The sequence below is a fragment of the Corapipo altera genome, unplaced genomic scaffold (assembly GCF_003945725.1).
Source record: "Corapipo altera isolate COAL_440 unplaced genomic scaffold, ASM394572v1 59, whole genome shotgun sequence".
NCBI lineage: Eukaryota > Metazoa > Chordata > Aves > Passeriformes > Pipridae > Corapipo > Corapipo altera.
This window is the reverse complement of record NW_020884917.1, coordinates 3325110-3539751: the sequence shown is the minus strand read 5'-3', so window position 1 is coordinate 3539751 and position 214642 is coordinate 3325110. Positions and strand designations below refer to the sequence as shown.

Below are 214642 nucleotides of genomic sequence, written 5' to 3'. Positions count from 1 at the left end.
AACTCGGCGGCGTGGGCTGAGGTAGGGAGCGCCCCGCGGGCCAGGCCGAGCGCGGCGGGCCGGGGCCGGGACGCACCGCCTGCCCGCCGGCCGGAACTTACCTTCCCATCGGCGCCGAACGGGAGGGACTCCTCCTCCGCCGGGGGTAGCAGCGCCCTGTCCCGGTGGGCGTCCGCCGCGCTCGGGGCTGCCGCGGCTCCGTGGGGCTGGTAGTCGGGGTAGGGGTTGGCAAAAGCCCGCTCCTCCATCTCCGCCTCGCCGCCCAGCTGCAGCTTCAGTCTCTTGGACATGCTCTCTCCCATCTCAGCCGGCCCCCGGCCCGCCTCCCCGCACGGCGAGCCGGCGGGGACACACTCCGCCCCGCAGAGCGGCGGCTTTGCAGCAACGCGAGCGCCGCGGCCGCCCCCGGCTACAGCTGCCCCCGGCTGCGGCCGCCGCCCGGCGGGGGCCGGCGCTGGGTCAGGGAGGGCGGCTGCGGCGGCAGTGCCCGCGGCCGCGGGCCCATTGGGGCCGCCCCGGGGCAGAGGCGCCGCCGGCCCCGGCCCCGAGCCACCGAAGCCCAACTTGGGAAGGCGAAAGGGGGAAGCTGCGACACCGCCGCTCTGCTCGGCGTCCCCGTCAGCCACGGCGGAGGAGCGGCGAGCGCGGCGGCATCACAGCCTGTAGAGGGGCAGAGCGCGGCCGGGGCCGCGGCCGGGCCCCCCTGCAGCGAGAGGCAGCCCGCCCGCCCGCGCAGGCTGGGTGGCACCGCTGCAGAGCTCGCCCCAGCGCCTCATCCTCCCCCGGCGGGGCGTCAGTGCCTCGGGATGCTGCTGCCGCCGGCCGCACGCCGGGCGGCGGAGCAGGGCTGCCGCCGGCTCCTCCCGCCCGTCCCCCCGCGGCGGGGGCGAGCCGCCGCCCGGCGCATCTCAGAGGAGCGGCAGCAGCAGCAGGAGGGGCACGGACAGCCCCAGGAGCAGGCAGTACGCCACCAGCTCCTTCGCCCGGCTCATCCGCAGCCGCCGCCGGGCCCCGCTCATCCGGCCAGCCCCGGCGGGAGGCAGGGAGGCGGCCCTCGGCTGCCGCCTGGCGGGGAGGGGGCAGGCGGCGGCGACCGCCCCTCAGCCGGCGAGAGGCGGCAGCTCCCCGGGGAGAAGGGGGGTGGTCTCCTTCCCTCGGCCCGCCCTCGGGCTGTAATGTTGGCCTGGCTGAGGGCAGCGCTCTGCCGACGGCGAGCCCGCTGGCACAAGCCCAAACATACTGATAAAAAATAAAGATAAAGAAGACGCCAAACAAACTCGCAGCCTTGGAGGGGCCCGGTGGCGGTGGGTGGGGAATGCCCTAAGCGATCGGCGGTAGAGGCTGGACGCGACGAGGGGGATCGTATCGTGCCTGGTGAAGAGCAGCGCCTAGATCCAGTGTGGACCGACCGTTTGTGTCCCGGTCCAGTCCCGGGAGGGGGGGCTGAATGCCAAGGCGGTGTGTCAACATAAATTTAGCCCATCGTTTCATGACACCTCCACCTTAACCTAGGAGAAGAGCTCCGGATGAAGGGGCACTGTACAATCATCGAGGATAAATGTTTCCAATTCACAAACAAATGGTAGATGCTGTCGATATTGTCATAGTCTTTAGGAATTGATATTGCATACTGAAACACATTTGTGTAGAAACAGCCAGCAGAAAGCCTACAATCCAGCTAAACACTGCACACAGTATTGTGTAAAAATATGGATACAGGAGACCTTGTTATCGCATTGAATATTTACTCCCAACTATGCCATTGCTTTTTGCCAGTAATTGTAAGTCAGACCATAAACTATTAATTCAATAACTGGACACTGTGCAGACTTACTGATCTTTGGTTTTATGCACTAATTTTATTGCTATCAAAATGCATATTCAGCGTGTAAGATTAAATAGAGGTGATGCATGTCCTGTCATTTGCTTCAGTTTATGATTGTCCATAGCAATATACATGTGAATAAATAGGACACTTCCACCATCTTGTCACAGTTTATTTTAGTTGATAGTTTCTTCATTTTATTTATTTTTATAAATTGAGCTGATGACAAAGCAGAAATTCCAAACAACTTGTCCGACAAGAAGTACCTTGCTCTGGAAGTGAAAATAACCAGTCGCTTAAAAATTACAGGGTCATCTATAAAATATTCCCTTCTGTTATAATTTTTAAAATCAATTTATACATAATTTATTCTTTAACGGGGTAGTCTTTTGTGCTGTGTTGCAGTGCCTGAAAGGGTAAACACAGAACCTTTTGTAAAACATTTTCATCTTGAATGATTTCTTACCCTGACTGAAGACCCGCTGCATCAGTGCAAGTAACCATATGCCCATAATGAAGATCAAAATTAAGCCTTTAATAAAAACATACATGGCTTCCTTTTTCTTAGACTTTCTACTCACCTTGAATAAAAATAGTGGGAATAATAAGGCAGGATCATACCGACTGATACCTGCACAAGGCTTAGGAATAAGGAGTGAAAGTGCTCTCTGGCACCTTGCAATAGCAGGTTCTTCCCTTCTTCTGGAATGGTGGGATGCAGGGTGGTGGATTGGCATGTCTTCCCTTTTGCATCGTTGCACTGTTTGGTTATCTGCACACTGATGTGTTTAACACCCTGTTAAACATTTCTTTCTGGATCACTTCTCTCCATGTTCACTATTCTTCCAATTTGTTGCAATGTAATATGTTTAGTTTCAAGCATACATGGCCTTCTTTTGTTCTTAGCAGGTGGGATAGAGTTTAAAAGACTTTCAGGTTCTTCTGCAGTGAGTGCTTTTTCCTTTTGCTCTTTTGATGCACATGGAGCTCCCACAAACTGGGGAATCATGGATAAAGGAGGAGGAAAAAAGTTGGGCTGAGGGAGGTGTCAACCTTTAACATAAGTTTTAAGCAATAATAAATTCACATCTCTCATCTGTAGCAGTACAAAGAAGGAGGCTTCGCCTACTGAAATCATGATTTCATTTGTGCTACGAATGTCTAAATGCTACTGAAAGCAGTGAGCCCTCATCCTTTCTTCCCACTCCAGCTATGCACTCCTGTAACCTGCCTTCTGCAGCATTGGCAAACATGCAGCCCTGCAGCAAACTCATCTAGCTGAAAGCTGTCCTTTTCCTTTTTATGATGTAGGTGAAATCCAATTAATGTCTAACCAAGGCCTGGTTCCTACTTAGAGATCAGTTTCTTCATGTAAATCATTGAAGTTTTTGCTTAACAGATCAATGGGCTATTCATTCTTTACACAAGAGGAAATCATAAACCCCTGTCTTTTACTTCTGGCCTTTTCTTTCCTCCAATCCTCTTTACATCCTGCAGTATCTGATACTGTGCTCCTGATGAGACTGGTGCCAATTCTTTTAATAGTAGAATAAAATAACTGTTACGTTTTTGTCCAGAACTAGATAATCAGAATCCAAACGTAAACCATTAATGATGTTGTGCTTTCCCGTGTATTTTGCTGCTTGATTCCCAGCATGCATAGTAAATTATCCCACTAACGAGGTGGGAAAGAGCACTGTAGATCACAGAGTCAGCCCTCCCAGGGCTAGCACACAGCTGCCCTGCACACTATGCTCCATGAGAGCTACATCATGATGAAACATGATGCAGCCTGCAGAATGAGTGTGACCAACCCGAGCTCCGATTGTGACATGTTTGATGGTTCTTTCAGCAATTCTTACAGCCTTTGGACCAAATTCAGTCCTGTGTTCAATTCAGTTTCAGGAGGAGTGTAAATGCAGTGTAAGAACAAACTGATCTGTGTGAGATGTAACTATCGTATTGCTTTTCAGTAGCAACTAATTTCTCTGGCTGCTGTAAATAACTGATGTCTATTATTGCATAATGTTGCTATTTAAGATCTCAGAGATTTCTGTGAATCTAAGAAGATACTTTAAAATCAACCACAAAATATATGTTTTAATAATAATCCCATCTAATATATTCTCTTCATATTTTCTGTTCTTATCTTTGGTCTTGTAGCAGCAAAAGCAGTGTCATCAAGTCTGTTGCACTTCTATTCTGATGACTGCCTGCTAATAAATGATAAGCCAGAACAGTAGTTGTTGCACTTCAGCCTTTTTTTAAAGAATGGATTTTTTTATAATCAAACATTTATGTTCCTTATCCCCTTATTGCCATTGGTTTTTGATTTGCACATCCTAAGAAATACAACTAAAAATGAAGTCATGCAAAGATGCCTGTAAATGTTCTTAGAGGTCTTTACTGTCTATGATGAAAACAGAGACAGCTCACTGTTATTAAAATGTACCCCTTATAATAATTGGCCTACTGTTGGATTCTCAAAGGAGTTATTTCCAACCTTGGCAAGGTTTTTAAGCTGGGAAAAGAAACGTTCAGTTAGTAGAAAACAAATGTAATCCTCCTAAAGCATGAGGAGCAGAGGTGAAAGATGAGTACAGTTGGAATACCTGTGGCTGACCAGTATCTATAAAAATAAGCAACAAAACAAGTGTTGGACAAGGGGCTTCATCTACCCCTGTGAGGTGTACATTTAGCACCATTAGCATTGCTCTTCACATGATTTCTATATTTTAAGGCTAGGAGGAAGGAGAGACAGAAAAAGGAGTAGAACCACTTTTTCCATTAGTCACTGAAATGGTCTGTATTAACCAAAAACCTGTGCTTGAATGATCTTATATTTTGAATTCTTTGTGATCTGCAAGTCCTGACTTACATCTCTTAAAAAAAACCTACTTTGTCAAAAAGTATGAGGAAAAAAGTCAGAGTTACCAAAACTAAGGTGACTAGGATCTTACAAAAGAAACCAACTACTGCTGTAACAAAGGTAAAATCCCTTTAGCAATATAAATAAAAAAGAGCAAAGAAAAAGATGTGAGGTTTTTTTTAACTAAGGTAAGGGGAAGATTAAAAAATATCAAAGAGATTAAGGGTAATCTAAGTCTATTAAAAAGCAAAATTAGTATTTTGTCTCAGTTTTCAGTAACACAGAGGTTACGGAATGTGGCAGTGCAACAGGATAATGGGAACAAGTGAAGGAGAACAAATTATCACATTCTGGGTTTGAGTTAAAACCAATCTTAGATTAGTTATTGCCCGGTTTAACTGGGATCATAAAAGTTGGCAAATCTTAGTGTTGTTTATCTGTGCAGTTAGCAAATTAGCCAGTACTGTGTGGTTGGAGAACAGCACATGTAGGACCTGTTAAACAACAGAGAAATAATGAAGCCATCCACTACCAACTATTAGTATGACCTTGACAGGAAGCAAAGATTTAGTACAAAAGTTGAAGAAAGGATTAATAGGGGAGATAGAGATAAATGGAAAAAAATATTATGTGGATTTGTAAGATATCATTCACAGTGGAGAAACTCACTATGGTTCTTGGATAAGAAAAACAATTCTGCAGCTAAAGGATGTGCAGTAGCTGTCGCTTTTTGTACAGTTGCAAAAGCATAATTAGTAATTTTCCATGTAGCCCAATAGCAGGTTAATACAGTTATTTTACAGTAAGTGAGCACCTAGCAGAAGGGGAGGCAACAATGTACTGTTGTCAAAGAGGATTCACGGGGCTAGAGGAGAGGTAATGGAGTTGATGGCAAAGTAATAAAGGAGTGGATTTTTGACTGCTTCTAATGCACATTGTATTAACCGTGTTTGTACAGAAAATAAGGAAAAAACCCAGTTAATTTTGCAGAGAAGATCAGAATGTTGTAATATAAGACTTCAGTGATAGAAATGGGCAGTTGTGAATGTAGGGTTGGTAGTTTTAATAGGGGTAAGGATGTATTGACCACAGTCCAATGTCATAGCAATCTACAGGCAGTAGAGCTGGTCAGTTGTGCTAAAAAAAAATCCATTGAAATTGAAACATGCAGAAAATAGGAATGGAGTCTGTTTTTATTAGGAAAGCCTAGACCATTCTGGATTTTTTTAGGGGAATGAGGGCTGGAATGGTGTATAATTGCTGTTCATAAGAGAGAGAGATAAATATAGATCTATATCTATACTAGGGAGGTAAAAGAATGATTATAGACTGTACTTGCAACTGAACAAAACTATTATATGTTGCCCATGATCAAAGTCAGGCTAAAAACAAGACAAAAAAGGAGGGGTTAACTATTAAAGGAGGAGGATTTTGGAGCAGCCTAGCAATGAGACTTTTTGGAAATACCTCAATAAACAACTTCAGGAAAAGGTGCTATAATGTGGTTGTTGTGAGCCAGTAAACCAAGATTGTCATATTTCTGTGCCTCAGGGAAGTACAGTGGTCTCAGGGGACATGAAAGAACTTCTCCTTACTCATTGGCAACTTCTAGCAGTCAGTGATTGTGGAGCATAGGTGGTTTTTTCCTTCATCAGTTCCTGCTGAGGGAGGTATATTGGCAAGTGAGATGGTTGTAATATTCACTTCTGTGTGAGATTTCCTACAGCAGGCTTTTAAAGTCTAGTTGTCATTAACAGTTCTGCATGTGTGGTGTTTATATGGGTATGGAGAGCAGGCATCTGAACCTCCTTAAAATTTTGCCAAGGGAATGACAAGCCAAATCACTGGTCTGATGGATAAGAGAAAATTAGAGAAGGATGGATCTAGGCAGCCTTCCATTTTATGGCTTGAAGGGAGATTTCTGTCTGAACTCCCCATTCAGACAGTTTCCTGACATGTGTGTTTATTTCCGCAGCTTTCTCCTGGTGTTTAACTGTACAAATATTTCTGTCATCCAGTACTGAGCTTCTAGGTCTGACAATAATGAGAAGACAGCTGAAATATGAAAGTGGTGCCCTCCCAGAAACCATTTAAAATCTGTCAAACTGACATAAAAGAGGCTACTAATAGTGCTGTGTTTGGATTTTTCCTAACCTGAACAAGTAAGGAATTTATGTGGGATGTGCTCCCCTTTTTTCCCCTCAGATATTCTATCTTTGAAGAGCATTTTGGGTCACAGAATAGAGGAATGACTTGGTTGTTGTTTAGTCCCTCACTGTTGCACTGGATGTAGTTCACCATAAAGCTTGAGTATCCCCCTGTAGTTATGAAAATGCTAAAAAGTTGTTGCAGAATACAGAAGTTTATATGCTTGACTAATTGAGGAGTGACTGCTAACACCACAAAAAATCTAAACTCTGCTGAGGTAATTGCATCGACTGGTTTAGGCTTCCTTAAGTAATGCAATAAATTAACACAATTTTTCCATGTGTGTGTTGCAACTCAGTTGCCACATCACATCAGAATTTACAGATCACCTTTGCACGTTTCTGGAGAAATGTTGAGCCTTATCAAGTAGTACAAGTATTGTTGTATACAGGCTCAAGCAGGCCGTGCTTTATTTTTCCATATCTTTTTTTTTGACCGTAAACTACAGCAGCTTTCCAACACAGGGGCTCCTCAACACAGTGGGCCGACATCTGTAAAAACAATAGATTCCAGGGACTAAGGCAGAGGAAGGTTGCAAAACTGTCGATCATAGTTAACTATTTTAAGAAAAGGACAGCATGAGAGAAGCAAAATAGAGATAAAGGGCTTCAGTAAAGCAGACATTTGTAAAATTTGTGAGAGGATTCTTTTGGGAAGATAATTTAAGGATAAAGATGTGCAGGAGAGATAGCAATTACCAAAAGAAGCTGTATTTAAGACACAGCAGCAGATTATTGTGCTGTGAAGGAGAAAGGATTTAGCATAAGAAGGAATAGCTGCAGCAGAAGCTCTTTAAAGTCTTGAATGTTAAAAAGGAATTTATTTACAAATTAGGAACAAGAACATCTGGCTAAAACTGGGTAGAAAAAAAATAGACCGAAGTGTATGGTTGAGCCCAGAAAGATAAACTAAACCATGACTTAGTACTATTGAGGGTGAAAAAATTAATGTGAAAAGATTGTATGAACACTACAAGAGCAGAAAAGGACAACCCCTTCCTTAATAGACCATGATGAGAAAGCCAAGATATTTAATGACATCTTTGCTTCAGGCATGTCATAAATTGTGAGCAAATGCCTAAAGCATTTAGGTTGTTTACAAGAGCACAGGGTAGGGAAAGAAGAGGTTAGAAAATATTTAACGTGTTATGTATATTAAGGTTAGGATGACCTGGTAAAATTGACCCTGGAATATCTAAGAAGCTGAAGCGTTATCTGAACCATTAACACCTATTGGTAACAAAAGAGGAGAAGATTCTCTAGGAACTAGAAGAAAACCCAGAAACCCTATTCATCAAAAGAGGAAAAGCAAGATTCAGGAAGATAACAAGTCTATCAGTGTTATCCTGGAAGGTACACAAGAATCAATGTATAAAGTACTTAGAGAATAATAAGCTAATAAAATCATAGTAGATTTGTCAAGAATAAATCATGTCAAATTAATGGTTTCCTTCTTTGACAGGATAACTGTTCTCATGGATAAAGGAGAAGCAGTAGGTATGTCTTGACTCTGCTAAAGCTTTTGACATGTTTTAAAGGAAAGAAAAGAAACATGTTCCTACCCAGGGTCACAGTACAGTGAGCACACACTTACATGCTTTTATGTTAAACTGGGAAGCCATTACATGCAGGGCTCTGCAGAAATCATATTTCTACTCAGATTTTCATTAACAACATGAGTAATGAAATACACACGTTTTCAAACAACGTGCAGCTAGGAGGGATTACAAGCTCTTTGAGCCATGGGATCAAAATTCAGAACCATATTGAGAAACAGCATAAAAGGCCTGAAATCAACAAGGAAAAATTCAGTATTTGAATGCAGATGCTTAACCTTGGGAAAGGGAAATTAAAATATAAATTATAAAATATGGAATGAAGATAGATGATTGCTCTAATGGAGCCGTCTAATGGGGCCATGACAAATGATACTGTCAAAATATGATACTGTTACAAAACTAAGCAAATCTCATGCTGAGAGGTGCTGACAAAAGTGTTGTAGGTAACATATGAACATATGCAGAGTAATTATCCTTCCCTGCTTGACCCTTGGATGCTGTCACTGGCATGGAAGAGTTTTGGACACCACACTTTCTCAAGTGTTGCCAAACTGGGAGGAGTCCAGAAGAGAGAAATAAAAAAGGTAGGAGCTAAAGAAAATATGGCCAGAAAACAAGAGCCAAAGTCATGACTTTTGAGAAAAGATTGAAGGAAATGGCTTTGCTTGGTATATGAAAGAGAAGACTAGAAGTAAGATGTAATAATAATCCAGTAGTCAAGGCCTGTGAAAGAGAAAGGTGGTAATTTGTTCTCAAACACACTTGCAAAATACACTGTGATGAACTCAATGAATTGGCAATGCAGATATTTTGGAGTGTGGTATTAGGAATTATCTGTGGTGCAGTGCCTAAATACGCTATGCAGAAGAGTGTTTATGGAATGGTTATAAAATCAAGGTAGACACCTTATTAGACATGTTCTAGGTATAATAACCCAATCCTTCAGAGAGGAAAAAGGACTGTATGATCCCAGGAGGTCCTTGCCAGGCTTGCATTGCCATTGTTCAATTAAATTAAGATCAAGAACACAGCAGGATTGACTGCTTTTATCTTTGCAGATAATTTTCAGTTCCAAACTTCAAATATACAAGGCTATTATAAGTCATCTTTTCTTTTATATGGATGTTAGAGAACCACAAGTAAGAAAGGAATGTGATTAATTTATTTTTTTAAACTGACTTTAATTTGAGGCTGGTTAAGGAGTAATAATACATGGAGAACAAGATGTAATTAAGAAACTTTGGGAGGCCTGTGAAGAATTAAATCTGGTGTGTATAAGGAAATCGCAATAACTTCATCAGGCCGGTCGAGCTGGTAGCCTCGTTGGCAGAAATCAGGCTAATTGCACCTACCCTGAAAGTCCATTCTTAAGGTTATTGTGGAAGAGAAAATGGATGATAAAACAGAACATAACCTTAATGTGAAAGACCAAGCATTTGAGAAATGTAAAGGCAAGAAGAGATGGAGGAAATCCTGAAGATTTCAATAATCAGTAGTGAAATATGTTTAAGCCCAAAATCTTCTCTGTGGTTGTCGTAGAATCATAGAATATCCTAAGTTTGAAGGAACCCACAAGGTTCATCAAGTCCAACTCGTGGCTCTGCACAGGGCAACACCAAAAGTCACACCATGCACCTGAGAGCGTTGTCCACATGCTTCTTGAACTCTAGCAGCCTTGGTGCCATGACCACTTCCCTGAAGCCATGACCACTTGCCTGTAACCTGGGCAAAGACTGTAAAGGTTTCCAAAGCTGTCATTTACTCATTTGTACTCTCCAACCATGTGGTCTAGAATGGTGATTCCTGGAGGACTGTGACCCTAATCCTTTTGGGAAGCTGGGAATATAAAACTTGACTTCATACTGTCACCTCAATGCTGCTCCATCTGTAAGACCTCTCCCAAATAAAGGGTCTGTATGTAAAGACTATACCACTGCTAGTTTTAATCAGGTCTCTAACACAGCAGCAGCCAAGGGCGTTGTTTGCTAGCTGCCACAGATGATGCATTTATCAGAAAAGCTCTGGGGTTTTAAAAGCTGATTGTGGTGCCCCAGATGTGAGATGCAATACAAGAATTACCTGTGAACCTCAAAATGAAGGTAGTGGTCTCCTTGCTTAGCTGCTGGATCATTGTACATCATGCAGTGGCTCTGGAAGCTGCTGACAGCCTTGAAGGGGAGAGGCTTTGTGGGTTGCTATCACTGTTGATGTAAAGCTTTGGCTGCTGTGACCAACACAGCCCTCTGTCAGCCAACTTAGGGGTGCCTTGGGTGCAGTGCAGAGGACAAGTGTCTGTGCAAACACAGCATCCCACCTGGGACTTTCCAGGCACTGCAGTCTCACCCAGACTGAACTGATCCTCAGGGATGAGCTCATGGAGCAACAAAAAGGACAGAGCTCCTCTCACTCCACCTGGGGACACTGCAGCCAGGAGCCTTACAGTGTGATGCTGGAGTTTCCTTCCTCCAAACACTCTCCCAGTTGCAACATCCACATCTTTTTGAACCCCTCTTCTTTGGTGGCACTGCTCCAAGGAAGGACATGGGCCTTGGGATCTCTGCATCAAACATGAGTCGTGGGGATAAGCCTGGGCTCCATACATCCTTTCGTGCAGGGAATGCAGGTGGACAACCTCAGCAAAACAAGGAGTTCTGGGATACAAATGAAGCTGCCCCATTGGTCTGGGGCAGAAATTTTTCCTTTCCCACTCGCTTGACCAACACAGTGTACCCACTGCATCCTGAGTCTGGATAACTGGCAGCAAGAGATCTGTTACAATGAGGTTTCCATTCTTTAGCAGAAAGCCTGGCATCTGCTATGGTATGCTGTTTAGAAAAGGCATGGAGTAGGAGGGAAGGAAGAAGCTGTTCTGAGCAAAGTATGTTTTCCGAGAAAGCTTCAGAAGCAATGGAAATTAGGTTTGAATGAATTCTAGCTTTATTCCACATTAATCTCCTGGCTGTTATTCTGGAGTCATCATCTTTAACCACCAGCGACTGCAAATGCACTTAGCTTTCTGAGCAGAGGCAGTGAAGTACCTGCACATTGGAGGAGTGGCAATAGATAGTGGGCAATAAGAGTTGGGTGAGGGAGGTAACAGTCCTCACCAGCTGGGATTTGTTAAATCTTTGTTCTTAAGCAGACTCCTGCTGTTACTGGTAAAGGGAAAAAAAGTGATTTTTCTGCATGTAACTGAGGCAAGCAGAATGCCTGAAATATCTGATGTATGTCTATTCTGGTTGACAGGAACCCATGAATCCCATGTGGTGTATGCTTGGGGATGAAATAGAGCTAGACCCTGAGGGACAGTGACCTATAGGTCTTAAATGTGTCCACTTAATTTTTGAGAAGAGGCAGAAGCAGCCATGAGGTCAGCACCTTTGCTTTGTAAAGCCTGAGGCTTTTGAAGAGTTATTCATGGCAACCATTTATCTTGTACCTATGTGGAGTTAAACAGCACGGATTTTTGCTTAGAGGAAATAAGAGCAAAACTTTGCTCCTGTCAAGAAAGAAGACATAGTATCTTAATTAGCTAAAGCACAGAGTTAGTTAGCTCTTCTGCTAATGATGCCTCAGATCTCACTGATCATCAACAATAAAACAGGGAAAGGCTTAACATATATAGGATTTATTATTTCTCTACAAAGGGAAGAATTTATGCACAATGCTTACTTTAACTTGGAATATTCTTACTGAATTACAAACAATGAATAAGACTAAAATTTAAGAAAAAGCCTTTTAGTCTGTAGCTTCAAGCACCTCAACAGAGAAAAGTTAATACGCAATGATGTGATCTCTGGTTTTTGTATCCAGTATGCTTATTATTGCACTACCAGACAATGAAGTAGCCTGTGCTACAACTGGTTAAGCTCACATTTACTTGACGACAGGTGGAGATTTAGTCTAAAAAAGCAGCACATTGTCCAGAGTACATGATCTGCTTATCTGTCTCATCTCAGGAGCTACTGAAGAGATGTCTACTCTAAGAATGTGCTCTGAAACAGTGTAAGCATACCTATTTATCTGACAATAAATTGAGCATCTTTTGTAACAGGAGTGCTACAGAGAAGGGAGGAAAGATTTGTAACGAGAACATCAATAATTTGCAAATACTGAAAAACTCAGCGTGGCATGGGAACATGATTCCTCCCCCACCCAGCTTAATCACCATCAGCAGTGATTAAAACTTGCCTATATCATGTAGAATCTTTTAGCTGATATTTAATTAAGCAATTCTCTCAATGAAAAGCAAAGCAAGTTAAAAACTGGTTTGGGCTTTCCAAGCTGTACAGCATTTTTGTAGCTCATGTGACTAAGATTTAAGAGTATTTTTATCCTGAAATCAGCATAAAAGATTCTTAATAGATAACTGTATAAGATCAGCTGAGAAATAAAGAAATACCTTACATAAATGGCTACTTTCCTGATTTTACTGACAGTAAAAGTATTGTGAGAAAGAATTGGGAAGACTCAATTTTAATTTATTTTGATGTAGTGTGAATTTTTTTTTCCTTACTTTTTCTTTGCTTCTAAGTATATCAATTCATCTCTAACTTTCAAATTTCTGTGGTTACAACAGACCACTGTACATCAGTCTTTCTAAGTAATGCAGACCAAAGAGCATCACACAGCAATTTCTGCAGCTAGCAGGGGTCTTAACTTTGAATTATAGCGTGTTTCAAAAAGACATCCTGGCTTGCTTTTCTCTTTGTTACAAGTTCTGTTGGATTCCCTCAGTTTTTAACTGTGAGTATTTTGGCTTTTATTAGAGCTTCAGCATACCAACAATATGCTTTCATTGAAAAGCATGTATGTGGCTCCTCTTCTAAATAAAAGATATATCTTAACTTTATGATAGTTAAGATGTGCATAGTGTTGTGACAGTATTAGTTAACTCTACATGTGGAAGCAACCTCAAGAAGGAGCTAAATGGGCACACAAAAATCCTGGTGATGCTCTCATCTTATCCAGGGTCAAAGCCAAAGGGTATTGGTGCAACAAGAGAAGCATCTTCTATTTTGCTGTGGCCTGACCTCTCATTAGACACATTGATTAAAAAAAAAAAGAAGATGTGCTTGTGACACTTTCAGAATTTTCAGTATTAAGTAAAATATGGAAAAAGATGGAAAATGTCCAAAAGATCTGCCTCTAGTGGAAAAGACTGACCTTAGTTGCAATCTCTCCCTTATCAAAGATATTGCATTGCGTTTGGAGGAATCATTATAACTTAGCAATACCAAAAAGTTATTGGTGGTGACTATAGAGAACTCACTGATTGCTAAAGATGGTTACAGTCTATACCATCTCTAGATTTTACTTTGTGTTCAGTGGCAATTCATTCCTGTGCTATTTTGGGTCCACTAACAATATTAGCGAAGTGATATTTTCTGTCTGCTACCTCCTAGTTTGTCAGTGTTGTGGTTTTTCTTATTCTTGGTGTTTGTGTTGAGTTTGCATTGCTTAAAATGACCTCCCTTTGTTCTTTTTTCTCTGCCTTAAAAAGAAATACTTTCCCATTTTCCAATTGGACAAGGCTTGGAAACCCAATGCCTCAGGTGTTTTCAGTCCCTTTTGAGTTTAACCTTGTTTGTCAGGATTCTTGCCAAGCACCACAGAATGCAAAAGAATCACAGACACATCATCTGGGAACAGATTTTGTGTTCAAACCCAGACTGAATTGACTTACTGGTTATATAGGGTACTAGAGAATACACATTCACTACATCTGTCTTCAAGCCAGGGGTTCAGTTAAGTTCAGGAGAAGCGAAACTTAAGATTTACGTTTTAACAGAATTGTCAGGTATGTCCTGTTTGCCTACTTTTTTATTCTTTTTCATATGCCCAGTATTCAAGTGGATGTTTTCTGATACCTAATGTTTTCTAAGAAATTGAATGGCGGTGTCATGTTCAAGTTAATAAAAGCTGTCTGATCACAGCACATTTTGTCGTCCAGTCTTCTTTTGTTCTGAGCATTTTCTAACTTCAAGATGAGGTTAAAGATGACAAACCTAACCTTTGTAACCTAAAGATGATCTGAGTTTGGATGCAAATTTTACCAAAACTCAGATGTATCATTTAGATATAATCCATAATAGCATTGGTCACAACCCATGCAATTTTACAGGGATCCTTGGGAGCACTTAGTCACAGGGAAGGCAAATGCCCTTTTTTGTGCCATTGCTACCATTTGAGCACATGGTGATGTGTTAATCTTAGCTAAGATATCATGTGCTGGGCATAGACCCACATCTTGTTTTTTGCAAGGTGCTAATATACCCATGCAATAATTCGCATTTTTCCTAAATTCATGTGCTCGTGTCCCTGCACTGCCATTTGCTGTAGCATTTGAGCTTTTCAGCTGTACTAATTTTCTTATGATGAACACTACTGGGAGAATTAGAACATTGAGGGAGTTATTTGGTGTATCTGGAGCCAAGGACAACTAGGAAAGCCATGGATATTTTCTTTGGTGCTTGCAGAGTTGAGGATAAGAAATACTGGGATATTAAGTGTTCCACATACAAGAACTAAGGTTTAGAAAGCTACAGGTCTGCAGATTGGGAAAGCATCAGGAAATGTTTTTTGGAGGCTTACAAATACATGAGATAGGGCTTTACATGAGATAGGGCTTTACAAAATCATTTCAGGCCAGCACTGACATACTTATTAGATCACAAAGGACTGAGGCTACTGTTAGTGTAGCTGCTTCTGCAGGAATGTAGCTGCACTTTCGGGGATAGATATCTCATCCCTGGAAGTCTTCAAAGTCAGTTTGTATGGGTCTCTGAACAACTTGGTCTAGTGAAAGGTGTCCCTTTCCATGTCAGTGAAGCTGGAACTAGATATCTTTAAGGTCCCTTCCAACCCAAGCTATTCTATGATTCCTCTAGGTGCAGTTTGAAAAGCCAAGGAAATGCCCCTTTCTTTCCTTCTTTCCTTCTCTGAAGCATTCATTTGAAGACTAAGTGCAATCCAGGAATATAGAAATCCAGTATAAAAGCCATCTTGAATTCCTCACAGCATTATCTGAATTGAAAGCATTCATTAGCTGTCAGACGTTGCATGTTGACCCACATTGGTACTTTCTACATTAGACATCTACAAAATACTGACCTTGTATAATCTAAATCTTCAAGTATTTGATCATGAACATAACTAGGGCTCTACTTTGTGAAACAACCATATCTGAACAAAAACAGTTTTCTGATTGTCCAATTCATCTCACACTGGATTCAGCCCATCTGAAAGCACCCTGAGGTGTCCAGGCTCTGATGAGCACTTGGTCTGAAGAAGAAGCTTGTGCTCAGAGAGCCCCCTCAGCAGGAATGTGTGATGGAACATCTATTTTAGATTTTGCACAGTGATAGTCATGAGGGACATCTCTGAATCAGCACCTACTTTGATGAAATGCTGGGAGAATCTCTTTACCTTGCAAAGGATGGAGGTTTCCCCACAGCCTTCCATGTCCTCACAGTCCAGTGAGTGTTGCATCCAGTCTGGTGCAGTGGGTGGTTTCTGATGTGCACAGCCTACTAACACAGCAGAAGTATCTGCTCACTTAGAATCAATTTCTCTTGGGATATCTAAAAGCTCAGGTGCTGAGGAAAGCCTAGTTCAGTGGCTAACTGCTTTGTTTTTCAGGACTGCAATGAGCATGAGATTATTTTACTCACAACACGCCTTCCATCCCTCTCTTCACCTTCAACCACAAGATTCCTGTTCCAAACTGCTGAGTTATTTTTGCTGAAAATTCCAGCAAAATTTTGCTGAAAATTTTGCTGAAAATTTCAGCAAAAATAAGCAATTTTGCCAGAATACAGCCAGAAAAAAGAAAAACTGTAGTCCACTGAAGACTGTGGGGAATTCTTACATAATTTGATCTAAAGCAACCCCCTGTGACTCCTGTTCCAATTACTGTTCCTTTTTGACAAATCAAGGATGTAGAATTAAATCAACTGATGTAGAATTAAACCACTTGGGAAGAAGAATAAATCACAGTCATCAGGCTGCAGAGTGCTTCATTAAGTAAGTAAATCTATCAGCTTTACATGGAAAAAAAAAAAAGGAAAAAATAATCTTTCAACAAAAGCAGCTCTGAGGGGAGAAGGCAGCATCAGTGTATCAAATTCAGTGACTGACAGGATGTAGGTAGCAACAGGCTTTGGTTATGAGGACTTCCTCCTCAGTGGGGTGCATGCTTCTTGTAGCTGTGTCACATTTGGCCTCCCAAAGAACATATGGCTCTAGTCAGGGCTATATGATAATGCAAAACAACACAGGACTGAGGTCGGAGAGCAGGAAGGGATGTCAAACCGAAGAGTCAGCAGGTGGTTTGAGAATGTGATGGAAAGGTGGGAAGAGGGTAAAGGATCCCATAAGGTGAACAAGATGATTGGGGCCTAAAAAAAAAAAAAAAAAAGGCAAACCAAAAGCCCAGCCCTTTCCTAGCTTTGGTCAGGAAAAGCTCCTTGATCTTGGCCAGGAGGAGTTCTTTGATCATGTAACTACAAGTAGGTGGTGAGAGGGTGAGAGTGGAGTGAGAGAAAAATGAAAAGAATGGGGCACATCTTGCTTAAGAACTATGATAGTGAAGGCGGAAAGTGGTTTTTAGGGTTGTACCAAGCTGTGTGAGATGTGATGGGGCAGGGGAGGTGTCAAGTGGAACAAGAGGACCAGACATGTTGCTGGTATGAGTGGTACAGATTTAGCAGCCCAAGCTGGTGAGGGTTGCAAGGGATGGGGAAGAGAGGAATGCTTGTCTCACCAGGAGTGTTTCCTTGCACCATTTCAGATATCGCTGAGCCAAATGCTGTTGCAGAATGGGAAAAAAGGAGTTAGTGGTTTGATGCTTCCATTCCCACTCTAGATGTGGGCATAAAGAGTATGTTTTCTTGATTATTTATTGATCTTGATGCTCACAGAGAGTTATATTCTGGTAGCTGTGAAATTTTCATGTTCAGGTGCAATCAGACCTTGTAAGCTTCTATGGTACTGAGGTCTCCTAGGGCTAGTTCTGAGGCTAAACAGGCAGACCTGCTTTAATAATGATTAGATTGTAGTGATGTCCCCTTTTTATTCCACTCATTAAACTAAATCCATCTATCTACATCTTGTAGCTGAAAACAGTCATCAATCAGAAGATGACTAAGCTTTCAGCAAACACTAATCTGAAGTAGCAGCGTACCACTAATTTAGAAATTCATCCTAGTCCCCTACCAATTCCAGTTGTTTTTCCAGATCTATGAATATTTCTCTTTCTTTCCATCTCTGGTTTTAAATATAAACAGATGGGGTATTTAGAAAAAATATAAAGGAAATGCTATGCAGTTTCTAGCTATTGGTAAATACCCAGATAAAGTGTCCTCAATAGATTAAAGAAGTAAGCTCTTAAGAAGCTTATCTAGCCTCATCTCCTGCTATTTGACCTTTATTTTTTTTCAGAATAAGCACTGATTTGATTTTTTCCTGAGATCATTTTCTCCGTGAGTGATCTGTCTTTGCAATGTGTAGCTCTGCCCAGTATGTGCTTTGGTGTGTGCTGCAAATAAATGGGTTGCAGCTCTGAGGACAGCAAGTGTCCAACTATCGCTTCAAATACTGGAAGAGGGGACAAAACAGGGAGAAAAATGATAATGTGAAATTCTGAAAGCTGATGAGGCAGTAGGAAACACACAGTTGTACTAGCATATGTCTGATAGCAAAATACTTAATCACTTAGAGAAAAGAGTGAACACGGAGCTCTGAACTTTGCTCTGCTTTGCTCCTTGTTACACAGGAGGAAGTCAACATAATCTTTGGTATACTACCAAACTTTCTGAAAAAATAACTCTGCAATTTTGAAACAGTGGGTCAAAACTTACTCGAACTCGTTCAAGGCCTGAAAGTTTTAAAAAGTGTTCCTTTGGGGCAGGAACTCAAATATCCTCAGACACCCAACAAGTATACATTATCACTGCTAATTTACAGACCAAGCCTGTAAGTTGGGCAAAAGAGAACCATTGTGAAAAACAACTGTCATGGGGAAAAGTGCTGGTAGCCTAGGAGCTTCTCTAGTCTCACTGAGCTTTGCAGAAGGAAGAGATTGTATGGGTTTATAAGAAGCAAGGAGATGCCCTTCAGCCATACAGTGTGAAATCAAGTTATCTTTGAACTTTCTGGTGCCGAAAGTTTCCCTGAAAGATGAGAAAACCTTTTGTATGATGGAAACAAATATTAGCTATATGCCTCAAAGAAGTAAAAGATGTGAAGGTTGCCTTGTGTGGAGTTGAGACAAAAGCGTCAATGAGAACTTTTCAGAAAGTCAGTAAAATGAACTGTGAGGTCCCTCTGTGCATGCCTGCTTAAAAGCTTTCACCTGTATCAACAGATGTACCCTTTTTCCCATGGGAAGGTTAAAGAGAAAATTCCCATTTTAGTGGGTGTGTGTCTTGCAACCCTTTTTGCACCACAAAACTGAGAAGGTTCTACCCCATTTGGACAACTTTACTTTGCTTCCAACACTGTCAGCAAATCATGCTTGAAGAAAAGTTTCTGATATTTCCAGCTATTCATCAGCAACTTTATGGTTCTAGTCTTTTACTTGCATAATTTTCCTTGACTGACAAATTGCTGAAACTGGTGAAAATTGCAGCTGGACTAGTAAATAGCAAAAATTGCTGCTCTTGTTTAATTGTCAGTGATGCCTGGTTATGATTATTTTGTCACTCTGTCATGGTGGTCACTACAGAAGCCCAAAAAATGAAGAACTGCAGTCTTTATCACAGAGTCCAAGACTGGTATGGACTCTATAATGGCAGAGCCTTTAAAAATTTGCATTTGAAACTAAGTGGTGTGGTGACAGCTGATGTGTCAGCAACCTGGCACTTGTCAATGAAGCAATCGACATTGACCAGAACATGGTATACCCCTGAAAAGCGGATGACACACAGACTGCAGAGGAATGTAAACAACTCTAAGGAAGTATTTACTGCAATGCCGGATGGAACAAATGTAACGCAGCCAGGACCAAAGGTCACCAATGAAAATGGGTACAGTGTCACCAATGAAAGTGTGTACAGCGTCTTCTGCTTGAAACTTTAACCAATTATGTTGTGGCATGATAGCATACGAAGAGTCTAAAAGAAACATTTGAGACCAATAAAGTTAGTTACGTTATGCCTTGACCACAACTGTTGTCTTGACAGTGACAGCAAAACTGTGTGACACTAAGGCAGTCTCAAAGTCTATGAGAAAGTCATAAATTATCTAGAGTGTAGTTCAGAGCAGAAAGAAACACCTCCTAAGAACACATTACTCAGTACTGAATGGAAAACTAAACTTTTCTAAAACAGTCTAAGAAGGTTTATGAGAAAACAGTAAAACAAAGTTTCCATAAATGAATCAAGACCACATTTGAAAAAAAGTGGGTGTCAGACAGTAATCCATCTGCTAGGAGACTGTCTAAATTTATAAGTGTGCGTGTGCTTTGAAGAACCGGGTCATAAGTGATCTTGTTATTCAAAATCTCATAGTAAAAGAAAACCACCTATGTAGAACTCTATTTCTCTGAGCCTTCATACAGTGATTAAGATTATACCATACAGTATTTTTGATGTCCATCAAAGAGGAAATATATACGGAATTGTGTAACTTAAAAATACAGATTTTACTACAGTTTTACCTTTTGGATTACAATCATAAGCTAGTGAGTTGAACTCAGTTTTTATATAATGCACAAATGATTGATGCTCTTATCAGTTGCATGGCAGCAAACTCCACTGTGGTGAGGCTTCTTGGGACACACTCTAGCTTAGGCCTCCAAGTGAGCCACGAAGTTGCCTCTCCAGGATGTAAAGATGCCCAGAAAAAAACCAAATGAGAGTAGGAATTGCAGCAGGGCTGAAGGCTGTGCGTGCCAACAAGAGTTAATGGTCCAAAATTCCAATTTACACTCATTATGGCTTTGCTCACGTAAATGTTGCACGCTTATATTACCCCAGGAACAGTTTCACTGAGCTTCTGTCGAACTGCTTTACAAAGTTAATAATGTATGCAAGTCTTTGCAGACCCATCTAGAGAGATGTTCAGTCCAACAGAGAGGGCCAAAGTGCCATTAGTCATGTTTTAAAGACTTAAGAGGGACATAAATGATGTATAACTTTTTACACAGGTTGTATACACACATATACATTTCAGTAGCCTAGCTAGTGCTATTTAAAGTATTTATAGAAGTGTTTTGCATTTAGCAGTGGGTTAAAAAAAAAAATCTGTGCTTCAACTGACATCTCAAAGGGATATGTAGAGTCTTTATTACCATTTCCCCTGAGGCCCTTCCCATGATAGCTGCAATACTGAGACATAGGTTAAATAGTGAATGTTTTTAAAGGACTTTGAAGATGAAAAGCTTTCTTTCTTTCTTTTTTCTTTTTTTTTTTTTTCTTTTAATGCTAAACACGCTGATGATTATGAAGGTGGGATTTCTGTCAGCTTCTTTGTTTTGCATGCTGCACTGAAGTGGTTTGCTATGAATTCTGTTTGCTGCCAGATTTTCAGTAACTTGTTTTTCTGCTCTGCTGCTGCCTTTTGCCATGCTGCTTTCTCTCCCACAGACCAGCACTGCCCAGGGTGTCAGCTGATGCAGGAAGAGAGTGGGCTCAAGTGCTATGTTGCACTCCACCAGCAAATACCACTGTGGGCCAAGTGGAAGAAACTCCCTGTCTGTAACTCCATCAGTTACCCCTTGACTTCAACAAGCAACAAAAACATAACCTTGCAACCCAGGAAATGAATGAAGCATATTGAACAAGATCTGTGAGGCTCACTCTTCTCATCTACAAAGGCAACCCACAGTGACATTCTGCTTAGTATAATACATCCTACCCTTGCAAGATTGAAAAGATGTGACAGCAGCTTTGCCACTGGCAAGTTTGACAAAACCTTCTTTCCATGAAATCCTGTGCAAAATAACAATGTTTAAAGAGTCAAGTGCTAAACCGTCTGCACTAGTGCATCGTATTCATTTAAACACAAGATCTCAGCAGCAACAACAGGCTTTGAATCTAATTCTCAGAGCTTCCTGCTGTTTCAATAAAAAAACTTCCCTTTCTCTTCATTGAACTCATTAGGTCATTCTTTATCTACTGTATACACTTCCACAGGAACTGAACCATGGAACAATGCAAACAGCAGTCTCCTTCATCACACAAGTTAGTATACGCTCATATTCAGAAAATCAGCTAATGTTATTCTACCGGCAACCTTGATGTGCCTAATTTATTAAGTTTTCATTAACTAGATCACTGTAGTATTGGAAAATTTTATACCTAATAGAAGTAGGTTTATAAAACAGTTTATATTGCTAAAAATATGTTTTGAGTCATTTACACATTTGAATGTGTTTATAGCTGAGACATGAGGATACCTTGAGAAGATGCAAATAGCAACCTTTGGACTTCATTTTAGCCACTGCTAGTTATTTCATTGTGTGTTGCTTTGTTTGCTTGCATTGCTTCTGCATATGGTGAAATGCACCTTCCCTATACAAAAAAGCATCCACAGTACTATGACAGAAACCCACCACTGCAAACCAGCAGTGTTACTGAGAATTTGTACTGAATCAGAGCAATGCACAGAGTGAGAATTTTCTAAAATGAAAAAAAAAAAAATAAAATTTCATTTTACAAAATGAAAAAACAAGGCATTTCTCCAGCAAAGAGCCAAGAATCCTCTTTAGACAAATTTGTGTTAAAATATTTATTGTAGAGCAATATGATGTTGGAGAGAAGGCATTTATACTACAAAAATAATTCTCCCTCTTTTTCTTGAAATTATATTATAAGTTATCACTACTAGTTCCTTGTGCACTAATTTCTCACCATCTATGGGTAAGCAGTCACTTTCTATATATTTATGTTTTCAATATAAAGAGTGTCCCTATTAGATATTTCAAGGCAAAAACATTATAGTCAATATAACAGAGGACAAGCCATAAATTCATAAACTGAAATAAAGCTCCTCTGGCTCAGTGGATGTAAATCAGCAGGGCTCTAATCAGACCCCAATGTGTTATACTCATTGGAGAGCTGAAGCAGACCCAGCAACAGGGACTAACTCTTCTGCTTGGTGAAAGCTGCCAAGTGTTTCAAGAATGGCTGGAGCCAGGGTTTCCCTCTAATTTCCATCAGTATTATTAAAATTATCGCTGGATGTCATCAGACCAAAGGTCCATATAGCAAAATATCTTTCTTCTCCCAGTGGCTAAAAGGAGGTGCTCTATGGAAGTGTGTAAGAAAGCAGGCATCCATAATCTTGAGGTAATTCAGTTTGTATTTATTAATTTCCTGATAGCCTCTGGGTAATTTTTTGGTATTTCTTGGTGTGAGAAAGCATAAGTTTGAGTCGTGGTCATTAAATGAGTTTGAAATAGATACTGATAGAATGGTAGCCTTTCACCTAAGACAGTTTTCTGAGCAAACATTTTGAATGATAACGTCAGTACTCAGTAACCCAGCACTGCAGATGAAATATCATCTCTGAGACCATTAAAAATTGTTTGAGGCAATGCCTTCTTTATGTAAACAGTTGATAGGTTTGCAAAATAGGAAATTGCATCCTGTAAGAGAATATATACATGGCTGTGCCCTGTCCTACCTGCTGAGCAAACCTTTTTGCATGGAAAGGTGAGACCAGAAGACTACATATCCAGCATCTCTTTGCAGAAGGCAGTACAAGAATACTTTTTCCCACACAAAATCTAAGAAGTCAATTTAAAAGGACCTAACTGAGATGAGTACCTACAAAACTTTGTTAAGAAACATGCAGTGCACAAAACAGCCTGCACCCTATATGTAGTTCAGCTACAGAGTTAATGCTTGTGTAACTGCACTGACTCTTTGTTAAAGAAATTGTATAAAAGGCTGCCATCACCTCAGCTAAAGTCTTAAACATGGGCTCAAAAATTGACTTCTATAGGGGACTTCCCTAAAACTACCTTCTGCTACAGCCCACACTTCGCCTTTCCACTTCCAGGCAGGACCTACAGTCACTTTTTTTCCTGTGGCACTGCCCCAAAAGCCGCTTGCTAAATCCTCCTCCACCAAAGAATACAAGTCCAAAAGACCATTCAAGGAGCAAATCTACGTAATCCTCTCCAAAACATCTCCAGAGGGCTCAAACCTTTGTCACAAAACAAACAACAACATCTATAAAGAAAGGGATTCAGTTGATAACTTAGGAAATAAAATGCTGTATGTGTGCACATGTTTTTGGTCACTGAGCCATGACCAAATTCTGGTGCAGATTTTTTTTTTAAGAAAGTGTCAGTTTTTCCAAGCCAGTCAACCACTCTCTGACATGTCTCTTCTTAGCTCAGCCCTCCACCAAGTTTTTTTCCTGTCCTTAAAAAAATGTGTAATTCTTCTATCCTGACAGCTCTTGTGCAGTCATACCAACATCTATTTGCTCTCTCCTCTTAGGCCATCCTACACCAGACCAAGTGGTGTTTCTTTATTTTGTTCTTTTTAAAGTAAAAAAAAAAACAAACCACCAAAACCCCTGTTATTTTTATTACCTGTGTGCAACATGCTTTCCTACCTCCCAGGGTCCTTGTAAGGCTAAATATGAGTCACAAACTGTGAAGCAGCCAGGGTCACCATGAAGGCCTCCAGGATTCCTTTGGATAGTCTGAATGTGCCAGCTATACCCTTTTGTCTCTTTCCTCTGGCTTCTTCCTGTAAACCAGCCTGGTGAAAATTCTCCAAGCTGATCCAGCTACTGGCATTTCAATGGGCTCATCACTGGCTAAATAATGATTTTAAGCTTTCTAGTGAGCATTGTCCCTCTGGGAGAAGTGACCTATTGATCTGCACCAGTTTCTGTTGAAAGGAAGCACTAGAAAGCCAATGCAATTAGCACTCTGACAGGGATGAATTACTAAGATGAATTTGGGATCACTGTTACCTCTAATAACTATTGCCTAATCACATTTGGTTTAATTACATATAGATCACTGATTCTCCTGAGAATTACCTAGTGCCTCCCTACCTGCCTCTATGTGTTGGTTTCAAGTTCCCATTGGAGGCAGCCTGATCATCAAGTAACTATGAAGGTGTACCTTGCTGCTGCCAATCCTGTGATGGGGGAAGGCTCTGTTGGTATACAAAGACTTCCTCAGCAGGGTTATTGGCATGGTTTTGCTTTGATGTGAAACTGGGGAGAAAGCAGCCTGACCTTCAGGAGAGGGGCACTGTGTGCTCTTGTAATGTCACATATTACTTACAGAGATGTGTCTCAGAGGCATGCCTATTGCCCTCTGCTCCCAAAGTTCTTAGTTCACAGACATTTTTTGTTACTTTTCCCCAGCCATACTGGGGAAAACTGATGTCTGATGGAAGCTAGGTTTGTTGGCTTAGCACCCAAACCCTGAGAATAATTCCAAGTCTCACTTGTTTACAAGTCTATTCCAGCATCATTATTCACTTCAGCAAAGCATAAAAGTGGCCAGATTTTTTAGGCAGATCTCCACAGGATTCTAAACCAATAAAAAAAGTACTAAAAATAATCTTGCATTAGCAAGCTCCAGGGGTCAATATATTAATTTTTAAAAATATATGGAGGCATTGTTTACACTAGGCAAGATCATTGCTTTTCTAAAACTGCCATTCACTGAAAATAGCCTTTTTTGTTTCTGCTTTGGGATAAATCCGTGCTGGAGCATTCTCATAAGACACAAAAAGGCTGGATGAAGAATTCTCCCTGCCAGCAGTGCAATGATCACAAACCAAACATGAACCTAAACCTATTTGCCCTGACTCAGCCTATTTGCATTATTTTAAGATTCTTCACAGCATCATCTACACAATATTGCTTTTTTTGCAAGACATGAAGAAACCCTGTAGGTGAGAATTGGGGAAATAGAATGCTTTAGAGTAACATGCACAAGAGCTTCTGAGGACAGGAGGACGTCACACTTGTTACGATGCTGTCACTTGTACACTTGTCACCAAGGGCTATAGTCGTGTCCTTTGCATGTCAGAAGTCAGCTCTATGGTGCCATGTCAGAAGTCAGCTCTATGGTGCAATTGCCTTACAAGTCTTGTGAAACTAAACTGCCAAAGAGAAGGATTAATTATCCATTGGATCAGTGCAGCGACCCTTCCAGCAGCAGCCCATACGTAGGCTGGATTCAATGTACCATGAACCTGTACTCCAAATGGACTGGAAAATAAATCGCCTACACAAGCTCATTTTTTCAGCTCTGTTTGCTGGGAGACCTATTTTAAAGCTATGTGTGCTGTGGACAGAGTTTCTTCCTTCCAAGAGAGGGCACTATTAGCTTTCCTTCTGCTGTTCTTAGGAGCAGGGGTAATAGGAGTAGTCCCGTACAGGCTTTGCAAGCTTGGTTTCCTTTTGGAAACCTCAAATAGCTGCAGATGCATTCTACAAGTGCCCCATAGGATGTCTGGCCGCAGGGGCGAGCACTGTGCCTGAAGGATCCCACCACTGCTGTGCCAGAGCTGCATCCCTGTGACATTTATGCCTAGCCCAGCTTGGTTTGACCTAGAATGGCTTGGTCTCCATGGGCAGTGGTAGAGGTCACATGTTGCTATGTTTCTTACCCATGACCATTAAATTCACACACACAACTTCAGCTTTTGATGATTTAACAGTCTCCAAGAGCTAGAGGGAAATCTATACAACCAACCTTACTAGCTGTACTTTGGCTTGCTAAATCAGTGCCAGTGCAAATTTGGCTAAATAAAAGCTGTCTGTGAGGTAAGGATATACATCTCTTATACCATCATTGCTCTTATCTGAGTGACAGTGTCCAATGTAGTCTAGTACAATCCTTAAGTCTGCATCCTCCCAAAAAACAAAAGGAAAAAAAAGTGTAAACCATTCCATACAATACAGGATAAAGATGACAAACACTTACTGTACTATTTCTGAGTTAGTTCAGTTTCACAGGGCTGTAACTCACTGAAGGCAGCAGTCTCTGGGGTTAACACATGCATTAAATAACATTCCTTCTGCTCACTTTAGAAAGAAAACACATTTTCAAGTAAAAGGCTTTTTGCAACAAGTGGTCTGGTGTTGAACTTCACACAGATGGTGCTTATTAGAGAGATTTCAATTCCCAACAAACAATTTAAAGCACCAGCTGATCTGCAATTTCAACTCCTCTCTCAACTAAATAGCAGCAAGAATTCACATTGTGGGATTGGAGGCTTACTCCCCCGTATATACTTACAGGTGGGTTCCAAGCAAGCCACCTCATCCTGTAGGCAGGAATGTGGGGAGCAAGGTCAGCCACTCTACTGAGCAACCTGAGCAGGACATGTCCCTTTGTGCCTGCTGTGATACCTTCTTGGGGTGCCATGGGTCTAACCCAGGTGGGCACTGGCATAAGAACTAAGTCTGTCTGTCCCAGCAAACATAATGCCACCTTAAGGAGGCCAAGTCACCTTCTCTGCTGTTCCCAGCACCTGCCTTTGGTAACTGCAAGGTCCCTCTTTCTTGCCAGACTCATGCCTGGTACAAATACTCCTTATCAAATGCTGCTGCAGAAGCGTTGCCCTGGTTGGCAGCCTTAGGACAGGAACAAACAAGGCCATTTGTGACCAGTTACTGCTGAAATGTGACTGCCCTGGAGAGTGATGGTGAAGCCCTTCCACGTTCAGTGCCGAAGGAGGTGTGTAGGTCTGTCCCAGGTGCCATGATAGGTGGTCTGGCTATGGCTCTGTGTCTCCTCAGAGCATGTTGGCTCTTATTTCTGATGTGATCTAATGTAATTATTGGGCATTTAGATTAGTTCCTCAGAGGCTGGTTTTGTTGTTTTCCTGGGTCAAGGTCAGGAGTGCCAAAAGGTAAGGCTTGCTTAGTGCTGCTGCTGATAAAGTAGAAGCATGTTGGAGAGTTGTATTCCTATCATTAAATAGTAATTTTCTATCTTATCTTAATCTGCCATATCCTGTGCAGGCAGTTATGAGGGTTAAACTGCATCTGTCTTTCTTTGTCTGTCTTCTCCTCTTGCACCCTCTGTCACTTTTATGTTCATTTGAAGTTGACAGCAGTGAACTCAGTGGCATTTCTGAATGTTCATCCTTCCCAAATACCCATGCTTTTCTACAATTACACCATTCTCAGTTGTACATTCTTCTCTTTTGGTGCTTTGACAATGGGATTTAGCACATCACTATCCTCACCTCTCTGGAGTAAGTATGGAGGCACTGCTCTGCCTCTGACAGAGGCAGAGAACAGCAGTTTCCAGTGTGATAAAGACTTTTAGATCTAGGAGTTATTTTCTGATCTTCACAGAGGAGGTGCATAGATGTACAACATACATTTCAGTTTCCTTCTCGATATTAATACTAATTACTCTTCTTCATAGCAATACTAAACTTATCTAGAATCTTCTCAAGCCAGCTGATCGCTAAAGGGGGGAGGGAGAATTATATGCCAAAAGAGCAAAGATTTATTTAATTACTTTTATTAAAATAAAAATATCATGCATTAATACGCATTAGACATTTCTGAGAACCAGTAATATGAAGATTAAGACTACACAATTTCTGCATAAAGTAGGTTGAGCTGGTAAAACATGCAGCCTACATACTGGAAGGGACTGTATGGAAAAATGAGAATGACAAAGGTGCTGTAGTGGCTTTCTTTTTTTTTCTGTCTACAAAGTTCACCTATTAAGACAAAAATTATTTCATTTACTAACTGTGATACTGGGGACCTATCCGGGCTGAATGCATACTGACAGTTCCAGCTCCTCTCTTCTTTACTGTCTTGCCAATGCACTGTATTTTGCTCTGTTATGTTGAGACCCTGCAATTCCTTTAATCTTTGTCTGCTGCATGTTCAACCAGTTGGATAATTAAACATCAATACTCAGGGGACACCAAGGATTCATTTGACTGCCACTGCTAACAAAGTTTTTCTTTCTGCCTAGTGTAGTACAACAATGTAAGTCACCAGTGACTCTGGTTGAGACTTTATTTTGCCTTAGCTATGCAATTAAGAAATGGCCAGCACTGTGGCTTCACACACGTGTCAGATGGATTTTGAGGGATTGCTTTCACTCTGCTTCTGCTCTTGTCATGAAAGTGAAGTGAGAACCTGCCATGTAATTTAAAAGATCAGCATTTTTAGGGCCCTGAAAAGCAGCACCTGGGCTTTCATATTGCACTTCCAATGGTCATGAGTGTTACCTGTATTATTGCTCACATTATGAAACTCCAGCACTGTGCATACAGACAGCCAAAGAGTCTTGGAGAGAGGAAAGAGTGCTGTTACTAGCTTCACTAAGCTCTGGATAAATCCCCAAGGTGACAAATTTTACCAGAAAAAAAAAAATCGAAGTCCAATAAAGAACCCTTAATGTGAGTTCTTCTCTGGCTACAGGCTACAAGCTAGCCCCTGCTTTCTTGTTCCCCCCAAATACAACAGTATATTACAATAACAGTTTTCCAAAAATTAAAAACAATTAAAAAGAATAATATACACCTCATTTTTTATCGTCATATACAAACAATCTTTGATCAACAGTATAAACCATTAAACCATATAAAAGTCAAGAGTTTCTTATTGTACAAATAGTGCTTTCATAGTTGAGTAACTTTACAATGCTGCAAGGGTACCGTCTGTATCTATGAATATATTGCTTGACAGTTTATAAAAACCAAGACATCATACCTTATATTCGGTTGATTGCATCAATACAAAGCAGCCTAAAACGGGCAATGGATCCATAGGATCTCTGATTATTGTGAGGGATTTTCAAAAATCACTCAACATTAGTCTTGTTTTATACTCTCAGTGTAATGAATTTAAACATCTCATTAATTTCAAGGGGAATATAAGGAATGTAGGATTAAAAAAGCAACCTAGGCATGTGAGCCAAGCCTCCTATCATTGTAGCCAACTACTTTGATTATTCCCTTTCATAAAATATGAGGATAACATTGATGGTGGTAGCAAATGCACATTCTCTAGCTAGCTTGCGAGAGGTAAGGAGAAGAGTCTGGATAAACTCCAGTGTGACTGGAAATGATGTACCGTATTGGCTATGCAGGAACAACACCTTCCACCAGTCCTATTGTTAGCGGCACTTTTGATTTCATGGTTTCACTTTATTAATCGGAAAAATCCATTACTTCAAAGTGAGAGCTACAGAGAGACCACAGGACCTGTGCTGTTGTACATCCAGACAGCTCCATCTGCATCATGTAAGACCATGACAGCAAAGTTGGTGAAGCACCAAACTTGAATCTTGGCTGAACACATTTTGCTTGCTGCCAACTGCCTGTTGCCAGCACTGCAACAACGGGTGCATCTTTTGTCAGGTAGGTCTGCAGTTATCAACTTTTTCCTCTGGGAAAGCCAGTTTTGGATGCTGTTGAGGGTTAGCTTGACCACTAACTGTCGTACAGCCTACTATAACTGCACTTTTATCTCCCTGCATAAAAAGAAGGGGTTGAAGCAACCCACACTTCTCAATCCACATGGCCATGGTAATACAAGTGATCTGCCTGAACACTTGACATCAAATGCAGGCAGGATGTATGGCAAAAAGCAAAGCATATCATGGGAGTGCCATGATTTCAACTCCCCTGCATAATTAAAGTAATACATAAGCAACAGTGTTATCGTTTTAAAATCTCACTGCCTGCCTACACACTTCCTCACAGAAAAAACCATAATTCTCATCTTCATATTACTGTATTTTTTCCTGACATTAAGCCAAAACATCATGTATTTGCTTCTTTTTTTCCTTGACTACGTCCCTGTTTAGATATTGCATTAAGTGCAATATGGAGTACAGGTTGTAGGTTTGGCCCTGAAGTGATACCTTGTCCTGATATTCAGTTTGGTTTTCTATGGACAGGCCTCACCCTCCTGTCAAGCTCTCTTGGCTCAGTGGAGGTCTGACCCAGCCCCAATGAAGAGTGGAAATCTGTACCTCTTCTCTGTAATGAGAGGCAGTGGAAGTAGTGATCAATACCCTATTCCTTTAAAGCAAGAAAACAAGACATAACATCTTTGGTCCTAATGCAGCCCATTTGACAAGCTACTTGAAGGTGCCATGGTTTTCTTTTGTATAAATTTTTTTTCCTGTTACTTTCCTTGTTATTTTAAAAAGGTTCCTTGAAAGTTTTATGTCAGAACAAAGAGGGAGCACTTACAAAAAGAAGGCTAGAAAAAGGGATCCCAATATAAAATTTGAACCACTGGTGATAAAACATTACAAAGCATTCTTGCTAAGTGTTCTACCCAGAGTTTGACATTTCATGAGTATACAGTTTCCATCAAGAAGGAGGACACAGGTACATTTTCATATTTGGTCCTGATTCAGATGTTTTCTCACAGACAAATGCTGGGGGAACAAAAGCCAGCGTACCGTAACTGCTCAATGGAGAGGCAGTGATCATACTAACAGATGTTGAACTCCGAATGTGAAAAATAAGCTCTTGTCTGGAAATGCAAAGTTCCTCCTTGACACATTGGAGCATCCACAGACAGACCAAAAACACCTTAGACACCTTGTGATGGGACCTTTTCAAGCTGTTTGAGGTCCTGTGACATTGTTGTAAACCTAACTACATCTCCCCGGGAAGAGAAGAAATACACCCCATAGTATGAATGCCACGTACATTGCTTTTTGCACAAGCAATCTCTGCAAGGGGGCTTCACATCTAGCTGGTAGCAGGGATAGGAGCTACCTATACCTGCAGGAACAGTCAGTGGCCTCAGTGGCCCCGGGCAAATTCAGCAGCTATCTTAGATATGGATGGGCCAGATGAAGCCCTTCCCTTGCATTACTCTCCCTACACAAGATCCTTCTTTTCAAATAAACCATGGGACCACATTTTCTAATGCCAAGGCTTCATGTGGCCATCTGATGGTGAGGTTGGTGGGATGGGGGCATCATCCCAATGCACTCCAGAAACCATTATCTAGATCCAACTCTCTGTCTAGAAAACTCCCTGCAATGTTGCCTGTCAGCTGGAAACACAAGCAGGCTCTTGGCCTCTCAATGAATTTACTTCACAAAATCAATTGCAACATGAAGAAAATGTTCCAGGCCAACTCCCTTTGCAGCAGAAACAATCCAAGGCCCAAAATGAAGTCAAGTGTACTGTACACAATCACTGGAAAACATCAAAGATGAAGACTCTTGATTTAACTTACATTTTCATATACTAAGCCGTTATTAAAAGTCCTAAATTATTATTGCAAAAGGAGTTCTGTATTAACTGCTGCTTTATGATAGACACTAAGGACTGACTTGTATTTTATTTTACCTTCCATTAAAAATTCCATAAAAAGGGAAATTTAAATTTTCTCTATTAGTAAGACTGTTAGCTTTTAAAAGTGGCTGTGACATGTTACATTTCCCTATTTAGCTGTGTTTTTAAAATCAGCCTTTTCTACCCACACCTCCAGCTGAATTTTCAAGTTATTTTTGGATGTTGATTTATGCTGCCTAACCACGTTTGCCTGTATAAGCACCTATGACCCGCAGGGGCCTCCTTGCTGTTAAATGTGCAATGAGCTGCAGTGGGAAAACCAGGACATTTCAGCTGCTTATTGGTTCCCTTTTTTTTTGTTTTTTTTTTTTTTTAATTCTGCTGGAAATCATTTGGTTTATTGCTATTCTCTGTTACACTACGAGCATCACACTGCACAGCACCTGTGCCTCCAGTGACAGCCATGCAGCTGCACAGTCCCATCCACTCCCAGTGCCACTGTATCTGCCCCTGCAGGCACAATCCAGCTTTTATTTTTTTGCTGGCTTTTGAATAATTACTGACCTGCCAATTTACAAATCATGGCTTACAGGATGCCTATTTACCAGAAATACTTCACAATATAGCTGATCCACCAATCTGGAATTTACGTTCGTACTGAGAGTTTGTGGTTCTACATCTTCTTTCCTACTTTTTTCAACAAAAATATCACATTCAAAATGTGATGCTCTTTTAAACTTACATTGCTTAATTTTTAGATTAATCTCCTTGTTTCTAGCAAGGAATTGCTACTGAATCCCTCCTAAATTGTTTTAATGGGCAAGTGTATTAACCTCTATTAAATAATTTTCATGCTACATAATGCTGGTGGATACATATTGATACTGCTTAGTGGCTTTCTTGTTTTAGCTAACAGATTAAAACAAAACATCAATAAATTCCTTCGTGCAATAGTGTTCAGAAGATTCTGTGGGAGAACATGCATTGTGTGATTTTCTAGTGTTCTGCTTGGAGACATAGCAGCTTTAGCAAATTGAAAAATTATCTGTGAATTCTGTTAAGGTCTTTTTTTAGTTTTATGTACATTTCTCCCAAGGCGGTGGGTGGAGAACAGCAGCAATGCCTGTGCATACATGTTGCACGCTTGTGAGAGCAACACAACAAATCTGCTCTCAGGAATGCAAGGAGAAATCTGCTGCTAATTGGACATGGGAACTGAATTTTGGTTAGTGTTTTAAATACAAGCCACTAATAATCAAAGTCAAACATTGCATCCTCCAGACCGCTATGCCTGGGGCTTGGTCATGGTGAGACACACCTACCAAAGAGGACCATCTTTGGATTCTGTCCAGTATCACAGAATCACAGAATGTGCTGAGTTGGAAGAGACTCACAAGGATCATCCAGTCCAACTCCTCGCCCTGCACAGGACCATCCCCAAGAGTCATACCATGTGCCTGAGAGTATCATCCAAAAGCTTCTTGAACTCTGTCGGGCTTGGTGCTGTGACCACTTCCCTGGGGAGCCTGTTCTAGTGCCTGACCACTCTCTGGGTGAAGAACCTTTTTCTAATATCCAACCTAAACCTCCTGTGACACAAATTCAGGCCATTTCCTTGGGTCCTGTCACTGGTCACCCCAGAGAAGAGATCAGTATGCTGCTTTATGCTAGACTGCAGTGTGGCCCATGAGTCACTGTACACCGGCAAGCTGTTAATGCATTTTACACCATGTTACTTACAAAAAGGGTCATTCCACATGACTGTTCTTCTCCTTCCCTCAATAAATCTGTAAAAAGAGTGTTCTATGGATTTGCTGCTTGATCTTGGACTTCAGATGCAATCCTTAGACTGAAACACAGACTGCTGCATTCAAACCACAGCAGCAGCATAAATTTGACTCTATCTTGCTACTTAATATAGACTACAGATCCTCTGCAAGTCAGCTGCTTATGCTACCCTCAAGCAAGTTGCCAACATTCAACTAGTTAAGGGCCTTTGTCCCAAAATGAGCATTTGCCTTCTGATCTAGTGGTTTGATTAAAATAGCACTGCCAAGTTGCTGGTGGGATGCATCTAAATGACTGACTAAATTCACACTTTAGGCACTTTACTCCTCCTATGCTCATAAGAAATGTTAATGATGGAATAATTTTATGGGTCACTGGAAAGAGTAGTTGCTTTTGCTGCTGTGATTGATTTATACTGTCAAGCTAAAATCTTAGCCTTGCCTCGCCTGCCTATACCACACTGATAACCAGAAGACGATGCTGTGTATTTTAAAGAAGTAGTAGGCAGCCCTATGTTTTAGAAGAGGGAGATAATATATTCCATCGCTCTGGATTATTTTTTCCTTAATTCATTCTCACTGCTCCTCCTGCATTGCCAGGATATGTAACCCCAAAGGGACATGTAACCAGCCCCAGCCTCTGCCCCAGTGTGGAACAGCAATTGGCAGTATTCTGCCTTGAAGTGTAACACTTATATACGCCTTTTCTTTGCCACATGTATAAGGGAAAATGATTTCTGCCCTTTAAGAAGGGAAATAAAACTGCTTGGCTAGAGCTACCTGTGTTTCTTGCCCTAGTCAAGTCTAATTTAGTATAGTTCTTCCAGTCTGTCTCGTGAATGTTCCAATTTGCCACCATTTGCATTTCCTTGACATTTAATTAAGGTCCGTTAAACATTATTTGACACTTCATTTTTCAGTTACGGCAACATCTTTAACAGTTTTGTTGAAGAAGAAAGGCATTTTGACAACTTGACAGCTGCATAAGGGATCAGAAAAAAAAATGTCTTGGGTTTGACCATTAGAAAACAGACTAGTGAGCACTTTAGAATCATGTATGATTCAAAGCTGACTTGAGGTGAGTTCCTTCTGTCAGTTCTTAGCAGTAGTGGTTAGCAGGTGATGCATTGTGCCACTTTGCTCCTTGTGCTAAGTTTCCTCCGGAGCAATCCAATCCATACTGCCCTGGGAAGAATTGCTCTCACCTCCCTTAGGTGCACTTCTCACCTTTGGGCCAAAAGGCAGTATATGGAGCCAATTTGTAAAAATTCAGTGGTTTGGAATAACAGTTTCGGTTCCAGGAGTTTTGGAAAACTATTGGTAATATTTTTTTTCCTGCTGGTGATCTGAGCACCACATAGCAGAACAGCAGTACAAGCATCTGATTTTGTAAAAGATCCAAAAGTTCTGTTAGAAACATTTATAAAAATACAGACTGTAGAAAGGAATTTGACTGTACAATGTGTACAGCTCTCAAGTTCATCCCAGAGTGGCTTTTTACCATGCTACCATTTGAAAATGAAAGAAATGCATCCATATTTCTTCAGTCCAGGAAGATCCTGCTCCATCCCAACAAACGTCCGAGTGCAGGCTATGGGCCTCAGTTATTTCATGGAAATGGGCAAGAAAAGACCCAAACTGCCATCAGATGGGATTTGCAGTTTCAGCCCCCATGCCGAAAAGGAGAAGTGTGCTTATTGGTGCATTGCAGTTGCCATTTGCTCTGAGCCAGAGTCCATTCTTGCAACAGCCAGATAGTTCACTTAAGAGTCTGGCTTGCCTTGCTGCTGCAAGAAGAAATTCTCCATGGTCACGCCGAGGCTTCAATGTAGTCACTTTTTGGTGCTGCTACCCTCAAGTACTCTGGGTTTTCTGCTGCAGGAACTTTCAAGAGACCATTAGGTTTGGTTTCGTTCGGTAAGAAGTCCTGCTGGTAGTCAGGATTGTCCAGGTTTATTTGGTGGTTGCCTGCCTGGATCCAGTAAGGAGAACTTTCAAAGACGGTCTTTGCCAGTGGAGACTGGTTAGTGTTGAGATACTCGGGGTTGTCCACAGCTGTGCTGTGTGAATTCTGGTAGCTGGAGTCTGTGGGGACCTTTGAGTTTGCTGTGAGAGAGAAGTTGTTGTAGATTGGATTCTGGACTGCTGAGGCAGATGCTTTCTTGGGCACCAACTGGTTTACATACTCTAGAATAAAAAGAAAATAAAAATAAGAAAATGAAAACATAAAACTAATGCAGCCATTTGCGTCCCCTGACATGTAGTTTCAACCCAGCCGCCACTTGCTCTTCGCTCACAGCACATCACTGAACTTTCCCAAGTGGAAAAGGGCCAAAGGCAGGAACTGCCATTCCGTGGCACCAAATGCACCAAATGCTCTGCCCTGAGGTTCACCTTCGAGAATGTTGTTTGCAAACCAGCAGAAAGATGGCTTGGACCACGAGACAGTGAGATAGCTACTGCAGATTTTAGTGACGTGTGGGTGGCTATGTCCCAGATAGTGTTCTGAAATGGCAGTCTGGGAGCTTAGCTGCCAGAAGCTGTTTCTCTAGAAAAAATGTTTGGAGATGACAAAAATGACCAGAAAATACAGTGACTCCACATTTCACTTCAATGCCATTCCTCGCAGGACCTTTCACCCTTTTTAGCTATGGCATATTCTTGGAAAGGTTGGTTGGGATTTTTCAAGGACACAAAGCATCATGAATGTGTAACGCATCCTCATCCCCCTCAGTGCTTGCTGGCTCGCTTTCTGATCACCTACGCTGTAAGTCTATGTGAAACCATAAACTGCCTTCTGTGAATCCACTTCTGAAAGCAATGAAACTGCCATAAAGCTGTTTATATTGCTGAAATGATTTAGGGGATGAAACCCATTTTGTAGAGGATATTTTCTCAAGTAGAAAGATTTAAACATATAACCACACATGCAAACTCCCTGGCTAGATGGCACATACAGCAAACATAAGGAACCTGGCTTGTGAGGGAACTGAAATGAGAAATGGGCAGAAGCAGCCAGATAAAGTCTAAGAAAAGGATAGGTGTGCACTTTTCCACCTCTGTTTGCTAAGCAAAGAAAGGTAGCAAGCATTTGAATTGCTTCCTGTAAAAAAGGAAGGGCAATGATTATATTTACAACCAAAAGGCTTGTGAATGAGTGGCCATGAGATGGAAACACAGGGAGAGGTACTCACCTGGGGCTGGCAGGAAGCTGTCATCTATGCTGTCCTCCAAGAAAGCACCTGTTGGGTCTGAGCTATACCTCTGGACAAAACTGTCTTCCCGCACAGGGTGCCCCTGCTAGGTGAAGTAGAGAAAAACAATAGTAAAGGAACTGTTTTGCAGAAGTTGATCCACACAGGAGGAGTTACTCCTTTTTTAAAGGTCATTCCACTTACCCCATTCCTGTCAATGCAGGTTGTAGCAGAGTTGTTGCTAGTAGCACTCTTAAAAGACAGAGAAAGAAAATACAGACATTATGAGAAGCAGTTCACTCTTAAAATTGCTTATCATGTTTCCACAGTGGAAAAGTTTCATACCAATGAACTCAAGAGGGGAGTGCGGGATGTCGAAGGGCTGTTGAAAAAGCCCTGGTGTGGCACAAGATACTCATCCGCATCCACTATATCTTCCATGTCCTCCTCCTCCATTAGGGTGCGATAAAACTTGGAGTCCGTAGGGCTGGGTAGGTGCATCCTATCATCTCCCTGTGGAAAAAAGTCAGCATTGGAGAGGACTTGCAGACTCCTTTCAAGCCCTTGTTATTCCCTTCTCTGTGAGACAAAGTAAGAGGCCCAAGATGCAAAACCTGGATCTATGCATATAACCAAATTTACTCAGAGTTTAGGGGAACTTGGGCCTGCAATCTCTGTCCAAGCTGCTGTAAAATAGATACATTTTGAAGAGGATCAAACTCTTGTTTTCCTCTCACAACTGCAGTATAGACTGTTGCTGGTCCTAGACTGGGACCAATACTAAGAAAATAGTGACCAGTCTTGACATTTTGTTTGTGGTTATAGCTGAATGTGTTAAGACCTGGAAAGCAACAATAAATGTGGCCTTAAGTTATCAGTATTATATGTTTTCATATGCATTACTAATAATTTTGGGCTTCATATTAAATGCTCATCAGACATCTTCCCACCACTGTGGTTAGTACCTGTATGACGAGATAGCGTGGAGGGTCACGAGCCATTTTCGAGAATTCGGCTATCAGTTCACGGAACTTGGGACGGCTGTCTGCATCGATCATCCAACCTGGAGGGAAAGCAATGTGCAAATAAAGTTGTTTTGGTGATCAAACACAGAGTTTAAAACAAAATGTAACAGCAAAAAGAGCAGTGCCATGCGTGGAACAAAGAAAGAAGCTACCCCTAAGGGACCACCATAAAAAGTTCATTCACCAGCCACTGGTGTGAATTTCAGCATTTAAAATGCAGATCTTGGGAGTTTTGGGAACAAGAAAGGAGGTAAGAAAACCCCGTGTTGGAAAAGCTGCAGGCTGAGCCTGTCTTCTCTCCTGCTGGCCTACCTCCATGTGGGCAGCAGGTCCCACCTGAGGGATAATGCAAATTAAGTCTGCTTTAAAAATGCTCTTGAAGGAGAGAAAGCAAAAAAACATCAGTGGGTGCCTGCAGAAGTACCATGATTTGACTGTCTGACAGTCACTGCACTGCTTCATGGAGTCCTGGGAAGCCTACAGCAGAAGCCTCCTTCTGTACCAGATGTCTTCTAAAATTCAAAACATCCTCACTGAGGACATTTTGAAATTAACTATATCTAAGCTGTATTTAATTAGTAAACAGACTCAAACAAAAAGCAGTCCTATAGCTTACTGTGGATCAATGGTAGAAGAGATTTAGAATATAGATACTGGTGGGTTTACATGTGATATTAGTTAGGAAACCCACATTTTCTGTCGTCAACTCACAGATAAGCTGATCTGGAGACTCTTGTGTTTAAAATTAAAACCAACAAAAGTCAAGCTTAGTGTGTCTAGAGGAACTCAGAAGAAACACCTTATCCATAGTAGTGGAGAAATGAAGTGCTAACATGTCATCTGAAATCTGCATTAGACAAAATCTCATAATTTTCAGTGACATTTTACCATGCTAGAAATATATCTCCTGATAATTCAAGAAAAGCTTCTTGCTTTTAGACAGAGTGAAGCATTTGGAAGTTTGCTGTTCTTGCAGGAGTAGCATCTACTGTTTCTCACTTTGAGTTGCCTACATTTAAATGCTGTTTCCTAAATTAAAAACATAGTAATTATTGTGCAATAACTTTGAACATTTCAGCCTATACTTTCTGTTTATAAAACAGGTAACTGGGATTCCTGTATTCCTTTAGACAAAATGGCACAGCTTCAACAGGGTCTGCGCTGTAGCCTGCAAACATGGGGTGATCAGAGCAGTGAAAGATGTGCAACTGAGCCCTGTGCCAGAAGGAAGGCTCAAACCCCAGATCGTAACACTCTTGCATTTAAAATTCACTGCAACAGTATGAAAGCAGATGGGGACACTCTATTGGTTATGTTTTAAAAGCAACAGGTAACTGATTAGGTGCCTGTAAAAATTCCTCCTTTCTACATCTGGACTAACCCTACGGAAAGGCAGTGGGATGAGGTGTCAGCAGGGTTCAGCATCTCTGAGGAGGAGTTTCTAGTACACTGTTTTGGGGTCTGGGCAGCTTCCAGGCTAGGTGCACACACCTGCATCCATTTCTTGCCTGCCCTGTTGAGCATGGGATCAGGGTCACCTTGTGTGGTGCCTGTTCCAACACAGTGACATGTGGATGCTCCAGGGTTCCCAAAAATTGCTGCACCTACGGAGGATTCGTAGTAGCATGGCTCCAATTTCAGAACAGGTATATGTTGCTCCAGTGAGAAGGTCTTAAATGCCACCTAGTAGGCTGCTTATCAGCATCCTCACAGCAGTGGGCAGGGATGCAGCAGTTATGGCCTAGAGATGCGTGGGAAGCCAGGTAATAATCTGACATTTTAGCAGGTGATATAGATGGAAAGGGGGTTAGAGGTCCAGAAGCTCTTTGATGTGCCGTTAAGTGTCCAAAAAGTGCTTCAGAGACTTTCTGCTCTTGAGCTACTTTGCTGCAACAGCTACGTGCCAAAAAGGGGCCATCCAAAAACGAGGAAGAAACTGGAGGAGGAACTCTGGACCCTTATGTGTATCTGCCATTAGGGTGTTGCCTGTGCTTCTGGCATTCCTTTAGTAAACGGACATAATCCACACATGTGGTTGCAGAAGAAGGCATATTACTGAGCTAAGGATGAGCCTGGAGGAGAAGGCAGTGTTCATTTTATTTTCTAGACATACAAAAACAGAGGATCAGGTAAAGTGGTTGGTGTTATGCTAATTTATACTGCCTGACCATATCAGTTTAAAATAATTGACAATATCAGCCAGTGGTGTGAATGGTGAAAAAAACATTAGTTGGTTGAATTAATGACTCATGAAATCATATTCCATGCTCCTAAGCAAAGCTCAAGGTGCGGGAACACACTCTAGTGTCACCACTCTTTTTACATAACCCTACTTCTGTGCCATTACCAAGAACACAGCACACACAAATGCAACCTAACAAAGGCAACTGTGTTACTTATTCAGCTTAGATGAGCACCCACAACCTGAAATGCAAACTCACATTTGACCATGATCATGTACACATCGATGGTACAGATTGGGGGCTGCGGCAAACGCTCGCCCTTCTCCAGGACAGAGGAGATCTCACTGGCAGGGATCCCATCATATGGCTTGGACCCAAATGTCATCAGCTCCCAAACTGTCACACCTGCAGAGCGGGAAGAGAAAACCATGAGAGCAACTTTGCCAGGAGCTAGGCTGCTTGGCATGGGTGCAGAGAGGTGGCAAGAAGAGAGGGCTCTCCTGGAAGCACTGCATTGCCAGAACCCTAACCAGAGAAAACATTTTCTGCCACGATTTTAAAGAGAGACTAATATAACAGGTTGAAATCATTCTGCTTTCCTTTAAGGATTTGCTTTTTCCCCCCCTTTTTTTTTTTCAATCTCAGCTAATATCTTAGCGTTGAACATTCCACAAACTTCCCAGCCCCACAGAAAGGAAATAAAGGTTACTGATTCCAACTGAGCAAGTGGTTTTAAAAATGAAAGTTGTCTTTTTGTTTGAAAACAATCTCTTTGGAGACAAGCAAAAGCAGTTTTTGAAAGATGTGCAAACCAGCTGCCACAGCGTCATTTGCTGACATACCATGGACTCTTGTGATGTAGCTGTTGTGATTGTCTAGTAGCTTAGGATACAAAACAAGATTTTGGATGCCAAGATACATAAATGGATTAAGAGGACCCGAGGCTGTACTTCTTTTAAAAGGACACAGGATCTGACCATCTGCATTAAATATTTTCCAGGAATATAAGAGCTAATGGGGGGAAAATTTTGCAATACACTGCTTTGAAAAGTTTCCTTTCCACTCCTTTTTTTCATGCTAGCTTATGAATTACACCAGATACAAAATAAATTCTCTAAGGAGGTTATCACTTTCCTTCCCTTTTAGCATTGTCCTCTCAATACCAGGACAGCACAACCTTTTTAGCCCACAGAGTTATTAGACGCTGACTGACAGTGTTGCCAATGTTTTTACGTCCTCCTTCTAGTTATGTGGCTTTTATTATCAGGTCCGTTATACTTCACGTGAAGCTGCTGAAGAAAACCATCAGCAGAACTTCAGCAAACGGACCAGAGTCTCTTACCTGCAGCCCTATTCAGGGGAGGGCTCATTACCTGAAAGCATATTCTGCAAAACTTCTTACACCTCACTCACTAACATGCAGTTTCATGGGAATTTTACTTTGTTGGATAGGTAATTTCAGCCCAAAGTTTATGTATCTGATCTCTCGTTCTTCTCACAGTAGAATGCAAAAAGGCCAGTGTAGAGTCACTAGCAAATCCTGCAATTTTCCAACCCATCTGCAAGAACTGTAGCTACTTTTAAACTCACCATAACTCCAGACATCACTTTGATGAGTGTAAATTCGGTGTAAAATTGACTCCAAGGCCATCCATTTAATTGGAACCTAGGAAAATTCACAAAGAATCCTTAAGAGACTGATCCAAAATTTACCAGTGATATTTACCACCAGGTGGTATGTAAATCAAGGAAGGAAAAAAACAACCAACCAATCAACTAACACAGCTATCTGAATGGTAGAGCAGGCAACTTTTGAGTCCCTTTATTATTATTATTTTCATATATTATGATGAACCTGGGAATGTGTGTAGTATTAGACATATGAGAAATATCTCTTACAAAATAGTTTTACAACATTTTTAACAGTCAAATAACTACTTGTTAAATCTTCTGTCATAACAGGACACAAATCCAATCTTAGGCTACATGACAAAGAATGATCTACACCCATATGGTTTCTATTTATGGTTGCTGTAATATTTGCAAGCAGCTTCTCTTTAATTTCTCAGCAGGACACATTCCCTCCATCAGCACGTAGTACAACATGAAGGCGTGTTGAACCAAGTCTGACAGGTCTTTCTTCTGCTATAAATATACAGCATTCCCTTTCTCTTTATAAACTGCACAGTCTTATTGGTCTTGGCTACACTGATGAATTCAGCCTTTTTTTTTTTAAATAATCTTACTTTTTCCCAGACATTCTGAGTGGGAATTTCAAAAGCATTCACTGCTCTGCTACCTCTGCTCCCACTGCAGTCCCACTGGCCTGACGCTGCTTCGGCTGATTTCAGAGGACTTCCACAGGCTTCAAAGGCAGCATGCTGAGATGGCAGCTGAGTGCTATGAAAAACACACTCCCATTTTTTTCCCTTTGTTTAAGGCTTGTGTGGAAGCACAGGCTCTAGCGATTGCACAGCAGTTGATTCTCTGATGTGCTTTACCTTGCCTCCCTCAGCGTGATACTCCTTCTCATCGGCACCAAGCAGCTTTGCCAGCCCGAAGTCCGTGATTTTCACGTGTTGAGGAGTCTTAACAAGGACATTCCTGGCAGCAAGGTCACGGTGCACCAGGCGACGTTCCTCCAAATAGTTCATTCCCTACAATACGACACACTGTTGGTAGGCATCACACACTTTGAGTCTGGACCCACAAATAAGTCACCAAACTTCAGCTGCTCTCTGGTAACTATGCACACCACTGTAAACACATGGTAACCTATCCCACTTCCAGAAAAAGGCTAGCTATTTCAATTTACATAATGTTTATTGCAGGGTGAGGATGAGTGCTTGCACAGTTACATGGAGAAATAACTGTTACCTTCCAGGAATCTTCTTGTGGGTCCATGCACTGGCAGAGAGATGAAGGAAAAATAGACAGTAGTGGGTATAGTATATAATAGCAGGAGATGTGGTTCCTTTGGGATTTAGCTCAAGAAATACAAAATCAGGACGGAACTTAAAAAAAAGGGGATAAATTCTTCTTTCAGCTGCACTTGTGCAACCCCAGTGACTCCAGGAGAGCACAGTACAGAGCTGAACTACCACCTTCCATATATATGCAGCCCAAACCTACAGACAGTGTTTAGACAATCATTCAAAGCTGCTGATACTGAGTCTTATGACAGTGTACTCTGTCTTCTCCCTGCTAACAATGCCCACCGCACAGGTGAAAAATAAAAAATTTAAAAAAAAAATCATCATTTTATGTCTGAACTCAGAGTTACATCCATTTACAAGTCCTCTTTGAAAGAGGCGAGTTCTTCCAGTTTCACTGCCTCCCACGATTAGCCTGGTTTCGCCACAGCATATGTGCTTTTTTGGTACAACTGCCTCTGGAGGAAGAATATGACTAATTGTGCCAGTTTGACTTCAAAAGTGTAAATTTAAGAGCTGTGTTTCTGACTACAGAGATTATTCCCCTTTCCCTCTTGGTACATGGAATAAAAAAATGTTCATGACTTCCAAGTTTCCTGCAATATCTTTTCCAAACCCCACAATTATTCCCAGTCCATAGGTTTCTGCTAGCAGTAGCTTATGCGCTTATGTTTTTACGAAGAGAGTTAATAAAACATTACTTTTAACCTACAAAGCTAACACCAAAATGATCACGTTGATGTGATGGCAGAGGACTGGAGGGAATAACTGCCTTCCAGCCTCCACCCGCTTCTTAAGCCCACTGCTAACCCGGACCACCATCGAATCCTCCATCCAAGTCCCTGAGCAGAACTTCACCCGTGTACTGCTGATGCTGCCAAAACAAACCACCCAAACAAACTGGCCCAGTGCCACTATGTAGCGTGCATTAATTTACACAAATAGATCTTTAGCGAGCAGAGCTCTTCAAATAAAAACTCTTGAGCTGCTGACAGAAAACAGGCCGTCTTAAAAAACCTAATAATCCCGTAATCTAGCCCCAGTAGGACAAAAAATTTCCTGCTAAACATGAGTTGGCGCAGAGACTAATAAGACTCAGAGCTGCTGAAAAGCAGGGTATCGGTTTCACACTAAGCTGTTTAAGACGCTGTTGGCTGAAAGGCTTGTGCACATGCATAACCTTACACGGAAGATGTTGAACTGCTTGTCTAGAAAGTTCAGCAGATCTTTAACTGTGTGCAGGCCTGGGGTTTAAACCATTTTTCCATCATTAGGCATGAGACCTATGTGTTCCAAGAGTTCCTTCAACAGTGTTTCTGCACATGGAGAGTCTATGCTCTGTCATAACATCTTGTCTGAAAGAGAGGACTCCATACCTCAGTGAAAATAATGTTTGTAGAAGATGAAAAGAAAACTTATTTCAAAGCTGTGAAAACAGAAACAAAAATAAACTTCCCAGGGAACTTGCCTCCTGCTGGTTACTTACCAGACATATATTTGTGGCAATTTTTTTCCCCCTCAAAAGTACATTTTTAAAGAGTCAGAGAATGCCCAAAAATCTGGCACGATTTTATCAGAACAGTAACACCAGACACATTGGTGGGAAAAAGCCATATGAATGATTTACGAGTGCTTTGAGGAGAACTTCAGTGTTGAACAGCACAAAGGAGTATTTTGAAGGTCAGGCATCGCTGGCGAGGGTAGAGGTTGCTATGGGCAAATGTTGAACTGACATGAAAAAATCAAATAGAAGCTAACAATTGTGAATGGCAACCTTTTGGGCAAGTGATACCCCAAGGATCCATTTGGGGACTGATTTTGCCACCTTAAAGATTAAAAAGGAGAAGAAGGAGGAGGAAGAGGGAAATGTGGCCTCCAGCTAATCCTCCAAAGGGGCTGAAACCAGGACAGAGCAGTAATTGATTTTAAACAAGAGAGCAAAAGAGTCAAAAAAACGCAGCTCTCACTCTGGGTGGACAAATAAATTAAAAATTCACTTGTTGTAGAATGTGATGTAAAAAAGCACACACACGCTGAGATGAAAAATGTGCTCAGTGGACTTTTGGTGGATACGTTTCTGAGGTCTTCAGCATGTTTCCTCAAAGCAAACCATGGCTGGGCGAGTCTGGGATGTATACAAGGTCTCAAGGGACCGATAAGGTTTTAAGTGTGTGGTTAGCCTGCAGACCAGCATTCCCGAAATAAGCAGCATTAAAGTAGCCAGGCTTTGTGGACACTGGCATCTCATATGATGGATGTTTGACAAACTGCAGTTAGTTTTTTGCTCCATTCTTCCACGCTTGCAAATGGCTAACTACCATTGAAATACAGCATATTGCTGCTAAGAGCTAAAGGCTGTACTTCAGTCTCCTTTGCTGCTCTTTGGCAAACAGTACCAGGTATGACAATAAGTACTTTACGGCCATTGCAGTTAGATTACAGACACCAACTCAGTGCCTATAAATTACAGCTCTGGGATGCCTGAGTGTCTCTCGGTCACAGCCAGCCTGTACAAGAATGGAGCTGGTATTCAATAATCAGCAGTTTGATCTCAGGCCTCAGAGATTTCAGCCTGAAATTCTACAAGGCACACAAAAAAGGTGTATTCAACAACATCACTGTCCTGTGACACAGCCCAAAGAAACTCACTGAGGGAAGGAGCATTTTGCTATGGAAATTGCCAAATTCTATTCCCTTCCCTGCCTCTGTGTTGCATCACATTAGGACCACATTATTATTTCAATAGCAGGTGTTTGGTTTGGATATAAATGTTTTGGTGATAATATTATTAACAGGAGCATTCTGAAGAACAGTTCAAGTTTGCTCATCAGCATGAAGATGGTAAATTGTTTAAGACAAAGTAACCACTTACTGTCATGTATAGGATATCTAGGATCCAGGTGATGAAACAGAAAGATTTACGGAGACAGGTAAGTAAATAAATACATTACATGCTGTCAGATCTCTGAGTTTTAGCTGATCTGGAGGTGTGCTGTCCGCTTACCTTTGCAATCTGCACACACCAGTTGAGAAGGTACTGGGAGCCGATGTTGTCCTTGTGCTCTCGGATGTAATCCAGGAGGCAGCCATAAGGCATCAGCTGTGTGATGAGCTGAACAGTAGAAGTGAGGCAGATTCCCAACAAGCGGCACACATGAGGATTGTCAACGCTAGCCATCACATAAGCTTCCTGAGAATAAAGGAAAAAAGCAATGTGAAACACTCTCTCTGCCATGATACAAATATTTGGAGGGAGTTTAAAATAAGTTGGTCATTCAAGAGGTTGCCAAAATATTATATGCAAACTCAGTGCCTCATATCACATACAAAATACATATATTTCCCACTCTGTGGACCAAGTATTTTCCATTTAGTTCAATGTCCAGATTTTTAACACTGAATCATCAGTGAGATGCAACAGAAGAGCCAGTCTCCCACTACTGGTACACTAAGTAAACACTGAACATAAAATCCTGGGGGGATTAAAACTTAACAGACCTAGGAAGACCTAATAAATTGAACATCAGCTGGGAGCTGACGGGATTTCACCATTTGGAGCACCTAATTGCAAGGGCAACACATTTTGTGAACATTTGTCATATGGCTTTTTTTCCTCTACAGATCTTTTCACAAAACTGACTGGAAATCAGTATTTTTGAGACTTCTGCTCCTCTGTCAAGGTTAGTACTAACTTAGAAAGTCAAAGTTGTCATCTAGAACATGACTGACAGTTTCATTTTTTAAGAGACCATATTATTCTTGATGATGTTATTCTTCAGTCCATGTCAAACCAAACAGATTCATAATCAGTTTAGAAACTTGAATATGTGTCTTTAAGTAACACCAGTGAAAATATTGTCCCAATTTGGAAAAGGTCTTTTACACTCATATAGCAATGTAGATTATCTAAGGAAAGTACTTACAATGTGGAAGCCCAAGCATAATAGACCCTTTGGTCAACTGGAATTTCGGGTCTTAGTTTCACAAATATGTGAAAAACTCCTTTTTCAAATCTGGCTTCACCCTGTGTAGCTTTAGATACTTAGCTAAGGTATCTATCCAAGGTACCTCCTTTTCTTTTGTTCTTTTTTAGGAAGGGAGAGACACTTTCAGAGGCTGATGCACTAGACTCCAGACACACCGAATACATGGTCATCAGGTAAAAATTCCTGACTATATGATTTTGTGTGCAAAAACTACTTATGGTTGAAATTTGAGATCTATATTTATAGTGAAATCCACTGTCAAGTGCCAGCTCAAAAAATGGATTCCAATTGGGGGAAAAAATTAGAGCTGCAGTTATTTGGTTTCTTTAACTAACTTTGTGTTTGATTTACAGTCTGTCACTTCTGGATATTTTAGAGGAAAAGCAATACAAGGGGAAATAAATGGGAATTTTCCCATAAAGTGAGTGGGTCAGCATCCTAACAGCATCTGGAGTAACACCAAATAATCATCCTTTGGCAATTCAGGCTAGTAGCCCCTCAAAGCGTAAAATAATAGTGAAGACACTACTGGGGCAAGGAAAGGAGCAAATCTGCTCTTTCTAAGAGCTTAAGAGAAGAAATACCATAGCACTTTACTCATCATCTAACAAGCACTCCACATAGCTGTATAGCTGCTAAGAACTATTATTAAACAAAGTTATTAAAGCAATGACGTTCAAGAAATAAGCAACTCCAATTCTTAAGCAATACTTTCTGGTCTTGGTATTGTTGTTTAACATGCCAGCCTAGGCAAAACATGACGTAATGCAGGTTCTTCTGAGGTGCTAATTCCGCATTTGGTATCCTTGTTTTGGAGCCCCTGGGATGAAAGTGGCCTCCAGGCAGGCAGGTTAAAGACGATCTCTAGCACAGCTGCGTAAGTGCTCCTCAACCTACTGCATGTCGGCAGGTCCTTGAAAAATAACCCTCTGCCATGAACAGCACTGATTATATGGGCTAGCTTGAGGAAAGATAAAGTAAGAACACAATATGCTATTCAGCTGTGTAGATATTTGTGGCAGCATTTTTTAGAGAATCTTGCAAATTTGTTATCCAATGCTCAGATGTAAGCAGAGACCAAAAGAACTTTATTTCCCTATGCTTCTAAACTGAGCTGTCATAATGAGGAAGGATGCCTGTTTTTTCCCTTGCTTCCTGTTGAGATTCAAATCCATATTGTATTCATTTCAGTGAGACAGGGTGGGGGGAAGTCTGCAGAGTCAGAGCTTTTCTCACTGCCCATCTGCTGCACAGTCCACATGGGGCTGACCCGGGGGCTGAGAACTGGGAAGCTGAAAGAGCGGGGTGGGCGTATGGGCCACACAGCTTTCGGAGAGCGTCCAAGTGTTGACACTGCCTCTTACATTTGATACTGTAAAGCAAAATAGGCCACTGCCTCCTCAAAGGGAGCAGAAGGGAGCTATTGTGTGGTTGTGGGTTCCTCTAAGTAGCCCAAGACATTAAAGTGGGCCTTTGTTTCAACTGTTTATCTTGGAAATCTCTTTGGTTCGCTCTGACCTGCTCCAAGTATGCTTGGTATTCAACAACAATCTTCTGAATTAGCCCTACCCTAACAAAGTCAGCAAGAGCTTGACTGGATTATAAGGGCTGAAGCTGCTGTGCTTGTTCTATACCTAGTGTGTTTCTGTAAGACAAATCATCTTTAATTGGACATGATTATCCCTGAGGTTCCAGTGACCCTGAAAAATTGGTTGTATAGCAAAAATCTGTTTTGAGAAGAGCTTTTGGAGTCACCTCCCTGACTTCTTTTTTGTATTTTTAAAATTTTTTTCTGAAATATAGAATGAATTCCACCAACCAAATAATCTACAAAATGAACAGGATTGAAAAAGCAAAAGCTTTTTGTTAAGCATCTTAATTCAAATGAAAAGATTATGTGGGGATATGCTACAGAAACTTCTTTTAAAGGAGAAAGTACTTTGATACCACTGAAAAGCACACAGTCCCTGCACCTCCTGTTCTGTCCTGTGACTAACTTGATCTGCTGAAGGTAGGATGAAGTATGGTAGGCTTGTTCACTAATCCTTCCTTCAGGATACAGAAATGTAATGCAGTTAAGTCTAAAGCATCCTTTGTGAACAGTGTTATACTCTTTATCACTGTGAAGAGCAAAATGAGGGGCAGATCTCAGAGATGTTGAACAGCATCTCTGCCAGCTCCTCAATGCAGGGAATGCCAAAGAAGGGAGGGACCCTAGCCTGCTCACAGGCAGGCAAGGGGCAGGGATGAGGGCCACATGGGTAAGGACCTGGGGAAAGGCTGAGACTGGTCTGGAGTCTAGCTAAACTGAAATCAGGATGGATATTGCTTCCTGTATGGATTTCTGAAATGGACCACCTATTATTTTGCAGGGTGACTTGAAAAATCTAATGTGCTTTATTACTGTAAGTAGCACAAGTGGTGGTTTGTTCTCAGCCATTTATCCTGAGACTTCTCACTACCAGAATTGTCTTTTTGTTAAGATCTTTGCCAGCTTCAAGCATTTGACATGAACCTTCCCTACTTGAGGTGTTATTAGCTGGACAAAACTGGATTTAAAAAAAAAAAATCCAACTAAATTCAGTTCCTACCAAAATTTTAAAAATCCATAGTTTTTTCCCATGGCTGAAGAATTTGTGTGTTTGGTTAACACCACCATTGCTTCCAGACAAACAGGTCCATTTGGGATATACCAGGGATAGGACAGACAGATACACTTTTTTTGTTGATTAGGACTTACCACAGCACAGGAAATCTGAAGTTACACTGGACATCTGAGTGCTCCTCTCCACGCTCATCATTTTCCTTTCCTTTTATATAAATTTATATATCCCTGGTGCTGTATGTTCCATGGCTTTAAGGTTTTCTATTTAGAGATTTTCATCCATTCCAAGTTCAGGGAACCTTGTATTTAGGACTCTACCTCACTTGTTGTAAATTCACATATTTATGAATTCCTAAATCAGTGTTCTATAGTCTTTTTCCTTGTTTTCTGAAGCGATGAGCTATACCCAAACAAGAAAATAAAATTCCCAAGCCTCTTTCAGAAAGTAAGATAATTTCTTGTGTTTTATGGCAGAGAAATCACACAGATGGGATTTTTTTTTTTAATTTTGGATTTATAGTTAATTTAATCCTATGTAACCACGCAACTATCTTATGCCAATCTGCAGTGTCAGCATTCAGAAATCATTAGGTCTGTTGTTATTTGCTTTAGCTGTAGCACGATAATGGCAATGAATGCTACAGTTTAAGGCCTGAAATATCAGAATAAAGAAAAAAGAATTAGCGGTAAATGTATGTTCCTGATCTCCTCCCTGCTACCCCAGGAGTATAAAACCTGTATTTGGACTGTGAGACACTTCACAGACTGGGCTGCAAAGCACAGTACTTCTAGACAGAGAATTCAGTTTAGGGTGCAAAATATTTCTTCCCATACAAAATCCTGAAACCCCTTTAGTTGTTAGAGAAGAAAATCCACAGACCACTTGAGAAAACAAACGTGAAAACTTACATCAAGTATTTCCTTGTTGGCTTTTGGTGATGTAGCCTCTCTCAACTCTTTAATAGCAACAGGAATTTTAACCTTCTCCCCTTCTGGGATCCAAAGTCCCTACCAAAAGAAGTACAAAGAGTTATTCAGTCTCATATCTAACAGGTTAATTCTCACAGTTATATATATTTTACATCTTCTGAGTAGACTTGCATGTTCTGAGCAATAGGAAGACATGGCAAACAACAAAAATATGGCTAAAAAATGTATGGCTAAAAAATCCTGTTAATGCGGTGGTATTTCTCTTTCAGTCACCTCTACTATATTTTTTTGAATAAACATGTTCATTACTGTCCCTGTACAAATAGCCCAAGAGATACATAAAGAACATCTTTTGTAGATAGAAATCTAATTAATTAGAGCATCACAGCAACTGCATGTGCAAAACCTTGCCACTTCCAATTTATAAATCATGGGATGAAAAGAATGAGCATTTTTTCATTCAAACAAGATGGTATCTATCCTGTACAAACAGTCCAGTCCTATGCAGTGGCAGAGAACTCTATGTCCAGGTGGTACAGTGCTCTACATCTGTAGTATCAGGAGGCCAGTTAGGTGGCAGGTCAACAGCCTGGCACTGTGAGGACATGCTGTTGAAGCACCCAGCAATGTAGGTGCACATCTTTTCGTGGCCCTGAAGTTTCTAGTCATAGCTGGAAGTCTGCTTCAGAATACAGAGCTTTATAAAGAGATATATCAATCTACAGTTTCAGTACTACTGGCAAAGCCTGAAACACATATCCTGATAAAAGGAGGAGCACAGAAAAATGGAACCTGATGAAGAAACACAAGGGATAAATAAACACCAAGAGAAAAAATACCTTGTGGACCTACACAACTGAAGGTGTGTAGACACTTCAACACATCTGAGTCAGTTCTAACAAAAGAGCGATTGAAAATTACAAAGACAAGATCCCAGATGACACATAAAAATGGCTTAGCACTAAGCTGACCAAAATGCATTTATTTTTTTTTCTTAATATTCTCAATATGGTGTATTTGACTGTGGTAGTTTTCAAATCAAGATCTTTGCTTTCCAGGTTCAGCAATGTGGCTTTGGCAACACCTTATGTAAATCTTCTCCTGTTACCCAATTCATAACTCAGCTAATGATGATTGAGTCATCTTTCTACCACTCAATAGATATATGCTACAAAATCTAGTTAAAAAGACCCCTACTCAGTGGTAAGAGCTTCCATTTCATACTTTGTTTGAGTGGCTTCTGCATGAGGGAGTAAGATGGAAAGGAAAAGAGGAACATGGTGATCTTACCTTATAAACAGTGCCAAAAGCTCCAGAGCCTAAAACTTTGACCTTTTTAAATTCTGTTTCCTTTAAAATTCTCAGATGAGCCTGGTTTGGTGCCTCCCCGCTGGGTGTCAGTGGTTCGACAAGCTGGTGCAGACAGAAGATGATGTTAGAAGGATATACAGTCTAGAAGGTTGAACAATTTTGGGAAGCAAATAAATCCTTCCTTTAAAATAATGAACATTTTATTTCCTGTGAAGTTTATGGGAGGATAGCTCTGCTCTGACTCACAGGAATAAACATCTAAAATTGCTCCAAAAATCACAGAGTGGTGACTGCCATTTTGAAGAAGAATGAAGGAATGTAACTACTCAAATGGAGATTTGGACTTCAAAGCCTTAAAACACAGCATGAAAAATAATGTAATTGCAGCAGATCCTAAAGGAGATTTTTTTTTTTTTGAACTTCTGAATACATTATTAAAATGTTTAAAATAATGGGCAAGAATCACCTGCAACCTTTCAGGTCTGCTCTTGTTTAACTGGATGAAATTCCCATGGTACCAGTGGTTCCCCCAGACCACAGGGTGTACAAGCAGCAATTGAAATTCTGACAGTGATTCTTTCCTCAAGAAAAAAGATGTTGAATTGGCTAATAATTTTTTCAAAATTTGATCTAAGCCTTATAGCAAATAGGCTCTTATAGCAAATGCTCTCCAAACAAAGGTATTTAACACTTTTATGATGCATAAGTCAGCTTTTTCCCTTATTGTTTTTCCTTTTGCCTTTCCTTTGAATGAAACCATATTCAGCTAGATTCAATCTTATTTTAGTGGGTCAGCAATCTTTCTGTTGTGATGAAATATCCTCATTTTGAGGAGTCCAGAGGGTACAATATGAGCTGAGCACAAACTGAACTCTACTATCACAACTGTGGAATATAGTGGTATGTAAAAAATATAGTTATGTAGTGCACTGAAAAACAGGACAGGTTTTTTTTTAAGGATTTTAGTAGCTGACTCTGCAAATCCAGCAAGTACTGAAGGAAGCTGCAACTGGGATTTTAGGAGAATATTAAAAACAATTTGCTAATTATTTACTAGGACTGGACTAGAAAGAGAAGGGGGCTGATCATAAAAGAGCAGCTTCAAACCAGGATAAGGAATTTTACTGTTTTATACATGAGGTACCCAGAGGGTGATGCTATAATGCGCACAAAGCCATGCAAAATGAAAAAGCAGTGTAGAAACCTTGTTCATGCCCAACAGGGTGAACCATTCACTTTGATGGCTTTGAGGGCTTTTTGTGCTAAAAACAAACCAAAGACAAGACATAAATACTTCCTCAATTTCTTTCCCTGATCTCCTTTTTTTCTGCAGGATCAGGCATGCACCTGATCAAGGGGGTAAAAATTTCAAAAGCACTTCAAGCTGCCACAGGAGCCTCAAGGCTTGTCTGAAGGGACATGTGATTTTAGGCTGAAGGTCTACATAGCAGGGTGGTATGGATCAGCAAACACATTGCACCTCACCCTGAAGGTATAGTTTTTTTTCCGAGTAGATAATCTCAATAACTATTCCTTGGGATTGAGACATCTTTTAAAATCTTTTGAAAATTATATCCAGAGGGATCAGATTTGAGATTAACTGAGAAGGTAATAGATGCACACCGCCTCTTTTCTGGGTAGCATGGCAGACACTGTGTTTTCCAAGCCAAGGGATAGCTGAAGTGTGGAGCTTTAATTCTCTGGGAAAAGCAGGATGGCTCCTGTTGCCCCAAATAAAGCAGTGAGTGTTGCAGCCGTGCCAGCAGCGCTCACCTCCCTCTCCTGCAGCAGCCGGCGCAGGGTCCGCTTTCTGACGATGTGGCGTCTCCGTAAGTAAAGGCCGATGCCCAATCCAACCACCACCAGGCACAGGAGACCTCCGACAACACCAGCTGCGATAGATGGAATTTTGGAGCTGCAACACAGAAGGAGATCCAGAAAGAGAAAAAAATTCTTAGGTGTAAGATTTTAAAGAAGCCCTATAGAGGCTGCATGAAGCCTTAGGTTTTGATCAAACACATGTTCTGGACAACCACAAAGAGCCTACTTGACATTTTCAGATTTCTTGGGCATCTGTATTTTTAAGTTTCTCATCCAGTAATCTGTTCAAAATCTTCACTCTGTTCTCAAACTCGCAATTGGAATTGATCCTTGTAGCTTAAGAGAAGGGATTTCTTCTCTCTCTGACAAACCCACCAAGCACATGAGCATCAAATCTGTGATGCCTATGTACTCCAGCTATGGGCAGCCTGCATGTGATCAGACACACAAAACACGTGGAGAGGAGGAGATCTGGGAAGGCATAAGCAGTTGTGATATCTGCAATGAGGCTGACATCTCATCATTACTGGAGGGGCTGTAAGAGTCACGCTGAACGTGAGATGATCTGCCCTCCCAAGTACAAATGTCTGTGCCATCCCCGTTGTATGTATAGTTTGCTACCTTTTTATTAGAGCCTTGGTAATTTTTAATTTAAGTTGAAAAGAAGAACCTGGTTTCCAAGATTGTTTTTTTGGTTTGTACTTAGATACCCATGCCAGCTTTTTTCTAAGTTGCCCCAGGGATTCCCATTAAATGCAGTCACTTTTTAGCATTACTTCTAGGTTGAATTTGTCTTGCCATAGCATGACTGTGGGAAGAAACGAAATCCCTCTCCTTCAGCAAAAGAAGCCTGTTTGCTTGTTGCATGACCTTGAGCATGTCATGAGGCCGAACAGTGTAATATAAGATCTAGTGTGACAAATGAGCATCCATCTGGGAACAGAACGGTTGGAGATGTACAGATCACAGGCCCTCTGTGTGTCTGAGTCCTCTGTAATGCAGGTAACTACATAAATCCTAAATCTCTCTCTCTCTCTCTGTCCTTCATCCTTTCCTTTTCCATCCCCTCTTTTTGTTGTCCAGTAACAGATTCCAAGTCTCGCCTTGACAAAAAAAGGCTAAGCAGAACAAGATTTTGAAGTCTTCTGCCAGTAGCAATATTTCTCAGTTCTTTAAACCATTTTTATAGGTCTGAGCCTGCTTTAAGCTGTCACTTCCCTGTACAGAGCTGAAGACCTAAGGCCCAGCCTCGCAGAATGTAAACATGCATGCATTCTTTCCAGCTCTGCCATTAATTGTAGCAAATGAAATACTCACCCATTTGGACAGCCTTCAAGACCTGGCCCTTTGCACCTGTAAAAACAAATGAACATTACAAACATAGGAGCTCTGGCCTACATACTTCTATAATTCCAACTAAGAGTGCTACTGATTGAAAAGCTTGTGTTTCAGAGCAGTCCAAGTATTAACACAGAAATTTATAATAGTCATACACTCGACTAAATATCAGTCAACGACCTTGCTCCAAAAATCTTTTATCTAGAGGAGTAGCTATGCTGCATAATCAGTTTAGTGAATGTTTTAAAACAAATTTCTATCATGTGGTAGAATGGGGGAAGGATGTAGATACACAAAATTCATGGATTCCCTGGCTCTGCATGGACATCTGCATTAGTGCAGGAGCTCAGGGCTGATTGTGGAGGAGGAAAGATGTACATGCGGAAAGGATAAGGACAGAAATACACGTGGAAATGTGTCATTGGAGACCCTCCAGCATATCCTTGTTTCCTGATAAGGTAAAGATTTCAATTTTCAGACTTCCTATTGCACTGGAAAACAGGGACTCCCATGAAAAAAACAGGATTTGACAGCACTCTCTCTGGCTATAGTTTGTGGGCATGTGTCCATGATATTTTTCTTTTAGAATCCATAGTCTTATGTTACTAGTAATGTAAACAGGTATAACACTATCTAGAGAGCCAGGAACTCTACTAGCAAGTCTTTCACCCTCCATTTGAGCTTAAAATTCTCAAAATTAATTTTGGCAGCCCAATGCAAAAAACAACATGGACAAAAACACAGTGACTGTGTTCACTTGATGGTCTAATGGGCATGAGAGGCACTCTGAATTCCCCAAGTGCTGCTGGGCTACGAGATGTATGATCTTCATGGGAATTGTGGTCTTTGTGGTGTCTACTGAGGAAGGAGAGCATTACAGAGAGGGTGACATCACCTCTGAAAAACAGAGCACAGGAAGGGGTAAAGTCCAGTTTGTGGTATCCGCTCGCTGCGCTGACTTAAAGAAAATGGATCGTCTCAAAACAAATTCAGAGGAGGTCAAGCAGGGGATAAGGAGTGAGCCCATGCCAGGAAAACTGCTCTGAAATGCCTTTCACTAAGAGGAGGAACCAGAAAAATTTCAGAATGTTAGGTAGAGCTGCAGATCTTATAACTTGGTCTAGGTCTGGGGAAGGAAGAGGTGAAGCAACTACTCATTTTAATGGGTTTTTATTTGTTTGTTTGTTTTCATTACTCTGATCTTCCCTCGTGTATTTGTCTTGTTTCTGGGCCAACACAGTGCTCCAAGACCCAGCGTCTGGAAGGTCTTGTAAGTTCACTGGGCTCCCATGCAAGAATGTGCATCCTGGTGTCCTGGACATGCTGGAAGTGCTGTGCATACCAATTCCCAGATCCTGGGTACTCAGCCTTGTTAGCTTTCCTATCTGCATACAGCTTGCTTTGTTTGCTGAGTTGTGTAACTAAGTACAGAGAGGCTGCATGTGCAGAGCAGAACCACCAGCTCGTTTATGGTCGTAGGAGGCAGATCTTGCTTTGGGTGCTCGATGGAAAACTGATCTAAGACTCCAGATCTCATCCTATCATGCTCTAATGCCTGGACATGAATTTCTACATGCTAACATAACAAAGCATGTGTGGCTGCTCTTGAATAAGAATGTGAAATTAAAAGATGTCACTTTATTTCAGAATATGATTATTGTCCCTCAAAGTATCTCTTCCTCAAAATTCTGGTTTGCAGTGCTACTGTATAATGGCAAGCCCTCTATGTGCTTTATAAGAGCAAACAGAATTCGCTGATAGTATCTACAATCTGAGGAATGACCGACCGATTCTTTTCCTACACTTCAAAGTAGAAACAGAAGAAGTGTAGGTTTTTATCTGTTCCCTTCTTTTTCCCCATCAATATCCAGTCTGGGTGGATAAAGTAAAAAGGTGTCTGGGAAGAAAATGACAGATCAGCTTGTGCTTTTCAAATCCCATGTTGTTTTCTGATTCATTTCACAAGTCAAAGAAGACACAAAGCCTATGAGAAATATCCATCCAGGACTACATATAACTATCTTTCTTATTATGGAATTTGATGATGACACTCAGCATAAGTAACTCAAGTTTTGTGGAATCTAAACAATCATTTTTTCCATTCCTGAGTAATTTTTCTTCGCGTTACAGAAACTGAAATGAGACTTAGGTTATGAATTGCCTGAAGATCATTTGGATATATCAGATGGATATAGCAGCAGTTGTAGTCTCTGAAATATTTCTCTACTTATTGGAAAATTATTACTGAAAACTGTTTAATCCTGAACTCAGCATTTCATTTGTCTATGTAAATATTACTTGTCCCAGTGCAGACACAGCTATTTATTTCCCAAATCCATCAACATTTTAACAACTTTGTCCTCGACCCATAGTTCCTAATTTGATATAATACATTAAGTTGTTATGATTTATGGCCTTTCAGAAAGGACTAACACTATAATAGCCTTAGTTACTTCACAGTCATAAAAGAAATTAAAAACCACTGGGTTTTTCAGAGCTTTACAAAAACTTTACTCTGTCCTCCTTTCTCATTAACCTTCCAAGTGTGACGAAGGCATAGCATTTGCACAGTGCTGCTGCAGCCTTCCCTCTCAGATCCCCTGGCCTCCTTCTCACCTGCCCCAAAAATCCCTTGGCATTAACATGAAGACTGGTGAGACACATAGTGTTGGTAGCAACTGCGGAGGCAGGATGTGTCAGTATTGGTTTCTCTTCTCCTTGCTCATTCCCTCCAGTGGTTGCGTCCGTGTCTGAGTTTAATTCCTGTACTCTCTGAGACCAAATCCCTCAACATTGAGCAGATTAATTAAGCTAGTGAGTATCATTAGATGCTGAAGGTGTAGATGGGGTAATTCCAAGGCTTTTCAGATGTTGCTTTCTTTATTGTAGCACATACTCTCAGCTGTACTAGAGGCATGGCAAAAGGAAGCTTGTGTAAAAAATCCCCAAGAGAGTACAGGAGAACTGAGAAAGATGGGGTCTTTTGGGCTGAGCAGGAGAAAGCTTCCTTCATTCTGTGTCCTAATGAAGGCTGAAAAACTGACTCAGCAAAGAAAATGAGTCTAGAAGGGATTCTCTGTGGCATTACAAAAGAAGTGACGTACTACCAGTATGCTTACCTAAAATGAAAAAAACAAAGTTTGTGACAAAACTCAGCTGGGAAAAGAAGTCCTTTACTTGCAGCTTCTTCAAGTAAGGAAAAGAGAGAGAGATCCTGGGAACCCTTACTTGCATGACTACAGAAGTCAGCACACTTAATCATGCTGATAAGATTTTGTGGGCTCTAGCTGTGAAATTGGACAGAGACAGAAATGAAGTTGTTGTTTCTTGTCATCCAGGAATTGCTGAGACTGTGGTTTCTAAGGATGCAAAAACTTTGTGAGACAGATGTTTTCCACCCACTGCTGAACAGATCCCATTCCCACAGCAAAATGAGGGAAAGGCGTGAAGAGAAGTGGTGTTACTGATGAATTGCCTTCACAAGGACAATGCTGTGCCAGATTGCATATTTCCATACTATGCCACTGACACTGGCTCCTTACTCATCAATGCCATTGGCCCTAGATGTACCATCTGTATAGCAAAAATAGCAACACTAGCTCCTAGCTCTCTCGAGCGCTTCAGGTATACCACCTATTTCTTCTGCCCCATTTGGTTAGCAACTCAAATAGGGTGATTGACCATGTTTACAATACAACTGATGCAAATTCAGTCCATGTAAAAGATGAAATTGATACTACTTTTTACATTCTGCCTTAAAAACACAGGGCCAAATACACAAAGACATATGTTGGGTACCTCTCATTTAAAAAAAAAAATCTCTGTACTGTAACCCCATCTCCTGCCAGACTCCTGTGGTACCCCATCCACTGTCAAAGCCAGGCAGGAATTGATTTCTCTGATGAAGTCTGCTCTGGGAACTTGCTTGTGCACTAAAAGCCACTGCATGGCTTGTCGTTGCATCCCTGTCTGGCAGATTACATTCTCCAAGTCTGCATTTATTTGAGCCTAGTGTTTGATCTCACTACCAAGGCCGCATAGTGGAAAACTTTGTTCAGATGTGGTTACTCATTATGCTGCTCCACCAATCAGCTGCATTTCCATGTGGCCAGTTAGAAGGAGGATATTGGATCTCTGTGGCCAGTTTGTATCAGTAGGGACTATTGAGGTCATTAATAAAGAGCAAACTTATAAAGATCCCTTTTCAACTGAGATGATTTGTTCTCAGGCATTGCAGTGAGAAGCCCTGATAAGCCTTGCCTGTGACTATAACAAAAACGGGGCATCGCTGTAAATTGCAGCAAATCTACACAGCTGGTACAACTACCATCTGAAAAACAGTGCACTGAACTTCACTAGGAGCACTAGAAAGGGCTGTTCCTTGCTAATTTCACCCTTCATCTCCTTTTTTCCATGGTATCGAGGACCTGGCAGTTGGATCAGCTAATACACAACGGGATGATGGTTGGTCTGAATCAGTTATAACTTCTCTCTTGCAACACATATTATAGGCATACTATAGAAAGATTTTGGATCAGATAGACCTGCAGGGTAAAAGGCAGGGGCCTGTGAAGGACAATACACCAAACGTGTGGTTTTTTGCTCTGAAAGCATCACAGTCCAGCAACCAACTCTCAAATCCTAAAACCTTTTACTGCACATCCTATGTCCTTTGCAGGTTGGAAATCAGGAGAGAAGACAGTTGTTACTTGCCATGTAGGCTAACTAGTTCAATTCACAGCTTGTTCCACGTGGCAGCTTAAGTATGCCCCCAAATGAGGAAAAAATGGGGTTACTGTGATGCCCATTACTAATGCCACACTCTGGAGGCAAGCAAGGCTTTGAACTCAGACCAAGTGCTAGCACATGGAAAGAACGAAGAAAAATTAAACCACCATATTATCCCACTGGGATTTCCCTCCTGAAAATTGAAAGGTGCAGATTAAGATGGGCCGTAGGAGTTCAGCATCCACCAGATGTCACTGATGTTCCTCCCAAAACTAAAGGACCCAGTAACAAGCCAGGTGGGGGAAAATAAAGTGCATCACTGCTGGGTGAGTTCTGTAAAATTCCAGGAAATTTTCTATTTAAGTTATCAAACAGACCTGTTTCAAACCCCCTAAACCATTTTTTTTCTGTCTTCTGTGTAACGATGAAGCACCATTGAACTTTTCCTGCTTATATTACCTGTGTACTCCTGACCTCTCTTGTTCCCTGCTAGTTCTTCTCAGTGGTTTGACATGGGACTGTCAGGAAGAGAAAGAGCTCGAGGTGAGCTGTTCCCCTATTTCTTTTTTTCCCTGTCTCCATTCAGTCAAAGTTTTACTCACCCTCGGGTGCAGTTTGGATGGCAGAGCTGGCAAACAGCATTCCCGTCAGCATATTTCCAGACGAGGGTGTCATTCTCACCCAGAACCCCTGCTGGGCAGGATTTCACGCAGTGGGGGCCATCTATAAAATGGGCACACTTCATGCAATTGTCAGGACCCTGCAAAGAGAAGCAACTTGTTTATAATGCCCTTCAATCAGCCTATTCAGGAGGAAATTCAGAAGATAAATCTAAATGCCTTCCACTGCCAGAAGTTTTCAGCATCATCTGGTTTTATTACCTTGCTACCTGATATTCTTGCAAGTAATTGCTACCATACAAAAGGTAGTCCCTGCTCTTTAAAGCTAGTATTTTCTTGCATTTCAGTGTTGCTTCTTTTATCCTGGTTTGCCTTCTGCCTGGTTGGAAAACCTATATTTTTCATTTTAAGGGGAATAATTTAATGACACCTCAGTAAGGCCTTATCTGAAAAGCATACAGCTTGGCAGCTACCTGGTACAATCTGCCATCACGCAATTTAAAACATTGGACCTGGATCGGCTGACACCTCCCTGAAGTACTGGCCTCAAATCATTTACCTAGTTTCTCTTTCCTCTGTTAGAGAGAAGCATGGAGTAATGGAGGCAACCCAAGGAGTGCATGAATTTTTTTTTACTTTGAAAAGCACTTAGTTTGTGTTTAAAGGAATTGCCTTTAGCCATTTTTGGCAGAACTGTTTCATGTTCACCATGAATGACCTAAATACTTTAAAGCAGGGGAACTAGCAATTCTGGGTCAGATTCTGCTATGGAGAAAAACCAGACAAGATCCAAGTGCCAGTTACAGTGGGACTACGGTAATACATGCTATAGGAAGATTATTTTAATCACTGTAATGTCTAAGGGCCACTATAATAGACTGATTACTAGATGCTGGGCAAATATGGAACAGGGGGGTGGGTGGTCATCGCCTGAAGGACCTTATAATGTTAATAACATCCCTGAAGCCATGGTGCTAGAAGGGAGGATGGAAATGCTTCACATTACTGAGCACTGACTCTTCAAATTGATGATGGGCAAGGGTCAAACACTCAGAGGCTGCTACAAATGGCAAGAGATGTTTAAAGAGTTGGGTCAAATAGCACAGAGGAGGACCTGTGATGAGAGCAGGAGATATGATCTCAATTAGAAGAAAGAAAAAAAAAAAGAAAACTGGAGTTTTACAAATAAGATACGAGTTTGATCTAACTTGTTCACATCAGCATGGCAGTTCAGTATACACATGTCCCTCAAATGTTTGCCAAATTACTATATTGTCACATACATAAGTAAGTCTTTTTTTCCTATGTAAAAGACACAAAAAATTAAAGACCCTACAATGCCTGAGACTGTGGATTGCATGTCACAAAGGAAAAATAACACCCTGAGGTTTCCTCTCCTGTTCCTGCTCCCCTGCCCCAAGATCTCGACTTCTAACCACTCTCACCTCTGCTCCACATCAGAGAGGGGGTAAATGAGACCTCAGGATTATCTCAACATGGGAAATACTTATTAATACATAGTTTGAGGTTTGCTAAGGTGAATCTGCTCTTACAGGTCCAGTGCAGGTTGCATTGTATGCAGTGGAGTTTTGCACCAGGCACTCAGGGTGGCAGGGTAGGCACCTGGAGTCCTTTTCAAACTCTCTTGGCTCCCTGGAAAACAACAACAACAACAACAACAACAAAAGAGAAATAATTAAATCCCAGGCTGATTAGTGAGTGATAAATTGTGGTCTTCTCTCCTTTTCCTGACTTTTCCTCTTTAAATTGATTGAGATGATGATGATACTGAGACAGGAGGAAGATACAGGGGGACCCCTCTTGACTACACCAGTAGCACTTGTGAGGACATAAGAGTAAGGGAATTTGGTTGAAAGTGAAACACATGGCATTCCAGATTGCACACTACAAATTAGTTTACTTTCCCTTTTAAGCTAGTGTCACAGAATATTCACAACCATTTCTAGAGGCTTTTAAATGGTAGTGATGCAAAGAGATCAGCAAAAACAGTTCAAGTGATTCCAAGGCTACAAATAATAATTAGGAAAGCTAAACAGCAAGGCACTGATAATTAAACTCATGTCCTCTCTACAACACACAATGAATCATTAAAATATGAAAGTTGGGAACAGATGGTTTCAATAGCAATAAAGCTGTTCCACTTCAAGTAATGGTGTTATTAATTAAACTAAATCTACCCATCATTTGACACAAAAAATGCCCAGATCTGCCCTTCAGGTTATAATAGCTGCTGGAGGGAATTCACTTAAAAAAAGACAGCTGCTGAACTACAAGTCACTAGAGAAATACAAACATCAGAGGCATTAGCACCCTGACAAGTACTTGCTTAATTCTCATGAGCTTTAAAAATCAAACTTTAAAGCTTTATTGAAAAGTCACTGTAATTTTCAGTGCTAGACGTACCTTTTCCATCTACATCATCTGTTGAACTGCCTGAAAAACCCAGCCACAGCCCTGACACACAAGTGGTAATATGTTCTCCATGGCCTGAGTGAGGCTGAAGCAATAATTTTGCCCTGAAATTGCTGTTCTCAGTGATTTTTGGATGAAAGCTCATTCTCCCTTGACTGCAACTTTGCAAATTGCAAGGGTGAGCTGCTCATCTGAGCACATATGAATCCCTGGCTCTGGGGATGACTGAGCTCCTGGGGACTGTAAATGGCTCTGGCTCTCACCCAATGTACTTGACATGACAGTCACTGCTCGGATTTTCACCGGGGCTTTAAACTCCTTTATTTCTTATGTGAAGGAGACATAAGGCTTAGCCTCCTTGGGCCTAGAGATACTCTCCTTGTGGGCTTAAGGGGATGTTTTATTAGCAGTTCACCATAGCAGGAACAAACTCCCAAGCAATACTGACTGGGAAAGGAGAGGTACCTCAACTAGGTACTATGTTCACATAACATCTCTGCAAAGCTGGTGAAATCCCATGCAACCAGAGACCCTATGTTTTGCCTTCTTTCCAGCTACAACATATTTTAAAACCCAAAACCCCCAAATCATCACCAAAACCTCAAGCACCCCTGAGACAACTTACCCTTGTAGGATGTTGCACTGTTTCACACACTCCTTTTGCCGAGCAAAAAACCTGCAGGAGAAGCAGTGGAAGGGTCCCGGCCCCCAGCAGCCCACGTCTGAGCACAGAGGGTCACAAACATGCTTGGCAGCAGCTAAGAGAGAAACAAAGACAAGGAAAGCCATGAATGTCAAGGCAAGAGAGAGCTCAAACTCTCCATCCTCACTTCATCTGACCAGACAGTTTCTCCAATCTGTTCCAAAGCACATGTGAATGTTCCTGGCAGCATGGAAGAGCATGCTCCTCTTAAGTTCCAAAGCCTGAAACTAAGAGTGACTTCTGGTCTTTCAAAACAAGAACAGGCTTCTCTGTGACAGCTTAACCGATGTATAATAAAGCTAAATCAGGCTGAGAGAGATGGGGCTGTCCAGCCTGAAGAAGAGACACTTTCAGGGAAACCTTACTGAGACTTTTTAGTACATAGAGGGGGCATATAACAACTTTTTAACAAGGCCTGTAGTGTCAGGACAAAGGGAAATGGTTTTAAACTGGAAGAGTAGATTTAGAATGGATGTAATGAAGACATAGTTACAATGGGTGGTGAGACACAGTTGCCTAGAGAAGTGGTGGATATCTAATCCCTAGAAGAGTTCAAGGTCAGATTGGATGGGGCCTTGAGCAGCCTGAAAAAAAAAAATCCCACTTTTCCCTCACCACCTTCATTAAAGCAGTATCACTGATTAATTTTGTAGCCAGGGAAATAGGGGGGAAAAGCTTTGCTCAAATTATGAAAATGCAAGCTTACACTTGCATTTCAGCATGAGCTTTAGTTGGGGAGCAGGAATGCAGTGCTGACTTACCACACTCATTTTTATCTCTGTTCTGTAAAATCTTTGTTTTCTGGCTCTGAGTTGCAAACAGGCTGTGCCAGTCCATGGTGTCAGCATAGCAGAGGTTCCTGTTCTTCATAACAGCGACATCTCCGTCACTTATTTCCTTGAGGGAGCGCAGCCCTAAGGACTGTATTTGCAAGTTAACAACAGCAAGGGAATACTGGCCACTAAAAGAGAGATGGACAAAAAGAAAATACATGCAAGAAAGATAATTAGTAAGCAGACTCGGTATATTTTTCTTTTAGTTCTCAAATGTGTGTTGCTGTTTTCTTCAAGCAAGATCCTGCTCAGCCCTCTAAACTTATTGGCTAGTACGTGACATGCCTATTATACAACAACTACAATACTCATATCTGGTTTTGCAAGGGCTTTTTAAGCTAAAACTGTCAGGACACGTCTTCTGACAAGTAAATGATGTGCAACAATGGTTGTAGGTAAAGTAGCTATTATTTTGTGCTTGTCCACCAAGTCATTCTTCCTCTTGGGGCAAGCCTAGGAGGGCACTGGAAGCGCTGCTGGTGTTTGCACTGCCTGGCAGCCTCCATCCCCCACTGCCCAGTTACCTCAAATCCCAAAGTGCTTCTGATACCTTAGTAACTTATCCCAAACTGTAAAGAGCCACTCTTTGTCCTGTTTGTGTTTCCATGATGGTGTGGGTGACCCTGTCCTGAAAGCAGGCTCAGGGCAGCCTTCCACATGTGGCACAGCGCTGAGGGTCTTTACCCCTGGGACACATTATCTACTGCTACAAAGACAGTGCTCTACTCCTCCAAGGGTTTGTCCCATTTTGCATTAGTTTTTGGACATCTGAATCTCACACTGCTTGCAACCCTGGTGTGCTCAGACAAGAGCAGCTCTAAACAGTGTTCCTCTTACAGTTGCTTTGGCACATGATTTACTTACTGTTGCTTTGTTCTGCCCCGTATAATCTCCAGATTTTCAAAAGCATAGAGATCAGTGGCATTCTCGGGCCAGGCTTGAATCAACAAAAATCCTGAAATGAAGAAAAGAAGATTTAAAAATAATAACAATGAAATTAAACCTGTGGTCAGAGCAGAACGTCCTCCTCGAGCAAATCCTGCACCAGGAGAAGGCCCTGGTGCTTTCCCCATGCTTATCTGAGAATCTCAAACTGAAACATGACATTTTAGGGAGCAGGGAGATATTTTTAAACCCCATTTTATAAACAGTTTACTTCTTAGCCCACCACGAGGGCTTAGGAGAATAACAGATCAGCATGTCAGTGAGCTGCACATCCTGCCACACCGAGTCACCAGTGACGATGGCTCTTGCCAGTAGATACCCTGCCTGAGAGGCTGCAGGCTCTGATCCTGTGGGACAAAGGCATCACTCCATCCCATCTGTGAGCAGACCTCAGGGAAGAGGAGAACTGAAAAGTAGGAACTGAGCAGAACAGACAGCTACTTGGAGTGGATTGGCTGAAGCAAGTAGAATTCTGTGCTCAGCTGAGGTGTTTGGGAGGACGGGGAGAATTTGGAAAATTGTAGGCTGCTGTATGACGCTCTGTGGTTAGTCATTGCCACCCTGAAGGGAACCAGACAGGTAAGAGAGAAAGAAAAAGGGAACTGGAGTCATGTCTGGGGACCCAGCTCCGATGTTACGTTCATTTTATAATGGGCTGAACAAAATTACTTTTAATTGATACTTGGTGCAAGACAGCAGCTGAGCACTCTGCTGGCTGCTTTGTGCTCATGGAGATACAGTCGCCCCAAGGAAGAGCTCTTCAGGCTGGAGAGGGTGTCTCCGTAAGGATGACGCAAGCCACTGAGCACGCTTCCCTAAGGAGCTGCTGAAAGGTTTTCCACAAATAGAAACACACTTGGCTTTTTTTAGCTGGAATGGTACGCCTCTGCATCCCCACATGCTTCTTGGGTGGCTGAGGATCTCCTCTGCTTTTACTCTTCTCTAGGGCTGACAGTTCAGCAGAAGGGGTGTTCTGGCCAAACCACACACTTTGGATGGGAGACCAATATGGGTTATGTGGGCGTAATGCTGGCGAGGCACTGCTGACCACCTTGGTGAAGAGTGACCCTTGGTAACTCAGAGGTAGAAACTCTTTTGCTTGCTCTTCTCTTCATATCCTTAAAAAATTTCCCTTCTCTCCCTCTGTATTTTGGCAGTATCAGTCAGAACATCTCAGCTTAAAACTCATTGCTAACCTGATATTTCTTTGACTGTTTTGAAGACATCCAACTTCTTGGGGTCCAAGGGTAGAGTCTTTGTGAAGGCATCACTGAAACAAACAGAATGAGGAATTGGGAGAAGAACAGTTCAGCCTCAATTTCTCCCCAGCCCTTCTTTCTCTCCCAGTGCTCAGGGACCAGTAGGTAACTCACCCTAGAAATGCAACTGGAAGAATGCTGACATCCCCGTTGATCTTGGTACAGTTTTTGAAGGAGTCAATGTTTGTGGCATTTATGGAGAGGATCCCTTTAAGTTCACCTATTCCAATGCCACTGCACACTGTTAAAGGAGAGATACAAAATGAGAAGGGGAGAAGGGTGAAGCCCAGTTACACAGAAGGGGGGAAACATAGAGATGCCATGAAAAAGCATTCCAATATGGTCAAACCTACTACTCTGAGTTTCACAGATCTTTTGTCTATTTTTGCTTTTCAGAAACTGCCACAAGATAACCGCTTCCTGCTTGCCCAGCTGTGCAGCTCTGGTCTGAGCTTCTCTGCACACGGGCTCTGTTTGGCACGTGCTCCTCTTTCTCTCTTTGTCCCATTTTAATTTTATTCCCCTTGATGAGGTACTGGGAAGGACAAATGAAGGAGAAGGCTGATGTGCAAGATACACATGCACAAACACACAGTTTATCTGCTGTACTTGTGGTGTATCCCAGTTGGAGAGCACACCCCAAAGTTGTGTTTCCTGATCTTATCACTTGTCAGATCTCCAATCAGTGGATCTGACTGATATCAAATTTGCGCTTAATTAAGATCAGAACTCCCTGTACTTTTTCTTACAAGTTACCTATCATCTCAAAGCCTTACTGGTTTATTCCATGCTTCTATACCTTTGCTGCATAGCCCATCACACTTTTTACACTTCCGAACACCGTTTTCTTCCACTTCGTAAGTATCCGCATTGCATGAGCGAACACAAGAGCCATGGTCTGTCACCACATAGTTGTCTAGGGATAAAAGGATACAAAGGTCAATGAAACACAAGAATGATGCTCTGGGAGCTGGACAAACACTTCAATACTAGTGTAATACTTTTGTCACACTCAGAAAAGTACAGGCACTAACTATGAATACTCACAAACATAATTTGAAGGTAGATGAACATACAGTGCTATCACCCTTTTACAGAGAGGGGTATGGTCACAGAAGGATAAAACAACATTCAGGTTCTTGATGGGTTAAAAAAATACAGACATGGAACAGCAAGAAAGGAAAAGCAAGCATCTGTAGCTAAAACAATCATACAGATTGAGAGGGAGTGTTAAAATCAACTACTGCCTACCAGTCCTAATCGAGAAACAGTTAAGAGCTGATAATGCTTGATAATCCACAGGATTGATCCCATATAGCCATTGTTTTGATGATTTTTATATGATGCCTTTCTCTCCACCAAGAGAAAAACTTTCGGCAGTCAGAATGTAATGATTAAAAATCAGGGAAGGTGATGGATGCAGTTTGAATAGGCTCACTTTGTCACCTGTTCCCAGTTCCCAGGAACTGAAGAGAACAAGTGTTCTTTCACTTGGCCACAACACAGAAGGATGACATAGGTCCCTTCCCACCTCTCTCCAACCCCCACCTCCTATGCGGCTGCAATCTGAAATGAACTTACGTGGACATTCCTTCACACAAGTGGCTCCGAAGCTGTATTTTCCATCAGGGTTGACATCCATCTGGTAAGTGGTGGGGTTATACAGGACTAATGGGGGACACGTATCCTTGCACGTAGCATCATCCCGAAACTTGCGGCATGCCTGTCATTGAACAAGAGCACCCATTAAACCACCTTCTCCTTAAAAAGTGATAATGGTTTTACATTAGGTCTTTAAAACACTCTGACGGTCTCATCTGTTTCCTGCTTAGCTCCAATGGAAGCTCCAGGCAGCTACAGGGATGGTCCCTCAGGCTTTGAAGGTGAAAGGTTCCTTCAGGCTGGGCAATTGAGTTCAATATTTTTTTAAAAAAAGAAACCGTGAACTTTTCTTTTTCTGAATAAGAAACCTTGGCACTCTGGTGCAGAGCTGCTAGGATTCACGTGGGAACGGGAGTAAATTTGCATGCCTTAGAAGAAAAAATTTTCCCTACAGGCAACAACTGGATCAAGACAAATGGTACTTTTCTTGGCCACTTTTTAATAACCTAAATCAAATCAAGTCCTTTCCTGCCGATTGCTGACTTTTCTGGATAAATATTAAACCGAAGCCATTATATTTGGCTGCAGGTAATGAACAATATAGCAAGCATTTTTGAAGGGCAAGTTGGTTCTTCCAATTTAAATATGCATTAAATTAATAATCACTCTCCTTTCCCCTTTCTTCTCCCCTGGCTTTCCAAATGAGAGAGAATAGCTGTCTTACTTGTGATCCAGTAAGGGCATCATAGCCGTGCAACTTAAAAAAGGACCAGGACTAAACATAATGACAACATCCAGACTGGATGGCTTCTACGGCAATTACTCAGATGTCCCTTAATTCAGAATAAAGTGTCGTGCAAATATGGGGAAGAGTTAAAACCACAGCATACACCGACTCCCTGAAACTCTTGTAGAAAAGCCAAGGGATTTTTTTTTTCCCTAAAGAAGCTCTGTTTGCTTTTTCTCCCTCCACTGCCCCAGGGTTCCCCAAACACAGAGTTTTTGTGGTAAGTGAAACCCAGAAAGGGAAACCCTGATTTCATGTCTGAAGTTCAATGAAAGCAGAAAGATGAAGATCCATCATATCTTATTCCCCTTATAAGTTCTTGCTTTAGTAAATCAAGATTATTACTGATTAGTGCTAAGGAGCACAAGGCAAACTTATGGTGGCCTGAAAAACTGCTGTAGCACGGGGACTACTTTGGACCTGGGGACCTGCCCATGTGGGGAACTCACTCTACAGCAAACACTTAGATGCTCTGCAACAACTTTGAACTCACTGGGCACTCAAAGGCACTAAAGATGGTTTAGAATGCACTAGTAAGGTTCACTGACAGAGTCAGTAAAGACCAGTTAAGGGTGCTGTGAAGTTCATGTCATCTTCCCTCCCACCAACCACCCATGAAGGGAAACCCTGGAGCACCCTCCAGGACAGCATCTTTCAGAAGGCTTCTGGGGTTGAAGAAGGCTAGGGGACATGCAGTTGGAATGCCTGCCTCGCCGCATCAGGGATTTAAGCAATTATGGTGGTGGTGCAGCATCATTACCAGGCAGTCACTCTCCCGAGGCCCCGTGCATCCCGCAGCACACTGGTTGTGGCAGCAGTCACTGGGCACCTTTCCCCTGCAGCGGCCAGAGCACTGCTGGGCACAGATGACTTTTGTTACTGGAAGATACAAGAAAAAATGAGAAACATCAGCTGTACTTGATGCACTGAGGTCAAGAAATATGGAGAAATGGTCTGGTGCAGGATCTGTGCTAGATTTTCCTCATGGGATGCACATTCTGTCCTCACATAAGGCTAATGTTTGGGAGGGGTGAGAGCTGGTGTGGGTGGTAGTGAGCAGGAATCGTATCCAGCCTGTAATTATCTTGGCTGTTGTGAGGTGCTAAGAACGCTGACCCCAGCCAGGAAATATGTCCTGCTTAGAAAGAGCAACCAGGTCCCTGTCACATCAATGCCTAGATCAAGAAAAATTCTGTGGAGTCATTGTATCTTACATCTCGGCAACAGAGCAGGATCTGCCTCCATTTCACTGAAAAAAATTGCTATTATTTTTGCTAGCTTTGGGAAAAACAATGTGACAGAACTGCCGGGGCTTCATATTAAAATGGGAAACCATACATTTTTGGTGTGGTGTCAGGATCCCTTCAATGCACTAAAAATATTCTGAAATTTGCAGAGAGGAGAGACTCAATCAACAAACAGATTTCATATGCACATTGAATTATTTTTCTTTAGGCTTCAATTCCTCGGCCAAATTTTATCTTCATTACACAATTCCCATAGGGTTTGCACCACTGCAACCACCCAGAGGAAGAACTGGCCCTGGTTCAGCTTTTTGCAAGGAACCAAAAACTGCCTGCAATATTTTGTTGAGAATTGGGAAAGTGTCTCCATTTGAACAGCAAAGCAGCGAAAAGAATAATCAGAACAATTAAAAAAAAAAAAAAACCAACCACAAAACAGAAATAGGATTGCTTGTTCTCTAGAAAAAAATTACTGGTTCACAGAGCCTGGCATTAGACACCAGAGAAACCTGATGGCTACTCTGCTTCATTACAGCACCCTGAGCATTTCGGCTGTGCTCTACACTAACTGTTATCAACTTTGCAGTTGGCACAAATGAGTTACAATATCACCATGAATTCCTGTAAGTCTGAAATAGTATGTTGTTAATTAACAGAAAATTATTGCAATAAGTAGTCTGCTACAGGGTATATAACAGTGATTTTTAAAAATCATACATTCTATCTTTTTCCATTACACACTTTTGTATCCAAACTGCATTATTTCATTACTCTTGTAGGCCTGTAAGCAAGATGATGTACTTCCAAGGAAACAGATTATTTCCACAACAGGCGTTAGCTTCTTGGATAGCAACTTCTTCATTCAACTAGAATGAATAAGAGGCACATGGTTCTATATGAACAGTGTTTTGATATAATTTTTTTCATAAGCATTAGCAGGGGAATAAAGCACCTCGTCACTTTGATAGCTATTGACTAGAGCTTCCTGCTGGAAACATATATCACAGCAAACGTTTTTACTTCATACAGAATATCCCACGTTCATTTTCAGGAGAAAAAACTTTCCCACATATGGAAATGTGGGATATATTTTCAGTTGGCCACATTCTCAAATGCCTGAAGAGGTGAGCAAGAGCCTGCAAAAGGTTTCATTTTATGCACTCATCAACCTCCTGAATCCAGTGAGAGTTTGTAAATGCTGAAAGCTTGCAGGGCTGAGACCTGAGGTTTTGCAAGGCCCTAAGACAGCTGTGCAGCCCCAGCTGCAGGGAAAAACCTGGGAAGGCCTTTGTGTGTGCAGTCACTGCCCACCTTGAGAGCCAAACTGCAGAGCTGATTGAAAGAAAATTAAAGCTTATACTAAATGAAGACAGAAAAGATTTGCTCAAGCTCCAAGTTGTATAGATTTGGCTTGGTATTTGCAGACAAGAAACTTAGGGTTAGGTGATTATTTGCAATGGAAAACTGAATATAGGATATTGCTTGACTTGCATTATGTCTAGATCAGTGGTTTTTTCACTGAACTTTTCACCAAAAAAAAGAATTAGAAACAGTGTATTTCCCCACTTTTTAGAGAAAAAAGAAATAATGAAGTAGCGAAAAAAACTGAGATGGCCTTCCTCCTCAACCTTTACTTTAGGAAAAATAAATCCTTGTAGACTCTGAAGCACTTCTAAATGGATGTTTCTGTTGCTCTCTTCATATCAGGCAAGCATCCTACCTGCACAATTTTACAGTTAAACATAGGCAGCCAAACATTTCCATTTATATATCTAAAAATGGCTACACATTTTCAGAGAGCCTTTCAAAGGCCCTCCAAGTACAGTATGTAGTGTGATTATATCCATGTGAAGGTGACATCTTTTGTGTTTACAAAAGAAAAACCTATGGGGCTTCCAGAAAGAGAAATTAAAGCCAGCAAAAATTGGGTTATATTGTTACTTCTAAGAGTAGAAAATAATCCTTCTAAGAGTAGAAAATAATCCCAAGTATCATTAATTGGCCTGGAGAATGACTCTGCAGGAAACAGCAGGAAGGTAAACAATTCACCACACAGTTACTGTGTTCTCTGTTACATGGTAAAATAACTGAGCGAATAAATGATCACAAGTGCAGATGGGAAAAAGCTGTGGGCAACACACAAGTTTTCAATGCAGGAGACACCTGCAGAATTTTACTTCTGGAAGAACAGCACATCTGCAGGGAAATCCAAACCCAAGGCAAACCACCTTGAGGTTTCCCGTCCAGAAAGGGAGCTACTCGCAGGGACCAGACATGGCTGTCTCCCCTGTGACTACCCTTTTGCAGACCATGTCCACCCATGGTGCGCTTCAAGAAGCCCCAGCATAGCAGGATGCAGAGAAGGACAAGTGTGATACACATGTTACTAATTTGCACTCGACAGGTTAATTTTTCAGTAGATAGAAATTTAGTATGTCAGAGCACACAAACAATTTCTTAACTAATCTTACACTTCTGGCAGTTCTGTTCACCAGGGCCCCAGCAGTGGTCTTCTGTACAGTTCAGATGGCATTTGGGACCTAAAACATGAGACAGAGTATAATATTCTGTAAACACAGAAAACAACAACATAGTGTGGACCACAGAAAACAATGACTTGAGATTTCCTGCTCAATAAACCAGTGTAGGAAACACCTATATAACTGCTCAAAAAACCTGAGAACTTAAATCCTTATCCTTTGTTCATCTCTGCTTTCCTACGTGCAGTTCTCCACCTCTACACCCTTGAACAAGTGAGCACAATACCCAGCCAGTCTAGCTTACGAAAGAGGTATACTTTTCCCAGGAACAGGAATCTCAGCTACTGCCCAGCTGGCCCTCCTGCTGGTGGGGTTTGCATGCAATGGCAAGTCACCACTGGCTTGCAGCCGGGCATGTGCCAGCTGCTCACTACAGGCCACATGTAAATCAGTGTTTCTGAACAGCACAGTTCTAAAAAGTAAACAAATCCAACTGGATTCACAGGCAACCGCCAGCTACTCCGACCACAAAGTAATCTGACTTGTCTGCTTTGTGCTCTCCTCCCATTCTCTGCCAAAAATACTCCTTGGTGTAGGACTACACTGCAGATGGACAATTGATGGAGAGGTGATAGAGTAGATGGACATCCTGCCTGACCTCAATGGTTCAGTGCTGGTTCTTTCCCATCCCTCCCTCCTTACTCTTTTCTTTCTTTTTCTTTCTCTTAATGACAAGCAGAGTCCCATTATTTTAGACTATGGGATCGTCATTAAAGCCATAAATGGCTGTCTAAGCAGATTAATAGGGAATTCACTACAGTTAAAAGGCATTTCCTACTAAAGTGTTTCTTCCTGCTAACATCATGTGATTCTCCCTCCCTCCATCACCCATCAAATAGCTGAACAAATGCCAATACTTGTCCAAGAGTTGATTGATTTGGTGTAGAACCAAATAAATCCTTTTCTTTTTTAAGTTGAAAAGTTAAAGATTAACATTTCTGGGGTGTTCAGAGCCAAATTCCTGTGCTGACATGTATAGTTTGCAACTCCTTGATTACGCTTGGGCTCTGCACAAAAATAAGTCAACACAGAAGTTGGCTATTAGCTCAGGCAATTATGCAACTGGAAGAAGATAAAGAAAATATGCTTTCCTGTCAATTTATAGTGCCAGAAATTAAATGCTCAGAAATGAAAATAAACTCTCCTTTCTTTGAAACAACTGAGGATTTTACAAGGGACTCATAAGGCTGAAGGATTAGCTTGAGCCTACTCTAAGCATATGCTATACAAACTTCTAAATATCCCCTCATCTCCATGCTGATCTGAAGCATCAGATTTATCTGCCTGTTTATCATTAGTTTTGCAAGGGCAGTCTGTGCAGCCCAAAACAGTTGAGTTTTACAGCACACAACTTGGGCCTTAACTCTAAAAAGGCTTCAAGCAACTCCATGAAGGTACCCATATGGGCTTTCTAGACCCAAGCCTTATATTGTAAACAGAAGATTGCTGGAAAGCAAATGAGTGCATGTTTTTCTTCAAATCTGTGTTTGATTAACACACATGCAGAGTACTGCCTTAAACCAAGAGAATCACGCCCAAGAACTTTGCTGAGCTATGAGTTAATGACCTAACCAACATGAAAAATTCTATCTTAGGCCAGTGGTGCAGAAATGAAAGCACTTCCCTTGGAACAGGGCTTGGTGGCCCTCGTGTAAAAATTGTTGGACCACAAACCTACTGCATGAAAGATGATATGTTCATTATACTGTCTGAAGTGGAGGAGTTGAGCACATAGCATTTTTGGTAAGTTAATACTCACAAGAAGATAAGTTGCTTGCAAATTCAAGCACTGTGAGAGGCTTCTTGCTCGTGTCAATGATGTCATTCCAGAGAACAGTGTCCATGTTGCACAGTTTGGGGTTGTTGCTGATTTTAACACCTCCATTGAGAATTTCTGTTACAGAAAGAAAAAAAATTGTAAGTGAAGCAAATCCATAAGACTTCTGTCTCTGATCTAAAGAAACAGAAATAAAGCACGTATTTCTCCACCTCAGTCACACAATGCTAACAGAAAAGGACAATTTGCATGGCATCAGCACTCTTAACAGTGTAACCAACACCAGGCTCAGACTGATGGGTTCTGGAGACTCAGCTGCTCTTGGATGCCATAAAGATGCCACTACGTGTGGCTTTCTGCCTGGTGCCACCTCTAGGGGCCATGGCACTCAGCAGAGATGGCACTGCTGGTGTGCATAGCCAGAGACCACGTGAGACCCTAACACACATATCAGCAGTTCCCACAGGATTTAACAGAAAATACTGACATGTATGCACAGGAATCAAATGATGCAAAATAACAAATAGATATTTCTTTGGCAGTTTGGGGGACAGAAATGAATCTCATCATCTTGTTGATGTTTTGGATTTTCTGTATCCTTCTGCAATGAGAAATTATGAACTTTCTTTGCCTTTTGAAAAATACTGGCTAGTGGGAAAACAATCAGGAAACGACACTCAGATCCTTGTTTTTAAAGCAGGATAGCATGTGACTTTGAGAGGCAATCTCCAATTGGATCTGGATACCAATAAGTTAACAGTTGAAGGCTGCTTTAGAGATGCCTCTACCTTTTACCCTCATCTCACCTGATAGCCGTTTCATTGGCAGCTGCCGGAGTCCCTGGGTTTTATTCATGTGGTAATTGGATAAAACTGCCAGGGCATAAGAGTTGTCATACAGCACATTGCCTCGGATGATCTGGAGGTTTTCTAGGGGAATGACATCCACCATGTTAAGTGCAATGAGGACGTAGCCAGCAACCTCCTGTATCGACTGAGAGAACAACAGAAGAAACAAGGTGCTTAATCCATAAAACTCTTAAATAATCGCTTTCTACCTCCCACCCCTCCAATCCACCATCTTTCAATTCTGAGAAATGATAAACCATTTCACCTCATTAAAATAAATAAATCTGAGAACAAAAAGGGACTATGTGGAAAACTTTGCCAGTTAAGCAGGTATAAACTTACCCTTCGAGCACTTACCAGGGTATCATTGAAAAGGTCCAGCTTACCCCTGCTCTGTCCCCAAGCAAGGGTAAGTGGGGCTAACTAGGGGATGCAGGCAAACAGGGCAAGCATGTATGATATGGCAACTAAGTGTGATGCTTCCCTTAAATAACTGCCTACCCTCCAAGCATTGGCAGCACAGAGATGCCATCTGATTCAGGCTTTTACATTCTCTTTTCTGTGCCCCTTTCCTTGCAGATCCTCCACTGCTCATCAGAGGGGAAGATCAGGTAGGCTTCTCCTTCTTAAGTAACATATATTTACAGAACAAAAATACAAGTGAGTTACTGTTCCTGCATGTAGGTCAATTCTTGCCTTGCACTGTGAAATGTGTGCATTTCTATCTCCTACAAAAATCACCATAAATGAAAAACCCTCAGGCTACCACTTAGGATATTTTCCTGTTCTATGAAGACTACCAGTGAATTTTCAAGAGACCTGTTACGTGCCTGGGAACAGTGAGCTCTGTAGTCAGGTTGTGCTTTGGAGAGAAGAATGGCAATACCATTTATAACCCATGTGTTTGAACCATTTATTTTCTGATCTTGCTTTTTACTTGCTGGTGGAGAACCTGGAGGTCCCCATGTCAGACAGTGCTCCTCCCTATGCTGCAGCTGCATTTTAGCATCCATCCTTGTCCTTTCCTCCTCTTCCTCAGCTTGCCATAGTTACTCAGGCACTTGTGCACAAAACAAATGTTGAGATGGGAGTAGCCTGTGTGTCAGCTGCAGAGGATTATCTTGAAGATTGCTTGAAGAATCCACGTGGGAAGTTATTGCATAGGACTTGCCTGCCTGCTCAGGGTGTGAGCACTGCAGGCTACAGAGGGACTCATCACCATGGCAGGGGAAGGGGGCACTGTTTGAAGAGCACGGGAAAGGCCTCCACACTTCAAAATCTGCCATCTGTGGGTTGCCACTCACTTTGTGCTTTGCTTTGCCCAACAGCACCACAAAGTCTTTTGCTCTCTGAGAAGTAAGACAACGGGTAAGGATGCAATTGCAATTATAAATAAGAAGAAGCCCATCTGCATGGTACCCATTACAGGCTGGCAAGTGCTTGAAAAGCTATTTCTCAAAGTGCCTGATTTGTATAGTAGAGTTGAGCATATCCTGCAGCCTACAGATATGCTTAGACTGTGAGCTGCAATTGCTCTGACATTAGCTAGCTATGTTTTTTGGATCACCGCAGAATTTTATCAGTAGCTGATCCTTTGCATTTTCCTTAAAAAATTGAGTAAGATTCCTTTAGCAGAGAAGACCACAGATGAACACTAACCTTCAGGAAAGAGAGGTCACGATTGTGCTCTACGTATGTAATCTCCAGGTTGCTGAGAACCACCTCACAATTGTTGTACATCCTCTGCAGGCTGGTGAAATGATCTTCCACATGTCCCAGTTGAGTCAGCTTGTTATTTGTCCCTTGACAAACTGTGGAGAAAAGGAAAAAAACTCCATGAAGGAAGGGAAGAATACAAAGACTTGTTGCTCACTTATCTGCCACAAACACCACAGTAAGTTAAGCATCAGTTTCATAAGAAACAAGAACGTTACATGTCATGTCTCTGATGGCAATAGTGTAGGAAGTATGCAGTGTTTCCCAAGCACTACCTCGGTACAGAGATGTACCAGAATTTAGAGCTGGAATAACCCTCCGTCACTTTCTGTTACACAAAAAACTCCAAAACAAGACTTTTGTACATAAGTAGCACTAAGATTTCTGTATCACAAACATAACTCAGTTCCTGAGGAGAGTACATTGATACAGTACAATCATCATTGATACAGTACAATTAATACATCAATCATTACTGAAAGTGGTATGTTGCTAGAAATCCCCAAAGGCGATTTCCCTGAGGACCCATTTACATTACTTCAGGGGGAGTTGGGTCTCCCTGTAAGGTCAGTGGGAGGAAGTGGGGGCTTCCTGAAGGATCCCTCATGCTACAAATCTAGATTTCAAGAGCAAATTGAACCTCCAGGGCATACACACCTCTTGCCAGTCTGACATTTTGGGAGTATGATAAGATTCAGGAGATTTCCTGGTATATTCTGCTTTGGCACACAAATACACCTTTGTCTACTTTGCTGGTGGGGAAGGAAGAGGTGTCACACAGAGCATCACTGAGATTCCAAACATTTATAAGAGTGCGATGGAAAAATAATTCCCCACCTGAAATTATATTACTCTGTTTTATTAAATCTAGAAGAATTGATAGAAGTTATCACCACTATATTTGATTGCAATGGAAGACCAAAATGCAAACTGCGCTGAAGGAAAAACACGACACATAACCCCCAAAAACTTTGTACTCAGTTTTTCCTTGGGCTATCCCTACATAGCTAAAATGAAAACATCTCTGAGTTATGCTAATACAAAAGAAAGCAGAACAATACACAAGGCAACCTGATAAAAAACTTCACAACCCCTTCCAGGCGGAAAGCTTCAGCCCAGCTTTGCTGTTCAGTGGGAGCAAAAGGAGGCTTTTATCTCATCATTGTTACAATGCAACCCAAGCCTGACTGCACAGCTTTCTGTATCACACTGAAAGAATTGCATTCTTTTAACTTGGAGAAAATAATACATGCAAAGATACTTTTGTATCATAATTCACAATTCCTAGAAGCACCAATCACAAGCTGGAACACCATTGTGTGGGGTGCTGCAAAGCAAATAACAAAGACTCTTGACAAAGCTGAAAATAAGTATCGGTGCTACTAACACAGGATCACACCTGTTGGAAGATTTACCGAACAGCTGATGTTTTATTAGTAGGTCTCAAACCACCACAGTAGGAAAAATAACTCAATAAGCAGTGATAAAAGCACACTTACGAATCATCAAAACCATTCACTAAACATGTGCTACTTCTCAGAACAGTCAGCATTAAGGAGTTACAGCGATAACAGATTAAATACTCTTGGACAATGTTTAAAGCAAGGCTATTCACTCACATTCTTCAGTTATTTCTCATTATACATCTAGATAAACATTATAGTGTTTCGGATCAAACTGCTAGTAAATGGGGACAGTATAACAGGGGCTGTGAGTACACCATCTAAGCTGCTTTTTACTTCACAAGTCTCAAGTGTGGAAAAAGACATTTGCTTTGAATTTTCAAATTTCTTTACATTTGCTTTAGACATCCTAAGTAGGATTTTCTGTTCCATTTTCAAACTTAACTATTCCAATGTGTTCATGCTTAAAATCTGTATTTGCCTTCTGCTTCAAGTACAAGGACCACAAATTATGAGCTAGAGTCACAGAAAGGTTTTTGTTTGTGGTTTGTTTGTTTGTTTGTTTGTTTCTGTGGAGTGGTCACATTTTGAAGGCAGAAAGTTAAAAGTACTGTCATACTCTAGTCTGCTCTGGAAAAAGGTGTTGTTGGGGACAGAGGTGAAGAGGCTTTGAACTGACTGGAAAAGTAAGAGTTGTCCCAGAGGTCGTCTTGAATTTTAAACAATGTTATCCTACGACCAAGGAAAAACCCTAGTAACAAGAGATCCTTGGACAGTTAAAAACCTCAACTTGGATGCTCAGATTAGGCATCTCATATCTGATCTTTAAAACAGTGTGATTTTTGAAAGCACTCAAACACAATGCAAGAGCAGGTGCAGCGTAGACTTCTCACAGAAATAAAGCCATGTAAGTCTGTAAGTCAGCCTGCTAAGGTCTTCAGGGTCTACAAATGACCTGGTGCTCTTGCTGCACCTCTGAGGCTAACAGCAAAGATCTGCCTTGATACCCAAGACAAGGCCTGATGCAAAAGCTGCAGTGTTTATGCTATATCTGAGCTGAAGGAGCGGTGGAAGGAGGAGCCTTCTCTGGTGGTATCTCCTGGCCATCTGTGCCCCTGATTGACCTTACGTGGCTTGGCACCAGTCCGGTTGTACAACAAAACAGTCCAGCACACTGAAAAAAAACTCTAAGACAAACTGCACTCATTTGAATGTGCTTCTCTTGGGATGAGACGAGTGTTGGAGCTCTGAACCTGGGTCAGACATCTTGAGAAACACAGCCTTTTTCATTGCTTATTAGGTCAAGGCTGATGCAGCAGGCAGAGGGCATGGTTACTCTTGCACTTCTCCCTCTCCCATGGGACCACTCAGTGAACCATGCCAAAGAGTTGATCCAAGCTACAAATAATGCAGGACAATAAATAAATAATTGGACAGAGGGTATTTTTAGCTCAGAAAAGCTCTTTGATTTGGTTCAGCATCGTGCCCCACGTATTCAAAACAGCTCCGAGGATGGCAAGGAGGCAGAAGCAAATAGTGAAGAGAGGGAGCTTGCCTGCTTGTGAAGCTGCAGAGGGAAACCCAGACATAACAAGCTTCAAAGAGGCTTCAGGTTGGTCCTCCAGGATTTACTTTTTTCCCCTGTACTGTAAGTAGAGAGCACTTTCATGGCTCTATACCAAAGGTTTCTTAAGCCATATGCAAAACCACTGATCCTCTCCATCAGGTTCATCACATCTTCTATATAATGAACAGTAGATGTAGATGAGGTGCTAGTTAAGATTTGGAGAGCAGAAGAAAATGAGTTGCTTCTTTAAAGAACTCAACAGTATGTGGCTAGCATCAGTCAGACCACCATAGAGGAGCTTTCCCCCTCAGGTAAAAGTTTTTTGTTTGCTCAAGGAGATACAGGGTCAATTCCCTGTTTGCTACAAAGAGATCTAAGTACATCCACAAAGTGAATTTCATCACTCCACTATTTACCAAATGAGAACCTGGGTCATAAGCTGTATAGCTGAGCAAACAAAACCCTAATCAAACAAAACAAGCTAACCCCCCTGTGGCAGTATTACTGAACTCAGGCAAAGGTGCAGAATAATTTTCCAACTAGAACACTTGGAAAGAAAAGAAAATGGCCTGCTTGCATCTAACAAATAATATAATTCCTGCAATTTCTTTGCTTATGGAAACTGTTCTGAAAAGATACATGCTATAATTATCTGGATATAACATTACAGTGTGAATGCCACTCTGGCCAGAGGCTAAAGCACATACAATGAGGTGCTTACCTCGCTCCATAGAGTTTTAAGTGGGATGTGCATGCTGAAGTGGATGGAATTTATCATGATTTAACCACTATTGAGCTTGACCTATTTGCCCTCTAAAGAACAGATTATGATGCCACATACACTCATTACACACTTTCGTTTCAGTGTGTAGCAAAGCCAGCACTATCCAGGTTTAGGAGTCAATGGCGTGCAAGGGTACTTGTGTGATACTGCTGGGGGCTATAAAAGTATGTGCCACATAATACATTTTCTATGTGGGCACTTACACATGGTTGAAGCACGTTTTAACTAAAAAGAAGAGTAAAAATATCAGGGTGACAATTTCCCTGACCAGTAGAAAAGTTGAGAACTTAACTTCAGACTGAACCCTAAAAGATGAAAGTTTTGCTTTTATCTGTAATGCTAATATAATAAAAATACAGCCAATCTGGAAAGTTTTGACACAGAGAGGCCATCCCAAGAGTCTGCTGTCTGAAGCAGTGCTGAGAGCAGGGCTGCATGCTGGGAGCATGGGGTTCTCCTGCCCCAGCTCGCGTGATCTACTGGATCCACAGAGCGTCAGCCACCACTTTTGCGACATGGAGGCAACTCAGAAATCTGCAGGGCTGCAGCACAGCATTACCACCATGAAGCATTTAAATTCTATGTGATACTGATTTTAGCAAACATGCTGCAATTCCTAAATTCTAAAGTGATGCTGATCTTGCATCAGTTACAGTATTACCTCAACAGACAGCCTAAAAAAAACCCCAAAAAACCCCAAAAAAACAAGATATTGCTCAAATGTCCCAAATGCTGCATAAGGCAGCAGCAATCAAAGGCCTGAGGAAAGAGGCACACTATACCAACAGATGCAAACTTGCTGAACTTTCGCAGTTATGAAGAGTGCAGGGTTGGCTGTCCTGGATACTAAAATCCTTTGTGTGTCCACAGCTTTGCTTGCTAGTCCCCTTCTCTGCCACAGACTTGGACTTAAACGAGTACTTCTAGGTGATGCAAACAGGTTTACCCTCTGCACTCTCTTGCTTCTTGGCCATATTTTTCTTGAGAAGCCCAAAGTAGTGAAGTGAAACCAAAGCATTTCCTAAATTGGCATTTTCCCCAAGTGATGGTAGGGAAATAGAAGGTATCCATCCAGCTGTAATGTTAAATGACTATATTCTCCCAAATCCATACAAGCTCAGATTAAACAAAGCAGTCCCTGCAGCAATTGCCCTGATACAAATAAAATCTGTTTTCATCTTTTCCCCAGAAAATCTCTGATTACTTAAGTCCCAATCCTGTCAGGCATATTTGCCCCAGACTTGAGAAAAACCCTGTAGAATACTTTGAAACCAAATTATCACCAATCCCTAAATCATCAGCTGTTTCTATCCATGCTTAGCCTGCGTTAGGCTCCCTGCAGCTCTGAAAGACATTAAAATAATAACTCACAAAGGCAATTTTGGAGATATTCAAGTCCATTTCCATGCTCCGCATAGAACTATATATGCCCTGATATGACAAATTTATATGCTTCTTCTGCATGTTTTCTAGTCATTACTGATAACAACACAAAACTTGGAGATAAGAGATATTTATTTAATCTGCCAGCACATATATAAATATTTCTCTCTCGCTAGTTGTTAGCAGTAATTTCACTTTTGATTATTTTTAGGTATTTCATGGAAGAGCGGTACAATCCTGAGCATTTGGTCCAAAGCTGCCACTGAAGGCCTGGGGAGATAATGCTACTCAGTATAGTAAAATCAATGCTGCCCACAGCCAGTTCACCTTTACCACAGTACAGGGGGGGAAAAAAAACAACTTTCAAGAGAACTGGAATATTTTTGTAAGAAATATTGCTTAATTTGGGTCTGCATGGGCAATCACACCATCCCAACCCAGTTGGTTAGCCCCTGGGTAAGCCCTACACAACACACAGGGGATCCTGGTCATGCCCTGCACCTCCACACTCTTCCCTGGGAGAAAAACTGTTTCTCCCTTATGACAGCTGCCACTGACCTTCATCTAGCAGGGTCTCAGAAATTAAATGAAGATGCTTGTGTCATTCAAGCATAAATATGCACATCAGTTAAAAGGGCAGGTCCTGTATATCAGGTATTTTTTTTAACCAGCTTCAAAGCACACCCTTACAGCTATCAAACAGATCCACACAACCTACTGCAGAAACCAGTGAAGGGCAGCTAGTACAGCCAAACTATCAAAATAATGGCATTTAAGATTACAAGAAAGTACTAGAGCAGAGAGGACATTTGCCATTGTGACTAACCTGTTTCCCGACTGAAAGAGAAAAAAACATGCAATGGTTTCCCTAAAGAAAACAGGGTATGAAATATCAGAGGCTGGAATAAAAAAGGAGACATTATGTTATATGTGATCAACAGTTTAAATATAAACATTTCTTATATTCACAATTTCCTCAACACAAGAGAGAGAAGGGATGGAGAAACTGGAAACCCAGTGTTGCTGGGTTGAGTGTGTTTAACATAATGAGCATGAAATTCAAATGGGAGGAAAGTTCACATGACACAAAAAGAAAACCAAATCTGCTGCAGTGTGCTGTGAGAAGTTATGAAAAGGAAAGCTAGGAAACAGGTGAGCACAAACAGTGCTCAGATGCAGGCAGATGTTTTCCCTTGAGAACAGTAGTTGCAAACCCATACAATGCCTAAAAAGTCCACTTTCAGCTTAATGACAGCAGCATGTGGGCACTGGAAATTTTTCTGCAGAAGATAATGATTTTTACACATATTCAAATACTTTTTTTTAAAACATTGTGAAAAACAACCTCATGTGGCTGTAGTAAGTCCCTGCTCAAACAGTGTAGTTTAGAGTAATGCAGTTGCTGAGATTAATTCCAACTTTTAGACACACTGGGACCAAAACAATGGTAGACCTCTTAAAAATACTTAAATGGAAACTGTAACTGCATAAGTGACCAAAACTAACGCCATAGTTGAGAAAAAGAATATGCCTTAAGGGAAAGCTTTCCCAGATGGTTTTTTATTTCCATTTACTTGACAAAAACTACTTTTCCAGCTAAATGTAATTTTAGGTTTGCCTTGCTCCAGTTAGGATTGGAGACCTGCCCTTCAGTGTCAAAAGTCATGTCCTGAATTGCAAGGGATAGAGGCAGCATGACAGTTGGATGGTCTGATTCCTGTTGAGTGCCTCTGCCTGGAAGAATAAAGAATCCTACACAAACCACCTTGCTCCTGAGTGAAGACCTTGCCAAAGTCACAGTATTTCTGACAACAAGGGATTCAGCCTTATTAATTCCCCAGGCTGCTTTTTTTTTAGTAATATTTCTATTTTTCTTCTCTGTTGCCGTTATTTAATTCAGTGTGTATCTTCATTAATCCTTCAGATTAAGGCCAGACAAGGATGTGCTGAAACCAGTCTTTCCACTGGCTTCAATGTGAACTGGATGGGGGATTAAATTCTTCTCTCACTGAATCTGGTGTAAGTTTGCAGCAAGTACAAGGACAGGGAGGGCTAGCCCAGAGTTTAAGCTTTCCCCTCTGAATGCCCAAGGATGGAACTGTGGGATTTTCTGCAAATATCAGCACTATTTCAAGGAAATGGAAATAGTCACCTTGCAATTTTCTTCAGTTTGGGAAAAGGTTGATTTCTAAATGTGAATAATAGATGGGAATTTTGAGATGGGACATTTCTAGTGGAGTACTGAAAGATAACCCAGATTTAGACCAGTTTTCTTCATATGGCTTTGTCAGTGACCTGTAAGAAGACGTCAAATCACTGCTAAGGATGCCTGCAGATGACACAAACACTGCTGCAGTTCTAAATAACAAAGAGGGACAGATGACCTGCACAGGCTGGTTTGTATAATTTAGGAAAATAAGCCCTCTGAACAACAATATTTGAACTATAGCCAAAGGCAAGGTCTTACATCAAAGACTGCAGAACACATACTAGATAGAAAATGGGGTGCTGGGATGCAACTGCCCAGAAAAGGACTTGGGAATAGTACGATGTGACCAGTGCATTGCTTGATGCAACAGAAAAGAGCAGCCACTGGGTGCATCAGTGGGAAAATGCTGAGTGAAGGGAGGCAGAAGCTGGCATTAATCTCTGGTTGTGACTGAGCGGTGGCCTCTGCACTAGAGGGGTCTCCTGCCCCTGCAAAGCAGATGGCACCTGGTGCAGCTCCCACTCCCAGTGGTACCAGGATGCTCCACTCAGGCTTCAGCCTTTCTCCAAGCTACATTTCAGTTCATGTCCCTGACATATGGCCAACGGCTAGTGCACTATGATTTCCCTTGAGTTTTGTAGGCTATTTATTGAGAATGGTGGCTAGAAAGTCAACCTCCCTAAGATGTCCTCACCAGCAGTTGGGGTGCTGCTGCTGAGTTGTTCTTCCCACTGGCACCCTTTGGAGAGGCTGCTATAAAGGTAACTAAGAGCTTGCATGGGGCTTTCTCTTTTGAGCTGTTGCTCAATTAAAGGCCAGATCTATTGCAAGTGCAATTACTAGTGAACTTAATTAATGAGCTGTTCCTACTGTTTATTAGTGAGGAAAAATCAAGAATAAGGGAACCACTATGCAAACATATGCACACATATATACACAAACGATAACGACTAGTTTATAAGTATTAGACACAACACTTAATAAATTTTGTGCAGAAAACTACACAGGCACCTTCCCCACCATTTTAACCATCTTTACAGAAACTCAGGCTATAGTGACGCTGCTATTTAAAGTCGACGTGGACTTTGAGGTCACCCCTCAGAAGTTTCTCCATGTGAACCCAACAGCACAGGGTGATGAGCTTGGCCCTACAAATCTATCAGGAGCAGGATGGGCAAAACAATGAGTTCATGCCATAGCTTGCCATTTTTAGGCACACAGTTCCCTGTGTACAACAAGCAACTGAAGATGGATGCTCTAAGGTGCAAAACGTGGCTCTTCAAATCAAAATGTTGACCACAGCTTAGGCATCCAAGTGGTGTACAGCACAGAGAAACACCACTAAGTGCTATGGAGAGGAACGAGGCTTTGGGAATCACTGTGGAGGAAATTAGGGAACAGGGGAAAGGCAGATTTGGTGGTATACGGATAATGCTGGATGGAAGTTTTGCCATCCAACTTATTCTGGGTCCTCCAAGAGAAAGCATTGCTCATGCCTGTGTTTTAGAACAGTGATCTTCATGCTCCATGAAACCCACATACTGACCAAAGTAAGTTTGTCATGTACTGTACTTTGTGTACCCCAAACAAGACCACACAAGGGGCAACAGACCCTGGTGTCAGCCCCAGCAGGCTCTGTGCGCTCCAATGGTTTGTTTCCCGCAAGGATGAGTCTACCGGGTAGCATAGGCCCTGGCTAACAGTCCATGGCTGCAGCTCTCCTGCCCTCCAGCTTCACACACTACAAACAAAACAATATTGCTGTGCTGGGCAGACCTCTGGAGCATGAGAAGGACTGTCATGCAGCCCCATTGATAAGAGGTTCAAGCCCTGGGAAATGGCCCATAGAAATACAATGGTTCTGACATCCACAGGGAATTTCTGTGTTGCTGCAAGTGGTGTAAAGATCTGCACAGAGCACAGCAGCAAGGTGCCAAGAGACCTCCAACAATGGGCATGGCTCACCAAGCCTTGAATCTGGTGAGATATGTGTGAAAGGGCTGTGGTATCTCAAGACCTACAATGCGATATCTGGGAAAGCAAGTGGATAGTAATGCATACATAAGTCTTGTGTTCCAGGGTCAAAAAAAAAAAAAAATGTTCTTCATTGTTGTTTGTTCTGGCAACATCTATAGAGCAGCAGGATTTTACAGCACAATAAAAAGAAACTGAAGATGTGTGCCCACGAAAATGTGGGACCCGTTGCTAGTTACATCACCACTGAATTGTTTAAAATTGTTTAAAAATGTGTTGAGAAATGAGTGTTAAAGGCATTAAACTACACTGTGAACATTTTAGCATGTGGGATTTCTTAAAACATTGCAATTGCATATTTTAATTTGTGCCTTCCAATGAAAAAAATCATATGTTTTTCTTTATTTATATTACATCAAATCTTATGTTGCAGTAAGATGTGGTGTTCATTCATGTACTTCGGAATCCCCTGAGGTGTAAATTCTATGTGAGCACTCACACACTGGTTCAAAAAGGGCAAGAGAAACCACTTACAGCTGATTCCAAGTAGAAGACTAAGAGCTTGCTACTACAAATGTAACACATCCTTATTTTTTCACCAATAAATATAGGATTAAACATACACATATATATGTATCTCTCCCAGATAAGCAGACTGACCTCTCTAGAGACTGCAACATATGTGGAGAACTGCTGGAAACACAACAGTAACCACATATGTTTCATTGGCTGCCTTGAACTGCCTGTGCCCACCTCCATGACAACCTCATCTACTTCTGTGCGTGGTTCTGTTCACTGAAGACATGGTAAGTACTGCCAGCAACCACAGTAAATGCTGCATCAAGCCTCTGGGCCTGTACAGCTGCATCGCTACCCAACACTTCCTCTGAAGCTGGTTCCAGCCTCCTATGGATTCAACTTGGAAAGCTACAGGAAGAAAGATCTATGCCCCAAAATTCCCTAGGAGACATCCTGTCCCTTAAGAACAAGATCGCCTTCTCGAACAAGACTAAAACAAGATAAAAACTGCAGACACGACTAAGATAAAAAATATTTACTGCTTCAAACAATAAAGGTACTGTTAAGTTTCTAAGTAGCAAACCTCCCGTCAGCTAACTACAAAGAACAAATAAAAGCTGATAAAAAGCTTTAAAAGTTTGTCTTCAGTTACTAGGTGTTCATGGGAATAAATCCTAACACATTAGGCTTCCAGCCTAAATTTAGATATTTGTGCATGCTGAAAAGAAAGCAAGTTAATACATGCTGCTGGGTTTGAAAAGCCTCCAGTAATACTTTAGTTTAAAGGAATAGCAGAAGAGCACAGTAGATTTAAATGAGTTCTGGATCACCTTCTGATCTTTATTTAAGCCTTGACTAAAACTCAGTGGAAAGACTGCTGTTGAAATGAATGGGATATGAATCAAGCTCTTATTACACTTAATTTAATTATGTGAAATTTAATAAATGAGGTAAATAGACTTTCTACCACCCTTTATTCTGGAAGGAGGAGAACTGCAACAACATTTTGAAAGCACAGTTAGAAAGCCACAAAATTATTTAACGACACCTGGGTAAGTTTTGAAGATGAAGACCAATTTTTCTTCAAAAGTCTGGGAAGAAAAAACATTGAATTTAGTCATCATTACTATAAATGTTGCATGTTATAGCAAGTGGACTGCTTTCAGAGTTTGTCTTCTTTAGGAATAGGGAATCTCAGCCACATTTAATGCCAGAGTTCAGTTTTATGAAGAAATGTAAACAAGTTTGAACCTTTTAAAAGGTACTTGAAATGCAAGATTACAGTACATTATATGCTGTTCAAACTCTGAAAAAGTTCCCTCTCCATCTCATGATTTGCATGGTTAATGTCTGTCAGGCAACTTGAGCTGGAAGGAAGGCAGTCTTCCTCATGTTCTTTCACCCTTTTCAGCAAAGCAAATGCTCCATGGCTCCATTGCAGAAATTCTGCAATCTGAACTCTAGAAATACAACATTATACTGGATAAAGCTCTGCTAATGCTCTCAGACTTCTGTCATCATCATGTCCATTTGCACAGGTCACAGAGAATGAGATGGCAGGGTTTATCTTTCTTTTCTTTTGTAATTGCTTATAGAATAGGCCCCAGGCACAAGCTTTATGTATCTCTGACTTGTCAAAACACTTCCTCCTTCTTACTTTTCCCCAGCACTTGAAAAGAAACATTTCTGTTTCCGCATAAAGTATCTGAGACCCACATACGCAATGTGTTGAACACAAGCCTGTAAAAAGCAACTGTTACTTGTGGCAGACTTCTGAGGACCCCTTATTTATCACTTGTCATTGAAAACACTAATACAAGAAACATATTAAAAATGGGTAAATGAAATTATTTTCTTTCTTCGGGAAAGAACAAAAGACCAGACTTATCAAAAGGCTGCACCTCATATTAAAAGGTATGTCTTTTTAGGTCACATTATTGTTTCATATACACTCAGAATTTATGGCTGTTTAGTTGTGAGCAGTTCAAAATCATTATGAAGATGACTGCAGCTGCTAAATTTGATTTTGCAACTCCTGGGTCCCCAAAGTTTGAGGGATGGTACCGATTTTATCTTCCTCATGGACCTGTTCTGAGCAACAAGACAGGCAAAACAATGCACAGCTTTCTCAAACACAAAAAACCCCCCTACATGCAAATATGAAAATCCAGAAGATGCCATGCAGATAAGGATTAAAAAAATTCCACCCTTACATAAATGTCACAAACCTGCTTTAACACATTCCACACCCTGCAGAAAAAGCTGCCTGAAAGAAACTGTTCCATCAGTTTAGTCAAGAGGGGAATAAACGTCCCCTTGTACACAAAAAGCTGGTAAATCAGCTACAACCTAAGCTGCAGCACAGAATGTGAAAATGTTATCGGTAGCAGCCATTTGGACTGTGCTTATCTTTGCCAAAGATGTCTTGAAGGGGGAAAAAAACCCAGAAGCTTTTTACTAGTGCAGTGAAATGCGTGTAGAGACATGAAAGGCTGAGAAGCCTGACTGTAAAACTGATCTCATTCACTTCTGTTCCCATCTGCTCCTCTGTTCCTGCAATGTTTCTTCTGCAAAAGATTGCACTCAAGTGTTTTGACGGATGGAGAGGTTTGTGTAATCCACTGGTTTGGGGGCTTTTTTTTTAATATTTTTTTTTCCCACTATGACTAGAAATAATCAACTTTTGTCTTTTATTCTATTACAACATGTTGGAGACTCATTGCTGTACATGGGGTCCTGGTTTGGCTTTTTTTGTTGTTGTTATTTGTTGGCTTGTTTGTTTCCTAGAAGAGAATGAAGGGAAATAGAGCCAGGAATACCCCAGTTCCTGCTCCACCCCAGAACACTCCAGCACCAGCATTACTGCTGTGTGGCATCTCGGCAGTGTTGCATGAGGATGGCCCCCGCTCATCTGCCAAGTGCATACAGTATGTACATGTTTATCACTCCAATGCTGCTAGGATGCCTTACACCTTCCAAAATACAACAGCAACTGCCTAAGAAACCCACCACAGTTTGTGTCTCCTGGCACTTCCTTGCCTTCAACTTCTTGTGGGGAGAAGTTCCTTTAACAGCAAGAAAATTAAAATCATATTCTAACATATGTCTTGTGCATCATGTGGAGGTGCCACATTTTTCTCTAGCCCATATCTTAGGTGGAAATTCAAAGAAAGGAAGAATTGTTAGAGTAGCACCCTCAGAAGATCTTAGAGGTAAGCAGTGTAAAGATCTGAGATCCACTACTACAAGAATTTGCATGCTTGAATCTTCCAAGGACTTTTACAGAGTACTAAACTATCAGGGAAAAAGGATATGTGAGGCAGGCATTTATGAAACTCAGCTCATTAAAAATAAATGAAAAAAATCACACTTAAGTTTTCCACAAAATGACATTAACTTCAGAAGGATCTGGCTTTGGCCACTGCAACACAGAAAGTTTCCGACCGTGCAGAACAGTTGCCTTCTGAGCAAATGGGCACATCACACAGCCAACTCTCCTGCTCCATTGAGAAGCTGCTCCCTGCATTGTCAAGTATCTTTTGATAAGCCTTACTAAAACCAGAGCCACCTTATCTGGGAAAAATGACACCAAGTTTTTAAAGCTGTAGGTCTGTTTGTCTGCCTTTGATGCATTTGCCAGTCTTCCATCACTATCTATCAGTTCATGCAAGAGCTGCAGCAGCTCTTGTGAGCCCAGCAAACAACCTCGCTGCAAGTGATGAAGTGCTACCAGTTCCAGAGAACAGAGTAGCTCTGTGTGTTAGCAGCTTTGTGTTGCTTTCATCTTTACCCCCCAAAGCCTGGGAACAAATACTCATCTTGAACAAATCAAGTTATTTCTTCCACGGGCTAGGAAATAAATTTTGAAGTGTTGAATTGGAGACTACATTGGTTGCATGGCCAGTCTTGGAAAAATAAAGCAGAACAATTTTCTTCCTAATACTAGAAGTAAAGGTCTGCATTACAAAACCTCAATGCAAAGAATTTAAAGAGATTTTCCAAAGTAGGAAAAGGAGTTTGGCACGCAAATTATAGAGCAGTGCTAGTGGGAGATTTCCATCAGCACTGTCTAATGAAAATCCTCTCTTTAAGATGGATCAGAACTGCTCAAACAAGGATGGAAGTTCTGCCACTGAGAAGTAAAGTTTCCAAAATCTACTATGCCTCCACGAAGGAATGTTCTGAAGGAACGAGAGCCCAAATTTTGCCCCAAATGCCAAATTACTGTGTTGATATCAGTGTTGCATGAAAGCATTTCAAGAGCTTGTCTCACTCCAAAATGACTTACTTCACTTGCATTGGTCTATAGTACCTTTGAGCAGTATCCTCATTACTAAGCAGAGCACAACGCAGCCTTAAAAGTAACAGTGGTAGAAAAAAAAATGAAAGATGGGCTTAGAGGAGACAGAAAACAGCTGTTGGTAGATGCATTACATTTAGCTTACAAGCTCCCCAAAAGTTCTGGTACAGGAGCTGAGTAAACCCATGGGAAAATCGAGCTTGTGATCTGAATATGTTATACAGCTACAGGATGTCTCTGCTGTCACCAGCTTTCCTTTTATGAGAGAAACTCCGATAGAAGCAGTTTGTGTTTTAACTCTTGGATCTCATAAATAAAATTACTGAGTTCTTTCAGAGCTTTGCCAAAATAAGTTTCCACTAAAAGTCTCAAAACAGTCTATGGAAAGTTTCTGCTACGATTTGCTGAACTCTCCCAGTGAATGGCAATACAGTTTATCCTTGCGGGAAAAAGCTCTGTCTGCCTGTATCTATTCTGGATAACGTGCTACTAATACAACCCAGAAAAGAAAATGTGGATCTGATAGTAGCTCAAATGTGGTGATTAGGGTGTTGCTTTTCTCTCCGCATGCTGGAGCCCACAGTTCCAAGGAGTAAACTCACAACCCGTGCAACTGCACTTCGTGTGATATGACTGCACACTGTAGGATGCTGGGACACAGTAAATTACTGGCTTTCTGAAACCTCAGGATTGAGGTCGCGCTCTTGGGAGGAAAAGCCAAAACTGTGGGCACGCTCATAAACAGCGAACACATTCTTACCTGTTCCTAACAACACGTCTTCAAGCATGCAAAATTGTCTGCCTTTCTTTTTCCACTTAAGTGCATTTATTTAAAAACTTGACTTTCCATCAGCAAGGTATAAGTTTTACACTTCAAGAATACAAAACTCATAAAGTGGAAAATCTGCATTGGCCTAGGTCAGTGACCATGTTAAAGATGAAGTTGCTGAAGTCGCTGCTGCTTTTGAAAATTCTGCCTTAAAGTCTTATTTCCTTCTTTTTGGTTTTAAACAATTTTTTATATTTAAATTTCACTATAAGTAATCAAACCCTATACTACAGAACTGGAAGTCCATCTCTTGTTGGAAAGCATTTTAGTGTGGTTATTATGTGAAAACTTACAGAGAGGCAACAGGATTTCAAAAGCAGTGAATAAATATGCACAACTCTCAGACAGAGCACTGGAAACTTTTTTATTTTCCTGATTTTGGTAAAGAGATGCTATTAGGTCTCTGTGGTTATTACTGCAAAAGTGTACTATCTCATGCATTCCAAGGCAACACTTGAAGTGCTTCCTCACCAGTGATTTTCAGCCTGTGTTCTACACCACCCTGGAAGTCCCTGCATTATTTTCATGCCCATGAAAGGTAAATAATGAAAAGTAGGTTTATACTCTCTAGAGAGTACCCCATCTCCCTTGGAAATACCGAAGGTGCCTGCATATTGAGCAATGCTGGAAACCACTGGTATGCATAATCCCATTCCAAATGTACTGTGAGCTCCTTCAAAGCAACTCCTACCACCGCCTTACTTCCCACAGCATTGCATATCCATGCACACAAATATATATTTATTTTTTTTAAATATATATAATATTTAAGTCACCTCTTGAAGCCACCAGAAGTCTACTTGAACTATTTATAAGTTGAGACTAAACTTGCAATTCTTGGGCTTGGAAGATAAGTATAAATTCTCATTTCATAGACAAAGAAAATGGATATACCTAATCATGATTACGAATAGAAAAGTTAATGTAGGGAATAAACAACTTAGTTGCTAGAACATCAGCTCTGCTTCATTTAATCATCACAAGCCCCTGGCTTCCTTGCTCATTGACCCCATCAATACTGCCTCTCCATGAAGGCACATGGCTGCACAGCTACCACTGCTGCACTGTGACTGTCCCATTCCCACCACAGTACCTACACTCCTCTGGAATTTGCTTGGACATAGAGAAAGCATGTTTTATTGTCAAAAAGGCATTGCTGGGCATTTTATAATTGCCAGACAGTGATAAATGCTCTTTATCCCACTTCAATACATTTCTTGTTCAGGAGTCACATACATGAGCAGACTGCAGAGGCAAGGTGACTCTTCAGTTTGCAAGAGTGGAAATGAGCAATAGGTGAACAAGCTATTCAAACCTTTTTGAGTTGATATATATATATAAAATTTCTGAAAGGAAATAGTGCAGTAACTATATCCTAATCCTGCCTCCCACTCCTAACATGAAGCTTCAAGTCTTGACCTGCATAAAGAATTTAACATCTTCTGAAAGCACAAAACTATACTCAACCCCAGCACCAACAATTCACAGGGACCAACAGACTGGTTTTGGGAAGCAAGCAGTACACCCTGAGGGGTCATGCCCTTTTCCCAGTGGGTCCCCACCCCAGCCCAGAATTGTGCAGGGCGTACAGCTCTCAACACAGTGCTGCTTATACAAAGCTGTGCCCCAGCAGCCTTGGCAGATGTTCCTCAGGGCTGCCCTGGGGTAGAGGGATGGTATAAGCATTGCATACTGATTTACAAGCTCTCCCTGAGCATAAACAGTGCCTACCACTCTCCCATAAAATCTTGCGTGCTAACGCACAGACCCCTTAACATGTAAACAATCCCAACCATGCACATGCTTACATGAGTCTCCCCATGGAGCCACCGTCATTTCTTCTTCCCTTATTTTCAAGGAATACATGTAATCAGCTTTAATTTATACAGAGCAATTAAAGTTTTTAGATCAGATGAATAAACACCCCTCTAATTGTGTAATGAAAATTCCAGTGTTGAAGACACAGTGAGCTAGGAAGTGCTCTGGAACAGTTCAGAAGAACAGACACTCAATACATTTTATAACTATATATGATAACACATAGTTGACTGTGAGTGAAAAATAATGCTGTCTCAATTTCCACAGGAGTTTATCATCACATAATACTGTAATATCCCAGATACTATACCTATTTCCTTGCTATGATACGAAAAGCTTCTTTCCTTGTTCACTAATTGGTTGGAAGAAAAGGAGGGGGGAAGTTAGGGGGGGGGGGGGGGGGGGGGGAAGGTGAGGGAGAAATGTTCTGCTATGACAACCACCCAAGTTACTACATTAATTATTTTTTAGCACTATCATGTAACAGTGAGTCTCTAAATAAAAGCAGTCAGCATATTTATCAGTGACTTAAAAATGTACTTTATCCTCTGTGGCACAATATCATGACTCAAAACAAAGCTTGAATTCTTCAGTCAGTGTTTTTTCCTCTAGGGTTATGCTCCTGTCTTGATTAGGAAAATAGAAAAGTTTTTTGTTTGTTTGTTTTGGGGTTTTTGTTGGGGTTTTTTTGTTGTGTGTTGTTTTTTTTGAGGAAAGCACAGTATTTTCTTTAGTTCTGTTGTGAGATATTTACTACTGAACTCATGCTACAAATATATGACAGAGCAATAAAGACAATTTAATAGCCTGGGAATCTCTTGCTCAAGAGGGCTAAGAGGTCAAAAGTTATGGCTTTGACATATAACATATGCCTTCTGAGTGCCTTCTAATTGCAGGAAATGTTTTGATTTCGCAATCTTACAAATATTCCTCAAGACTCTGAGGTATTTCTCAAAGTGATTTACTTACATGGGATTTAAAAAATGGACACTTCCTCTGGCCACCTTATATTACCACAGAGTGCCTTCATTAATGTGTACTTTAAGAGGTCACAGACAGCTATTGAGGTATTTCCCCTCCTGGAGAGGGACTGTAAAAATTATATTGTATGCAAAGCACTGCAGATGGAGGAAGAGATCACCTTTGTTATGCTAGACATAGGACAAACAAATATCAAGTCCAACTGTACTGCAAATATACACAAACCCTACCAATCTCCTGCCAGATGGGCTCAATCCCTGCCTCTGCAAGGGCAGAGGACCCACATCATGCCACAAGTCTATCATTCCTACCAGCTGGGTGCCGCTGACTCACTCATGATGAGAAAAGGAAGCAAGAGACACAGCTGCTTTCAAAGGACTCACTGGTGTGAGCTGTCACTGGACCCTGCGCAGTCAATGGGTAGAGATAATTAAACCTAGAGAACTATTCATTCCTTCTGCACAGGATACCACGTCCCTTTATTTGCAGACAGTTAAAGATTTCAATACAGACACAGCACAAATCATATTTCTCTACAAACACCTGGGTAATAAGACCTAACTTGCTTGTGATTTATTAATTTAGAAACAATTAGGAGACTAATAGGAATGAATGGCACCAGTGATAGCTATAAGGAAATTACTTACCCATTAGAACTCATAGGGTCATGTGATGTTTCTATAGGTTGCCTGTGCAATGCTCAGCTGTGCCATGCCACACCCCTCTGGAGATATTTGAAGCTCCTGGGAGGCAGTGGGGCCCTCTGACATTTCTAAAATTTGCTTCTAAATGTTCACCCTAAACTCAGGCTCTAGGTTTCAGACTATTTATATAAGTTTCACTAGCACTGTTCTTTATGTTAAAGTAGCTTGTTCCCCAGTCTGGTAGTATCTCCAATGCATATGCCATGTCTAAGATTATTTTGATTCATTCAACTCTCTTAGCCCTGCTTCCTAAGCCATTGTATTTTCCCTGATTTTCCTTTTATTATATCCATCCAGTTAATATCCATCTTCCATTAAACTGGGGACCAGAACTATACACAGTATTCCTGCCAAGGACTTAGCAGTGTATTGTAAATGGAATTAATGCTTTATCACTACTGGGACTTTCTGCACAGTGTATCCTTATTTTCTTCATACACACAAGGGCTCCCCTGTTCTTTGAGATTAAAACAGAGTAAGTAGGCACTTTCGGGTTTTATGCAACTTTAACTTTTGTTCCATTTCTTAGCATCCTCCAATTCTATTTAAAAGCCATCCAGATCTTCCTCTTCATTCTTAGTATCTTTCGCTCTCCATTGTAAAACCTCACTGGAAGAAGTGTCCTTACACCAAGATCCTTAATGAAAATATTTAATTAGACACGTCCCAAAAACAATCCTTAAGGATACCCAGCAGATATCTGTCTCCCCATCTTTTTTGATACAATCTGTTCTGTCCTCTTTAATCAGCTCTTCATCCAAGTTTAAACTCTACTACTAAACTTCACCTCCTTCAAGTAATGTAGTAACTCCCACCATTTCATTACTTGGGTTACTGAAGTTCAAGTAAGTAATTATCTCCACAAAATGAAACAAAAGCAAAAACCCAACCATCTCAACAAGAAAGACAACCTGGGAGGATTGATCTTTGCTAATACAACTAAAGCTTTGGACTAGTCTCCCTTTACTTTATTAACTTTAATTTTCCTTTCCTTCAAAACACTTTCTGAAACTGAGTATGATTTCAAAGGCTGAATAAAGGTTCTATAGCTATGAGGCTTTCTTCATTCCTTGAAAATATTCCACAGACATATAGAATCATGACTGCCTGACAACAGATAAAATTGCTTACTTTTTAAATAAAGTATTTATCACTCCTTCTAAAGTATACACAATAGGAGCTTGACCCAGGTATGCTGTGATTGGAGAATGATTGGAAAAGTCGAGATGATACATTTCTCTCAGTGAAGTTATAAGATTGTGAAATTCCATTATGAATTACTTTCCTGCAGATACTCTCCTGGCCATGCACCTTTTACTGTACATGCAAACATCCTGTCTGTCTCCAGGATCATATAACACATTTCACAGTGACAAAATTCAAGTTGACACAACTTGGAGTTAACCTCTGATTCATTTTCTTCTTAATGTAACTTTCTGGCATTCACACCCTCACTTTGAAGAGAAATCAGGAAGACTGGTCTTTTAAATCCAAGTTAATTTTTAAGGACAAATATAATTTTAAAAGACCAAACCCAGACAGTCATATCTGTGTCGCTGAGGCTTTATGAGCTGTACCTGATAAATCACCCGTCTGCAACGCCACAGAAAATACTCCATGCTGCCTCTTGCACACCTTGTTTGTAAAGCTCTGTTTACCTACCTGTCACTATTTGGCTAACTATTAACCACAATTAACCTGATGGGCTTTTTTTCCAAACAGATCAAATATTTATCAGAAAAGCAAAACTTATTCAGTAAGCTGAGTGCAAATGTTGTCTCAGGCAAGGTCAGAGAGGTCATGGGGAGCAATACGGCTCTATTTCCACATACAGCAGTTTGTTCATTATTGCTGGTTGCAAATTAAAGGAAGATAAGTAGAAGATCAGAACTGTAATTTTCTGCTAATTATTGGTTTTCTTTAAAAGTATTATTTGCACATTGACAAAAACAATTTAAAATTCACTGCAATGCTACTGACCAATTTTAGATTTTTTTCTTTCCTACCGGCTGGTTCTGAGTAGCAAGCAACAAAATATTTCTGGAGTGCAATTGATGTGACATCCTACCAACAACTCCTGTATCCTTTGCTAACCTCTCACTTGCACCTCCACTTGCTCTAACATCAGGGTGATGGTTTCTGTCCCCTTCATAGTGTCCCTGGGACAGGTCCACAGAGCTGCACCTGTGACAGTCTCATTGCTCTGAAACACCGCTCTCACATTTGGTTAAAAGTCTTGTCCCCCTACATTTAAAAAATCATTAGTAATTAAAGGAAGTAAACCCAACTTTTATATTAATGGTGCCAAAATTAGCCCAGGCTATAGCTGAAATATAAAATGCAAAAGAGACCATAAGATGGTACTGTAAGTTCTGGCAGATCAGTCTTACTCCCATCTTCCTCAGGGAGGGGGTAGGAGGTGTTTCAGCAGATACTGCAGACATCTAAGCTGAGAGCTCAAATTGTAATAAAGCATTTCACTTTTCCCAGACGGTGTTCTCCTATTCAAGGATGTTTGTGAAACCATGCTGCCAAATCTGTGATTTCACAAACTTTTCCACGGTGATAACATAAACAGTGAGTAGTGATTTATCTGAGGGATCAAGCTGTGTTAGAAGGGGAATGTGAAAAAATGTGCATTTGAAAGCATTCTCTACCCTGAGGGAGGATGAAAGCTCATATACATGCATAAAATGAACCACACACCCCAGATCTGACAGAATTCAAGCTTTTTTTTGGTGTGCTTTCTGAAAATTCATGTCAAATTCAGTGAATTTAAAAAAACCTTACAAAATAAAAAGTCCTTTTTTTTTAACTGAATTAGCCCTCCCTTACCTCTTAATAAAGCAACTTTGTGAGAGTTGCACATCAGACCATTAATACTATTCTCCATAACTAACCTGAGCTTTCAGTCTTCCTTTTAAACTAGTAGATGATGGCTTTCTCAGGGAAGATCAGATTTTGTTCTCAGTTACATCTACATCAAAATAGAAGTAATGACACTGACTGGGGCAAAATTATTCCAGATTTACATCTCTCTCATGGACAGCACCAAGAAAGTTCAGTTTAAAGATAATCCAGTTAATTAAATCCAAATTCAGCATACTTTTTAAAGTCATGAGCAAGAAGAAAAACTAGCCTTAGCATGTTAGTCTTATTGCCAAGAAGCACTCACTATAAAACCCACTTGAATTCAAGACTGAATGTGCACATACATGGTAGCAGGGAAGCTACGACAGAAAGGAGAAAAACTTCCCCAAACTTTGATAATTACTTGATCTGGAGTTTTGATTAAATGGCCCTTCCAGTAAGAAATTACCCTCTAAGAGGGCCACAGACTTGAATTCCCCTTCATATTTCCTTAATGGTTTTCACATTTTATTTTCTCTGCTGCAGTCAAAACAACTTCTTTGGCAGTCATATCTTCCTGCAGTATGCAGCCTGTGTGACCACTCTTAGTCCCACAGAAGGCATCTGGGACTACATTCTCTCCTGAATGAAAGTGAGAGCATCTGTCTTCACCATTGAAATGAAATCTTTCTCATTTTTGCAGAGCTCTCAGGACCCTGGCTTAAGTGTTGGGAGAAAAGGAGAATATCACATAGGTCTGTTTATGCAATTATCAGGTCATGCATGCAGAGTACACAAGGGGGTTAGAGGTGGGAGAGAAGTGTGGCCAGTCACCTGTCCTAGCACCCACAACTTGTCCTGGTGCCTCTCCTTCCATGCTCCAAAAATGCACACAGGTTTACAGCAGCTGTATAGAAGAACCACATAATCAGAATGTGTTCTTTAATCCTTGTTTTCCTCCTCAAGAGATGCTCAAATGAGTTTTTAAAAAAGTGATAAAGCTGCCTACAATGTAAACTATGCTGTAGTATATCACGTACTTACTTGGGGACCACTCACGGTTGGGCAGCGTCACACAGGGAAACAAGCACATCAGAAAGGATAAACTCTGTCCTAAAGCACTGCTCTGAAGGCCAAATGAGCATCAACATCTCAAAAGCAAGACAGAGAAATTACGATCTTGCAAATCTTGGTTCATCATTTGTTTTGATGTGCACCATCACCCCCACTCCCTGCCTAAACCAGGACACAGCACTGAAGAGCCAGAAGTCTGGAAAGACAAATATTCCCATCATCAATAGCAGGGCTGTTCTCCTTGTGATCAGTCGCTGTCTGTTTGTTGCTAACCTTAAAAACTTTCTCTGCATATTTCTTCATCCTGGGCTCTTCATGATTTCATCTTTTCACTTGGCACTTTCTCAGTGAGATGCAATTTTTTCTTTTAAAGCCGTAACCTCTGCAATCTCCTTTCTTCTTCACAGTCAGAATGCAGTGAACCAGAAGGTTGCTCTCCCCCAACCTCTCTTAAAGTAGCAAAAAGAAAAAGGCAAAAAGACAAAAGGTCTTGTTTTAGGAAAGAAAAGCCCAGGAGTAAAGAAGGCATGGGCTTACTGTACAGTGCTGCAGCTCAGGTGGGTTGGCATGGGCCAGGGGACATCACTCCCACATCCTTGTGCCCATCCCAGAGCCAATACTGTTTTCTTTCCCATTGCTTGATATCATCATCCAGAAACTCTCAAAATCCTTTTGCTTTGTTTTCTACATCACACAAAAACATTTCAAGCTGAAAATCAGGGCTGTGACACACTCAGAGTTAATTTACCCAGAGTAAATTTAACAACTAATGGCAGTTATTGTTCGTTAATGTGTGGAGCCTTGTGCCCTACTACATTATTAAAATGTCTACATGTATTTACCCACATTCAGGAGGTGTTTAATCGTCTCTCTGACCACTAATAGCAAATCTCTGCCAATATTTGATATGACAAAGTGCTAGGCATTAATGAAGTGCCAATTTCTGTGAGGCATGAATAAAGACTCCCTCGTGAACAGACAAAAAAAAAAAACCAACCTAGATTATCTGAGTCGAATGAAAAACAAATAAATAAACCCACCACAAACAACACCAGAAAAAAGACACAAAAATCAAGACAGCCACATTTTAAAGATGTGTTTTACTTTTAGTGGTTGATGGTTCTTTTAATGGCAGCTAAAGGGAAAAGAGTTGCTGGGGTCATCTGTGATGGCAAGAAGGTGAGAAGTAGCAACCCAGCCTCCCAGCACATGGACACCAAGTGAGTTGTAGAGGGGAGAGGTAACACTTCTGCCTCGGGAGCAGAAAGGATCCAAATTGCCCTGTGATGTTTCCATCACCTCCCACGCAAAGGAGAGTGAGCTGTCCATGCCTCAGGTAGCACTGCTGGGACTGCTCCCAGCTCAGTTCCTGGTGCTGGCTGAGCATGTGGCAGTAATGGCATTCCCCAGAGCAGAGTGGGATAGCTATTTTCTAAACAACACTCAGCTATGCTGAGGGGGTATTGTTAAAAAAAAAGAAAGAATTGTTGCAAGTACTTTTCCAATTACTAAAACTCCTGGGTCTTATCCTTCATTTCAGTCCTGTATTTCTTATAATAGTTCACATTTACCTGAGGCTCCTAAAGACCCTTTGCAGCAAGCCAAGCGAACCCAGCTCACTCTGCTCCACTGGATTTCTATTTCCAGCCCCAAAGGGCCATGTCAAGAGGTGTGTCAGCCACCACAGGGTTCTGAGAGCCGTTCTGCCCACTGTCTGGTTGTTCATGGTGTAGGCAGGCTCCTGAGAGGCAGGGCTAGTCCATGACGAAAGGCCAGGTAAGCATTATGGAGCAAGACATAACTTGCCCGGGCACGATGGCTGGCTGAAGTCAAGGTTACTGTGGGCTGTAGGAGCCCTTGCCCTGCCATCCCAAGGCACAGATCAGCTGAGCAGCAAAGCCAGCATTCTGCTGCAATACAGCATGTTCTCCAGTTGTATTACATCAATAATAATAATAATAATAAATTAAATTCACCAACTGAGTTATGTGATTTGGGAAGAGAAGAGGGGAGGGGGCGGCAAACAGAGTAGGTGCAGTCAGCTGCTTGCCAGCACCAGCTAACTCGGGCCAGGGTTTACATGGCCACTGAGTCAGCTTCTGGGCTGTGAACAGAAAAATCCAAACACCAAGCGGCAAAACATTACACGCAGGAGAAACATCCAGGCACCCACTTGGGGCATGGACTTTTCACTGGATCTGTCACCCACTCAAGTCTGTTTTTTCCATTTTGGCAGATGAGAGGAAAGCAGGGTAACAAAACCAGCTGGGACACAGGATGGTGTCAGCTATCCCAGCCCACAGGTACACAACTCCTCCTCTGCCCCTGCTGGCTGCTATCCAGGGCAGCATTGGGAATTTGATAACACAAACCTGTCCTCAATAAATACATCACATCTCATTAGGAATCAGAATTATGCCTAGCGAGGGACAAGGGGGTTACATATCAGGTATTACCCCAGATTTTATTGCTGCTGGTACCATTCATGTACAACTCACAGGCAGACGATGTGAGGCCAAATGGGAATTACTCATAGTATTTGGCGTGACACAATGTTTTACTATGAAGAAACAAAGGTCACTTTGGTGCAGTTTTTGCCAGAGCCTGAGGAAGTCTAAGTCAGTGCAAGTTATTGCTTCTTCAGCTCTCTGAAATACATGCTAGAGCCATTTAGGTGCCCTCGGGGACACCAACACCTCGCCACCTCCAACTCCACTACCCTGATGTCCTTTCTCTCCAGGGTGCTGTCTGCCAGGATGGGGAGGCACCAAGCAGGGCAAGAAGAGAATAACAGTGTGGAAATCCTGCAGAGTTCTTGCACACAATCACCACCCATCTCTGTTCTCCCTCAGTGTCCTAGTTAGAACAACTGGGACCAGTTCATCACTGGATGGGTGTAACCCAAAACTGTGTATTCTATAGCCTTCCATGCCATTTCCCAGAAACTGTTATCAATGAACCAATTACACCATTAGGTGATTAGAGGCCTGTGAGATAGGAGGGTACCCCCTGTCCTCACACCCAATAAGGAACCCCTGGCCCTGAGGAAGGTACTGAACATTCCTGCCTGAACTGGAGGATATATAATTTTGGAGTCTTGGGACTTTTTTAACCACTCGTGGGATCCAGAGGAAGACTGCAGATCACCGCTCTCAACCAAACCGCAGACCACCACTCTCAACTGGACTGCAACCACCACTTTTCAGCCAGACTGCAACCACCACCCTCGACCGGACTGTAATCACCACTCTTGACCAGACTGCAACAGTACTCTCACCAACAGGTTTTTTCCCTCTCCTTTTACTTTGGACTCAAGGGGGCCAAAGAACACCACTCTGTTCATGCCCCAGGGTGCTGGGTTATATATTTGGGTTTTGTGGGTTAAAACCAATTGTTGGTCTGTATAATCGTATTTATTGTATTATTTTATTAAATTGTGATTCTGACTTATAATCTCTCTTTAGAGTTGAGTTCATTTCCCCTGCTGGTTTACCTTTAAACCAGCACACTCAGAAACAGAGCAAATTATAGCATGTGGGGCTGATTTGCACAGCTGATCAAAGCTGCTAATTGTCAAAGGGGCTCTAATGCATAGCTGACATTACACCAAGCAGAATACAAATTTTCCTGCAGACTATGATACAGTCCCCTTCTTAATTACCAGTACTACAACAACAAAATTGGAAATGCTCTGTAATTTCCTTAATACTTCCTCTGACTGACAGCATAAAGGGGGTACCACAGGCCACATGCTTGGGGTCATTAAACCAAATTCTGCCTTCATTTAACACTATCTTCTGACTTACAGGCATAAAGATGTGGGGTAGAACACAGTCCACAGTACACAGCAAGTAACAGGAACAACAAATGCAGTTACCTATGCCCTGAAGCAAATACATGTCCCTGAATTCCTGCCATGGGAAACTACCCCCTTGAAACTACCAGCAATTCAGCCTAGCATTTCACATCATGTTCCTGCCTGCAGCACTGGCAAGAACATTGGAGGGAGGGGTTTTCCCTTCAGATGCTCAAGTGTTCCTGGTGACAGGGTCTCTGGCCATAGCCTAAAACATGCAAGGCAGTGCTTATCCAGATCCATGTTTTATAGCCAAGTTCCAGGACTGCCTTAAATAATTAGGCAACATAAGCTTTTATTGCAATGCAAAAACTATACTAGGGAACATGAGAATGGGCAGTGTGAAGCAGGTTTCAAAGTAGGGTTGATCGACATGTGAACTTGGGAGTATTTCTTTAAATCTTCACTCTTTTTTCTTGATCATCTGCATAAATGACAAAGTAATATTCCCAGGAACACCGACTCATCTGGGAAAAAGCAAGAGCTCCCAACTATTTTTCCTGTACCTATCCCTTCTTGCTTTGCAGCTTATTATTTGTAAAGAAGAGAACAACTGTTAACCAGTAGACAATATGTTCATACTATCCCACCTTCCTTTTTAAAATTGAGATCACCTCCCATTCTTCCCCTCAAAGATACACAGCTCAGCCTGTGTCTGCATACAGATGGGTCTTTGCATGAGCTGTGGCAAGACTGATCTTTTTTTTTTCCTTCTTAGCACTGAAATAATCCTGTCTGCTTCCCCATCCTTTCTGCTTTCAAAATCTATTTTATGGATGGAAAATCATTGAAACCAAAAACTGAGAAATCTGTTCTTGGAATGGAGAAGGGGAACAGGATACACACAACTGCTCCTAAAAATTTACAAATTTTTTGCAACCTTTCTTTTCTTTTTAGCTAGTTATGAGAGCTCACTGTTGGTGCCAGCATGTGAATACATCTGCAATAACACGTGTCATACTAATGAAAATACCTTTAAAAATGCAAATTATTCATGATCCATTAACTGTGAAAGGCAAAGGGCACACCTCTGTGCAGCACTGCAGCTCTCTGCAGCAGGGATAGCCCCAACTGACCTGACAGAGGCTGGCCTTTCAGCTTAAATCCAACACAGCTGCCCACAGTAACATGGGAGGGGAATTTGGTGGCAGACGAAAGTGTAACAGTGACCTAGTGAGAGCATTTTAATTCCCATGGGAGGGAAGAGGATAGCAAACTCTCTCTACCTTTTCTTTTTCTATTACAGGCAGATGCGTAATTTTCAGTCTTTCGTGAACAGAAAGTCAGTATCTAGTTACCAGGAGGGGTTTATGTACTGATGTTGTGTATATTTACATAGTCTTTAAATATTTTTATTAGCTCCTAAACAGTTCATCCTGCAGGCCGATGACTTGCTTCAGGGCCTCACGGATCTGTCTGGTGGAAATAAGGGAGAAAAAAGGTGGCTTTATTTTATACCTTTTTTCTAACAAAAACCACTCACGTTAGCTCTCAAATGAAAGCAGAATTTCATCAGGGAAGATCTGAGTACAAGGGGTGGTTATTCCCATTTTACTCTCTGCCTTGTGTTTACCAGGAGTGACAGAATTACACAGAAACTAAGCAGTTTACACAACCACCTGAAATAACAGGATTTGTACTGTTTGAACTCCATAGGAGTTCATGACTCACTAGCAATGATAGTGCACTTCAAATAAAGACATTCAGCTCCATTTTTTCAGTTTAGCAATCTAGCCTAGTGAGTGGGTCCACGCTGTCATTTCTCTATTAATATTCTTTCAATAATTAGCTGTTTCTCACAGTTTTCCCTTTTATTTCATGCCAGAAAGCAAGCCTTTCCATGAACAACATACTAAAAGAGAGTGCTACCATTGCAAAGTGTCAGTGTTCGCAATATGAACTGCTCTGTGTAAACAATGAGATCTTCCCTTGCCTTGAGTGAACCAGATGTTTCAGGAAAAAAACCCTAAACTTCCCCACACGGAAGACAGTTACAGCAGAAAAGAGATTATCCCACCAAACTGACTGATGGACATTTTTCTCTCTGGTGGAACAGGTCTGCCTTCCACCTTTTTATTTCTTCTAGCTGATCTGCACTGTTCAGGCAGAGAGGTATAAATCAGTTCTTCACAGTCATGTCTTAACAGCCAAAGCTTTGAATGCAAGGCTTTATCTTTTACTGTGCCTGTCCCCTCTCTCCTACAGAAACTGTCCTTGCTATATTAAGATGTTGGATATGGTTGATTGTAGTTTCTTAGTTGTTTTCTAAATCCTGGCTGAGGTTCATTTGGCACAATAAAAAATACTGTTTGGACACTGCCGGGCAGAGCATTAAACAATATTGTCTTCTTAGGCGGCAAACAGAGAGAGAACCAGGCTATGAAGATCCTTCTGTTACTCCTGATACTGCTTTCTGTCCCTGACGAAGCCTGCTCACCTCCTACCTCTGAGCACAGTTTAAAGTGAGCAAGGTTTTGGCTGCGGCTTGCTCAAAAGGGCTAAGAGAGCTGGGATCTGACCAGAGGGAATGCTTTAGTTAGTATTTGCAATGATAATTTCTGATGGCAACATGCTGGACTTAAAGATGACTGAGAGACCATCTTACAGTGTTTCACCTTATTAGAGAGAAATCGGTGTTCCGTGTGTTATTGAAACACTGCATTTGAATAGTCAGCAGGACAACAACCAACATAGCCCTATGTGACATCCAAGGAAGCAAACACCTACATAATTTTCTTCCTCTTTCTGTCATGAATCAAAGCTCAATTTCCCGCTAAACTTCTTTTTCTGAGGTAAACATTCCTGTGCTTTTCCCTGGCTTCTTTTATTGCTAAAAGAAAATCTCAGAATAACGCTAGTGAGAAATGAACTTCCCCTCTCTTCTGTCTTAATAAGAAAAATTGACTGTGGGTAATTGTGTTGTCTGTCTTCATAAAAAGCCAGTGTAGATGTTAAATGTTCATGGCTGAGCTCAAATTATCTTTCATGTGATGTATGTGAATACAGGAATTGGGTTTCAATACCAAAGTCAAGTATCTGATTTTATTGTCTACCCAGAAAAATGTAGAGCTGAATACTTGCTAGTACTAAAGAAATTAAAATTATGATAAAATGAATTGAGCACGGTTGGGTACCAGAAAAGCATGGAAGTTTTGCACTGCAGGGTCTATACCTTCTTGTAAGTCATCAGTCAAGAGAAGATTTTTCTCCTGTTTTCTTCAGTCTTGGCTGATTCAAAGACACCAAGAAATCCCATTTTCAGATGTGTTTATACTTCCAGTTTTTCATCTGTGTGTCCTCAGAATAGCACAAATTAAAACCAGAAGCCTTATAACAAGGTATCTAAACAAAGAATACAAGCATGGTCTGCATCAAAAGATCCCATGTTGCTTTAAAATACAGCTGCTGGAGCTACCCTCCACATAGCTATTGTTAATTCAGTTAGACCGCTCAATCAGAAAGGATAACGCTTGTTTTAGTAACCTACCAAGTTGCTGACTTACAGAGCCAGGGACATGTCCCAGGGCTCAGATGAATTAGGAGACACACTTCTACCTGGAGCTTGGAAGGAGACACCTTGGGACCACTGCACCTCTTCACACCACGGCTGCAACTCCTCTGAGCCTTTTCTCCACAAAGTCAAGGAAGCAGCTATTGCAGGCATCATATCGGATGCTGAGATAAATCCAAATACAACCATTTCTACTGGTCTTGAGGGACAGGTCACCTGCTGTACAGCCTTTATATGCTCACAGCCACTACATAATCAAATATGACATGTTGTCTTCTGTCAGCGAGGCTTCAGTTCCTAACAACTTGAAAGAAATCCTGCTCTCAAACTGACTGTCAAACTAACATTGCAGTCATCAGTTTACAGTCATTGCTTAGTGTGTATCATCACTTATAAAAGAAGAGCATCATAAAATTAGAAAATTAGGAACAAGCTGAATTACTCAAATCCCTCCCCCACCATGACACTCAAGCCTCTTCACAGCATCCACTCTGCTACTAGACAGGTTCAAACCACAGCTGGAAAGTCAACAGGCTCTAGTTTCTGCTAGACCAGGAAGAGAAGCCATTTCCAGATTTGCCATCCTCTCCCAGGTTCCGTGGGTTTGACCTGCCTGAACCAGGGATCAGGCAGATCTCTGCTTCTGGAAGGGGGCACAGCATCTAAATGGCCACATCTGCCTAGCATCCAACTGAGATGATCAAACCATAACTTACTGCAAAATCTGCCTGGTATTTCAGAGTTTGGGCAGAGGAGCAACTTTACTGAAATGTGTGCTCCCAGACTTAGTATTTCTAGCAGAGTTGCAATGATTACCTTCAAAACCAGAAACACAGGCACTTTTCCATCACTTATATTACTACACCAAAAAAAAGTACATTTCTGGCACTGTATATTTGAAAAGAAAGTTCACATCCTGTTGTTATGCAAAAATTACCTGTAGGCAGTAGACTACACAGCCTACTAAAAAGCTTCCAAAATGGTTCTAGAATTGATGAACGGGCCATCATTTAGTTTTCCAAAACATTTCCAAGTTGGTAAACGTGACCTTTCATTTGCAAGGAAAAACAGAAGTTGCCTTTACCACTCTCCTGCCTTTCACTTCACTCTGCAGTACCCAGAGGATCTTAACAGCTTTCTCCTCATCCTGTATAATAGAAATCCAGCTGAAATCTTTTCTGCCTAAACTTAATGAAAATTGCAGGGTACATTTGCTCTTCCCCCCCCCCCCCTCCCCCCACTATCAAATAACTTTTTGGAAAGCTCTGAAAGTGATAATGAGTAGGCCAGGCTCTCTAATATGTTTGGTTTCCTAGACTGGATAAGTCTTTTATGTTAATATTCTTCATATGAAAGCCGGATGGATTTAATGTAACTACAAGAAACAAGAAAAAGCATATAGGATTAGGGACAGCAAAAAGGTAAGATGCTGTAGTATGAGGACAAAGTGTGGCTATTTGCACTCTCCAACTACAGTTTAGTGGTTTGGGACCACGCAAGTTAAAAGGAACCTACAGCATGCTTCCAGCTGTTGCACATTTTTGTTATTAAAGGTTGTTAGAGAAACTTGAAGATTCTATTAAAATCCTAAATCAACAAGACTGCAGTTATCAGCACAATTATCCTAAGTAGCAAAATCTGCTCAGAACGAGATCTGCACCTCTTTTAGATCCCAGGCAGACTAGTGACATTTTGGGGGTTGAAGATCTACTTATATTTCATCTGTACGCAGTTTTCCCCAGAAAACCTCTTTGCCACAAATTTATGATTATCTTATTTTTTTGCAAACAATATGATTTTAAAACAGAGAGAAAAGGCTTTAATATCAAAATATTTTGAAAATCTTCATGCACAAAATAATCTTTAAAGGATGTTTCCATCCTTTCTCAAAGTTTGAGCTATATATATGTCATTAGGGAAAGGCTTCCTAAGCTACAAAAGCCAGTATGCTCATTTTAGAACTACAATTCTAATACAGCTATTACAACTAAATACAACTACTGATTCTTCTATCAAAGAATAAAATAATTTCTGGCCCAAATTATGTTATTTGTAGTCTACACTGGACTGACAGTATATGCTACATGTTTGTTTAAGTTTGTCATGACATGGCATCCAGCAAAAGAGTAAATGTGTCAGGTCATTTTGACTTCTTTATTGGGTGCTTGAATTATGATACTAAGCACAACCAGCTCCCTCATGCCAAATAACAATGGTAGAATTAACTTCTAAGAGTCTCATCAGAAACATATTCAAATATACACACAAGAGCTTCATAGCTGTACTTAATCTGATATGCACCCAAGATCCCAATGAGTTCAGAATAACAGAATTAGGCACTTAATCTTTGCTGAGCAACAACGTTACACCCATATGCAAAAGCTAGGCATCTTTTTTGAGCCTCAAATACTATTAATCTGGAAAAATACATTCACAGACTGTCCAACAGTTCTGCTTATGAACTATCCAGTTGTAAGAAGCACATGAAGCATGTACCTCTGTCATGAGTTTCAGCTTCAAACTGTTTTCGTAAGTTACCTTCCTCATAATGGCTTAGCACAAAACTCATGTACTTACACATCTGTTCTTAAAGCAGTTATCCTAAAAAAGGACTACAAACAGAAAATAAATTTAAAATAGCAATTTTAAAAAACATCTATGAAATCTGCACATATATCTGATTTTTCCCCCCTAATTTTCTATTTAAATACATCTATTGCTGCAGCAAATCCCTTATACTCTTTCAAGATAGTTCATACTTCACTCAGTAGCACTGATAAAGCATAAGAGCAACGAAATGTTAACTATAAACAAAAATGTTCTGTTCTTCTTTGGTCCTTCACCAGAAGAGCCAAAAGGCTTAATTCTATGACACAGGTGTCATCCTTTTTTTCAATGAGAAGAACTGGATCAAGGTTCAGAGACCTTGAGGATGCTGAAGAAAAACAGACTGCAGATCAGTCAACTGCTGTTAACCCAATGCACTTTCTCTCTCATACTGGTTTGCAGAAAATAATAAACAATTGGTTTAGGACCAACATTCCTTTCATGCATCAAATCAGCTCTTCTTTTATCTTGCTGGGAAGCAAAAAAAAACCCCAAAATCCCAGCAACAGAGAGAGAGACAAATTACAACAAATGTTCTTACAAGATATCTCTGATATAACTGTTTGCTGAAACCATCTGTACGACCAGATACAGTCTCTGTGTGCAAAGCCCAGCTGAGATTGCACAGTCTCATGACCATGATGTCACGATCCACAAATGGAAATATACATCTATGCAAAGTTCTTGAAGGAATCAAAATTCAATTTAAAACTAAAGGAGACATAAAAGAAAAATTTTCTGGCCAGATCAGTCTCTAGGATTTATTAGATAAGAAAGGAAGGCTTCTTTGCTGCTTGGGACCTTCAACTTGGGAGAACTTCTGCATGGGCTACAGATTAAATATCACAGGATTCTCCAAGCAAATCACCACCATAAGCTGTGAGTCTGACACTCTTCAAAAAATAGAGGAGGAGGTCAGTTCTTAATGAGTGTGATCAAGCTGGGGAAGCAATTGCTATATTAATGCATTAGGCTTCAATAGCAGCAGTGATAATGAGCCTATTGCTTAAAGAAAGGGCTCCAGTCTCTACAGTGCTTTAAGCATAAGGAGCAGTATCTTGTGGACTTCATGGTAACTTTACTGGAAAAAATGAGGCCTACACTTAAGTCAGCATATGTCTCAGTGTAGAAGCCTCTGGACCAGCCCTCCCTTACTTTAACATCATGCCATTGAGCCCAGTGTGTGTACGTACAGTGGCTTTTCATAAAGCCTGACCTTTAACAACAAGCCAGTGGTATTACACAACAAACAGCAAAAAAATACCTATCGCTATGGAGGCATAAAACAGAAAGTCCTTTTCTCAAGGGGAAGTCAGGCTTCAGGACTGGAAGGCAGTGCCACCTGCCTCAGCCTATCTCATGGGCCACCAGCATGGCCTCAATAAACCACAGAGAATTTATAAAATTTCCTTTTTAATACAAAAGCCACTGACCTGGTTCTGTGGCCTTGGGAGCCACCAAGACATCTACAAATCTCTGCAGCAACCAGGGAGGGACAGGTGTCCCTCTGAACATGTCCATGTTCATGCCTCAGGTCAGGCAAGGGATGTGCTACTAAGGAAAGAAGTCTCTTCTATTCATGGACACCTGGACATCCACCCTAGCGCTCCTTTGGGCTTTTTAAGTGTATCATGTATGATGGCACTGACTCCACAGGGTGCACGCTGCCTGATGCAGAAGCTCCAGTCTCACTGTATTTCCTGCCAAACAGCAGAAATAAGGCAAATACCAATACTGTGGTAATTTTGCACCTTGGTTCCATGTGGGAACATGGGAAGACCATATCCTCAGACTTCCCTCCGTAATAAATCTGGGACAAAAAAGGCTCCAGGCTTTTCCATGTTGCAGTAGGTAGTAATGCAGCCGCTGAACACCCAGTGCATTAGCAACGTAAGGACAATCCAAAGGCATCCAGTCAATTCAAGTGGCGGGGGTTGAGCCTGCGTGTAGTGGGAGAAGCCAAAGAAAAAAGCAACACAAACAAAACCTAACCCCACGCCCTCTGATTTCCGCCTTCTAAACAGTACCATAATAAACCAGATGTGCGTGTTACAGCTGTTCTCTGGAAAAACTCTTATATTGCAGTTTTTCCTTCTTCCTTGTCACACGAGCCCCCCAAAAATGTGGCATTATGAGCAGTTCCCTCAAGAGGGAAGGATGCCCACAAATATAATACATACGTGTGGATTTCCAGCAAACCAAAGACAACACGTCACCTCTGATGGCTCAGTCTCTACTGATCAGCTTCCAGGGGGGGATTGGTTTTTCTTGCTGTAATTCTACAACTATGAAAAGGGACGGATAAGGTTTTGACTATAGGCTCTGCAAGAGAGATGATATAATTAGCCAAATATTTGTATAGGAAAATTATGGAAGCTTTGTAGCTTAGATGAATATTGATTGCAAATGAATAGTGAAGAGGCTGGCAAAAGGACTCCAGGATGACTTCTCCTTGCCACCCAGAGACAAGAGGAGCATTTAAGGGACAGGGCACACATGCGACCTTACCCTAAAATCTATCTGAACTCCTTCCCCTACTCTGTTTGTATGATAAGCTACAAGTCAGTATTGTACAAGGCATGCTAGAAGCCCAACCTGAGGGTTTCAAAGTGTGGAAGTGAAAGAAAGCACCTGCTGTGCTCTAAAAGAGAAAGACTAAAATACCCACTGTGCTCTAATAACTTGGTTTAGCCATAGCTCGCAAGTGTAGTCCCCATGATCATGTCAGAGAGATGATGCAATAGCAACATTGAAGGGTTCATTGAGAAAGGCAGCTGTGGATACTCTTCTTTCTCACCACCTCCAGAAGCCAGCTGAGTCCTATTCATTCCCTCCATCTCTCCAGGGTTTTGATTCCACTGCCAAACTCATCTTTGAGAGTGACTGTATTCATTAACCTTTAGGAAAATGCCTCACCAGATGAATTAAGTTAGGTGACATTTTATAGGCAGCGAGTGATTTTCCAGGAATGTTTCTTTATTCACAAGTAGTATATTTGGATAAAATTTCAGTGTTGTTCCTAAGGCTTAGAGTTGGAAGGAGAAATGAGGACACTTGCATGATGAGAAATGTGTGGCAAGTGGCACCAGTCTTCCTGTCTGTGGCATAAAGTCACGTTCTCTGAAGGACCACAGATGAGTAGTTCTGGTATACGTTAGGAAATACATGTGTTTTGCTTCTCTAGCAGTTCTAGCCTATTACTCCATAAAAGTTTGAGGAAAAATCTTTTAAATCATTAAGTTTTCATTCAGAATTCAAGCATAAAGAGATCAAATCAAGACTGTAAACTATTCCAATTTCTCGCCTTCCCCAGGGCATTTTCTCCCTATACTATGGGCTTTCCTCTTGAAAACAGTCATCCCCAGCTCCCCAGACAGCCTCTCCACATCAGCATCTATTGGAGAGCTAACAATTTTAATGCCACAGCAACTTGACTAGGATGCATGTGGGCAAAAGACTGCACAACGTAATCTCCTGACTCTAAATCCCCTTCAGACAGGAACACTGCTCATGAAGAAACTCTGCTCTTAATTTTATTTAAACTCAATTTACTTTAAATGGAGGCACATTATGGCTGGCAGATTTAAAATCTCAAACATTTCAGAGGAAGGATGTAGCCATGCCTCTGTGACAACGCTGAGGACATTCATCATTTCGTATGGCTACGCTCAAACATATCAGGAGCAGAGAGACTCCAGTGCCTGAGAGCACTTGGATGTCTCCAAAACCATTCACAAGGAAGATTGAAACTGATAGTAGACTTGAGTGGTGGAAGCATTCAAGATCAGGTTGGATGGGGCCCTGAGCAACTTGATCTAGTGGGTGGTGTCCCTGCCCATGGCAGAGGGGATTGGAACTAGATGATCTTTAGGGTCTCTTCAAACTCAGACTGATCTGGATGACCCTTGTCTGTGAGGCAAGGTGAGATATTAGCTCTGTTAACTGCACCTAGGAGCCCTGCAGAGTTTTGTTAAAAACAAAACACCTCCCCACACAACCCATGACAGATATTGAGGTTTGTATTTATCAAGAACATGTGAAGGTAATAAATAGGGTTGAGAAGAAGGTGTGGCCGCAAGAATGATTGTTTATTCTCATGAGGAAACGAGATGTCATTCTGGATATTATGATTTTCTCCTCTACTGCAGACATGGAAAAACTTTCAAAAAAAATCATAGGAGCATTTCAACAAGATTTTTACAAATTAGTGCTTATCAATCTGAGTGGACCAGGACCATTTTTTACTAACAGGATCACATTTTCCTTTGCCAAATGCAGAGCTATTTAGAAGCGGAGCAATATACCACAAATAGAAATATTAGCCAGAGGACTCTGTACTAAAAAGCCACAGATTTATTTTTCAAATGTATGAACCATGAATATTGTCAGAGGAGAGAGATACTAAACAGACACCATCTGGCACACATCTTTAACTTACACACCAAAGTTGTTAGCAGCTTTATTCCTACCATGGAGTTATTCTAATGAGGCCATTTCAACTTCGAGCACTGTATTATATTGTTCCAATACGCAGCTGAAAAGCTTCCATAATGATCAATTTTTCTGCTTTTTCAGAGACCCATTTGACTTTCTAATGGTCCACAAAGGTCTAAAAGCTCAGCTGGTCGAAATCAAAGCAGCTTCAGAGCGGAAGACTTTTCAGACAGCAACAACTTCTCTAGCAGACCGTACTGGCCACTGGTGGTAACTGGAAGCGATTGTGGTGGTGGTGGTGAGGGAGCTGTTAAAGCTTGGTTGAAGAGCTTCAGCTACTTAAAAAGAAAAGCTCCACTAATATTTCCCAAACTTCCTTTTGCAAAGGGTGTGTGTACTAAGTGAAAATACCAAATATGCCACCTTTTCTGCTTACGTGACTGCACAGAGAATAACCCATACAAAAGGGAGGAGGAGCCTATTAGATGAAGAATTAAAAAGTTAGGATGTTATGTGCCCAGTCCTTGCAAAGCAGAGCAGTTTATAAACAATTAATCCTTTCTGGCGAGTGGAAGTGCTGGGTGTTAAGTTTAATTGCAAACCTCTGACCACATCCCTCTGTTTCTGCAATTGCAAACTCTCTCCACATGCACTATGCACCCAGCCCCTACATTCAGAGCTCAGCTATGTTTAGGGGTTTTATTACAGACTCCTGCAAAACCTAATGAGCAATAAACTTGTAGACGTCACCAATGACCATGACAAGGGTATTCTGACTAAGTTTCCCTGAATCACCCAGTTATTTATCAGTTAACTAGAATAAATATTGACTGTTCTTTACACTGTCCTCTACACATACAAACCCACCAGAGAGCTCAAAAGGCTAAAAAAAAAAAAAAAGCAAAATAAAAGCAAAGTTGCTAGATAAATATGAAAAAGAGATGGTTATCTGCCCAAGGATTTTCTTGCTGTTTCAGATTTCCAGTTTGTCAGATGCTGGCATTTAGAGAATATACTTAAAGAAAGAAGACCTGATATTACTATAAAAACCTGAGTAGCTGAAGTTTTTGTCGGTTGGTTTGTTTGTAAAGAAACTGTCCAGAAGAAAAACAAAACCAAGAGACCACTTTTTCAGATGTGGCAAAGTTTTCTTTCCAGGAACAGATAAACACGCATACTCTGATTTGCATGGGTTTGAAAAAGTCAATGACAATTAAACCTGAAGCAATTTCCAAGATCTTTAGCTATAAGTTTTCTAATCCTCTTTCTCCTCTATGGCATAAATTTTCAACTGCAATCACTATCTGAGTGGTTTCATTTTTGGCACTCAACTTGTGGCATCTGTTTTTTTTATTTTCCAAGGTGCCTGTTTGCAAAAACATCAGTCACAGTCTGAGGGATGCAAAAGAGCACCTGAAAGCAATAGCCCTCAGCATCTCCATCTCAGCACTCAGCCAATAAGGCACTCAAAACCACAGAATACTTGACAATATGATACTTGTGTTTACTTGCCTCTACCTTGCCCAGGACAAGCAAAAAAGTAGTGAAGACAATGCAGAAACCAGTCTTCACTCAAAGTCACTCATGCAGATCAAACATGAGTGCAGGTCTGACTGCATGTAACCTCATACATCACTTCTTCCACTACTGTAATAGCAAAACATGTAAACATACGAGCTTTAAAAAAAAGCACATGACAATCTTTCAATTCTCCTCCCAGACCCCGAATTAGTGAGCAAAGGCTCTAACGAGCCAGAAGAGAAAAAACTTCCAGTGACCTTGGAGCTGTCTGGGTCAGAACTTCAACCTCTCTTTCCCTGGGCACCAGCATAAAGTTGGCTCTAGTATTCCTCCACCACTGGGCAAGTTGAACAAACCAACTCCTACCCAGCTGCAAGCTACAGTTCATGGAAGGGAAGGCCAGAAGTGGAGGAGGAAAAGGAGGCCCTGAGAACCAAACAGGGAAGGCAACTGGGGTTACCATGATAAGGTACAATAGCCAGGAGACACAGGAAACACCAACAGAGAAGCAGCTCCTTTAATTCTACCACTCATGGAGTCCTTGGTGCTCAAAAGTAACACTGAGAAGGGAAGATAAAACCGAAGAAGTAACACTTTCAGGAGTAACTGGATACAGTTAAGGCCTATGTTATTCTGGAAGATAAGAGATGCTTCTAGCCCAAAAAAGTCTATGACGTATGTATCAAATTCTGCTGCTGGTTTACAGGTAAAAAACCGAAACCACACTAATAATAAATTCCTCTAACCTTATAAGAAAGAAGTGTAGCAGCAGAAATACCAGTTCAAGGCAGTAAAAAGGAAATGTCTTTTCATTTTTATAAAAAGAAAAACCTAAACACCCTATTTAGATGGCTGTCAGACTAACACTTTCTGTCTCTCTGTTAGTTCCCCTACTAACTGCATTTGGTGAGCCTTAGCTAAGGGTAGCACTCTAGAAAGAGAAGGTACTCTCTCCTTGATGCTTCTCTTTCTGCATGAATATGGAAATGGAAATTTTGTAGGCAAATGAATACAACTCCTCAAATGAAAAGTATGTATTTAATTCCAAGATACTGAACATGCTAATTTAATTGTTTTTAATAAAACATGGTCTTGAACAAAGTATTTTTAATAAAGATCAGACACCTAAAGATTCTTTTAATGTTTCCAAACCAGTTTTAATCTCACACTTAATAAGATGCATTTCACTTTTCTAGAATTCCAGCCCTCTTTCAGATAGGCTAACTTAAAACAAAAGAAAAGAAATTCCACTGGCTTCAAAGTCACTCCAGCTGCATGGCCCAGCTGGAGGGAGACAGAAGGTTTTATTCCCTGTTGACTCCTTCAGGAGCTGGAAGGGCCCAGTGTTGTCCTTGACAGTTTGATACTTAGGCTAGTGTGAGGGGGGAGGAGAAGAAACACAAAGTTAAGAGCTGTCAGAAGGTTGGATGCCTGGGTGGGAACTCTCCCTCAGTTACCCTTGAAAGTCTCTTGAATGCTGAGATGCACATTTGACATTGGACACTCTCCTGCTGCTGGCTCTGGTGATGGACTGCATCAGATCCTGGGGCATTAGGCAGGAGCCCATCCATTCACTTCAGCAGCACTTTAGTACCAGATCCCCAAGTAAGTAGGTGGAATTTTAATTAAAGAATGAGAAAAAAATGTTAATCTCATTAACAACCGTGAAGGGGAAACCCCACTGACATGAAAGCCTTGTTTTGTAGGAGCATTAGATTTTCCCTACGACTGGTATGCGCAGTGCATTTTGCTGTATGTCTGTATGTCCTTCTCTTCAGGAACTTCTGGTCAGTTGGGGGTTTATCGTGTGTGAGGGGATAACACCATGCTCTTGTCACTACTCTCGTACTCAGTGCCAGCAAAGCCAAGGCAAGAATGCACTGAACAGGAAGTAACTTAATGCACTATAATCACTAAACTCATCCAAAATGCAGCATCCTCGTTATGGTCTTTGCAGTGTTGCACTTGCAGAAGGATTTCTAGAAAGAAGTATTTTTGCGAGGTACATGGCAAAGGACATTACATAGGCACATGATAGACAGTAAATACAATGAGAAAAGAAATGCAACTATGACAAGTGGTGATTGAGTGAATCAAAGAGCATCAATAACATTTAAAAATACTACTGTCAGGTAATTGTCTAATCAAAAGCGTTGCAATTTGTGTTATGCTGGTTGTTCATATATGCAATCAAAGTAGACAGAGAAACAATATGAATAACTGATCTCAGGTCTTATACCAAAATATAAGTATTTTCTTTCCTTAAGGAAGCGAAGAAAAATCCTTGACATCCAACCTATTTGCTGAAACTTGTAATCGGCTGATGAATGATAAAAAGAGAAGCAGGTTATAGAAAGAAAAGGGAACTTTGTTGAACAAATTTTCAGGGACTATTCAAGCAATTTATGTTCTACTTCACAGCTCTGAAAGCTCTTATTCACCTGACTTGGAAGTTTAAATAGTCCTCTGCCCATAAGTGACTAAATGAAATGAAATATAGATGATAAGGTTTGTAAGCTCTGGCCTTGGAGCTCCCTCTAAAATCAAAGAAAGTAAAGAGTGTTTATCACATAAGAAACTTTTAAGTGTCCATTTGTGCCCTTACTTTGCAGGTTTATCTCCTGTTGACTTAAACCAAGGACAAGATTAGACTCAACAATTATATTCCCATCAGTTTGTTAAAGCACAGGACAATCTTCTAGTCTTTATTTCATAAGTCTCAGATTTTTGGACCACAGCTTGGATGCAAGTGCTGTAAGAAGAGATTCCAATGACCATGAAATGAAAATAAAAGATTCGTTTGGCAAGTGGAATGACACCCAGTTCATCAGAAAGGGTTCTGTGCTGGCAAATGTCATTCAAGACACGCTGTAAATAAGGTGGGTTTATTTGTATTAAGCAAACATTACCGAAACTAGACTTTCCATCTGATGAGTTATTGCCACATAAGATTTCCATGAAAATTTTAGTTTTAAGGGTATTTTAAAGGCTCTGAGCAGATGAACAGAAGTAAACATTTGTCAATGGTTTTACAACTTTATTGGCTATGAAACAAATGCACAGGACAAGTACCCTGTGCATTAAAGAACAGCAGCCCATATTTTATCTAACGTACCTTGTCAATATTGTGCTGGATGTCTTTCTTTTGCAGTTCAATATAGTGTGTGGCACCAAACTGGTTATATCACAAGGTTTTTGCCTGGGAATAGAACTTGTATGCAGCTTAATGGTACTTAAAATAGAAATTTTTATTAATTTTAAGAATTTAATTATGTTCTCTAAACAATGAGCTGAGAATTCACGCTTGGATGATGGCTGTTGTTAATATAATTTGACCACAGTGAAAAGAATACATGAATCTTACATCATTTCATCATTGCATCTGGTTCAGCAAAATTAATCCAAACCTTCCCTGAAGTCTAAAGCCTGCCATTTCCAGGAGACATCTTAAACTTAACAATATTCTTGTGTAATAGATGGAATGAATTATGTCCTAAGTGGGTGTGCAGTTTGATGCCGTACCAATATATTTTTTCCACCAATGGCAACTGCCATCTGCACAGAAACAGACATTCTGAAGAATAAATGTTATCACCAGACGTATTCCCCTGGGACTCGGCCTCAGGAATTAAGTTTTTCTCTCACAATGTGGAAAGCTGTTCAGTGTGCAGCATCTCTGGGAGCATTGTGGACAGCATGTTCTCTCGTTAACTGGAGAAACATACTTAATACATGACAGGGTTTGCATTTGATTGCTAAAATATGTCTCTCATCTTATTCTCCTTGGGTACACATAGAAGGCATCTGTTAGAGTCCTAAGGCATGACTTAAGAGCACAAGAGGATTCACTATAGCAACGGGATGCACTTAAAAAAAGCCAAGACCAGCTCTAAGAGTAACACTGGCAATTGTGACTGTAGTGGTTCTATTACTGGTGCTTCAGATAGTTTTGGAGCTATAATGGAGAAAGAAGAGGTTCAAGGACCCTGTTTCTCACATCCTGAAAATCCAAGTAGGCTTTTTCTGCATGCCTTTACATCCATTCCAGCCTCCGAAACGCTTAAGACTAAGAGTTTAATTAACAGATGGCTTACACGTATCATTTTAAGACCATTAAAACTGCTTTTAAGACTGGTGAAGTCTCCATTCAGCAATTCGCTCAGGTTTTGGGTACAGCAACAAAGTGGTGGACAGGCCACCCTGGAAGTGGTGCTGCCTAGCTCCTCTCCTCCTTCAGACCCACAGCCCAGAAGACCCCCACAGGACACAGCATAAGCTTCTTCCTGGCCACAAGCACACTCCACACTCGCAGCACATATGGGGAGGGTAAAGCTCTTTTTCAGTCCCTTCACCCCCGGCCTGTCTTCCATAAAGCCCCTTCAAAACATTTTAAGGAAATACCACTCTAATTAGTATTGAACCAAGGCAGCAGTCAACAGCTTTATTTGGGCATTTTAGTATTAAAAAAAAACAAAACACAAAAAATAAATGCTATTTGTCTAGCAGAGTTTTGCAGACTTCCATGGTTGACATGAGCACATACATACACTAAGAGCTAGTGCACGTGTTCACTCATGCAATTGCAAAAGCTTTACAGGCCAAAACGTCCAGCTCCTCATCCTGCACCCAATTTTGAAGAAACAAACCTATTGTACAACATGAATGTAAATCTGGGGTTCAAAGATCACATAATTGTTTCTCCTGCCCATTTGCCTCAACATGGATAACTTACCATCTTTCCCTTCCTCTTCAAGCATAAAGTTTCTGACAAAAAGTAGATCCTGTGATTTGTCTCATTCACAATTTTTCAAGTGGCTCACCTATAAGTTGGCTGGATTACCTACTTTATATTTGAATGTCAACCATAGTCACATTGGTTATCTCAAAGGGATGCTAAGGAAGTCTCAACTCCCATCCCACCAATCACTGTCCTTCATAATCTCCAGAAGACCTGCTTCAGAATTCCCTACTGCAACTGTACCTGCAGAAGGGGATAATGAAACTAAACTGGCAAACTTCTGAAGCAGCTTTTCTATAAATAAATAATACCCTATAATATAAATAATAACCCATTGATATATTTTAAATAGTAGATAAGGAGAGGAGGAGCTTTTCATTCTTCCCTTGCAGTGACTATAATATCCTCCCTCAAGCCTTCAGTGTGCTGCTGGAATGGAGCAGGAACTGAGGGCTCCTGGGAACAATAGAGCAGCACAAACCCCATGGGGATGGCTGGACCAAGAGCTGAGGGCAGCTGGTGGTGGTGGCTTGGAGATCAGGAATGCGAGCTGCAGGTTCCACTGGGAATTAAGTGGGCAGAGTGCAGGTGGGGCAGTCACATTAAATGCCATTTCTGCTTGCAGCTATCAGCTGCAGATGCACAAGTTCACAAAGGGCCTCGAGATCACCCAGGAGCTGTGTGCTTGGAGTGCACAATATGCATTATCAACACAGTCTGGTTCAAACACATATGCTTGCTTTTTTATGGAGGATATGCCTTCATGTTTTCTGTTCCAAACCTAGCCAGGGCAAACAGGAACAATTCACCAAGTCCTGCCAGTGCACACACACCGGGCCAGTCAGCATCACTGGGATGAAGCTAAACCTAGCACACATCAGTGCACAAGCAGGCTGCTGGCTGGCAGCACAGCTGGCTGTCAATAACACAGCTTGCAGTAGCCTTGCACCAGCGCTTCCCTTTGCTGGGAGCATGTCTGTGCCCACTACAAGACCTCCACTAGCCTGAATGTTTGGCTGCAGCAGTCCCACTTTGGTGCCAGGACATGGTAACCCAGGAGAAAAACTCTTGGTGAAACTTTACAGTTGATTATTTTGACCCTAACAATATTCAACAAAAACTGCAGAGGAACAAACTTAAAAAAGATAATTCTGTGCATACTGTTTCTTTTAGTACATAACTAATTCTTTGGCTCAAGTAATGCCACAGGGTGATTACTACTTGTATTAGAAACACTGCAAAACAAATGCTACAATCCCATGCCTTTTTAGTTTTTTTAAGAAAGCTCAGAAATGCAATTTAAACTTCCAAACAACTCAGTGGCTCTATAGAAAGAGAAAGAACTAGACTTTAAATATTTGGCTTGCTAAAAAGTCCTTTCACAGGATAAAGCAAATACAGCAATAAACTTCAGCATTTCAGAGGAGGAGTTGAAACTGTAGCTCTGCAAAGACTCTGATTTAGCATAAAGGAGTGGACTGGATCTTTTCTTTCACATCTCACATAAGGGAATGTTTCTTTCAAGTGCCAAATGATCTGGTAATAACAGGGGTAACTCATGCTATAGTGTACTTACTTGGCTTTACTGTAAACGTCACACGTTCATAGGTGTCCCACTTTACTATAATTTGCTCTATAATATAGCATTACCTTAACAAAATAACACCCTCAGATTTTATTTTTAAAGTTAAAAGATCAGGCAATTCACTTAGAAATTGCACTGAAATTTTCTGCATGTTTTGTGACTAGCCATACATGTCCTTTAGCAGCTCACAGCCTGAAAACAAGGGAACTACCTTGGGAGGGGAATAGCCTTGTCTGAGAGCTGCCCACTGGCAGGTGAGCAGGTAAGCATCATCTGCCGGCCGAGGCCCAAATTCTCAGTGCGCTAAGATTTCAAAAGGATGATGACAAAATGATCAAAATCAGATTAGTGATGTCAGATTTTAAGTCTCACTCCTGAAAAAGAAACCTACAGAATCACAGAATATTCTGAGTTGGAAAGGACTCCCAGGGATCAATGAGTCCACCTCTTCAGTGAATGGCCCATATGGGGATCAAACCTGCAAACCTGGCGTTATTAGCACCACGCTCTAATGAACTGAGGGTCTTCTCAGTATCGTATATGATAATGCATGCAATATCCTTGGAAAAAAGAAGGGCTGGGGGTTAACCAGCTTGAAATTACTTCTGGTCTTTGCTGTCTCAGATCCATGCATCCTACCAGTTCAATAAGCAGAGTCAGAAGAGAAGTTGGCAAAATAATTGAATGTTTGCTTTTTCCCCTCAGTGCAGTGTCGCTGCATATATTACTGTATGGCACAGTTCACAGCAGCTATTTTCCCAATTCCTTCTGAGCATCAGAAACATTTGAATGACAATTTCTAAGCAAACACACCAACCAAAACACCCTTTGGGTTTATCATCCACTGCCTAATCTAAATTTATCACAATATTTCCAGCATGCTTCAAAGCAGAGGAAAGGAAGGAAAAGATAATGGGTTTTGCAATGATTCATAAAGAAATGCTCTTATCTATTCTCTTGTTCGTGAAATATACAAAAGTACAGTAAGCATTTAATATCTATAACTTCTGGGCAGCCCTAACAGTGAAGACTTCTTTTTCAATCAATGTTATTGTACCAAATGATCAGTGCTTCTGGATTAAAGCAGGCACGTAACGCTTCGGGGGTCTCATGTAGGTGAGTCCCGCAAGAACTGACGAGAAGATAAAAGGGATGCCATAGTTTTTTCCCCCTTTGTTGTTATTGTTGACCATAGGGGGAAAAAAAAAGTTTCCAGATGAAAATATGTGTGAGTGTAATGAAAATGACATTCAGGTAACAGCTTCCCTCCCCCATTTGGCTGTCAAATTGAGCTCAGTCTAGAAGCAGCCCAGCAAACTGCATGGTGGGGGGATGAGGGGGAGGGCTCTAGTGGGCAGGGGAAGCAGTGAAAGCCTAAATAAACTTTGACTATTAGATAACTGGGCTATTATTGCTCTGTAACACTTCCTGAATGGCCTAGAAAAAACACAGAGACAGTTCTTGTTCCTGCCTGAAGGAAACAAAACACAAGGATGAGTGCTCAGTACGTCAACTGAAAACTCTGGTTGTTTCCTTCCTTCCTTCTTTCTCTCTCTTTTCATTACTTTTTATTTGGTATTGTTTCCTTTTATTCTCTTCTTCTTAAAAACCACGCTGTATGCTTAGTCAAAACCAGGAAGACCCTCTTTCCATGCAAAAAACCCCTCCTTTAAGTTTCTATTGCAGGATGTAAGCCCCACATATTTCACACAGGCGCTGGGCTCAGGCTGCCAGCCATCAGGGCTGCAAGGCAAGGCATTCCACTGCCCTGCCAGCAGTACCCCGGCAGCAAACAGCTGCAGCTCCCCGACAGCATCTCTGCACAGATATTTCGTTCTTTCAGAATGTCAAAGAGTTCTTTTCCTTACTTAAGTCACCTCAGTTGAAGATATTGCCTGTTGTTAACCTTCTTGCTTGCATATATGATATTGTTGGTGTGCTAAAGCTGTTAGGACTCATTAGGAGAACATCTACACAACTTATGTGTAATTACAATTTCTTCAGGCTCAAACCAGATGCTCCAGACTGTCACAAAATCAGTAACTTGTGCTATTTATATTCACTGTTCTCTTTGAAGGTGAAAGCAGTGAGAAGTAGATTGCTCAACACCACATTTGAAAGATGGTGTGTCATAGATCTGGAGTTTCAAAACTTCTTTCCTCTCCATCTCCTTCTTGTCCATCAAGCACTTCCCACCTGCTCTAAGATCCTGCTCTGGCTACTCAGCTTGCTCCATCTACACAAACGTTACTTTAAAATGCAGCAACTAAGACCACCTCACTGCACTGCCTCTCAGGAGATGATATGCACCTCCCCTAACATGCTCACCAACTTTTGTACCAAATGGGAACTTTCTATCCAGCGTGGTCTGCTAATGTCCTCAGGCAACACCTGTCCTTTCCACTTATTTCCACATTCCTTATGTTCATGCTCTTGTCTAAACCACTCACCTATGTAGTAGTTTTCACTTCTTCCTCAGCTCCCCACTTGCTCTGCACTTTCTTTACAGGCATTTCCCATTCCTTCCCCACTAATTCACTTTAAAGTTTTCTTCTTGCAACATTCAACATAAAATCCCATCAAGGGCAACCATCTCTATGGTGGAGGAAGGCTGAATCTGCACAGGACTCCTCACACCCTAGCACTTGTACCTCTGTTTTAAGCAGCACCAGGCTGGCCACCAGGAGGACTGGCATCAACCAGTGAACAGGAATGTCAAACAGAAAAGCACTGGTCTGTAATTGGAGATAAGGGATTTCTGTATGGACAGAGACCTCCAACATCTGTGCGCTCAGAACTGAATGGAAAGTATGTCCCTAACATAGACAAACACAATACCAAAAAAAAAAAAAAAAAGTCCAAACAAAAAGGCCAAATCCTTAAATGCTGTCCCAGTTTTGGGTTAGGGTTGGTTTGGGTTAGGGTTAACATATTAGTGGCCTTACTACGGTGCTTCTCACTTGAGCAGGGAATCTATTTAAAAAACAGAACTATAGACAAGGGGAAAGAAGCTCCAGACTCAGGAGACCACAATGCAGGCACTAAGAAGAACAGAGATAGGTAGGGAGGGGAAGAACAGGTTTCTGAAGTGTAAAATTGAGCTCGTGGCAAACAAAAGAAAAAATGCTTAAAATGGATTTCTGGTGCAAATAATTGTAATATAATTTTTCCTAACTCCTTTTCGATATTCTCCCAAACTGTTCCTCCTAATACTTTCCATGTTTCCCTGGATAGGAAAATGTAAACACCAAAAGGGGAAGAAAAAAAAGGGGGGGGGGAAGGAAAGAAAAAGATAAAAGTAAGAAAAAGAGGTAAAACTGAGTGAAAGCAAATTCTGCATTTGTATTTTATTACGCCTCCAACATAAAACATTCACCAGCTGTGAGCTCATCCAAAACCTTAAGTGGTAGAAAAGTAATTCTGCAGGACTGGAAAAAGTGATGTTTTAAGTGACTTAAAGAAAAGTCTAAGCTTGTTTCCTCTGGTTTCAGCATCCTAGGAACATTGAAGAGTCAATTCAGGAACCCTTGTAATCATAAATAGTTTTTTTTCTGGTTAGCGGCTGTTTAATTTTTTTGTTCCCAGAAAGGCTGTAATTAAACAAACAACAAGGATCACGTACAAAAAGTCAGACATATTTCAAGCCCAAACAAAGAGAAAGCCATTCCAAAAGCCCTTAAAGTGAGCAACCAAACTAGAGGCAAGGACAGCATTGGATATGACTCAAACCCTGACACAATCCTTCATGTCCTAATGACTGACCTTGATGCGGTGTTCCAGGGAAAAATAAACCTTTCCAGAGAAAACAAAGCAAAATAGGTGAGAAAAGAAGGGAAGCCCTGGTTTGATGATGAGAAGCCCTGTGACTGCAACCCGTAAGTCTGAATCAAGCCTCAGTGTGGACTGTGGTTTGGAAAGACCTTGTAGATACCTATGATGAAGCAGTTGGCTTATATGTCACAGACCTGAGGGCAGGGGTAAAACAAAGGAGCCAGAAGTACTTGTGTGAGCTGCAGGACATCAATTAGCTTCTAGTGCTTGGCTTGCAGGTATTGTGGTGTTAAACTGCTACAACAGTTGTTACATGGCTCCTCTTGTTCTGTCTTATTGCCAGACCCTGCAAATGCATTCATGGGGTTCCCAGGAGGGTGAGAGACACATCCCTGTGAAGGTGAATAGTCTCAAGCCAATAAAGCATGTTGGCTTTGGTCTTTGTCCTATGATGAGTTTTCCCCCTAAGAGCTGGCAGGTAGTCTTCCAAGAACCAGGATTGTTCTGTCAACTCCTGTGTGCACCTGATGCTGGCAAAGCCTCATCTATGTATTCCAGTAGAATACTGAAAACCAATAACCTTTGCTGTTATTGAACCCTTCAGGGTTACTCAGAGCTCATCGGGGCTGCTCTGAGAAAGAGACTTCCCTAAAAATGACAGGTCCAGACCAGTAAACACACTAGAAATCAGTTGTCACTGTCTTGGTTGAGAAGTTGCAATTAAACATCAAATCTGTGTAAGAGTTAACTTTTACTTTTGTCTGTGCCATTACCAAGTTCATGTATTTTGTGAAGAGGGATGGATTGGAAATTACCCATAAAGATGAAATGATTTGCCATGGCCAAGTGCAGTGCAAAGGTTGGTGTCTGTTATCACATGGTAAATGATTATCAGAAAGGGTTACCTTGATGGTGGCAGTCCATTTATTCAAGCCTGGCAGGAATGTTCCCAGCATGACTGCAGTAGGTGTTTTGAATTGAGTGTCACCACAAAGAGAAGACATAAGCAAATTTGGAAAAAATAACCTCAGCAAGAGACATTCTTTGCAGCAAAACTCATACCTTCTTGATGCAAGCATTTCAGTGTAAGACAAATAAAAGAAGACGGAGACTTTCCATGTTCTATTTTTATTACACCTCCACAAGCAAGGGATGCTCACTCCAGTCTTATAGGAGCAGCTCACTTTTAAGGTGGGAGGGTTTCGTGCAGCTTCGCATTCATATTATGTGGAATGAAATTTCTTTTAAGTGCACAAAGGGGGGTGCTCTTGAGAATACACTGTTAAAGTTAAGCAACTTTAAAAGGGGTGAAAGTACAAAAACAGGTTTTAACTGGCTAACCATAAAATTTTTTCTGGTTGAATGCATTTACCTCTACTCTTATTTAAATGAAAAGAATGTACTCCATCGAGTCCTATTAGTCTGCATAACTAAGGAACTTGACCAAAAATGAATGAATGAAAAAAAATAAGTTTTACTCTAGTTTCTTGTTTAAAGCTATCCAATTTGCACATTTTCTTTTCTTGTCCTCAGCCCCCTGAAGCAGTCGCAAGGTATCCAATTTCACAGGGATCATTTGTTGCTTTACTTGGATAATTCTACCAAATGAAGCTGAATCCCAATCCTAGTTTTTCATCAAGTGATACTATTACCAGAATGATGAAAAGGGAAATATAAGAAACAGGACAGAAATCTAAAATGTGAAATGAGTTTCTGAATATGAAACCACAAGGGGAAGGGCTGCTGAAGGTCACCATAGTCTTTTCTGTCATTCCCTCTGCTGGGGCTTCCTGTGGGCACAGAGTAGTGCCTGTAAATTGCTGGGAGCACAACTCTGAAACGTTTCTGCTTCTTAGCATCAAACTCATGAAAGCTGCTAAGAAAAGCCTAAACAATTGTGCCTTGCACTTCTAGGAAACAATATTTTAAAAAATCCAAACAAACAAGACCCAAAAAAAAAAACCAAAAAAAGCGGACACAGTCAGTTATTGATAAATAAAGTACACTAATATGTCTGAAAGTTTCAGTGAGAGATATAAGTTGCCCAGAATCCTTTGGGACACAGTTGTAAAGCTTGTAAAGCTGAATAAAACACATTTCCCAGATTACTGAGGGCAAACAATAAGGATGCCTAATGAAATATCAAGAATACAAGGTAGGAGCGATTTGCAAGGCTACCTGTCTTTTGATGTCTGCCTGTGTCAAAAAACCCTCTCCACTTCCACCACTGCCAGTAGCATGGGAAACCTCATCCTGTCTCTTCTCCAGGACAACAAGGCAGTTTCTGGGGCACGCTGGGCTCTCAACGCCACCAAACATTTCGGTACAAAACTCCTCTCCCTGATCTTCCCAAAGGAGAAGACTTCTTTCAGAAACCACACTAAACATAATAGTTTGTCAGCTATAACAACATAAGACCAACAACCTTGGCAAAGAAATGGTTTATACAACTACCAACTGCTTGTTCATTCTGATGGCAATGTGGCACTTTGAATGCCTGCTGTCTTGAAGGCCTGATCTGTTTTCCATCAGACATCAGTTCTTATGTTTTTCTACTGTTTTCTCACCACTAGCCCAGGAGGACTCTTGTTGGGTTAAGAATGTGGGGTTTATTTATTTCCCCACTGTAAATGCTCTCCCACTGAAGCCACTTGGTGTCAACCAGAATGTTACACAAGACACTTGAAGTCTAAAACACTGAAAAGCCATAGCCCCATCCAGCATTTACAATTCTGCAACAGAAGTATGTTGGACAAAATAAAAGCGAGATTTTATTTAGCCTGCCAGAGCATGGTTACCTCCAGCCCTTCAAGGACACTGTCCTCTCGCTTCTCTCTCCAAGCCTGTTCCTACCTCTAGTCTTACTCAAAGCACTGCTTTTTTTTCATGCCCAACACTTTAAACTCCTCAAACATCACTTTCATCCTGTGCCAGTAGGACCTCTTACTGTTCTCACAGCTAAGAAACACCTCTTTCTAAGCAAACTCAGAAAAAAAGTAGCTAAAATGCTACAGTTAATGATCTGGATGAGGAAACTTTACCTCTGTGCTCCAGCCTGAGCCCCATCACACAACTCCTACATTGCGCTGGGTAAGCAAATTGCTCTCACTCTATCTCTGCAGAGCCACGCATAGAAGAGTCAAATCAAAATTGGATCCCCTAATATTTGCAAGGAACTCATTGATCATAGCTGCAAAGTATTGTTACTACTTTATTACAGAGATTAACAGTTTTGCTTCAGAGGTATAGCTGTTGTCCTCCATGGCTAAGAGTTTGTGAAATAACCAGCTGACCTAAAAACCTCATCAACGTCCAATGAGACCTGCTGTAGCACAGGGACGGGACTGTGGGACAGAAATCTCATTTCATCTTGTTAAACAGGCTCAGCTACAAAAAGTTAACAAATTGCTAGAGAACCGTGCAAACCCCTGTCGGCGCAGTGGCAGCACATAACTGCAACAGAGCACACAGACTGTGAGCCATGTGAAAGACTGATGAGATCATGAAGCCAAAAAAGAAACTACAGACTAGTAAATTAAAAAGAGCTTGTGCAGGCAAGCCTGCCTCATTCCCTCTGGTTTTTGTAGTAGGAAAGGTGCCATTATGAAGTGGTTGAAGCAAGTTAAACACCTTTCAAGTATGTTCTAACACTTAGTGGTATTATGAAAAAAAAACTTTGGCATTTGTTTAAAAAGAAAAGTTGTCTTATTTAACTACAACTCCAGTTTTAAAGTATTAATAGCTGCCTATGCTGCTCGTTCCTACATGCTTACATGCTTTTCAAATTGCATTTGGTAAAGCTCAGTCCATCTGTTTTCCCACACTCCATCAACACATGCAACAAAGTGAGCAGAAGCTACCTACAGTAGAGTTGTGTTTTGTTCAGAACTTTCTGCTTGCATACCAGAAATTCAATGCTAATTCAACATGCTTTGGGCACATTCAAGCTACAAAAGGAAGGGGCTCAGGAAGGGGAACGGAGAAAGGCTTTCACTCATCACTATACATGCACTTCCAGATGAAAAAGTGCCCAGGAAGGATTTGTGCATCATGGAAGCCTGATTGCATACCAGTGCCTCCCGACTCCAGGACAAACCTGTGGCAACACGACAATGTTATGCACCAGAAACTGGACAAGCAGCTGCTAATTCGATGTACTAACTTCAAAACCCATAAATTTTCTTTTCAAACCCATCCAACAGGACAAAGAGAAGTCTGTTTGAGATTCATCCCAGGTCTCAGGCTGATGGTTAATTTGTATGAAAATAGGTATGGTGGTTCCTGTAAATAGCTCTGCTCAGATACTCTATAGGTAAGTGGCCTGGGGAGGATTTGAAAAGAGATCACCCCCTAATATCAACCTGCATCAAGTCTAGAAAGAGATAAATGCTTGGATGTGTAGCCCCAGAAGGGATGGTGAGTTAAGGGGTCTTCATAAAGAGAACCAAGGAACCACTATGGAGAAGAAGCAGAGGCAGCAAATGAGTACGTGGCTTTCCAGGTGAATTCTTCACCAGCCATACATCCTGGTCCTCTGCTGCTGTTACTCCATCCCTGCCTGTCCCTGCCATGCCATCTGCCTGTCTGCCACCCCCTACGTTGTACCAGCACAACTGTTTCAGCAGCTGCATTCTGTGAACCAGATTAACAGGTCTGGCTCCAAAAGGAAAAAAAACAACAACCCAAGCCATTTCAGTTGCCAAGCTATTTTTAAATTCTCCAATGTTGCACAACATGGCAGGTACAAGTGAGGGGGTGGCACTTACCAGCACAAGGTAAGGGCAGGTGGAGAATGAGGATGCTCTTAGTAGGTGACACCAGGAAAGGTTTTGTCAAATGAAATATACAGCCTCACTTTCTCCTCTATTAAGAGTTCTCAATGGCTGCTTTGCCTGTCATTTCTTTCAAGATGGACTAATTTTGGAGTCACATTAGCCTGTGTTCTAGCACAGACATTTTATATTACTTCTAATGTCTTCAAACTTCTACATTTCAATTTATAAAAATATTTAAACAAATCTACTTACTTTTAGAAGAAAGCCAATCAGACACAAAAATGTCAGGATTTTTTTTTTTAAAGAGTTCTTTGGCAGGTATATATATCAAGGCACACAACCTACACCAAATGGTAGTTGGACACTGCATGGCTATCACCTGTATTACCAAATTGTCTGAAAGTACCTGGGAAAAGACCCTGTGTTGAACAAACTGCAGTCAGAGTAAAGACGCATGCAAATGAACTGGCACTACCATCCCTGGAAGCAGCTTTAGATGGAGAAATGAAGCAGCTATCACTTAAATCCTTTGTATAAGAAGCTTTGGAGGCTTTTTGGAAGCAGAAACAATTTTCAAAATCCACAAATGAAAAAATTCTGAATTAACTCTGTGTTTTTTGCTAATATAATTTGTCACCTTTGCTCCACAACACGGTAGATGAACTGTTTAGCATTTACGGTTAGGGATCAGAATGGATATTTAACATACCCCCCCATATTTACTATAAACACACTGGCAGTAGCTACCTTCATGTGCTCTGGATGCCATTTGAACATCAACCAGAAATCCTGAAATGGAGTTCACAACAAAAAATTCCTCTCATCAACATAAAGGTCAAAACCTGCCCTCATGTGAAGCCTAGATTATAAGTATTTCTTACATATAAGGCTCTTGTGTTGTAACACATTGAATTTTAAGGCAGTGATGGTTTGTGCTTCAGGACTTAAAGTTATTGTTTTAAAATACATATCTCTACTTGATTCATACCTCCCCAACCATATATTCCATGCAACTATAAAGCTTTCCAGTAGCTTATGCCAATGCAAAACCTGGAATAAGAAAAAGCAGTTCCCATTCAGCTTTTACTCTTCCTGGGAAAGTCTTCATGGAAGCATTTAAAAATATTCTTTGGCTAAAGATTTCAATATTTGGTTCAAAGAATGATATTCCAGTCCTACTCTACTGTAAAATGTGGTAAGGCTAAAATCTGAGCCCAGGTTTAAGCTGCCTTAGCGTGCCCACTGTTTGAAGTAAAACTGGTTTCCAAAACCTATGTCACATTGACTGAAGTACAGAGCCACACTGATGAGCTTTGTTTTCCTCAGACTCTCTTGTCTGAAGCTCTTCCAGTGGCATCAGGTACTCACTCACAGCTCCGTAAACTCTGACTCCTTAAAAGAAGAATCTCCCCACCTCATGCCATTTCCCCACCACGCAGAGTGGCTGAACTTTAAGGCCAGCAAATCTCTACATCCTCTGTGTTTACGCTTAGTGGCGTGGAAACTCCAAGTCAATTAAAGGAGTATATTTGGTGTCACTGTGATTTTTTTCTCCACCCACTGTTAGTTTATATACATACGAAGGGGAAGGAGGGAACTCTGCAAACACAGGAGACAGTTATGAGTTCTTCCTTCAGCTGCTCTGCTGCTCTGCTTGCAGTCAACTTGTAGGGATGGAGCAAAGTGAAAACACTTTACACTATAACTCAAAGTTTTTCTCCAAGCAGCCTGGAAGTGAATAATGCCAGGAAGACCATAAATATAAATGGCAACAGAAGACTTTGAGGGAGCAGAATTATTTTGTGCTGCAAAATGAGCCAGTTCACAAGAAAATTCAGAGAGATGGGCTATTGATCCAACCATCAGAGCTTGAGTAACTAAAACATCTCACTTCTGTGTGCTTGGTTCACTTTTGCTTATGAATAGTGCAGAATTTAATAGCAATCTGGACCTTCCAGCCGGCTTTTGATGTAGCAGGCACTGGATGCTTGCAGAGGCTCATAGCACCTCCAGCTCCAAACGCCCCTTAACCGTGGTTCTGTTAAGATGATGGCAGAGAACAGCTAGACTTTCATTCATTGCTTTCATAATGTCAGCCAGGTTGCAATTTGCCGGGAACAGGACGAGACTATCAAAGCAGCACTGGGGGATTTTGTTCACTGCTATTTTTCTTCCTAAGTCTAGTGTTTGCTTGAAAATGTATCACTTTATCTAGGAGAGATTTTCATTCACAAGCAATTTGTCAAGTGACTTCAAACTTCTGGGACTGTATTGATTCCAGAACTGCAATTGCAGTTGTCAGCAACATGGGTTCCTGCAATCTGTTAAACACATTCCTCTAAGGTGGTTAGTATCCTCCCTTCTCCTTTCCTGTGGGAAAGACAGCCACAATGGGCTCTCACTCACCATCCTCTGAAAGGCTTCTCTGGGATAGTTTATTATACTAAACCCCTCTGGTCTTTGCCCTTCCTCCCTGTGAGCTGGCCTCGCAGCGGAGCCAGCTGGGCTGGCTGATGCCTGGCTGTAGCCTGCTGACTGATAAGTAGCACATAATGGATCAAGCCAGCCATAGGGCCTGGAAACTCAGTGCTCGCCACCCCTGCTATCCCCAAGACATGGACAGCAAAGCCCCAGGAGCAGCCAGGGTATCAGAGGCAGATGGTAATCTCAGCTCAATGTGGACCAAAGTATAAATCATTCCCTCAGTGTACCTAAACTCAGGGTAAGAAGATTTTTTTGGGGGGGTTTAGCCTCTTTTCTTTTCCTTTTTAATGTATCTAACAGGACTACAACAAATCAGCAGCAAAATGCTTGATCCCCCACATATGGCCAAAGAGCCAGAAGCCTGGTAGTTCAGCTGCTGTTCCTTGCTGCTGCCTTGCTTAGTTTTGGCTGTGGCAACTCTGGGCTACCTCTCCTTAAGAAAAGGGCATGAGCTGTAATACAGTATAGAACAGACCCATTCTTAGGACCCCTCTTCTTCCATGAGTCTTTCCATTGCAAATTAAATCCTTTTTCAGACACAACAGCAAGGTGAAATGAGGTATAAGAAATCACTTGGGCTCCTCCGTCAGCCCTTCAGCTCACAGAGCCTGGCAGAGGGCCACTGAGAAGCAATGGTGCTGTGCTGATTTGCACCAGCTGAGGCTCTGCCAATAACCCTTTTAAGGATTTGGAAAGAGTCCCTGTGAACTAACAGGCTGAGAGATTTTGATTCCAAGTGAAGGGAAAGGGCGATTCTGCCTGACCTTCGTGCACCTCCTCTGAAGGAGGGGGAAGGAAGGCGGGAACAGTCGAGCAGAAATGATATGAAATAAAAGCAGGTGTCGGCATACTCAAGGTACTGCCTGGAAAACAGAAAGCTGCTGCAGCCTAAACCAACATTCCTTCATACCAGAGACATGAATAATATCAAATAATACATGCAAGAAAAACATACACCATTCTCATCGACCCTCTGTTTCCTTCCCCCTTGCCCTTCTGAGCTATGACCAAGATCAAAGACAAAGCTATTCCAGTGTTTAGCAGAGGCATTTGTTTTAAATAAAAAGGCAACAAACTTGCCAAAAATAACACTAAAAGTATTCGCACCAGAACAGTTCCACCAATGTGCAATGTGGACAAGTGGCACTAGGGCTAAACTCATGACAATCAAAGGCTAAGAGGGATTACTTGGCTTTGTTGTAAGAAATTCTTCTCTAAGCACTTTCTCTTTCAGCACTGCTGAAATTGTTGCTAACAATGAAGCAAAGCAAAAACAGAAGAAAATTTGTACCTAACATGCTCTCAGGAAGAGCAGGCATTAGCTGGCAGGCTGCAGGGCCAAGCAGACCTACAGGGTTTATGCCAAGCTCTGCCAAAAACACAATATATGTAGTCAGCTTTTCTGAAAACTCTGCAGTTTGCCTTTAATTAATTTTACTGTCATATTATCTGGTTATATTAATGCTCTTTACAGATATGCTATGCTCTTTACAATGCTATGGATATCACAGTCACATGAAATTATCAAGGGCAAATGGCACGTTTTAAGATCAGCCACGTGAACTGCAGCTTTTTTTTCCAAACTAACTCAATTAGAAATGAGCCTTCTCCATAGGCGTCACACACTTAACATCAAAGGCTGCTGGCTGGGCTTCTAAAAAGGTGTACCAATGTATTAACGGTCCTGTATCTCCTCAGAAGGCAGAAGGCATTGGATAAATGCTGAGTGCCGTTGAAGAGTACTCAAAATTGAGAGAGCAGGACATACTGCATGTTTTCATGAAAACACTGTTGTACACACAAGAAGGATGTATATATGACTGATACTATATAAATTGCATTGTATTAGTCATCATGTTCTTCTAGATACTAAAATCTTTTTCTCTAGTAAATTGCAACCATAAGCTACTCCAATTCCCTAAGTAGGTCAGAGGATACTGGGATACTGAAATCCTTCCATTCACAGGCAGCAGCTACACCAAAGAAATTGCAAAATACCCCTGATTTCATTTGATTGACCTTGTTTAATTGGTATGCTCAGTTTGATACTCTTTGTATGTGCAGATAAAGAGGCAGCACAGGTTATATGACTATGTTTGTATATATGAGGGGCATGGCGGAGCAAGAAGCAGAGAGAAAGCAGTCCTGCTTGAGCTCCCAGGGTAGCAAAAACACTTGACTACCACTAGAAAACCTCCTATTTCCAGCCATACCCTACCACCTCATTGTTAGATTCTGCAAGGGATCCAGGGGCTTTCAGTTCTTGCTTATTTTGGGAGTAGTTACTGGGATTTAATATCCCATGAGTCACCCATGACATGGCAGGATCTCCCACTTTAGCTGTAGTTCTATAATAGTTTTCCCTAGCAGGTAACAAAAATGCACTGGGCTATCCTCTAGCCTCTTTTGCAAGTCCCAAAAGAAAAACAATCTCATTCTTATTATTCTTATTGTAAACACAAATTAACTACTCTGACCAAAGTACCAGAGACCTGATTTCCAACACAGCCCTAGGTACAAACAATTGTATAGGCACGGGGTGGATGTGGAAAACTACAGTATGTGACAATGAATGAGGGGGTAAAGCAAGTGTTCCCTAAGTCAGCTAGCTTTGTGTTCCCTAAGTCAGGATGAGGAAAATAGTCTTGGAAGTAGTTTCCTAAACACATGTGTACTATAAATTATATTGGTATTTCGTTCCCTGCCTGTAACTTCTACTCTAATGCCTATATCAACTTCTCATATACTGTACTTACAAACATTTTAAATAAAGTAATGTAGGTTATTTAACTAAGGCTCTGTTCCGCATAAAACTCTCTCCCCTGGGTGCTTCTGATTCATTTTAGTTAAAGATTAATAGAGTAATATACACTGATAGGCCTTTCTACATTTCTCAGTGGAGAGTCCCCTTTCCTGCCAGCTTAGGCTGCAGAAACGCCTCAATTTTTAAAAAAAAAAAAAAAAAAAAAAAAACAAACAAAAAAAACAACAAAAAACCAGTACAGATTCATTTAAAGAACTCTTCCTCCTCTTTAACTTTTGCAATTCATTAGACTTCCATAATTAAACCAATGGGAAATCTTCCAGTTCCCCAGTGTGTTATTGTTAGTCAGAAAAAAAAAAGAAAAAAAAAAAGTAAGTTTTCCTGCATGTGCTTTTCAGCTTGCACTGAGAATCCCAGGCTTTTCGTGTGAGCAGCTGCAGCAGGGTTACCCAGGGTCGGCTTTGGTAGGAAGCAAAGGTTTCCTCCAGTCAGATAGGGCGAATATGGTTGCCATGGTTGGCAAAAGGGAAAGGAGAAAACAACTTCCATTCAATTCAAAGTGCTTTTAAAAAGAAAAGCAACAAAAAACATTTCAGGAAGGGACTTTGGTAATGGAGATGACAAAGAGAGGAAAAACCAGAAAAATCTCGATGAAGTGCCAAACTTTCAGCAAAAAAAGTCAACAGGATCCAAATAAACCACTGAGATGACCTTTTTATTTTATATCTGTGCACATAGTCAGGGTACTTTAACGTCACAAACCTGCTTAATACCTTGCTTCTAATCCTCAGTTTCAGCTGAAGCAGCTTGGACTCACATGTTCCCTCCATCCTTCACTGAGTAACCCATATCCCTAAGAGCTTAGCAGCTCAGGCATCCCAGGTGTGTGGTTACACACGACAGCCTGAGCCAGTACATGTGGTCTTTTTAATTGCACTGTATTTACTTTGGAGTAAGTCAGGAGGAACTGTCTCTCAAACAAAGGGAAAAAGGAGCAAAACCTGTCTTGAGAGCCTCTCCATAGCACTACCTACCTGTGGCCACTTCACATGAGCTCAAGTAAATCCCAAGGCAGTAAAGGAAGATGCCCAGGTCAGAAAGCAGATATGTTCTGCAGGCTTTGATGCATCCAAGGCCCTACCTCTCTGAGAACTTAAAAGTCAATAATAAACAAAACTATCTTTCCTTCTAAAATCCCCCTCAAACCCTAAAAATGTACTATGATTCACAAAGTTCTTGGAGTTTCAATTTTCGTCCTGTTTATGAGAAAAGGTTATTCTTACTGATAAACGAAAACCAAAGCTTATCAGTTTTAATACTACTAACCCAAAGAACAGCTCTTTCTCTTCTTCAAAGCTTGCCCCTCCACTACTGTACATGCTTATTCTCTTTGTCCAACATGTGCCAATCATTAAAATCACTTTGATACAAGTCTGAGTGGACATCTGATGAAAATACCGCAGAATTATTTTCAATACTGGCCTAGTCACACCTCTTCCTCATTGCACAGGGGAAAAGAAAAAAAAGATAAAACAGACATGAAGATATTTTCTCGAAACTTAAAAGAACATACGTATGAGCAAGCTGGGGTTTTTTAAAAGAAACAGGAAAAAAAAACTCATGTAGCACCTGAAAGATTACAATAGCTTCAGAAACTGAAATTCAGTTTATGTCTCCGGAAGAACTGGAAGGAAGGGATGTAGCAGAAGCTACTCCAGCTAGCTACCCCAGGAGTACCTGCCTTCAGCCACAACAGAACATTCCTCTGCACAGAGGATGTAGTGAGCAGTGCCAACTACCATCCCAAGGGCAGCCAGCATCCATTCTGCAGAGGCCCAAGAGCCAATGGGGATGTGGCACAGGGATGAACCACTGGTCTAGATGTTTAACCAAACAAGCAAAAAAAAAATATGTTTCTTTCCCCACACACATCAGTGTTTTTGCAGCCAAATAACTCGGTGCTGTTCTACATATTCTCACTGTTTTCCTCCCAAAGCATCAGTGTATGTTAAGTACGTAATGTACATAAGAAGATGTTCAAATAATCTCCAAAACCAATATTGATAGGTCATAGATCTTGTTTACCCTGTTTTTACCCTACAAGTTGAACACCTCAGTGGGAAACCACATACCTAAAAAAAAAAACCCACCAAAAACACAAACAACTATTATTTGTTGCATGACAAGATTAATGACTTGAAACACAGACGTTTAGTTTCTTGTTTCAGACTACACCAATCCTATAATAGCAGATCCCTGTTGTGAAACGAAAAAGAGTACAACTCAATATGCTATTCATGAATAATCCAATGTGGATACAGAGTTATTCAGCTACAATGCAATTAAGAATGAAAAAGAGAGGGTAACACTGGTAAACACCCAGGGATATTTTGAATTTAATTGGGATTAGCATGTAATACTCTTACAGCCTTTTGAAGAGAGGCTACACAGCAGCGTACTGAGAACACAGGCATTTGAAAGCCCCAAGCACCTCATTTAATGATCTTTTCAGTTGGCAAAAGCTGCTTTCAACAGTGTGTTCAGCAGGGAGTTTAACCCAGCACTACTGGTTGAAGCTGAACTGTGCTGGGGGGAGCAGACTCCAGTGCTGAAGTACATTTTGCACTTGCAGGGCTGGGGAGCTGAAGCATGTGAGGGTATTTCTAAAAGCCCATGACCTAATCACTTCGCACACACTCAGCTCCTCACACGCAGAGATTCTGCAAGTAATACCAGAGAGCACTCGCCTTGAACGAAACAGCAGAATAAAGACAGATTTGGAGGGTTGCCAGCATGATGGTGGAGGGGTGCATAACGCACCTACATGGATTCTACTTGGAGAGCAGGTGTCATCTATATGCTTTCTGTTCATAGTTCTTCTAGAGGATATATAAATAGGGGGAAAATAATCAATGATTATTTTCAGGTTATGTTTTGGGAAGATTTATAGAAGGAAATCAAGCAGCCCTTGATGGTTTATCCTCTGCTCACAGAAATATTTTTGGCTTGTACCGATGTTCTTGTACTGGGCAAGGTGTTTAAAAGGCGATGGTGCAAATATCCGCAGCCTGTTTGCAAGAGGAGAGCATCCACTGGCATCTCAGATAGTTGTGCTGCTCTTGCCTAGAAGGATGCCTCAGCAAAGAGAAAGGGCCAGTTCAGAGTCCATGTCACTGTTACAGGCTCCCAAAATACAACCAGCAGTTATCCAGTTTGCAGAGGGCACCTTCGAGGTTCTCTCACAGGTCTAAGCAGAGGGGAAAAACTGAAGTACTATGAATTTTACCTTGCAAATTTCCAGAGCCTCTTCTTTTTTTGGTGACTGAGTCTACAGGAGGATAGTGTGGAAACTTGGGTACACAGGGGAATGAAAAGGGAAGTCTTTGATATTTTTTCCCTTTCAACCTGCTTCAGATCTCTCCTTCAGATTGCAAGTGTCAGAATGGTTTTATGAAAGCCGAAATTCGCGGTAGGGCTCTCACTGCAAAGGCGGTACTGTCCTTATGTAGTCTTTGAAGTTTTTATTCCAAGCTGTTCCCACTGTGCTTCTCCTCAGTTACCAAACCCAGTGGGAATCAGTTGCACATGGTGCCTCAAGTATTTCTACAACTGTAAAGCTTTGTTTGTATGTGGTAGTAGTGGGGGAAATGGCTTTATTCTAAATATATCTCCCTCTTACATCTGGGTGAAGAAATAGGGATGAGGTTATCCTTTTAAGTGATGGTAACCAGGACCAGTATATTTGTTATTGCTGCACCTCTGAGAAAAATGAATTAGGGACCATTGTACTAAGTGTTATTTTTCTCATGTAAGGACAATCTCTGCTCTGGTGAGCTTATACAAATCTGCCTTCTGCCAACAACTTAGCAAAACATGGAGCACATATTCTGCTGACTTATGTCTGCTGCAGTCCCACCAAAATCAATGAGGTTGACCTACTTGTAAATGGAGCAGAATTTGATTCCTGTGTTTATTTGTGGATGGGTATGGAAGAGGCTGACCAAGTCTGCGTGGAAAAAAGATAACCCAGAACATCAGAGGTAGCTTCTGCTTGGACTAACCTTGAGAAGGTTTGAGGACGGAACATGGGAACAGATGGACAAATCCTTACAAAAACAGCAATTGGACTTCACAGCTTTGCTTAATTAACCTGAAAAGCGCTCAGGGAGTGGGAGCTGGAATTCTCCAATGCTGGGAGAATTCATATGATCTTACCATTACTTAGTTACCACCTTACCATTTTCCATTTATGCATCTCATTTGAATAAAAGGAAATCAGTTGCAGATCAATGACATATACCAATGCCACAGTAGTGGTAAACTGAAAGCAAAAGGTAAAGGAAAAACCCAGAAAAGAGTTTTAGCTACACCATGTAGCCAGCAAGGCAGCACAGCCCGAAATTATTTCATCATCCAGGCATAGCATTTGCAATTGGCTAGACCATTGCAAGCAACACAGCAACATAGATCCGAATATGCATCCTGTATAGTAACAGGAGAGCCATTAGTATTAGCCAAGCAACTGGTTGCCACACATGTAACAGGAATAGAAGGAGTGAAGGGACATAGTTCACAGTCAAAGTAATTAAAGGTTTGGTCTGATGATTGGGATTAAGATAACAGGAACACTGTTTATCTGTAAGAACCCAGGAATCCCGGCAGCAGCTGCACCAGTTGCTGAGCTGCTACCCTAGGTTCAGCAAGGATTTGTGCACGACAGGCTGCAAACACCACTCCACAGGGATGGGAAAAGAAGAAACCTAGATGAAGCCTCAGCAGTCTGGAGAATACTTCTGAAGCTTGCATCTCAGCTACAAAAAGGTTTTTTTGTAAACTACAAGTTTTTAGAAGGTTGGAAAGTATAAGTACATAGGAATTAGAAACACCCAGGACCTGGATTTGGAAATGGCTGGGAATAAAGCATCCCTTCAGCATCCTGCAGAAAGCAAGCCAACCTGCTGTCAAACCTCATGGAAGCTGTGGTTCTTGCTCATTGACTAGCCAGTGTGGTGGGCTGAGAGACAGATAACATCATGTCTGCACCCTCATTTCAGAGGCAAAAATCTAGACAGAAAGAAGTATGCTACCATTAAGTGCGCAAATATAGAAATTATTTCAAAGTTCACAGGGAAAGGAGGAGGAAAAAGTCTGAGCACAGGCAAAGTAAAACATCTTAGAAATGAGCCTTCACACAGGGCTTTCCATCATTTCCAGGATGCTCTAAACCAAGCTGGCATGCTGCGGTAAGAAGGCCAGTTTTGACTGGCACAGTAGCTGCTGGCTTTCAGTGATTTCCAAACTCGACAAGAGCTAGGAGCCAGGAGCCACTACCTCTCACAGACACTCCACCAGCATGCTTAATTTGAGAAAGGAAAATACAGTCTGGCACATTAGCCCTGAACAGCTGCCAAGCCCTGCAATCATCTATGCAGTGCTGAAACTAGCCAAGAAATGGAGGGGGGAAAGTCCAACACTAGGTTGGACTCCCTCAGAAACAACCTCCCTCTCCAGCCATCTCAGTTTCAGTCTGCTTACCTTCTGAGCATTATAGGGAATCAGAACTTATATTCAGAGCTGATAGGAACATCAAACCATGAGCAATGTGGGAGAAATAGGGAGCCAGGTAACACAGCACAAAAGTGAGTCTACAGAGGTGCTTGCACATCCTATAATGTTGAAATAACCAGTTCTGTAGATTGTGCTAGGGTTTGGTTCACCATTCTGTTCGATACCAGCACCAAGTATGACAAAAATCTTGTCTTCAAGGTTGCTCCACAATTCACACTCCTGTACCTAAACCAACTATAATTAAATAAACCTAATTTCAAATGGGGAAATTTCAAACCTATTAGGAAGAAACCTGCAGTTATTCTATAGATTAAGAAGCACTTTGGAATTACAAGTACATGAGTTATTATCAGAAATTAGGCCTAATCAGAAGAAAAGTCCTACATCTTTGAATAGCTTACTACAACCACCTGGATCTTTTCAGAAATCTCGAAGTAAATTGCTCCAGAAAGGAGTTTTATTAAAAAAATATACACAATAATGAAAGAAGAAATAGCTGTATTTATTTACATTTTAAACTCTAGGAACCATTGATGTCTTATTTCAAAACATTCTCTACAAGCAGGAAGACTAAACCCAGCATTTTGGGTGTGCTTGTTTGGGTTTGTGAGGCTTTTTTTAAAAAATCATTTTGTCATTTAATCACTTGCTTCCAGGATACTGGGCTTTGAAGAAAATGTCAAGTGTCATCAGTTGACACTGCTGAAATGGAATATGTGCTTGTTTGCAAGTACATACAGGATCTTCTGTTTGGCTTTGACCAGTACTAACCAACAAACTACACTTACCCTTAAAAAACATGCTCCAGAAAACAGACACATGCAAACGTCTTCACTTGCTGTCTTTTGTTGCAAGTACCAGTATTAAAAGCTTGAAAGTTTTTTGTATTCACTGAAGGAAGTACAAGAAGGAAGGACTCTGGTAACACATTGTAATGCAGGACAACAATATGGTGTAGAAAGCATAGAGTATGATTCAAAGCTAATCTGTATATCCATAGTCTCATGAATTGCTTTAAGCAACAAAGACAATCCCTATGCTCCACCCCTGCAAGTGTTCAAGGCCAGGTTGGATGGAAGGTGTTCCTGCCCATGGCAGGGAGTTGGAACTAGATGATCTTTTAAGATCCCTTCCAACCCAGACATTCTATGATTCCAGGAAGGACATAAGCAACAATGGATTACATTTGCTTCCATCACCTCTCAGTGTTCCCACTCAGTCATGCCAGGCCACGGAGCAGCTGATAGGTATCTCTGTCCACCACACCGATACTAGCCACCCCACTGAGTCAATCAGCTCCACACCTCTCACTTTCCTCCCCAAATCTGAGTCACCCTCGAGTTTTCAGTTGCAGAGATAAGCCCATCCTGGCTGCGATTTCAATGGGCAGTGGTGGAACCAGCAGCTGCAATGAGCTTAGAGGGCTTTCTTGAGGAGATGAGCTCATATGTGATGTCTCTCAATCCATTCACTCCCCAAACCAGGAAACAGTAGACATAGTAAGTTGTCCTCCCTGGACAAGTATTAAAGAAGATCAAATTGCCCATTCTTTTGAAATGTTCGTACCATTTATACTACTCAAACCACCATAAATCTCAGGGAAACTAACTAAAGCTCACAAAAATTAAAAAGATGCAATCTTAGAATAAAAAAAATTAAGGATTGGTTTCATTTCTTGAATAGATAAATTATTGAGAAAGGTCTTAGAAAAAAAGCTCAACATTTTTCAAATGAACCATGTAGGTACGGGGAAGTGCCTTGTTTTAGAAGCTGCATCAATTTTTGATGCTTTCTTTCCTCCTCTTAGGTTCATTCAGCTAAAAATTAACTGCTCAGTATAAAAAGATGATGCCACTCATTCATGAGAACCGAGCCTGCTAGGAAAACAGAAGCAAACACTCTACTGATCCACTGCTCCAAAGAACTTTAAATGTGTAAGTGTTTAAAAGAACAAAAACTTACACAAATAAGGCACTGTTCTTACAAAACCTTAATATTCTGGATTTATGTTGCTAACTTTGCAACTCAGAAGAGTTGAGCAGCTGGACTGTCACACAAGAATGACCCAACCTCTTGGACACAGCATAGACTAAACAATGATAGCCCACTTTCAGAACCTGGCAGAAATGTCCCAGCCTCACCCCATCCTTCTTTAGCCACAGGCTCCCTCCCTTGATCTCTTTATGTAACATCCACCACCTGTCTACTGCTCACTGCCTAAAAACTGCCTTAGTCTCTGGAATTGCAAGAATGCTGTTTCTCTCACAAACCAAAATCTTAATTTTTTTCTCAGAAGAGAGTGGAACCATCTTTTCCTGTTTCTCATAATTTGTTTGAACTCACAATGCTTTCTAGAAGAAACAAAAGAAACCCACAAAACCAACCAAACAAATGAAGACAAATTCCACTTGAATTGACCATCTCTGAGTGGACAAATGTTCTCTCCTATAGTGCTAGCACTTCCCAGATGAAGGGGTTGCAGAGGTTTGTAAAATAATAGTGATGTCCTCATGGTGTCTAGCTTGCTCCTTCCATGCCTTCTGTTGGGGCAATGAGCTGTTACTGATAATTAATTACCCAATTTTTAAAGTAGTAATGCTACTTAAGGAACTTTTCCCCTTGGAATTTAGCTAGTCAGGTATTGACAGTACCTAATGAAAAGCTCTGAAATGAGTTCATGACCAGCTATCATTTCCAAACATGTTTTGATAAGGAACAGAGATACACACAAACATGACAAGGAAAAAAGAGCAGAAAAATATCTTAAAAGCACCTGTTTTTCAGAAATATCATCAGAAGCTAAAGTAACAGAAGGAGAACATCACCATCTGTCCTGTAATTTTCCCATATGGATCCCATGTCCCCTCCTTGCTGGATGGTACAGAGAGAACTCATGCTCCTGTTTCTGATGTGCTTCCATTCCAGCCCACTGGTGCTCAGGTATTTTATAGGCAGCCATCTTCCATCAGAAACCAAATTGTCATATAAAACATGGCAGACCTAGCTACTGAGTCACTTCAAACCAAGTTAATCTGAATAACATGTGATGGGCCAGAAGAAGAAAAGTGGAGAGGTGAATACACTTGCAACATTCACCCTGGGAAGTTGACTCTGAAACTAAACACAGCTCTTTCACTAGCTCTAGGACTATGAGCCATGCTGGAATAAAGCATGTCTCATCCCTACTTTCCTTATAGGTATTTCCATGGGTTGACCTAGAACAGGATCTTCAGGGCTATACTCCATGATCTGCCTATGCAGTACCTTTTCTAAGAAGACCTAGATCATGCCTGGGACCACTGGTAACACACCCTAGAAATAAGTATAATAGAAGCTCACCTCCCAGTTTTACACAAGCAGAATTTCATGCACCAAATTCTTATTTCAGTTGCACTAATTCACTATACCCAATAACGTCACAGAAAGGCATGCTTTTCCATCTCAGTTCATGTACATTCTCTAGTTGCAGGGGACATTAAGCTTCCATAAAGACTTTTAAGAATTCGGCTCATCTCTTTCTTTCTTTTTTTTTTTTTTTTTTTTTTTTAATAATTCATAAACTCAACTATTAAACTGAACAAAATGACAATTTATCATTAATCTGTCAATTCAGATAGACCCACTGAGCTAAGATAAGACATATATTGAGTCGTACAAGGCTCAAGAATTACGATGATTGAGAATGTGTTCAGCTGCCACGAGAAATCTGTGGTGTCTCAGTGTGGTATCACACTGTAATTTCCATTCAAGGGAGATGCTGTCAATCAATCAAGATGTATTAAATATGATCTAAAGTTTCTGGTGTTGCACAAAAAGGTCTTAAAGCACCAACTTTACACTGACGCTTCACTTTTAGTTTTCTATATAGCAGACACTGTATAAACGGCTGGCATGTTCAGTGCCATCACAACACAAGCAAGTCAAGACACATAAGCAAAACTAAAGTAAAAGATGCCCCAAAATTGAAACATAAATCTTAGAACATGTTGGAAAACAAGCAGCAAGTCAACATGGAATAATATGTTCTGGTCACACATGGCAGACCACGGAAAAGTGAGGAACAAGCCCCATTCCTAAAGTAAAGCAAAACAAATAAACAAATGTATTTTTCTTTAAACAAGCGTTATGGGACTTGTTAATAAAGATTTTGTCTAAAAAACCCAAAGAATCAGCAAACCTGTCTGCTCTTCTAAAAAATTGAAATCTCCAGCTGTACCTAATGGCAGTCCACGATGGGCATCAAATCCTCTTACCTCCTCCCTCAGTCCTGCTGCTGATGTGCAGCATGCAGAGGTCTCACAAGTCTTTCAGCGTCACCCGCCCCCTCACATCGCTCCCTCTCATTTTTTGGCACAAGGCTCACCTGCCCCATGTTACTCCTATGACATGTTTGATCTGTGTACCCAAGTTGCCATGGAGTAGGACAAAACTTTGTAAATCCTCACTGTTCAAACAGATTCTCTCAAGATGTGTCATTTTAACGCATTTTCCCAGCCTCTTCTTACATACTATCTCTCCTCCCTCCTTCCCCTCCAGCCCAATTTTCCTTCCTAGTCCCTTAAAGAACAGTACATGCAGTAAGAGGTGAAAATGCAGCAGCTCCTCACTTCTTAAAATATTTATATTTTTCATTTCTGCCTTTCAGATTGAGCTAGTTATGCTCTCTGACCCAATATGAAAAAGTTATAGAGCTGTATGTTCTATTTAATCTAAATAAGTATGCAAAGAGCCCATGGCATTTGGGAGAGACAAACATAAGTGACAGGTTGGTGGATGGGACAAAAAGAATATGCTGGTTATTTCTTTTTTAAAATACAATCCTGCTTTCCAATCCTTTCTTGGAAATGTTTATTTTTGTGTTAACACCACAAATTATTTCACCTCCACTGTAAATATTTCTATTCATTTTCTAGTTTAGTTTAAATTTCATTAGTATCCTAAACACAGAAAAAAGGAAACGTCTTTAAACAATCAACAAGACACAGAGAATTTTCCTGAGATGAAGGAAAGGCTCCTGTTTTGTGCTGACTCCACTCCACTGCAACAGACCAGCAGTGGTTTCAGTAACTTGCTCTTAAGTATAGTTAAAGAAATTCCCCTGAAAACAATATAGAAGCAGCAGTAAAATGGAACTAATGTGCATGCAAAGAGGTGTATTTTCTGCAGTGGTAAGTACAAGAATTAAGACCTGCTTGGGTTTCAGCTGCATTAATATTACTTGCACACAAAAAGTCAGTCCATATGGAAATAATCAGTTAAATGAACACTGAAGGCTTGGTCCGAACTTCCCTTAAGTAAAGCAGAAAAATATATTACTTTTCAACTGTACGAATGACCTGAGGGGTTTTTTTGTCTTTTCCAGTAGAAAACTCCCCCTGCTCATTAAAGCACTTCACATACAACAGAGTCCTTAAAAGGAGAAGTGGCTCTCGCCCACGACAAGATGGATATCTACCCGGCTCCTACCCCTACAGTCTTCTCAGCTCATGGACCGGTGAAAAGAAATTGTTACTGCAAGTCTTCTCTTCATCTCTTTACTTCATTTATCTTTGCTTTCCATAGCATTAGGCTGAACTGAGGTTAGATAATTACGTCATCAAGTGAGAGGCAAGGTTAAAACCCATTCATGGGTTTTAACTTCCTTTATTAGCAGTTCTCTAAAATATAGAGGGAAACAAATCTTCACATGGACAGTTACTGTTTCAGACATTCACTGCTCTGTGGCAGAGATCCACAGAACTGCCCTCATTTAGCAAAGAACCAAGGCAACTGAGCATTCTCCTATTTCCTCCCCAAGCTTGTCATGGCCCTGGCTCTGCTAGCAAGGGCTTACAGACCTAGACCCAAACACTGACACACTCTTGGCTTACATTTCCTTCCTATCTTGAGCAAAACTTGGATGTAGCCACCTAGGTTTTAACTCACAGCACTGTCCATAGCTTATTTATTGAGCCAAAATTATATGTACCATTAAAGTGAAGCAGACTATCACATGGGCATAAGGAGCTCTGCTTTACTTCGTTAGGTTGTGGGTTTTTTTCCCCCAGAATCTGATATTTTTTGCCTCATTTCTGACAATCCATTTTCAGGCAAGCCTTGCTTTTTCTTCTTCTCCAATTCACATAGAAGACAACAACTCCAATATTCATCATTCAGATTGCAGAGACAGTTTTCTACCCTTGTTTTGAAGTCCCAGTTAGTGCAGATAAAATACTGGAAGGAGTAACAAAGAGGGCTGAGCTGAGGTGACAGCTTTATGACCATGCACGTTGGTGCTGGAGGAAAGCCACAGCACCCACCAGTGCATCACAGGTACATTTACATAAGGGAAGAATGGCTGAAGGAAACTTTGTCAGGGTAAGAGGCAAAGTCATCAGCAGGAAGCAGAAGGGCTAACAGCTCTTCTTTCTTCCCAGTTCTCGTTGGCACTGAGATGTTTATTTTACCAGATCCACATGCTTCACAAAAGGGTGTAACAAACTCTGAAACAAACTCTAACTCAGGCTATTTTTTTTTAAATGTATTCAAACAATGCCAGTGCTGAATTTATTTTCCACAGAAAGACTCAAGACTGTCAAGAACTGGCTGGTTCTTACATCAAAGAACCAAAAATCGCTTTGGTCCTTCATCGACAACTCAGATTACTTCTAAAGGCAGAGGCAAACCCCACCCAGATCTTGCTACTTAGCCTTCACTCAAGAACTGACTTGCCACAAAATTTCACTGGCTTGCATCTCAGGAATCATGCAGATTCTCCCAGCAGTTTCTTTATCATTCCAGAATCACAGCATACCTATCCTTCATACATTAGGAAAGAAGAGTTGCCAAAGCCTCACGTTTCACAAGGAAAAATGATCTCTTGGTAACGCTGTCCCTTGTGACATGGCTGCTGGAGCCATTGTGGGTCATGCTGACACTCTCCCACTTCCCCTTTGGATTTGAACGAGAGGACTGGAAAGCTGTGGCTTCTCAATCACCCATGATAAGTGTCCCATGGGAAGACATGAGAGGTTCTCGTCAGCCACAGGCACATGACAGCATTTCTGTTGGGTTAGCTGGGGCAGGTGGTCTGACATTTATTTTGATTCAGTGCCTTTACACCACCTTCATGACAGCTGCAGAACAGCTAGTATCTGATCAGGCACCAACCTAGCTGGTACTGAATTACATAATTCAGGTTTGGGGTGTTTTGGTTTGTTTGTTTTCGATTTTTTAAATAAAAATCCTGAGACTGAGGGACAATGAAGTGGGGTTTACCTCATCATGATGCACGCCATCACAGCAAAAAACCGTAAGCTGGGGAGAGGAGTCCATACAATATTAATTGAACTGCCCATCAGACAAGAAACATGACTTCTCCAGTGTGCCAAAAAGCTTAAGAAAAGCATGAAACTCCACCCTGAGGAGAGCCTGAGGCTGAGAGCTTGTACGAAGCTAAAGGAAGATGCCTTGACAAAAGTCCTCCAGGACATGCCAGGACATGCCACCTACCACACCTCTTCTAGAGCTGGGTATGCAGCAATCACAGCTGCCATGACCCCTTCACCATGGAGCTACATGGGACCAGCATGGCATGTCTCTACACAAAGCCAGAGGAGTCACTTGCCTGGCGCTCCAGCCATGGCTCTGTGTCCCTAATGCGTTTTCAGACCTTGGACACCACTGTTCCAGTGTGGTTCCTGGTTCAAAAGGCTCTAGAAGAATTAATCAGGATGCAAAATGTCTTGTTAAGGAAGATAAACTCTACTATAAGCACCTGAGAGCCTCCTATTTCATTAGTAAGGTAATCCACATCTTCCCCTTAAACTCTTAAACAATTCTGTTTAACTAATAAAGCCATACTTAATAATCTGCCTACTGCTGGATCTCAAAGTTAAAACACAAAACAAACATCAATTAGATTTTTTCTTTTCTTTTCTTAAACATTCTCAGGTATTTCTTTGAGGGATCTTTAAAAGACGCTTAGACTCCAGGAAGTAGAAGTACGTTTCTAAAAAGTAGACTACTGCAGACACACAAGAACAGAGAGGAGTTTGCAGACTTGGTTTGAGAGAATCCCCTCCTTCCCCTAAAATCAATGGTCTTCAAATTCCAAGTGCAAAGTCACTGCTAAAGAATGTGTGAAGCAGTAAGCAGACAAGAGCTAGAGCTAAGGTTTTCAACCTCCTACAACTCTCATTTTAGATAGCTGAACTGCTGATGTGCCTAAACTGCAGGTTATTACAGCAGATGTCTCTCTATTTACAAGAATTTATAATAAAGACATCAATATTGATATTAATTTCCCATCTTTTTTTCCTTGTATTTCTGAACTGTAGGCCTAAACAGTTAAATCATTTTAGCTGAGAGTACTAAACTTCCCTTGGTGGCACTATATTTAAGAAACCTGGTGGCCTTCCTTGCCTGCAAACCATCACTGCAAAGACATTTGAGATAACATAAAAATTAATTTTCTCATTTGGAATTTTGGGCTTAAAAAGTCAGAGACTACCTGAAAATATTTAAGCCCCAATTAAATTTTGTAGTAAAATCTTTAAGCTATTAGCTGAGCTTTAGCTTAAACTGCAGATGTTTCCGGGCACTGTGAGGTTCTCCTTGAGCAGAAGATGCTAAAGGAAATATGGATTTAATCCTACACTGGTTATTTTGTCCCTGAGTTAAGTGTATCTGCTGGTAGATGTTGGCAAGAAGCAAACCACAGACCAGAGGTTAAAACCATTATGAGAAGAGAGCACTGCTATAGAAAAAAATTAAGATAGTAACTAGAGGAAAGAGTTTTCTAAAATGTGATTTCTCCCCGATCTTTTATATAGTTTATTTTTCAGTTCTTTTTTCCCCCAATGTTTTCCTGGCAATCCAGCTGATCGTGCTGGTTATGAGGTTCAGGTCTCCAAGGGTAGCAATGTTGCAGTGACAGCTGATGACCCAGTTTAAGAAAGTGCTTAAAAATGGAGGTGAATCTCTGGAGTTTTTGTACAATAGTTCTCCCTCCTCCTGCAGACTACCTTCCTCATCTTTTACAAGGACTTTCTAAAACATCTTGTCTACCCATCTGCAAAGGAAGGTGGCCTGTCTGTGTCGGCAGCTCTATCTATAGCAAATCAAAAGTAAGCAACAGAGAGGACATGGCAGGGGGGAATAAAGCCACAAACCTAAATAACTCCAAGCACACTTGACATCACAGGGGAGTAATTATGAAGGGAAAAGAATCAGAAATGAGCAAAAGGTAATATAAGCACAGTGATTATTTCCTGTTCATTTATTTTTAATTTTTTTTTCTTCGTGTGTAAATTGATCCCATCTGTGTTGTGTTTTTTTTTTTTTATTCAACCCCTGAAGGGAGGACGTGGGCCACAGCTTAAGAACAAAGTTCCCACAAGACTTGGCAATCCAACATCATCTCAATACATTGTTCGAAAAAGTAGAAGGAGGCACCAGTCAAAAGTCCATCAGAGTACCATAGGACAAGCAATAATCATTTGCAGAGACATGTAGGATAAGAGTAAACTGACAGCAGAATGAAGAACAAAACAAATAAAATCCAACATTAAACACTGAAGAAAGAGCATACATTGTGAAGACCAGTTCTAGCATGGCTGCAAGCAGGAAGAGGACTTTTCCACTGTTACTCCTGACATGAATTTTGATGGTAACCATGGAGCACCATCAACATTGTGAGGAAGTCAGAGACCAAGGATACTGTATTTTAAAAAAAGTCTCTATAGATCATTCTTTTGAAATCTCTACAGATTAACCATTATGGAAAAAGAAAAATGTAATAATCTTTTGGCAACACTGCAACAATGTTCTAAATGCTATCAGGTCTCTTCTAAGAAGTGCCATTGGAGCTACCTCAGCTGCCTGACTGAGGTGGCCATACGCCTTATTCAAATAAAGGCAACCATTTCTTCACAGGAAGCCATCTAAAAATCTGCTCTTACACTAGTCAACTTTGGGTACAAGCTTTCAGGGTTAATGACTGACAATATCATGTCTTAGCAGCTACGTGCATATTGACTGAAACCTTCTGTGTGGATAAAATAATCCCACTGTGTTATTTGCATTATAGCACTTCTAATACAGATTTTGAAGTTTGTGACCTTGCTTTAGATGCAAGTCTTGTTCATGACTTATCTATAATAGCCTCTTCCTTAAAATCAAAATATTTGTCATTTATGTTTTTCCCACACACTTTGGGACTAAGGCAATCAGCCCTCCACAGTACCCTGGTGCTCTAATTCAGGGTTACAATCATAAAGCACAACTTGATTTATTGCCTGCGGACCCTCTATGAGAGGTACCCAGCTCTGAAAACAGGCTCAGAAAAGGAGCTTTCATTACCCAGTTCATAATAGAAACATTTGAAAGAAAGGGATGGATAAAATACAAAACATGTGCACAACACAGACGTTGTAGGAAAAATCTGTTTGTTTCTATTGCACTGGCAAAATTGGTCAAGATCATCACATGTTCTGAAGTACAGTTCTCATAAACACAACACAGCCACAAGCAAAGGCAAGGATCAAGCAGAAAGGAAGAAAGGTACAAGGTCTTCTTCACTATTTTATTCATGCTGACCACCATGGAATGTACCCACATAATTCATGAGAGGCAGAGGTGCAAACACATACCCCCTAGGGATCAGTGGCCCTTCTCATCTGAGCATGAGACAGAGGGATGTGCTCAAAACAACTCAGCACCAGCTTCTTGGGAAAGCTGTTCTCCTATCCAACTGCATCCATCTGCTTAGGGACACAGATATAAATCCCACTGTAAATTTTTTTCTGAGAAAACAAGAAATCTCATTAAAAAAACAGAACAGAAAAAACCACTATCAGATGTCTTTTCAGTAGATTCCAAAACCCCCCAGATATTAGAAAAACTTTAGTGAATATAGATGGAAACTATATTTTTGGAAACACAAAATTCAAGCACGTGTAAATTGAGAACAGCCAAGCACTGTCCACCCTGCAGAGAAATGCATCCAAGAGCATTCCCTCTCAGCCCTGCAGCTGGAAACAAATAATTTTGCTATACAGGCAATCAAGTTTTAAGTAGAAATTCTTGCTTTTCAATTTCCATATCAATGTCAACGGCAGGTTCTACAAAATAAAAAAATAACAGTAGTTTGTTCCAGTGAGAGTTGTATGTTCCCACAAAATTTATAGACATGAAATGACAACATTCTCGGGATACTTTCTGGGAGCAACTGTCGGATGCAGCTACTTACAAAATAAACCCAAAATAAGAAATCAAGTCTGAGAAATCTTTTGACATGTTGTATTTGCCATAGAAATGCATGTAATAATGTGGTGCACTGAAATGGAGGAGTGAGAAAAATATGCAGCTGCCAAGGAGAAAGCATGAACAAATAACTCATTTTCCTCTAAATTTCATTTATGAAAGAAGGACAGAAAGAAGAGGCTCTAGGGATCCTCATAGGTAAAAACCACTACATAACTCAATAAAAGAAAGGCTATCTTATATAGAGCAAATCTCTGTAAGATTAATTACTAAACACTGTAAAACAATAAACTTTCCTTTACCGTGCTCGGTAGTCATTTCCTTTTAAAACCTCATGACCTTCTCATTGTGCCCTTGAATTGCAGCATTAGTTATACACAATATATTGTCAACTAAAATGAACAATAATCATCCATGCCCAAACTTTATACACAGATTTAAAAAAACATTGGCAAATGGGCTATTAGAAGTGGATGCACCGTATTGATTGCCCCTTAAAGCAATTTACAGTTAGACAGCACAATTCGCTCAGTAGCGTTAGAACAAAAATTGCTTGTATTTATCTTGTTGGCAAGGACAAAGCACATCAGTGCATTAGAGCTGAGATTTGTACCTTTTTAAAACAGTGCTAAAAGATTGTCCACTGTATCTAGCACAGACCTGCACATATACTAACATGACAATACTTTAAAAAATTAAGATTATCAAAAGAAAGAAATATTTTGCCATACAATTGCATTTCCAAGTGATTCTCTATACTCCTCATTCCTCAGTGAGCCTTCAAGACAAGTAATTACAGAAAACACTTTCACTGCATGACATTGGGAGATGTAATCGTGCATTTCCTCGAGACAAAAATATCTTTATATATGATACTTTACTTGATGCTCCAAAGAGGAAAAACCACATATTGGAGGGAAAGACAACTACAGAGGCCAGAAGAGGAAGGAAGAGATATCTTGATGGATCAAACAGTGCATAAATCAAAAAAGGAAGTCAGCGTAACTAGTTCCTTACAGTACCATGGTTCAGGATAAGTTCTCTGACTGATATGCCTTTTTCCCTCATAGGTTTCCTCTTAGACATCTTTTTTCAGGTCCATTCATGGAATTATTAGAAAAATGTTGACTAAGTCAGTAAGAAAACCACACAGCCCACACTGCACTGGACAGTGTTTCATTATAGATATATAAAGGTTCTCACCTGCACATCTGGGCAAGTCACACTTAACAGTTTCAAAATCTGTCCCACCTCACCTGGCACGACTCTGGGTACATAACTTTTCACTTCTATAAACAGTCTTTCTCAAAAAGATTCTTCCCAGAAATCAAACAGTGATCAAAATAAGTCATCATAGACAAAAGAGAGATTGAGGGAAAGGCTTACTTTTGTTGCTTTGGAGTAAGGTTAAACAAGATAACCGCTATCCCTACTGACTGCAAACATCATTTAATTCAGCCAATGACTGAACCACAAGATTAAAAACAAGTAGGGATGCCTTTAAGTCACCAGGAGCACTGATGCATCAGAAAAGCTAAGATGACTTAAGGGACTGTTCCTAGCAAACACTCATCCTTCAGTACCACCAACCACTGCCACTGCTCTATGTCCAAGCACCTAATGTTAAGAGTTGAACTACATTTGTTCCACAACATGGAGCAATGTGATGACACCCTGATCTTGACCTGCATTCCTCTGCTGTTCTGGTTTGGAAACCTCTTATTTGTGTGTGAATACCATCTTTCTCTCATACTTCTTACCATCAGATTTTCAACTCAGGTAAACAATTTTCTCATTCTGATAAATTCTGAGGTGGATCCATAAAATGTGTTTACTTGTTTGGGCATTTTTCACATCTGTGAAAAAACCAACCTCATGTCTGTCTATTAGGAAGGAGAGCTTTGAGAATCACATATATTTGAGCAGTAACAAATTAGCCCTTGTTCACTTAACACTATTTACTTCGTTCTTGATGAACTTAGCAGATATCATCAGTGTTGAAGTGCCCTGAACAAGTTCAAGAGTCAGTGTCCTTGTGATTAACTGATCAGCCACATCATGAACCAATATCTGAAAGCTCTTGATAACCAGAGACCACTGTGGTTTTTTGACAGTTTATGGGAATGCATTCTAGAGAAACAAGGACTTGTCTCCAAAGAGCCTACCTACATCTCCAAAGCACTGGCAAAAACAGTGAAGCTGTCTCCAAAGAGTGTTTAGCCGACATTTACCATTTTGGAGGACACAGGAAGGCAGGTCCAGCAGGCCTCCTGTGCCAAATCAAAAGAGATGCTCTATGACCTCTGAGAAAAGAGTATTTTTTGTCACATAATGATCATGTACATCCAGAAACACTTCCAGTGACCAAACATGACCGGCATGTACTGGAGATTGGAATCAGGACACAGAACAACAACATAAACCCTGCAGCTGTCTTGACCTCATATGTTTGGATTGCACAAGTTATCAATAACACTCTTCTACTGCCATTCTACAAAAAAGCCATTTCTGTCATTGATGACTGAATGTGATTGCCTGCTCTCTGTTATCAAGGGGCATCATGCCTCCAGATAACCATCATGTGTCTGAATGCTTTGTGGACTCCTGTTTCCGGCTTTTGGGTGCCCAGAAGTACATATGTTCACAGATAAAACACACAACTGCACAAGTACATCTTGTCCAGCAGATCATATTTTCCTACCATATTCAGCACACAAACATCTAATCAGTTACATATAAATGCCACTACTATAGAATTGGCAAGGCATTTGTGTACTTTGTGTCTTAAGCAAAGAAAAATGGAGCTTTTGGAACAGATACCAGCAGAGGCATACAAAATCTGTGTAACATTCATCTGAACAACAAAACAAAGTTTCAAGTCTTGCTTTAGGCTTTCCACTGGCTTCTGGAGCCACATTAGTTACATCTTTATCAAGTGCTTTAAGAAAAAAAGTTGTTAAGGAACTAAAGAGTATGCCGCAGATGTCATATTTCCTTAAACACTCGTTAATATACTGGAGATGGCTGATTTACAAAGGCCTGATCCCAAAAGTCACACCCATGCACTGACTTCCTTTCTTCAAATCAGTGTGAGCTGAAGTTATTCAAAGTCTCTCCAGAAAAGCCTCAAGAAACAGCTGTGGTTTGCATTTTTAACTGTTCTTTAAGCATTTACAGTCAGGACAGTGTTAGTAAATAACCAGATAATACTTCCATAACACACCCCATTTCTCTATTATTGAAAGGCAAGCTAATTTTATGACTGAAGCTCCATTTTCAGTGAATACAGCTTTAGCACAGATGCTTTAGTAGCGCTGCTGAAATCCAGAGTGTCTACATCCTTAGGTATTATAGCCATTAACTGAATGAATCTGTTCACCAAACCTATACAGGCAAAATGCAGGGTCTACTTCCAATTCGGAGAAGGTTCCTAGATGTCAAACAGGACATTCTCTGAATCAGCACTGCTGGTTCTTCGAGGCATTTGCTGAATTCTGCAAACTAGACAGCGGCAATTTGCTCAGCTCCTCTGAGCGATTAACGCTCATTCAAAAACGAGCAGAGACAGGTGAAGTGAACAAGCAGCATAAGAACACTCCTGGAGTTACCTTTCTTAGTGTGTGTAAGGCAGAGATTTTCATCCAAGAGGCTTTAGCTGGAAGAGGCATCATGATCATCTTAAAAATAATTTCCTGGAGCTCCAACCAGTGAATGCCAAAAGGCAAAATGCACAGAAACAATAGCAGTACCTTCTTCTGCCTATCTAAATACAACTGTCAAGAGGAAAACTGAAACTGGTTCCTGGAAATATCAATAATTTGAAGGAGCTGCTTTACAAAGTCATTTATGGCAGCAATGAGAGGTATCTAGGGGTCAGGAGATTGCATTAGCCAGCACCAGCAAATCTGCAGGAATCACATTCAAACAGCTGAAGGACTGCAGATTAGTAGCCTCTAGTCCATTCAGCAGTGTACTGGTTAACTGTAAAATATCTTAAAATGGACTAATTGTTTCAAAGGTTCTACAGATCAGCAGAATAAGAAATGCACAATCCTATAAACCTTAAAGACATCAGACTGATGGTGAACAACTTCATTACAGAATTCACACGTTTGGACTGAGCTTCCTTTTCAAAATTCAAAAGCTTGTTTAAAACATTAAAGACTGCTGTATGGGACAATGCTCTGGGATGGGCAACTAGTCCAAGTTCTTTTCCTGGAAATTACTAGAAGGTAAAAGGAAATTCTCTGAAATTCACACCAAGTTTTGCCAGTCCTCAAAATCTTTGTTTCGATCATCCATTTCCTGATATCAAATAATCCTGCTGTATACTAGTCTGATGTCCACTATATCACTTAGGAGTAGGAAACTGTCTGTGTTTGAATGAACTACCATGCTAAAAGTGGGTTGGTAACTATTCATGAAGAAGAACAGGCCAGACCAATTCTATTCAGTACTGGGCTCATGTCCAAGGATGCACCTGTTTCTTTTTTCCTTCAAAGCCTATACCATTCAAATCCCCATTAACCTGTGCAGAATTCATATAAATCAAGCTCATTGTGTCTCAGGACTGTAAAAGCCTTCTGACCATTGGGACCATAAGCCTCTCCACCTTGTACCCTGCTCCAGGGTATCAGCAGCAAAAGAAAGAAGACAGGACAGCAGGGAAGAAAAAAAAAAAACCCTCTGATTTTCTGTCCTTCCATCAAGCTGCCACTAAACAAATTGTGGACCAAGGGGATGCAGTTGTATTTAAGGGCACTTGTTAGATATTTTATCTACAGATTTCCTCTGCTTGCTCTCTGAACCCGCGTAAACACTGTGGTAAGGAGTTCAAGGGTTTGAAAAAATTCTAAGTAAAACTTGACACAGCTGTCAAATACAACATAGGATATATGCAATACAGTGGTATTTACACAAAAGCAAACATAGGAAAGCTAAAGGCATTGGTGGCTGCTTTGAAAAGGAAATGCATGGGCCCATCCCTCGACCCCTTTGGCAGAAAAAAGCTCATTAGTGACATGGGGCCATGCCTCGAGGGATGGTTAAAGGACCTCTCCTGCAAACACTTAGACTCCAGCTCACTTGCAGTGGGATTCCTTGCATGCTTAAAGCAAAGGCAGTGTGTAAATGTTTGAAGAATGTCCCTTCACTAACTGTTTGACACTGTAAGAGCACCAGGTATTTGTTATTGCCTTGGACAACTTGGGAACTCTCAAAGAGATGCTACATTCCTATTCACAGGATTCAGTAGAATTTGGATCCCACAGCAAAGTGCACTGTTTCAAAGGGAGGTTAATGAAATATTAAAATTCACATCTTTTGCTCTCTACTTCACAGCCTGTCACCCCAGCCCTCTTTCAGCTTCAAAAGCCTCTGACAACACACAATTCTGTTTCAGAAACTCAGAACACTGGAAAAGTTTACAGTTTCCAAATACTGTCTTTAAAAATATCTGTAGTTTTTCTTCCTCTAGTCATGATGATAAAACAAAGCAAAATAAAATAAGCATGAACAGGCTCTTACCACTCACTCCCTCTCCTGCCTCTGGATATGGTACTACACACTACACTATTATATAAACCCAGCCACTGTCCAAACCCTGCTGGAACAGCAAAGTCCTTCCAAATTACAGATGTTATCTGCAGTGTTATCCCCTGATGCAAGCAAGCACCATGCACAAGCACCTCTCCTTTGACACTGAAGTGGTTTATCAAACCAGAGTTGGTCTGTCAGACACATGGCCTGAAATTCGGTCCAGCCTTTACAGTAATACCTCCCCATGAGCACCATAAGTCCCCTCGTGCTTGCAAGGCAGGAGGGAGGAAGCTCAAAAGCCAGGTCAGGTGTTCAGCAAGCACAAGGCATTTGCCATGGAAAGAGATTCTCTGCATTTGGTTTTGTTTTGGGTTTTTTTTGTTTGGTTGGTTGGTTTTTTTAGGCTCTAACTCTGAACTGGCGGCAAACATTTGCTTAAAGGTTCAGTTGCACACCTCTGCCAGCTTGTTTGCTCGGGTCCTCACCTGGCAACATTCCTTCCAGCCACACCAAACAAACCCTTGGGGAGCCACACCGGGCCAGTCCCTTTGTATTGGCAAGAGAGGGTTTCTGATTTGGTCCGGTGCAGCATTTCATTTCAAAGCACGGTTGTGATAGAGGAGGGCTTGGATACACCGGGCCAGGAAAGGTGGCAGAGGAACAAAGCCTATGTCAGCACTGCTGCCGGCACTTCCCCTCACCTGAGAAGTAAACTGCGGAAAAGCAGCGAGCATACTGTGAGCATATAACTATAGGGAAGATGATCACCTTGAGTCCTGAATTACAACTTCAGGCACGGTTTCCAGGCTTTCAACCTCTCCAGAAGAAAGAAGAGCTCACTGGGAGTGCTCACTCCAGACCTGCTCCAGTGACATGGAGTAAAGGAAAAAGCAAGTTTAAAGGAATTGTTTGGGGCTTTTCTAAGTACATACCTTTGTTTAGGATTTAGAAGATAATGACTTTTGCTATGCTGCACAGCAATTATAAAAATAATTCTATTTACCTAATATCTTTTATCCTCAGAGATCCAAGGGGTATTTATGAACCATAGGCCAGATTTTTTAGCTCAGGAATGTGCATAACTACAAACAAACACCTTCTGGGCTTGCTCAATTCAAACATTTGCACGTAAGGACATCCAGTTACATGTTCCATTTCATCACCTTTTAAACAAACAAACAAGAAAACATCCTATTTGCAAAACTGATTTGTAGAAATAAAATTCATGTATATTTGGGAAAATACTGAAAAAGCTCCACTATGAAAAAAACCCACTCTAGTACAATTACAAATTCAAGTGTTGTCCTGTTACGGATTCCATAACTATATTAAATTACACCTGTGCATATCAATTTACCTTCGCTTTCTCTGAGTAGTTATATTGCCGCAGTACAAGAGTATCTCCCAGGCAACTCGCTGGGGGAGTGGTGACAAATGCTGTTTAATCAGTACAGCAATTAGCTTAAGTTCTCCTTAATGGCTGACCATTCAACCGAGGGCATGGGCTATAGCAAAGTTTAACTCCAGGGATGGAGCAAAGGCAAAAGTTTAAATCACAATCTTGTTTCAGAAGAAAGTCTGATGAAGATTAAATAAAATAGAAAAATTAAACAAAAGAAGTATCAGATAGCAACAATATTTCAGCAAGGCTCGTTTTCAGGATTTTATTTTTTAATAAGAGTGGTCTTCTTGGCCAAATACAGTAACACAATTCCCAAAGTGAACTTCCTAAGGGAGGGCTGAGGGTGAGAGGGAGGAGGAATCTTTCTCCCACTGCAAAACTATTTTACATCCGATGGCTGAAACAACTTTCTGCAGCCACGCTGCTCCAGAGAGCTTGGGGTACAACCAGGAAAATCTTCCAAATGCTTCCAGATGCACTGTGAATAACTAAGATTAAAATCCCACCAAGCCTTCTACCCAGTTCCCGAGCAACTGAGTCTCCCAGATAGGTCAAGAACTGGTTGTGGAATGGGAAATGCAGCTCTCTAACCCTGCTGGGAAGCATCGGGGCTTCTTATCCAAGCTGTGAATCACAATAAAACTGTTGCTGATGAGGCAGGCAAGGGCAATACCGCTCTGAAAGCCTTATTGCCTCTGCTAAACTCTGCAAAGGAAAGGCAGAGAGCCAACCAGTTATTTAACATCCTGCAATGGACACGGGTTTGACTGAAATTCTGATTTGGGGCTTGATGTCTTTGCCAGGGAACAAATCGGGCTTTTTGAGTCTGATGAGAATCCAAGCTGTACTGCTTCATTCTTAGATTTTCTTGACTAATGCTTGAATAATTGCTGTCCTACAATCAGAGGTGAAATCAGACTCTGTTTCTTAACATAGAGTACATTATTATTATCATTTGCATGAAAAATACCTACACAAAGGATGCTATTCATTCTAACAAAAGCTAAGGAGCTCTTGGTAGACACAATATCGTATTGGAGTTAAACCCTCATGTGAACTGTTTCTATATGTTCTGTGAAATCTGCTGTTATCTGATCTTCTGAATATGAATCACTGAAACAAAGTAGAGCTAAAACTCTGCTACTCAGAGGCCAGGGCAGAAGATACAATTCCATTTACTTTAAGTGGACATGATTTGCTAACTTTCAGAGGCATATGAATAGCTCTCCATTTCATGCCTGTGCCAAACAAAGTTCATTTAACTTAACCAGTTTGCCTGGTTTTTGTGTGATTTTTCAAACCTTCTTACTGAATGAAAAATGAGGATCAAATCAATTTGTATCCTCTGAAAACGAACACTTTCAAGTACATAACAGATGTTAAAGTGCCTGTTGCAATTAAAAGGCATGCAAGGCAGGAGTGCATTAGGAAAAAAAAGTTGGTGCATTAGAACCAGGCTTGTAGCATCATTTCTTCTCTTTTCTTTCCAGTAGAAATTACTTTGTGAGAAAACTGTGCTGCTAAAGAATTATAAAATTTGATTATGTGGTATCAGCTGTCTTAGTGGCACGTTCACAACAGAAGAAGCCCTTCCCATGTGCCATGGAATAAATATAAGAGTATATAGGTTTTAATCAACAGGGCTGCTTTAATGCAAAGTTAATTACTGCTCAGCTTCACACACATACACACACTGCTCTTTTGCTGCACCACCACCCACATATTGTGCTTTTCAGAAGTTATTGCTCACCATTAAAGAGACAGCTTTCAGCTTTCCTAATCTGCTTTGACTTTTCAGAATCGATTTGGTCACACATGAAGTCACACTGAACCATCAGTTTACATTTAGCCCTTTGCTGACACTGATATACCTCTTCTACGAAGGACAGCTCTTGCTTGTGAGATGCAACCACATATAATATAAATATAGGGGTAGGAGAGCCCAGAGGCCCCTTCTGGAGACCCCTCTCCATGGAAGCTGTGGACATTACCCTTTACTCTGACCACTTTGTCCTTCTGCCACGAGATCATCTGAAGGAAACACTGGATCCCACGTCTGCCACTCCTACAGGACATCCCAGAGCTGAAACCTTGGCAGGGAGGGCTGCTGCTGCTGCTTTAGAGAAACTGTCTCAACTCGAAGCTCTTCAGAAATGGCAGGGAACAGTTTCACCAAGTTCAAGGCAGAGGAGGGGAAGCATATTCCAGCTTTTAGTATAAACACTAGAAGCTCTGCCCAGCCAAGTTGAATTTTTTTCGCCTCCTCTGTAAAGCTCGCCGAGGTGTTCCACATGGTGGAACAGAACAACAGGGTTGTTTAGCACCCCAGGCAAAGAGCAAATGTTTATTAACTGAGAAAAAATATTCTTGCTCAGACATGGCCTGGCACGCACAGCTCTGATGAAAAGTCACTCCAGCCATCTACATTAATCAGACTGAGCTCTTCATTAAGACTAAATGAAGAGTCTGCTCTACATGTCTATCATAGCTTTTACTCTCTTTTTTCTTTTTTGTTTTTTTTTTTTAATAATATACAACTTTTTCCATTTTAGTTTTAATTAATCTATCATTCCCACCTGTAGACATTTGCTGGGTACATCATAGATTCAATATAAAAAGGGTCTGTTCGGTCTCCTCATAATTTCATACTCAGACTTTCATCTTTCCTACCATCTCTTAAGAGACATGAAAATACACTAACTTATTCTGAATGCTTAAAAAAACTCACGTTAAACAAACTTTAGAAGAGTTTAACACCCCAAATCTTCAGGAAAGTGCAGGTGAAGCAGAATGCATGTTAGATCTCTGCATGCAAAAGGAACAGAGACTTCAGGAGCAGAAGCTGCTGCAGAAACACTTCTTTACTGTTTTATAATTTCATTTTAAAACTAAGCACAGAAATGTTAACCAAATTTCTCCTGAACTGAACAGTCGAAGTTGCTTTCTCCACTGGTATCAGGACCACAGCTCACACATACAGTTTCACTGTGAAAATAATCTAAATTTCTTTCTCAAGCAATATCCCTTATTTGTGCTTCCGGTCTACAGTGTGGGATTGCAATGTCCCTCCCACGTGGGATAAGTGCAACCACTGAATTTGGATGAGTAATGACCGGCTGGGCTGAAATGTCTCCAGTAAAATGTTCCTCCACCCCAACGTCCGAAACCTTTTTTGTTTTCTGGCTTTTAGTTCAGACTACAAAGTTCACAGACGTAAGCAAATATCCCATGTCTAAGCCAAAGACTTGGTCTATGGAAAGTTTCTGCTTGCTTGGTAATGCACACTGTCACCTGGAAGGGACTAGAGGACAGAAACAGGATGACATGCACAAACAACACACCTTAAAAAAATACCCAGCTGAAATCCAAAACACAATACAGTTACCTTTACAAAAGAGGAATCGGCATTTATCTCAGTAACACTACAGGTCCTAATTACATGTAATGATCTTTCCAGGTAGCAAGTTTCCCATCAGATCTACCACCTCAGCACAAGAGAACAGATGGTTCTACTATAACATGCAGGTTTTCCAGAGAAAGGTAGGAAAAGCCAGTAACTATCCCAGACAACTGCAAGTCTCTGTCCTGACTTCATTGTCTCCCATTCACAAAAGATTGGTTACAGCAATTTTCTTCACAAGCAGCCTTAGAGGGAGTCTGTGACCCCAGGGCAGACATTCTGAAAAACCTAAAGATAACTCCCAGATAGAGAAAATGCTACTACAAAAGGTGTCTGACTGAATCCATATTCTACACCAGCTGCCCATGGAACAGCATTTTCAAAAATCAAACACTAAAAAGACCCTCCTCCCCAAACCACTTTGCTCTTTTAAATAATGAGGGATAAGACAACACAAGCAGAACATCTAGCTTTACTCCCCCAACCAGGGTCTAAGTTATACACCTCTGAGTGTCTCACACAGAATGGATTCTGTGTGCAGTCTGCAGTGCTGGCCATGGGCATTTACTGTATGCAGGCAAGTACCAATTTGAAATGTGGGAAGGGACCCAGAAATCTCTCCCCAAAGACAAACGTATGAAATTCAACCATGTTATCTGTAAGAAATTGGACACTTACCAACAACAGGTTAGAACAGCCTTGACATATCTGATGCTTCAGCAAGAGCCCTATGGAAATGACTCACACCAGCCTGTGCAGCTGGCAAATATCCAGCTTCCACACAGATCAGGAGAGTCCCAAGAACTCAGTAGAACAGTGAGGAACAATTAACAACTTCAAAGCCAGGGGTACACAAACAATTTTCCTTTTTCAAGGGTGGGCCAGAAGATCCATAAAGGCCAAGCAGTCAATATACATTGTATATACAGTTGTAAAGTTCTGCCTCCCTCCTGGAAGAAATGAAGCACCTAAATTCCTATCTATACTTATAGGATGCAATGAATTCTACACGCTTTTCAAAGTGCTGGCAGACAGTCCTGTGTGTCAGTGAGACTAGCAAGTGACTTCTCTACCAAATAAAGGTTAGAGATCCACTGCCAACATGAGTCATGATGACAGGATCAAGAAGTTCCTCCATGCTGCCACTCCCCAGAGATGTATATAAAAGGGGGCTGTCTACAACATCACCCACTCAATCTCAGTTCAGCTCTCCAGTGTTCTACTGTCTATAGAGTAATTTCTGGAAAACTGCTAAGGGGGGTATTTTGAATTGTATGACTGCATGTTTGAAAGTTGATTAATCAACCTTCTCAAATTAGCCTTAGGGAAACAATTGTTCTCTCTCATTGATTTATTTATATTCCCATTTCATTACAGCCAAGATTTAGGTTTTGAATCCAGTAACTAACCAAAACAACACACCTTCTCTTTCGGAAGGATATCTTTCAGCTGAAAAGCACTAAGATCTACCTTCACATTAGTGACTCCTCCCTCAGTTTCCTACTCTCTCTGTTTGCACAGCAGGATCAAGTCAGGCTAACAGGTTGCACTAGGCTCCCTACCAGCCTTATCTTCACTTAGTAATCCCACATATCTCTAAGAGGCACAAACAGCTTTGGAGAGTGTAATTGTGAATAGCCCATGAGCTTAAGGAGGTGAGCTCTGGCATGGGCCTTTCAGGTCACTGCACTTCCACCTGTGAAGTACAGAAAGACACCTCTTCTTCTCAACTCTGAAAGTGAATTTCAACAGAGGTGCAACTGCACAGGAAGCATCTACTTTCCCCTCAGAGGCAAAACTGAAAATCAATATTTTATATGCTGCTCCCACTTATTTATTCCAGCAGTTCTCATTACATTTTCAAGAAACAATGATACAACTGGATATTAAAAAAAAAAAGCTGGGAACTTTTTTTCCCCTCACACAAATCTGTACGAAGTCCTTGGATGTTCCCATTATTTTCTGGCCTTGCCTATAAAGACATTAATATGCTTAAATACCTGGTAATTAGGTTTCAATTATCAGGATCCCCAGAGGTGTTTTTACTTTTTCTTCTTCATTATGCAAAGAACATGAAGCAAGATCAGCTTTTTATGAGCCCACCCGCAAAGGCATCAAATATGCTGATTCTTAATAAAAAATTTGGATAAGAGAACCTAGTCTTGGTGAATGTATTTTAATGTAAAAGAAAATTAAAAAGAAAACCACTGAAGAGGTCTTTTCACTCTAATAGAACAACCACAGGACAGAAATGAAAATAATGTGACTTCCCAGCATCCCCAAAAGGTCACTCCATATAATTTCACCACCTGCAAGGGTACAGGGTAGATCTATTACTACTGCCTTCTTCCTTAAAAAATATTAGTGGAAAAAAGAGATTTGGCAGCTTCACTTCCATACTGTTCTCCAGGCAAAAACAGCAGCAGCCATCACTCACTACACCTCCCTGGTGTTGAAAAGACTAAGCCGGTTACCAGAACAATAATGCAAAAATCAACAGGTGTAGACCCATAAGAGGCAGTTAATGCAATTATTAATAAATACAGCCATTTAGAGAAACCATCCACTTACTTTGTTTATGCACTAGAAATTTTAGGCCTCTTCGGAAATTATCTTTCATCCTCTGGGAATGGAGTCTCATGGTTGGCTTCAAAGATGCTGGCACAAAGCACAGACCTTTTGTTTAATTGCACTCTTTTGAAGCGGAATATTAAGTCAAATTAAATTGAATATGAAAGGGAGAGGCCATACTGGAGTTGATGGGAATGAACGATGCTAGTACAGGCCATACTGCCTCCTTCTCCTCATCTCTAATGTTATTAAGGGAAGCATACTTTCCCATCCAGCTTCTCCAAAATGCTCCAGCAAGAAAGAAAAAAGAATGTTTTGGATGGAAAAAGCACTATACTTCCCTGAGCAATTTTTATTTCATTTTATTTTTTAACAGACAACTATATCCACAGATTGTGTATCTAAGGCCGGCAGTCTCAGAAGTACTGGCGCTGCAATAGCTCCAGTTGTCGGGAAATCACTGATACCAAGTTAGACTAAGGTCATTTGATAAAAAAAAAATTGGTAATGTTTTTAAAGAGCCAAGGTTTCTAAGCAGCATATGTGTGAAAATATGAATAGACAATACATACATTTCCATGGACACATGTAAGTAAATACATACAGAAGTGCACCAACACTGACATCTCTGCGGACGCTAGAGGTTGGTTTGCCCCCAGGTCTCAGGACTTTTCCAGCTTGCTACAATTTAGTATTTGCATTACCTCATTGAAAAGAAACTACCAAAGTGAATAGCTTGAACTGTATTTTTGTTAACTGATACGAATTGTTATTCAAACAAAAGAGAACAACTACTCAGAAGGTATGAGCATGCAGTAAAGTGCTTAACTTTTGAGAAAGAAAACTTAACAGGAGGAAAAAAAATGGTTTCATCTCCCTTTCCTGTAAGAGCAAATTTTTCTACTACTCTTTTCACCCACATTCAGGACACTGTTTACTTAAAGCTTCCAAAATTTAAACGAAACCACTGCATTGTCTTTATCCAGTTAAGTAAGCAATTATAGATGCTACATGTATTAAATTTCTAGAGTGCAAGAAGGTGGCTTGTTTAGTCATCTTTACCGAGTGTCCTAAAAGTCCTCTTAAAAAGATTGGTGCTGGATTTTCATTTAGCATTTGAAGAAGTTCTTTTCCTTTCCCTTGCAAAGTCTTCACATCAAATGAGTTACAGCAGGCGAGGATCTGATGGGGTGAGAGACACAACCGTGTTCTTTACTTTTGGGTAGTGTATGTCACTCACATGCAGGAGATAAACCGTGGTCCTAAAATGGATGCACAGCCTGGGATTCGACAGCTGATAATGAATCATTACACGTAACATAAAGTGAAATGCAGAGGCCATGTGGATCCAAACTGCCGTGTGCATATGAGACATGCTTTCTTGGGCAAATACAGAAATGCAAGCTTTTCCCTGCCACGGCAGACGGGGAATTCTCCAGGCAGGCGTAGATCCATATCGTACTGTAAATTATGGCCTGCTATAAATGAAAAATGCTGATTTGGGGATTGTTCACTTTGTTATAATTTTCCAAGAGTAATATCCTGCAGGGAACAGCCAAGTTAATACAATGTTTCCACTCAAAAAATTGGCAGTGTGAGCACAGCCGATGGGGTGTATTTTATGAGGGTCTGCCTGCTGATAAAATGTTATTGCAGAACGTACAGGCTAAGGAGAGCCTCATATTTTCCATCCCAGGATGTAACCTTAGCCTAGCAAAACCCAGTAACTAGCAATAGTTCTCTGGACTTGTAATACAATGTATAGTTTTACTCTATTTTAAACATGTTCTGTAATTTATAAGATCTTTCAGTCATTAGAAGTGTACAGACACCCTGTCTGGCTTATTCTCAAAGGTAACGGCTTGGGATCTGCCATGGATACCACTCATACCTGCTGTTTTCACACTTTGCCCTGACATGCCACACAAGGTTCATCTGCTCCATCTGAACAGAAGGGTAACTTATGGATCTAATCACCTCATACACAAGTATTTGCTCATCTTTCCTGAAGCTACTCACAGCTCGCTCAGTATTCTTTTTCCAAACTTCTTATTTTTGGCACGGTGAGTGAATAATTTACAGAGAAATATGAAACTACAGTAAAGTACAAAACAAAAGCTGGGATTGAGTAACTGAACTGAAAAAAATCCAAAGTGTCAAAAAGCCCCCGCTGCTCTGTTGTGAGCATGGCATGAAGGTAACAGATGTGTGCAGGCCTGAAACCATCCTCCTGCTCCTCTCCCTACCCTATGCCTACAGCGCTCAGCACTCCTTTTGCATCCATCAGCTTACATAAAGCTCACAAGCTGTTGAAGTCTGAGACTCATGGAAACATAGAAGGGAAAAACTCCATTTCACGCTACATCTCCATGATCAGCAGATGAGGTTTCAACTGTGTCTATTGCCAGCTGACAGATCAATGCATTAACACCAAGAGCTTGAAGGAAGAAGCCAAGTACCACAAGACCCCTTCGGATTGGGCACAGAAAAATGCACAAACATACACACCAACAAATGCTACAGGTCTCTTGTAGGGAACTTGAGAGCTGAACATGATGTGAATTGTACAGAGTGACAGTTTTGCCCTAATTTGTAAAGTATCATTTTGCAACGTAACTGGTTTACATCCAGTATTGTGCAGAGGAGGAAACAAACCCCCAGACGCTGCCCTGAGATTGCAGGCCAAGTGCTTCCTAGAACCTACTAACAAACATGTGCATGTGTGTCAGCATGTGTGTGTAACTCCACAGTTCTCTTCTCCACCCCCATATACAGTGCAGAGAATCTGTTAATGCTTAAATGGTGGGGAAGGTCAAAGATTTACTGTGGGAAAGCCAACAGTAATTATGCTGCCTCTCTGGAACACTGCAAACAGCCAAATTGCCCAGTTTAACAAGAAAAATAAAAGTTACCCTTTAGTTTAGACTTTAGAGAAACTGTAGGTTTAATGGTCTTAGAATCCACCATTCCACAGTACAGACTCGCTGTACGTTTCCAAAAACTGAGGGCAGTAATTTATTCCTTCATATGCAGAGCTCCTTCTACATAACGTGACAACAAGCTTTCCAAAAGCAGATCTGGGACTTCAGAAACCTCCTCGCTTACAGGCCTTCCAAAAGCCAATAACCCTCCCTGCCTTTCCTAGGGATTTCTCCATTTTTCCCTGTGCTTCTGCGGAAGAAGAGGCATGCAAGCACTTTGGTGAGAGGCAGAAAGATTGCCTGGAAACACAGTGCAGTACTGTGCTCGATCTGGAAGCAGGATTTCCTTTAACAGCACAAGGGATGAACCAGGAGAGGTTTTGCAGTACAGGTCTGCTCCCTACACAAGTGCCTGTTTGCCTCAGGTTACACACACATAACTTTGGGGAATGCCATGTGCTGCAACTGTGTCCCAAAGTCCAGATACAACCAAAAGCTTACTCAATCTCTGGGCTGCAGGGTGGCATTTCAAAAGATGTTATCTGAAACCTCATGCTGGTCCCAGTCTCAGTCTTCACTTTTGGGAACACATTTTTCATGGAAGAAAGCAGCTAGTGGGAAAGACCCTCTGTGCTCAGGAGTGGCTGCATGTTGCAACACCCTTGTTTGGAAGAGGAGGCTGCGGTGTCCCTGCAGCTGTCCTGGGTAGCGGCCAGGGGCTCTTGCTGAAGGTGCTTCATCCTGTGTCCAAGTCTTACACAAGAGGACTGATGCCAAGTTCAGTATGTTCTTGATTTTACCAGCTGCCCTTTTAATTAAATAAATTCAATTCATAATGGGATGAGAAATTATGAATAACGAGGTGCAAAAGCTTCACTTGTTTTTGTTCAGGTTCCTCGATGTTTAGCTGGGGATGTTCACTCAACAGCCCAAGGCTTCAGTCAGTGCCAGTGGGTGACGGAGACGTTTGTCTGGCAGGAGCAGTAAACTAAAAGCATCAAAGTGCCAATCCCATGTAAAAAGTATGGAACATCTAGCCTGTGTTGTACTCTCCCATGCTAAACTTCTGCTTAGTGACATAAAAAGTGGCATCTCTATGTACTTCATCAACAAAGCTTCCAGCAATTTGTTCCGTTACCAAACCTCAAACCATTTACTCTTTCAATTAGTTGCATTTTAGACGTCAGTGCACTACTCTTTTATTTCTGACAGATACTCAGAAACGAGGTACTTATCGATTTTTGCTCTCTCCACCCTTAAGCACACTATGGAAGAAGTCATGGGGCAACACTCAGTGTCAGGACCTCCCTTGCCTTTACTTCTCAGACCTCACCATAATCAGACCTCCTGAAGACCAGGTTCACAATGAAAATATTCATTGCTATGTAGGCCCCAGACCTGAGTGATCTTCCTTTGCATCATATAAATTTCTCATCCAACTGGCAACTTCTTGCTACAATAATCGTGAAGCAAATTAAAAAGCATTCACCAAATCTGAGAATAAATCTGAGGATGTTACATGAACCACCTAGGTTTTGATGGCACATGCCCTGTCCAAACAGCTTTATCTTAATCAGCATAGGCAATGGAGTGAACAAACCATGCCAGTAGTTGAAATGTTTTCTAAAAATCACTGAAAAGAAAAAAAAATTCAATTGCTGGCCTCACACAATAACATCAATACAGGACAGAAAGCAAGCAATTGGTTTCAAAGGGGTCATTAAGCCTTAAACTATCCACTTAACATGAACGCCACTAGCAATACTGGTCAAGTCAATGTTTGTGCATGATTACACTTCAGATTTAGATGTGAGGCTGTTGTACATAACAGGATCTGTGGAGATCTGTTTTTCTTTCTAATGGATTTAAATTGCCATTAAATGGGGCCCAGGACAAAGATGCAAAACAAAGCTTGAAGAACAAACATGCGTTTTCAAAACACTGTGAAGATATCAAGGGGATTTTGCCTTGCCTGTCCAATGCACTTTTTTTTTTTTAAATACTCAATTAAAAATAAATAAAAATTGTGGGGATGGAGTATTTTTTGAATCAGATCATATAATGGATTCTCACATGGTGCTCTTCTCCACTCCTCCCTGCTTTTCCTTCCTATGAAGCTTTGCCTGTAGACACGAATCAGCCCTGTGAGTGCTCAGCCAACTGAAAACTTCTGCTGAGGGCAACAGGTAAGCAGTTGGGCAAAGGAATATGCCTACCTTAGCTCAGGAGAAAGTAAAGCAAACATAACATTCCGACGATTGGTATCGGATTCCTTGGCCAGCATGAAGTGTCCATCTTCTCCTTCAGCGCTAAATCTGGCCAGTTTGCAAGTATTCCTGCAGAAGTTTGTTCAGCAGGAATTGCAGGCTTCCCAGTTATTGCAGAGCTAGTTTTTGCTTTAGAATTCTGTCTTCAGAATTCATGTAAGATCTGCAAACCAGCTATTGTCCTGAGATTTTGTCAATGGACCAAACTCTCTTTTGATGGAAATGAGCTATGTACTCCTCCCTAAGCCCCTACTGTATCAAATGCTTTAAAAAATGAAAGCAAGAATGTAGATGTAAATATCCCATCTGTTATCCTGGCATGCTGCAGAAAGTAGTGTCACTTTAAAACAAAACAAACCTAAACAACAACAAAAAAGCAAACACCCAAAACAGAATCCACTTTGCCATGTAGGTGCCCCATAAATATCCTCTTTAAGTGTTTACCCACAGTTGAATTTGGACTGCAGCAAAAAAACCTCATTTGTATTCAGCCAAAGGATTGCTGCTAATGCTGCAGAAAAACACTGTGCAGATTAATTCTCAATATTAATGAAAGCAGAATACCCTAAAACTGTTAACTAATAAATATGCAGTCATGGCCAATGACAGTCTGTAGACAACATATAGTTCAAAGCTTTAAAAGTTTTTCTTTCCTTTTTTTTCCCCTCCTTTTTTTTTCTATTGCTCCACAACTTACAAACCCTAACAGACTTTGCAAGAAAACGCTATCAACAGATAAATTTATGGGACCCAAAGGAAGCGGTTATGCAACCCTCACCTAGAGAAGTTTTAACATGGTGAATCATGCCTAACCCAAACACAACCTCCCAGCTTATCAAGGAGACTCAAACCACTGCAGCCACCAAGCTGGGTCCGAAGAGTGAAGGTGCAGCTGGGCCAACATGCAAGGCTGCAAGTGGTGCCAGATGCTGTGGGGCAGGCAGAGCCTTCCTCCCCAGCATCCCCAGAGAGGGGTTCCCCTATGGGCATCACCCACCCTGCAGCAGTCCCAGTGTAGTGCTTGGCCCATGCTGGTGCCCACCTGTCCCTTGGAAAGTCAGAGGCAATAAACAATGGATACATTTCCAAAACCACTGGATTTCGTGGAAATTTCCAAATATGCACACACAGACGCTTTTTAAGACCCCAGCACTTACATTTTGCTGTGTCTTCACCCACCCTTTGTTTCATATCTAAGTAAAGAAAATGAAACTTCCTTAGTACATACACCTTGTATCGCAGCACATAGTTCTTGACAACGCATATTTACTTGGGGCTGGGAGTGGGGCAGGGCTTAGACATATCAAATCTATATAACAGTGCAGACAATTATAATACACAGATCCTGATTTTATAATCCTCTTTTGACTATCTCCTGAGAAATCCATTATTCTGATCCCTATACAGTCAAGTCAAATCAACCCAAACAAAACCAAAACCAACCCCTAGCCCTTCAGAAAAGCCAGAGCTCAGTGAGGATTTGATACTCGAGTTCAGGTTATTTTAGCTTCTCCTTGGTGTGTCTTTTTCTTGGTCATACTTCTTCCAGCACTTATTCAGAGACACTAAGCCAAAATCCCCTGCTTTATCTGCAACAGATTATGATTTTCATGCAGAATTCTTTACTGTGGTCTGAATTATTTATAGTGGCCTGAAATAAATACCTAAAACAACAAAAAGTAATTGGAAGACTACAGTATAAGTCTTCTCTACAAGGGCTTAGATTCATAAAGGACAAACAAGCTTTCTTTTTTTTTTTTTTTTTACAACAAGTCCTCTACACCAGGCAGCCCAGACTGGGAGCAAACCTGAAAGACTTGTACCCCTGCTTTTGAACATTGCTTTTCCTAGCTGTAGACCCAGGTCTGTTTTCAGACCCAGGCATTTCAGCAAGGCTGCGGAAGGTTTACCTAAGGGTAGAATGTGACCTCATGTTTTCATATCCCAATGCTGCAGATACTTACACTCTCCCCTTTCATACCTGTGCATATAAAGGTACTGTTAGCTTTAGATAAAAGCTGTCCATAGAGCTGACTTCTGCACAGGTAAATGTTTGCTATTCCTTCCTACAAACAAAAGTATGCTAACAAGCTTGCCAGACTTTCAGAAGCCTCTGGTGTTTAACTTAGTCCATAGCTAAAGCAAGCTCTCTCTTTTAGCATATCATCTTGCATACAATCAGGAAACACAGCAAGGGAACACATGCATTTTAAACAAGGAGTGCTAAGCATTACAAATAAATCTGGTGCAATGAAATATGGAGTCTATGAAATAACTTTCTAAACCTTGGGAAGCTTCCTCTCCCTGACATCAATCACTCACTTTCACTTTGTGCACAGGTCATGAGTTATGGACAAAACACTGTTTTCAGATATCAACCCTACCAACCAACGCATCCTTTAAGCAAGGCCCTGAACTTCATGTACTGGAATAATCTCACTGTCTTTAATTTTAAAATTCAAAATAGACTGTCCCCTCAATGTCTCTGTGAAGAGATGAACAAATAAATTCCCTACCTGGTTAAACCACTATGAATGGGGAACCCAGCTCCTCTGCCCCTGGGAACTCCTTTCAGATAAACGGTCATCAGACTTCTAAGCTTTTCTGTCTCTCCATCTCCAAAAGCATTTTTAATATACATCTAAAGCAGCTTGTTAAAATCCTGCTAGTGCTGGAAAGCATTCCTACTGTAACATCGAGTTTATCATCAGAAGGGAGTGATTAATTAGACATCAGGCAGACAGGCTGCATTTTTTAGGGTGGATGTACATTTCTGAGATAAATCACTGCCTGCCTAATTTTTGCTGTAGTGCATTTAAAACTCAGAGTACAAACAACAAAACATGTCATTAAAAATTCTGCTTTTGACAACAAATTTACTTCCTTTTGTTGTTTCAGGCAAATTTATCGTACATGTTACATGTCTGAACACTTTCAATACAAATCTATTCATTTAGTACAGCACTGGGACATGCATGAAAAATCTTTCATGCACTGTATTCCCCTGGCATATTTGTACTGGAACTAAATTCGGTTTCTGAAGAGACTTCTTGGGGACCACTTCAATCAGTTTTTCCTTACCTTTTGGGCAGTACCACAAAGATGCAAAATTTCCAATCCTGGGATACAGCCACTGTTGCTGACTTCAACTTAGTGAACTTCTAAGTGCTTTTGGCATTTGTTCAAACAAAACATACGGAGGTTGAAGGACGGTTATCAAGTACAAACCTGTTCCACCATCCTAAAGTAAGAGTGACAGTAAAGATACTTACCAAGAGAAAGACTCTGTGAGGAAAATCAGAACAGGAATTACAGAGAAGGAAGATCAGCTCAAGTGCTGGAGGTTATACTGCAGTGAAGGTGTAGAGGCTGAGGTTCAAAAATCATCCAAAGGTGATCTTTAAATGTTCATACCTACCTGACCCAGGTTAGGAGGGAAAAGCTGCCTTACAACCCAATATGGCTTTCATGCAAAACTTGTGAATTTTCAGAGGCATTTTAGTGGCACCCTAGCTTCACCAGGGCTTGGGTTCAGCTCTGAACATCCAGCTATAGCAGTTGAGACAAACTTTTATAATGCTCTCTCCTACATTACCCAACTAAGGACCCTCACGTGGGAGAAGGGATGCAAGATCCCTCAACACTGCCTGTCCTTAGCTGCAGCATACAGAGGAAAGCAGAGACACACTAAAGAGCTGCTCCCTCCGGGCCTGCATGTCATCTCTCTCACAACTAGCAGCAGTTCACTGGTGAACAGCCAACAGCAGCAGAGGAGACTAAAATTCGGTCTGCAAAGCAGTTCTCAGTTTTACACCGTTTTGGATTAGCACCTGTGGAGATTTCTGACAATATGGTGACTTCTAAACACTGATTCAAAGACTAAATGTGCCATCCAGAGATTACTACCAACATAGAATGGGACCAGTAGAGTGGTTTTCTGAGTTTTATTCCAAGAATTAGAAAACTACATTTATGATTTTGTTTTATGCAGTCTGATACAAACAGTAGCTGTAGGGGAAAAGTCATCAAGAGTACAGCAATCAATAATAGTCTTACAAACACAGTGGTGGTACTGGGAGTAATAAGTAATTCCTCATAATCCCAAGTATGCTTTTTCTAAGCATATAGTATTATTAATACACAGATACTTCCTTGGAGTTAATAAGGATTAAGAATACAAAGAAATGTAGTAAAGCATAGAGGGGTCTCCTTACACCACAGTATCTTAAAAGGAAAACTCAGATAGGATATTGACCTTACATTACCAGGTTTTCAATGATACAGTATAGTCTCACTGAGTCCAGACTACCTTAAAACTTTTCCTAGTCTTTCCTAGGTCTCTTGCCTCCCCTCCAACAATTACATTTTATTGTACAGAAACATTTATAATTTACCACTCTAAGGTTTCATAGACAACAAAATATCTTCATATGCACAACCCTCAACATAGATTCCTTGCTATCAAATACAATATCAAAATTCCTTGCAAAAATGCAATATGAAACCTTATCCAAAATTTAAAAATACCCATAAATCAAAACTTCTGATATTTCCAGGTACTCATGACTTCCATTTCAACCATCTTCAGCAGCTCATTGTCAAGAAATGCCAAGTATCTGCCCTCACCAGTCACACCCTATGAAAGTGTCACCAGTGGAGCCTCTCAAAACCATCAATCCCTTCTACAATGTCATTTTGGTCACCTGTAAAACAAGACTCTTGAACCTGTACAAACTCTAGGCCTATAAAGAACTCATCTGATTTCAAAGGGATTGCACATAGACTTTAAATAATGCATCTGTCAAAGAGCTTGCTGAATTAGAGCTATTGCCAATTATTTCCATTAAGAACTCTCTCAACTTCTGAAGAAATTCATGCCCTCCTTTCACTGTAGCATTCACCAAGTGTTAAGTTCCTACTCCCACTTTAGCTACGTGCACTTTAAAAATCTGTCTAATGTACTTTTGTAAGTGCTACATAGACAGGAGCTGCTTCAGTACCAGGTGGTATAGCAGTCGCTGTGGTAACACCATTTTTTTCTTAAATTATAAAGCAAGAGTGCCAGAGGCCTCTATATACTAGAGAAATGCATATTAACATATCATCTCAGGTCTATAGTAAATAATTCTCAGAAAGAGAGCAAGAGAGCGATGAATGCACATACACATACACACGCTTCTTTGCAAGAACTCCCATGTAAAAGCTTTGGCTTTAACACATCCAGTGTGTAAGTGAAATGCCACTCAACTTCATCAGGTTAATTCCAGCAAGTTTAGAGACATCTCATTTTTGCTAAACCATCAGACCATTGCTTTGGTTGGCATAACTCAACCCTGAAACCACAGTGCAGTGCTTTACACAGTCTAAAGAATTCACCCATATTAATCCCACTGAAAAATACACCTAGAAACAATCTTTTAGGAAAAGAAAGTGGAAGGACAATAACCAGAATATGTACTTAGTCGACTTGCCTTACTCAGGCAAAAGACTCATTTCAGGTTATAACACCACAAAACCTTGTGATGTCATTATCATCTTAACTTCTGTCTTGGGAGAATTACTTTTTGATATAGTGTTCACATAACACAGTGTGGTATTCTCTATCAGTTTTTCCCTTTAAACTAGATGAGTTTTCTTAGGTAAATAAAGTAATAAAAAAATCTGATCCTGCAGTCCTGGTAGACAAAATATCCATAGACTTCAAAGGGATATGATGCCTACGGTTTGCAGGATTGAGCCTGAAAAGAAGATGCATGTCCCTGCTGCAGTGTTATTGCAACTGAGAAGAAAAAGTTCCAGATTTTCTTCTTTCTCCTCCAGCTCTCCATAATTTCACCTTTTCTGAAAACTTCTGTGCATGAGGCTTTTCTCCAAAGCTGCATGCTCTGAAGCTGGGGAGCCAAACCGTCTTTGAGGCCCTCCTTGAATTCCACTTTAGGGCCCACTGTCAAATACATCAGGAAGGTGGAGATGGAGTAAGCAATTTACCAGTAGGCCATTCAAAGACCATTAACTCAAGAATTATGTTTTTCTGGGATAAAGTACTCCTCAAGTTGCATAGGTGGAGACTGGAGAATATATCCTCTAGGACACCTTCCTACCTCTACCATCACACCCCTAAAGAAAATTAAGCAAATCAATATGGGCAAGCGATAACTGTAGGAGGACAGACCTTGTGTCTATTTAGCAACAAAAACATTTCTGTTCTCCTCCTCCCCTGAATATAAAAATGAAACTCCACCAAAAGGTAGGTAAGGCAGCTCCTCTTTTGCATCCCATGCTGCAGAGGTGGAAAGTCCATGTTCAGCTCTCCATTACGCTTGACATTATCAATACATCTGCATTGGTTATGTTGAATATCACCAATAAAATATCAGAGCTGGAGCAATTCACTGCTTGACTAAACTAACGACATATTTTCCTGCTCTCCTCACTGCATTATCAGTGCAGTCTTAATAGATATGTTGCCTAATGCACTGTTAAATACCCTGTCCTATTTATTTTCTTGCAAAAGAACTTCCTTTTCTTCCTGCTTTATATTAAAGCCTTCTTGCATCACATTGTGGCCAATAATTTATTTAACCAATAATGTGGAAGGGATGAGGGGGAAAAAAGGAAAGGCAGGAAGGTAGAGATCATACACTGGTACAGTTTTTAAGTTACAGACAAAATTTAAGTGCTTCTGCACTTTTTTTTTAGAATGGTTCATTAATGCTAATGAAAGTAATTAAGGCTTTTTAATGTTCACGTTCTAATAACTAATGCAAAAAAACCCCACAGTGAAAACTAACAACAGAGTAGAAGTACAGTACACTTCGAATGTTTTTTAATTTTCATACAAACCCTGCAATAACATTCTGCTGACCTAGTGAGAACTTGGCAGAGGTAATGAAAAGGTGCCTGTTCTCTACACACAGACAGGTGTAAACCTACCTCAGCCCAAGGCACATGTGGGACTTCTGGGCAGTTACAGCAATTGTGGACCTGACCCATTAATTTTTAGCTAATAGTATTTTTTATTATTTATTATTACACTTTCAGAGCAAAAGTCTTCTTTTACGTAACGATATAAACACAATTGATGGTAGCAATTTATTCCAGGGGCTGAAGATGCTCACTGGCAATCTAAAAATGGATGGAATTATTGCTGACAATTTTACAAAAGCTTTTATCAAAGTTTATGGGCCATTAAGCCCAACAGTGCGATTACCAGTACGATATCATCACTCTCAGTAGTACAGTGTTGGCCCAGAACAATCCATTTTCTAATCCTGTCTATTATAATCAGTCTGTTTACTTAGAAGTCATATGTTTGCTGTTTCTGAAATGATCCGAGTCTTTGAAACAGTATTTGAGTTTAGTCCATAGACAGGATCAAATCAGTACCATATTAAATCAGGATAAAACAGCCTTCCTTTCAAATGTCCATAATCAATTCAGGTTTTCTCTTCATAAGTTGAAACACAAAACACAGGTGTTTGCTAAGCATACCTGTATTAAATTCCATGATACAGGCAATACAATAAAAAAGAACATCAAATAATTCAGTTCTTGACCTGAGTTTGTCATTCACACTTTCCATGTCCTATGCTATCCGGAATTAATTTGGTTCATTGTAACTAATAACCAGACAGAGAAGAAAAAGAGAAGGTGTTAATTAGCTATTTTTACTCTTGATTCACTGAATAATGTGTGTTCATTGATGCAAACTAGACTGCTGCTGTTCAAATCAAGATGACCTTCATTTAGAAAAAGGGTCTGTTCTTCCTTTTTTGCACATGATAAATCTTTCAAGTGTCAGGGAGAATTATCCACAAATACTGATGGGAGCATCTTACGCACCGCTGAACACAAACTTCCATGGTGCTGGATTAGCTCATCTACCATAGACATCTGTGATAAAGTGATGCTGCCTTGAGGATCTACCTCATTAAGGAGGAAAAGAGAGAACAACAGTAGACCTGAAGTAATAAAATGATTAACAAGAGCACCTTGCTGAGCTTATTAGGTAGGAAACAGACTGACAATACCATTGTTCAAGAATTAATTACTTTTTGAAGACCAGATGAAAATGAGAGAGCATTTCAGTGGTCATCCTTTCAAATTCCAAACAAAAAGACAAATATCAAACTGATCCATTAACTGGACACGTAACACAGATGTGTTAAGAAATAATGAGATCCTAATAAATAATGAGATAACTGATGATGCTCAAGTTTTGACTTCAACTCCTATTGCAGACATCCTCACTCCAAGAGGTCAAATTAGGAACTACAGATTACTTTTACACTGAATTGAAAGCACTACAACTCAATTACTTCTGCTCCTTTACAGGTAGGTGGAAGCTGAGCACACAACATAAATATGGCTTGCATGTTTCCCTTTCCAGATCTGCTGTGAAATACTTATCCCTGCTCCTACTCTCGAAGACTGAACCTCTGCCATTAATTTTTGGGTAGTGATAATGGCATCTACTCAGATGCTACAACCATGGCAATAAAGGCAAAATGTGGAGCAGATACCACCTCGCAAGCGCTTCACTCAATCTGCTGCACCAGCTCAATTCTAATGTTAGCTTTCCTCTGCTACTCAAGTGAAGCTTCAAGTGGAAGCCTGTGCTCTGTCCCCAAGATATATGAGTATACAAGGACCAGCCAGAGAAGTTTTCATTAAAAAGCCAAACACTACATGGTCCATTTGTACAGACATTTGTACAGCCAGTGTGTCTCACTAAGGACAGTCTCACCCAGTTTGACCCGGAGTGATCAGATACCAGTCAGAATTCAAATATAGAACCTGAACACTCTTCCTGGGCATGATTCATCTTCTGTTCATATTACCACAGGTCTCTGTTGGGAAAGATCTGAATCAGTACCTGAGGGAGTGGAGATGGGACTGTCACTGGGTTTTCTGACAGTTGGTGTTTAGGGAGTGACTTCTGTCCCTTAGTCTGGCTCTGAAAACGAAGTCACACTTCCACCAATTCCCAACTCTCATCAAATGCCAAGTGCCCCGCATCCTACACACTGCTCTGTGGTGCAAAACCCATGTTCATGTGGAGACCCAACAGCTTCAATTATGGTCTAGCTGTGACAAAGCAGCTTCCAGAGTCAGGATTTTGCCAACCAGCACTTCTGTTTCCAAAAAATTGGTTTGTTTTGTTCTGGTTTAATTGGTTTCTCGCTTGGGGTTTTCTGTTTGTTTTTAAGAGGGAAAAGAAAAAAACCAAAAGGCATGTACTTGGTGCTGAACTAGTCTGAAGAGCAGTAAAACAAATTGAATTCTGTTCAGCAAGTGAGAATGTCAAAATTCAATTCATGAGAAACAGGTTGCAATAAAAATGGAGGAGAAAAAACACTCCACTTCTGTGGAGTGTGTTTGACTAAAGGCACTTTCTGTTCAGCAGTTTCCAAAATGTCGTGCCAACTACTCATGGGCTCTCACTCAGACTTGAGGATATCTCCCCCATATTTCCGTGGGGGAAGCTTTCCTTGTCTTCCTGTGCTCACTAGATATCTCTGTACCTTCAGATTTAACATATGAGAAGCAAGTCTGTTGAACTTTAGTCATAACTGTTCATACCACAGCTGTTCCTTCCCAATGATTAAAAGAAATGAAGACTGTTTTATTTTTTTCCCCAGCTCCTAAAGTCATAGTTTGTGCAAAGTTCACCATCAATGCCTTCAGGTAGGAGAACTGGTAACTTCCACTCTCAGAAGAAACAGTGATCACATATGCAAAATGGTATTTTTATCTGGCACTGAAGATCTGATATCTTCATTATTTTGAAAGGCTCTTCTATCAAACAGGTATTTCTAGTGTCTTGTGTACCTTTCATGCTATATTAAATGAAAAAGTTGGAAAGAAACATGGTAGTAAAATTTTCTCCTGAATAGAGCAGATGATCATCCGGCCAGTAGATCCCCACATCTTACCTATTTCTCCATATCCCCGGGGTGTACCTTCAATCAGAGCTACTCAGTACCTTTGACAGTCCGTGGTGTATTTTCCTAAATTAATTAACATTGCTTTGCACATGGTACCACCAGGGATGGCAGAATAGTAAAGTGACCGTACTTTTTTATTAAATATTATTTTCACAACACCAAAACTACCTGGGATTTTTTTATTTGATAATACAGCTACTTAACAACATTAGGGAAAAGGCTAAGAAGATCTTTTCTTCCTTGTCTTCCACATTGAATTACAATGCTCTCATTCCAAGTCCAAACCCAGCAACAGAAGTTGCAGGTGAATTACAAAACACGCCCCTTGGAAACATCAGGGATAGCATGTAATCCATGAGCACATCTGAGAAAAGCAGTTTTCTGCACCTCTGGTTATGCAACATCCATGGGAGTTGACGGCTCAGGAAGACATGAAGGAAAGTTAACACTGCAGCAAATTGTAAATGTTTGGGAAGCACCTGCTTGAGAATTCCCCATTACAATTAAAGAAAATGGAGGTGCAGTTGACAAGGTGACCTCTTTTCCCTATTAATTGCCTGTTTGTGGAAAATTAACAAGAAAACATAAGTGTTGAAGATAGAGCATAATGCCACCTGTACAAAACAAATGCGCATCTCATTTTAACATAAGCTTTGGTTAAGTGGCTTGTGTTGAAATGCTACCTAGCATTCCAAGTGTAAACCAGCTTAATCATATCTATTGAAAACCACATAATAAATAACATGAAATATGCAGCATGCCATCCTAATTGCAGAGGTTGTCTCATTTACTAGAAGTCATTTATTTATTCAAATGACTTGAACTACGTGATTCAATCTGAATCATGGGAACTAGTTACTGATTTGTGCAAACAGCCTCTTACCTCTTTGCTAAAGGTATTGTTGAAATAACTGACCCAACTGCTAAAACAAGCTTCTTCCTTGAACCCTGCCTCCTTCCCTAGTCTTACCTCCTGAGTGAACTTCAAAGATCACTGTTCTACAAAAACATAGTGAACATAAGAATTTAAAAAAAAAAAAATCACAATGCAATTAATTAATGCAAAGGAAAAATTGCTATTTTCGAGATCAGAGAATTGCTTGCGAATAGGAACTGCATATGGAGCCATAACTGCACTTTGCAGAATTGAAGTACACAGTTCTCAAGAAGAAACGTTCACTACTTCAGATGTAAATCAAACTCAACTTTCAGAATTGCACATATGTCTCAGATACAAGACGGGGAGTGGGGGAGGAAGCGAATACAGATCCCCAGAGAGAAGTAACTAATATTTGGGTATTTTGGTTGGTTGGTTGGTTGGGGTTTTTTTTAAGTTAGACCTTGCAAATGTGAAAGCTGCATAACTGTGCTGCAGCTACATAGAAAGCATAATTTAGGAAACGATTCAGACTTTACATCTGCTTACACCCAACCTTGATTTGCAGCTACTGTCTCACACTGCTGTTATTTTGGGAGGTGTTGGGGCTTCCCCCGAGGTTGTGGAGCAAAGGGTCAGGCATGCCGAGCCCTACCCCAGGCAGGGAATGAGTACACTTCAGTCACCAGGAGCCAAACCAGATGCACATCACCATAGGTCACCCCATCCCAGGCTCTGGCCAGCCTCCATCAAGCGACATGTCCCCAGGGAAGGACAAAGAGGACGGCCTTCATCCTCTGCATTAAGCGTTTTTTCAAAGCTTGCGAATAAGCCCCAAAGAGGATGTTGGTTACCTTCAACTCCAGGTAGTGTTTATCATTGGCTTGGGCATGGGGCGAGAGACCAAAACACTAGCAGGCAACTTCAGTCGCCAGATGTATTCCCTCAGGCAACTATTGAAATTCTTTATGGCTTCAATCCTACGACTCAAGATAGGTAAAATAATACTTTTCCCTATCTAGGAAGAGTGCTATGCGAGCTCACAGTGCCCCAGTGCCAAGAGTGGCTGATTTCCAGGGCTCTTCTGGTTATCTTCGTATTTATTGCTGAATCTGGTGATGGGAAGGCAGGGATTATACCACTGTGTTCTGATTATCAAATGCACACAAAACCCATTCCCACAAACTGATAATTTTCTTCTTATAAAAGCCAGAGCTAAAATACTACTATACTGTCATCAAGACAGCTGGTTTATATCCTCCTCTTCTTCCTTCCACATCCCCTCTGGAAAACATCCCGCATGACATGGTCCCTGCCGAATCGCCCAACCTCACTGGTCTCCATGCCCAGGGAGGAGCTGAATACCCCGGCAGAGTGATTCTGGCATAACCGCCTTTGCTGCTCCTGCAGATTTTTATTTTATCAGTCTGGGATGGAGGGGTCTGGCAAACCCCTCACTTTTCGAGGGAGCTGGAGGATACTCCCAGAGATGCTACCCATCCTTCACAGGGCACCTTTGCAAGGTAAAGCAACCACAGAGTGGTAACCGCTACACGGAGGAGAAGGCTTTTAACCCACACAGAAGTGTTGCTGCCCCTTGGGGCATTGCTACTGCTCATCAACTCTCACCCCACCTGCCCAAAGCCCTGGCCCGCCTGCTTCTGCACCTCCAGTAAGGCAGCTGCAAGCCTCAGGCTCCTCCTCCAGCAGCTAGCAAGTTATGGGGAAGGCTCCAAACATACAGAGACCAGGGAGGTAATAGGTACCAAGCTTCCTTTATTTATTTATATTTCAGAATTTTTATTATTTCATTATTTCAATAAATGAAAATAGCAAAAGTGATCACATGCATTTTGGACTGCCTTTATCTCTACCTTATGTTCATCTAGATCAGAGCAGAATTATTTATGTGTATGTAAATGACAATTTTTACCCCACCTCCAAAACCTTAATTTTTTGGTTGTTTTTTTTTTTTTTTTGGTTTGGTGTTGTTTTGTTGTTTGTTTTGTTTTGTTTTGGTTTGGTTTTTTGTGGGGAGTAATAGAGAGTGGGAAGGAGTGAATTGAAGTTAGTTCATTAATTTGAGCTAAAGTTAGCAAACATGCCTTGGCCAAAAACTTACTGGGAGGGAGGTATAAGAAAATCAAGTGGTATTCTGGTATTTTCAAAATAAACCTGCAAATTTTCATTTCAAACAACATTTCATTTTCCTTCTTATACAACTTAAAAAGAAAATAAATGGTCTCAGATTAAATTTGATCTTCCAGATTGTATTAAAGCAGGGCTTTTTTGTTGGTGTTTTGTTGTTGGGGTTTTTTTTCTCTTCACTTCACTAAAACCACCCCCTGACATATTTGTTTCAGTTTGACTGGAAGTTGTTCTTTTTCTCCAGGTTTGGTTTTTGGTTTGTTTTTTTTTTCTCTTCAACCACTGAAACAAACAAAAGCCACCCATGATTCAATGCCCTCTAACAGTACAACATGCATGTGAACACGTAGATGTTTACTTTCATGTACACAGATGCGCTGAGAAGAAGGAGGCACACTGGCAGAAGGAGGAACCTTGCATCTTCCCTGCATAGATAAGTCAACAGGCAAAACACTCTTTGCATTAAAACTTCAAAACCAAAGCTCACACATCTTTATGGGCTACATAAATCCAGTGCTTCTCTCTTCTAACAATGCCTCCTGTCCTTTAAAAAATAATTTTAATAAGGTGCAGTGTGGTGGTACATGTACTTAGCTCAGCGGCCAACCCACATGGCCACATCTTTTCACTCTGGTCATTAGAAAGTTTCCTTGTTCAAACACACAATCTCACAAATGGGTTTCTCATGTTTCTTCCCTATGAGCAATCCTCAATAACATTATTAAGCACAGAGAACACAAGAACCACACCTACACATTCTCCTTATACGACAAACTACGAAGCCGTGTAGCAGTTCTTAATAAATAACCATCTTGCTTCTGCAGAAATAGACATTTATTTTGGTCCAAATTTGCTGTACAGAGCAGTACAATTTTTTTCCACGTTCCCTTTAAGAATTACTTCTTCTGCCCATATTCATGCCAAATGTTCCATAACTATTTCTGAAGGAAAAAAAATACTCTATTACTCAATACTGTTAGGTCAGCAGAATTTAGCCCTAAAAAGGGAAGCATTACTGTCCCATTTGCCATAGTTGGAAGTCAAGTAGTAACACATCAAAAACCGTAATGGTCTGAAGCACTACTAGGTCTCATACTTCACCTACTAATACAGTGTTCCTGGAAGAAGGGATGCAAGAAAAGGTCAAACCGACACGTACTTAACAGGATCAGTGTGTACTGTACAAGGCTGAACAAGGATGTCAAAGTCCACACAAAACATTAAGCAGAGGATTCCCACACTGTGTACCATTCATCCCTGGAAAAAAAGAATTTACCTGAACACTTTCTACCCACAGCTACACAATGTGGATAAATTCACAGTGCCAGCTCCCCATGTCCTCATGCATTTCACAAGCTCTCCAAAGCCGACAGGTATGAATAGCAGAGATCCTCAGGAATGGAGAACTTCTAATGAGTCACATCCAACACAGCTTTTATCCCACCTTCATCACCAGGATCTGGAGATGTGTACCATTGCATCAGCTTCATTTGAAGTGTGCATCCCAGAGGTGAGGGTCTGTCTGCTAATCCCTCGTCATTATCCCTGCTCTCCGAGGTGGACCTCAGCATCACGCAGCTCCTGGTCATTGCCCCCATCACAGGTGCTGAGTGAAGTGCTGCTTATGACCCAGAGAGGTAAGTCCTGCACTAACTTCTCCAACTGCACTTACGGCAAGACATGTTACTCAAGCTAACCTCGAGGCAAGCGCAAGACAGGCAAGTCTCCCTGTCACGGCAGTAACTGCTGCTTGAGTATTCGTTGCAGGCTACACACCGCTGCTTGAGTATTCGCTGCTTGAGTATTCGTTGCAGGCTACACACCTCCTACAAACACTACAAAGCAAACCTGGGAATCGAAAAGTGAGAACATGCCTTCCACTGAGATGCAAATAAAGCTCTGCTGCATTTCCTAATAACTTTCTCTTTCTGGTAAAACTAGCAAAATTCCAGCTGTGTCAAGTGCAATTCCTGTGCCAGATGAGTCCTGACTGACAGAAGTGCATTTTCCCCTAGTAGATGCTCAAGGAGAGCAGAATGGGCTTTTGAGAAATTATAAACACAAATAGAAGATGCCTAATGCTATTCATACATTTCCAGTTATTCTAACTAGCAGGTAATCTTTTTGCAGAATTAGGCCTCACCCTCGTTTTGACTAGCCTAATTTTATAGAGGTTTGTCATCCAGGTCAGCCCAGCAAGCATTCCTAATACAGACCACAGAGAAGATGCTTTTGTAGGTACAGCCAGTTCTGGTTCCCCCAATGTTCTACAAGTCATAGAATTTTTCTGAAATTTCTATAACACAAGCACTTTTACAATGCAGATCCAAGTCTGAGATTTGACACAAGTTCTTGTAACTGTAAACGACAAAGTTTATAACATAACATGCTGACTACTAATTTTGAATACATATTAGTTCTGTCTGTGATAATCCACTCTCATATGCAGCATTACCGTACCTTCTCATGCACACATGCTACTGAAACCTGGACTAGACCAGGGGTTTGTAGCAATATCAACAGTTTCTATGCAAAACAATTCCATGAAGGTAGTGTCATCCTGCTGAAAATGAAGTAAACCTTTCACTAGGCTTGTTCCCAAAGAGCTATTAAGCAAAGGCAGTTTGTGCTCAAGGAAGATAAGGACACCTTCTGAACAAACTGGTTTGGCTAGTCAGCTATCTTGCTGCTAAAGCTAGCATATCCCAGTGATTTCAGTGATACGTGGATACCTAAATGCAAAAGTCAGCCCTGAGGACCATAATGGCATTGTGCGACACTCCCCAAAAGTCTCTCTTTATAAATTAACAAATAAATTACAATGGACTACTCTGAATGTAAAGTCTCCAGGGCATTGATCCTGATTTTCTATTTATCTGAAAATCTCTTAATGTACTCTTAATGCAAGAAAAAACATATTTGTATTTACTATCACTTCAGTGCCTAGCTTGTTCACCATGCACACACACTTCACTGAGGGGCCAATCTCTTTTGTAATATTTTGCACAGTCACTGCATTTTGCAGACTGCCTGAATTAAGGAGATGCTAGTATTTTCCTTCCCTTCCCTATTTGTCAGAAATTGCTCTTAATGACGGGACTTGGGTTTCATTCTTTGTCATTCACACAATGGAGTAAGAGTAGGTCTGTACTCAAGACCATTTATTTCTATTATCTCACCAAATTGAGCTGTATCAGTATCTAAGTTGCCATATCTCTAACTGCATTTACCATCAAGACTACACAGATTTATGTTAGTTTCCAAACCCAAAAAAGTTTGGTCACTTACCAAGGAGAATAAAAAATAATAAATGGTTGCATAGACAAGACCTCAAATAATAAATAACTAAACACACATATTAACTCCTGTATCCACATAGAAAATTCCACTTTTATCAGTGATAATACAAATACAGGAATGAGAGAACAGTGTACCAGCAACCCTGGGAGTGTAACAGGAGCATGCAACACCTGGTACCTGGTACGGAGGCAGGCAGAGACCGTGACTCCTCAGCCAAGCCGTGGATGTGTGGGTAGCTGCCTGCTCCTGGGAGGCCCCTATGCTCGCTCCCACTGCAGGCACATCTCACAGGCATCTCCTGCCAGATCTCTGCTCCCACAGAGCAGCGGCCAGGTTACACCGAAGTGCATCTGGAAAGGCACTGGATGCTTGCACATAACTAGATCAAGCTCTACACAATCCACAAAGACTAGTCTACTTGTGTACATATGCCACAAGTAAGCACAGAATAATACACCGTGCAGAAACTACAAGACAATGTAAAGGGCGGCAATGCACAACATAAGTACAGACACAGCCCCTCTGTAAACACCGCACAGGATATTAAATGAAGCTTTTTCATTTCATGTGAAAACGAATACTTCAACATCTCTAAAGAACTTAGTCCTTTGCTTTCCAGAAAGTAACATAAGACACCAGGTACACAGAAAGCTATCACAGTTAACTTCAGCAGCTGCCGAGCTGCCCAGCATGCTCACAGTGCACACTCCCGACGTGGAGCGGCACACTCCAGCACACTCCCATCCCACAACGGCTGCAGCTACAGATCAAAACTAGAGATATAAAGCCAATAGAGAGGAACAAAAAGCAGTTTGCTGAACTGTAGCACTGTTACCAAGCACTGACACACAAGAAGGACATGGGTCAAATACACCCAGTGTAAGTGGTAGGTATTTATCTCAGGTACCATCAAGCAGGCCATCCACGTTAGTGGAAATCCGGATTATTTCCACTGTGGTTAATGTGGGTCAATATCAGAGCAGGTAGACTGAGGTGGGTATTGATCCCTGTGAGTGTACTTCAGTTTTGAGCAATGCTGTTTGTTTCTAGGATATGCTCAATTAGGGTTTTTTTTGTATACTCATGACTACAATGTTATAACTAAACCAGTTTTCTCTCATGCATATTCAAAAAACTAATTCTTAAATTTTGGGAAAAGGCAATTGTATTTAAATTTCCATTCAAACATTATGTTGATTAGATTCTATAGGCCGATTCTCTGACATTCTTCTAACAAAAACATTTGTCCAGGCACTAATTTTTTTTTTTTGAGACATCTCCTTTTGCAAACGGAATCAATCAGGTTGAAATTTTAAATAATGTAATCTCCTATGCAATTCGAACTTCTAAAATTCGGTGTTAAAACTCAAGAGTTTTGCATATATATATATGAAAGCACATTTACTTTCAAAATTGCTCTGAATTCTGATGTTAGGTCCTATCATTTGACCAAGCAGGCAGTCCCCAACATGTGCTGATACTCTGTTAACCTGTTGGGCCTGCTGCTTTGAATCAGTATCTCACGATTCTCAAATGTTGCTTCATTTTGTATTCCCGAGTAATTTTCTTACTTATCTTCAAGTGTGGGGAGAAACAGTGAAACTGATAAAGACCAGTGAATCGATTAATGCTTCCTGAAGAAATCCTTCTGCCTTCACCTCCAGCTCTTACCAGAGGAACAGTTACTTGCTGACACAACATCCCAAGAATAATCTCCACTGGGTTTATCACTTAGCTGTTGATTATTTAGTAATCCTCAAATAACTGGCACCCTACTAAGTTAATGACACACAGAATTAAACACTATAAATAAGGTATTTCTCCTTACACTTTACCAATATTCCACAGGGCATGTGTACCTGAGACTGCACCTCAAAACACTTTTAACGCAGGCAGAGCAGATGGAGTCACTTTGCTTCTCATCAGTTTCAAAGGGTGAGGAAAAATAAATAAATAAAAAGAAAACTGGGAAGAAAAAACTGCCTATGTTACATCAACAACAGGTATGAACTTGATTTCTGGAACAAGAGAATCTCTCCGCTTTTTAAAGGTTGTGCAACCAGTTCTTTTGGACGGGGTGTTTCTCACTTTCAGGGCGGCTTTACTATCCACAGTCACGAAAGACTGAGTTGCTATAAGGCATGCACCAGCTCTTCTAAAAACTAATTCTCCCGCTTTTTCTTTAAAAAGAATGAAAGGGGAAAAAAAAATCAAACCACCCAAATCTGCATTTTTTTCCCTGGCTGGCAGATTTCCAAGATAAAGAGGACTGCTCTCCGGCTGGAACAGCAGCCGGGGCCTGCTCTCCAAACTCACAAAAGAGAACACCACACATAGAGAAAAAGCGACGGGTCTGACCGGCCAGAAACGTTTTCTCACCCTCTAAAGCAGTTTCTCAAATGAAAAAGGAAAACCCGACCACCAGCCCCACGCCTCTAGCCCCAGAGCCAGCCCGCGCCCTGCTGTTCCCACGCACCGCCGGACTGGGGCTGGCAGCGCCGGCAGGGTCGGGACGGGACGGAACGGCGGCTCCTTCGCGCCGGGTCGGGCAGGGATAAATCACTGCTCTTTTGGGTAACCGGGGAACCAGAACCCACATGAAGTTTCCCCTCTTTGCAGTCACCCCAGTCCCAGGTGTACGCTCTTTTTCTATTATTAGTATTATCTTGTAACAGGACAAGCGGAGGAGTCCAGGTCAGAGTGACGGCGGGTTACCGGAGCGGTGCTTACTCGGGAACTACGCGGCTTTTCCCCGCCGCCACGGCGCGGGGGTGCCGGGAGCGGCGGTGCGGGGCTGAGCCGGGGAGCGCGCTCCGGGGAGCGATTGGGCAACGTGGGAAGGGGAGAGGAAGAAAAAAGAAACACCAAAAGGAAAGAAGCACAAACGATGAGATGTGCCAAGGCTTATTCCCATTTATTTCCTCCACCCCCACAAAAGAAAATAAGCCGAGAATCAGGAAGTCAGGGCTGCGTGATCGCTCTTACAGCTTTGGTTTTCTCCCCTTTTCTCCTTTTTCTGTGTTTTTGGATGGGTGGGTTTTCGGTGCCCGTTTTTTTGGTTGGTTTTGGTTTGGTTTTTTTTTAAGGAAAAAAAGTAGTTGGACTTTCCCCTCTCCGCTCCCCACGGCAGTCTCCCGGGACGCAGCCGGCAAAGCGGCGGCAGGACCCCCGCGCCCCGGTCCCCCCACACCCTCCTACCTTTCTTTCCCTCCACGGCGAGACAGAGAGCGAGGCGCCCCAGCAGCAGCACCAGGACAGCGGCCCCGCGGGGCCCGGCAGCGGCGAGGGGGCTGCGGCCGCCCATACTGCGGGACCGCCGCTCCCTCGGCGAAGTGGGTCGGGGGTCGGACGGGACGGGAGCGCTGAGGATTCCGCGGAGCCGCTCCTGCTCTGCTCCTCTCTTCTCCCGCGGCCGCGCTCAGCTCCTCTCGGGCGCTCTGCCCTGCGCGGCTCCGAGCAGCATGCTGGAGGGCGACCGTCGAGGTCTGCGCGCACACGTGCGTGCCCCGCTGCGGGCGGGCTGCTGCCTTTCTCCTCCTTCTCCTCCCCCCTCTGCTCCTCCTGCTGCAGGCGGCGGCGGGTGTGCAGGGGCTTGCGGAGCGGTTGGAGCCGGCTGCGGGACGGGGTGCGCCCGGCTGCGCTCTCTGCTCACTCGCGGAGCACAGGGGCTCCCTCTGGGGACGCCGAGCAGGAGGAGGAGGAGGATGGGGAGGGAGCAAGGAGGAGGGGGGAGGAGGAACTGGCGGCGCCTTCCCCGCCCAGGTGGAGAAGGGGTAGACCCGCCACCTGTCCCGGAATATGGCATGAGGGGAGGTATGAGTGGGGTGGAGGTAGTTTAGTCGTTCGTCCTTGCTCGGAAGGGTGGGGGAGATTTTCTACTTCCCGGCAGCTTCTGTCCGGCAGCTGCCAAAGGCGTGAGCGTGCATTTGCGCCGCTGTTCACAAAAAAGCGGCGTGGCCCTGGCACAGCTTCTGTCTTTCCTCCCGGGAGTGTTGACGGGGGGCAGCGGATTTGCGGGGGTTTGCAGCACAAACGCTGTCCTGCCCCGTTCTTTAGGGAGAACTGCCCCGTTGCAGCGCCAGGTAGAGGAGTGCGAGCGAGGAAGGACTGAGGCCTTTTACCGGGGAGCAGCAGCGGCGAAGCCGCTCCGGAGGTTCAGTCTGCTTCCTAGGGGAGCATCTCCGGAGCTCCGGCCTTGTTTCTTCTCCCCGAAATCAACGGAGCCCGCTTGGCCTCTGCGAATAGTCCTGCTCTCGTTCTGGGCATTTTGCTGCCAATACTTGCAAGGCCGAGTGTGTGGGTGAAATAAAACCGCACTGAATTTATGGGGTTTTAGCACACGGATAACAGGGGCCGTATCTGCCCGTACCGTTTCTATTCCCCTGCCACCAGCAGTGAGAAAGTGCTCCTTGTTCCGCATAGCAAGTTACTTAATGAACACACAATCATACAAGTTTTTTTGAGGTGCTCCAGGGACATCCACAGACATTAAACAAAAGAGGGCATGTACAGTGCTCCTTCCCCCTAACGTGTCTTCCTCCAAGAGGCAAAACCAAGCTATTCAGTGTTCATTAAAACGTACTTATGGTTACAAGCTCTTTTTCTAACAGGTTGTTCCTCTGGAAAGTGGGAGGAAGCACTGTCTTGTCGCTCAGGTACGTAAATAGGACATAAAAGTGCCACTTGTCTGGGCTGGGATTTCTTCGAGTAAATCATGATTCAACACTCAAACTTGTTAAATGATGGTGGGTAATTTCTTCATTAAGTTCTTGAGAAGACCTGGGTTACACAGGCAATAGGATATGAAGTGTTAAACTGTAATGATTAAGTGGGATCTCCAGAACTTAAGTCAGTAATGACATGAGGTTTGGGAAACTACGTGCTAAATGCCTGTGTCTATCACAGGGCACTGGAACACAATAGATTGCAAAACAGCCACTGAGTGTACCTTTACTTTCCTCTGTTATGCATGTTCCTCCAAGAGATACCTTACTCTTCTTCTACCAGTCAAATTCCTCTGTAAAATCTTTTTTTTTTTCTGATAGTTTAACTAGTTACTGTCTGTCTTAACCAGGCAAAGAAAACTACCAACTCATTTACTTATCCTAGCACCTGACCAGCTTTAACCATGTATCATCCCACCATGCCTGTGATCATTTATTAAGATGAATCGGGTTACAACTCAGCTTTTGAATGCTGTGGCTGACATTCTGGTTTGATTATATTTTGTAAATAATGTGAAAAATGTACTTCGAGGTAAACTCAGACATTAATAACATCCCAGGAACTCATGTGATTGGTTTCATGGTTGTAACTGAGGGCAGAACCTGAGCTTACAATACGATATTAATGCAATTTGCTTCAAAGATTCTCACACATTGCAACTTTGTAAACACAATGTGTGTGTGTTTCATTTTGATTTATTTAGACAAATAGGAGGATCTTTAAAAGTGAGAGACCCAGGAAAAAGAGATCAGCTTCTAGGGAGGGAAGATTTGCAAAGCATCCTCAGCACACACTGACGATTACAGCTTGCATTATAAGAAAGGAAGTGCAATTAAGATAGTCAAGAAATGAACTTCAAAACAGTTCTGTACTAAATAAAAATATGCCCCTAGATGTGGACATTGAGCATCAAGCTCAATGTAGGAGGCAATAGAGTTTTTAAAATCTAGAAGAAGAAAGGATTCAAAGTGACAAATGAAACACAGACTAAACAGGAAAAGAAGAAAACATCTTTTGCATGTGAACTCAGTGGAGAAACTTGTCCAAGTCCTGTCCTAACATGCTAAAGAACAAATACTTGTTTTGCAGACTTTTTTTTGTGCAATTATGATTCTACCTGCTATACTGAGCAGGAACATTTCATGCTTGCTTCATCTCCCATCACGTGCTGTCCTGACATAAATGCACATAAACTCAAGTATTTGATCCAAACTAAACTCCTTCTTCATTGCCAGCATGGTGAGCAAGGAGAGCCTAGGCAATTTCCCCTTTAATTTTTTTTTCCCACACTGCAGATATCCGCTACGGGATACTCTCATCTGCTGCTGGTAGTGCAGTACTGCTGAAGGGGCTGCACAGCAAGCTGCCGTAGATTCCATCCTCCCACCTTTGTGAGCACAAATGTGTTATTTTTGTGGCATTGTGCTCTGCTTGCCAAGGTCATGAGATACATAAAGAGACTCTAAGACTGTGGTTTGAGAAGCTTATCACAGGCAGGAATTTCAGGCCTTGAACAGTTTCTGAAATGGTTTGAATTCAAACATGACATTTTCCCTAAACAGCTGGTCACATACCCGGTGACTGCCTTTGGTAGAACTCCTTTAAATCTAAAGTCATTACATGAATTTTACCAAGGTCATACAATATTCATGTTGCAAAACTTTTATTACCAGCTGTATGTGTGCATGCATCAAAGGTCATGGGACAAAAGCCAGTCTTTTGACCACGAATTTTTAAACTGATAGTTCATTGTGAGAATACTAAATACGATATCTTTTTTCAGCTTTCTTCTTACTTGCTTGCCTCATGGTATGTATATATCTCCTATCTTCTATATATTAAGCCTAAACATGCCGACCTATGAAGTGAAGTCCATGTGAGCTGGTAGTTCTTTCATATGAAGATACTTCTGGATTGTAGAATTTGGCTGCAATTGCTCACCACCACTTGCCTGCACCACTGAGCTGATTACTTTGCCACATGTGGAGAGAAGCTGTTAAGAGGATGAATAACTGATTTTCCTATCAGTGGAAAAAGCAGGATTAATTCTCATATCTCTTCCACATTCCCTCAAAAAAGAATAGAGTCTCAAAATCCTCTCAAGAGTAAAGAAATCCCTGCTACTGGGTCCTTTCCTTAAACGAAACAAAAACGTGTTGTTTTTCATTATCCACTGAGAGCGGGTCAGCATTTGCCCTCCAAAAAAATTCATCAGCAACCATTCCTGGATGGCAATGCAGTTCTTCTCTGTGTGTTGCAAAAGTGATTCTAAAGGGCAGGCCTTTTACTGGAAGAGGAGAAATGAAGTAGAGCTGAATTAGCAGGGGTTTAGAATCAATTTGCTCAGATTTTGCATGTTTTTTGAGATAGTTGACACTGTATTTTGCATTGTAGTTTGTATTCTACTGAGGTTTTAAAGCAAGGGCTCAGGTAATAATTCATGGAGCTTTATGGCATTTTGCATGTCGAAAACACTGCACAAACATTAACTGATTTATCTTTGCAAATCTCCTGTAAAGCAGGTTAGTAGCTATCATTTCCATTTTATAGATGTAAAATAATTTGCCTTGGGCAGAGTGTTAGTGGCAGAGCTAGGGTTATCACTCCAGAGCTATTCATTCTAAACATTCTGCTTAAACCTTCTTGGATTATGCTGCTTCTAGATAATGAAAATGAAAAGGGATGCATTTTTACGCACTCAGATTCTCTCTCTCTCTCTCTCTTAACGCCTTTTTTTTGTTTGTATAGCATCATTTAGAAAGGACAACAACAACAAACACATGAGTATTGAAATCACACATGGGTATTGAAATCAAACCTTAGTTATAGTAAATTGCACAGTCAGTATTTCAACACATGATCATAGTATTATCTCCAAAGGGTTCCTACATGTTCTTTATTTTTTTCATGTCCAGGTTTTATCTGTCATCTCAGTCATGAAGTTCAGTGTTGCATTTTTCAGGGAAAATTTACTTAAATCAGGAACAGACTTTTAATATTATTCAAACTCTGTTGGGGATTTGCAGCACCTGCTCATATGCTAATAAAAGTAGGCAACAAAACAGTAAGTATAAAAATAAAACCTGTGTGGCTGTTGCATGGGAGAAAGTGTGAGCTATCTATTCTCTGAATTATGTCTTCTTCTTGAAAAGATCCCCAAATTTTGTCCAGTAGAAAGCAAAAAAAAAAAAAAAATTGTTTTGTGCATTTTGATTAACGTCTAAAGTAATTATAAGAGAAAAAAGGCTATAGCAAATTCTTTCAGTATTGACGATAAACATTGCAATTGGTAACATAAACTGAAAAATGTTATCAGGGTATCATAAGAATAACTATACCATATTGACAAAAATATGCAGATTTACTTGCCGTATAGTTAATCTTTCCCCTCTCACAAAATCTCAGTTGAACTCCTGGGTAATATGGCACCTCCATTGCCGTCTAGTAGATATTTTCAAAGGGTAGAATACATTCCCTGCTTAAAAGCATCCATCCATTTGGTGTTTGTAACTTCATGTAGGGACTACTGTGTTTTTTCACAAACTTTAACAAGTCCCAAAACTAGACATTTCTTGCTGTGTTCTTACCTCACTAAGTTTTATAGTTTGTATGGGTAAGGACATCAGGACTGATACTGTCATGGAAAAAGGTATGTTATGTACAAAATCTTTGTTACTAAACAGTACAACAACTTCCTACATAAAAACAAGCTTCTGCCTTATTTCTGTATTTTGTTAAGGTGACTTACACTGATATTGCTATACTACATATAGTTCTTCACTCAACCAGAAATCATACAACTCTATGATTGCAGCACAGCTGAACATGCTGTCAATAAATCAGATGTCAGTAGAAGCAGAGCTAACACAGAATCACAGAATGAGTAAGGTTGGAAGGGACCACAGTCAGTCATCTGGTCCAACCTCCCTGCTCAAGCAGGGTCAGTCTAGAGCACTTTACACAGGATTGCATTCAGACAGGTCAGTATCCCCAGTGAGGGAGACTCCACAACCTCTCTGTGCAGTCTGTTCCAGTGCTTGGTCACCCGAACAGTAAAGAAGTTCTTTCTCACATTCAGAGGGAACTTCCTGTGCATCAGTTTCTGCCCTTTGCCTCTTGTGCTGTAGCTTGACACCACCAAGAGGAGCCTGGCTCCATCCTCTACACCCTCCCTTCAGTTTCATATATACATTCATATGGTCCCCTCTCATGGACATGGCTCATGGACAGTTGCTTGTCCACCAGAACTCCCAGGGCCTTCTCCACAGAGCTGCTTTCCAGCTGGTCAGCTCCCAGCCTGTACTGGTGCACAGGAGGAACATTACCAGATCATACTGTATAGTTTTTCAAGATGGGTGACTAGTTACAGCAGGTGTTTGATTATGAACACTGATACGGCTAATTGCATTACTGTCACTGTCTGTTCTGCACAAGCAAAAAATGAGCCCTGCTCACCTATTTCCTGACCCACTGCATAGCCTGTCATAGCCCACGTATGTCCACAGTGACGAAGAGATAGGGCCAACAAAACACAAGCCCATGCCACAAACTTTGCCTTAGGAAGAGTAAAAGTGGCATGAAGCCAAGCTCAGGTGTGATGATTGGCTGGCATTGGTTGTATTTATCCTGCCCCTTCCAAGTCCTTTGACTGACCCCTTCCCAGCTCCCATATAAAGCTCGATGCCATGTTCAATACCATTTGCTCAAAATATTGTCTCCTTGGCTGTTTGTAGAGCTGAGAAATCTACAGCAAAGAGAGAGTGAGGAAAGCTGGTAGCCCTGAGTAAATGCACAAAGAATGTGAGTTGCATCAAGGGTGTGGCTAATGGGGGTTTCTTCAGATTCAGCCATCTCTTGCTGTTTGCATCCAAAGCAGACACAGATAAGAATGATAAGAGATTGCAACACTGTGATTCTGCTAAACAACTACAGCTACCAATCCTTATTTAGGCTAGCAAATATAAAGTAAATCAGCCTTCCCTTATATCCACTTCTTATTTTTCACTAAGGAGGTATCTCTACCTTGACTCATTTTCCCAGCCCTGTTAGATAGTAAGAACCCTAATGTTTATAGACACTTTCTTGCTTCTCTGTGACTCCAGAGATGTACCACTGAAATCATTACCTTGCATTTTTCCATAGGAAAACTAAGCCCAATAGCAAAGCTGTCACTGAAGAGAATGGAAAAAGAACTTTTCTGTCATGTGCTTTGAGGTTTTGTCCCCAAAGTATTTTAACCACAGAGTAGATGGTAATTTTTATTTAAAGCAAAATAAGTCATTATGCTTTAGAAAAAATTCTATCACATTTTATTCAGCACTGCATAGCTAAGTAATAAAGACATATGTGGCAAAGGCTGGTCAATTCAATATGATTAACCCAACCAAAATCCTGGAGATATTACAACTGCACTGAAAGAAATCCCATAGAACACGGCCAGGCAACCAGTTGCCTTTTTTCTTTTATCATACCTCTAACTTCCAAAATCTTTCTCAGGCAAATGTTTTCTTCACACTGTTGGGGACCATCAGTGTGACTGAGCAGAAGAGCAGGTTCTGGAAATCAGAGAGGTCACAAAGTGCCTGACTTCCCAGCAATGGCATCTTTATTTTCAAATGAGGAGGATCCAGTGTAAATGCCCCTGGGGAAGGCCTTAAGGCAGTTTGGCAAACATAGCAATGTACAATACTGAAAACTGAGATTTAGGTAGCACGGTTTTGGAGGACTGGATTTGTGAAGCAAAACAACTGCAACACAGGCCCTGACATCCTCACTGCATGTGTTCCTGAGCATTTTAGTTCAGACTGCCTCTTGTGATCCTATGGACTGAGTGTCTGTTACTTGTCGTGGTATGTTATGTACGCCTCCAGAGCACATCTTTCAGCTTAACTCCGTTTGGAAGAAATGCAGGTTACTCACCCCAAGGCCATGGCACGAAGAGGATCACACTCAGAAGCACACTCCCAATCCATATCAGAATGCTTTTACAAATTTTTTGTTTTACTCTCTTCCCTATTTTCTTTTCTCTTTGCCAATACCCTTGCCCACAATCTGCTGTTTCTAGAAAAAAAAGAAAACAGCAATGAAATATTTGAGTTCCTACCAAAGTTTTAATCTATAGAAAGCAAGACAGGACCTAGATCCCAGCTTCAGTCTTTGAGGTTTCCAAACTGGGCTGACCCCAAACCCAGAACATAAACAAACACAGTCTTTTACAGGTTACCTAGAAAACCACTTGATATGAAAATGGCAATGGGATGAGAATGCCAAGCACTACCCATTACCCAATACTGCAAGATAAACTAGATGAAGTAAACCCATGGATAACACAAAACACGTATAAGACCTCTAATGAAAAGAGTAGGCTGAAAACAACCGGGCAGCTGTTTGGAGAACTATTCCAGTGGCACACACCAGTGAACAGGCAGGCTGGGAGCCAGGGCTGGCCACTGCATCCACAGGAATCAGGTGCTTCTACTGAATCAGGGCAAAGTTAGTTAGTCCACAAACCAGAATCAAGAACTGACATCACATTTTGGATGCTGTCAAAACATAGCTACAAAAAGGGGTTGAGAGGGGTCACCTGAATGCTCCTGAGCTTTTTCTTCCTTCCTATTTATAACATGGTCCCCAATACACCTCAGGATATGCATTTGATCTCAACGCTCTGGTATTTACTTCTTGAGCTCTCGACAGCTTTACTGTTCAGACAGATGAGCAATTCTCTGAGCATTTCAGTAAACTTTCCAGAGGTAATTAAGATATAGCTGTCTCTGCAGCTTCCTCTTCTCCAAACTCAGATTCAGTCCTTAAAATCCTCACGTGACATGACAGCAAGAGGATGTGAACCTCTAATCCATTCCGTGTGCACACTCCCACCCCCATCAGACCCTCAGCTACTAGTGTGTGATATCCTGCACCACTGGTAGGAATGCAATATCCTGGTGTAATAGAAAGCATACCATGAAACAGCCCGGGGATATATGAAGATAAAGAAACCTGTCTCCTGCCAATTTTTTTTTTTTTCTGAAATGGGTCAGATTGGATAGGTTATTTCACATTCTCCATCATCCCATCTTCATAAGCAGCTCCCCGAACTACAAGCTCCTCATCATTTGATTTCATGCATTACTTCCTTTCTCAGCCACTTCTGCAGAACTAGAGACTCAATTAATTTAAAAAATGAAACCCAACACAAGAGCATTAACTTTTCCAGACTTGCTTCCTTCCTGACCTCACTGCTTATTTGACTGTAAAACAACCGATGCTGCAGTTTTCAAAGAGGCAAGTGAGGACCACAATTTCTATTCCCAGTCTGTGGGAGTGGGAAAGCGACTTTGGCATAAATACATGAAATTTGAGATGTTAAATATATTTTAAACCAACTCCTTTTCCTTTAAACCTAATTTCCTCTGAAGACAGAAATTTATCACCAATGACTCAAGTTTCCTCAAGGTTTTATCAATTTAAACTTCAATAATGTTCTTTCTTTGTGTGTTCATGCTACATTGCCTAGCCCTCGCTTACCCAGCCAGTGCTTACTCATGCAAACCAATAATTTGGCTTTTCTGGTTTATTTGGGTGAGTGCTTTTTCATTATGTCCCTTGCCCAATCTATTAATTTGAGATGAGGGTCTCGTGGGAATTAATTATAAGTCTGGACATGGATGAGTGGTTTAAGATTTTGCCTGTTTTCTATAAGGTTGCAGCATATAGAAATGCTCGTTCTATATGGAGCAAGTAACAAATGCCTGGGCCTCTCAGCAGTGGAACTACTGGAGACTGGTTTTCTACAAATGATTTTGCTTTCTCCCCTTGTTGTCTGTCATCTACACTACCCTCCTGTGCCCTCCACACAGGATAAGAGACAGCCAGTATGGAGATGTATGCATGGTAATTGGACATGTGGGCTGAGAGTGACACAACAGATAGCTGCTGAGGTTGCAGTATCTCCTCTTTACATACCACCAGATTTCACAAGGCTCATGAGATCCTCACTCCTCCATGGGATTTGGTTAAAATTAGTTAACAGGGCTGAGGACCAATAGATGCAATGACTGCATGCATCTTGCTTCCAGACTAAAAAATCAAAAGCTGGCAAGAAGCTGTGATTGTCTGACTTGAAACAGTTGAAATGTATCCTTGATGTCCTTCGTAGTGCCTCAGGAATAATGGCAGGTTTAGAGAGTGCAACTCCATGACCTTATTTGAACTGGAGCATACTGCAGTGTGTATAAATGCTCTCTCTAGGCTTGTTTTTTAAGTTTAAAGAGACTGTATTAGGACATCGGTGCAGTCCAAGGTTTCCAAAGTTGTTACAGCTGATGAGAGAGGCATATGTGCTCCATGATTCTGATGTTTGTCATTTACAGATCTGCTCCTGACCTTTGTTTTTATCTCTGCATCTCACCCCTGAAGCTAACATAAAGTGCAACAGAAGCCAGATCTACTTGAACAAGCCCACACAGAAGTCAGAAGGCTTCCCTGCAGAGTTGACCATGGTTCACGCAGACTTCCCTCAGGAAAGGAAACCAAGGAGGTCGCCTTTCATTTACAGTTTCTCAAGAACCAGAAGATTGACCATAAATGAACACCAGGCTTATATGAGTACAAAGAAGGAGGCAAGAGAAAATAAGAATGTCAATGAAAATGTCTCAAAGACACAAGTGGGAGCCCATCACTGCTTCTCTGGGAGACCTGCACAGCTTACTAGTGCAAAAAGGTAAAAAGTCTGTCCCAAAGTTGGTAAATTGCTATGTGTGGCCTAAAAAAATTAGGTGCTGAAGTAGGAACCAGAGCTTCAAAAGCTGGAAGTCTGTGTGAGCCTAACCCTCCCTATGTAAAATGGGGATAACAAGTAGCACAAATACCTAAACAATTTTTAAGAATAACAACTTAATAACTATATGGTGCTTTACAGACAGGAAAGGCTTTAGGAATGCTAAGTATTCTTAAAATCTTGACCTTTCACCATGATTTTGGTTTGGTATCTCTGAGATGGGGTTTTCTGTCTGAGGGAACCCCTGCACTCTCACTTCTTAAGTGACGCTTCTTCCCTGAAATAGAAAGAGGGCAAAGTCGATGAGATACAGCATTGGCATTGCTGCTCTGATCACTCTAATTACTGCTGTGGTGACAAGAGTAGTATAAATCAAGCCAGTTCAGCCAAGAGTTTTTACCACAGACTGGTTAACCACTACATTAGTATGAACATCTGACACTTAATGTTCTAGGAGGAATTAAAACAAGGGTAAAAGCTTGGAGGAGGCCATTCGTTTGTATTACGTGGGAAAGGATAGGGGGAACAGAGGCCATGAACAGCAATCTCCATGGTTTCAACTAGTATAGATACTTCAACCCTCCCTTTTGCCCTTGATATGGAGCCCACTCAGACTTACTCATAACCTAATGTGAAAAGGGGCACTGAACTTAGGTGGGATTTGCTACATAATGGTTGTGTATGTGCCTATAAGCCAGTCCAAAGCACACAAATAATTCACTGCCATTGTCAGAGTGGAATGATGTATTTGCTTTCTTTCCATTTTAAAACAAAAATCCAGCCTTAGCATTTTAAATAGCAGCATTTCTCTAGGAAAGGCATTTGTTTACTTTAGTGCCAGTAAAATTCCTCAGAAGGACAGTCTGAGAAGTAGAAAGCCTTGTCTTATTCACAGAACAAGTATAACAAGTCCTGCAAGCTCTCTTCCAATGTTTCACCAATATGCCTCTACTCAAGGCTGGAAGATTAGACTTCATATTCAAAACAGCACAGAAGTTCTCTTTAAGAATTAAATACCACAGCACCTTTGTAAATCTGGGTCTAATACAGAACTACCTCTAACACATGTAACTACCACACAAATAGCAATGGTATTGCTAATCAGCACCAGTTTTGCTGGGGACAAAGTCAGGACATTGGGAAACTTGTGCTGCTGACACCTGCCCAAGAAGAGCAGAGCTCAGTGGCCATCTTCTGCAGGCCCCATAGCCCACACTCCACAAGAACCTTATTTTACCAAAGGCTTCTCCCTTTGGTGCCCAGTTGTGCTATGAAGCTCATTGCCATAGGATGTTGTGATGCATATGAGCAACGCATAAAAGAATTCAAGTTCCTTGAGGGCTGTTAAATACAGGGACAGAAGCACAATTGTTGTCTCAGGAAAGATATAACACCACAGCACTGGGGTTGTTTGGGATGGGGAAGGAGAGGTGTCATGGAAATACCAATTTCAATTTGACACAGTACAGCTGCTCTCCTCTTGCACTGAATTAATACTGGCAAGCAAAAGTGGAAGTCCTTAGGCACTGTTCTCCAGCTTTTAAGGCATTTACATACACAGAACACCTCTTCTTCTTTCTCTGGGGAGTGAATGGTCTTTATCCACCACCACTGGAGCTAGTTTTAAACAGCAGAGAAGGCTTGTCCCTTGTATCAGCTCACGAGCTGCTCTCTCCCAGAACTCATAGAGTGTGACACACATTCTGTCCAGCTACAGAAAATACTTGTGGAGTGTTGGGTGTATAGGGACTGCCAGATCCTTGAGATATCCATAGAGGTGGGGGATAATTTGGGTTGAGTTCCCCTGATTTGTCTCCGATACCAGGCTGCCTCACACATGTTTCTGCTGTTGGCTTCATTCCCACATGACACTAACCTCCCAGGATTTGTATGTGTGGGATCGGATCAACCAATATTTGCCCCTAATTTTACAGGGAAAGACTCTAAATCTTACCATGTGTTAAGTAACACTTCATTTCACCAGGAGCTTCCCTAATCTCAAAGGCATTACTCATGGAGGAGGGACCTACTCACCATGAGTAAAGGCTTTGGAATCTGGCCTTTAGTGTGGAGCTTTATGATACCAATACTGAATATGTAAATCTCTGCTTTGTACAATATGTGCATGACATTAGGAAAACACTGCATAACAAAGAGCAAAATAAGGAAAGCGTGTCCAGCACCTCAGTCTACGTTCAAGCTTGCCCAGGTTAACACAGCCCTGCTGATTTACAGGGCCATGGGGCAAGTTCTTGATCTTACGTTCCAAAAAATTGCAGGAACAAGATGCTGACAAGTTATTTAAGGAATGTGGTCCTCTAAGAACTTATCAAATCTGTCCATAAGTCCATTCACGTGCAGGGGCATTGCAATTTTGAACAGCACTAAGAAAAGAGACCAGCCTCTATAGGCACACATATGGCTTCCACAGATCCTAGCAGAGCCTCATGAAAGATGAGGATACTCAGGACCATGAACACCTGTGGCTTGACCTTCCTTTATCTCAAGCATCAGATTCCTCAGAATACCTTACAATGACAGAGAAAGAAAGGCAACAGAATTTGATCTTTGAAGACTTCTGGACGCATATTGCTTTGCTGTGGAAAAGCAGCATATATGAAACAGAAAGCATCTTTTCTGCTCTGCCTGTTGGGTATGCCCAGCGATTTAACCTGTCTGCTAGTACCACTATAAAAGAAGAGATCAAATTCATCAAATTATAGCCTCAGGATTTATGTTTTTAACTGATTTTGCAGGAGAGGAGAAAGGGAAGGAAAAGGAATGGAGTTTGTTTCAAGCTTGTCTGTCTTCTTTATATAAAAAAATAAAAAGTAGGAAAAAGACTCTTTTAATTATTTTTCCTGTAACAGAATGGGATTCAATGGATACACAGCCAGTACATGGGTAAGTGTTGAAATTATGTTGTATATCACAAAAATACACATAGGTTCCTTGACTCCTTTAGTCAAGTCCTATGTGGCTTGTAATTCACAATCTACAATGAGATGTGAGAATGTGGTTAAGAGCTGAGAAATGAATAAAGAAACCCCAACATGTTATTCTAATGGGCAAATTCTTCACTCTACACCATATTATCTCACTAACTCTACACCATATTATCACTCTGCACCATATTATCTCACCAACTCTACTTGAAATTAAACAACATCCAGTTTGAATATCTGCTCAGTTCCTGCCCTACACAGAGGTGTCAACAAGAGGGCACAAGCTGATTTTTATGATGTGAATCAAATCTGGTGGAAACTATTACTTCTTAAGTTTCAGCAGTGGGTTGTTCCAATAGATGGTATAAAATAAAGACTATCCCTGCCCAAGGAGGTTGCAGTCTAAAAAAAGACCAGAGGAAAGTATTTACCTCTTGCAAAGTGATTTATTCAGTTGGTCCTCTGAGTTTATAGTCTACTTTGAAGGTGGGTACATTTGTCATGTAAATTTTCATTTCTGTGAGAAGCACAGAGTAGGCCATACTGATAATATGTATTGTTTCCAGAAATTGTGTTTGGTTAAAAAAAATTCAAAAGCTTGTTTTCTGTCTGTTCAGACATCTTGGAGTTGAAATTATTTAATTTATTGGTTAAGAATGAATTTTATTTCTAGACTTCTTTGAATAAGGTTGCTAAAGAAAATATCTTATGAGCAAAATGTGTCACTCCCGGAAGTGATTCCTTCTACGTTTTTGTCTTACTGAAAAATTCTGGGGAAAAAACTATTCTTAAAAAAATTCCAAACTGAAAGCTGCCGAACAGCCTGCTGTTCAGTAAATTCTTCCATAATAGCCCAAACTAATAATTTCAAAAAAGAGTGATCATTATAAACAAACCTGCAGCAAAGCAGAGGGCTGGACTAATTGTTGGATTGGGTAATCTGCAGGACTCTGATTTAGCATTAGAAGTCATAATTGGGTCCATGACCACCTGCTTTGGTCACTGGAAATGAATGCAGCTGGACTTGGCTGGTCACTGTATCAAACATTTGCTGAAGGATGCGCATGAGCTTGTTAGCAGTTAGTTGTTGTTCAGGCTTTAGTTGAGTAAATTGTTGCTGATCTTAAGTCTTGCTGTCAATAACAGCAGAAGTGGTAAAGGAAAGAAATAGCATTTCCTCTCTCCATTGCCACAGGGCTTTCTGAAGCACAACGGCATAAATGCGTGATAGATAATCTACAATTCAGAATGCTTCCTACACAGAAGAGGCAAAAAAAGTAACATGGCTTAGTGGAGACTGCAGGCTTTGTGTCAGAAACCTGGTGTAGCAGTGCACATTTCTGCCAATTACTTGCTCTGTATCCTTCAGCAAAGGGCATAGCCTCTGACCCTGCACTTCACTTTCCCTTAGATAATGATATCTACCCTCTTTTTAAAAAATATTTTAAAATATACATGTAAGATAGGTTGGATCATTACAGAGCAAGCACACAAACAAATATATACACACCCAGACAAGCCATAGTGATATATAAAATGCAGACACTCCCATGCACAGAAATGTACTGATGACCTTAGGCTAATGACTGAAGTCTGGGTGGTACTGCTGGTATTCGCAGAGCACACACTCACATAGCTGTGCAGGTCTGTGCAGGCAGCCAACCAGCCCTTTTGCATGACGTTGGCCAGCGCTGATGTTCCCGGGCACGCTGAGCCATTTGGGGTAGCTGGCAGCTGCTGGGATGCTACTGGGCAGGCAGCTCTGCTAGCTTTTCTCTAGCCTCAGAGGGGAGAGCTTCTAGTCATAATGAGGGAAGAGGGAAAACAGTTTCCACTTTCCAGAGAGCTGGGATTTTTATTTACTTATTTATCATAGCTGCTATTTAATTTAAAGACCTTATGTGTGTAGCAGGAGCCTCACTAAAGTAAATGTGGCACAGCTGGTGGCCAGGTTCCAGAAGTGTGTCTTGTTCAATACTTTCCACAGTAGCGAATGCCTGGCCTTTTACATGTGGTTTTAAACTGATGTGTTTGGAAATGTGGAAATGAAAAGCCTTGGGAGAAGAAAGGACAGAAAGAGAAAACTGGTTGTGGAGAATACCTATTTCCCTAATTTTAAGTGCAATTTTAGAAGCAACCTAAACCAGTTCATTCCAGGTGGGCCCACGCTTTGTAATTTTTGCACTTCCAGAGTCCTTCCACAGGGTATCAGGTTATTGATATTATTTTATCAGAAACAAATCTCACAAGTATATCCTATTCTCGGTATGCAGCACTGCAGCTCACTCTGCTGAGAGAGGTTTAGCCGAGCAATAGCCCCTTTGCTGTCTGACAGACTCAAGTCTTACAGAAGCTCGTGTGTGGTTCACAACTTAGTCTTGTTTCATGTATTTTTTGCTAGATCACCTGCAAACTTGTGAAGTGAAACTGTTGTTCTTTAAAAGAAAAAGCTGTGGTGATGCTCCTGCTCTCTAGGAATGGAGCCCTTCCTCCAAGCTTCATGCAGGGTTCCTGTCCAATCTGATGTAAGGTGCTTCAAACTGTCATTAGCACAGACTGAACTGCACAGGTCAAATTACTGCATCCGCAGTGTTCTGGTTAGAATCATAAGCTGAAAGTTACTCCATCCCAAAAGAAAAAGGCTTACCATACGTTGCCCCCCTTAGTCTGCCTAAGATTTTGCCCAGATACAAGTTCAGTCACATGTGAACAGCACTGTTTGTGAGCTGAAATAGTATGTGAAACTTTGGACCTGTCCTGCCTCATAAATAGGGCTCAAGTTCAGAAGTTATTCAGAAACTGTTTATAGCAGTTCTGTATAATCAAATCAAAACTGAAAGCACCTGAACAATGATCAATGCCTGAACTCAAACACCTCAGCATGCTTTTGGCTATACCATAACCATGCAAATCAGTCTAATTTCTCATTGTGTATATGCAAACTGGAAACTACTCTGCAAGCATTTGACCCTGAATAAAACTACTGCTTTATTGGGCAATGCAATCCTAGGTGTACTTATAGGAGACTTAAAGTTTAGTTCATATGCAGGCAAATAACTTTATCACCATTTGACTTGCTTTATTGCTTTGTCTTTCAACACCTTAGATATTATGGGATCTTCCTAAGTTTCTCCTCCAGCAGCACCTCCCTGCTTGCTACTACTAACCCTTCAGGCGCTGCTTCTAGTTTGGTAACTCCTAATTACCAAAAATAAAAGATCCTTTAAACCTGCTTTCTAAGATGAAACAGTCTTGTTAGATATGAGAAAATCCCCTCAGAGAGAGATAAGCGTTCTGTAATGAAAGAGATTTCCACTGAACTTCTCATCCTTTTCAAACCGAAGACAAGAATAATAAATAGATTTAAGAAAAATAAATAGATTTAAATAATTTAATAGATTAATAAAGGATTTCTACATATTTTCTTAATGAAATAGATTTATAGGAAATTAGGTTTATTTAGTTCTTCTGTTCCTGGAACTACTACTTCTACTAATCTCAAGATAGTAATGATTTTTATATATTTGTCAGAATTGCTCAACAAATGTTTGTAATAGTTAAGACACATTCCATTTCCATTTGCCTCTTTGAGGCCAAGTATCTTCTCAGTTTTTTGATGCTTGACACTGTATCTGGCCACCATGACTCAGCACGGGAATATGATTTCTATTCCCTGAATGGATGACTCATTCTGTGCATACAAGAACAGTGCCTGAAGAGCATGTAGAAAAAGATAAGGAAAAGAGAATCCTTTAAGAATCTGCTTCAGGAATGTTAAACATACTCTGTAAATATCATTGGCTTTTTCTATATAGGCATATAAATAGTCTGTGATTGGAAGATGAAAAAAAGTAATCAAATTTACCAACACTTCCTATACTCACACTTTCTTGGCACAAAATAATTTCCTGTAGGTTTTGGCAGGTTTTTTTGGTAAATGCATTTAATGAATGGATTAGCATTTGTGTCTGGAGAAATAAAATACCTCTCAAATATTCCTGTGCACAAATTTGATAACTAGTTGAGTTGCTTAATGCACTATTAAAAGAAATCAGATGGTGAACATAGTACAAAGACAATAAGGAGACAATCCATATGCGCTGACTTACAAGAAGTCAAGTGAAATGGACTTAGTAAACATGCTTGCCAAAACCAAAACAAATGTTCCCAAATAACATCATATGCAATACTAAGATCACAGACAACAAGAGATGGGATGACTACAGTGACCCTCTGTGTGCAGAGGCTTTCCCTGCTAAACATCTTGACAGAGTATACTCAGCCCACTCTTGCAACAGCTCACACAAGGGTTACTGCCTTTATGAAACACCCAAGAAAGCTTAACCATTCCCCAGTCTCTCACTCCAGGAGCAATAGATGGTTGTAGAAGCTTAGCTTTAAGTCTGAAGAAATGCTTGACCAACATCTGCTGATTTTAATATATAGGTAATAACGTTTTATAGGTGCTTGAAAATGCAGAGACACAGACAAAAAGGATTAAAGCTAGTATTTTTTTCAGTTCAATGTGACTGTTATTAGGAGTTCTGCATTTTACTCTGTTCACTGCCTAGGTATAGCTAGAGACCAGGGAAAAAGTGATCTGAGGAAGAAAAAAAAATCAGACTGCCTTGAGTCAGAGTGCATCTCATGCAATCATGCAGTAGCCTGCAGTACACCTTGACCACAGCACTCAGGCACTCCAGGCAGAAGAGCCCAATGGCTAAAGAATATGACAAGCAGGCAAAACACTTGGAGAACTGAACACCAGTCACCTCGCATTCCCTCTGTGGGCAAAATGTCCCAGCTTGTGTTTTCCAGGGTTTATGAGTGCCATGATGTTCTAGTTGCTTCTATGAAATTGGCCTCTTGCCTTCCAAGAGCAAAATGTACCCATATGTAGAGCCAGACATTAATTCTCACCTCACAAGAGTTTAGTAAAATTTGAAGGATGCTACTCAAGACCTTTACCTGAAAAGTGCTCTCAGTGAATCATTATATATTGTTACCAGGTCTGTATTTTCAAATAATAAAAAAAGAAGCCTCAGTCACTTGATTAAAAGGCTATTGCATACCAGCACAGACCAATAATTTTCTTCCCAGAAGCCAAGCCATATGATTTAGGAATGAAGAATGCTTATGGCTCTTGGACCGGACTTGCCGATAGCCCTGCTCACTTCAACAAGGAAATCTGGTCCTTACCTGGCTCCTTGCTGAAAAGATTGTGGTGAGGTAGGGTAGTCACATCTGTTGAATGTTGGTGGTCTTGTTCTGAGCTGTACAGAACAGGACAACAGAGATAGCTGCCTATAATGGTTGAGAAAGAACAGCAGGCAAATGAGGTGCCCAAGTGCTCTGGAGGCTGAACCAGAGCCTGAGACACACAAGAGTTTTTCTTCTCCATGAGCCCTACAGAAGCACCTGTCAGTTGCATGGCTATTCAAAAACATTTATTCAAATGCTACAAACCACTAAAACTTCCATGTTCAATACAAAACTATAGTTCAACTGAGATAAGAGACTCTCAGGGGGTCTCGACTTAAGACAGTCTGTAGCATATGAAGTCGGAATCAAGCTCCTAATCAGGTTTTTTCAGGTTGGCTATGCCAAGTTTCCTTTAGGGACTTTTGACCTCTAGAGCATTATTTCCTTACATTTCTTACAACCTCAAAGTTTTTCAGGGGTGTTCAGCACTCTGGGGTCATGAAGCTCTTCTCGGAGGGCATCACCTGATAAGGAAATTATTAATTTTCTATCTTGCTGTCTGGCATTGTTTTGTGAAGCCTGTCTGATTCTCATACATGCTATTGAGGTTGTGTTTTTGCTAATCATTGGACTCATTCTATTTTACTTAGTCCATGTTTATAAATAATGGTTTGAACAACACTTGTTTTAGTGTGAAACGTGATATTTGATACCTTTCTTAAACCCTCTGCCTTGGTTTAACAGAGAATTCCAATCTAAATATTTTAAAGAAAATGTCCTTCTCATTGGTGCTGCATGAAAACTTTAAAAATTGGTATGGAAAAATACCCCTGGCAAATAAATGAATGAGAGAGAAGTAAATCCCTTTTCTGTCAATATTAAACCCCCCTAAAAATCTTAAGAAGGTAATCTGTAGATACACCACCAAAAGGTAAAGAAGCAAAGATCATATTTATTAGTATGATCTGATTACTAAAACAAATCACTCTATTTCTGGATGACAGAGTTTTGAATGTCTGTGGCTTATAATACCAGATAGAGAAGTATCTGCTCAGATATCAGGAGGAGGGAAAGGGACTATGGTGCCTCATCCCTGGGACCTGGGAATGCTCCCCCATCCAAACAGATGCTTTTTCATCTCCTGCACTGAATTCAGTTAGATTGTAGGACAACTATGAGGTTGTAGGTACCCCAGTGCTATTTCTTTCTCTACTTCTCTGTGAATGTCAGGTTTAGAGGGAACTGAGAACAGGCCATGCCAAGAAAGCTTCCCTGGGGAATGTCACTGGATCATTGCTCAGTTCCAGCAGTCCCAAGCAGGGAGTCAGATTGCCATGCATAGTTCAAAGCAGCTTTTCTAGAAGAACAATTGCAATCTGTGGCGAGTTAACCCTTGAAAATTTTCTTCCACAGTACAGTAAAATTTTTACTATTAGTAGTTATTTGTACCCAAATCATCTCTTTTCCCTGCTAGGCATCTATATACTTGCTGCATTAGGGAATACCAGCAGAATAAACACTGCTTTATAAGCCTGTGGAATTTATGATATGGTTGGGAGCTGGGAAAAAATGCTTTGTCTGTGCCTTGCCAACTCTGTGGTAGCATAAAGCTGAAGACAGACATCAAAACACTAACTGAGAGAATGCAAAACAGACTTGAGAATATTTTGCACTTACCAGAGCCTTAATCAAATTTGGAGAGGTAAATATATTTATAGATGCTTTAAGAAATGTCTACATTGAAGTCAACTGTGCACAAGAACTCAGTGCTTTCGGTACTTAAACTTTAAAGGAACGAAATAGCTCCAAAGATATAATTCAGAACTAAACACTGCCATCTTTGCTTTTATGAATTATTATTTTACAACTTGCCACGTACATGTCACAATGAATTTAAGTAGCTGTTTCCTGCTGTCTGCACCCTAACCTCAGTCATTTACAGTTACATCAGACAAGATTGCAGATTTCATCTGACACCTAACCTAATTCCTACATCACTGAAGCATATTGAACTCTGGGGAGGAATTCTCTGTGGAGCAACTTACCCAAAAATATCCTTATCATGAGGCAAATCTTGAATATGGGGAGCAGCATCTTGCCCTAATCTATCAGCCACACGACATTTCTGGAGCAACGGGGGATTCTGTAACTATGCCGTGATCATTATGACGATGTATAGGTTGCCACAGCATCTTGTTCCATGGGAAACAAAGAGCAGAGCCAAATGTAGCTTTTAATCATCTGCAATGGGCTGTTTAGGACAAATCAACTTGGCCATAGATGTGTTTTGAATGGATTTCTTTTCTTTTGAAGGAAAACACTGCAGAAGGACTTGCTGTCCTCTGCAGCCAGGACAGTATTCCACTAGTTAGGTTTGAAAATGTAGTTCCACCACCAATCTTGAATATATTACTCTTTATTTCTGCAAGGAGAATAAAAACAATTCTACTTGCTTTAAGAAATATGCCTTAAATTATGCCCACTGCTCAGTACACCTGCTTGTGTATACTGTATTACAACACAGCCACACTTCAAAAATGTCAGTGACATGTGTATACTTTCAAGGTGGATTTCTTTCGTCTCCTTTTGTTCTGCTGATAATTTTCTCTCTCTGTGTATATACATGTTCAGATGTTATTGAACCACCAGGTGTCCAAACAAACTTAACTGACTCTCTAGCTATATGAGGAAAATACCATTTTTCATATAATCCTACTACACCTCATGCTACTTATAGCTTAGTTTCCTAAGGCACTGAGGTTTATGTAATTGTGCACTGTGTGTATATGTTTATGTGTATGCATAACTTGACTCAGTTTCCTTCTAGTAACCTTTAATCCTGCTGGCCAGCCAGTCCAATGTAAAAAAAACTTGCCAGCCTCAGATATTTTAAGTTCCTCCAGCAAGAAAAATAGGCAAGCCAATAGTGAGAAGAACACCGTTATAAACTCTCCCACTGAGAAGGCTACTGCATGGATACCCTGGCTGAGTGCAGAGTGAAATGTCCTGAAACCTAGTCCTGCAGAAGCAATGCGAGTATGCATCCACTTGGATGCAAGACAAACCCATAGGAAACCAGACTCCACCATCTCCACAGCTCTTGGATAAGTTGTGTATGACCTAGATATGGGTTAATGTTTAGGTTGCCTCTCGAGACATGGCCACTGTCACATTTCTCATTCAGGGTACCCCTACCCAATTCTTACATCACTGATGCCTACTGAACATTAAAATTCCCTGCAGAGCAACTCACACAAAAATAACCTGTGTTAATGAAGATGTGGAGCCCTTCTGTAGGCCTGAGGGCCATCATGCTTTACAAATTAACCTCTCATGGTACATGCCCTTTTCTTCCCTCTTTATTTAACGTGCTCAGTAATTTGCTACCTGTACAATGACTGACAACTACAACATGTTCCAAGCTATGGTTGTGAATTCAGCAGAGAGGAGAGCTCATTGACCCCATCTGCTTTAGCTGCTGATGGCTATTATTAGCTCAGATCTACAGATAGCTTAGATGGGTTCCTCAACTCCTTCTTTCACCTTTCTTTTCCCTGCAGTCCAGGGAATTGGTTACATTATCAAGGCTACAGAAGCCCTGTGCATAAACCAGTGTGTGGAAACATCTTTTTCCTAATACCCTAATCAGCTTGCAACAGCGTACCTTCTTTTTGTGCCATCCATCCATGGTCAGAGGACATGCTGGCTGTTCAGCAGCACAGCTGACCCATCAGCAGACAGACAAGACTGGAAAAAGAGCATGCAATTCCTGCCAATTCATCAAGCAGAATTGCTTCCTCATACCCAATTGGATGCAAATTGCTCTATCTTTCTAAAATGGTGATTAGAGTTAGATCAGCAAATGTACTGTTCATTTTCCTCATAGGAATGCCTTGTTCCTATAATGGTATTGCCTTCATACAGCCAGTAGGAAGTGTTCTGGGCTTTGTAAATCATAGAATATCTTAAACTGGAAGGGACCTGTAAGGATCATTCAGTCCAACTCCCTGCTTCTCACAGGTCTAAAATATAGGACACTAAAATATATGACAGCACTGCCCAGATAGTCCTTAATTTCTGTCAGGCTTGGTGCCCTAGCCACATCCTTTGGGGAGCCTATTCCAGTGCCCAACCACCTTCTCAGTGAAGCATCTTTTCCTAATGTTCAATCTGAACTTCACCTGATGCTTCATTCCATCTCCTCGTGTCCTATCACTGGTCACCAAAAAGGGGAGTCAGCACCTCCCCCTTCACTGTCTCTTGGAGAGAGTTAATAGACTGATGAAGTTGAACAAGCCAAGTGACCTCAGCTACTCGTTTAACCTTGGCAATACCTCCAACCCAGGTGAATCACCATCTTCATTGTTTGCTTCCATTTCCAGAGGCTCAAACATATTGTACATAGGATGAGTATAGATTAAATATTGCTATATGACAAGCATAGCTTGTGGTTTTTTGAACAAGATACACTAAAATTAGGTAATCAAACAGCACACAAAATAATCCCTTATGCGAAATTTCAAATGAGGATTTCTGTCAAGACCTATGACCGTGTCAGAGAACAGCAAGAGAAAGATTGTTTCATGACAGGGGATAAGCCAGAGGCCAAGAGTGATCCCATTGCAAGCAACCCACAGGGTGAGAATAATATGATCCAGTAACAATCCCCTATAAAGCAAGTTGACAAATCAAGTTCAGAGGACATTCCAGAGTCCAGTCATAACCACCAGGAGGCAGAGCTAGAGGCCCACCCAGGAGACTGGTCAAAGACAGAACTGAGTACAAGCATATCCATAATATAGTTCAGACGAACCAAAAGGCCAGGGCTACGTTTAAATGGGAATTCTGGGCCCACTGTCAGAGGGTGTGAGAGGCCAATGTGAGTCTGATCTGGGCTATTAAGGTCTATTTTGCCCTAAGAGCACTGAAAAGAGCTTGAAAATTTACCCCTGGTAAGGTATCAGGACAACATTGATTGCTGTTCACACAGTTTCCTCTCTGTGTCTCTCTGTCCATCTATCCCCCCAGAAACAGCTCCCATGAAACCTCCTGTGGTCCAGAACTAACTGTACGTGATGGAGTAATCACAGTGTGCACCTGTATCAAGGAAAAGCCACTACCAATACAATGGCTGGAGCCACAGATGGTGACACCAACTGGGAATTAATGATTCACAGGTGATGGATCAGCACCCAGCACTAGAAACAACCTGCAGGACAAAGGCAAACCCATAGCTGATAAATTAAATGCTTTTGGGTTTCTAGGTCAGCAAAGCAGGTTCATTGCAAAGAGTACCTGCTAATTGATCAGCTTTTTGGTTCAAAGACAAGCCACCTTGCACACTTGGGTTTTCTTGCAGTGGAAAGTACTATGTAGATATGAGGCATGGGAGAGTTGGGGGAAGAATGCATGGAGACTTCAGTGTCAGGACCTATGCAGGGCTCCTGCCCACCCCAGGGAGATAAACAATGCTCCCAAGAATGCAGTGCACACAGAACCAGCTTATTCCATGACAGGTAGCACGGCCGAGGTGGAAAAACCAGCAAAGAAATAAATGAAATTTGATTACCAACATAGCCTCCAAAACCATGGATGCTCAACTGCAACATGGCCAGTTGTTGTGGTTGCCAAGTCTCTAAAGTCAATAGGAGGGCAAGCAAATCCTCATGAAAATGAGTTTACATATTGCACTTTCATACCATATCAACACAGTGGGGAATGACCCCTATTGAATACCTCCCATACCTTGAGGCATCACCACAAGATTCTTCTTAGTGTTTGAACATTAAAGCTATCATAAGGTAAAGTGGTATTGCTATGAGGCTAAAAGCCAGAGAAGGAGTCAGCCTTTTGGCAGTGTCATGTTCACTTGATGATAAAAGTTCTTTGCTATCTCAGAACTGTTTGACAAAACTGTACATTTTAAATGGATATTCTTTTCTCCCAGAATTACCATATATGTTGAAGCTCTGTTGCCACTATAGCTAATGGTGTAAAAATATTTGTGTGAATGCGAACACTGGAAAGGCAGAGAAAAAAACTTTTCCATTTTATCTGTTATGAAATTTCTAAAAAGATGCTTCATAGAATGATTGCAGAAAAAATTTACCTTATTTTCTTTTTATGGTGTGACACAGTGTCAAGTCATGGTGGCTTTGGCTGTAATCTTCAACAATATCTCATCCTTTAGAAATCTCTTCTACAATTTCAGTTGAAGTACCTTTCTGGAAAAAGAGGACTCTTGAGAAAGAAAAGCAGTTGTACAAGATGACCTAATAGTTGAATAATCTTTTCCCTTTAGGGAAAGCATGAAAAAACATGAAAGCTACCAAACAGGATGATCAGAAATAACTGGAAATACGTGTCCTGAAGGGTGGGACGTGATAGATCCCAAGGGTCGCTCAAAAACTCACTAACAGTTGTTTTCCCCTTCTAAACTTGGAGGTCTTTGGAGATTCACACTTCTCTTTTCATTACTTTGATCTCTTTCTCACACACACACACACACACACACACACACACACACAC

At 41.2% G+C, this 214642-nt stretch overlaps 2 protein-coding genes and 1 long non-coding RNA gene across 6 annotated transcripts in view; all 3 read right to left on the bottom strand.

Moving 5' to 3' along the window:
* LANCL2 (LanC like 2) overlaps positions 1–407 on the bottom strand; it is a 30995-nt gene extending 30588 nt beyond the window's left edge. Inside the window, exon 1 of the mRNA XM_027655961.1 lies at positions 102–407. Within this exon, the coding sequence (XP_027511762.1) occupies positions 102–302 (201 nt within the window). The 5' untranslated portion in view covers positions 303–407. The remainder of the gene's footprint in view (positions 1–101) is intronic.
* Positions 408–33229: 32822 nt separating this feature from the next.
* EGFR (epidermal growth factor receptor) lies at positions 33230–190117 on the bottom strand. Of its 2 annotated transcripts, none has more exons than XM_027655882.1 (28): positions 189662–190117; positions 76783–76934; positions 75082–75268; positions 74258–74392; positions 72430–72498; positions 69475–69593; positions 67907–68048; positions 67125–67241; positions 66440–66566; positions 66263–66336; positions 64986–65076; positions 64050–64249; positions 63211–63343; positions 61706–61805; positions 60135–60292; positions 54784–54819; positions 53419–53560; positions 51625–51747; positions 50314–50412; positions 45818–46003; positions 42382–42537; positions 41471–41546; positions 40139–40285; positions 37638–37735; positions 37018–37185; positions 36877–36924; positions 36673–36778; positions 33230–35665 (listed from the first exon to the last, which is right to left on the bottom strand). In XM_027655882.1, exons 1-28 carry the CDS (start codon positions 189765–189767, stop codon positions 35289–35291), a joined length of 3672 nt encoding a protein of 1223 aa, XP_027511683.1. In that variant the 5' UTR covers positions 189768–190117; the 3' UTR covers positions 33230–35288. The 2 variants fall into 2 exon arrangements, with proteins under 2 accessions (XP_027511683.1, XP_027511684.1); XM_027655883.1 differs by having other exon boundaries at positions 36673–36775.
* A 2717-nt stretch (positions 190118–192834) lies between these two features.
* Positions 192835–210252, bottom strand: LOC113953161. 3 transcript variants are annotated; one of them, XR_003529761.1, is made up of 5 exons: positions 210160–210252; positions 200153–200244; positions 197108–197248; positions 196660–196743; positions 192835–193475 (listed from the first exon to the last, which is right to left on the bottom strand). It is a non-coding gene; the product is annotated as an uncharacterized LOC113953161 (long non-coding RNA). The 3 variants fall into 3 exon arrangements; XR_003529762.1 differs by lacking the exon at positions 196660–196743 and adding an exon at positions 208564–208638 and having other exon boundaries at positions 210160–210243; XR_003529760.1 differs by lacking the exon at positions 196660–196743.
* Positions 210253–214642: the final 4390 nt, after the last annotated feature.

Bases quoted from the DNA above. Each gene is read 5' to 3' on its own strand.
- EGFR (XM_027655882.1), bottom strand. From the start codon at position 189,767: ATGGGCGGCCGCAGCCCCCTCGCCGCTGCCGGGCCCCGCGGGGCCGCT. The intron at 74,393-75,081 runs GTGAGATGAGGG...TTTCTGTAACAG, and splicing joins GCCAATGAAACGGCTATCAG to AAATTCTCAATGGAGGTGTT. The intron at 66,567-67,124 runs GTATAGAAGCAT...CTCCTTTAACAG, and splicing joins TGATGGGCTATGCAGCAAAG to TGTGCAGTGGCATTGGAATA.